The sequence below is a fragment of the Natrix helvetica genome (genome assembly GCF_964273705.1).
Source record: "Natrix helvetica genome assembly, chromosome: 2".
Classification (NCBI taxonomy): Eukaryota; Metazoa; Chordata; class Lepidosauria; order Squamata; family Natricidae; genus Natrix; species Natrix helvetica.
The window spans coordinates 232,541,524-232,809,169 of NC_138552.1; the positions used below are offsets into that span (position 1 = coordinate 232,541,524).

The 267,646-nt window shown below is 39.9% G+C and overlaps 3 protein-coding genes across 6 annotated transcripts in view; 2 read left to right on the forward strand and 1 right to left on the reverse strand.

The window, feature by feature from the left end:
• The window catches only part of DNAH8 (dynein axonemal heavy chain 8), a 153,988-nt gene extending 136,484 nt beyond the window's left edge, over positions 1-17,504 (forward strand). Inside the window, exons 83-92 of the mRNA XM_081940825.1 lie at positions 147-299; positions 1,946-2,101; positions 2,849-2,965; positions 4,639-4,740; positions 5,356-5,516; positions 8,952-9,108; positions 14,844-14,996; positions 15,097-15,286; positions 16,316-16,437; positions 17,103-17,504. Of these exons, the coding sequence (XP_081796951.1) occupies positions 147-299; positions 1,946-2,101; positions 2,849-2,965; positions 4,639-4,740; positions 5,356-5,516; positions 8,952-9,108; positions 14,844-14,996; positions 15,097-15,286; positions 16,316-16,437; positions 17,103-17,390 (1,599 nt within the window). The 3' untranslated portion in view covers positions 17,391-17,504. The remainder of the gene's footprint in view (positions 1-146; positions 300-1,945; positions 2,102-2,848; positions 2,966-4,638; positions 4,741-5,355; positions 5,517-8,951; positions 9,109-14,843; positions 14,997-15,096; positions 15,287-16,315; positions 16,438-17,102) is intronic.
• A 17,199-nt stretch (positions 17,505-34,703) lies between these two features.
• On the forward strand, positions 34,704-158,903 carry GLP1R (glucagon like peptide 1 receptor). 3 transcript variants are annotated; one of them, XM_081940841.1, is made up of 15 exons: positions 34,704-34,927; positions 68,487-68,552; positions 79,115-79,174; positions 100,300-100,396; positions 101,923-102,033; positions 114,558-114,658; positions 116,812-116,918; positions 117,974-118,127; positions 119,573-119,732; positions 136,275-136,335; positions 144,871-144,940; positions 146,501-146,589; positions 147,741-147,879; positions 149,683-149,724; positions 156,189-158,903. In XM_081940841.1, exons 1-15 carry the CDS (start codon positions 34,847-34,849, stop codon positions 156,357-156,359), a joined length of 1,509 nt encoding a protein of 502 aa, XP_081796967.1. In that variant the 5' UTR covers positions 34,704-34,846; the 3' UTR covers positions 156,360-158,903. The 3 variants fall into 3 exon arrangements, with proteins under 3 accessions (XP_081796967.1, XP_081796968.1, XP_081796969.1); XM_081940842.1 differs by having other exon boundaries at positions 101,926-102,033; XM_081940843.1 differs by lacking the exon at positions 156,189-158,903 and adding an exon at positions 150,285-150,396.
• An 8,220-nt stretch (positions 158,904-167,123) lies between these two features.
• Positions 167,124-172,114, reverse strand: SAYSD1 (SAYSVFN motif domain containing 1). Of its 2 annotated transcripts, XM_081943381.1 has the most exons (3): positions 171,868-172,000; positions 171,060-171,412; positions 167,124-168,957 (listed from the first exon to the last, which is right to left on the reverse strand). In XM_081943381.1, the coding sequence occupies exons 2-3, from the start codon at positions 171,249-171,251 to the stop codon at positions 168,622-168,624; spliced, it is 528 nt and encodes a 175-aa protein (XP_081799507.1). In that variant the 5' UTR covers positions 171,252-171,412; positions 171,868-172,000; the 3' UTR covers positions 167,124-168,621. The 2 variants fall into 2 exon arrangements, with proteins under 2 accessions (XP_081799507.1, XP_081799508.1); XM_081943382.1 differs by lacking the exon at positions 171,060-171,412 and having other exon boundaries at positions 167,126-168,957; positions 171,868-172,114.
• Positions 172,115-267,646: the final 95,532 nt, after the last annotated feature.

Sequence of the window (267,646 nt, forward strand, 5' to 3'; positions counted from 1 at the left end):
TTAATAATATTAACAAACACATATTGAAGAACAAAGTATGTATGGTATATGAAAGATAAATTTCCATTAGAAAAATCTTCATATAGTGTTATTAATCAATAGCAATATACTCAGACAAATGGTTTAATCAACTGTTTGGGGAACAGGGTGGCTGGGTGTTACTTCAGAATTGTCATCTAGGTCTAGAATTTATGGAAGAACTTTTGGAGACAATGTTGACTGCCGATATTCCCGATGACACCTTCCGAGTTTGGATAACCACTGAACCACATGATCGATTTCCAATCACTTTGCTGCAGGTTAGCTAAATCTAATGAAAATGGGAGTGTTTATTGATTTTAAAAACCAACTAAAAATACTACCTTCTTTGGAACTGAAAAGGCTAAACATTTAGGTCATTTGAGCTAGTTTGCATTTAGACTGGTTCGAAAAGCAAATTGTTTTCTATTCCTTTATGGGGGCTGTTATCTGCCAAGCGGATGTGCGATATGTTCGAAAGCAATTTACACTCTATAGCTCTGAAGTGTCTGGTGCTCTTGGGCTACTCACTCATTGCAGATCATTGCTATTTTGAAGTAGCAACAGAGTAGTTTGTGTATTCATGATAAGAGGTGTTAGACAATTAAAGAGATGAAAGTGAACATAGGCAACATGTATTAATGTATTCCGATCAGAATCAAAGCTGGGTGTCTAGCAGAAATTGCTACTCATGGCAAGGGGAGAGGAAGCAATGATTACCGATTCCTCATTGTTCCTGTGGCCATCCATGTTCTTGTCAATGCTGGGGGGGGGCTCAAGGGGGCTGTCATCCAACTCTTTAACAAGATTTGTGGTGAAGGGAGATTTCCATCATCAAATGTTTCCTCTCAGTCCATGAGTCATGTCTATATACTCGTTTGGAAACAAAAGTGGCAGAGGCTAAAACCTGGCTTTCTAATTGCAAGATCAAAGTTTAATGAGGGTGAAAAACACACTGAGTATACTGAAACTTTATTATTGCTCCTCGTATCCTAGAAGTCATTGTTGTAATTAAAAACCAATACCGAGACTGAACACTAGGTAGACGAGAGCAGAAAATCAAGTCCACATGAAGGCTACAATTACTTTTATTGAGAATGGATATCATAAAGGAATCTCACAAGGCAACCCTTGATTGCTCTCCCTTTACATATACTTCTGTAAATTAGGGAGATGTCTAACTTAATCATTTCCAAATATTACATTATTGCATTGTTTTGAACTTAAAAAAATATTTCAGCCTCTTTTCCCTCAATAATGGTCCCTGCTTATTTCTGTCAAGGTCATCTTCCTTACTCTGTACAGTTATGTGGATTGGGAGGAAACAGTTGAACACTGGGAAAATGTAGGCATTGGAAAAGGAAATTCCTACTAATAGAAAGAAATAAGAGAAAAAATGAAAGTTTCTAAATGTTTTGTGATTGCCTATTTTAAGGTTTTAAATTGACATGCCGAGATGAGGTAGATTAATGATATTTAAGTGCTATAGCCTTGTAAGACAATGCAGAAACATATATGAAGTCCATGTGCTTTTATTTTTGATCACATTTCCTTCATTCATGTGCTCAATAAGCCCAGTCATAGTAGCATTTGCAGTAAACTGCAAAAACAGCAAATATTACTTGAGATACACACAATGATGTCATCATGCAAAAGCCACCATTAGGTACTATGCCCCAATATCTGAGGCAGGTGCGTAAGTCACAGCATCTGTGTGACGCCTATCGTGAACATATCCTTATTTGCTCTTTCTGTGCCCTTGCAGTTGCTATGGTAAACATTCTAACTAGTACATTTTGTTATATTTGTGGACTTGATGAAACAGCATCATTTTCTAAATGATGTGCCCTGACCTTTAGTTTTCAAAACAGTGTGGCTTGCCTCCTTTGGAATCAGAAATAATAAACCCTTTTTCATGTTATGCCAGACTTCAATAAAATTCACCAATGAACCTCCACAAGGTGTACGAGCTGGTTTGAAGAGAACGTTTTCTGGGATAAATCAAGACTTGCTTGATGTCAGCAATATGCCTATGTGGAAACCTCTTCTGTATACAGTGGCTTTCTTGCACTCCACAGTTCAGGTATTACAGACAAATAGCACATTTTGTGCCTAAAGGAACATTTTCTCTAGGAACCACAATAAATCATTGTGGTATCTTATTGAGGCCTACAAGCTTTGTATGTCTCATGCCAAATGAAGGCCATATATTGTAAATTCATCCCTCAATTCCAAATGTTCGTCTATTTGGATTTAAAAGCCTGGTGACAGCTTAAATATTTCATTTCTTCTAACTATATTGATAGCCCTGTTATTTCCCTGTCCCTTATTTATAGTTTGACCAAGAATAACAGTTAAATAATATTATGATATTAATACTATTATTTCTTGTATCTTTTGAAGAAGAAATTTAAATTAAAAAGACTAAAATCCCTTGTCTTATTGTATGAATAGAATTTGGGAAATTATACCAGGTTCACTTGTCATAGTACACTGAATTTTGGATTATTTCCAGTTGTATATACATGTATTATGCTGCATAAACTATTCACAGAAAGAAAATGCCCATCTTTATATTAAATAGTTTGCTATATTAATGTGAATGTCAGTAATGGTATTTGCATTTTTTAAAAAAGATTGCCTTGCTCATGAAAAAAAATCAAAATTTGTATAAAAGCTATATACTGAGAAAGATTAATAATGATATTGCTCTAATATGGATATTGGAAGTTGCTAAACAAAATATTATTATTATTAATGAAAAAGCAATATGCATTTACATTCATACATCTAAATAAATTACTGCTTGTTATATATTTTCTATAATAAGGAAAGACGAAAATTTGGTCCTTTGGGCTGGAATATTCCCTATGAATTCAATTCTGCAGACTTCACAGCCAGTGTTCAATTTATACAGAATCATTTGGATGAATGTGACATTAAGAAAGTAAGTTTGTACTTAGAAATGCTGCCAAATAGTTATGTATCTCAAATGGGATAAAAATTTCACAGGTTTCTAAGGCTCACTGGAGATGCAGCTTCATTACTAATATAGATGAAAATGATATAGATGAAAAGTTTAGCTTCACTCCTTCAGCCTTCACTCCTCAGCCCCCTGTATTTCAAACAACTGCTTTATATGACAAGAATTGTGTAAAAGCTTCTGCAGGGGAAAAAAATCTCCTGGCAGTATCAGGAGCTGGGATCAGGGAGGAGTGTGTAGGATCAAGTTTAATTAAGAATTGGCAGAGTGATCTTGTTCTCACTGGAACTGGCTTAGCTAATTTCATAGCAGATCCAATGCAATGCAAATCAAAAGCCACTCTTGCATCTCTATCAGTACTGTTCTGCTACCTTGTGTTTTAAAAATATCTTAATTTAAACATTTCATAAACAGAGCCATAATCCTTCAGTGTGGGCAAAATTCTTACATGTGAAATCGTTTGTGCGTTTATTTTCAGAATCTTTCTCCATTTTTACAACATGAATTTGAACTATGCAAACATGTTTTTTTTAAGTAATAAGGTATATAGTGTTTAATTATGAAGAGACATGTGCTTTGAATTGCAGGACTATTGCCCAGCCAAAGGGCACTACTTCCAAACTGCACAGCTAAATTGGACAGGGGGATTACGTTTCAGAAGTATGTTTCTGGGTGTCAGAATCAAAATGTATATGCAGAAACACAAATGAAGGAAAAAGGAGATGTATTTCTGATCACGTTGTGTAAGAGAATGAAAGATTCCTTGGCTGGGTATAATAATATAAATTCAAATGCACACATATCTTTCTTCTGAAGCCGAGTCTTTTCTCAGAAGAGTGAGTGTATCAATCTAGAGTGTGTAAGAGGCATCCTATCCTCCCACACTGCCCTGTTAAGAGCCAAGAGATTGCAACGAGCTAGTAATCTTGTACAGAGTGATTTTAGCCTCCCAATGGTACTGTAAACTGCACAATATTGTTGTTATTAGGATTCAAATGCACTTACCTGCACAACTAGACTTAACTTAAGGGCTCAGTGTGAAAACAATGCCCATTTGTTTACTTTTGCTGGCAGCGCTATACAGACAACATTTTGGCTTCATAAAGCCTTTACGTGCTCTTAGTTTGCCTGGATTGTATAATGAAAGAAGAAGAATATGCCTTGCCAAATAGTGAAAACTGAAGCCAAAGCAGCAATATATGATGCGGTATGCCACCGTCTCTTGTATGCATATCTGCACCTATTATAAGATGGATCATATGTTAAACAATGGCTTAAACAACAAGGAAACACCATTTATATTTTAGACAGTTATTCAGCATTTCCCACAATACATTTAAAATATATGCAGTTAAAACTGTAATATATAACTGGATACCAAAGCAAATTGGCAAATGATTTTTTTTGTTAACCATTTTCAGCTATCTGGATTGATGAAAATTTGGGAGATATAATATATCAAGAGGAAAAGAACATTTGGTGAAAATCCAAATCTCACTCCTTGATAAACGCCAAGATCCCTGCATATAAACAGAGTGCAAACTGACGCAAGGGAGAGGTTTGCAACTATCGACTATGACTAAGAGCTCAATTTTTGATACATATTTTTTATTTTCCATTTCTCACATTTTACCTAGGGGATATCTTGGAGCACAGTCCGATACATGATTGGAGAAGTACAGTATGGAGGCAGAGTCACTGATGATTATGATAAGCGCCTTCTTAACTGCTTTGCAAGGGTAAGAAAATAAAATGAGATAGTTTTAGTCAAATAAAACGAAAGAATTTTTTTAAAAATATATACTTTCAACACATTAAGGCAGTCACTGTAAGAAATACATCTTCTGGAAACAGGGTTTTGCTGGACATTTGACAGAGCTCCTACTGTCACAGAGGCCTATGCCAACTTTGGTTTCTTACAGGCCCTGTTCTTTCGCTGCTCCTTTCACCGGTTCTACCTGCTCTCTATACAACTGACAAATTTTCTTTACTGCTCCTTCTCCTTAAAGGAAGTTTGGGCCAATACCAAATGAGTGGACAACTGAAACAAGAAGAAAGTGGATCCTTTAAATTACCTTGCCTAAAAGTTTCCAAAAACTTGGAACCACAATTGCTAGAAAAAATTAAAGCTTATTCATTTTTGTTGCTGCGTTTCCCTTAAGATCAATACATTAGGACTTTGTAGCTAGATTGAAAATATGTCTCTTTCATAGGTTTTGGTTTAAGAAAGACATTCTCAAATCATTAATGAGTCAGTTAACAGTCTTGATGTAGTTTGACTTTAATGAGCAGCCAATTTCTTTTTTTCTACTTGAATCACATAACGGTTAACTTTTCACCATTAATTTGTATAGGTCTGGTTCAGTGAGAAGATGTTTGAAAACACTTTCTGTTTTTATACTGGATATAAAATCCCAGTTTGCAAAACTCTTGAGCAATATCAAGACTACATTTCAACTCTCCCTGCCATGGATAGTCCTGAAGTCTTTGGTCTCCACCCTAATGCAGACATAACGTAAGCAGATCTAACAAGCTGATATTCAGGTTTTTAAAAAGATAATTTTAGTAACAAAGGCCACTTTAGTAGTAATTTCAGAGTCTGAATAAATGCCAAATTTAAGGAAGCTTTCCTTGACTTCCTAAAGATTAAAGATTCAAGCCGATGCACATATATCTGGACTGAGCTCTGTTGAAATCACTGGGACTTACTTTTGAAGTCAGATGCACAAAATTGTGCTGTAAAGTATAGCTGTTGAAAAGTTTAAACAGTGTGATTGTGTTATAAATATAAAGCACTTCCCAAATGTTCAAGCATAAAATTCAACAGTAATTTTGTCCCACCTTATTATATTAAGTGATCTGGCTGACACTTCTATAAGCAGAACATAGATTAAACAAATTAGAAGGAAAGTAATAATTTTGAATTTCTCAGCAGGATCTTCTAGTTTAAAAATAAAATTTCAGCTTTATCTGATAAGCAGTTTCAAATAGAAATAAAATGTATATGAGCATATTTTTACCCTTACTAGGTTATTTCTTATTTTTAGCTTCAAAAGTTCTCTCCTTATAATTCATTTAATTCTGTAAATGAATTTGCATAATTTGCAGAATGTTCATTCTTAATATTTAGGGATTGTTAAACATAAACTAAAATACCTCAGTTGCATTACTATCAAAGTTCCAACACTTTGTTTATATTTAGTCCCTCTTTTTTACTGTGCTCATGACTTTCCTTACAAGCATTTGTAGATCATTCACATTTTCAGTTATCAGAATAATATCAGGCTCTTCATGTTTTTTTCCTCAGTTTTAAAATCCTGTTCCTCTTCTTACATTTTAGCTTTTCTTAATATATATTCTGCAGTACAGGTTGAATAAATGCAGAGAGAGCATAGAGCTTTGCCTCACTACTTTGCCATCATACTGTGAATTTCTGATCTGTGTATAAGTTTATAATAAGGGCAATGAGCTGTTCTGCGATTCCCATTTTTTTTCTGAGCACTTTCTGCAGCGTGATACGATCAACACAATGAAAGATTTTCTTATAATCAAGGAAACACATACTGACTTCTTTTTGGCATTTGCTTTCTCAATTATCCAGGGTGCGTCAGAAATAGTGTCTTTTATTAATAATCCCTTGGTCTTTTCTAAAATTAACATGAATATCTGGCATCTCCCAGAAAGAAGAGAAAAGGCATAAAGTAAAAAACTATGACACAACAATTGCACCATCACTGTAGTATGGCTTGAGGGTGTGTCTTAAACCAAAGTAAAGACTTGGCAACTATCCTTCAAGCCTCCTGCCTTGAGCAGAGAGTTGAACCAGAAAACCTCTGAAGTCCCTGCCAGCCCTATGATTCTATATTCTATGCTACTCCAAAGGCAGCATATACCAGGGTATATAGGAAATGCTACCAAGAAAGCCTGATATTTCATCCCAAGCCATAGCTCTCTCAAGGGAGGCAGTTTCTCAATAGGTGACCAGACTGGATATCAAATCATGCTTACAAAAACAATCCCTGGTACACTCTATAAGATTTTATGGATAATGCCCAGCACTTTGAACTTGGTACAAAAAGCTATTATCAGATAGTGTAGCAACCTAAACAATAGTTGGAATTCTACAATAGTGTATTTCTCCAGTTAGTAGCATCGCCACCACTTTCTGTATCAGTTGCAGTTTCCAAGGTATCTTCAAACATAATCCCATATAAACTGCAACAGTCCAAAGGAATGGTAATCAGGACATAAGCATTTTGGTTCAGGTTGAATTGCAATTGACAGTCAATGATAAAGTCCCATGATTTTATTTATTTATTTAAAACTTTTATACAGCTGCCATATTGAACAAAACTCTGGGTGGCTTACAACTAAGAAACAATATTTATCTATAATAAAAACATTAAAACCAAAAGATCTGGAACTACAGCTAAACTTTCCCATGCAGTGCACGTTGTTACCCTAAACTAGCATTTGAGTGGAATGCCAGTTCTTGTTTTTAAGTTAAAGGGGGGAAGGTTGTGAAAGCTCAGAGGAAATGGTATTCATGGGAAAGAGGAAAACAGCATACTTCCTAAGTCCCATAAGATGGTAGCCTTTAAGAGAAGGCCTTAAGAACATGCTCATCCTTTCTAATGTGGTATGACAGTCAGATGTCCTTGGGAAAAGGCAGTCCCAGAAGTAACTTGGTCCAGTGCCATGCAAGGCTTTCAAGGTAATAACTAGCAACTTGCATTTTGCCCAGAAGGAAATTGAGCAGCTTGCTCCCAGTCACTTCTTCAGAATCAATTGTTTTGAACTCCTCCCAGATAACAGGGCACAGATGTGCCTTGATTACATCTAAGGGATCTGCCCAACTGGAATCCAAGTCCAAGCGAAATTGAGCAACTTTGTGTAGCAGATGTTAGGAATCTCTTGTGTTGCTTCATCTCTTGGAGCTGCTTGATCGGTCTGGAACTATGGCTGAAAGGAAGCCAAAGTTTATTTATTTGTTACTTTCTTTGATCAAGTTTTAAGACCACCACTTGCTGAACAATTTTGGATGGATTGCTTAATACATTTTTTAAAAGACAATCTGTTTTTTCAAGCATCCGCTATAGCTAATCCCTCACCAGTTTTTCAACAACTTCATTTGGTATGCTAGGAAACACTTGATGCAGCAGCTTTTTAAAAAAGTAGTTTGCTATATGAGTTGAGAATTCCATCCACCATGCATAGTTAAAGAACAATATACTGAAGAATTTAAATGACATTTTTAGTTTGAGAGACTAGTATCTAACTGTTTGGGGAATCTACAAAAGCTTTAGATTTTTCTCCACGGGTCCTTTCTTTACCTCAATTTTTCTGCCTTAGAATTTAAAACCCTGAAAACCCATTTGGAGCAGTAATACCTCCCTGTGCTTTACAACTTAAAATATTTTCAAAGCAATGCTGAATTTATATACAGAGCACATGTTTAATAGCTGTAGATCTTGAAGACAATCTGGTCAAGAATAACAAATTGTTCTCAAAAATTCCAAAGCACTTTAGAGCCTCAAAAACTCAAACTTGAAACTTAGCCTAAATAAAAGTTTCAAGGTTCCTCCTTTGAGGAGATGGCAAGGGAAAGATATGAGACGCCTGTTGAGACAAAACAAAAAACAAAAAAAAACCCACTAATAATTGAAACTGTGTTTCATATTATGAGCTGTTAGTTGGCCTTACCTGTTTTAAAGTCCAGAAATATATAAAAGACATGTTCTGGTCAGATTCAAATGTCATGGCCAATTATGGCTTGATCATCCTCAGTTTAATTAATTTGTTGTCTTTGTTTCCCCAATGTCAGAAATAGCAGGAATCCATTGAAGTGTCTGTGGCTTTTCATTGTGGGTTATTTATAGAAATCCTATTTGACAATTTATAGTTCTTACAAGTTCTGACTTTATTACATATCATATAATATTCCTTTCAGATACCAGAGTAACACAGCAGCTGATGTCTTGAACACTATAACCAATATTCAACCAAAAGAAAGTGGAGGTGGAGTAGGAGAAACTCGAGAAGCTATTGTGTATAGACTAGCTGAAGATATGCTTGAGAAATTGCCCCCTGATTATATACCCCATGAGGTAATTGTTCTAAAGTACACATACGCATGAAAATACTAATCCATAGTGGTAAACTCTTTGTATTGTTTAAGAATGCTGAAAAGAAATACACTTCTCAACCTCTGTGTGTCGATTTCACACTTCTGCTAGTGGGCATTTTTTTCTAGTCACGGTCCATACTTGCCCCAGAGGCCACAAAAATATCACAGTTGTGTTATGCTATCATTGTAGGGAACAGATTTAACATTTGGGGGGAGGTATGAGTTTTATGGTATTGTTCAATATATTTTACAATTGCTTTTACAAAAGCATACACATACAAATCACCCTGGCTTTAACTTATCTTCTTTCTGGTCAAGTATCAGAAGTGGGGATGGGTTCTGGGTATGATCCAAATAGCTCTGTTGGACTATATGGAGCAGCGATTTCAGTTTTGCCAAAGGATCGTATAAATAATACAGCAATTATTAGAACAATATTTTGTTGGCCAAACTTCTTGGCAAAATGTAAAATGATGTATTTAGACAAAATGAAACAAAAGAACATCATCCTAATTTATTATTTTAATGTATTGATTGATCCAATTTATATATCCACCCTTAACAAATGACTTTGAACAGCAAACAAAATTAAAATATCATAATTATAAAGCATGAAATTTGGGCTATAATGGCTTGAGATGTTTTGTAGTCCCAGGCGCAGAACTGTATGGCTTGCAATAATTTAAGAAACACTGTAATTGACTCACCTTGGACCATATATTTATTCTTCTGGAGGATTTTCATAGGATAGGCATTACTTACCCTCAGCAAATGGTATTCAGTATGGATTCAAAAGATTGGTACAATATGATTTGGCTTAGCCATGTTTAAATAAAAGATGCCAACCCTTTTCTTTTTGTTTGATTGAAAGAAAAGTGTCTACTAATATTTTAAACAGGAGCTGAAATGATCACTCTGGTCCCAGGTCTGTGGGTTTTTGAACACTTTGAACAGGCTCAATCTGAGCCAGAAATTATTCAGGCTCATTTCTGAGCTCCGCAACATTATCATTGGAACATTACCTTGTTTTTAAATATGCAATCGGCATTGCTTGGTTGAAAGCCTGAGATTAAACATGTATTTTCAAAGCTCTTAGTATCTTAATTCCAAGGGGCTTGTTTTATTAAAAAGTCTATAGCTAGTGATTCTCCACTACTCTGCTTTATATCTCTTCAAATAATTCTTGTGTTAAAAAGAGCTAAAATCACTTTCCCTTAGACTGTACTAAATGTTAATGAACAAGAGGCAAAAGTAGCAGCTTTCAGGGCAAATAGTTTCAAAACGTATCCCTGCTTCTTTTGTTTCTCATTCACTGGTGTCTATTCAAAGCTGTTTCTTTTCTTATGTGTTTTTGAAAATACTTTTTAATTTTAAAAAAGGGATGTCTTCCTGAGGTGTTCCTGTCTCCCACCACCACTAAAAAGATATCATTACATAATAATATCAGCAAATTAAATTAGAATGAAGAGAATTCTACTTATGGATGGATGGATGGATGGATGGAATGAATATGAAATGCTTTGTCCTGCTTTATAACTCTCTGCTTCCAATGGACCCAAATAGGACTTTTATTTTGTAGATAATATTTTTTTTAAATGCACCCATCTTGCTTTACACGGACTCTAAACCTGCTGGTAGAAGAACTCCTCAGGTGCCTTCATGATGTTAAAATATGAATTTAGCTGTATATGTATCTAATGAGTCAAGCTTAAGGAAAAATTATTAGCTAATAATTTACCAATGAGAATATTTCCCTTGCTTCCATATTTCACGTGAAAGGTCATGTGCATCCCTAGATTGTAATAACTGCAAACAACGATATATTAATGAATAATTTTCATATTTATAGTCAAGATGCTGTAAACTTTGGCATATCTGTGCTGCCATTTAAATCTCCAATGAGGAGTTCAAGAGCAATGACAAAATATGCTATATTCACCCAGAAGAGATATGAAACAATGAGACAAATATTAAAATTGTAATTTCTCAGACATCCGGTTGTACTTCCGGTGCCTTCAGAAGTGAGGATTGCAAGCTCTAGGGCCCGGCTCCAACCTCTCCTCATCGGATGGCTCAAATTGGGCCATAGCCACCCTGCAGAGGTGGTGAAGTAAAGGGGGACTGCCTGGCAGGTTGATGAGAGCCCCATCTCTCCTCCCTGACTAGGAAAGCCCCCTCATCTGAAGACTAGGAGCAACAGCAGCAAACATGTCTGCCATGAAGCCGGGGACAGTCTGAACACCTAAGACTGTGCTGGAGCAGAGAAAGTGAGTGGTGTGTGAACTGGGTGAAAGAATATTTTTTATTGAAAAATGACCCCAATGAATGTAGGGGGAAAGCATAATTAGAACCATTTGCCAGCAGCAGATAAGCATGTTAAAAAAATATTGGAGGAATTAAGAAGATATTTTTTTAAAAAATAAGAAAAAGAAAATTGAACTCTCAAAGTAAAAGATGCGGTATCGAAAAGGCATTGTTAATGCTGGAATTAGATCCCTAGCTTTTTTTTATTAAGTTAGCCCACTTATTGGATTTACAATTTAAAATAATTAAAATCGGAATTGTCAGCAATAGCACAGAGACGCTGTGGCAAGTTTAAACTAGAGCACCATCTGCTGCTAAAAGGAGAACTGTGCAACCCTGGGAATAATCATTTGTATTTGCTGGATTACAAGTATTTACTTTAAAACTATTGGAGATTTATATATCAAATAAGAACTTTAGCCAAGAGACCATTAAATATTGTTGAACAAATAAAAGTGATTGCAAGAGATGTGGATAACCCCTTGGTTTTCTTTCTAAATTGGATTGACTACTTGTTGATTTGACATTTAAAATTGTGATTTTAAAATTTTCTAAACAATTGACTCAAAAGGAGACTTGTTAAGCAAAGATGTAAGGCAAGATGGAATTAAGTGGAGATAACAGAATGGAGCTGGTGTATCAAAACATTAAGGATGTTATAAAGGAACAACACAAGGAGATGATGTAAATATTTGATCATATAGACCAAAACTGGGAAAACATAATACAAGGAACAACGAATAAAGACCAGGATAATGAGGAAAGAATGGACTGTCAGAAGAAGCAGAGGAGACAGGAGAACCAAGAAAGCAACAAGAAGAAGACAACAATGAGAAGATAGTGTTAAAATTAACAGGGAATAGGAAATTAAAACAGGAAGAAAATATCTTAAAAGATTTGAAAAGGGAATGGGAGAAACAGGAAGATAGTTGGGGAAAGAGACAGAGGTTAGAACAAATAGTTTTAAAACTGTACAGTGGGCAAAGATGGAGAGGGGAGAGAAAGCCAGAATGTATTGTCAAAATATAGATTTAAAGGCAGATGAATTAAAAGGCTTAAAAGATCTAAAAGAAGAATATTGGAGGCACACCCCCCCCAAAAAAAAGAAGACTAAAAATTTGGATGGGGGCAAGAGATGTTAGATAAGGAAAAAGAAAGGAAAAGTAAAGTAAAAAATATTTCATGAAAGTGGTTCAATAATGTGTAATAATATTAGAATTATATAAGTATATAATTAGTAGTGAAATGCTAGAATTAAACAAAAGTCAATTAGATAATGAAAGAATATAATTTAATGTAAACATGAGTATTAATAGTAGAATTATATGGACTAGAGGATTGGAAAGGACATGAATAGATGTATGAATAAGAATTAAGTTTTAATTGAAAATTAAGGTTTGAATGATATTAGAAAAAAATGAAATAGATATATTTTAAATGCTTTAAATAATTGTTATTGGTACCAGAAATGTATATTGAAATATTGAATAGTGAAAGAAAGAAAGGATGGAATTTTAATATAAGCAGATATGAAAAGGTAAATAATAAAAAGATGAATAACAAAACAGAAATGGAAGATGGAAAACAGAAATGAAATGTTATTATCACATCTTTGAACATAATAATGATAGGAGGGGGAAAAAGTTAAAACAGAGATAGAAATAAGAGGGGAAATATAGTATATGTATATCAATATAGTAAGATATATGAAAGAGTAAGAAGAAGGTTTAGAATTGAAGGGTGGTCGTAAAAGATATTGATAAATAATATAAAACAATGAAAATGAAATGTAATAACTATGAGTAATAATACTATGTGTATTTGTATTAAAATGTATGATACTCAGGTATCACACTATTCACCCATTGATATGTATAAACAATATAAAATCATAAAAACTTAATACAAATTTGTAATTTCTCCACTTGCTTAAAGAACAAATCACAAAAGCTTTATTCCATGTAGTATATATTTACTGGTGTTAGTTACTGCACTTATTTCTCAAATAGTTATCTGGATTGTCTGCAACAATGCCTTACAAATCTTAAATAAATGAAAGAATACAATAATTGAATTGCTTTCCGCTAACTGGATAGTCATTTCCATTGTATATCTGAGCTTAGATTATCATAATGTCTAGTGATTTAAGGCACTAAGAGCTGCTCACAGATATTCTCCATTAGAATTCATGGTGGCTGCATAGAGTTTCTTCATGAAATTAATCCACTATAACTATTTGAACACATACAAGAATACTAGAGTTCTGAGAATACATTTGGTTTTGCAATAGCATTATAATACTTCTTTCATTTTTCTTTAAAAAAAAAAGCATGATCGGAGGTCCTTGGTGCTCTCTGAGCTTGGTTGTGTTTTTGCAGATATTTCATTACCCAAACTAGTAATATCACCAGAGCACTTCATTTCAACCCTTAGCTACAAATATTTTCCTCTATCAGTAAAACAGGATCAATTTCTGGATTGAACTTTTAAATTTACTTCTCATACTCTACTGTCTTTATTCTCACATATTCACATGATTTCCTGTGCATATTTTTACAATAGACCATCAAACCAATATCTAAAGTGTGCTTAAGCCCGCCTATTGTAAGGATAATACACCCTATTTAAAACTGGTGTACCATGAAAGAGCAAAATATCTTCATTATCAAGGTATCAAGATTATTAACAATGGGTTTTTACTCTCATTTGAGAAATTCTACCTCCAGCACCAAATGGGAACTATATAGTATGGGAAGAGGAGAAGGAAATTGCTTGTTTACAGTGCTGGTGCACATGAACATACAGGTAGATCCTATAGCACTATAAATAGGAATACTGTTGCCTAAATCTATCTATCTATCTATCTCTATCTGTCTCTCTCTCTCTCTCTCTCTCTCTCTCTCTCTCTCTCTCTCTCTCTCTCTCTCTCATCTATCTATCTATCTATCTATCTATCTATCTATCTATCTATCTATCTATCTATCTATCATCTATCTAAAATGGCTGTGTATATGTTCCAGCATAACTCTGGAATGCCTAGAACAATTTCAACCAAACTTGATACACAGAAAACTTACTCTCTGGAAACAAATAATAGGGGAGGGGTAAGACACCCCAAAATCCCTTGGGGTTTGTGTTCTGTTAAGATATAGCCTGTTGTGCCTTAAAATGGCTTCTATTGTACAGCGCAGTGGAGTTGCCATGGTAACAGCTCCACAGTGCGACATGAGGGGACATCCTCTGGTAAGGGGGAAAATCCAACATTAGAAATTACGTTTGGTCCGGACATTTTCCCCCTATAAATAAATATCTGGGCTATGTCAGGTTATCAACTAGTATTCTTTATTTAGCATAAAGCTATCCTAAATACTTTGTTGATTGACTTATTTTCTTTTAATGATTTTTATTTAGGTAAAAGCTCGTTTAATTAAAATGGGCCATCTTAACTCTATGAACATTTTTCTTCGCCAAGAAATTGACCGAATGCAAAAAGTTATCAAAATAGTCCGAAACAGCCTTGTTGACCTTAAACTAGCCATAGAAGGAACTATTATTATGAGTGAGGTAACCAAGTACAGTATTATGTATAATCATCATTCATTCTGAAATGAAGACATTTTCTATTCAAATACGCCATGACATGTCTTATCTTTCATTTCTCCAGAACCTAAGAGATGCTCTTGATAACATGTACGATGCTCGAATTCCTCAGCTGTGGAAGCGTGTATCATGGGATTCTTCTACCCTGGGTTTCTGGTTTACTGAACTTTTAGAAAGAAATTCCCAGTTCCGTGTTTGGATCTTTGAAGGAAGACCACATGTATTTTGGATGACTGGATTTTTTAATCCTCAGGGTAAATATCAATGATTATAAATAAAATCAACAATATGTTATGTTATGAGTGAAGCCCTATTAGACTATTAAAAAGCATAACTTTTCCATTTCATTTGATTTATTCTATCACATTCATATGGAAGGAGAGGCAGAAATCTAATATATATATATATATAGATAACTTTTTTCAATTGCATGGTGATACATTCTAGTATATATTACTGTTCAGGATTTCTGTTAAGATTCTTGTGAAAGTCATATTTCTCTTTATCTGATTATTTAAGCAAACCAGTGAATAATAGCATCATTTAAGCCATGCATATTAAATATATACAGTTTTTTCTAAAACTTTTAACATGTACAAGCTGGTTTCATATAGGTGAAAGTCAATATGCAGGCACAGTTATCAAGGATTTTTCCACTTTTATATAGAATTTTATTACAATTTGAAATAACTAAATGACAACTTATCTGAGACAAATTAATTGTATCAAATGAACAAAATTCTGCATTTCATAAAGTGATTTAAAAATTCAATGTTCTTTTAAGGATTGCCTTTGAAATTCTTATCCTGGTCATGATTAGAGGATTATCTACCCCTTATTGGCTCCTTCGTTTTATTCACAAAAGACGTTTACAGATTTTTTTGGAGGGAAAGCAAGGGAAAGATAATACAAGCTAGAAAACTGAAGCTATTTGGTATTCATCAATAGTTTGATGACTCTTGTGATGAATTATGCACTGTATAGTTCTTCTAAAGGTTTATTGCTCTATTTCTTTCTTTGGCCAAATTCAGCCCTCAGTTTAAAAGCATTATGCTTCTCCAGATGTAAAAAACAGTCCCGGGCCTTAGTCTACATGTAGACCAGACCGGACCAGAAGCATATTTATAATGGTATTTTCTTATTTTTTGTATTAGGTAATTTTACTGAGTATTTTAGTGGTTCTTTTTTATGTGAATGTTTTAGCCATAAAACACTACAGTATAAAAATATATACAAGAAAAAGATTGTATTAAACCTGCCTTATTCTTTGGCCCGTTTTACAGGCTTTCTAACAGCTATGAGACAAGAGGTTACAAGAGCGCATAAAGGCTGGGCTTTGGATACAGTGACCATCCATAATGAAGTGCTGAAACAGGTCAAAGAAGAGATCACTGCCCCCCCTCCTGTAAGTGTACCATGGATATATCCTTTTTTGCATTAATTTCCAAACTAATTCTGTGTTTGATCATTCTAACCTGATTTTTTTTTAAAATAAATGTTTGGTTTGTATTCACTTTAGATTTTTCAACAATGAAATGACCAATAAGATAAAGAAAGCACATTAGTTTTCCACTTAAGTAGCTCTGACATGCTCCTTTCCTACCTTCCATTACCAAAGTAGCAAATATGAAGGAGGGAGATAGAGGATGATGACATCACTGTAACAAAAATTTCTCTAGGTTGATTTGCTTCTGTCATCCGAGGGCGGGGGGCTTTGGAGGAAATGTAGGATTCTAAAGGCATTTTTCTTATTGCATTCCAAGGGAATTAGAGAATACACAGGATGAGACCATGCCCAGATAGCAAGGTAGATAGACCATAAAATAGAAATCTCCTTTTAATCTCACAGCCCAAAAAGTATTTCAATTCTTTTCAATAAACACAAATATATGTTACATTATTCATTATCACTCAGAAACATTATAGACTGTTTTACTTTCTCAAATTTTGCTAGTATTTTTTTTCATTTTGCTAATAAGGCTATACACAGATTAAATCAGTCAAGCTATGTTATAATATTAAAAGCTGATAATTTTCTAACCATAATAATGATACATTCTTTTTATATAGGAAGGGGTTTATATCTATGGATTATACTTGGATGGAGCTGGCTGGGATAGACGTAATAATAAGCTTACTGAATCTACAGCAAAGATTCTTTTCACTTTACTTCCTGTTGTACATATATTTGCAATTAACACAACAGGCCCAAGAGATCCTAAACTCTATGTTTGTCCCATTTATAAGAAGCCAAGAAGAACAGATTTGACCTATATCACTGCAATCTACCTAAGAACAACTGTATCTCCTGATCATTGGATACTGAGAGGAGTAGCTCTTCTGTGTGACATTAAATAAATTCTAGTCTTTGGATTACCACAGAAACATGCAATGTTCTTCAGAACACAAGGACACACAAATTAGATATTCTGTTTCCTCTTTCTAGCAATTCTTGTATTGTTATGTTTTGTTTTCTAGCTATATTAAACCTTATTGTCAAAATGTAAAATCCATCTAAGTTTTGGTCTTTTTCTCCTTTCCATGATAATTGTACTTTATAACTAAATGTATTATAGCATTTGAATTATATGGGACAAGTTTTTGGAATTTTTGTAGGAAGTGGGCTTTTTAAAATGTAACTATTTTCTTAGAACTCAAGTTTTAACTGGTTGGTGAATCAACTGCTTGTCAGAAGCTATAGAACAGCATACACCATTTTTGAAAGTAAAGTGCAGAAAATATTTTTGGAAATGTGTGTGGGCATTTTTAAAAAGGCATTGCAAGTAACAGCTCAGTTACAACATTTTAAAGCAAGTTTGGCTGGATTGAAATAGAAGAAATTAAGTCATTGGCGGGGGGGGGGGACATTTATTTATATAACCTACAGCCATTACAAGCATAATGATAAAGGCTGCTGTCGGAACAAATTTTATTATAGAGAATATTTCAATTTTTAGAATAATATATGCCTTTACAGGGGGAAAACAGCACTTTACAGGGGGAAAACCTTCAAAATGACCAGTAGAAGGTACTAATATTGGACAATGATACTGAACTTTCTCAAATACTGCGTGGCCAGCTCATAGTTGCATATAAACATCCATGGAACTTGAAGTAGATTCTTGTAAGTTAACAAGAAGAAACAAAATTACAATTATGGTAAACCTGAAGTAAACCCAGATGTCTATGTTGCCCTACACTAAGTACCAAGACAGGCTCTAAGAAAAATATAAATGTCATTAGAGGTACCTTCACATATTTTGTTCTAATGTGATATATGCCATCATCTGCTGACCAAGCCCCTCTGGATAGGAGGAGCTTTGTGCAAAATAATTAATGGATACAAGTTTGACACCAAGGCACAAGAACGAAGTCATAACAGCATTTCAATCTCTCAGGACATTTTGTGGCAGGCTTCAAGGTGACTGTTATTTGGGGGGGGGGGAGTTATAAAGGAGTCCTGAATGAGAGATTCCTGCATCCACATACCTACAAAAGTTTCAAGCAACCTTTTATTAATTGATAGAATACTGATAATCTGTCTTAACATTTAACCTGTATCTGCATAACCTGTTTTCTCCTTGCCTTCCTCCTGCCCCATTTAATTTCAATTTAAAACCTACAACCATCTAGCCACTCTGCTATGCATCTAGTGAAGTAAAACAACAGGCTAACATGACTCTACAGACCCAATAAGTCAATCACATAGCAATTTTGTCTGATATAAGACATATCTGATGAACTGCCTTGCACATACATGTCATGATTTACTTAAACATAGTTTATTTGTTAAATTACTATTGGGATGTACAAATGTACATTAAACCATGAACCATAGTTAATTTATAAAATACATTGGCCATATTTTCACAGTATACTAAGTCAGGTCCAAACAAATCCCTTGACGGTGAGGCATAATATAGGAACCTACCAATCAATATTCTTAATACCTTTCATGCTAAGGTTTTCCCTGTCTCTAATGTGGTCCTGCTAGATACAAGGATGAGAGTTAACATAAAGAATGCAAATCACTTTCCATTTCATTAGCTGTTAGCTTTTTCTTCTAAGGATTTTTTTAAATTTCAACTATTTATGGCAAAATGCTTTTTTTTTTTTTGGAGATTATCTATACTTGATCCATTTTGATAGAACATTCCAAATTAAGCTGTGCAGAAGGATAACTCAGCTCTGACATTCAATACCTCACAATCATAATTAATTAGCTGGTATTTTTTTTACTCATTCTTGTTTAAATCGCAGATACTTTTGTATCTATTCAGTTATTTCCAGCTATGAAAATTTTGAGCCTAAATGTATCTTCTTTTAGGAGCTGAATAGGGTTATGTTCATTTTATTTGATCAAAATTTGCATCAGACATATAGGGCATGATTACCAAGATACTAATGAAATACTTCACTGCCTTAACCATAATAATTTATTTCCAGTTTCTTACCAAACTACTTGGTTTGGTACAATGATTTTGCAGTACCTGTCTTAAAACATTGTTATATCAATTAATCATAGGCATAGTGTGGGTAGTTTATTGCTATAGTAAATCAAAAGTATTGACATATCACAAATTTGCAAGTGGGACTTATTTCCCTTGCTGATTATTCATTAAGAAACATTTCTCATTTCAGCCTAAAGGATTATATTGGAAATAAAAATTTGGGGTCAATTGGAATCAAGCTGATTCACTCAATCCTCCTCCAATTATTCTTCGAAACTGTAGTTCTTCCTAGAAATTAAAATAATTCTAAAAAGGAATTAAACTTAGACAGGCAATGATATATCCAGAAATTCAATACCCCACAATCTGGTACTCTGCAAATATTCTGGAATCCAGGTTACTCAATTTCCACCTAGCATGGCTAATGGTGATATCAGCTGGCAATCATGGGAATTGCAATACATGAAGGATCCTGATGAAAAAAATGCATTTTACCCCATAGCCTTGGAAATCTGATCTGGGATGCATGCTTATCCCTGTTTTTTTTTTTCTTTAAAGTTTGGGGAAACAGAATTAGTTAAAGAGAAAAGTTTTTGGAATTCACCTTTTTAGTTACATATGACATACCATAGGGGAAGATGGAGGAAGATGGAGATTGACTTTTAAATTTATATTTCTGATATAGGTCCTTTGTTACTTTACAATACTGCAGTCCAATAGGAATCATGTAGACTTCATTCAACCAGAAAGGATAAATCTTCTTACTCATTTTTAATACAGGTTGCAATTCTCTAAATGATTTGTTTCAACAGTTTGAACTAATGTGTCCCATTATGGCTCATACGTCTTTGTTCCCCAGAAAAGTATTGCAGCTTTTAGTGGTTGGGGATGGGGCCCTATTTATGCTTCCAATTCTTATAAGAAAAAAAATCAAAGACATATATTTCCTACAGATTAAAAATGTTCAAGAAAGAGGATTTTTGTTCTGTGTATTAAGAATACTCCTTCTGTATTCTTGTTAATAGCTGTAGCTATTAACAGGAAAACATCTATTTTCAGGAGCCTCAATGAACTCTCATTTTTTCTGTCACTGTTAGGGACTAAAAAACAAACAAACAAAACTAAACTTTCTAATACACAGTCTAAAATTTTTCAGAAGCATAGTACATATTTCTCTTTATTACAAAGAAAAATCTCCTCTGAGGATTTTGCAAGATAATGTATGGCACTTCCCTCTTTATTAAATGAAGGCAAATGTAAACTTTCTTAGGGGATTGTGTACATGGTCCCTTGCTTCTCCTAAGGATTCCTTCTGTGAAAGTAAAGAAATTTCCATCTTCCGGCAGATCCAAAATGCCAATCCAGTTACCATTTCTGGATGGCAAAAATCTGGATAACTATTAGATGGCAGCAAAGACTCTGTTTTGTAGTGTCACATTAGTTCTGACGTTAGTTCAGCTTCAAAGACTATAAGAACAGATTTTAAAAATGTGAAGAGTCAATGCTATAAAAGTATAAAATGAAGAGATGCATATGCGTATTATCATTCCCTTTCAAAGTAAGCAACATTGCATAGAAACCAAGAATGAAACATTAAGCTAAGGTACAATTTAAGAAATTAAAGTATAATAAAAGGAAGTATAGCTAAATGTGATTCATATCAACACCATTCACTGTATCTAACCATCTAAAAATATTGTGTACACGCATACTGTATTACACACATGCACATCAGTGGTTGGATTCAAACATTTTTACTACTGGTTCTGTGGGTGTGGCTTGGTGGGCGTGGCAGGGGAAGGATACTGTACCCACCCCACTCCAGGGGAAGGTTACTACAAAATCCCCATTTCCACCCGATCAGCTGGGACTTGGGAGGCAGAGAATAGATGGGGGCGGGGCCAGTCAGAGGTGGTATTTACTGGCTCTCTGAACTACTCAAAAAGTCTGCTACTGGTCAATACCTGCTGAAACCACCTCTGACGTACATACCTATATTAAAAACCAAAGATGAATCATTTGGTATGCATCCTATTTATTCTAATACATTATATCTCCTGAACATTCAACCTTCTTGAAATAAATGAGGATTAAAACAGCTTCTTTGTTCATTTGGAATGCAACTGGGTGTTGAACGAGATCACCATCCCAGCATGCCAACCACATGGGCCACCATGCTTCCTTTTGCACCAATAAAGGATTTTCATTATATAAAACTTGGTGCAGCCAAAATTTAAATATTAGCTGTATTTGGAACCCAACTTGCCAGAAAGGATACTTCAGTGTTGTGAGAAACTAAGAGCAATTAAGAAGAGCATGACATGAAATATGTAATACATTGCCTGAAAGAAATGATATGACTTTTTTTCTCTTGTAATATTAAGAGACTTGACTTAGTTCGACTGAATTTCATCTGAAGGTATTTAGCTTAATGGTTTATTAAACCATCACTGTTACTAGATGTATGAGTCGCATCTGTAAAATGAACATTTTCCTACTTTAGCTGGTGCTCCAGCAATGATCATATCTGGACAAAGTTTCACCCACGCATTGGTAACCTCACATCTTGATTGCTGAATAGGACTCTCTATCTTCCTAGATGTGGTCTAGGTATACAGGTACCATGTTTCCCTGAAAATATGACCTGTCCTGAAACTAAAGCATTGCTACATTTTTTGCAGGGGCAAAAATATAAGCCCACCCCCGAAAATAAGCCCCCTGGACAACTTCCCCTCTGGCCAGGCAGAGCACCGCTCACCGACCTAACGTTATCCCGAAGGTGCCAAGCCACGGGAGCCAGGGGGGAAAGGCGCTCACATTGCTTGGTGCCTTGAGGATACCACTAGGTTGAGGGGTGGTGTTCTGCCTGGCTGGAGGGGGGAGTTGCCAAGCGGTTGCTCCCTTGCGATCAGGCTCCCGAAGAGCCGGGCACTGCCTCAGGGGCAAAGCAGCCATGAGGTGACCACACTCACGAGCAGCTGCCCGGCAGACCCCCTCTCCAGCTGGACAGAGTGCCATTCACTGACCTAGAGGGTATCCCTAAAGCGCCAAGCCATGTGGCACTCTGCCCGCCCCCCAGCTCCCGTGGCTTGGCACATTAGGGATACCCCCTAGGTCAGTGCATGGAGCTCTGCCCGGCTGGAGAAGGGGGTTGCACGAGCGCCTGTTCCGCCTCCAGCTAGAATGCCTCCCAGCCTCACCATATCCTGGCCCAGATCTCTTACAGGACTAGGGCACCAATGCCACAGCCACCGCTGCCGCACTCTGAGCGTAATGTCTTCTCCGGCTTCCAAACTCCAAAACTCGGCTGCTGAGTTTTCCAGCAGTGGCCGCTCTAGGAGTGCGCTCTATGGCTGTGGGCTGGCTGCTGGAAGACTCTCTGTCCGGAAGACTCTCTGTCCAGCAGCCAGTCCACAACCATAGAGTGCACTCTTAGAGCGGCCGCTGCTGGAAAACTCGGCAGTCGAGTTTTGGAGTTTGGAAGCCAGAGAAGAAGTTATGCTCGGACGTGGCAGCGGCCGTCGCATTGGTGCCCTGGTCCTGCAGGGAGAGCTGGGCCAGGGCATGGTGAGGCTGGGAGGCATGCTTCCTGGGGCCTGACAGGCAACCCCCTTCTCCAGCCGGGCAGAGCTCCATGCACTGACCTAGAGGGTATCCCTAATGTGCCAAGCCACGGGAGCTGGGGAACAGGCAGAGCACCATGTGCCTTGGTGCCTTAGGGATACCCCCTAGGTCAGTGAATGGAACTCTGCCCGGCTGGAGAGGGGGGTTGCCATGCAGTTGCTCATGAGCTTGGTCACCTCATGGCTGCTTCACCCCTGAGGCTGTGCCTGGCTCTTCGGGAGCCCGCTCGCAAGGGAGCAGCTGCCCGGCTACCCCAAAACAATAAGCCCTTTCCCTACAATAAGCCCAAGGCCATATTTCATGGGGCAAAAAAATATAAGACCCTGTCTTATTTTCAGGAAAACACGGTAGTATACATGAAGTGGTTAAGCTATTGAAATAGCCACTGAAAAAATGCCAGTTGGATGTGAGACCCACTTTAAACACTTTATATTACTCCTTAAGGCTCCAAAGAATTTCAGACCAGGAGACATAAAATATATCTTTTCCTTTCTGTCAGACCCTATGATGATAAATAGAGGCCTTATCTAGTAAATAGATCTTGACACCATGACTGCAATTCACACAAAATGTTTACCCATAATTTAATGTAGTTTACTGCATTGATCCAGTTGTTGAATCCTAAATGAATTAGACAGATTATATAAAAAGCTAAAAAAAAGTTACTTTTTTAACTAGTAGGTTGTATAGACAACTCTAGTTAATTAATATATGTGCACTCAACCAAAAATCCTATAAGGCAGTGATGGCGAACCTATGGCACGTGTGCCACAGGTGGCACGCGGAGCCCTTTGTCAGGGCACGCGAGGCACTGCCCTGTCAACTGGCCAGCGTGCATGTGCGCGCTGGCCAGCTGAGTTCACCCTTTTTAAAGCCATTTTTCACCCTCCCCAGGGTCCTATAGAGCCTGGGGAGAGCGAAAACAGCCTCCCCCGTCCCCCTGGATGCCCTCCAAAGGCGTCAGGGAAGCCTCCAGACGGTCCCTGAAGCCTTCGGAACGCTTAAAACGATCCTCCAAGTAAACAGGAAGTGACTTCTGGTTTGTTCGGAGGATCGTTTTGAGCGCTCCGAAGGCGTCAGGGAAGCCTCCGGATGGTCCCTGAAGCCTTCGGAGCACTCAAAACGACCCTCTGAGTAAACCGGAAGTCACTTCTGGTTTGCTTGGAGGATCGTTTTGAGTGCTCCAAAGGCTTCAGGGACTGTCTGGAGGCTTCCCTGATGCCTCCGGAGGGCATGCGGAGGGGGGGGGCGGGGGAGGCTGTTTTCGCCCTCCCCAGGCTCCTATAAAGCCTCTGGAGCCTGGGGAGGGCAAAAAAGCATGTAAAAATGTAGGGGGGAGTGCCCGTAGTGCACGCATGTGCATTATGGGTGCAGCACGGCTGCACACGACCCCCATGCGCTCCCCCCACTCATGGCACATGACCCAAAAAAGGCTCACCATCGCTGCTATAAGGCATTGGTTGTTGGTATGGAACCATCCCAGGAAGTATAGTTTTTCCTAGATGCAATGATGGACATATTAAGCAGCATCTACATCTTTACACCACCAGATAGAAAATGTACTAGGAAGTATGAATAACTTTGAGGAACAGCAGGAAGATCCATAACTAAGTCACAGTCAGATAAAATAATTTTGATCCAAGGCAAAAATGTAATTTGGGAAAATGTGTCAGATTTGACTGTCCCTAATTTTCACAAAGATAAGGGGAGGGAAGGGAGAGCACATTCAGACTTGCAAGGTTCTGTGTCAGCGGTCCAAATATCATGCAGAATTAAATCAGAGTCCAAGGCAGAGCTATCCTTAAAGTTCCAATTTAATAAGTCAGACATGTTGGCAACGAACTGTGGAATCCCAAATCTAAAGCTTCCTGGGATTCTACCCAGTTGAAAGTTCATGATCTTATACCCACACCCATAAATCCATCACATGGTCCAATCTTCTTCGCCCACGCTGGCATTTCCACTCATCTAGTTCCGGTCAGATGCAGAGGTGCGGAGACAAAAGATGACCTTGAGCTTCTAGAAAGGAATGACAACAACGCATTCTACAATTCTACTCCTTTCTATTCCCCCTCCCAATTACTACACTAATAAAACAGCATAGGAAAATAATAGAGAGTGTGGCAGGCCAAAGATCCTAAAAAGGAATATAACTACAGGCCTGACAGGCAGCCACTCCTCAGAAGAAAAGCGTTTCCTGAAAAGAGATTAACATAAAAGTTAACATAACAAAATTAACCACCTCTCTCCCCCCCCAGGGGGACCCTTTGGCTTATCGGCAAACTTCTCATGGAATTGCTTTACTAACTTCTCCACTTTTAGGTTCCAACTTTTCACCCAAGTAGCTTCAGACAAAGGGTAACCCTTTCAATGCACTAAATACTGTAAGCAACCCCTATTCAGCCTGGAGTCTACGATTTTTTCCACCTCAGATTGTGTTTCCCCTTCTATCACTACAGGAGGAAAGAAAGCTTGGGTGGATGCTCTTATGCTGGACCCAATTACTGATTTCAACAAGCTACAATGAAATTCTGGGCCAATTTTCCCTAGACTTCTGGGTAGACTGAGTCGAACTGTAACTGGGTTAACTATCTTCACTATTGGGAATGGACCTAGAAATTTTGGACCAGATTCCTTGCTAGGCATTCTTAATCTCATGTATTTGGTAGATACAAAAACTTTGTCCCCCACACGGAAGGGGTTTTGGAGCGAGCGGTGTTTATCAGCTTGCTTCTTGTAGGCTTCTGCCGCATCTGCTAGAGCCTTCTTCGTATTTTCCCATCCTTTCTTTAGTTTGTCCATCCATTCATTCAGAGACATGAAGGAGGGAGGTTCTCTAGGCAGCTCAGGCATGGCAACAAATTCCATGCCACTGGTAATCTGGATAGGAGTTAATTCAGTGCTGCTGTGGACCGCATCATTGTATGCCACTTCGACGAAGGGTAGCAAGTCCGACCAGTTGCTGATAGTCCACATAACACTGGATGTATTGTTCCACCACTGCATTGGTGCTCTCTGCTGCGCAGTTCATGCTGGGATGAACTTCTGAGCTCAGTTCTTGTGTGGACACAATGGATCTCAGGACCTCTCTCCAGAACTTGACTCTGAACTGGACTCCGTGGTCTGAAATAATCCTCTTAGGCACTCCATGCAGGTGATAAATGTGTTTCACAAACATTTTCGCTAATTTCTTTGCGGATGAGCAAGCAATGAAGTGTGCCTGCTTGGAAACCAAACCAATAACTGTCCAGATTACTCTGTTCTCACTGCTGTCTGGGAGTTTGATGATGAAGTCCATTGCAACCTCTTCCCATGGTCGGTTAGGGCTGGCCACTCATTGTAGCAGTCCAGGGGACTTCTCCGGCAGTGGTTTCATCGTTGCACAAGTAGCACAGCTTTTTACGTAATCTTCCACCTCCAATTCCATCTTTGGCCACCAAAATTGATGCCTGGCAAGGTGGAGCGTTTTTAGGAATCCAAAGTGGCCTCCTAGTTCTGCCTCATGGCCTTGCTGTAGAACTTCCAGCCTCAACCCCGCAGGGACGTACAGTTTGGACCCCTTCCAGGCTAATCCATTTTACATCATTAGGATTTCCTGGTTATTGTTGAGCCACTGGTCTGTTGGGAGCACCAATTTCATAGCTGTCATCAGCTTATCCTGGCTTCGGTTACTGTTGTACTGCAGTTTTCTCAACAAAACATCCCCCAACATGTTTTTTGGTACTTGTTGGACCCCTGGGGTTTTGGTCTCTGCTGCAGGTGCTGCAGGTTCTGGGCTCTTGGGTTCAATCATCCCTGACTGGCCCTTTTCCTCCACTGGTGGTAGCGGCCCAAACACAATCATCAATTTCCTACCACCGTCTTCCCACTTTATCGTAGGCTTCCACTTGTCAAGCCATGCAAGCCCCAAGATTATTTTTTCTGGCGTCTCTGGAGCCACAATGAATCTGAGAAGCTCATAGTGGTGGCCCACTTGTAATTTCACCAGTTCAGTGATTAGCGTGGCTGGGCCCCCTCCAATTAGCATTCCATCTACCTGGTCAACCCCAATGGGACAGGCTAGAGGTCTTGTGTGTATGCCTAGTTGCTTGACAATCGACATGCTGATTAAGCATCAAGTGCAACCGGTGTCCACAACTACTTCAACTTCCCCTTCCACCCCCATCTCAGGTACTTGGAGGTTGATTTGGAAGGCAAAGGGGCGGATGGGTGCACTCACCATTGAGTCATCTTTGACATTTTCCTCCTCTGAGGCCTCCCCATTGGTAGGACTCTTCATCATATTAGGTTGGGGATCCTCTTCCAGAGGTTGTTTGCCCTTTTCCTCCTCTAAGGCCTCCCCCTTGGTAGGACTTTTCGTCACCTTAGGTTGGGGATCCTCTTCCAGTGGTTGTTGGCCCTTTTCCTCCTCCGAGGCCTCCCCCTTGGTAGGACTTTTCATCACCTTAAGTTGGGGATCCTCTTCCAGAGGTTGTTGGCCCTTTTCCTCCTTCAAGGCTTCCCCCTTGGTAGGACTTTTTGTCACCTTAGGTTGGGGATCCTCTTCCAGAGGTGTTGGCCCATATGACTCTTTTCTGCTGGCATCTGGGGCCTTCTCTTTACTGTTGTGGGAGCTGGTGTGCATGTTTGTGGCATTGGGGCTGGAGCCAAGAACTCTGATGCTCTGTGGCCAAGTTGACAGCAACAATGGCATTTTATTGGCCCCCACGAGGAAAGGAACCTAGTTACATCTCTAAACTTAGGAACCGCCTCATCACATTGCTGTGCTATCCATCCTGCAGCTTCCCCCTTGGTAATCCCTTCTTCCATTGTCGAGAACCTTTCTCTTTAGGAAGGTGGGGTAAGAACCTGTTGGGGCATTGCAAGTGCACATTGTCCCTCCATCCATCCTGCAGCCTTCCCCTCATTCATCCCTTCTTCCTTTGTTCAGAACTCTTCTCTGTAGGAAGGTGGGGTAAGAACCTGTTGGGGCATTGCAGGGGAGACTGGAACTGGTGGGGAGGTCAATCCCTCGGTTGGCCACTGCCCAGTTATCTGCCATGGTGCCATTTGCTGAGGGAGGGCAGGTGCCCACTGGCATCCCTTCCATCCATGACCTGGGGTTAAGACCCATCCCGGCGTTGCCTGTTTCACAGGTTGCAGTTCAACCAACAATGGCTGGCAGGGGGAGGGGTTGTGTGCCAAGGCTCCCTCTGCTGGCTTGGAAGATTTTCCCATGTTGATGGCCAAGCAGGTGCCCACTGGCATCTTTTCCATCCATACTCTGGGAAGAAAGCCCATTTTGGTGGTGCTTCATTCACAAGCTGCAGCCCATTTCCTGGTGGCTGGCAAGTGAAAGATGCTGGCCAAATCCCTCCTTGCTGGCTGGGTTGAATTTCCCATTTTGATAGGGAATCTGTCTTCAACTCAGTTGCAGGGTAATGGGTCATTTCATTTATCGCTGTTTGGAAGGAGTAATTATCTCCACTCCAGTCCTCCAGTCCATTGCAGCTTTCACTAGTGAAGGGGTGGGGGGAGATTGACTCACATTTGGCTGAAGAAGTTGGTCTGGGATTCCAAACAGCTTGTCGCTGTGTGTAGAACCTTTTCCCCACTGCATTCTTCCAGATGCTATAATTTTTCAAACATAAACTTTTTCATACTCTGAGGCTTTGTAAAGAAGCTTCAAACAGAAATTCCTTTGCACTTTGAAGATTTGCAGAGAAGCGTCTCATCTCAGCTTCTTATCTCAAAAGACTTTCTCATAATTGTTCGCTGTTGACCCGGTCAGAGTTGGGAAATCAGCACCCCTCACCAGCCCCTGTGCCGGGGTGCTGTTGATTTATTTTAAAGAGAGATTTGGGATAATGTCAGCATTCCAAATATCATGCAGAATTAAATCAGAGTCCAAGGCAGAGCTATCCTTAAAGTTCCAATTTAATAAGTCAGACATGTTGGCAATGAACTGTGGAATCCCAAATCTAAAGCTTCCTGGGATTCCACCCAGTTGAAAGTTCATGATCTTATACCCACACCCATAAATCCATCACATGGTCCAATCTTCTTCGCCCACACTGGCATTTCCCCTCATCTAGTTCCGGTCAGATGCACAGCTGCGGAGACAAAAGATGACCTTGAGCTTCTAGAAAGGAATGACAACAACGCATTCTACAATTCTACTCCTTACTATTCCCCCTCCCAATTAATACACTAATGAAACAGCATAGGCACACCTGAACTTCCCTTTCTATTTGTAAAAAGGGTTTATTGGCCTATGTTACATTTCAGTGTAATATTTGTGTAGTCATTTAAGTCTCAATGCTTGCAGTTAGGCAAACAGAGCAGAAATCCTGTAGCTTACAATTCATGCAGAGTTTCTGCAAAATACATAATTTGTCATTAATTGATTCCAGGAGGCACAATGAGTATCCAAAACAATGAGCCAAACAAATTTTTCCCATAAGGAATAATGTACATACATTTAATGCATTGCCAAACAAAAGATAATGCACATTTTTAAGGCAATATGTAAAAAGATAAAGAGTTGTATATCTTTGCTGTATATGAGAAAGAAACCTAAAATTAATAAATACTTAGATTAAATAAAACAAAAATGACACTTTGTCTGTACTGATGAGAAAAAAAGTGCAAAAATACACAAAATGACCACAGAAGGTAAGGTAAGACTGCAAGGGCATGTGCACAGGGCAAGAACTATCACATGATCAATGTGTCACCCTTTTTTTCTGGCTGGTAAGGTAGTCAGTCATGAAACAAGTGACAACAACACTTGCCTCATGACTAGCTTGTGCATTGAGTACCAAACAAATGACAAGTACCGGGACAAAATTTTCTGTCAAAATGAGTTAAGTACCAAATTCAATGAGCTTCAAAGTGGTTGAGTACCGAGGTACCACTGTACAAGTTTTTAAACCATTTAAGTGAGTACCTTTTAAGGAACTGAAGCAGAGGGAAGGGCCTTGAACAGGGATTCTCATTCCTTCCCTGAATCCATCCCTTTCTCACTAGTGTTGTCACTATTTATTCATTTGCTTGTCCTTCTGGTCTAAAAAAAAAAATCACTTCTCCAGAAAGAGATCGTAAAATTATGCAAAATGGGATGACACAACCTTGTTCAGACTATGGGCCACATGGGGCTTGTGAAAGCCCTGCCAGCAATATGTAGGATTTTAATTAAAGTAATTTAGCATAGTCAATTACTCTCTCTATAATTAATAACACCCTTCCTTCTGTCACATTAAGCATAACAATTCAGCAGGAATGTTTAGAGAAGCTAGGGTTTCCTTCCATACAGCATAATGATCACTTTGTGACTTCCTTCTACAGTTCACAGCTTTGCAGATCAGGCTGAAATAGCAAGCAGGAGAAATAGCAGCAGTATCAAAAGAACCCAGTTCATTGGCAATGAGCTCCTTGCTTTAATGTGGTCCCTGGCAGGTGTCTAATAATACTCTACCTCCCCACCTCCCATTTGTGTCTGTTGTTTTTGATCCAAATGGAGGCTCAAAATCAGCAGTCCTCGCACTCTGAAGGCAGTACCACAGCAACTGCTGGAAATCAATCAAGCATTGCCTTGAGTTACAAAACTATCTGTGTCTGGATTCTTGTTCACTGTTTCCTGAAGTGGCGTTGCTGAAAAAGCAATTCTTGGTTGGCATTCTTCAGACATATTCTTCACTGAAGTTTCAAAGTACCTTAAACTATTATATTTTCAGAAGCTGCAATATTTCTTATATAAATAAATAAACTACGAAATTATGCCTATAAGTCTGCAGGGAAGAATTTGATTCATATTCCATGAAAACTGTGCTGGGGTCACTTTTTTTTTCATTTTGGAGATTCAAATGCACTATTAAAATCTGATATATTGCTGCCCTTCTGATTTGGCTGGTTCCTTCTCTTTTTGATGCATATCTCAACAAATGTTTTAATAGTCTACTCTCACTTTTCATTCAGCGCAAACTTTCCAAATCTATAACGATTCATCCATGCGTGGCACAACTATAACTTCTTCTTTTGAAATTATTTACACATTTTATGTTCGATACTTCAGGGGTCAGCAATTTATTTTGAGTAAAGGTTGCTCTCCCAAAGGGGGAGGGGATGCTGAGGAGAAAATGGGTATAGCAAGATAGGTGGCACTCAAGTCCATCAGATGCCAATGTGCTATCCCCCCCCCTGCTCTTTCTCTCACACACACCTCTGGTTTAGTGGGTTTATTAATATTTCCCCACAACTCCTTGCACCAAAAACTCAAAATAGTTCCAACTGAGTCCAGCCACAAGCAGACCAATGCTAGTCCACAAAACAATGGCCAAGGAGTACACAAGCCACTTGAAAATTTCTCAGTCAAAATAAACCCAGCAGGTAAAATTAAATCCACAATACAAGAGGGTTTGTGAACCAAGAAAAGTCCGGAGTTCACAGGGTATAATCCAAGTCAAGGCATGGTGTCAATCCAAAGCAAAAATCACAATGACCAGGCAACACACCACTAGGAAATTAACATTGTTCCCAGCATCGCTTCCATCTGTCTGCTGTTCTAAATAGTCACCTTCTGGTGTATCCATCAAAAAGGGCAAGTCTTTCTCCTCAGGAGTAATCTGGCTGACCTTCTCTGCTCCTGCCTTTTCTCTGCCCTACGTATTCTTGGATCAGTACAAAAAGCAGTTTCTCTTCCTCATCACTTGGCTAGCTGCAGTGGCATGATTTTTCCACCTTAAGCCTCAGGGGTGTCCTGGTGCAGCTGTGCTTGGCCCAAATCTCTCTCAGACAGCTGCTTGGAGCTATTAACCAACTCTCTTGCAGATGTGGCTGGACTGGTTCATCTTCCTCTGGGCTAACATCTGGAGAGATATCTGGGGAAATGTCTGGGAGAGTTATGACAGCCAATTGAAAAAAATTCTTAGTGTTATTTTCCCATCACCTTCCTTCTTACCCTTCCAATCATTTGTCTTGTAATCCCATCAGTTGGTTATTATTAGTCATTATTAAGTAGCTTAAGAATAAATTAACGATCAATAAATCATTATTGAATTATTTCAGCCAATTGCAATCAACAATGAATTAAATAGAAATGTATGACAATAACAACTTACAATGGAAATTTTGGTCCCAGTTGTGGTTATAAGTTGAGGATTACCTGTAGTCAACCTGGTTATAGTGCAGTTTATGGTCCAAATGTATAAGTGGTGCCTGCGCCATTTGAAGCAGTTACCATGATAAGAACATGACTTTCATGACAAAATTGAATCAATGACCTGCATCATTCCTCTTTCCAAGTCCAAAGTTGCCAGTGATGCCTGTTTCTGCTTTTGCACTGAAACCAGCCAGAATATAAACAATGTCTCTTTTGGATATAGGTCGTCCTCAACAGTTCATTTAGGACAGTTTGCAGGTACAACAGCACTGAAAAAAGTCACTTAAGTTCAATTTTCACACTTATGACCATTGCAGCATCCCTATGGTCATGTGATTTGCATTCAGATGCTTGATATCTGATTCACATTTATGGCAGTTACAGTATCCTGAAGTCACATCATCCCCCTTTGGGACTTCAGACAAGCAAAGTCATTAGAGAAACCAGATTCACTTAACAAGTGTGTTACTAACTTACCAACTACAGTGATTGACTTAACAAATGTGGCAGTAAAAGTCATAAAATGGAGCAAAGCTTAACAAATTTCTCACTTAGCAATATAAATGTTGGGCTCAGTTGTGGTCGTAAATGGAAGACTACCTGTACTTGCTTCAGAGGGTTTTTACTTTTTTTGATGCTGACAAAAAACCCTTTATTTCAAGTTCTGTTGCATTAGTTATTTGGGCACAGACTTGGGCAGCTGTGATTCTGAGTCTAGCACCGGGATTTTGGATGGTTATAATGTTATCATTAACCATCAAGAAGTTTTGTACTGCTTGGATGAATTTCTTGCTTTTGACAAATGACACTCAATTCATTTTCCTGGTGACACATCTTGAGTAATAGATAGTGAATAATAGATAGTAAATTCTTTCAACTTGAAATAGCCATTGTCAATCCAGTGTAACTCTCTAATGATAAGAGGACTGATTTTCAATCTGTCCATCTTCCATTTGATATTATCCAATTTACCCTGGCTCATTCTTCAGATATTACAAGTTGCTAACTGATATATCTTTGTGCAACACAGATGTTTGCTTTCAGCAATGGCTGCATCAGCATCTGGGATTTTTGCTGGGTTTGCCCCAGCACATATTTAATATCTTGACTACTCACTGCAGGATCTTGCTCTTCCCCAGTAACTTGTTGGCTACTTTCCAATCTACCTTTGAGCACAATATTCAATTCATTTGAGACCTCCCCATAACAGTTTTTGACAAGGTTTTTACAAGGTAGGTCACCAGAACTCACCTCAGACTTCCCCATTTATCCAGGCTTGGGATTGGCATGCAGAATTTAGGAAAATCTATTCCCAAATATGTAATAGAACCTGGACAAAAACATTTTTACAATTAGCCTCTACTATTGAAGGCAGAATATCTTTGACATTCAAATTCTGACAGCCCAATCTGGCAGATAGGAATGAACAAATTGTGGGATTTAGTTATATTACAAAGACAATGAACAGTAGGTCACCAAAGTAAATTAAGCAAGTGGGAAAAACATTAAGAAAAAACAAAACATTTTTATCTCTCAGCCGTAACCATTTCTCGGTCACCAGTCTTGTGACTAGTTTGGGGGAAAAGCAAATGTATTTATAAAGTTCAACATGTGAAGGCTTTATATATTTCTAGATGAAGCTGATATTAAGCAGTAATTCTAATTACGGCACAGGGTGGATAAGCTGACAGGACATCATTTTCCACTCTTTTCCACTCTGTATTTACACTTTCTCCAATGGGCCAAAAGTTTGACTTCGACAAACAGAGGAATATGCTGTAAGGCGCCTATCATCTTTTGGCATTTTTAAAGTGGGGCTGAAAAGGGTATTTGTGGGAGAACTTACACACAAAAATTATTCTATTTCCAATATTCTAATTTGATTAATGAATTGTAAAATTATTTGATCATTCTCTTAGAAGATCGGGCCCTTAACTGCATTAATCCTAGGTAGGTACCAAACGGCCCCAAGAACATCCTTCACAGCGCATTTTCAAACGATATAATTAGTTATTGGCAAACTAGCCCTTGAGAGCAACGAGCCTGGAAGGATGGATTAACAAAAAAAGAAAACGTATTTATTTTGTCAAGCACGTAGAAGATAACAGGTACAAGTATAAACATGATTATGAATACAGGAAATGTAGGATACAGGAGTAGGACAGGGACAGTAGGCACGTTGGTGCGTTTGTGAACTTCGAAGCGTAAGGTGCAGAGTTTTTTATTACTATGGGTCGGAATTAAAAGGAAGAAGCAGGGAGCGGGCAACCGAGCGCGCACGCGCGCACGAGGCGTATCCCTTCCCGCCTGAGAGGGAAAGCGAGGGTGGGTCTCGAGGTTGCGCTTCGGTTTCTCCCAATCCAAAGGCAGAACACTCCCCCCCTCCCGGGCGCGTGCTATGTCTGGAAGCGATTGGCTGGAAAGCCGCGCGCCGACTGAATTGGACTCGCGCTCAGCCCCCCCCCCCGCACCCCATCGCCGAGCTTACAAATGCCGCCGAGCCCGCGCCGCAAAGTTCACTCAAAAAGTCCGCGGCGCAGGAAGTAAGAGGCTAAGCTCCCCCTGCACGGCCGCCTTCGGGCAAGTTTTGCGGGGCTAAGATGCTCTCGGCGCTTTCTGCTCCCTGGAAGAGCTTCACCTTGGCGTTGCTCCTAACCACGGGGGGAGCGCCCTCGAGCAAGGTGAGCAGGCGGAGGGGACTGGGAGAGGGGACCCTCCTCCTTCTGAGCCCGGGGACTCGAGGGGGGGGATAGGGAAGGCACGAACGTTGCAATCTCCTGCGGTTTCGGGTCTCCCGTTGGCTTTCGTGAGGAGCAGGAAGGATTGGAGGGGAAAAAACGGAGCTCCATCCTAGCGAGGTTCGTCCTCGAGGAGGGCGCCGAGTGGTGGAGCTGAAAGACTTCCTCGGGTGGCTAAAATTGGAGGAAATCCCCGTGCAAACTTCAGCATTGCCTCTCCTTGATAATTCGCAATAATTCCCCTTACGACCTTCAAGAAGAAACTCGGGTCGGCTAGGTGTCTTTAGGCGATCTCTTTCCCTCTACCGCCCTTCCCCTCCCTTCATTAGTAAAATGTAGGTAGCCAAGCTTGTAACAGGCTTGGGGAGGACGACGTGGTCAATAGGTGGTGAGATAACGAGTCCCTTGCGGGAGAGGGGGCGGTCTAGAAGCATAACATCGTCTATTAAGTGTAAACGTAATACAAGGTTTTATGTTAAAAATGAACAACTTCCCCGGGTTTGCTTGTATAAAGTTGGGCAAATATAAATTTGTTCAAATGCAGTTTCGAATTCTAGAAAGTACTCAAGATTGAAACGATATGATTTCCCTAAGTACCAACTTCCCTTTGGGATGGTGGTGGTAATGAGGAGGGGTGACCCTTGTTTTCAAATTAAATGGCTCCTCTGATGTTTTGACATTTCCTTAAGAGCCACTTGAAGTGTTTTGTCCTAAGAATTATCTTCCTAAATATCAACCTTCCTGTTTTTTCAAGTTATACATATGGCTTGGTGCTCTGGAGCTCCTCAGGGGTGTTTCCAGATAAGATTTTCCATGTGCATTATCCATTGTTAATAGCATTTGACAGTCTCCAGATGCTGCCTTCAATCTGTAACTCTCTAAGATTTACCCTTACTATTTCTGCTTTTTATTCCATGAAATATCCATCAGTAAGGAAGAAAGAGAAAAATTATACATTATTGCTGTTGTCTGTCTAAAAGCCTTGAGTTGAATCACTTCTGCTCTGGCTTATCTGAAACGAGACCATTATTAGCCAGTAAATGAACAGCACACAAGCATATTAACCTTTATGTTTTCTTTCCCCTTTGTATCATTTCTGTACAATTTTGTGCTTTTAGAAGGGTACCAGTGAATGGAACCAACTAAGGGTAGTCATTTTAATGTAAGTAGAATCCTTGATGCTCTCTCAGCTTGGTTGTTTTCTTGGAGACTTTTAATTACCAAACTAGATAACATCAGCAGTGCTAGAAGAGAGGGGTTTGCTCTCATTTTATGCTCTGGTGGCTTCCCTTACCAATAATGTCTTGGTAGTTCTTTGAGGAACTCCACAGTTCAACTCTTGAGTTACAAAGATTCTCTTCTATTGGGTCTTAAATGTGTTTCAGAATGGGGGGAATTAGGCACTTGGTTTGTTAAGAAGTAGCTAAATTTAAAACAATGCTCAAAGATCATTTTAATTTCTGAGCATTACTTACCAGCAGAGATCCAGTGGTTAAGGTGCAGATGATTCAAATGATGTACTAGATAACTCAGGTTCTGGTCCTCTTTTAGGCATGGAAGTCAACTGGGTGAGTCACTGCCACAAGGTATCCGAAAAACAAAAGCTCTCAGGCATTGATACGTTTTCATACCTTCATCATGAAAATTGAAGCAAATGTGCAAAATAGGCAGTCCTGCAACTTGGTATACAACAAACACTGCAAATAACAACTTGGCAGTAGCATTTCTACCGGGCTGTTGTCTGTGCTGTTGCTTGTGGTCAATTTACTAGAGGGGGAGTTGCTTTAGGAATGTTTGTTATTTACAATTATTCTTTCTTCATACAACTCGAGCTTAAGTCAAACTTGACTTGAAGTTTGTTTCTAACATTATTTAAACTGAACTGGTATAGGATAGAAATTCATAAATAATTGGGATGCAGTTATTTTTTTAAAAAAAGTATAACATTTCTTAGTATTTGATTGATACAAAACTAAGGGCTTAAAATACTAGGCTTTATATAGTTAAAATTATTTTTATTTATTTGTTAAATTTTTATACTGTCTGACTCCCACTGACTTTATATACGTGCATTACATGTGGAGCATAATTCCAGGCCAATGGGCAAGTAAAAGTCTCATGTAATTTTAGGAGTGTTCCCTAGTTAAAACTTTGCAGAATAACCAAAGTTTACTATAAGTACTGCGAAGAAGGAGATTGAGATTCAAGCTCAGGCATCTGTTTTGTGCTTGGTGACTGATCTATGACTATTTCTTTTATCAAATCAAAATAGAAATAAATGATGGTTCTATTATTTAAAAATGTACGTTCTATAGAAAAGAATTGTGTTTATCAGATTTTGTTGATGAGTAATAATAACCTCAGCCAACTCATTTTCTAATTAAAAAAACAATGGTGAAACTAATTATAATAGAAAAGATTGTGAGAGAAGCTAAATTTTAAATAGAGCCAAAGAGGGTAGCATGCATTTCAGATACTTGATCCAAAGTTAATCTTTATCTCTTCCAAAGTGTTACCCCTACACCGCAGTGTGGGCTAAATCAGAACATTAAAAGGCAATGTATGAACACAAAGCTGGATTGCTAGCCGTGCAAAGCATTGCAAATAAATGATTTCACAGAACAAAAGAGGTTAAATGTGAGCAAAATATATGGTGTGCTTTATTTTAGACATCTTTGTCATTTGTGCATTAGAGAAGTATTTATAGAGCTAGTGTTTTGTTCAGTACCTACCAGTAATGGTAAAAAACCTGAGTATTTTAAGGTATTGCAACTATACTTTTCTTCCCTTGTTCTATTAAAAATATAAGAAACTGGTTAGTATAAAACTAGGGTAGGTTCTGAACTTTTGGGGACCTGTCTGCAGACATTGGAGTTTGTTAGAAGTACTAAGAATGGGTTTCTTTTGTGAATACAATATGAATTTAATGCAGAAAGAGAATTAGAGAAAATAAAGACAGGATTCAGCTGCTGAATAATGGGGAAAAAAGAGAACGTGGTTTAGTACAGCTTCTGCATCTAATAATGCAGGGAATTACATTATTAAATGAGAAGGTAGAAGAAGATGCCACTGTTGACCAAGTGAGAATTAAGACATTTTATCAATAAAAATCAAGTACTGTGAGATTTTGTTGTTCAAATTTTATTGATTTTAAAAGTTTTACAAGGAAAAGGGATTATAGGGTTATGGAACATTTTGACAGCTACATCGTGCGGGGGGGAGAAGCCTCCCCAAGTCTTACAACTTTTACAAACGAAAATAGAAAAATATCAACATTTACATAAGTATTAGCAGTTTGAGTTTAACACAAAATTATCAATATGTTTCAATCATTTGTTTTGTATCACTTCCATAAAGGTACATTGTAACAACAATTGCCATAATGTTTCAAATCATTTTTGTGATCTGAGTCTTCTAGTTGTTGCGTCCTCCCCCCCCCCCCGTCCACTGGCAGAGCCTCAGCCCCTCCCTCCTTTGTGTAGCATCCCCCATTTCACCTAAGAGAGCCCTGTGTTTTTTAGTGAAAGCCTCTGCTTCCACTACTGTGTTGATTCTAATTCTACTGCCCTCCCAGAAAATCAACATGCCTTCTGGTAACAGCCACCTAAACCAGACCCCATTAATATGTAATTTTTTTTGCTAAGAAGGAATATTTCCTTCTGTTATCTCTTTCTTTCTTTGGGATCTGTTTAAGAATGGTTATTTCTTTATCTTTATATTTTAATGGTCCTCCCCTTTGAGCTCCTAGAACCTCATCTCTTGTAGTTTTCCTAAGAAATTTAACATGAACTTCCCTTGGAACATTGTGTGTTCTTGCATAGGCTGAATTAACCCTATAGATCAAGTCAATGCCCCACCAAAGCTGTTGTTTATCTCTATTAATATATTCTGCTAGTATTGTAGTGAGATTTTGAATGTGCAGAACAAAATGTGAAAAACCTGTGAAAATAATGTTCCATTTCTTTAGAAGAACAATCTCAAGGAATAGACTTCTTTGACAAGACAAACTCAAGAGTTGATGCTGGATAAAGGAAGTTTTAGGTTAGGCAAACAGTGTTATAGCAACCCAAGTTAATTGAATGAAAAAATCTTGGAATGCCTTTTATTTTTCATCTTTATAATTATTTAAGTCCTGGGAGCAACGTTGTAACTAAGCTTTTTGACCAACCAACTGTTTTCTATTGGATTTTAGTAGTATCTTTTGGTAACGTATGGTACTTGGTGCTATGAAAATATTTTTAAAAGGCTGCATCATTTAAGTGCATAAACAGTACCAATATCAATTATTTCATTTGAAGACAAAAGTCTCTGATGCCAACCCCCCCTTGCATGTATTAATTGCAAGCAACCCCCCCCCACATTCCCTTAACTTTTCAAATTTCAGATCTCAAAATGTATTTGTTGTTAACTAGCCACCTCATACAGTTGTCATATTTGCAATAGAATTCTATAAGTACTTACTGAAAAGTAGGCTATATTTCATTCAGTGAATCTCACTTTGAGATAAAATAAAGGTAATGGTTGAAGAAAACTTAATCCGCAATATTAAGTTTATTCTTAATTTTTGTTTTGAAAATATTTTAATGAAACTATGTACCCCAAACTTTATTTTATTTCATGTACTAATATGAAGGACAATGCTCACTTTTAGTTTATTTAGAAAATGTATATGGCTGCCCATTTTAACTATGGATGACTGGCGTTGGAAGGAATGTCCCGGTCCATCCCCAGCTGGGAGTCACCACCGATGCTAAAAGAAAGTTTCGTGAAGACAGCTGCCTGGAAGTTATGAGTTTTATTGAGGAAAGAAAAACGGGAAGGACGAGATGCAGCTCAGATGTTACCGGGTCTGCAGCACACTGTACATGCATTGGTTTTCCCTCTTATACAGTTTTTTTCTTTGTGTAAGTTTCTGATTTACAAAGATTTATTTATTCTGGATGATTGCTCTGATCTTGATTCTGATTCTGTTTTGTCCGGTGTCTTGTCCTTGGGGTTAATCTTGTCACAAAGGGGAGGAAGGGGGTTTCCTGTGCGGGTGCTTGTGAGTAGGTGTCAGCTTTATGTAAATGGTTATGATGTTTGTCTTGCCTTAGATTATATTCTATGTTATTTCTAGTAGTCATCGCCAGACGCTTTCCCGTGCTTTTGTTACTTTTAATCCTTTATACCATGTTTCCTTTTGTGATTAAATGTAACCCCTTTTGGCTACGTGTATGGTTTTCTCCTGACTATGGCTCGTGCCCGTATGTGTTTATTAATTTCTAGGATATGCTTTTTGGTTATGTCTTTCTGGTACCTTAATGCAATCCCCCATTCTGAACTGGGGCAAAATAATTGGTGTTAATTATTTTCGTCCCTCAGCGCAGTCAGGCATCTCGTCTGGATATACTTGAAAGTCCCGGTCTATCTGAATCATCATGAGGGCTGCCTGGCAATGTCTGGTCATTTTTTTGTGAGGCTAGAGTGGGTCAGCAGGTCTGTAAGCAGGCAAGACAGGGAGGGATGCAATGACAGAGACAACACATAAGGGCCCCAATGACACAAACTGCGACAATTCCTGATTGGAGGACTTTGAGCCAATGAAAGTCTGGCAGCCAGGAATAAATCCATGACCAGTCTATGAAGGATTGGTTATGGCCAATATTCTGAGCCAATTCTTTTAAATGGTGGATGATCTTTTCTACAATTTCCGAGCTTTGATCTAAGTTAAAACTACACAGCTCTCTGAATTCCTCACAGCCATGGTTATGTTTTAATAGTAGGAAATCTATTGCTGCACGATTTTCCAGGGTGGCTTCTCTAACTTGTCGCAGTTCTCTGTTTAAGGCATCCAAAGCATGGGAAGTCGAATTCAAACCTTTCGCTAGGGTACATGCCAGGCTGTTCAAATTTCTGGAATTCTGCACTGTTAGTCCTGGCACTCCCACTAGTGATACAGCCAATGAAACACATTCAGCTTTTGTTAGCAGGGACACTTTGGATTCACAGTCTGAGTCTAGGGAGTGAAAAGCCCTTCAGTGCCGCCTCTGTGGGGAGGGCATTAGCATGGTTAATTTGCCCAGGGTGCATGCCCCCCCTGTGGAGTTGGCAGGTATGTATGAGTAGGCCTGCAGACCACACGGCAGCTATCTGGAGGGTGTACATGTCTAGGGTTTTAGTTCTAGAGACGTTCCTCCAGTCATAGATGGTTGAATACGAGGGTGTGATGGGGATGTGTCTCAGCCTATTGTGGTTGTGGATTGCTTGGGGTCTTACTGCCACTCCCATTAGACATGTCTTTAGGATGTCTTTCACTGAACTCCCACCCTCTAAACAGAAATCAGTGGTGTTAAGCACTTCCTTTGTTAGGTATTCCCAGATGTTTCCCTTCTTTGGGATGAGGTTTGGTTCCAGGAATGCAGTTACTTGGGTTACAGGTAGCACTATACAGCAACATAAAACATTTACAATGGGTTTCTTTCCCCCCATGGTGTAGTTAAGACCCCCCACCCTTTTCCCCTCCTGGAAGTTAGCAAGGATGGGACACAAGAGAAGAACAAAAAAAAAAAATTACAGGGACTATAGTTCAACAAACGAGTGCCTTGACTGGGTTCACAGTTCCTCAATGTTAAAAAATGCTTCCTGCGTCCACTGTTGAGTTTCCGGGTTCCTTTTCAGTTTGATTGGTGGAATGTCAGCACTGTGGTCTATTACTACTGGCTTGACGTGAGTCCATTGGATCCAGCAGTCTTTCTCTGCAACTTTAATGGTGGTTTGTGTAGTTAGTAAGATCTGGTAGGGTCTCGTTCACCTGGGTTGCAGTGGTGTTGTTCTGGTAAAGAATTTTATCCACACCCAGTCACCTGGCTCATAGGTATGTAGGTTCTCCTCCAGGGGCAGCGTCTGGGTCAAGGCACTCTGTGTCCACAGGACCTGTAGTATCTTATGCAGGGCTGAAAGATAAGAAGATAACACCATATCCCCCCTATCTAAGCTCAGTGATTGCGGGTCTAGGCCTTTTAAGGTGTCTGGTGGGCATCCAAAAAGTATCTCAAATGGAGAGATCCCAATATCTCACCGTGGCCTGGTCCTGATGTAAAACAGTGCAATGGGCAGTACCTTTGGCCATGAGAGATGTGTCTCCTGGCAGAGTTTGCCCAGTAGGGAGAGAGGAGACTGGGAACAGACTGGGAAGGCATGTTTTAGAGATAGTGGACCCACATTGGCTGTTATCTCTTTGGTAAATTCTACTGGGATAGATCTCCCTCCTCCCATTATTTCGTTGTGGGCCCCTGGAACGATCGAGTTCTTTGATGGGGGTGCCATAATTAGTGAAGAAGTGGCTCCGGTATCTACTAGGCACTCATATGGTCTTCCCCCTATTGAGAGGGAAATCATAGGCTCTCCTTTGGGGCCATTCCTTAGGGAATTGGCCAATCCGCAAAAGGTGGCTGAGAAGTCTGTGCCTTTATGCCCTAGTCATAAGGGCAATGGATCCCTTTCCCTCCTTGTTTCCCATGTGGATTCGCAATTCTGCCTCCGCTCGCCCTGATTTCCTAAGCGAGACCTTTGGAGGGGGGCTCTGGGTTGGCCTCGGTATTGGTAATTTGCAGGATTCTGCCTATAATCCCACTTCATGTGTCCTTCTATCCCGCACTGCAAACAGTGGGAGCAATGCTCCTGGGGTCGTCCCTCCCAGTGACATTGCTGGTACTTACGCCAGTGCCTTGGGAATCTGTATCCACTGGGTCTTGGGTTATTATTTATAGCGACAAAAATTTGCAGTTCTTCCTGCCTCTCCCCTCCTTTTCCTATCCCTTTCCCTCTCTTTTCTTTCTTCCCTTTTTTTCCTTTTCTTCATCTTTTAACCTGTTCTTTTGGTCATATACAAAGTTTACGATCCTGTGCAACTCCGAGATTTCTAATGCGGACCAATTTGAGACAACACACTGGAAATGCTCACGGATGTCATTGGCCGATAAGATTGACAAATGCCGAGGCTAGTATCTTATGGTCTTTCTGGCAGTTGAGGTCTAGGTGGGCATATGTAGCAGCTGCCTTCGATAAACGTACCCAAAAAGCACCCGGATTTTTACTTCTCTCTGGGTTACCCTCTGGAATTCAGCCCAATTTAAAGGCTTTTTTCCTATTTCTTCTAGGGCCTCTAATCGATTTTTCTTTGCTCTACTGTATTCATCCCAATGATTGACATAATTGTAGTCCCAATCAGGGCGGTGTAAGGGCCAAGCAACTCTTGGCCAGGCTACTTGCCAGGCGCTGCTATGACTGGTCGCTTGCCACTAGCTCAGTTGTTTCGAACAGTTTAAGAAGGTCGTCTTTTGTCAGGAAGATGTGTAACAACTGAGTCATGTCTCCCAATGAGGGGTTATGACTTTCTACTATGGATCTTAGGGTCCGTATCACTGTTTGGGGATTGGCCCTGAAAGCGGGGGTGTCCCTCTTCCAGATCACTAGATCTGAGGCGGAAAAGGGGGTATGTGTTAGCACATACTCCAATTGACCCCTATTTCTCCCTGGCAAGGGCTTGCTTAGCAAGGGAGCCATAAAACGTACCCCTGTTTCTTCCTTCTCAGGCTGGTCCTCTGTTTTCTCTACTGTTTTCCTCTCAGGGGGTTCTTAATCCTAGCTAGCTCAGCCCAGCAGTACCAGTAGGGTAGATGACTGGATTTAATTCTAGGTCTAAGTGCTTTCAAAAGTTTAAAATTAAATGAACCGCTTTTTGGGCCAAATTGGTCTCCTGGTTTCCTCCTTGAATAAAGCCCATTTCTCACATATTTTTTTTGCTTTTCCTTTTTTTCATACCGGCCAGGAGGGGCATTTGTTTTTCGTCCCATGCCCCCAATAGCTCCCCAAGAGGGGTTTCCGTGGCTGCCCTCGAGCTGCCACTTCCCATGATCCCACTCAGATGTGGGGCTCACTTCGTCTCAGCCGGGCTTGTTACTACTTGTTTACTACTACTCTTTGAATTCCGTGGCCTTTTTAGGGACCTTTTTTCGCACCCTACGGAGGGACTTCTTCGCGCCCTACGGCAGGACTTCTTCATGCCCTATGGAGAGACTTTTCGCATCCCCCTTCTCACGGGGAACCTCGTGCCCCTTTGTACAGGGTGTTTTGCACCCTTACAGCGACTTTCTACTAGTTTTCGAGTCTTGGGGAAAGACTTGGGAGGACTGGCTGCTGTTGCACAGCTTCCCAGCAGGGGTTCTGTCAGCAGTATGTGCACCTCCTCTTTTCCTCTCTCTCTGCTTTTCTGGGCTTTTCCTACACTTGATGGTTTCCCTGGGATTTCCCTTACCTGGCTCGCTACCTTTTAATACCTTCCCTCATTGCCTGCTTGGCTGCTTAGTATCCTGTTTTGCAAGCAGATTTCCATGCTCCGACAAATGCCCCTTGCTTTCCCAATGCTGCTGGTCACTGCCCTTTCGGACTAGCAGCAGGCTGGGGTGCGACTGAGGGTCAAGCGGAGGAGTGGATTCCAGTTGCTACTCGTGGATCTGAGCCTTCCAACACACTCACACATACACACACTCTTTCACTCCCTGCGGTACCCTAAGTAAAAATTTTGAAGCGGTACTCACCTACTTTCCGGCAGCTGTAGAGCTCAAAACTCCGGATCTCCCTTTACTACCCTTTTCAAACTGTGCTGGGTCTGTGGAAGTCCCCTTGCAGACGAAAACATCCGCAGCCAGCAGATAAGCGATTCCCCGGGCCCGGCTCAGTGGTTGGGTGAGCTGAGAGTCCCTTTGTGGTCGCCAATTGTTGGAAGGAATGTCCCGGTCCGTCCCCAGCTGGAAGTCACCACCGATGCTAAAAGAAAGTTTCGTGAAGACAGCTGCCTGGAAGTTATGAGTTTTATTGAGGAAAGAAAAACGAGAAGGACGAGACACAGCTCAGATGTTCCTAGGTCTGCAGCACACCGTACATGCATTGGTTTTCCCTCTTATACACTTTTTTCCTTTGCGGCTTTTGTGTAAGTTTCTGATTTACAAAGGTTTATTTATTCTGGATGATTGCTCTGATCTTGATTCTGATTTTATTTTTTCTGGCGTCTTGTCCTTGGGGTTAATCTTGTCACAAAGGGGAGGAAGGGCATTACCTGTGCGGGTGCTTGTGAGTAGGTGTCAGCTTTATGTAAATGGTTATGATGTTTGTCCTGCCTTAGATTATATTCTATGTTATTTCTAGTGGTCATCGCCAGACGCTTTCCTGTGCTTTTGTTACTTTTAATCCTTTATACTATGTTTCCTTTTGTGATTAAATGTAACCCCTTTTGGCTACGTGTATGGTTTTCTCCTGACTATGGCTCTTGCCCGTATGTGTTTATTAATTTCTAGGATATGCTTTTTGGTTATGTCTTTCTGGTGCCTTACTACACAAGGAAGTATTTTCTTTTGCATGATCACATAATTATCTTTCTGAAGAAATCTTCAACATATATACTCCTGCTGCAATAAATACTCTGTTTAATCAATTCAAGTGAAAGATGTAGTAAGCAGTGTTAAATTGGAGCACTGCATAAAGTTCTTGTTTATTCCTACCTAATTCTATTTACATCATTAGCCACAGCAGGTGGCAGCATCTAGCCTGCCTTGGCGGATCTAAACAAATTGTTAGTATCTGGATGAGAAGCTAATCAAAAATCTGAGGATGACAGGGTAGATTCAGAAGTTAAACAACCCAGAAGATAGCAAAGATAAGCCACTTCATTATTTTTGTCAAGAAAATCATAGGAACGGTTAGCTAAGCCTAATGACAATGAATAGTCATCTTATCTTTCATTTGTTTAGATCAGGGGTGTCAAACTTGATTTCATTGAGGGTTGCATCAGAGTTGTGTTTGACCTTGGGGCAGGGTGGCATGGCCAGCTCTATGTCACTCATGTCACAGGCAGCCCGAGTGCTCTGCCAGCGAAAATGGGCTCCCGAGCTCCCTTTGCAGCTGGGATGGCTTCTTGCAACCCTCTGCCAGCAAAAACAAACTCTGTTTTTGCTGGCAGAGGCACTGCGGGGCCGGTTCTTCACTGTTTCCAGGACAGCTTCGCTGGCCAGATCTAAGAACCCCACAGGCCGGATCCGCCTCTCAGGCCTTGAGTTTGACACCCCTGGTTTAGATAATTGCTTTGCCAGTGTTATATATGGTAGTCTTTAAGCATTTGACTCTCCATAGAAATATTTTAAGTGTTTAGTTCTGACAGATTCCTTCTACTGAGAACTAAAGTAAATGCATTTTTTGTCACTTTAAAGTTTAAATCTTGTTTGTCTTCCATGCAAGAATTATTTGAAAATACATGTGACAAAAGTTGGATCCTGAGCACAGTACTCTTCTTTACTAATTGTGATCAATTTAGTGTGCAAAAAAATGTATTTAAATCTGAAGAAATCAATTTGTTAGCATCAAATATGTTGTAACTGACTGATGAATTTTCTTGGAACTAGCTATATATCCAGGAAAACAGACTTTAATTGGGAGCTGGGTAAGCTTAGAGTGGTGAGATCAGCACAGAAAGGTAGATAATTTATAATGTGTATCTGTTTATTAGCTCAACTGAAATAGCTGGGAGACCGTTAATTATCAATAGGAAGACTTTTCCACCATTCTGAAGAAAACATTCCTTCTGGAGGGTGTACATTCCAGAAGTTTTGTTAACCCAGCCTACATCAATCATAATTTATGGAAATAAACTCAATGTTCCAGCCCTGGGAAATGGTGGGATTAAGAAGAAGCTCCTTGCATTGCAAACAACTGAATAGTTAATGGTCAGCAAAGAAATACAGAAAAGTCTCAATTTTTGTGGCATCTTAGTAGTCATGTAGATTAATGCTTTCAAATCTGGTAGCAAAATCCTAATCTTTGTGTGTGCGTGTGTGTGTGTGTTTTATAAAAAATAATTTGTGTTGGTGTGGAAAGATACTCTAATTGAAAAGAGTGATGAATGAGAAATTCTGTATTTTTTCATCTCCCATATTTAGTACCACTATCTCCTTCAAGGCAGGAAGTCACCCTTGCAGAAAAAATTACATTAATTCCAGTTAACCTGCATCTAAACTTTTAGCCTTGCAGGCAGAACCATGAATTATCCCTCTTCAAATCTGTATTTACACTATCTTTTCCAGTTAGTTTTTATAAACCAATAAAAGATTTGCAGATTCAGAGCTAAAGAAAGAAAGAAAAGCTACTACCTAAGAGAGAGGCTTTAATCTCAGAAGTAGAAAATATTCTTCATGTGTAGCTACTTTCATTTAAAAGCTAAATGTAAACAATACTAGCATCAACAATACTCAGTGGCAAATAGGCTGGTTCCAGTCAGTGTTTGGGGGGAGGGAGGGAGGACTGTTCTGTCTTCCTATTTCTTTACCTTTGTGAAGGTGCTGGATCAAATCATCCAGTGGCATGGGATGAAGGACCAATACCATGCTAGTGATGTTCTGTGGTATATCTCTGTATAGGCTGACCAAATGATGTTGTTGAGGTTCTATCCCAGTGTTTGGAAGTTAAGAAAGTCTATAGGAAGAACAAGTTGTGACTCAACCCAGGAAAGAGCGAGTGGCTGTAGTTGTCAGGCCTGTAGTTATGTTCTTTTTAGGATCTTTGGCCTGCCACACTTTCTTATAATTTTCTATGCTGTTTCATTAGTGTAGTAGTTGGGAGGGGGGAATAGAAAGGAGTAGGATTGTAGAATGGATTGTTGACATTCTTTTGTAGAAGCCAAGGTCATCTTTTGTCTCCGCATATCGACACCTGGCCGGAAGAAGATGGGTGTACATGCCAGCGTGGAAGATGATGATTGGAACATGTGATGGATTTGTGGGTGTGGGGAGAGATCATGAACTTTCAACTGGGTGAACTTACAGGATGTAATCCAGAGTTGGAATTTTCCATAGCCGTGCTAAATTGCCTGCGGAATAAATTGGACCTTAAAGGATGTTTTGCCTTGGACAATGATTTATTTCTGCATGGTATTTAGAACCCTAACAGTAGTCTTGAAGCCACTCAGATCTTCAGGTTTTCCATCTCTATTTCTGAATAGGGTAGCATCCTCCAGATAGAGCTGATACACAATCTTGGATTCACTTTTCTTATCAACCAAGTGGTAGCTATGGTTGGAAAGGCCTATGCAACAAATCCATCTTCTGTATCAGTTGTGCCCATTCCAGGATTGGAAGGTCCTGCATAAAGTCACTCGTGTCTTAGACTCAGGGGTAGGTTGCTACTGGCGTTACTGCCGGTTCGGTGCGCAAAACATTTTGCACAAGCAAAATTAAATCCTCATTAAATTCCAAAATATTTTCCTAGAGAAGTAGAGAGTGTTAGTATATTATTATCATATCAATTCTTTTGGTACAAAGTCCTGAGTTTAAGGAATGTGCGGTTTGTTTGTTTGTTGGTTTGTTTGTTGACTTTCAGGTTTGCTAGCCTATTTACTGTCTTTTTATCATTTGATAATATCTGGTTGCCTTGGTTCTTATTCAGACTTGTTTTGATTTGTTAACAAAGGCCTATATATTGGCTATATTTGCATCCTAAATAAAGCCATGTCATTGCATTAATTTCATATTGCCTTGTTCTTCTAGGAGTACTATTTCCATTGTAAGAGGTGCTTCCTTGCATGCAAAATAAATTTCTCTACAAACCAACATACTGCCAAATGAAACACACAGGTTTGCGGACTGCCTTGAGGCAATAAACTAGGATCAATTGTTAAAGAAAATGTATAGCCTCTTGGATTTTTGGTTAAGATCAAACACATGTATCAAGAAAAGGGAGGAAATAAATCTTTGCTCTCTCCAGATGTGCCTGGCACCTGCATTAGCAATATTTAGAAGTGAAATTGTATACATTTGAGAAAAAACTACATAAATGCCTAGGATAGTTCAACTTGAAAAATTACAAATCTTGTTCTAATCCTTTCTTTTTGTTGTTTAAATTTCTCTTAATCAATACAATTCAATACAATAGTAGAGTTGGAAGGGACCTTGGAGGTCTTCTAGTCCAACCCCCTGCCTAGGCAGGAAACCCTATACCGTTTCAGACAAATAGCTATCCAACATCTTCTTAAAGATTTCCAGTGTTGGGGCATTCACAACTTCTGGAGGCAAGCTGTTCCACTGATTAATTGTTCTAACTGTCAGGAAATTTCTCCTCAGTTCTAAGTTGCTTCTCTCCTTGATTAGTTTCCACCCATTGCTTCTTGTTCTACCCTCAGGTGCCTTGGAGAATAGTTTGACTCCCTCTTCTTTGTGGCAACCCCTGAGATATTGGAACACTGCTATCATGTCTCCCCTAGTCCTTCTTTCTCTTAAACTAAACATACCCAGTTCCTGCAACCGTTCTTCATATGTTTTAGTCTCCAGTCCCCTAATCATCTTTGTTGTTCTTCTCTGCACTCTTTCTAGAATCTCCACATCTTTTTTACATCGTGGTGACCAGAACTGAATGCAGTATTCCAAGTGTGGTCTTACCAAGGCATTATAAAGTGGTATTAACACTTCACATGATCTTGATTCTATCCCTCTGTTGATGCAGCCTAGGACTGTGTTGGCTTTTTTGGCAGCTGCTGCACACTGCTGGCTCATATTTAAATGGTTGTCCACTAGGACTCCAAGATCCCTTTCACAGTTACTACTACTGAGCAAGGTACCACCTATACTGTACCTGTGCATTCCATTTTGTTGCCTAAATGTAGAACCTTACTCTTTTCACCATTGAATTTCATTTTATTAGATAGTGCCCATTTATTAGATGTTCAAGTTTGTCAAGATCCTTCTGTATCTTAATCCTATCTTCTGGAGTGTTGGCTATTCCTGCCAGCTTAGTGTCATCTGCAAATTTGATGAGTTCCCCATTTATTCCCTCATCCAAATCATTGATGAAGATGTTGAAGAGTACTGGGCCTAAAACAGAGCCTTGGGGTACTCCACTGCATACTTCCCTCCATGTAGATGCAGTTCCTTTGAGGACTACATGTTGAGTGCAGTTGGTCAGCCAGTTACGAATCAGACAAGCATAAATGTTTGTTTATATTACATGTTTCTAAACCGCCCTTCTCGCTTGAGGGTGCTGGACGATGTACAAATGTTATTATTTAGCCACATATTTTATTTAAATAAATGAATGCGGTAACTATCAGCTCTCCTCTTTATTATTGCCTGAATTGGAATACTGACAACCGGTGGTTTCTGAACAAATCAGTGTTAATATATTGCATCTGTCTGCAATGCTTTTATGCCTTTTAACATTGGAAATAGACTATTATTATAATGTGTTCCTCTAGAGAATATTAAAATTGCATTGTGCTGTTCTGAATTTTACATGGTTTAGAAAAAGTAGCTCAGTTAATGATTAACTTGAAATATCCACAGACATATGCCATATTTTATGCTTCTTTTGTAGTATTGATATCATCTATAAATTAATATATGTATCTGAGGGTTACTATCAGTTAGCAGGTGAAGCAAGACATACATTATTTCCATACTGAAGTAATAGATTGATGGCAAAAGATAAAGAGGAATAACAAAATATTTGTCAAAGATACATTTACAGTATGTCACAGGAGTACACCCCCTCACATTTTGTAAATATTTTAAGCATATCAGTTTAGTGGTTTAGATATTATCACCTGAATAATGCAAATGAACGTGGAAACTTATTGAAACTGCAGAAAGAACTGTGTTGTAGAGTGGAGGTAGATCAGGGATATTGAGGCCCGCGGGCCAGATCCAGCCTGTGGGGGTGCTTAAATCTGGCCTGCAGGGCCGCCTGGAAATAGCAAAAGACCAGCCTGCGGTACCTCTGGTAGCCAAAGTGGGGCATGGGGGGCTGGGAGGGCCCCCCGCATACTGTTTTGGCTGGCAAAGTGCTGTCCGTCTGCATTTACGGCATCGTCTATCTCCAGTCTAGAACACAATCCTTTCAACAGTTCGAAGAAGACACCACACCCATTTGTACTACTGAGATGATCTTGATGACATAGATAACCTCTAGGTGGCCTCAACGACTCTCTAAATTAGAAAGTGACAAGGACAGGGGAAGGAAGATGTACTTTCTCATGCAATGCAGAAAATGCAGGCGTTCCTGTGCCCGCTTCACCAGTGACTCATGTTGAACGACCAAGCTAGTCTACTCGTTAGCTGCACACCCAGAAACATGATGCGGCTAACCACCTCCACAGGTGAATCATTTAATACATAGAGGTGTGTAGCTGTGCCTGCCTTTTCTGAAATCAATGATCTCTTTAGTTTTTCTTATGTTTAAAATGAGGCTGGTATTTTTTTTTTACACCAGTTCATTATACTCTCTATTTCCTTGCGGTAAGCACTGTCATAGTCATCTTGAATAAAACCCACTACTGTTGTATCATCTGCATACTTCACAATATGGTTGGTGGCAAGCCTAGCACAACAGTCATGGGTCAACATAATAAAAACTGTCAAATGAGAACTCAATAAATCCCACAATTTCAAGGCAAGAGTACAAAATAAAGAGGAGTCTGGTTAATATGGAACTATTTTAAGTAAAGAGACAAACAGAAAATGAGCCAACTAAGCCAAGAAGATGGTAATCTGGAAGAAGACTTGCTTACAGTTTATTACTGTAATAAATATGTTTTGATAGTAAGCAATCAAATATATATATATATATTAAATGGATATATAAATATGTAAATTCAAGTCCAATCCTGGTTCAAAGTTAGGTTTTTGGGATCAGCTAAAGCTAGCTCAAAGGTACAACAGTTCTTAGAAGAGATATACACCCCATCAAATTTTTGAGGTCTTTATTATAGAATACTTTATTGTCATTGTACGTATATACACAGTATACCCATACAACGAAATTCATAAAACAATAAATTAATTTAAAAATACCAATCTCTGGAGCTTCGAGCCACTGCATATACATGCACTGCCATCTTTTTTATTATTACAAACAACAAAAAATAATTTACAACAAAACAACAGTGTGAAGCATAGTAAAAGTTTAGCAAATGCAAAGTGTATGTGTATGTGAGTACTTGTCTGTGTGTACACCCATCTATCCTCTTCCCCCCTCCTTTCTGAAGTGCAATGGGTGGAAAAAATAGTGAACTGACACACAGTGCTGAGGTGGAGGCCAGCAGTTGGTCCCTTTTCTCAGATCTGTAGAGTTTCTTCCAATAAAGGAGAAGCCAAGAAGCCACCACCATGTGCTGCAGAAGGAATCCACAGGATTTAAAGAGAACCTGTGGGTGAACTGTGGATAGAATGCCAGGAAGATAGGAAAGGAGTTCCTGCAGATTTTACTCTGCTAGTCATTGCTGACTGTAGGGGGCGAGCTCATCTCCATTTTGAGGCATGAGTCCAATGAAGTTGTACCTATTTATCTACTCACATTTGCATGCTTTCAAACTGTTAAATGGGCAGGAGCTAGGCAAAGACGGAAACTCACCTCGTCATGTGATACTTGGGTCTCGAACCCGGGCTGTCAGCCTAGTGTCTTTAACCGCTGAGCCATTGCACTGCCCTGGGTGCCAGAAGCCAGGTAAAAACATTCAACTTAACCTTCGGTGGAGCCTGCATTAAAGGCACTGGATTCTATCAAGCTTCACTCTCTAAAACCCATTTGGATATCAATAATTCTGCAGCAATCTTCCAAACAGCAGAGCAACTAGACACTTGATGAATGCCATTTCAATCCAGGATGTAATTAAAGAGAAAAGTAAACAAACAACCAGAGCTATAATTTTAATCTTTTTCTCTGACATTCTAGAGCAAAGAATATCATAGTTATAGGGTCGTGATGGCGAACCTATGGCATGCGTGCCACAGGTGGCACATGGAGCCATTTATTAGGGCACACGAGGCATTGCCCGGTCAGCTCCAGCATGCATACGCATGCTGGCCAGCTGACTTTGGTCTTCTATGGGCAAACCAGAAGTTCAGGAATGGACTTCTGGTTTTGCCATAGGGCCGTTTTTCGCCCTCTGGAACCTTCAGGAGGCTTTCCTGAAGGCTCTGGAGGGCAAAAAAAACCCCAGCCCTATGAGCAAACCAGAAGTCCATTCCCAAAATTCTGGTTTGCTCATAGGGCTGGTTTTTCGCGCTCCAGAGACTTCAGGGAAGCTCTTCCGGTTTGCTCATAGGGTGGATTTTTGCCCTCTGGAGACTCCAGAGGGCAAAAAACGCCCCTACAGCCAAACTGGAAGTTCCCAAATGTCTGGTTTGCCCATAGGGGTAGTTTTTCATGCTGAAAAATCTGAAGCCTCGGGAGGGCCTCCGAGGTGGGGGGGAAGGCTGTTTTTGCCCTGCCCAAGCTCCTAGAAAGCCTCTGGAGCCTGGGGAGGACAAAAAAAGCACGCCAAAAGTACGGGGGGGTGTTTGCGCAGGTTGAGCGCTCATGCGCGTGGGGGGGTCATGCGCGCCTACACACTATGGTTGCATGCATAACATGGGTGTGGGTATGCCTGCGCATGACCTCCCTGTGCTCGCCCCCGCTTTTGGAACGCGATCCAAAAAAGGCTAGCCACCATTGTCACAGGGTGATGAAGAAAATGCCTTCCTTACTGAGGATTCAATGATTGATGGGTGTGTCCCGCAAGTCACAGTAATCAATAAGATCATTCAACGGATTGTATTTGGGAGTTTGTAGATAGCTTTGGGACTCAAAAATCATTGATTTTATCATTGTATTTACAGTATTTGTATCTTGCCTTTATTATTTTTACAAATAACTCAAGGCAGAGAATATATCCAACACAATTTCCTTCAATTTTCCCACAACTCTCAGAGGTGAGTTGGGGCTAAGAGGGAGTGACTGGCCAAATGTCACCTTGCTGGCTTTTATGGCTAGGATGAGACTAGAACTCAGTCTCCTGTTTTCTAGTCTTTTAAAGCTTCATTTACTCCACAAGTATCAAACCTGTGGCGTCACGTTGCCATCATGTGATTTTTGCAACATTCCCCACCAATTTTCCCTCTAATTTTTTTTCAATGTGAGCAGAAAAGTATAGTGTTTGAGCGGCACATTTTCATGCCTGAGCACCTGAATTTTTTTCACAGATGTCACCTAAGACAACAACGAAATCAGTATTATTTGAAACTCAAAGTTATGTTTCTTCAAGGTACCCGCTTAATTCAAAGTGTTATATAATATCAGTATCACTTAACAACGCTCCTGCTTAGCAACCAAAATGTTGGCTCAGAAACTCTGGCATTTGAAGCACACAAGTCTTAAAGCTGTCAAGTTACAAGACCTTTGCATCCCTAACACTTTAGAAAAAAAAAACCCAGGGGTGTTCAAACTTGACAGCTTTTAAGACTTGTGGACTTCAATTCCCAGAATTCCTCCTCCAGTCCTGTTGGCTCAGGAACTCTGGCATTTGAAGCATGGAAGTCTTAAAGCTGTCAAGTTACAAGACCCTTCCACCCCTAACCCTTTAGGAAAAAAAATGCAGATGTCTTCAAACCTGACAGCTTTAAGACTTGTGGACTTCAACTCCCAGAATTCCTCCACCAGTCATGTTGCAGCGACGTCATCTGCGTGGATCTGCTCCATCTTCGGCTTTTTTCACTGGGGGCAGGGCTGCTGCTGAAGATGCCGACGAGCTGCTACCTCCTCCTCCTCCAACAGCACCACCACCCTGCCCCCTCCTCCTCCGCCGTGCTTTTGAGGAGCCATGAGGCTTTTTTCCCCCCTGCCTTCCTACTGGCTCCCGCAGCCTCATGGCTCCTCAAAAGCACGTCGGAGGAGGAGGGGGCAGGGGTAACGCGGCGCTGAGCTCAGGTGCTCCAAGCGGAGGGGAGGCGGCGCTGCCACGCGTGGGGATGCCGGCTGGAGCTTTTGCGGCTTTAATTCAGCCGCAGCACCGGGCGCCAAATCCGGCAGTGCTGTTAGAGGAGGAGGAGGTGGCAGCAGTTCTTCCGGTGGCGGTGGGGGCTTTGGGGCTTCACAACTACCCTCAGTCGCCCTGTGCTCCTCAAAGCAAGTCCGGGGAAGTCCTTTGCAGGCAGCCCGTTCTAGCTGCCTGCAAAGGACCTCCCCAGCTTCCGGAGCCTGTGGCAGTAGAAATAACTGCGCGGCAGTTGAAAACTGCTGCACGGTGTTTTCTTGCCATGTGCGCGGCCGTGCAGCCATGCACCTTAGAGGGAACATTGTTCCCCACCCCCCTTCACAAAGCTGAGATTGGCATGGCCTGCACATTACCAATGATATTCATTGGGCCCATGGGCCATCAGTTTGACACCCTTGATTCACTCTATACCAGCGATGGCGAACCTTTTTTGGCTCGCGTGCCACAAGTGGGGGGGGAGCGCGGGGGGGTTATGTGCGGGCGTGCCGCATCCATAATGCAACCCGCGATCCCCCAATGCGCATGCGTGCACAACGCCCCCCCCCCATTTTTACATGTTTTTCGCCCTCTCCAGGCTCCAGAGGCTTTATAGGAGCCTGGGGAGGGCGAAAACAGCCTCCCCCGCCCCCCCCGGAGGCCCTCCGGAGGCTTCAGGGACCATCCGGAGGCTTCCGTGAAGGCTTCGGAATGCTTAAAACCACCCTCCGAGCAAACTGGAAGTGACTTCCAGGTTGCTCGGAGGGTGGTTTTAAGCACTCCGAAGGCCACAGGGACCATCCGGAGGCTTCCCTGAAGCCTTCGGAGCGCTTAAAACCACCCTCTGAGCAAACCAGAAGTGACTTCCGGGTTGCTCGGAGGGTTGTTTTAAGCACTCCGAAGGCTTCAGGGACCGTCTGGAAGTCACTTCTGGTTTGCTCGGAGGGTGGTTTTAAGCGCTCCGAAGGTGTCAGGGAAGCCTCCGGACAGTCCCTGAAGCCTTCGGAACGCTTAAAACGACCCTCCGAGCAATCCAGAAGTCACTTCCTGTTTGCTCGGAGAGTGGTTTTAAGCGTTCCGAAGGCTTCAGGGAAGCCTCCGGACGGTCCCTGAAGCCTCCGGGGGGGGGGGGGGGAAGGCTCTTTTCGCCCTCCCCAGGCTCCTATAAAGCCTCTGGAGCCTGGGGAAGGCGAAAAATAGTTTTTAAAAAGGTGAACTCAGCTGGCCAGCGCGCACATACGTGCTGGCCAGCTGACAGGGCAGCGCCTCGCGTGCCCTGATAAATGGCTCCGCGTGCCATAGGTTCGCCATCACTGCTCTATACTGTAATTCTACCTTGTTATGAGTCCCAAAGCTACCGATATCTACAATCTCCAAAATACTATCCAATATATATCCTCCCCACTTAAACAGTCATCAGAGGCTGAGGTTAGTTTCCTGAAAACGGAAGCATGCACTGGATGTCTTTGTCTCTTATTTCTGCCTGAAAGTTGCAGCTTTTCATTTGCTTGCTGGAGTCCAGTCCAACTATTGCATAATAAATTCTTAATCCAAAATCTGCTTTTTGATGCTTCTGCCTTTTCCATTGAAATGGGTATCTCTCCATAAACATTGAAGAGTGGCTCTTAGCTATTGATAGACCATTACCTGACATTAGCTCCCACTTGATAAAACATCAGTGACCACGTGAGTCTATTCAGAGAAAATGAATGGTTACAGTAGATGTCACAAAAGTACGGGAATATTTGCAAGTGCTTGCCTTTTCTCTGACTCCTGTTGTAGTCAAGGGCTTTAGCTATGAGAAGTAAATCAAACATCAAAACCTCCTGGGCTGAACTGCCAGAAAATGCAAAAGAAAAGAATCTGATGAGTCATTCTCCTCTTCTGGGACCTCAGTGTTAGTTGTAGAAAACCTAGAACAGTACTGGAATAGCTGTTGATTTCCATTTTCTACATCTTAGAAGATTTGGTCAGGCTCTTAAGGACATTACTTGTAGAAATTTATGATATTAACACCTATGTAATAGTTGATCCTGGATAGTTGAAGCCTGGATAAGGTGCTCTCCCCCTTTCAGCATTTTAATTATATTTTAATACAACCAAACATAATGTACAGGAAACAGGAATAATAAAATATTTTGTCATAAACATTGCTGTTTGAATACATAATAATGTGTTAAACTATAGCTGTTGAAGAGAGAAAAGATGGCAGATGTTTCTCAGATTTAATCACAAGCACACCTTACTTTCAGTTCACCTGATAATACTGCTTCAATGCTACAAAGTAGTCCGAACAGAACAGAATAACAGAGTTGGAAGAGACCATGCAGGAAACCCCTGCCTAAATAGGAGGCCCTACACCAGGGGTGTCAAACTCAAGGCCTGGGGGCCGGATGTGGCTTGCGCGGTGCTTAGATATGGCCCACAGGGCCACTCTAGAAACAGCCTGCAAAGCCTCTGCTATGAAAACGGAGCTTGACGGGCTATGTGTACCCTCCTGAGCTCTGTTTTCACTGGCAGGGGGTTGGAGGAAGCCATCATAGCCAAAACAGAGCTCAGGAGCCTGTTTTTGCTGGCAGGGCACTCAAGCCACCACAAGCCCCCCCAACATGAGTGATGTCGAACTGGCCATGCCCCCCAGACCCCCCAAGGTCAAATACAACCCTGATGCAGCCAATAATGAAATTAAGTTTGACATCCTTGCTCTACACCATTTTTGACAGATGGCAGTCCAGTCTCTTCTTGAAAGCTTCAGTGATGAAACTTCCACAACTTCTGAAGGCAAGTTGTTCTATTGGTTGATCAGCTATACTGTAATACCATTTTTGAAGGATAGTGAACTATTTCACCATGCAGTTTTTAACAATCATTTCTAATAAGCACTTGTCAATTCTTTAAAATGTATCGTATTTGATTTTAAAATGCTAATCACTACAGAAAAAGCTGTCTCTAATAGTTTACCGATTCAAATATGAATCATTCATATTTGAGCGCTCTTTTTTAAGGGAACCTTCCTTCCTTCCTTCCTTCCTTCCTTCCTTCCTTCCTTCCTTCCTTCCTTCCTTCCTTCCTCCCTCCCTCCCTCCCTCCCTCCCTCCCTCCCTCCCTCCCTCTTTATCAAACATTGCAGCCAGAGCGGCAAGGTAAACATGGTAAACAGATTATACCAATTCCTTTTTTGAGTTTATTTTATGTGTAAATGGGAAAACAAGCCTAGGGGAAGATTGATTCATTTGAATATAGACTTAAGGGTGCCCCCAAACATGCCTGGATTCATAAACCATCAGCAAATCTTTGTCCAGGATAGTTCAACTATCTAGTTATTTAGATATACCTAAGCATTCTACCCACGTTTAACATTATACAAAGCATTTTTCTTGATTTATTGGTCTTCTGAAAAGAGAAGCAGAGTAAGAAAGTATACGTACTTCTATCCATCTCATTCTCACAATGTTTTTTTAAACCAAAATGTTTTAGTTTGCTGTTAAATATAAACAGTATTGCTTACATTTTCTGTCTTGATCTTTTCAGATGATCTTTTTATCTGCTGGTAGGTTTTATTGCTGCTTACTTTAGATTTGATTCAGTGGTAAAACATCTGCTCTGTGTGTTGCTCCATAATTTCTGAGACAAAATTTTTATTATAAATCTAAATCATAAAGTATTCTGACAGATTTATGTTGCATTTTAATTCTCTGCATCTGGTTTTATCTGTGGCGTTACCTGAAAGTACCACTGCTTTCTCTATTACCTTCAGAAATGCTGTTTCTAAATCTTGTTGCTCATGCTTAATAGTTCTTTCTTGATAGTAAGGGCAGAAATGCATTTACAAAAAGTAGCAATAATATGCACAAATTGGCTAGTTTCATCTGATTCTCTGTCCATGGAAGAAGTATAAATGAAATACAGGGTTGAGAAGTGGTGGCTATCTTGAGTGAAATAGAAAATAGAAATAGAAACTTTGAGCATTAAGACCTAACTCTAAATTTCACAACTTGGTTTCCAGTACTTATTCATTCAGTTTTTATCCTGCCTGCTCCTTCCACTTTTAGGTTGTGAAACACAGTGATAAATCCAGATGCATATGGACTAGAATCTAGATGTTCCTGTTCCTAGTTCAGTACTTTCACAAGTACGCTATGCTGGCTCTCAATATCTTGATTACACATGTTTGACTAAGCATTCATTCATTCTTTGTTCATTTTTGTCTGAGAGTACTGGAAGTTAATCTACTGTATTTGGAACTTAGCAAGTTGGGGAACATTTGCTAAGAAAAAGCACATATAAATTTGGTTTTAAAATACTGACACTTCTGTGACTGACTCAATTTTCAGAGAATATTAATTAACTTTGCAAACAGTAAGTGAGTGTGAATAAATGCTTATGCAGTTGTAAATGCAGTGTTTGGCAACTGTTATAGTTGCCAAACTATAACACAAAGCTTATAATTCTGAGAAACATGGATGCTGTATGCTTTTATTAAAACTTCTTAATCATGATAATTCTAACAATAGTTGGAAGGCAAACTGTTAGTGAAGGATACTGAGCTTGAATTGAGACTATTTAGTATTTCTAATAGTAAGGATTTTAGTGGCTATCTTAGCTTTTTCCCACCAACTTGCATTGATGTTATAAATCTATGGGCACAGTTCAGAATTGAGACATTTTGACATGACACTGTTACCTTGGTACATAATTTTCTTTTAGCACAGTCTGCAACTCTGAAGTATAATCATAAATTGTTTTTGTTAACAACACATAACTTTAAAGGAGATGGTGGTAACGACTATTTTTGTTATACTAATTTGTTAAAAGATGTCTTGGTTCTGTAACTTAAAAGGAGAGAAGCGAAGAAAACTTGTTCTTCCGATAGTTCAAGATGGAAAAGCATATTCTAAGAACATCCAGTATTATCACCTGTTATTTAAGCTTATTCGTGAAGAACAATTTCAGATTCATTATTTCGAAAGTTTCTGTTCTGTTTTGTTCCTCTTTTATTACTATTTCTTTTTCCCTCTTACCAGTCTTATTTTCTTTTTTAATCCCCACTCACTCTAATATTATAGAATGATAGTATATTTGATTCAGAAGATATTTCTTGTATTCCTTCATTGTGACAGGTTATATTGTCATATAACATAAGATATTGATCATTTGTAACAACAGTGGTTGGTCAGATATTTGTTACACTTCTGTGTTATTTTTCTATTATGCATTTGTTTATAGAGATGGTGTTTCTGTTTAGTGCTTTAGTATTGGAGTGCTAAATGATTTGTCATTTGAAATTGGATTCAGTTTTGTTCGAGTCAGAAGGATTTTATTATATGTGCAAAACACAATGGAACAGATCAGTAATTTATTATTTCATGTGGAATGTTCTCAGAGATATAAAAACTTTCATAAGCAATCCAGTAGAAAGTGATTTGAGAGAGTTTCAGGGGGTATGAGGGACATGACCTCCTAGAAGTTGTGAGCAAATTTGAGGGGGACTGGCTGCATTTTTCCTGAACAAGTAAAACAGGACTTGTTCTACCTAGGCAAACTGCCTGTCAGATTGGAGAAGAAAGCCTGGGGAAAGTCTTTCAGAACTCTCAAGTTTGTGTGAAGCCTCCTGGCGTGTACATTCAAAGTTGAATTGCTGTCAGAATTTGTTTCTGTTTTGCTTGGATAAGCTGGCAGCTGCCTTGTACAGGCAAAGTAGAAGTGAGTTCCAACAAGGTTCCAATTTCCCATAACTGGTCCCAATGTACTCTTCATTTTTATTCTTGAAGGGCTTAAGCAAATACACTTAGCATTCTAGGTGACTGCACAGCAAAATTTGGGAATTTGCTATTAAGGTATCTTTTCAAGAAGACAGAATGTGTCTGTAATTGTCATTTTTCTAAGAACTGGGTAGTTTTGAACAGAAAGAGTTTTGTTGGCTTAAAGCTAACATTTTTCTTTTTATTATCTGTTAAATGACTCTTCCAGTTTTCCCAGAAGCTTGGCTATTGCTGAACTTTCCTTCTACTCAATGGCATATTGATAATGGCTATAAATGACATTACTGTGCAAGTTAACTAGCCAGAAGGAAGATTCTAAAAGGCTGGTAGCTGAAACATCAAAAATATGTATGCTTGTTGAATTAGCGCTTTGAAGAATGTTTCCATCCCATTTCCAGAATCTCATTTTCAAAATATTTAGTTTAGATTAGGGGAGAAATTAATCCTAAATATAGGAAGTGGATAAAGAGAAAAAAGAATGAAAAGAGAAATGTGGAATGTGGAATACAAGAATTCATTTATAACTATAGAAAGAAAAATAGATAATGTGTTTCTTTAATAAAATTTAATTCTTTGTTCCTTCTTAAACTTTGTTTCTTTAGGACCCAAAGCTTATTAAATTAATTTGGAAAAACTACTTAATCTAGACTTTATATAGATTTTAATACGCAAATAGTATGTTTATGTACCTAGTGCTATTTAAGGGATTTATCATGGAATTATGGGATTAAAAGGGATCATTTAGGCCATTGTGTCTAACATGTCACTGAATGCAGAAACACAAATTATTGTCTACTCTCCACTTTTCAGATTTGTGAAGAGGAGTCCACAGTCTGTCTGTATAGTTGGTTCCATTAACCTACTTGAATATCTCTTATTCACAAGAAGGTTTCCTTGATTTTGCCCTCAGGTGATTCAAATCCATTATTTTGTATACTTCTCTTTGGAACAATGGAGAAAAGAATTGGCCATGTTCTATGTGATATGCTTGCAGATATTTAAAGAGTGTATCATATCTGCCTTAGTTCTATTTTCACAAAACTGGACATTCTCAGTTCCTTCAATGTCTCTTCATTAGACTTAATTTCTAGCCCTCTCATCTCCAAATCTATTCTAGTTTGTCTTTTCCTAACAATTTCTATCAGGAAATATCCTAGTTTGACCTGTGCAGATTTGGGTAATGTTATTACTTCCTTTTTTATTTGTTTATTTATTTATTTATTTATTTATTTATTTATTTATTAGTTTATAATGTAGTATATAATACAAAAAATACCAAAAAATAGTAGGAAAATAGGGAAGGGAAAAGTGTGGGACAAGGGGAAAAAAGAAAGAAAAAGAGTTGACTTCCAACTCTCTCTGGTGTAATAGAATAAGATAATAACATCAAATCTCAACATTTTTACTTTTACATAATAGCAGACCTATTAATCGATAAAACCCAAAATCAAAGTTTAATTTTTTCCACCTCAGGCACAAAGTTCAGAAGTGGTTTCCAACTAGAAACAAAAGTAATTGCATTTTTTTCTTTGATCATAGCAATCAATTCGGCCATGTCTACTAATTCCATCAACTATTCATTCATTATAGGAATCAAAATACCCTTCCATTTTTATCTGTAAAGTAATCTTCTGCCATCACCATATATAACATCAAAGTTCCAAGTCTTTCTCCATAGTGAGGGGGAGGAGTATCCAGACTGGGTTAACCTTGTCCTCTCATTGATTGGACTGAGTCAGATAAGCTTTTTGGGCACGCCCACTGGTCACCAGGTACTACCCAGTTATTGACTCAGTTGACCATTCTGGATCTCCAGACTTTTTTTTTACAAAAATCAAAGGAAAAGGTTTGGACCCGCGGATTTTGCCTCCCAGTACCGCACTATAGCCTCTGATCATCAGCAAGGACTGCCACAAGCCTCCTGGGTCGGCATGCTGCCCTGGCCACTGAGTGAGACCGGAGTCACTCAGTGAGGACCGTTGCCAGGCAAGCAGGAAAAGAGGGCACAAGCCACCTGGAGGCAAGTCCTGCCGCAGAGGCTCTCAGGGGTTTGAGCGGCGAACCGCAGCTTTACCAGCGCCGCGGAGTGCCCACGCTTCCTCCACATGGCCAGAAGAGTGCAGAGGAGCCGAAGAGGGAATCCCTGGCCACAGCGGCACCAGAAAGAGGCAGGAGGCTCGGATTCAAGCGGCAAGGGCGCGCGGCAGCTCCGGAAAGCCCCAGTGGCTAGGTGAGCACTTTTAAAAGTTGCGCCCTTTCTTCCAAGCCGCGCGGCGCCATTTTGAAGCCAGGAGGACCCAGGTGGTCCAAGATGGCAGCGCCCAGCAGCTCTGAGGAGGAAGGAAACCAGGCAGCTGCAAGCCCGGCCAGCAGCCCCACCAGAGGGGCAGAGGAGCATTCACCCAGGTCAGTGGCCCTCCCTGAGACTGCCCATAGGAGAGGGGGGAGAAAAGGCTAAATCCAAACAGAAGCACGTCTCTCCCAGGGCAGATCCAAAGGAGGGGGGGTCAGAAGCCTTCCAAGCCTCCTTCCAAGTACGAGAGGCGAAGGCATAAGACCTTGGAAAGGCTCTTCAAGAAGGCAAGCAGCCACAAGAGCACCCCAGGCATGGGCACAGAGGGGAAGATTCCAGGGACTCCCTCCCCCATTGGAACCATAGAGGGGAATCCAGCCATGCAAGCTACGATCCCTATAAACACCTCTGGCCTTTGGGGCTCTGCTCAGGGGGGGGCAAGCCCCCTCCCTTTCTGCAGTGGGAGCAGCCCTGCCCACAGGACCTTCAGGTCTGGGCATTCCTCCGGCACAGGGAGGCATGGGCCAGCCCCCTCCCATAGGGGCACCCAACTTCCAAGAGATGATGATGAGGGCCTTTCAGCAATGCATGGCAGTGGCATTCCAACAGCCACAGACTCAGGGTCCCCCTTTCCCCTCCTAGGGTTCCTGACTACCTGGATGTCCAGGAGGAAGACCTTCCCAGCTCCTCAGCCTCATCCCAGGAGGACAGCGACCTGGAAAGTGAAGAGGGAGAGATCAAAGAGAACAAGCTGTCTGATGATGAAGGCATGCCTCCTCCCAAGCCTACATTCACCGGGTTGTTCCAACCTTCGCTGTTCAAATCTCTTCTCTTCAAGGCCAAGACAGCAGCCAAGCTGGGCAACAAAGCTACAGAGGTTCCACCTCAACGCCAGGGCTTCTCAGCGGAGAACATTTTTTACGAGCAGGCCATTGAGGCTGACACGGCCAAGGCCTTCCTTGACATGGTTGTGCCAGTGGGCATCCCCCACTTCGGGGCCTTCACCTTTTTCACGGACAGGGTCTTCTTTAACGTGGACCAGGAGATGGCACAGACGCTGGCACAACTCTCCATCGGCGCTCCGGTCGTGGCCCTGCACACGACTACCACCCTGCCAGGGGAACCAGAGGATGCTCTAAAGTTGGAGGACAGGAAGACGGACCTCACCTTACAGAGGGGTCATCAGGCGCCTGCTTGGGTGGTGAAAGCAGCCACCACAGCCTCCTTCATCAACTGATCATCCTTGCTGTGGCTGCAGGAACTACAGCAATGCACCCATAACAGATATCCGATCCCATCAGGACATCAACAAACTGGTGGCGGCCATCCAGTTCTCGTCGGATGCCACCTTAGCTGCAGCCAGGTTTGCTTCCAGGGCGATTGCTTCTTCGGTGGCTTCGGTAGCCCAAAACCCAGCCTGAAGATGGCGAGTGAGACCTTGCTGAAACATTGCCAAGACAATCTCAATCTTACACGGGAAAAGACCCGAATACAATAATACCAGCAATGATTTGGGGACTGGAGACTAAAACATATGAAGAACGGTTGCAGGAACTGGGTATGTCTACTTTAATGAAAAGAAGGACTAGGGGAGACATGATAGCAGTGTTCCAATATCTCAGGGGTTGCCACAAAGAAGAGCGAGTCAAACTATTCTCCAAGGCACCTGAGGGTAGAACAAGAAGCAATGGGTGGAAACTAATCAAGGAGAGAAGCAACTTAGAACTAAGGAGAAATTTCCTGACAGTTAGAACAACAATTAATCAGTGGAACAAATTTTCTCCAGAAGTCATGAATGCTCCAATACTGGGCGTTTTTAAGAAGATGTTGGATAGCCATTTGTCTGAAGTGGTGTAGGGTTTCCTGCCTAAGCAGGGGGTTGGACTAGAAGACCTTCAAGGTCCCTTCCAACTCTGTTATTCTATTCTATCTCTGCCTGCCTGCCTGCCTGCCTGCCTGCCTGCCTGCTTATCTATCTATCTATCTATCTATCTATCTATCTATCTATCTATCTATCTATCTATCTATCTATCTATCTATCTATCTATCTATCTATCTATCATCTATCTATTCCAGCACTGGTCTCTGTCTGTCTGTCTCTCTCTCTCTCACACACACACAGACCCCCATGCACATGCACAAACACACACACACACATACACTCTCACTCACCCCCAAACCCACACACAGCCCAGTGTTGGAACTCCCCAGTGATGGATGGTGATTCTTAGCAGACATTCTTTGGTCTTCTGGACAGGGTGGTCAGAAGCTCACTGGGAAAGTAGATCTTTTAAATATTGTAGCTAAAGTCACATAGGGCTGTAAAAGAAGCAGCAGCACTTGAGTTCGTCTCAGAAATATTGCACGAAGACCTGATCTAAAAATGAGACATGTTTTTAACAAGTCCATTTTGTAATTTTCATTGAATTTAGAGATTCGTCTTTTTATGAATCTTCCTAGGATTCATGTTTTCCTGAGTAATCTATGGTCCCCTGGATCTTTTTCCCCCCAAGATGGCAATATTTTCTGTACTCCAGTTACCTCACTCATTCTCTAGCATTTCTCAAAGATAATAAGAGTTTTGTGAAAGAGTTTTCTACCCCTTTCACATTTTTGAATACTTATTAAGAACATTGATTCTCAAGTGATTGGATGTTTTTGAAGGATTGTTCTATAGACAATTATTGACTCAGAAAACTGAAAATGTTTGCAGAGATAATTTTCAAAGATAACTTTGAAGAAGGTATGCAGGATCAAGTGCAAGAAAATAAAAGGAATCAGTCCTGGAAAAGAGAAAGAAACTCAAATTCTTTTTATTTCTATTTGCTATAAGAGGAAGCAGAGGGAAATTGCAGGTTTTCAAGCTTCTATTATTATATCCTACAACAATAAATGCCATTCTTAAAATCCTTGCACTGTTTCCTAATCTACCTTGAAGGACTGACATTTTTGGATTACCTGAGGATTATTTTGTCTGGTGGAAATCAAACCACACACGCTACAATAAGAACCTTAATATCATCTATCAGGCATGGAGTGGTGATTTTTGGAAATGCTTTGCTACATCAGGAACTAGATGATTAAAGGAAGCTTAAATTCTGAAGCACAAGGAAGTTATGCAGCAAAGCAGCAATCCCAAGTATAAAAACCAGTGTACAGGAAAATGAATAAAGAAGAGCAAAGTTAGCATTTTAAAATGATCAAACCAAAGTTAAGACCTAAAACCCATAGAAATGCACAGGACCTGAACAATTCATGCTAGAAAACCCTAAAATGTTATTGTTGGAGCAGTTTGCCTTCATGGATAAAATGGATACACATTACTATACAGCAATGTGAGAGTCTTACCAACTGCTATAGCAGTGGTTCTCAACCTGTGGGTCGCGACCCCTTTGGGGGTTGAACGACCCTTTCACAGGGGTAGCTTAAGACCATCCACCTCCACCGGCATCGCCCATGCTCAGGAGCGCATCCTGAAGTGGTAGGTACATGAAGAGCACCGAGTGGCGCAACCCAGATGCCACCCCGCCCGGTCTCCACGCCAGGGAAAGGCCGAGGCGCTGAAGGGGGAGACAGACGGCTTCTTCTGGGTGGTGGATGAGCCTCGGCTCCGACAAACTTCTGAAGCGAGTGCGGTCAGTGGTGCTGCTTCAGCCCAGCCTCCTGCATAGGGGCTCAAAGGCTCCCGGAGAGCAGGAGACCAGCAGGGCAGTCAGGCCACCCGCTTCAGGTGGCGGGATGGGCTCTCGCCCAGGCAGGCGCATGCCGGGATTCAAGCTGCCTTTGCTGCTCCGCAGTCCTGTCCTGTGGGCTAAACTGAGCTTGGAGGTTTTTGGGGCCCCGGGAAGGGCTGGCAGGAGAGGCTGGAGGGGAGGACAGTCCTCACCCACCTATTTCTTCCGTCCCGAGGAATTGCACTCAGGATGGAAGCACAGTTCGATGTATCTTAAGGCTCCATTTAAAATCCCATTTAAAGGGCAACTTCTTAATCTGTGTTAGAAAGAAAGAAAGAAGGAAGGAAAGAAAGAAGGAAGGAAGGAAGGAAGGAAGGAAGGAAGGAAGAAAGAAAGAAGAAAGAAAGAAAGAAAGAAAGAAAGAAAGAAAGAAAGAAGAAAGAAAGAAGAAAAAGAAAAGGGAGAGAGGAATGGAAAGACAGAAGAAAAGGGAGGGAGGAATGGAAAAGAAAGAAAGAAAGAAGAAAGAAAGAAAGAAAGAAAGAAAAGGGAGGGAGGAATGGAAAGAAAGAAAGAAAAGAAAAGGGAAAGGGGAATGGAAAGAAAGAAGAAAAAGGAGGGAGGAATGGAAAGAAAGAAAGAAAGAAAGAAAGAAGAAAAGGGAGGGAGGGAGGGAAAGAAAGAAAGAAACTGGGTGGGTGGGGGGAACGGAATGTAAAAGAAGTAAAATTAACAAAGTGAAACTCATGTAAACCACGAACTGCTGCTGGAAGCAGGCAGGGAGATCATTTTATCCTCTAAAATCCCAGCCTGGCTGATCTTCTCCCAAACCAAGATTGGCAGATTAATCACTATGCTTTAATTATGTTCAATTTGTAATAATGAAAATACATCCTGCATATCAGATATTTACATTACGATTCATAACGTTACAAAATTACAGAAGTAGCAACAAAAATAAATTTATGGTTGGGGGACACCACAACATGAGGAACTGTATTAAAGGGTCGCGGCATTGGGAAGGTTGAGAACCACTGTGCTACAGGAAGTGTTTGGTTGTGTTACTGCAATTAAAGGTAATATTGCACATAGAAAGTGAAACGTTTAGAAAACACCAAGAAACAAAAACAATCACAGAATTATACAATAATAATTTTCAGCAGACAGCAATTTCTTTCAGTATCATAAGGTTCAATTCAACTAGCTTCTATAGGAAAATGAAAGATATATTAATGGTTTGAACTGGTCCTTCTCCATCCTTCCATCTCCAAAAAAGCTGTTTAATTTTACACATTATTCTGAATATTTTTAAGGTTAATTATTATGTATTGGAAATTCTAAATTGTGGCTTTTCTATGATGATAGCTTATCAGTTTTTGTACTATTGATAGATGATACACTGATTGTTTTAGCTGAGCCTAGTGAATTTCTTAAATCTTAGTTTAATTGAAAGATTAAAAAAATAGCATTGACAGGATTGGTGTTTTACCATGCTCATTAACAAATTTATTGACTGAACTGGCATTACAGTATTGGATCTTATACTTTCTGAAAGCCTAGTGACACTGTAGTATAGCTTGAGAATTTGTTCATTCTCTTTGCCTATGGCGTTTTTTTATTCTCCCAAAGTGTAAGGGAATTAAAGCAGGAGGCAAATTATGTCATTTTATTATTCTCCTGCATTCAAAATCCTTTTACATTCCTGCAGCATATTCAGAGTATCAGAGGAAACTAAGTATGAAAAATAAAGAGTTCTTTAATTCTGGCTGAAAATGTCAAAAATAAAAGTTAAAACCATGAAGAAATTACCAAAAGTCTTATTCAGTGGTAAGGTACCTATTTTATTGACATTCCTAATTCCTGCTTGACTAATCATAAGGAAAGACACCCAAATGAAAATGAGAATATAACAGAGTAGGTTCTTCTGCCTTATTAATTTGTATGTCTCTGTATATTTTTCCTTACTTAGGTATCTGAACATCAGCATTTGGATCACCTAGCTGAAAAGCTGGAGCAGAGTGAGAAGAATGGTTCGGTAAGATTGTCAGCATTCTTACAATAATTGTCTCCTATTTAATTCATATACCATTAGTGCATATCTTGTTTAGAGATTTATATCTAAATTGATACCATCGACCATGGTATCCTACTGCGCCGGCTGGAGGGGATGGGAGTCGGAGGCACCGTTTTGCGGTGGTTCGGCTCCTACCTCTCCGGCCGGATGCAATATGTGTTGACGGGGGGGCAGAGATCAACCCTGAGGCCACTCTCTTGTGGAGTGCCGCAGGGGTCGGTCCTCTCGCCCCTTCTGTTCAATACATATGTGAAGCCGCTGGGCGAGATCATCCGTGGTTTTGGGGTTGAATACCATCTGTACGCTGACGACATTCAGCTGTACATTTCAACCCCGAGCCACCCCAACGAGGCTGTTGAAGTGATGTCCCGGTGTTTGGAAGCCGTCGGGGTCTGGATGGGGGACAACAGACTCAAACTCAACCCCTCCAAGACTGAGTGGCTGTGGCTACCGGCGCCTCGGTTCAGCCAGCTGACCCCATCGCTGGCCATAGGGGGCGAGCAATTGCCCCCTGTGGAACGGGCGCGCAATTTGGGCGTCCTCCTAGATGCCCGGCTGTCAATGGATGACCATGTGGCAGCCGTGGCAAGGGGGGCGTTCCACCAGGTTCGCCTAGTGCGCCAATTGCGCCCCCTTCTGGATCGGGATGCCCTACGCACAGTCACTCATGCACTGGTGACGTCTCGCCTAGACTACTGTAACGCTCTCTACATGGGGCTTCCCTTGGGACGCGCCCGGAGACTGCAGCTAGTCCAGAACGCGGCCGCGCGGGTTGTCATGGGGAGCTCTAGATACTCCCATGTAACACCTCTCCTGCGCGAGCTGCACTGGCTACCTGTAGTTTTTCGGGTGCGTTTCAAGGTCCTGATTATCATCTTTAAAGCGCTCCATGGCACAGGACCTAGTTACTTGCGGGATCGCATCCTCCCACATACATCCCTGCGGCCAATCCGCTCTCACAGGGAGGGGCTTCTCCAGGTGCCGTCCACTAGGCAATGCCAGCGGGCGACGCCAAGGAGTAGGGCCTTCTCTGTGATGGGCCCAACCCTCTGGAATGACCTCCCCCCCCGATATCAGAACCACCACAGACTTCCGCTCCTTCCGACAAAAATTGAAGACTCACCTGTTTCGATTAGCTGGCCTGGCATAATTATAATCGTGACAACTGTTACCTCCTGGAAACATATTCTTACCTGGTTATTTATAGGGTACGGTTTTAAATTTAACTGATTTTAGGGTTTTTAGAACCAGATTTATATTCTTCCGTACAGTTCTTTTTAAATTTTTAACCTCCTCCTTATGTGTATTTATATCTGTATTTATATTTGTATTTGATACTTATTGTTTGTTGTGTGGACTGTACACCGCCCCGAGTCCTTTTCGGGAGAGGGGGCAGTCTAGAAATTCGAAGAAAATAAAAATAAAATAAAATAAATATACCCAGCATATGATATAATTCAATATATGCTAAGCCTCAAGGTTAGTTGTTTTCAGTTTAGTATGATATACAGGTAGTCCTTGACTGATAACAAAAATTGGAACCAGATTATTTGTTGCTAAGCAAGATGGTTGTTAAATGAGTTGTGCCCAATTTTATGACCTTTTCGGCCATGATTGTTAAGTGAACACTGCAGTTGTTAAGTGAATCACATAGTAATTAAGCAAGTGTAGCTTCTGACATTGACTTTCTTGGCAGAATCTAGCTGGGAAAGTTGCAGATGGTGATCATGTGACCCCAGATTGCTGCAACCATCGTAAATAAATGATTACCAAGCATCCAGATTTTGATCATATGACATGGGGATGCTGCAACAATCATAAGCATATGTATCGGTCATAAGTCATGTTTTTCAGTATTATTGTAACTTTGAATGGTTGCTAAACAAATAGTTGTAAGTCAAGGACTATCTGTACAGACTCAACCATTATGGTATAAGGTGATTTACAACCTGGTCTCTATGATTTGTTCATTAATTTATTGATTATGTGACATCTAGTTACATAGGCAGATGTGCCAGCAACCACATAGGCAGATCTTGTCCATGACAATCTGTACCTAACCCGGTCTTCCAATAATGTAAATACCACTGTAATTGAGTCCACCTTGTTGCTGTTTGCTCTCTTTCTTTCCAACTTAACTAGCATTAGAGCTTTTTCCAAAGAGCTACGTCTTCATGTAATGTCGCAGAAATAGGATAATTTGAGCCTTGTAATTTGTGCCTTAAGTTAGAACTCTCTGTTGATTTGTTAAATTGCCCGCTTGTTTGTTTTCTTGGTTATCCATGGTATATTCAGGAGTCTTCTACAACACCGACGTTTAAAAGCATCCATATTCTTTCTACGCTGCTTCTTCAAAGTCTGATTTTTAATTCCATAGAATGTCATAGAGAATACCATGGATTGCAATAGTTTGATCTTCATATGTACAGACATCATGGCAATTGAATACTGAGTCCTTTTTGGTATTCTTTGCTTTCTAAAATGTGGAAGGATGCCTGCAACTTCTCTCCCTCTTTGAGACTGTGCTGTCCTGGTGTCAAAGATGCAATCTCTTGCTAGTCTGTCCAGTTACATGTTTGAAGCTATAAGAAGTTATAGAAATACTAACAAATGCTGCTGATATTTATGTAATAATCAAGATAGTCTTGATTTCTTGATAAGTCTTATTTCCTGTAGGAAACAGCTGTGCAATTTTCTAGTTTTTTTAACGGTCTAAGCTGCCTTCCATTTTGTCTTGCTCTACAGCTGCCTAAACTCTATCAAAAGTTTTTGCTGTTAAAACAGGATGTTCAGAGATTAGTTGATAGAAACACTTACATGAAAATCATACTCATGACATGTGACAACAGAATGTGGCATACATGAAGCTAATACTTGGCAAATTGTTTTGCTGTTAGTCTCACAATGTTACCATGTCATAATCCAATTAAGCATCCTTAAATGAGTTAATACAGCGGTATTTATGGCCCAGTTAGGTTGGGGCACATAGCAGAATTTTGTTGATCTTTAAAAACTGAAAAAGGTTGTAGTACTTGGAAGTGAGTTCATCAAGAATAATAGGATTGTATACTACTAGAGTGGGACTTGAGGCATGATTTCAGAAGGTGGAAATGGCAAATTATATCAATATATTGCCGGGAAAATATTAAGGAAAAGGCCCAATAAGTCATCAAGAAGACTTCACCTTTTATTTGTGACTTTCAAACTTCTGAATGCTTAGTGAACTGAAGTACCTTTGTGCAGAACAGTCTTTCAAATCAGATTGCTGGTGAAAGTGGCTTCTTTCCCCTAGCACTATTTCTCCCAGAATAGATGAGGCAAAGGTACCTTGCCTTCAGGGGTGTAAGGACAGACTGATGTATGTGAATTCCTCCATAGAATGCAGAATAGGGCAAATGTTAAATAGTTGGGTGGTGAAAACAGCTTCACTCCATTTACAAGAAAACTCCCAGTAAACGCATCTGTTATCTGAAAATCAGATACTGTACATGCATTAATATACAAAGGTAATTTATGCGCTTTTGGCATCCATCCCAATATGGTGTTTGCAATATTATTTCTGAGTGTTTAAAACTACTTAAAATAATCATAGAAGGAATGGCTAATTAGAACTGATCAATATACTGAATAAATGGGCACTGGACCCTGAGTAGAGTGACAGCAGGATCAGAGGAAGTTATCATGGGCTACAGATAATTAATTAAAACAAGCAACTTCCTTTCGGCTGGAACAGTAGCTTTGAGACATAGTCTTATACTTCATTTGCAATCACTTGCCATTAGGAAATGCAAGACCCATGAAATTATATACTAGAGATTATGTTTTACTACTTTTATAATTATTCTTTTACTGCCTTGTGTCTTCAGCTTAGCTTAGACCTAACAATTTAAAGTTGGCATGGCCAAAAAAAACCCCAAAACAATAGTGAAACTATAATAATAGAATGTATTTTTCAAAGAAGGGTTGAAGATGAGAATTATTTTGGTGCTACATAGGTTTCATACTTTTAAATTTCTCTTGTTTGTGCTACAGATTCACATTTTTAAAAGTTTATTAAAATAGAAATAGTCTGATGTGTGAATCGTAACAAATGTTCTACTTTGATTTTTTAAAGTTTTATTTTAATTATAGTTAGGTGCTTTGTACCTTGGTAGAAAACCGATTAAAATATAGCAAATTAATTATTCATGATGACTAAAGTGACATTTCCAAAATTCCACTTGTCTACTGGCAAATAGGTAGAAAGGAAGTGATAATTATCTAACTAATTATCTAACTTTCAAGCCAAAAAACTTTGATCTGTTTACTGCCAACTATTCAGTGGGAACAGGATGAATCTCATGAATATCAGTCTAATCAGTATCATTTCATACTCCTAATATTTGTATCTTGCTAGAATGTTTGGGAATTGGAATCCTATTTGTGAGACTTATTTCATGGTTAGTTTCAGTGGACAGTATTAATTGAGTTCTGTTCACTTTCATGGCAAGTGAGATTGTGAAGTCTTGAAGAGTTTCATAACTTTTCCTCAGTATGGCAATCTATCTTCCCATTCTGTATGAATTGGGTGGGATGTGGGTTGACTGCTGGTGGCTGGAGAAAAAGATGAGTTATTTCACACTAATAAATTGATGTATATTGCAGTAACTATGTCTAGTTGCAGTAACCATGTTATTCATACCATAAATTTAGTATAACCAAAGTTGAAAGTTTCTTTCTCTTGTCCTTGCATCACAGCGGGCTGAGAAGCATTGATTTCTTACTGGAAGTAATAGTTGATTCCCATGGATTGTTATTGTAATGGACCAGGCCTTTTCCAGGCCCATTCAGACAAGAATAAGCCTCTGCCTATTAGGCATGAACTCTTGAAATTGCTTTTGATGGAACCTGGCTTAGTTATGGGAATACAAACTGAAGGATCGTCTCCACATAAGCAGCCTTAAGGAAGAGGTATTCATAATAGACTGGTTATGCTGACAGCAAAATGACAAACTCATTGTCAGATAAATAAAATAGCTGTGCACTTGCATCAAAATTATCTGAAGCAATTGTGTCGGTTGCATAGTGATGATGATATTCGTCCATCATGTTCGAAGAAGACATTAGCATCTAACAGGCTGTGGGCTGTCCACAATGTGTCCGCAGGTGGCTGGTAAGGCCTATACGGGCCCAAAATATTCTGCCACATGTCTGCAGACATATATGGGCACCATTGTTGCAGCATTTGCAGCTCTGGCTTTGTGTGCTCACTTCTCGTGTGCTATGGTTGTTCTTCTGTCCTCAGATGTCTGGCAGTCTTGGTGGATCAGCATACATCATGTCGATTGATCGGGTTTCCCAGGAGGTGATGTCAATATCCAGGGACTTGAAGAAGGCTTTCAATGTGTCTTTGTATCGCTTCCTTGTCCCCTGTGCGTTCGCTTTCCTTAGACAGCTCACCATAGAGGAGCTGTTTGGAGATGCGATGGTCTGGCATCCTTGCAACATGGCCTGCCCAGCGTGTAATATCATTGTGCATGTAGCATCATTGTCTTCCTCCTTCTTTTGCCACCATAAGCATCACACTATGAGCTCCTAATGGAAAAGCAGGCTATCTATAAATTAATGAAATAAATGTCTTTATTGAACCACATGTTTGAGTTATAGGGAATTAGGGATTTTCTGTCTTAAATTAAATATTTATATTTTTAAATCTCTATAGTGTATTCCTTAAGCATTTTAAAACTGAATTTCCTTTGTAGGCTTACTACAGTTTTTTTCTGTTCTCTCACCACTACAGGGGATGGTGGGAATATTCCATCAAACAGCACACATGTGTGTTTTTAATTGCACATAAAAACTACTTCTGGATCAAATTCTGCAGCTGAGGCCAATATTATCCTTTAAGAAAAATACTGAGTTGCTTATTTATTATGGTTGTTTGGGTTCCCTTTTGTTCCTTTGTTTGGAATAATTTCCATTTTCTGAAAAGAAAAAAAAGCTGGTAACAAGTTGGTATTTTCATTTCCAGAAAGATTCACTCATCTTACTATTCTTTTTCATTCAAGTTTTGAAGTCATTTTAAAGAATTTAACCTTATCGCCTAGAGCACAGCAAAGATTAAGATATATATTGGATATCCTGCACAGCTCTGCTAGATTTCTATTTCCTTTGTCAGATCTTATTATTGTTTACTTAGAATGTTATTTACTGTTAATATGAGGAAGGATTGTGATTATTTTTTATTCCTTGCCCACTTTCTACCGTAAACTTAGCTTAATCCTCTGTTTACAATCTTATTACTGTAGAATTTTGTCAGTAGAACTGAGTCTTGCTTTTTATTTATAAGGCTTTGTAACTGAAATAGGAAATAGAACATGGACTATAGAATCATAGGGCTGGAAGGACCTTGAAGCTCTTCTTTTTTAATGTTTTTATTTTACTTTATTCAGAACATAGTTAAAATTGGAAACACAAAACTCGATAAAAATCCAAGAGGACATAAATGAAAAAAAACATCACAAAACAGTAAGAACATTAACATTAACACACATTATCCTCTGTAGCTGAATACTGATTAATACACTACTACTATTAGTTCCCTAATACCGCGTAACGGAGTGAGCTTCCGTTACTTGTCTCAGTTTCTACTAACCTAGCAGTTTGAAAGCACGTAAAAAATGCAAGTAGAAAAATGGGGACCACCACCTTGGTGGGAAGGTGACAGTGTTCCATTCGGCGGTTAGTCATGCCGGCCACATAACCACAGAGACGTCTTCGGACAGCGCTGGCTCTTCAGCTTTGAAACGGAGATAAAGCACTGCTCCCTAGACTCAGGAACAACTAGCACATATGTGCGAGGGGAACCTTTACCTTTACCTTTTACAATTATTTCTCATCCTTTGTGAAACATGTCTTCCCAATATTTTTAAACTACTAAATCTATTAGCAACTCATTAACCTATCTTCTATATGTTACATTAGTAACAAAGTAAGCAGGAAAAATAATAATAGTAAAACAGAATAAAAAGTTTTAAATATCTCTCTTAACAAGCTGTTATTGTAATCCATCCATAGAAAGTTTACCACAGCATCTATCCCTAATCATTCCAAAAGTTATAAATACATCATCCTGGGTCAAAAATCCATGTTTGTTTCTTAATATCCTCCCTTGTCAATTGTTGGTTAATTAAATGTAATAAATTCAGCCTCCAGAATATGTCTTATCCTCCATCCAGTCTCCCTCCATCTTCGTAGAATAAGGGGATTTCTTTATAGAGGAAAGGAATTTGTCTCCCTCTCTTGATATTGTGTTTGTGAAGAGATAAAATCAGCAAAATTTTCCACAAACACAATATCAAGACAGCCTTCGGCACTGACCAAAAAATAGCCAACATCTTAAGAAACCCCAAAGACAAGATCCAGCTAGAAAACCAAGGAGTTTATGAAATGCCATGCAAAATCTGCCCAGCCACATACATTGGACAAACTAATAGGAGAATAAATGCACGTATCGCAGAACACAAGAATGCAGTCAGAAAAGAAGAAAAAACTTCCTCCCTCTTCCAGCACCTTAAAGCAACAGGACCTGAAATTGATTTTGAAAAAACCAAATTAATCTCCAAAACTGAACATTTCAACAAGAGAATAATTATAGAACCCATCGAAATAGAGAAACACCCCCACAATATCAATAAACATGATGATACCTCCTGCCTACCAGACATCTGGAAACTAACCCTAGTCAACAAACGAGTCCCAGCCACGAAAACCGAGACTGGACCCAGAACACAGGAAGCAACCCTCACCAGACTCAAACCCAAACCCATCCCATAGACCAAATGCAACCACCATCCAGAAGCCAAACCATGGCAGCATCACCAACTGCTGCACCCCCTTCCGACCCTCACACAAAGCAAACTGACACACACCATGAACACATGGCCAGACCGCAAACTTGGAGCCAAACCAAAACCTGAGATGTTACACCAGAGCCATCTGTTCAGGACATTACATCACAGAACTCAGGAGGTCACAACACAAAGGCTCAGGATGTTACAATGCAGCCAACCCCCCCAGGAGGTTGCAACACAGGACTCAGGATATCACTACAGTAGAGTTCAGAATGTCATCACACAGCCCATTACCCAGGTTGTTACAACACAAAAGAACAATAGGCACCCAGCCAGTACCTCAGCCACACAGGATGTTACGAAACAGCCGACTAATCTGCAAACATCAACTCCATAAAATAATCAAGATGTTACAACACAGCCAACCAATCCGCTTACAGCAACAAAGCCAGCACTCCACACACACACACACCAATATTTATAGAAAGATGGCAGCTCCGATCACACTTTAAGCCCAAAACCCAGCCTGAAGATGGCGAGTGAGACCTCACTGAAACGTTGCCAAGACAATCTCAATCTTACACTCAATCTTACACGGGAAAAGACCCGAATACAACAAGACCAACATATATATATATATATGCTCAATATTTCAATCCAAAATTATAAGAAAAACTCAATAGAATCTAGGTATTTTGCAAATTCAAAAAATACAGAATTCAGTAGTGATATATAATACCTCTTCACCATACTCACTGAACATTGCTATGCTTTCCATATGGAAGGGACAGAGGTTATCCAGAACAACATATGATCAGAAGGAAAAAGAGAAAAAGCAATTAGAGTCCAGCAAAGGGTTGAAATAAGTCAACATTCAACCGCTGATCAACTTTTAAAACAAAAAGCAAAATAAAACAATAAAATCAAAAAGTGAAAGTTAAAAACCCAGCATGCTTATAAAATGAAATGCTTAACAGGCAAATGGATATGCCCAGTGACTTTCCAATCACTTCCAGAGGGAATTGGAATCTTCAAGATCCCCCTTCTCCGCTGGATCCACAATCATCCAAAGTCATCTTGGATCACTCCTAAGTGCTCCCCTTCAAAACCAGGGAGCAGCACTACCAAAGAACCAGCTTTAGTGGTGAAATTAGTAGATTGCCAGTAAGAGAAAAAAGAAAATCTTACTGAGCAGCAGCCATCTGGAATGAAGAGGTACGGTCTTGTAGTCCAACATCCTGTTCTATCATCTTATATGATCTTAGTCAAATGTTTGTTCAGTCTTCCAGTGATGGAGCACTCACAACTGCAGGAGGCAAGCTGTTCCATTGATGAATTGTTCTACTTTCAAAAAAATCCCTTCTAGTTTGGAACTCTCTTTCACAAGCTTCCACCCATTACTTCTTGTCCTTCCCTGTAATGTTTCGGACAGCATTCAAGTACTGGAATTAATGGATGGGTGGATAGAAGGATGGACAAATGGATGGGAAAGTTATTTTACTAATCTTTACTACTCTAATATATATATCTCTCCTGCATAAGATTGCTTTTTTAAAGAAATGAATTTTTAAATATCCTTGACATGTTAAAGCAACAATGTCCACAAAAGAATACACATGATAGGAATTTTTTTTCCATGACAGGGAAGAAGGCATGTGTAGCATTTTCTAAAACTAGACTGTGGTGGCAAAGAAGACATTGTTTTTCTTTCTTTACAAAATTTAATTTCCCCTTGTTTCTAAGATGTTGCTGCTTCTTAACAATAGCACTTATATACTGCTTCTTAGTGCTTTACAGTCCTCTTTAAGTAGTTTACAGGGTCAGCATATTTTCCCCAACAATCTGGGTCTTCATTTTACTGAATTTGGAAGGATAGAACACTGAGTCAACCTTGAGCTGGTGAGAATCGAACTGCTGGCAGAATTAGTCTGCAATACTGTGTTCTAACCACTGCACCACTACAGCCACCAAGGCTCCTCTTTTTCCTATTTCCGCTTTTCTTTGTCTTTTTACTTAAACAATTTCTTATTAACTCTTGGACCGTAATCTTTGCCCACAATCTAAAAGTATTTAGATATAAAATATATATATGTATGGTCAATATTTTAATGCTGTTCTTGATATATGAAATATTGAAGTATTTTGGTGTTTATTTAAATTTATGGATAGTTGAAATCAACAATACATGCTGTATTTAAATGTGAACGTGGCTTAGCCGATTAGCTGTTTCACTGTTGAATGCCTAATTCTCATTACTTGTGTGGAGGATACAAGTTATTCACTACATTTATTTTGTGTTTCAAAGTGAGAACAAGCCTTTAAGTCAATATTTAAAACTGTTGATGGAAGAACCCAGAAAACTGTGAAACTTAAGTGTAATATAGTTAAACAATATATCCAAAATCCTTTGATAATGGCCTATTCTGATGGTTTTTTCATCTTATTTTGCCACTAAATTGTGTACCTCTTGTTCCCTAGAAGAAATGGGCCCCCAGTCCATTACAGACAATGAGCTGTAACTTTGGAGGCTGAGTCATTTTCAGATTTTAACTTCTCTTTCCATCTTACACAATTCTACTCCAAAATGCCTTTTTTGAAATACAAGAAAAAAAACCAATTGCCTTATTCTTTTTTTTTTCCATTTGTAGTGCAGAGCTTTTGTCCCTCAACTTATATTTATCTTATTTCTAGATTGTCAGTAGAGAGAAGAAATGGGAATTGTCTGCTCCCCAGCTTATACCTTCATCTCCAGTGAGTACTTTATCTTCATTTGCTCTTCAGATAGTACACCTCTCTTTTTCCAGTCCTTCTTTTCTATTCTTTGAATAACTGAGCTCATATTAGTTATTCCAATATATGAAAACAGGCTCATAAAGTGGTGATGTATTTCATTTGAAGCTGTGATTCATGTTAGTGCCCTCCTATGCCTAGTTCGCTTTAGTTGCAACCTTTTAATCTTTCAAAAGACTTCCTGCGTCAAAGCAGTGCTTTGTAATTTGACTGGGAAATGAAAAACAGAAGAAGAGTTGTATAATAGCTGCTGAATGAATCTTCCTATCTAGAATGTTGTAACACGATCACCTGAAAGGCTTGACACCATTTTGCCATATGGCAGATGAAACACACACACACACACACACACACACACCAAAAAGGCAAGAGAGAGTGAAAGTATATCTCCGTCAGCTTTTAGTTTCTTAGACTGCAATAAATTTTGTTATAGTTTAATGTGAGCTCATGAATGAAATGTGGAATATAAATCTAACAAAAGATAATCTTTAAATTACAAAGGCAATTGGGACCAGAATTTCCATTGCTAAGTGGTCAGGAAACACCTTGTTACCTGAATGCAATGCTTAGTAACAGTAATTCATGAAGTTCTAATTGCTGGTGTCACCTGCCGACTGTATGGGTCATTAAGAGAGAACCTCATGAGATCCCAACTTCCAACTTGTTACCATCTTCCCCCATTGACTTGGCTTGTGGGATGATGGCAGGGAATGCCAAAACCCATAATTAGGTGTCCACAACTCACTGTGATATCCTAATTGCCTATTAGACACTAAGCATCCAGATCACAATGTCAGGACTACAAGAACACTGTGATGGCCTGAACTCCAAGGACCAATTGTATATTGCATCCAAAATTATTTTTGTAACATTTGGCTAATATAACAACAAACTTTCCTACTGAATTACTATATTTAGAAAAAAATCCTAATCAGCTGTTTTAGTTGATTGGTGTAAAATGTAGAGTAGCTGTGTTAATTTCTCTATTATATGGGATAATGAGGGTCATTGCAACCCACCTGAAGACAGGTAAGAAAGTAACAACTAAAATTGATAAAGCTGTGCAAAGCTTTAAAGGAATGCTTTGTTTTTGATGAAATTTCAGAATTATTTTCTAGAAGGATGAAGTTCTTGCTCTTTTGCAATATAGCTGTTGCTATGAAAAGAGGCTGAAATAGCTGTTCTTCAGCAAGGTTAAGAGATGCTTTCTCCTGCAGAATGGCCAACCTCAAGTCAGGTGGCTGCATTACCAGGGGAGAAGCATATGTCTCAGAGGCAGTCCATTGACACTTTCACTACTCCCTAAATTTTGGCTAGCATGTTTTGAAAAAGGCAAGCCAAGAAACTCTTCCTCTCTCTTTGGCTTCCACTGGTTAAATTTCTGGGCAGTGCATCAGAGGGAGGCAGGTTGATAGTGGTGCTCACCAATTTCTTTTTGTTGCCAACTGGTCAGATCTCCTGCTTGTAGGTGGTCATTTATTTTAAAAATATTATGTGCACTTGCTTCAGGGATGGGTGCTGGTGCTGGAATAGTTTATGCTTTGACTCTTACTTATTTAGGACCCCAACTTTTTTATTGACTGGAATACTCAAGAGGTAACATAAACAACGTAGTCAGGACTATGAAATATTTTCAACCTATGAGATGACAAAATAGTTTTCTGAATAGACATAATCCTTGTTAATTGGAACTGGAATTTCCATTGCTAAACAACATAATCAAAAAATGTTATGTCACATGACTGCATAGCTTAAATTTGGCAGTCCCGGCAGTTCCCATTGCTGTCATTAAGCGAGAATTACAACCATTATGTAAGGAACATAGGGATGTGGTGGCTCAGTGGTTAAGACACTGAGCTTGTCGATCAGAAAGGTCAGCACTTAGGTAGTTCAAATCCCTAGTACTGCATAATGGAGTGAGCTCCCGTTACTTGTCCCAGCTTCTGCCAACCTAGCAGTTTGAAAGCATGTAAAAATGCAAGTAGACAAATAGGAACTACCTTTGGTGGGAAGGTAACAGCGTTCCGTGTGTGTCTGGTGTTTAGTCATGCTGGCATCTTGACCATGGAGACGTCTTCGGACAGTGCTGGCTTTTTGGCTTTGAAATGGAGATGAGTACCGCCCCTTAGAGTCGGGAACGACTAGCACATATGTGCGAGGGGAACCTTTACCTTTATATAAGGAACATTGCTGCCAGATTTTCTGCAACCTTCCCCATTGACTTTGCTTCTGGGAGCTGACAGGGAAGGTAGCAGATGGCAATCACAGGACATTGCAACTGGTGTTACTATGAGCTGGTTGCCGAGTTCCCAGATCGTGATCACATGATCACAGGAACATTGTGACAGCTGGAATTTCAAGGACTGGTCATAAGTACCAGTCATTCAGCGCAACTTTGAACAATCACTGAGTAAATGGTCACTGAACAATGACTATCTGTAAAACAATGTGTGTCCATGGTACATGTACATGCAATGGACAGGAGTACTAATCACATTGTTCTGTCATTCCTTCTTTGTAAGATCCAAAGGCAAAGGGATGTTTCACACTATTCTTTTTTTAAAATGTCATTTTATTATTAATTTCATGATTGTTTCAAGAGATTCAGTCTGGATGGGTATTAGATCTGACTTTGGTTCTTGATCATTGAAAAACACTCCTAAGTGTTTCTTGTTTGAGTCATTTATTCAAAATGTACCCATACTATTTTCAGCATGAAGGCCTGAATCTGAAAAGTGACAAATACGAATTTAGTGTATTTTCTATTGTCAAAAATAAAAATTGGTTTATAAAATTGGCAATGCATTTCCATTTGATTCTTGTTTAAGTTCTTTATTCGGTTGGGTAATTGATAACTCTGAGATTAAATGAAATGTGGTGCCAGAATGAAGGATTTTTCTAGACTGTGCACCATTTGTACTCTGTATCTATCTCATCCATTCCATTGCCATCCCATGTGCAATTTATATTGTCTTTTGCTTTTCACATATTTTCTCATCTTAGTGAAACATGTACTCGCAACACATTGTCCAATTCCATGAGAAATCATAAGGTTACCAGAACTACACTTAGGTATAAGATCTGCAGGAGGTTTTGTGTTTTGAGATGTGCTTTATAGTATTTTCCCTCCAGTCAAGGGACATTCAGAGCCTTCACTAACCAATCTGGGTGTCTTGATTTAGTTAGGAAATTTAAAGACAAAGTACAATACATTGTCGTGAGCTTAAAAATTGAATACAAATATACAAAACATAATTTCCAACCTACCAGTTTTCATCATGTACCCAGTATATATTTATTGATTTCTACTGGACTCCCACAATGGCCAGGACTACAGAGAAACTCTCTGGATTATCATTATGTCACAGAGTCCCCCTGTGTAAGAAATATAGAATAATTGAAATGCTTTCTGTAAAATGGAGTGTGAAATGTAATGTAACTCTCTTCTGATAGAAATGAGGTAATTTAGCAAGAGGACTTAATCGTTGATCGAACAAAACATATCTGACATAGCTACTGCTATACCTATTGGCATATGATGTAAGGCACTTTCCTGGTACAGATTGTGTTAACATACTTTGCAGTTAAAGAAACAATTAAATTCTACAATTACATTTTCAGTTGGGATTATTCTGAGTTTATTTAGTCAGAAGCATTTGACTAGGCTTATGCGTTTTAAGGGGGCTGAAGATGAATGTTCATTAGATTTTTTGGGGAAAGTTATTTATGTTAAAACAACATTTCATGAAAATGCTCATATGTATTCATTGTTTTTACTTGTAAAATGCCTTTTATGTGTATTGTATGTTAATATACATTTTGATTTGATTTTCATTCTTTCATAGAATTTGTTAAGTCAATCTGATATATGGTGTCTGAAAATTATGGCCAAAGATTCTTCTGAATGTTATTTGCCTGAATTACAGCAACAGGATGTTTCTATTAAAATGGAACCATATAAATTAGGTATTCTTGCAAGAGGGGCTATCTTATTATTTTTATTATACTTTGTTAATAATATTCCAAAGCCTGGCTAGGCATAATATAAAAACCACTAGAGACTGTGGTTAAAGTCTTTGCTTAAAGTAATAAAAATAGTATTCCTTTATTTCATTTCCGTAGAAGGATTTTATATATAATTTATAAATTATATATACATTAATTTATAATTTCTGTTGATGAGTAAATTTTGTCCCATTTTATGACATTCCTTGCCACATTTGTTAAATGAATCAGTGCAGTTGATAAGTAGGTAACACGGTTGTTAAGTGAATCTGGCTTTCCCATTGATTTTGCTTGTCAGAAGGTCATAAAAGGTGATTACATAACCTTGGGACACAGCAACAGTCATAAGTATGAACCAGTTGCCAAGCATCTGAATTTTGATCGCATGATCATAGGGATGCTACAAATGTCGTAAGTGTAAAAAATGGTCATAGGTCACTTTTTCAGTAACATTGTAACTTTGAAAGGTGACTAAATGAACTGTTGTAAGTCGGGGACTACCTGTATTTATTTTAGCAAAAATAACTAAAATCATTAAACTTTAGCAAAACTTATCATAGTAATATGATAGCCAATAGTTTGTGATGTGACACAACCATGACATTGCAGGCTAACAAAGATAGAGCATTCTTTTGAAGTTTACTGAACTTTTTAATGCCAAATATTTGATAAAACCTATACTCTGCAGTGTAGATTTGAAATGATTTCTTTGAGTGTTTGTTTATATTTTACTTATTTTTAGTTAAAAAGTAAGTCTAGAAATCTAGAATCATACAAATGGAAGTGATGACAGAATTCGATCAACTCTAATTGTCAGGCCTGCAGCCGGTTCCTTTTAGGATCTTTGGCCTGCCACACTAATATTCTTTTCTATTATGCTGTTTCATTAGTGAGGAATTGGGAGGGGAAATAGTAAGGAGTAGAATGTGTTGTTGTCAAAATAAAAAAATCACTTCTAGAAACCAAGGTCATCTTTTGTTCTCTACACCTCTGAGCCTGACCGGAACTGGATGGGTGGAACTGCCAGCGTGGCAGTGGAAGATTGGACCATGTGATGGACTTGTTGGTGTAGAGGCAAGATCATGAACTTTCAACTGGGTGGGGAAACCCTAGGAAGCTTTTAGATTCGGGTTTCCACAGATGTACCAACATGTCTTTCTTAATAAATTGGAACTTTGAGGAAAGCTCTGCCTTGGACTCTGATTTAATTTTGTATGATATTTGGAATGCTGACACTAATCTTTTCTCAATGTAATACCTGCTAAAGCATTTTGAATAGGAGGAGGAGCCGAAGTCGTGACGGCACGACGTGTGATCTCAATGCTCTGAGATCGCAGTCGATACTTTTGTCATTGGGGGGTTCAAACGGACCTAAACCATCCCGAAGAGATAGTGAATAGGAAGATTACGTCTTGCTGATCTCGGGATATCGCAAAATCTCCGAAGGAAGCAAGAGAAGATCTTCAAGCCGGTGACAAAAAGTCCAGCCAAGGCTGACAAAGTCAGGGCGGCTCCAAACGGAACGATGTGGAAAGAGAAAGTGTTTCCAGCTGGTGAGGAATTTTTATTGCTTTAAAAAAAGAGTGCCTATAAAAACTCAAAAACCAATTTAAATTAAAGAATAGAAGAACTTAGCGGTGAATTTGAACTCTGGAATGGTTTTGGACAGAGGTTATCATACTTCTTAAATGTTACTTACATGGATTGAATTATGCAAACTCTTTGAAACGGATGGATTAAGTTCTCTTCTTCTAACATCTCTCTGTGACTCTCTGTAAACTACAGATTAACCTTTTCCTCTTTTATTGTGGGTATTTTTAAAACTCATTTAAAGATTGGATTTCTTTGTCTAATTTGATATACAAAAGAGATACAAAAAAAAATATCCCCAACCCGGAGGCTGATCGGAGTATTTGTGTATTCAAAGATGGAAAGTTCCTTTTTTTTCTCTCAAGGATTGTTTTGACTTCGGCATTGCAAGGCTTTACTGTTTGGCTGTTTGGCTACCTGATAAGACTCCACAGTTGTCCCTTTGAAGTTTGTTTGCATTCATAGAGAGCTGGAAACAGCATTCTTTGCGAAAAACAGCGGTCTTTGTGAGCATATGCTTTAATCTTGTTGACCTTTTAAGCGAAAGTAGCTTTGTATGAATATGGCATTTCAAGACAACGTGGAGCCTTTGAATTTGAAAGGAATATTTTCAGAACTGCAAAAATTATTAAATACAGAGGAAAAAATTGAGAGAAAATTGGAATACTTGGAATATTTAACAATAAAATATGATGAAAAAACAGAAGATGCTTTTCAAATGCAAAATGAGGGGATTGAAACTCAAAAAACCGAAATGGAAGATGAATATAAAGAAATTAAACTTGTTGATATTTATGGCAATTGGTTTATTTCTGAGAAAAGAAAGAATGGAATATAGAAAGAGGAATTAAATGGAGAGGAAATTTATCTCAAAAGGCAAGATAAAGAAGAAAGAAGAAGAAGAAGAAGAAGAAGAAGAAGAAGAAGAAGAAGAAGAAGAAGAAGAAGAAGAAGAAGAAGAAGAAGAAGAAGAATCATCATCATCTATGAACTATGAAATCCTACCTGCAAAATATTTGATAACACTGCTGATAATCAAAGACAAGCTGAATAAGAAAACAGAAAGAGGGCATCAAGAGTACATGAGAAATCTTACAAGCAAGGAGTTGCTAAAATGAGTCCATACAGATTTGATTAAGATGATGTTTGGAGGACTGGTTCTACAAATGGCAGAAGATATGAGATTGTTTTGTTACTGGAAAGATACAGGTTGATAGATGGAAGAGTATAATTTAAAACTTGCTAAACCTAGTTAAATTTAGTGATAATAGGTACAGTTAAATAAAAAATTGATAATGATAGTAATGTATACAATGTGTAGTGTTATGATAAGTAATAATTGGATATGAATATTGAATGATACCAGTGAAGGGAAGGCTAGAAATCCTTTTGCATTATATATAAAGGTTAATAATAATAATAACAATAAAACTAAATTAGACACAGTTAAATTTTGATTATTGGGGGGAAATGTTATGATAGGATATAATCAAGAGAAGATAATGATAATAATCTATATATATGTATGGGTATAATATAAGGAAATTGGATGTAAATTGTAAACAGTGATTTGGAAAGGAGGATTAGAAAATTTTGTTATTAAATATTATGGATGCTTAGCTAGAATAGGATATAAGGATTTAGTGTTAATGGAGGATTTTATGAATAAGTAAATGAAATGCCAGTATGTGGTTATGTACTAAATTTGGGTATATTTTATGATGAAGGACGTTTAAACAATTAGAGTCAAATAAAAGTGGAGGTATGATTATGATAATAGGTATAAACATCTGAGTTAAGATACTAGAGTTAATATGAATTATACTTGATGACGGTGGAAAAGATGCACAAAAGCCTTTTGTAACCAGTATGTAAAGGAGGAGGATTTTTATGTTTGTTTTGAAAATAAAAAATTAAAAAAATTTGCAAAAAAAATTAAATAAAGCATTTTGAATAGATATCTCTCCGAGGATTTTGATTGAAAGGTAATGTATAACTTCATGAAGCAATCTATTTTACTGAATGACAGTTCATACCATCAAGAAACTTCTCTTAATAACCTAATTTGAATCTACTTTCTGTAGTTAAATCAGTTGATGCTAGTCCTGGAACAAGAAAGAACCAGATCTCTTTTTTTCTCTATTTGTTAACTTTTCTGCTGTTATTTCTATTGTCTTCTATTAGATTTCTTTCGCTATTCTTTATGGTCATGCCTTCCATTCTTGCACACCATTTTGGTAGCCCTCCTCTAAACTCATTGCAGTTTAAAAAGGACATTGAAAAACTGTCTGATGGTCCTTTTGGACCTAAACCATCCCGTAGAGATGGTGACAGAGAAGAGTACGTCCTGCTGATATCAGGAACACCACAAAGTCCCTGATTGATCCAGGAGAAGCTCTTATTTCCGACGACAGAAACGCAGCCATTGAAGCAGCTGAAGTTTGGACAGCTCTGGAACGGAAAGAAAGGAGAAAGAGAAAGTGTGTCGAATTGGTGAGGAAATTTTATTATTAGAAAAGAGACTACCCCAAAAAAATAAAGCTAAATTAAAATTGAAGACAGAAGAGAGCAAGTGGCGAAATTAAGCCACATTAAACTTAGTGTGTTATCTTTTTTCTTTTTTTTATGGATGGATTTTTTGCAAATGTTACCTATTTTTTAAACTGAATGGATTAATTTTTCTTCTTCTATTTTTTCTTCTTTTTTTATACCCATGGATTAAAAAATTTTTTTACAATGCTTGATTGGATTGTTTTTTCCTCTCCATTTAAGAATCTTTTTTCTTTAAGTTTGGAACATAAAGAAGTTATAAAGAGGAATACAAAGAGGGCTGTAACAACAGAGGAAAAAGAAGTAACACTGCCACATAGAGGCTGGAGGCTTGGAAACATTGTTTTTTCTTTTTTCTCTTTGATCATTTGACACTTCAAGGCTTTTCAGCTTGTTTACTGAGAGTGATAACAGGAAGAACACAGGTTGTTTACACAGGTATTCTTTGGGAGTTTTATCAGCAGCTGGAATAGAGGGACAACAAAGCCTTGACTTGAAAGATTATAATGAACTTGCTTGAAATCTAACAAAAAGCCTTGAATGCTATAGTGGGAGTGTTTACAAGTTGGAAGAATGGCATAACAGGAAAAAGAAATTTTAACATTGCAAATGATTATGTTTGAAATTCAAAAATTATTAGTGGTAACAGAAAATTGAGAAGAGATTGGAGAATATAGAACACAAAACAGAAAAATTTGATGGAAAAATTTAGGATGTTTATCAAATGAAGAAAGTGGAGGACAGAGTTCTAAAAGTTGAAGAAAAAAATGATCAAAGAGATAAGGAAATTGTGGATACTGACAGCAAACTGAGTGTGGTTGGAATTGGTAAGAGTGGAATATGGAAAGGGGAGAGAGAAGGACTGGAACTCTACCCTAGATTTCAAAGTATAGAAGAAGAAAAGAGAGAAAAATTGATGGAGGTAAGGAGGGAAATCTTGACAGAAGCACCAGTGATATCCAAAGACAAGCTGATGGAAAGAGCAGATGGAGGGTTTCGAGTTTTCATAAGATACGAAATGAACAACAAGTTGCGAAGAGAAGCCCATACAAGACTTACCAAGAAAGTAATCAGAATATTAATGCTACAAATGGCAAGAGACATAAGACTGCACTATTACTGGAAAGAAACAGATTGATGTAATGAGTAATCACATATTATTACATATGAGTAATATGTAATGTAATATATATATATATATGCTGGTTTTGTTGTATTCGGGTCTTTTCCCGTGTAAGATTGAGATTGTCTTGGCAACGTTTCAGCGAGGTCTCACTTGCCATCTTGAGACCTCGCTGAAACGTTGCCAAGACAATCTCAATCTTACATGGGAAAAGACCCGAATACAACAAAACCAGTATACCTACACCCATGAAAATCTAGGAACACACACATACACATGTTTGATAATAGGAAATTTTATATAAACTACAAATGGAGACTATGAGAGGAGGTTTAAAAGCTTTATTATTAAATATAACCAATTTATATTTAGAACATGTTATAAAGATGTAATGTTATTGGATGATTTTAGGAGGATCTAATGGAATGCCATTATATAGTTTTACTTTAAATTTAGAATATTTCATATAAAAGGATGTAAAAACCATCATAGTCAAATGTACATATATGATTTAAAAATATGCGATTTGATATGAATTGTAAGTGATGACTATGGAAGGGATGCATAGAAATTTTGTAACCAACTGACACACTTTTTATAATTTGAAGATGGTTTTAATGTTTTTTGTTTTGTCCGTTTGTGCTTGTTTAAAAAAAAACTTTTTTTAAAAAGAAAAACTGTCTGATATTGACACAATATTCCAGGTTGAGTTTGACCAAGCTGAAATATAATGGGATAATTACTTTTTGTGATGAGTACTCAAACTCACGTCAATAGATCTCAAAAGAGCATCCGCATCTCACTCTTGGCTCATATTCAATTTGTGATCTACAAGAACATCCAGATCCTTTTTATATCTACAGTTGCCAAACCAGGTCTGTCCCATCTTTTTATCTTTCTTTGTAATTTCATCCTGTATAGTTTGGCCATTGTTCAAGCCTATTTAGATTTTTAAAAAATCTTTTCTTCTGGTTCTAAAGCATTCGCCATTCCTTATATTTTTTTATAATCTGTAATTTTTGTATCTATCCCCTCAGCCCTTTCACCCAAGTCATTAACTAAACTTTTGAATACTATAGGACCAGAGTATTGCTTGGTGGTATCTCACTGCTTCCCAATCTGATGTGGAGCCATTTTTAATGACAGAAATGTCTGTATCTAAACCCATGTGTTACATGCCATGTCTAGTAACATTTTTTTTAGAAGCCATTACTTCTATTCCCTATTTTGTTTATCTTTAATTACCTCTCTTTCATCACTGGAACAGTTATTTTGAAGCTGGTGTTTGTTTCAGCTATTGTAAACCCTTAAAACCAATTCCATTAGTAGCTTAAATATAATGCGAAACTATGGTTATCATTATTCATTAAAGAATCATCCTATAAAATGCTTCAACAGTTATATCCATGCCAGGATGAATGTAACATTATTACATTTTATTTATTTATTTATTTTAAATCTAAATATGCCCACAATTTACTGGAGTAAATCTGATCGTTCTCAATTTTAATTCCTAAATCGGATCCACAGTTGCAATTCAGGTCTCAGCAGGAATTATACTGCCAAGGATTAGACTCACAGCAGGGAACTTTGCATTATAAAGATAAAGAGAGTAATTATTATTAAAAACTATACCAATAAAGGCAGTTAATAAATGTGCATGTTGTGTAACAAGTACATAGGTTGAATTGCCTTTTATGATTCTCTGAGAGCACCCTTGTAATTGATCATAATGGCTTATCTGTTACACAAAAACTGTTCCTTTCTCCCCTGATGTCTTCTCCATGTATGTGAAGGCTGAACAAGAGTGGCTTTTGCAGTTGCTTCTTTTTTCACTTACGTTCAGAGGAATACAGAAATGCATAGCAGAAAGCAGTGTTCACATTCACACTTTTTAACAGTAACTAACTTCTGTGGAGGGCAGTGGTCTTGGTTTCAGTGCTTAATTAGCCACATTAGTATACAAAGAATAAGTGATGCACCTTTCTAATGTACAGTGTATGTAGACAATTTAAAAATATGTTTCTGGAATATAAAAGGAAGCACTATAAAACACTCAGTGAGTTGCTAAAACTGTTGAAAGCAGGCCTCCCAAATTAAAGAAGACACTACAGTTTGCAGTCAGTCATGAAATTATATACATATTTAAACTAGACTAAATTCTTACGGAGTATAGTAGTAGGATAAATGCAAATAGGACAAACCTCTGTAGAATTGAATTTCAGAATAATTGAATTGAAAGGACCTAAATGTTAATGTTTTTTATAAACAAAAATGAATGCCATTTATTAAAATATTTACCCTGTCTTTCATTCACGTAGAACTTCATGCAGCTAATAATAAATTGTAAGCAAATGGTAAACATATGAAAAAATACAAACAATAGGACAGTTGATTAAACCCAAAAACCAGAAAAGCTCAACTAGAACAGAGTGAATTTATGTTCAGTTATGACTTACATATTGTGTTTAAATATGTAATCTGAAAACAGGTGGATTAATCTGGCATTTTGAGGAAAATAATTTTGAAATCTCTGTCTAAAGAAGTGCTAATCAGTACTGTTTTAAGATGGAATGGAATAATATGGGATAATAGGAATCTTAAATATATGTAACTGTCTTTATAATGGAGCATGTTAAGAGTTCTGTAAGAGGAAAACTTTAGTGAGGAGATTAAGGGTTTGTAAGAGGAAGCTTAAATAACACCTAGCCAAACCGCAGGCTTGAAGACAGGAAACTTAGCTGCCTGTGACTTACTTAGAAAAGCCACAAGTTATTTTAGCTTTGAGAGAAGGGAAGGGGGAGGGCCTGTGGGGGAGGGGAGCCTGTCAGATCTATAATAGTGTTTGCATTAGAATCCTTCGGGATTCAGTCTCCTGCTTTCTTGTGTAGCGACTGAATCTTGCGCAATAAATCTTTTCTGTTTGATCCCGGAATTCTGTGTCAGTTCCTATATTCCATAATAGTTTAGCTAACCATAACTACATTCTTACATTCAAAAGACAAATAGTAACCCTATGTGTACTTCAAAAATATTCAGAACAAGTCCTTTGGGCTTGTCAATTAACCATCTTACAATATAATCATCTTCAAGCTAACTAGGATTGATCTCATTTAGAAAATGCTATTAAGGAAGTGTCCATTTGCATTTCCTAAGAAAGAAAATTTCGTAAGATTGGCAAACTTTCCCTCTGTTTTGTTATCCCACAGAGAGAGGGAATTACCAGATATGATGATGATATCCATCCAGTTGTGCCCTACTCTTAACAATTCTATGGGCCAGGGTCTCTCCACATCTTTCAAACTTACACTAATTATTTGAGTTGTTCTATGCTCTGGCTGGTGTCAGCTTGGATAGTGCCCAACCACCATATTCTATATTTATATGTAATGTATGACATGTGAATGTAGCTTTTTCAATTAAATTGTGGAAACTATATGCTAAGGAATGTCTTGTTTTTCTCTCTTCTACTTTTTTTTGCCAGAAATAAAGGATGGATATGCAAAATCACTGCAGTCCTCCTCCTCCAAATTCATGCAATCAGGATACAACTACAAGAGCTATTAATCTTTGCTTGGGGATATACACTTGTATCAATAATTCTGGTCAGGAGATATATCAGCAGTTTAGTGGTAGATTCTGTATAATTAGGTTTCTGCTGATGGTTTTATGAGCGTGCTGCCCAAACTATCCTGAGTACAAGGAAGATAGTTTAGATGGGTCATTAGTTATTTAAAGGATTGTAAATTTTACAGTTCATTATCATGTTTTATAGAATTTTGTTTTAGAAGGTATGTGATGAAAAGATAGAAAAATGTAACAAAATGTTATTTGTTATTCTAGTAAAAAAAGTTATCAGATTAATTTCTTTTGAAATGATATTCCCATTTTCAGATAATATCAAAATCATGTATTCTTTGTACTGCAAAATATTTAATAAAAATGAGGAGTCAAAACGAATGCTTTCTCACTGCATGAATCACTATGAAATGGTAGCAGTTTGGAAGTCTTACTCTATGGTTACAACTTGTCTTCTTGGTGTAATCTATCTTGCCCAATCATCAAAACTATAAATCATATGTTCATTTTTTTCTGTTTTACACAAAAAAATACATGTAGGCTTTTCAGTCAGCAATAATTATCTTTTATCAAATAAATCAATTTAGTAATCTTAGAAAAATTTTATCATCTTCACTCAACCATTCCTCCACTGTAGGTAGCACTGAATCTTTTTTTCTTTATGTATAAAGTAATATTCCTACAGATACAAAAACAAAGTGTCCTGACTTTTTCCCCCCAGTTGTTTGTCCATCAACCCCAAAAGAAAAACCTCTGATCTCAAGTATATATTAATCATTAAAATCCATTGCATCAATGTATTACTTTGAATCCAATAGAATACCTTTCTATATAACCTCCAAACATAATAAAATGCCCCTTCTCGTCCTTCATATATCCAGCAGAAATTTGATTTGCCTTTATACATTCTAGAGTTTTTTAAAGTGATTATATATATATATATATATATATATATATATATATATATATATATATATACATTATTTTTTAAATATAAAAATTCATCTATATAATGAATATATAGATACATTATTATAAAAAAGTCTAAATTTCAATCCTTTCAACCACGTATTTTTCCTTTGTCACATCTGTACATTATGACCAAAAAACTTTAGTCTACTTTATCATACATTATTTCACTTGTTCTTCTATTTTAAATTTTTATAACTACATGTTCATTATTTGTATGTAATATTATTTCAAACGCTGTCTCACAATGTTCAAAACCAAGAACTCTTTGTCCACTTTAAACCATTCTATTAATTGTAAATAAGAGAACCATTGATAACTATACCCCCATTTAACTCTTGGTTTTCCCCCCACCATACAAATCTAAAAATGTTCTTCTGCCACTTTTTAAAATGGTACATCAATTATCAAAAAAGTATTGTCTGAGACATGTTTTGCCTAGACATTTCTCCATAGCGCTGCTTGGAGAGTCCAAGGAAGGGTTAACACAGCCTGTTTGCCCAAGGACTGAGTAGATTTTTCCCCTCTGGCCACGCCTCCTTTGCCTCTTCTGGCTCAGTTTTAAAAACTCAGTCCGCCCGATAGGACTAGTTTTGGGGAACTCTCAGTTTTGAGTAAATAGACTGGGTTCTCCAATAGTAATTTTAGAGTATTTTATGTGTTAATATTAAGTTGTTATTAGGATTTTCCCCCAGATTTTATTATTTTGACTTTTTATTTTCCTTTTTCTATTTTTGCCAAGAAGAAGATTTTACAAAAGTAAGGCTAAGGCAGCGATCGGTTCCACAGCTGCTTAGTCGCAGCTGGGGGAACAAGTGAGGCCGCTCGTCCGGCGTCTGCTGGCGAGCGCAGGGAAGGACGGCAATCCCCGTGTTTCCCTGGTCGCTTTGGAGTCTTTTGCCGATCGGGAGAGCGGCGGCCATTTTGAAAAGCGCTGCTTTGGCGCGCTTTTCGGCTGCAGCCAATAGGGAGCGCCTGGACCTTAAGTGAGGCTTTTGGTGCGCAGAAGAGCCAGCGGCCATTTTTTTGAAGCATTTTACCCACCAGAAAGCAGCAACAAGCAGCAGAGCCTCTCCGCCTCAAACAGACAGCCGCGGAGGATTGCGAGGGCTTGCCTGGGTCTCCAGCAAGCCTGAAGTTCCCCAGCCACCCAAGGGGAAGCGGCAAGGAGTGTCCTGGTGCCTGATCCAGCCTCCCATCTGAGTCTGCAGACGCTTCTGGAGCCGTCGGGCCAGCGTCCACTGCCCTTCCCTCAGCAGCGACCTCTTCGGATCAAGCTCAACCAAGGATGGCTGATGAAGGTTTGGAGCGAAGGGAGGAGCTGGCAGGGCCATCTGCAAAGCGCAGTAGGCCAGATCCCTCAGGCCAGGGGAGAAAGGGAAAAAAGGGCGCTGGGGGGAAAGCTTCCCACTCTTCAGCTGGGAGCAAGGCCCCCAAAATTCAAGGAGACAAGGGGCAGGACTCCCTAAAGGACAAGTCTGCTAGGCCCCAGGTTCCCTCTGCACCCTTACCAAGTGAGGCTGGGCCAGTTCCTTCCCCACCCATTCAGAGGGAGATAGAGCAGGGGGAGGAAATGGGGGATAGATCTCCATCCTTCTGTGATAGGGATTCCATGTCAGGATCCCCTGCAGCCTCTCTGGGTTACCCAGGTTCTCCTAGCTCTTCAGTCAGGGAGGATATCCCCTCCTTTCAATGTTGTTTTCATGCAGAGGATCAGAGAGATCCTCCTAGGGGTACCAGGGGACAGGCCTGTGACCAATCCAGGCCTGTAGAGGACAAGGGCCCAGCTATGTCAGCAGAAATGAGGGATCTCATCACGCAGGCTATTTCCCAGGGTGTGGTAGAGGCCTTGAGGCTACAGGAAGGCAGGGGTGGCAAGGCCTCTAGGCCTGTTCGCCCCCTGGGGGAAAAGAGGACCAGAGTCCTCGATTCCCCGGGCACTTCTATCACCACAGAGGTGTCTACGTGGGAGGAGGAGACTGCTGAGGAATTTGCTCTCTCGGAGGATGAGGATATGCCACCAGACAAGCCCTCCTTCACTGGTCTCTTTAAGCCATCCTTGTTCAAGGCCATTTTACACAAGGCCAGAGCCTCTACTGAGCTTGGTGCCAAACCTAAGGACAAGGAAGTCCCCTCTACATCCCAGGACCTCATGGCAGGGCTGTTCAGCGAAACAACCCCTGACCCAGAACTGATACCAGTCCCTGACATGTTCATGGAAGTTATCCAGCGCCAATGGGCGCAGCCAGGTACCCTGGCCAACCCCAGTGGCGCAGACAAATCACTGTACCCCTTAGAACCTAGGCTGGAGGAGGTATTGAAACCTCTAGAAGTGGATGACCCTGTGGTCTCTCTGACCTCTAATTCTAATCTCCCGGCCGAGCTATTAGAAGGGTTAAAGGCAGAGGATAAGAGGGCAGAAAAGGCTAGTCTCAAAACGCACCAGGCGGCTGCCTGGGTGATCAAAACCTCCACTTCTGCCTTGTTCTTTACGAGGGCATCCCTATTATGGCTGCGCCAACTCAGATCTCAGCCCCCATCTGAAGCATCTCGTTGGCGACATGATCTTAACAAGATCATTACGGCTGTGGAATATGCCTCTGATGCATCCCTGCATGCAGCGAAATTCGCCTCCAGGGCATTAGCGTCTAACATCACTTCTCGCCGCCTGCTTTGGCTCCGGCACTGGCAGGCGGACATGAAGGCGAAGTGGAAGCTGGCTTCAGCTCCATTCAAAGGGGACAACCTCTTTGGGGATTCCCTAGAGAAATTCCTAATTGAGACAAAGGATAAGAGGAAGGTTCTTCCTTCCACCTTCAGGAAATATGACAGGAAAGGTCAGGGCTCGTTCAGGAAACAGGCCTTTCGGGCACAGGAAGGTGCCCAGGCCTCCACCTCTTCCTATTCCTCCCAAAGACAGTTTAACCAGTCCTCTGACAGGTCCCAGGAACGAAACAACTTTTCTTCCAGGGGCAGACAATCCAATCAAGGGTCCTTTCGGAAGCCCTTTCGTGTGGGCTCCCACAACCGTCAGTTTAGATGTGGGAAGTGACCGTCTGGGGTCTCCTCCCATCGGGGGCCGCCTGCAATTCTATGCAGACCGTTGGGAGGAAACAACCTCGGACAAGTGGGTCTTAAATACCATCAGGAGGGGTCTAACCTTGGAGTTTCTATCCTTCCCTCCGCGGACCTTTGTTCGCTGCCCACTATCCAGGAACCCTGTAAAGAGGGCTCTCATGCAGGCAGAAATAGATCATCTTCTGCAGATCAACGCAATAGAGTCAGTTCCTCCAGAACAGGAAGGGAGGGGGTTCTATTCCATTCTCTTCCTGGTCCCCAAGAGTTCAGGGGGGTGGAGGGCCATTTTAGATCTGAAGCGCCTGAACAGACATCTGGCCTACAAGCGCTTCAAAATGCAGTCTCTTCAGTCGATCCTAAGCTGCATGCGACAAGGGGATCTGCTCACCTCCATCGATCTCAAGGAGGCGTATCTGCATGTGCCCATCCATCCCGCACACAGGAAGTTCCTGCGCCTGTGTTACAACGGAAAGCACTTCCAATACAGGGCGCTTCCGTTCGGACTTTCTTCTGCTCCCAGAACGTTCACGAAGCTTCTTGCAGCTGTGGCGGCCCACCTGCGCAAGCTTCCAGTCCGCCTGGAGTGCTATCTGGACGACATCATCATCCACTCAAGGACTCATCAACAAGTGGTGAGAGATGTAAACATCACAGTTCACACCTTACAGGACCACGGGTTTTCCGTAAACATGGAAAAAAGCAACTTGACTCCTGCCACATGCATACAACACCTGGGCGCCATAATAGACTCGGTATCTTGCCAGGTGTCCCTGTCTCCGGAAAGAATCCGCAACCTCAGGAGCAGAATCCGGTTGTGTCGCAAGAACAGGTCTTGGCAGGTAGTGCAACTATCCCAACTGTTAGGGATCATGATTTCTTGCCTCAACATAGTTCCCTGGGCACATCTTCATGCAAGGGAGCTGCAATGGTTCTTGCTTCCAATGCAAAGAGCAAAGATCAGCAACTCCACCAGGAAAGTTCGCATCCCACCAAGAGTGACTCGGTCTCTGAGTTGGTGGCAGTCTCGAGCAGTGGAGAAGGGCTGCCTATTCAGAGAACCCGACAGGATCGTGGTAACGACCGACGCCAGTCTCTACGGTTGGGGGGCGCATTGCCAGGGTCAGTTGGCGCAAGGCAGGTGGTCCAGCACGGAGGCAGCCCGGAGCATCAATTGGCTAGAGCTCAGGGCAGCCCGGCTGGCGCTGAGGAGATTTGCAGAACAGCTGAAGGGGCACTGCTACTGACCGACAATGTGGCCACAAAGGCTCACGTGAACCGGCAAGGAGGGACCCACTCCAAAAGACTCATGTCAGAAGCGGAGGCCATAGGGTGATGGGCAGAGATCCACTTAGTGTCGCTGAGGGTGGATCACATCTCCGGAACCAGCAACGTGAGTGCGGATTGATTGAGCCGTCAGACCATCGACAACTCAGAGTGGCAACTTCATCCGGACCTGTTCGCACAGGTGGTAAGGAGGTTTGGTCTCCCTCAGGTCGACCTGTTTGCAACGGCGTCAAACACACAGCTCCAGCGGTTCTTCTCCCGCTACAAGTCAGCACAAGCGGAGGGGACGGATGCCCTGAGGTCCAACTGGCCTCCAGGTCTGCTTTACGCGTTCCCGCCCCTCCCCCTGATCCTCCAGGGGATCTACAATCTGCTGAAGGAGGGGGCGGAGCTCATCCTGGTGGCTCCACATTGGCCCAGGAGATCCTGGTTCGTGGACTTGGTCGATCTGTCTGTGGAACAACCGTGGAAAATTCCTCCAGACCAGGTATCCTTGCGTCAGGGGGCCATCAACCACCCAGAGCCCCAGTGGTTGCAGTTAGCCGTCTGGCGCTTGAGGGGCAGCTTCTGAAGGACCAGAGCCTCTCAGACAGCGTCATTAAGACTATCCAAGCGTCCAGACGTCCGGCCACTACTTGTATCTATGACGCGACTTGGGCTGCCTTTTCTACCTGGTGCAGCCAACGGGACATTGACAGTGTGGAAGCGTCCATCCCTCAGTTGTTGCTGCAAGAGGGTTTGGACAAAGGACTGGCGCCAGCCACACTCAGGCGCCAGGTTGCTGCATTATCCACCATCTTAGCCAGACACCAACTTCAATCCCTGAGTCACCATCCTCAGGTCAAGAGTTTTTTGAAGGGGGCTTACAACATTCGACCCCAGGTGGTGCACAGGTACCCGACCTGGAACCTACCCTTTGTCCTGCAGGCATTGACAGCGGCTCCCTTCGAACCGTTGAGGAAGGTCTCTCTTCGGCATCTGACCCTTAAGACTGCCTTCCTCATAGCCATTACTTCAGCCAGAAGGGTATCTGAGATTGCGGCCTTCTCGGCCAAGGAAGAATTGTGCATCATACACCCAGACAGGGTCATCCTACGGTTGGACCCCGCCTTCATGCCGAAGGTGAATTCTCATTTTCACAGGTCTCAGGAGGTGATCCTCCCGAATTTCTGTCCCAGCCCTCAACACTCCAAGGAGCGCAGGTGGCACAAATTGGACGTGCGAAGGGCAGTCCGCACGTACTGAAACGTACTAAGGACATCAGGCACTCCGAGGCCTTCTTTGTGTCTTTTCAACCAGGCTCGCTGGGGCGCAAGGTGTCATCTTCAACCATAGGTCGGTGGCTGCGGGCTTGCATTAAGATGACATATGACCTTCAGGGCAAGCCAGTTCCACCTCGTGTAACGGCACACTCCACCAGAAGTGCGGCCACGACCGCGGCCTGGGCGACTCAAGTATCTATTCTGGACATTTGCAGAGCGGCCACGTGGGCGTCTCCCACGGCCTTCATTAGAAACTACAAGATCGATTCCTTTGCCTCTGCCGAAGCCTCCTTTGGCCGTAGAGTGTTACAGAAGGTTATTGAGGCTCCGGACAGTGCTACTTCTTCCCGCCCTGGGACACCATAGCTTGGGCATGTCCCTTCCTTGGACTCTCCAAGCAGCGCTATGGAGAATGACCGTTGTCTTACCTGAACGGTCGTTCTCATGGCGCTGCGGAGAGTCCAAGACCCACCCAGGGTAATTGTTTAGCTCCGAGATTGTATCTTTACACAGGTGTGAGCTGAGGACGTCTTCGTCGGACAAGACCTCGTTTTTAAAACTGAGCCAGAAGAGGCAAAGGAGGCGTGGCCAGAGGGGAAAAATCTACTCAGTCCTTTAGCAAACAGGCTGTGTTAACCCTTCCTTGGACTCTCCGCAGCGCCATGAGAACGACCGTTCAGGTAAGACAACGGTCATTCTATGCAAGAAATTTCTTTTTATCACAAAAATTCTCCCCAGAAGTGACAGCTATAGTCTCTCCCTCTTTAACATGTATTTTTAAACTTCATTCTATGTCTCAACCTATTCATTTTGAAATAACTTACAGGTCATGTTTGTCATAATGATATGAACTAGCACACTCTATAAGGGCCAACTGTTTATGAGATTATTGCACATCTTGTTTGTCCAAATTCAGTATCCAAATTCACTGCTCCATAAGCATTTTTTGTAGATATGTTCTATCTCTACCCATGGTATCATATGTGTACTAAAGTATGATTAGTACAATTATGTCCCCAACAAACATACACTGGGATTACCATGAGCTTTCTATATACTTTTGTCTATAAATAAACAAAGGAAAAGACATCATACATATAGTAATTGTGCTACTCATTGTTCAACCATTTGCTAAGGATTCTGTTTATTTAACACCATACAGAGCTCTTATCACATTCAACAACAATACTTCAATTTGCATCTGTATTGTGGGTTATTGTCAAATATATCTAGCAATTTTGTAATTTTGAAAGGGTAGTCTGTTCATTAAAGAAGATTGAAGCCCCTTCATTTGGAGTCAGTGTGTAATTATAATAAATCATGTCAGATGCCAACAAAACAATACATGAAGGAACAAGTCATGAATAATTAATTTGGGACTGGCTATCAATAAGCAAAATTAAGAATGATTGTTAATATCAATTTCCTGCTTTACCGTTAGAAAGGTGTAGCATCGCCAAGATCACTATAGCAAAATGTAGCCAAGTATAGTATTTTGTTGAACATTAATTACTCATTGTCTCTCTACTAGTTCATAATTTTCAGTTGTGAATTTGAGGAGATAATCACATGATAAATAGTTGCTTTAATATTATGGGAAAATAATGGATAATAGGATTTAACTGACTCATTTTCTTTCTTTTCAGAAACCATATTCTTCATTTCCCTCCCTAAAGCAAAATTGGGAAGAATATCGGCTTCAGTGTTTAAAGTATCTCCGAGACACCCCCCCTCTTGTGGCAGGTAGGGCTTCTTAAATGTAATATATGGCAACCACAAACATATCAGTCAACTTTGGAGAGCTACAGAATATTGTCTAAAAATGTTGCCAAACACTCCAAAAGGAGAATCTTAATAAGGTTCAAACTTCAAACAAAAATCAATTTGTACACTTTCTCACAACTACTATTGAACATCGTTAAAAGCATATTTTACTGTTAACAAAATTTGGGGGTGGGGTAGCTATAAAGGATAATTTTAGCTATAAAAGGCATTAGAAACAATATCTTGGTTTGATTTTTAGGAAAGTTTTCATCCCTATAGCATTTAGTTTTATGTCTGGATCTAATCAATTCATAAAGATAAATGTTTAGATCTGATTCTGTACCATTTTTTTTCACTGCTTCCTCTCAGAATTGCACTGCCAGTAACAGCCATGGAGAATTGCCCCTACTTGTAATAACAATAGCCAGATGGAAGTAATTTCACTTTATCATTTTGAGCAGCTAATACTGTTACTCTCATGGTTTAATAAATCCTGTTGTAGTTTTAACATGTTGAATAATGCTGCATGATGGTCTTTTGAGTGGGAATTTCTGCCGTGTGTCAATCATATCATTTACAATTTAAAACAACATGACAACAGGACAAACACATGAAGTTCTCTGAATAATTTGATAGACCAGTAAGACAATGCCAGGTATTACATGTTGTAAGCAAGACATAGTGGAATATATCTAGGTGGTCTCAATGAAAGCAGTTGCTTTCTTCACCATACCCATAATCTTATCTGTTTAAGTCATTATCATGTGGTTTCTGTTTGTCAGATGAAACCATAAGAGTTTGTGATATACTGAATCTCTTGCAACTTTTATGTACAAGTATACTGTATGCACACACACACACACACACACACACACACACTGGCCACTTTCTAGTCCATGATATAGAGGCTATTATTAGTGCAATATTCTTAGGTGATTAACAATGTCTAATTTTAATTTAGAGTACTTAAATCTAATAGGGTAATTTTCACTTTGTCAATAAAATAGTCAGTCTAGGACAAATATTTGGTTCAATTCTTAAGATTCATTCTGAACATAAATATATACATAATCCACAGCTTTTGAATTTTAAGTTTTATCAGTTGTGCTGTAAACAATATTGCAACAATTTGTGCAGTGTATGCTTCCTTTTTACAGTAGTAATTTATGATTGATAGTAGGACTATAAATGTCAGAATGAAGTCTCCGAGAAAGGTTTAATTTCAAGGGAAAAAATGTGCCATTGCCATGACCTGCAATTCTAGACTAGCTTTTTAAAAATCTAATTGAGGATTTGAGCTGTCGAATTTTGAGGTTTATTTGTAAGGTTAAATCTTAAACGTTTCTTTCTAAAATTCAATTTACTGCTTTGAAATAGTATTTAATGATAAAAAACAGGTTGAAATCTTTTTAAAAGTGAAATAATTAAAACAATACATGTAATACAATGTTATTTATTGGGGTTTTTCCTCTGCTGACTTCTTCTAAATTATTCTCTGTTCATAGAAGGCAGGTTTTGCAACAGGACTTTTGACAACTATGTCTGCTGGCCTGATGGTATTCCTGGCACCTATGTGAATATGAGCTGCCCTTGGTATTTACCATCAGGTAACTCCGGTAAGTTACTTGCATACCAGTCCTGGAAAAAGGTCAAAATGATCTTTCTTCTCACTAAGATGCTAAACTTGTTGAAAGCTTAATGCCCATCGGGCAGTGTTCTGCAGCCTATTGCCCTTGAACCACGGTATAGGTAGGCCTTGATTTATAATGACAATTGGGACCAGAACTTCTGACAAAGGATGCAGTTATTAAGTGAATCATCATGTGAATATGTCTGATTTTGCCACCTTTTTTTGTCTCCGTTGACTTTGACTATTGGAAACCTGTTATGAAGTTGCAAATGATGATTGTGTCACCCTTTGATATTGCAATCATTGTAAATTCAAGGCAGTTATCAAATGCTTAGATCACAAACCTGTAACAATAGAGACTGCAGTCATAAGTCATAAATTGCTTTTTTCAGCACCATCATAACTTTGAATGGTCACTAAATGAATAGTCTTAAGTATGTAGATCTATGGCTTTCTGAATTATCAGGTATGCTGGCCAGGGATATTATTAGCTATCATCCTTAGACATCTAGGGAATTATAATTTTAGCAGATTTTCCAGAATGAGGAAAGTGTTATGATCCAATGGGCTAGACTTTAACTGACCTATGTACTAAAAGATAGGATTAGATATCATGTGGCATTCTAAAAGTTGCTGATCTAACAATATCCCAGCAGTTTTAGCAAGCATAATCTGTGGTGAGGAATGCCAAAATGGCTCAGCAGATTCTGGAAACACAGAAATTGATTGTCATTGCTTTAAAATATTATCCTTACAAGTAATGTGTGGAAAGACGAGTCCTAGACTGGAACAGCTGTTAATGAAAATTGACCTTAGATCATTGCAAATTATTTGGCAGCTTTTAGGAATTTTAAGCAGAATGGGCTAATTTTATTCATTCTTTTTCAGAGATACTAATGGAAAGAATAGCCTTCTAAAAATATTTAGGTGTAAACTGTCTAGAATTTAAGAATGTAAGTAAGGGATTGGGAAATCTCTTAACACCCTGCCTGAAGAATTAGAGGCTATCCTTCAAGTAGTCTATTTATTTACTATCCTTAGGATTCATGGCAGCAATTTTGGCTGCTAAGAACTAACAGCCTTCAGTGGGGGGGAAAAGAACCAAGATTTACCATACTCTTGCACCTTAAATAAATTATCACAATTGGCTGCATCTTTAATGTATTTTTGAAAATAAGCAAAAGCTGCATTATCTGGGGATAGCACTGGTGTTTTGATTTCTGGTGAGTTAATCTTTAAAGGACTGCAAGTCCTTTTAGAAGTAAATTAAGTCTTACAAGCTTCCTTTTTTTCAAACTTCTCTTGAATTTCCTATTTTTTCCATGGCCAAAAAGGGATCTATTTTTTTAAAATTATGAAAAGCTGTTTTAGCCAACCCTACCCAACTCCAATAAATTTGTGGTCTTCCTTTCCCTTACTTCCCTATTTGCATTGCAATATGTCTTAATCTGCATTTTCTTGGTTCTATATAAAACCTTTCAATCTCAGACCTACATAGTTTAGTTTCCTTCCATTTTCTCATTGTATCACAATACCTGGAGATGAGCAATAGTGAGAATTCTGCAGCCAAATAATATAGTGAATCAAATTATTTGTTAATGTGACAATAAAATGCAAAGGTGTGCAATGCCAGTTGTTCTTTTGTTGGAAACATTTCTTGGCATGACATGCACAGACCTATAAGTTAGCAAAATGAGCAAGCCAGTAGCTTTTGTCATTTTTAAAGGCATATAATATTTACTGCCTGGAGGCAAAGTATAGTTCTGTATTCCTTCAATCTTAATAACATAACTTTCCTTCTTAGTTCAGAATTACAGATGAAAAAAGCTAAAATATCTTAATTTAATCCAATAATACTTTCTGACCTTGATAGTTTCTCCAAAATATATTTTGTTTCTATGAAAGTAATTATAGCTGCAGTAATGGGGAGAATGGATGCTTTAGTTGGAGGCCTTAAATTGCATTAGTACAAAATTTCAGTATTTTCTGTTGTTAATTGTCTATTTTGATTTAAAAACACAAGGGGCTTAGGTACTATTTTGTCTTTCACCTAGCTTCATATGCCCAGATTTTTCCTTCTATGCATTTATACTTTGCAGTAGGACCCGAGGCAAATCACAGTGATGCCAAAATGACAACATGCATTTGGTGATACCATCGCTCAACATTTATAAGATAAAATCAGATAAAATTAGAGAGAAAATGAAGATAATGATAGGTACTATTATGTATAATAGGAATAGAAGGAGACTGCTAATGGTCCATCTCTTTTTAAAAACTATAAAAGAGTTTTTAAAACTTGGAAAAGAGCTGTGTTAAAAAAGATGGCTCATATAATTCACAATGTAATTTCATTTTTGTTCATTTTTGTAATTTAAATTCAACTGTCAGTAGTAACTCTGTGTAAAATAAAAAAAAGTTTGGAGCTGCAAAGATAATCCATTTTACTTTTTGTATCTCCTTCAAGATCCTGTATGTTAATTGTTTAATGGCACTAAATCCTGTAAAACTGAAAGATACAAGTTCCCAACAAGACTTATAGGAATTATAACCATACTTACTGTTTATGGCTTTTCATAATAGAGGAAACCTGGTATAGTATAACATATCCATGGAGTCCTCAAGCAGGATCTTTAAGACAAGGACCAGCAATGCACTGCTTCAAACTATACTTACGTTAAGAAAATGCACTGAGGGGCTGAACTGTGCTAAGACATGTTGTGTGAATCATATACTTTGATAAAATTTGGGTGATACATACTTTTCATTTATGTATTTATAATCAAACACACAAATTATATTTTACTCTGGATTATGAGTAAAAGAACTCCGCACCACTCATAGGTGTTGTGAGAAGGGTGGTTATCAAGTTAAATGGATGGATGGATGAATAAATAAATTAATAACTGATCTGTGCACAGAACATATTCAGATCAAGAGACTTTGTCTAAAGAAATGTTATTTCAAGTCCCACCACTTATATAAAAAAATATGAAAGGAATCTTTAGATGTACCTAGTAGACATTTGGTGTATGCTTACAGGAGGGATATCAGTTGGAACACAAGTAGAGAATCATTCCAAGTAAAGAGTAAGGTTTATTTGAATATTTATTTCACAGTAGAAGACAACTATTTTGGGAGCTCTTTTCACATCCACTTGTCAACACTCCTGTGTTGTACTGTGTAGTGGACAAACAATCTTTCAGACTATCTAATCCCAAGGGATGTAGAACTTTTCGGGTCAGAAGCAGTTACATCAGAATAGTTTAGATAGCCAGTGAAGCTGTGGTAAGGTCAATGATTGGTTAAAGCGTTCTTAGCCAGTTGACATTTCTGAACACGTTTCAAAGCCAACCCCTGTAAATTTGTTACTGCAGTCATTCTCAGATGTTACAAAGGCATTGTTGCTTCATAAATTCTAGAAAAAAAAAATCTTTTAGGTTGAGATGTTAATTCACCAAGGCAAGAAATTAATACATATTTTAATGTAACATAATATGGAATCATTCACATGGTCACAACACATTGGTATGGTTAACACTACTTGTAGCATAAGTGCAGTCATAGCTACAAGTGTAGCCATTTCTAAAATTTTCAAATAATTTTGATCGTATCAGAACAGTGACATGGAATTTTTTTGTGGAAAAATGTCTCCTGTGGAAAAGATCCAAAGGAGAGATAAAAATATTACCAAACGATTTTCTGAAAATTGTCATTTCTAAAGTCTGGTTGGATCAATGTATCCTTCTATATATAAAGTAGTGAATTTTGCATATAAATATGCTATTTTTAGAAGCATATTTTCATATTTACAAAATATATCCTGGCAAGAACATGACTCATATTTGTTCCCATTAAAAACAGGCATAAAATAAATACAATGTTTTGTTCAGTGATTCCCTCCCTCCAGTGACATGCGGTGAGGTTTATGGCTTGTGAGGCACTGACACAGTGGTGGATTTCAAATTTTTTTAGACTTGTGGACTTCAACTCCCAGAATTCCACAGCCAGGCATGCTCAGTTCCGATTTAAAGCGACAGCATTTGTTTTTCTCCTTTGCAAAAGATGATTCCTTCTTTCTCTTTCTTTTTCTTCTACCTTCCCTCCTTCCTCCCTCCCTCCCTCTCTCCCTCCCTCCCCCCTCTCTCAAACACACACACACACACACACACACACACACAAGTTGGATTGGACTCTCTCTCTCTTACCCCCTTCCCTCTCTCACTCACTCTCTCTCAAACACACACACACACACACAAAGTTGGATTGGAGGAAAGAGCACCAGCGAGGAGACCACAGGAGGAGGCAGGAAGCCAGTCAAAGAGCCATACTGGAGCACACACACTTTCCCCCAGCCCTGGAAGGATCCAGCCCAGCTTCACTGATTACAGATTTGAAAAGGCAACGTGGGTCTGCCTGCAATCAAACTACACCCCAGGGAGAGCACAAGTGAGCCAGAGTCCTTCCCTCCAGCCTTTGCCCAAAGCCCCGCACCAGGAGGATGAAGTTTGACTTCCTTCCCCTCCCTCCGACTGACACGCACCTTTTCCAGCTGTTTCAGTGAGGATTTCAACCCTGCTCTTGCCTCGGGTCCTCTGAAGAAGCCCTGCCCAAACAAGCGCCCTCTACTACGAGGCAGGAGAATTGCGTGCTTCACCTACGTCAGGAATTTTTAGGCTTTTAACCCTTGCTTAACTCTGCTTGAGTGATCATAAAACACCTAAAGTCAGACTAGATGAGGCATGCAGTTCTCCTGCCTCATAGTAGAGGGCACTTTTTTAGAGGCTTTTTTAAACAGTTAAGCAGAGTCATCCACGGTGAGGCAGCAACTAGCTCAGCCTGACCTCAGCTCTCGCCTTTTTCCTTTTACATTTTTTTCTTTTCATGATGACAGTGGTGAGGCTGTGCCTCCCCTGCCTCACCTGACTGCACGTCACTGCCTCCCTCCCTCCCTCCCTTTCTCTTCCTTAGAATGAAAATCTTACTAACTGAAAAGAGTCCTCCTGCTATATCCAAAATTCTGTGAGCGAAATATTATTTTTGCAGGCAGGTTTCAACTAAATCCTTTCAGTTATGGATGTTAAGTTGATTTTTTCTCTCATCATATCTAAACTTTGACTTCTGTTTTTTCATGCTCTTGGCTGAATTCTATAATTCTAAGAAAGAAAGTTCATAAATAGCATAGTATTTAGACTCTGTTGAAAGCAGCAATAATATAGTTGCCTCCTAAGACTTGGCTATACATATTGTAGAAAGTGATGTGCCCTGAATGATAACTGGAAATGTGTAGGAATGTGTTGCCCCTATTTGTCTGCAGTTGAAAATGGTGGGTTTATGTTTCTTACCTACTGGTATCATATAACCCAGTAAATTATTATATTGCAGGTTACCATATTTTTCGGAGTATAAGATGCTCCAGAGTAGAAGACACACCTAGCTTAGGACACACGTAGGAAAATAAGGGAAAAAAAATCTGCTTCTGCCTCCCAGCAAATTTGCCTCCTTGCAACAAACAGCAAACAGTACAGACAATATACACTGTTTGTGGTGTTACATTTCAGACTATACTTGTACAGATGCTGTTAAAATTGATGTGGCTTTCTAGAAGTATAGTTATTCTCTGCTATTTAAAAGAAAATACAATAGCACTAGGTGTCTTCAGATCAAGCTTATTTTTAAAAAAGCTTCTTCACTTTGTTGTCTAGAACAACAATAAAGCAGTCTTTAAAAACGAAGTCTAATAATTTGAACATTCTATAGGCATTTATAGTTATTGACTTACCTCCTTACAGCAAACAGCCTGATTAGCACAAGAAAAAAAATCTGCCTCTGCCTCCCAGCAATTTGCCTCTTGCAGCAAACAGCAAGTTTCATTTTCAATTTCAGCATGGGCCTCCCGATCATCAGCTGTTTCAGGTTGCAGGGATTGCCGCCTCCACAAGCTCCATTTCCCCCATTTGTTGCTGTCTTTCCCCCCCAGTTTGCCATGTTTGGTGTAATTCAGGTGATTTCTCAGAAAATTTGAGTTAAAAAAATATTCCTGTATAATAAATAGTACAGTAGTTTAAATCAGGGGGGCGCAGCATTGATTTAGAGCTAGGATGTTTTGAGCTGAATTTTCAGATTAGGTAGATATCTTCCTGTAAATGTCCTATATCTGAAATTGAACCAATTGAAATCTACCAGAGGGTGTTACAATTAAAATTAATGTCATATGGCAATGAGTGTGGATTACTACTTTATAAATTAGGAATAATTGTTCAGTGATTTGACAATCCTATTTGGAAGTGTCGGAAACTGAACATGGACTGTCTATATGTAAAATGACTTCTTGTCAGCGTTCTAAATACCATGCATGAAATCAATCAGAGACCAAGGCAGAATCATCCTTAAAATTCCAATTTAATCATACAGGCATGTTAGCACGTCTGTGGAATTCCAACTCTGATTTTCTTCCTGGAATTCCACCCAGTTGAAGGTTCATGATCTATCCCCACACCCATAATCCATCACATGTTCCAATCATCATCTTCCACGCTGGCATCTACATCCCTCTGCTTCCGTTCAGGTGTCGAGGTGCAGAGACAAAAGATGACCTTGAGCTTCTAGAAAGAATGACAACAAAACATTCCACAATTCTACTCCTTTCTATTCCCCCCTCCCAACTACTACACTAATGAAACAGCATAGGAAAATAATAGAAAGCGTGACAGGCCAAAGATCCTAAAAGGAACATAACCACAGGCCTGACACTTCTGTTATTAAACTATGGATTTATACTTTGCAGTATTAGATATTCTGCAACTGCTGTGAAAATACAATACAATACAATAGTAGAGTTGGAAGGGACCTTGGAGGTCTTCTAGTCCAACCCCCTGCCTAGGCAGGAAACCCTATACTGTTTCAGACAGATGGCTATCCAACATCTTCTTAAAGACTTCCAGTGTTGGGCATTCACAACTTCTGGAGGCAAGCTGTTCCACTGATTAATTGTTCTAACTGTCAGGAAATTTCTCCTCAGTTCTAAGTTGCTTCTCTCCTTGATTAGTTTCCATCCATTGCTTCTTGTTCTACCCTCAGGTGCCTTGGAGAATAGTTTTACTCCCTCTTCTTTGGGGCAACCCCTGAGATATTGGAACACTGCTATCATGTCTCCCCTAGTCCTTCTTTCTCTTAAGCTAAACATACCCAGTTCCTGCAACCGTTCTTCATACATTTTAGTCCAGTCCCCTAATCATCTTTGTTGCTCTTCTCTGCACTCTTTCTAGAGTCTCCACATCTTTTTTACATCGTGGCGACCAGAACTGAATGCAGTATTCCAAGTGTGGCCTTACCAAGGCATTATAAAGTGATATTAACACTTCACGTGATCTTGATTCTATCCCTCTATTTATGCAGCCTAGAACTGTGTTGGCTTTTTTGGCAGCTGCTGCACACTGCTGGCTCATATTTAAATGGTTGTCCACTAGGACTCCAAGATCCCTTTCACAGTTACTACCACTGAGCAAGGTATCATCTATACTGTACCTGTGCATTCCGTTTTTGTTGCCTAAATGTAGAACCTTACTCTTTTCACCTTTGAATTTCATTTTATTAGATAGTGCCCAATGTTCAAGTTTGTCAAGATCCTTCTGTATCTTAAGCCTATCTTCTGGAATGTTGGCTATTCCTGCCAGCTTGGTGTCATCTGCAAATTTGATGAGTTCCCCATTTATTCCCTCATCCAAATCATTGATGAAGATGTTGAAGAGTACTGGGCCTAAAACAGAGCCTTGGGGTACTCCACTGCATACTTCCCTCCATGTAGATGCAGTTCCATTGAGGACTACATGTTGAGTGCGGTTGGTCAGCCAGTTACGAATTCATCTGGTGGTGATGCTGTATAACCCACATTCTTCTACTTTATCTAGTAGTAGGTTATCGTCTACCTGTTATCAAAAGCCTTACTGAAGTTCAAGTAAACTATATCAACGGCATTCCTCTGGTCCACTAATTTTGTCACATTATCAAAGAATGCAATAAGATTAGACTGACATGATCTGTTTTTGACAAATGCATGTTGGCTTTTGGCTATTACTTTGTTTGCTTCTAGGTGTTCACAAATTCATTGCTTGATTATTTTTTCCAGAATCTTTCCTGGTATTGAGGTCAGGCTGATAGGTCTATAGTTTCCTGGATCTATTTTTTTCCCTTTTTTGAAGATGGGAACCACATCACTCTTTTCCAGTCCTCTGGTAGTTCCCCGGTGTTGCAGGGTCTCTGAAAGATATAATTCAGTGGTTCTGAGATCTCATCTGCTAGTTCCTTCAGAACCCTGGGGTGTAATCCATCCGGTCCTGGTGATTTGAACTCGTCTAGGGTAGACAAGTGCTACTTACCATTTTCTTCCCTATTTCAATTTGTGTTCCTAATCTGATTTTTGTGGTGCTGCTTTTGATAGATTGGACTGTTTTATCCCTTTGTGTAAAGACAGATGCAAAACATGAGTTAAATAGTTCTGCTTTCTCCCTTTATATTTGGAGAAAATACAACTATGATTACATTTTATGGATAGATCTGACTTCCAGCTTTTTTTTATAACATCCTATGTTAAATATGCTGACTGGGAATTCTAAGAGTTTGAACTACCTGTTAGTTTCTTTCACATACCATTATTTTAAAAGGGCATTACAATGTTCCAGTTTCTTTTAAATATTATTTTAAAAATTTGCAGTGATTGCTACCATTTTGCCATCACTATGTTTTCAAAGAAAACAGTGTGAGAATAAAAAGAAGCATTACATTAGATACACTCTAACTGATGATTACTTCAGAGAAAAGTAGGCCTGGAAATTTTATAAGCAGTGTTTGTCCAGCCTAGAGCCCAGCCCTTCCCTTTGGAAGCCTATGTATTACCTATGCAGTTAATAAATTAGAAAAGAATTATAATACCTGCTTTTGTCATCAGAGGCAAACCATCTACCACAGCAAGGAATTCAGCCCTTACTTATAAGCTTCAGATTCATAACTTCCTTCCAGAAGAGAATTACTTGCTCCTCAGAACATTTCCCTTGTCAACAATTAAAAAGAGTTATTAAATTTGGGGTAGCTTTCAGTGTTCAAAATACACACACAATGCACAGACAGAAAACTCTACTTTGTTTCCTCTCTCTCAGTTTGTCTTTCCCTGTCTGGATAAATTGTGATAGTCCATGAGTTGCTGTAATTTGTTTCAAAGATAAATTACGTGGCAATTTATTCTGAAGGACAATTGGGTGACTAATCTCCCACTATTCCTGTCCTGCAGCTGCACAAAAATACCAATCAGGTTGACTATTTTAACAGGGAAAGCATTTAAAAGAGCTAGCTGATAAAATATTTGTGAGCCTCCTGGCATGTGATAACATATTTTCCTATATTCAAAAGCTTTCAGCCAGCTGTAACATTTGATTTGATTTATAAGCTTATTGCAGAACAAGATAAATGATAACATTAACTCCAGATCTAACTGTTGTCCTCTCCTCTTGTATTTTATATGCATATAGGGACTGCTTGAATTCTAGGCACCACTCCATATCTTTAAACATTTAATATTAACAAGATGTAATTGACATGGAATTCCAGCAGATAGGCTCAAAGAGAGCTGCTTCTAAGAAACTAACTTTATTTGAAAACATGTTCCATCAGAAGCTAAATAAATCAAAGCCTTAGCCTAATTGTGTAGTTTTATAGCATAATTTCTGGAATATTGCTCCCTTTTGAATAAGATTTAAATGCTTATCGATTTCTCTGGTTCCAAACGATACATGAGAAAAATAAGATCCCCAAGAAGTAAGAGCTTAGCAATTGGACATTAACTTAAAGTTGTTTATAGGTCACCAACACAAGTATATTCATAAAGCTACACTAACCCCCTGATAATTAGATTTAAGGCCAGAATTATATGGCAGATATTTTATTCTGCTATGGCACAGTACTGCCTCCTAAAAATTTGACCCCATGCTGAGAAAATAGATGGAATTCATCTTTTGTTATCCACAGAAGCAATCTGCCGAGGTTTTAAATTATTCCTTATTTTGGTTTATAATACAAAAGTACATAATTAAAAACTATTTCAGGCATCCTTGGAATGAATGAATGAATGAATGAATGTGTGTGTGTGTGTGTGTATGTGTATGTATATGTATATATATAAAAATAAGATTTCCATAGCTTTGGATTTTTGCTTGCAGACATTTCATAACCCAACTAGGTAACAACATCAGCAACAAACTTGCACTAGTTAGATAAAAAAAAAACATATGAAGTAAACAAGCAAACAAGCTCAGAGAGCAGCAAGAACTCCACAGTTAAGCCTGAGCTACTTCTACTCTCTTTTATTGAAAATTTAAGGTGGGGAAGATGGGGGATTCTTATGCTACAGCCTTGCTACCAGCCTCTTCATAAAGGGGGTGGGTTTTTTGTTGTTGAAAACATCCAATACTTTGGTAGTAGAGTAAGAGAAAATTTGAATCTCAAGCTGCCTCAATCTGTTTTTCCCCATGTTCCCAGTTTAGGAGGTTTGCACCAGCCAAAATAGAAAGGCTGGACAAATATGTGATATGAGAAATATTGTTATCGGCTACCAAAAGCAGCTGCTGCCTTATTACTGTCCTTTTGCTATTAGAACACTGAATATCAAAGTGTGATAGAATCTCCAGTTAGACTGGAAATGTTAAGAGAGGCTCAGGTTTGAAGTCATTGTAGTGCAGGAAACAACACGGGCCTTATCACATCAGAATCTTTGAAGCCTTATCTTGCATTTCCCAAGGGAATGCAATTAATCTGGTGAGATTCTTGTTAACATAGATGACTAGCAATGAAACTGCTGTTGAAACTCTTCACCAGTGGTTCTGGTTGCTTTTGCTTGACACAAAGTCAAGTTTTACAATGAATTAAAAATGCCCTGCCAATATTCTAAAATATAGAATTTCCTGGCTAAAAAAAGCATTAGAAGCACGGAGGGAATTTGTTCTGCAGATGGGACTGAACTCTCTAATAGTGAAGGATAGGTATAACTACAAGAGGAACTAACAGAAAATTCAGAGAAGTTTGAACTTTTAAAAGGGTGAGAGAAAAATGATTTTATGAAGTCTATGAAAAATAGAAAAGAAAAACATGTTTTATGGCCGTATGAAATTTAGGGAATTATTCAGTATTCTTGATTTGAAAATGATAAACATTAGGGCAAGTTGTAAGTATCTGTAATACAACAGTTATAACCATAGTACCTGTTTTTGTTATATCCCTTTGGATACAAAAAGCAACATTTCAGTAAAAACCTATATTGGTGGTAAATGTAACATGCAGCAAAAATAATAAGCCAAAAGAATGTTAAAGCCATGCTATTTTGGTAAAACATTTTTTGTGTTTTCAAAAAGGCTAATAAAAACTAACTATTTGCCCTAATCTCTTAAATAAGACTCTTAAATAAAGGCAACCTGAAATTAAATCAGATTAAAGAAGATTGCCTTGAGGATAATCTGAAGTTTGTTAATATTAGGTAAATACTACTAGGCAGATTAATCATGTTTTTCATAGGAATCCTGAATATTGGAATATGTAGAGTAAAAATAATGGGCTATTCCTATGAGTATTTGCATGTAGTGTTTAAAAAATATTTTGCCTTTATTATTATTTTTGTTATATATAAATAATTCTTGGCAGAAAATCTACCTTCCACTCTTCTTGTCCCTATTTTCTCCACAACAACAACCCTGTGAGGTGAGTTGGGCTGAGAAAAAAGTGACTGTCTTAAATTACCAATCATCCTTCAGATCTAAAATGGGAACAGAACTCATGGTCTCCTGTTTTCTAGCCTGTTCCTTTATCCACTAGACCAAGGGTGTCAAACTCAAGGCCTACAGGACAGAAATCAAGTCTGACATCCCTGCACTAGACCAAACCAAGAATTAGCAGCCTAATTTAATTTAAAACTCAAAGATGAGTGGCATGTTCTGTGCATTTCTTCTTTTTAGAAATCAAACATTACAACTTTATAATTAAACATAAGTTGACTGCAGCAAAATTGATGACATATACTTAGCTGAATCTAAATGCTATATTGACAGCACAGAAAACTCTAGGCTGAAAATTATTTGATTGTTTCTTACATGCCAATCAAATACTATTTGGACTGTTTCTTACAATCAAATACTATTTTTTTATCTGTTAGTAGAGGAATTGTTTCCACTACAAATAGTCTGATTCTGGGAATAGATTGATTTTAAATTTATATAGAGTTAAACTCTAGTGTACTGAGAAACTTTGCTGGCCAAGATTGATACAAAGATTTGAAGCCCACAAATTCAATTCCACCTTTCGGGTTCTAATTTGTCTTGGACTCCCAAAACATGTAATAAATAATTTACAGCCAGGGCTATGTCAATATTGTGGGGAACCCCTGGAAAAGATTTTAGTTATATTTGCAGTTGATTTGATTCCATTTGGCTTTTCCATCACCTGTCTTTTCATTGCATGCTTGTTGGACAGGGCAAGTTTACCGTTTCTGCACGCTGGAAGGGACTTGGCTGATGGAGGAGAATTCCACCAGTCCATGGAGGAACATTTCGGCATGTATGGTTCCTGATGAAGTAAGCAAACAATATTGGTTTGAAGAATCTATTGCCCAAATGATACATTCTTTGCTCTCAATGCTGTGGTAGTGTCTTAAAATAAAGTTTTCTATTAACAATAACAGCATGGAATCTTCCATTAGTTCTTATAGAATGATTTGGATTGTTTTGCAATTTTAGTGGGATTAAAAACAAGGAGATGTGACATAATATTCTTGATCGTTATGCCCTTCGGGCTTGTAATAGTGATAATTGCAATGAAGCTGAAGTTAGAACTTTAAAAACTTTTAAGGAAACCATTTGAGCATGTGATACAGAGGAAGCAAGATAATACATTGACAAAATTATATAATTTCTGGTTTCATCTTCCAGGAGGATAATGAAAAAGAAAAAGGAAAGTTGAATTCCATCTGGTGACGTTTCTCTCTGTCTTACTGCATTTCATTTTTTTTATTTAATTGTATCCCGCCTTTATTATTCTTACAAATAACTAAGGCTTTGATATTTTATTTTATAGTATGCCATTTAATTCTATGTCATCCCGAATTGCATGTTGAATGGGAAAGTATATCATTTGTTTGGGGGAAAAAATAACTCAATACTTGAGAAGCAATTGGAATGCAGTGAGACATCATCCGTTTCATACCTTTTGGATTATTTGTTAATAATAATACTAGGCTAAAGTAACTATAGAAATTCCTTCCTATAGAAATACGTACTTATTCTTAGTGAGCTCATTGATAAGCAAAAAGTGCAGAATTTCTATGCTAAAACAGCAGTTAAAATCTAGTATTCTCTTTTGTAGAATAATGTTGAATAAACATTATGAGAGCTGAAGTGCACCAGAGTCAATCTGGAGAAGACCATATTAAGACTGGCTATAGAACTGAATGAATGAATGTAAATGTAAATGTAAATGTAAATGTAAATGTAAATGTAAATGTAAATAAATAAATAAATAAATAAATAAATAAATAAATAAATAAATAAATAAATAAATAAATAAATAAATAAATAAATAAATAAATAAATAATGAAATAAATAATGAAATAAATAATGAAATAAATAATGAAATATATAATTTAGAGCACTGAAATTTTATGGGAATTATTTTAATGGAAGATCTAGTAGATATTGGGTTATTGAAAAGGAAATACTTCTTAGAATACATATACATATAAAATATATTTAGCATCTACAGCAGGTTATTTTCTAACAAACTTGTAAAATGAAGCTTTATTACCCTATGTTACACTTGGGAACTGATGCTGGAGTCACCTTATAATTCAGGTGAAACAACAACGTTTGCTTACTTCCTAGCATACTATGAACATGGTACACCCCTAACCTACTATGAATTTCAGCAGGTAAAAAAGCGAATACACTCCTTGCTTGTATAAACAGAGGCATAAAATCAAAATCATGTGAAGAATTTGTAGCGCTTTATAAAGCCTTAGTAAAGCCACACCTGGAATACTGCTTCTAGTTTTGGTCACCGCATTACAAAAAAAGATGTTGAGACTTTGGAAAAAGTACAGAGCAGAGCAACTAGGATGATTAAAGTCCTGGGGGGGGGGGGGGAAGCATATGAACAAACAGTTGCAGAAACTGAGTATGGCTAGTCTAGAAAAAAGAAAGACTAGGGGTGACATGATAGAAATTTTCCAGTATCTGAAGGGCTGCCAAAAAGAAGAAGGGGTCAACTTATTTTCCAACGCACCAAAAGGCAAGACAAGAAATAATGGGTAGAAACTAATCAAGGAGAGAAACAAGTTTCAAGTTTCAAGTTTATTTGATTTATAGACCGCCCCCTCTCCCCGAAGGGACCTGGTATTAAGGAGAAACTTCCTAACACTGAGAACTTTTTGCTTTCAGAAGTTGTGGGTGCTTCATCACTGGAAGTTTTTAAGAAGAGACTGGACAGCCATCTGTCTCAATTTGTATAGGGTCTCCTGATAGAGCAGGTGGTTCGACTAGAAGACCTCCAAGGTCTCTTCCAGCTCTATTCTGATTGATTGTTTGAATATTGTGTAGTAGATATGTTTGGTCAGCTTTTTCTGTGTTTCCATGTAAAATTATTGGCTTTGTGTTTCTGTCAGCTCCATTGACACAACAAAACAGGAGAAGTCCAGTAATTGTGTTTCAGTTGTTTCTGCGTTACCCTTTTCAGGACTCACCAGGAAGACAGTTGTTATTCCTTTCTGTCATCTACACCACTGGATATGCTCTTTCTTTCTCAGCTCTTGTTATAGCGACTGGCATCCTCATTTGGTTCAGGTAAGCAACATGGCTAAAAAGAATGAATTATAGCATATGAAAATATCTGATACTTAATGCTTAACTTCCAAAATTAAATGTAACAATGAATAATTAGAAATGGCATAAAAATCAAACTTCATATGATAATTGGGAAATTTTCTAAGTATGGGATTAAAAAGAAGTGTATAATAAGTGAAATACAGTTTGTCTTGAGTGAATTTGTGGGAAAGGAAAGAAGCTGCACTATAAATAAATAAACATTACTTTTAAATTGGACACAGCTAATTTGGTATGAATATTCTGTTTTATAAATTGGCAGAACATTTGATTTGTTAGAGGTAGAACAGAAGAACTTTTTTTCAATAGAATTTTGTTCTGCTACGTCATCTGCTTTTAAATATGGTTTGTTATAAATTGGTAGAAATAAGGAGAAGGGGTTCCAAAATAAAGTACTGCTGCTGCAATGACAGGTTTAGTCACTGCATTAAGTTTTTTTCTTTTTGACATGTTGAAATTTATGTTCTCTTAACTTGATGCTCATAATGAATTTTCATTTTTGCTTGTGGGGATCCCAGAAGTGAAATCATGCTCCAGTTATTCCTACTGTGTGCATGCAATTCTTTCTTAAGTGCTACTATATCAGTAGTAGTCCTCTATTGCCTTTCAAACAATTACTGGTAAATAGTATGATTTCGCTTGATGGGAATTGATGCTTCTGTCACAATCTCCTGCAGAAATGTGCAGTGCAAGTTTAAACTAAGCATGTTTAAAAATGGGTTTTTAAACTTTTGCCTATGGGACTAAAAACTCAATTTTAAGTCTTTGTTTTTAAGCCTTTTTCTCTGAATACTATAGAAAATGGTACTCCAATAATAGTTCTTTGTATTTTTTAGCATTAGTAGTTTGCTTTCCGTTTCAGAAATGAGAGCAACCAACACATTTATTTTAACTCTACAGTGTAACTACCTGATGTACACACTTCAATTTTGAACAGAGTTCCTTTGTACCTCACTTGACAGTCATAACAGCCTACATGTTTTCAAGTGAATTAAGCATCATAATTATATTTACAGGCATCTGCATTGTACCAGGAACTACATTCACTTGAACCTTTTTACTTCATTTATCCTACGTGCTGTGTCCATCTTCATTAAGGACTCCATGCTCACATGGATGTACAAGACAGCCCCTCGTCAACAACAGTGGGAAAGTGTAATTTCCTACCAGGTATATGATAAGGCTAAAAATATTTTTCTAAACAGAAGTATGTGATTGCAATATATTTGCATTAAGTTGTGCATTTCCTTTTGTTAGATTTACATATGAGTATAGATCAGTGGTTCCCAACCTTTTTTTTGGCCATGTCCCACCTAAGCATCTCTAAAATCCTGATTCCTCTCCCCCCCCCCCCCCCGCGACATATAATTCTTACTTTACTCCAAAAGTGAACTCTACTCACGTGGAGGAGGCCTAAAAGGCCATTAACTTGGTTTAAACAAGGTTCAAATTGCCCTCATTAAAAATCAAATTGTCCCCCTGTGGGGCATTGGGAACCACTGGTATAGATGAAATTCTTAAAATAGAAATCCCTTTCAGTTCCCTTGAGGGTAAGATTTCTTCTTCACTTCAATTTTCTTTTCTTTTCTTATATTTCATAAGTCCAAAAAGCAACTGTAAGTGCTTAGATCTTCCTTAAAATGGCGAGCCTTGATAACATGTCCAAAACTGTGCTTTTTAATCACTATCCTAACAAATATGATTAGAAATATCCAGTTGTGGGATTCAGCCAGTTCACACCACTTCGGAAGAACTAGTTGTTAACTTTCTGAGCAGTTTGGTGAACTGGTTGTTGGAAGAAATTATTAGGCCAGAGAACCGGTTGTTAAATTATTTGAATCCCACCATTGGAAATATTCCTTCAAAAAGATATCATTTTCCTCATAATAAAACATTGAAATGCTACATAATATTATCTAACCCTATTCCTGTTCTATATAAATGAACTCACTTTTGTCAGAGAGAGGAACTAGGATATAAGATGCAATTCGGAATGTAGTCACTAACATTTTCAGAGGAAAGGGCAGTTCTTTTTTTATTCAGAGTTTTATTCTTGAACAATGGCTCACATTCTGAAAATAATAAACACAGAGAAACAGATAGAAGGAGAATGCACTGTTCTTCCAAAATCTCTTCAGAATATAATGAGGCATAAGTGCTGCAGTGTTGAAAAAAGAGAATTTATATACTTCGGCAGAGGCAAGGTTTTGCCTTCACAAGGTATCTCTGCATCATTTTCTGAGAGCTTCTATTGCCACAACCCAGGTTACTCAACTGAGGCCTCTATATATAGAGAGAGTGACATTTTTTGTGGAGGATGAGCATAAGGGAAGCTGCCTCTTGGGCAAAATAGAAATGTCTCCTTGGACTTAGATGAAAACATAATGCTTCAAAGCAGCTAAGAAATAGGTTAAATAGGCATGCTAAAGGGCTATATAGTGAAGGAATATTTGCTGCTGAATTTGATTATTTTTTTAGCCGGCTGTTGACCATCTCCAAAGGTTGCTCTATTATCAAATCTTTGAGGGCATTGTGGCATTATGTTTTCATGGACACTTTACATTTTTCGTGATCTGCAGCATCTAAAGTATTTACTCAAATCTCTGCCCTCTCAGGAGTCACTCAGCTGCCGCTTCATCTTTGTGATGATGCAATATTGTGTGACTGCAAACTATTACTGGCTACTGGTGGAAGGAATGTACCTGTATACTCTACTAGCCCTCTCAGTATTTTCAGAGCAGAGAATCTTTCGACTTTACCTTTGTATTGGCTGGGGTAAGTAGGTTTTCTTGCCCCTTTTCCAAATATGGTATTTCTTGGTTTAGTATTTTAGAAGATGTGAACTGAGAAAATATTGTTTTTTATTACAAAGAAATATTGATTTTTTTAAAAAAATCCACTTTGTCTGCTTTTACACTCATGAAGAGCCTTTCAATAAGTACATTGTCAGAAATAATGCAGAGGCCTTTCTGAATTCTCTAGCACCGTCAGGGACAATCATTTGTTTTACTTTTAATGCTAGAATTACAGGTAGTCCTCACCTTACAACAGTTCATTTAGTGACCTTTCGAAGTTACAACGGCACTGAAAAAAGTGATTTATGACCATTTTTCACACTTAGGATCATTGCAGCATCAAATGCTTGACAACTGGTTCACAGTTAGGACGGTTGCAGTGTCCTGGGATCATGGGATCATATTTTGTGATCTGCTGACAAGCAAAGTCAACAGGGAAGCCAGATTCACTTAATAACCATATTATTAATTTAACAACTGCAGTGTTAACAACAACTTAACAAATGGGGCAAGAAAAGTCCTAAAATGGGGCAAAACTCACTTAATAAATTTCTCACTTAGCAACATAAATTCTGGGCTCAATTGTGTTCATAAGTCAAGGACTATCTGTACTAACATCTGTGGATGATAATGAATGAGCCAAAATAATGCCCTTACTTGTAGGACATTGATTGATTGATTGATTTAATATCATGCATTTATTATTGTTACAAATAACTCAAGGTAATGAACTTATCCAACACACCTCCCTCCTCATATTTTCCTCTCAACAACACTGTGAGGTGAGTTGGGCTGAGAAATAATGATTGATCCAGCGTCCCCCAGCTGGCTAAGACAGGATTTGAATTCACCATGTCCCAATTTCTAGCCTGGTGCCTTAACTACTGGACCAAACTGTCTCTTACATGAGCTGTGTATTTACTTTCAAAGAGAGAAGACATCTTCATCCTTCTTCCTGATGTTGGTCCTAGAGTTTACTAGCATAAAACCATGTGTTATTTTTTTCTTCATTAACCTTCCTTCCTGAGGTGTAATTCTCTATTTAATGGCCCAGAGGCGGGTTTTTTGTTATGTTTACTACCATGTTTCCTTATGTAATCAGGCAAATCTTTTAAGATGATACATAATGATTCTTTGTAAATATACATTATCTGGTAGCCTGTCATTTCATTAATCAAATCATTTTTAAACAGGGACATTTCCGCACAGCTGCAGAATGTACAAGACAAGCTTCCCAATATGTTTTGGATTGTAGGATCACAGTAGATCCTTAGTTTAATAGTCTAATATAGCCTAGCCTGTATTGTTTTAAATGCCAGTGGGGTAAAATATTTAAATACATCTTGAATGGGTTGGATGGAGCTTTTTCTCTTCCACAGATTTACATTCCTGTGTGAACATTCTACATAAGTGCACTGTAAAATTCATATACACTAAATGATCAGCTGCATATTATTTATGTGACCCTTCTGAGTACAGATGATGTATGGAGGATGAATATATTATGTTCTGTCACAACCAATAATCAATAAAGTACTCATAAGAAAATATATTGGGTTGTTCTCGTAAAGTTGCATAGATTGCATAGCAACCTACTTACTGTAAATTATTTAAACTTACAGAAAGCAAAAACATGCAAAATGGAGAGCCCTATACTAAAATTATTGAATAGATTTCTAAGCAAGTTGAAATAGAAGGTTTTATTGTTTTATTTTTATTGTTTAGTAGAAAAAGTACAAAAAACATTAAAAAAGGCTGGCCTGAAATATTTCTGATTGCAGATTATATTAGCAATACTTGAGTTCAGTGGTTGTCATCCAGGATGCTAACTATATACAGTACATTCTGAACAGAGGCTATCTAATGCCTGTTATGAGCTGAAAATGGAACGCCAGTAAAGTGTTCAAATATCATTTAGCGATTTTTGCTCCGTAGGGCCTGGGATTTGCTGCAAAATGGCATACTGGTGGTCTTGGGCAATTTAGATAGTTGGAAGACATGGAATCACACTTTATATATTTCCTTATAGAAATCAGACGTTAGACTGAATTATTACATACCCAAGAAGAAGGGACAAACTCTTATTTTTGTTTAACTAGTTGACCCCTTATCCTCATTTATGTCTATAAAATGGGATTTAAAAATATATGTCTTACGATAGTATCACCTCAATAAAGAAAATAGATGATAACTACAGTATGTTCCGTACCCCAAAGGTCTGTTGATCACAGCAGGGTAATTGTGCATGATTCAGAACTCCTTGTGTACAAAGTTTATTTTGGGCTGTTTGTTCTAAACAAATTACACAACCCCTTTTGCTTCATTTAGTGTTCTGTTCTCTGTTTTTATTTTCTTTTTTTCCCCTTTGGAAAATCATGCTCATTTTATTCTCAGCCTGTGAGATATTTCTTTCTCCAGGATTAGAAGCATGATCTTTTTGCAGTCAAGGAAACTGAAAAGCAAACTGCTACAGGTAATTTTTCTTGACTTGGACTTATTATTTAACAACCATTTATAGTTATGACAGCATCTGAAAGATTGCTTTACAGCCGACTAAGCACTTCCAGCCAATGTAAAATGTCACACACACTCCCACGATCATGTAATCACATTATGGGTGCTGTTCACACTTAAGACTGGTTGCCAATCACCCTATTATAAATAGATAAGATTTTCAAAAACTTATTTCTGCTAATACTATATAGCACTGGAGTTTTGTATATAATTTAATTCACTTCATGTTAAAGGAAACGTGTAATTTTGCTTATGAAAGATTTGGTAAGCTCTATATTTTTACAATGCAAAATCCTAGATTTGATTTCATACATAAGATGTATGCAATTTTATTTCTCTGCAAAACAATCTTGGAGGCTGCTAAGACACATTCACACACAGCAACTAAACAGATAAATTTAACAAAGCATCATTCCCAGTGGTCTCCTACTGGTGCTGAGTGTTTAATAATATGAAATATCAAGGCAATGATATGAAAGATAAATCTTATCCAAACAGACAGTCACATAATTTAATCTTGGATTCAAGGCACATTTGAAATAGTTTCCTGCAAGGAGTGGAAAGGAAAACTCAGAGGATTTTCTCTTTTTATGTTGGTAAAAACTTGCTAATGACAAACTGTCCTTCATTTGAATGTTAACAGATAACTGAAAACGGGTATTATTTTATTATGATATTCAGTAGAATAATGGGATATGCATTTGCTTTCAGTATAAAGTGGAAAATACACATTTCATATAAAGGGAAAAATACACATTTCAAATAAAACATACCGTATTTTTCAGAGTATAAGATGCATCAAGATTTTGAAGAGGTAAATTTAAAAAAAGTTTTTGCACTCTGCAGGTCTCCTAAACCCTCTGCATGCCTCATATTTTGTGAAACATGGGGCATGCAGAGATTTGAGAGGCCTGCAAAGTGCTCCTGGGGGCTGGAGAGGAGGCAAAAATGAGCCAAAAATGGCTTGGTTTTTTTCCTTCTTTTTGCTCTCCCCAGTCCCTAGGAGCATTTTGCAGGCCTCCCAAACCCTCTGCATGTCCATTTTTGTGAAGAGGTGGAGTTTTGAGAGGCCAAAAATGCTGAATTCAGTGTATAAGAAGCACCCAGATTTTCACCCTCTTTTTTGGGGGGAAAATACTCCGAAAAATATAGTACTTTGTTTTGAAAACTAATTATAGATTGTATTCCTTAAAAATGTATTTGAAGATATTCTTAATAATCTTAATAGTCTTAATAAGAGTATGAAATTGCTTCACAAAAATAAAAATTGGAGAAGAACTCTGTTGCATAGAATACAGAATAATAGTTATAACATTTTTAAGCTCAAATAGGAAAAGGAATGAAGAGAGAAGCGATATAATCACTTTAATGTAGTCTATACATATGGGTATATAATTTATATTCATCAATCATTGACTAAAGTGCTTTTAAAACAAAGTTTTGACAGCTTTTTATTCTATTATTGTTCATGTTTTCAAGAAAGAAACAACTTTTGGAATTGTTCTACTCTTATTTATGAATAATTGGGAAGTCTCATTTGCCTAATTAATGCTGATTCTCTACAAATAGACATTATGTATTACACGTTTCAATAATATTTTGAAAAGCTTTTCTCATTTTTGGAATTTCCCATTGCTCCTTGATTTTCATTTCCCCAACATTTTCTTTGACCTTGAGTAATTTGTTAATGTTAGTAGCCTATGTAGTTCCTTTCTCTTGGCGACATTAATGTGGCACCTTTTTATATCATTCTGTATTTCATATTAAACTGTTATGCATACTTTTCTTTTACTTAAATTAAAACTTTACATAGTGACAACATATTCTTAGACTTCACACCCCCAGTCTATTTTTGATATGATTAGTAAGTATTGATTATAGCAATTATACTTTTGTTGTGCAATTCTGGAACCTTCCCTCTGATAATATCTCGTATCCATCAGAACTCAATTGTTGATCCATGTTTTGCCAACATTATGGTTACCTTCAAAAAGGGAAATTGACTGTGACCTAGTCAAATGTAGATTACAATTCAGTATTTAGGACCATAAAAGTCTACATAGGGAACAAAACTTTCATCTACAAAGAGTTCCCAAAGGATCTCTCTGTACTGGTTCACAGGGTAACAGGATGGCAGGTTAAGACTTGGCATTAATAAGCCAGATTAGTTCACATTAGGGCAGACACTTATAACTCCTTGCAACCACACTGATGTGTTCAGAATTGCCACTAACTACTCAAACAATATGCAATTACTGTTGCAAAACAACTCTGAAAACATTAACCCAGCATGTGTCTGCAATAAAGTAGGGGAAGATAATGATAGGAATTAGTAAATGGCTTAAAATTAAAAACCATTGTACTAATAGTGTTATGTCAGTCTATTGTGAACGTGTGTACTTCTAAACCAGTGATGTATGTCTTGCATCACACAAAGGCTATATTTCTTCCACCCCGCACATGCTGTACACATGTACACACACTCATATCCATTCATTGAACAAGCTGCAATGCTTTTCTTAACAATTTAACTCAATGTTTGTTTAGCAGTTTTCATTAAGCATTGATGTTCTCTCATATATTTATACTTTCTAACTTATCAATTGACTAATTCTATTATATGTAGCTTGAGATTCTTGCAATTCTGCTATAAAAATATTGTTAATCAAATCTAATTATCTTAAATACCATTTATAAAATAGAAATCATTAAGTTGAAGCATGTATTTAGTTCAGTGTCTCAGACTTTTATTTCATTCTCTGTTTTTATAAAATTGTAGCTTCCTGATTTTATGAAGTTCTTGCTATTGTTATTTTTTATTCCTATCTTGTAACCTATGCAATATTTTACAAAGTAGGTTTGCTCACCAACCCAGCAGAGATGCAGACAGGAACTGCGGTTCAAATTGTGATTTGCATGCCTTATATGACACACTGTACAGAATAACTTGTTGCTAGAATATCATTGCTATAGCCAGCAGAGTTGAAGGAACTAAACAGAAGTTTCCTGAATTTTGTCCTAGTGGAAAATGCTTTGAATGTTTCTACTTTGTAAGGAGGAGGAGTGTAGCTATAAGTATCTAATTCCTCAATGATTGTTCCGATTCACCACCCTTTGGAAATCAGGGTCATGCAGGGAAACATGAATGGAATGATTGGTCATGCAGATAATGCTCTGGCTTAACAACTGGCTTGTCCAGTGATCATTCAAACTTTTGACAGTGCTGAAAAAGAAGCTTTGCACATATGACTGTTGCAACATCCCTACAGTTATGTGATCACCATTTGTATGCTTCACAATCAATTTCTGACAATAGAGAAGCTTGCAATAAAATTGCGAGTTGTGGTCACATGATATTTCGGTTAACAACCACAGGCGATTTATGTAACAACTATGACAGTGTAAGATTATAAATCCATCATGTGATTTGCAGATAATGACTGTGATACTTAGTGGAATTGCTAGTCCCAACTTGGTTGTTAAGCGTGGACTACTACCTTATGAAGGTTTTATGCTAATGGAAGGAAGGAAGGAAGGAAGGTTTGAGAACAAAGTACTCACACACTTCTGTAGTTCTAAAAGTCTAAAATGAGACAAATCAGCACAGCATGTAAGGTGAATAGTCAGATTTCTTATAACAAGTACTAAAACCTGGCCTATTAATTATAACTTGTAGCAGAAGATTGTGTAGAATTTCAATATTAAAGCAGTTTGAATAGGCTATAAAACAATTAGTTTTACATCAGATTAATATCAGTTAAATATAATTGTTTAATTAATTAAAGATACACTTTTCATTAGGATAGCTACTGAGCTTTTCTTTTACCAGTTTCCATAATACTTTAACTCCAGAAAATCAGTAAGCCGGGCAGAGCAAAATGCCATTGTCTATTTCTGCATTTTGAATGTTGGGAACTCGGCAGCTGAAATAGTCTCCCTTCGTCTGTGGTCTCTCATATTAGTGTCAATTTTATGGACTCTTAATAGGAGGACAGTCAGACTTAGATGCATTCCTACATGGGCAAAACTGCATTTTCCACAACTATAGAAACCACAACTTTCTATTGTGATGACAAAATCCAAACAATCAGGATACTGTGATAGTTCAATTTGAGATACTGAAATCTGTGTGAGAAAAAGTTAATAAAAATCCCAATGCTCTTTCTTCCAATATTTTTGCATCCAATCTTCCCAATCAAAAGGAGTGAAAAATTATTTATCCCACTTTGATAATTTTTGTTCCATTCTTTATTTATAATAGGTTAGTGCAATATATCAGCAAACACAAGAGATAGAAAGAAAAAATTAAGTAGAAAAAGGCTATGAGGGACTGTTAAGCTTTGAACTATAACATGATTGTGATACAGATCTTATTCATTAACCAATTATTCTACTTAAGAGACTTATTTAAAATAAGAATATTAAAACTTCACTAAAATAACATACAGTGTTCTTTACTAGTTCCAGTTCTTCATAGGGAATCTCAGGTTTTTATATACTGTGTGCTTCCATTTTTTATCAATGCTTTTTGCCAAAAATGTGAACGAGGGATACAAAACATTTTGACTGCCAAATATTCTTATCCTAAAATCCCACTTTGAGAATTTAAAGTAACAGTGAAGTAAAATGTGTATTTTTAAAAGATTCAATTCAGGTTCAGAGCAAATCCCAGTGTTTGTTTCAAAAGTTGGAGCAAAGCCATCCTTTCAAATAGCACCAGTTTGACTAATCCAACTGTTTAAAGTGCAGTGATTGGAGTGTTGCTTTTTGGCCTCTGATTGGTTTGATTTTTTAAAAAATGTTTTATTTTAGCCAGTGTAACAGTGGGAATCATATATGCCCTACAATAATACAATACAATAATACAATAGTAGAGTTGGAAGGGACCTTGGAGGTCTTCTAGTCCAACCCCCTGCCTAGGCAGGAAACCCTATACCATCTCAGGCAAATGGCTATCCAACATCTTCTTAAAGACTTCCAGTGTTGGGGCATTCACAACTTCTGGAGGCAAGCTGTTTCACTGATTAATTGTTCTAACTGTCAGGAAATTTCTCCTCAGTTCTAAGTTGCTTTTCTCCTTGATTAGTTTCCACCCATTGCTTCTTGTTCTACCCTCAGGTGCCTTGGAGAATAGTTTGACTCCCTCTTCTTTGTGGCAACCCATGAGATATTGGAACACTGCTATCATGTCTCCCCTAGTCCTTCTTTCTCTTAAGCTAAACGTACCCAGTTCCTGCAACCGTTCTTCATACGTTTTAGTCTCCAGTCCCCTAATCATCTTTGTTGCTCTTCTCTGCACTCTTTCTAGAGTCTCCACATCTTTTTTACATCGTGGCGACCAGAACTGAATGCAGTATTCCAAGTGTGGCCTCACCAAGGCATTATAAAGCGGCATCAACACTTCACGTGATCTTGATTCTATCCCTCTGTTGATGCAGCCTAGAACTGTGTTGGCTTTTTTGGCAGCTACTGCACATTGCACCCTAGTACTAATCATTTGGAGTGAATTGGGGGGTGATTCAGAAGTAGAGTGTTGAATACACCAAGTAGAAGACAGCTTATAGATGTACGTTTGGCAATCTACTTGCTAAGAAATTTCTTTAAAATAGTAGTAGTAGTAGTAGTAGTAGTAGTAGTAGTAGTAGTAGTAAAATGTTAATTTAAAAGATCACATATTTGATAGTTATTTAGATATTGTGCTGGTTTTTTAAATCTATGAGGCGTGTTGTGTGTGTAGATTACTATGTTTCATATACAAAGCTAATGTTGTTGAGCTGGCATAAATCTAACAGAGAGTAGTGTTTGAATATTGCTTGCATGTTCCTCTGTCTTACTAATGCTGAGCAGGATGAATTTCCATGCTGATATGGGATTTATAAGTCCTGTATGCCCTCTGAGTCATCTGTGGGCAGTTGAGCTTCAGGAGTGCCTTTAGAAATGCCAAAACTGAAGATTCAGTATTGCTTTGGGTTTGGAAATGTTCCTATCTTATAGTGCACTATTCTTTTATTTTATTAAACTTCTCATTACTTTCTCTATAGGTACAAGATTGTTGCTTTTGCCCTGTGAGCTTTGCAAAATGTGGTTTTCTCTTGTAATGTGTCATAAATTTCCATTATTAATGCAACAGTTAGAGGTAGTACCACTGTATCATAAGACAGTCATACCTGTAACAAAGAATTGAATTTCTGTATTGCTTTTTTTGCTTGTTGGTTTGTATATCTCCCATTGCTAAAACATTATAATTGATAAGCTTTCGGTGACTGATGAGATTATTTTCTCTTTAAGTTAATATGGTGAACGAAGGTTTGTTTGGATTCCTTTAAGGAACTGAATATTGAAGTTGTCAAGGAAAACATTTATTTTAATGGATAAAGGTCAGAAGGGTTGAAAGAAATTCATCTCCTTCTACCTAAGAATGATTTTTTTAGTTAGTCAAGTGTTCTGACCCCCTCCCCCTCGTCCCACACCAACACACTCCGAGGCAAAGATACTTTACGGAATTTATTAACAGACAGACAGGTCCTTGGCAGCAAACCGGCACAGACAAGCCTGGGCAGCAATCCAACACAGATAAGCCTTGGCAGCAATCCAGCCTGCCACGCTCTCAATACTGTTCTCCAACATTAGTTAATGTGTTGACTTCTGCAAAAGGGGCGTGTGCACAAGCAGTCCTTTTATAGTCTGGAGAGGAGCCTAATTACCACCAGCCGAGTGCAATTACCTCCTGTAACTGCGCAACTGTTCCTTACGCCTATTAGCTCTCCAGTGCCAGGCATCCAGGAACCACTCACTGCTGATGTCCGGATCACACTCCCTTGTTTCCTCCCCACTGGTCCAAGGCTCAGGCGCCTCCTGGTGGCCAACCAGCCTCTCTGTGCCCTGCTCGGAGTCAGAACCCTGTCCAGGGTCCTCCACATCCTCCATAGCAGACTCATAGGGACCCTTGCTGTCGGAGCCTGGTGGCTCCTGCTGGGCCACAACAGTCAAGAATCTATCAGTGGGAATTTAAGCTGTGTTACTGGGTATAGTTACATGTCCTCAGAAGTTATTCAGTAGGAGAGAAAAAAAGAGAGAAATTGGCAATTATGTCTCATTCATGTTATATTATGAATTCATATTATCCTACTAAGCAGCATTCAGATAAGTGCTATTGCTATTGGTAATTGCATAGCAATAGCACTTAGACTTGATACAGAGTCAGCCTATTGCCTCCAACAATCTGGGTCCTCATTTTACCAACCTTGAAAAGATGGAAGGTTTAAGCTGTCAGGATCAAACTGAAATAGTACATTCTAACCACCAGAGCACTGTGGCTCATATCTTAAATATCTTTTGTAGTTTAGATATGAATCACACAAATATGTCTGCATATTTAAATCACTTTAGATTCTTTATAATTATATTGTTCCAGTTTAATTTTTCTGCATGGCAAATATTACAGGCTTCTATATTGACATTTAAGTTGTTACTCTTTATTGATATTTAACCTAGTTATTCTGCTACCGGGTATAGTAACTCTCATATGTCCTCTGCTCCTATATTGGCATTTAACTCTGCTTCCGGGTATTATACCTCTCCTATGTCCTCAGATTTTATGGTGAAACAAGTGATTCAGTAAAAGATAATAGGGTTACTGTTATATTATAGCAATTCTACATCAGAGTTATTCCCAATTTGATCATTTTTAGTAATTTAATCCTTAATTGAGTAATAAATATAACATTGGTATATCAATATGACCATAATCTAGTAATGGTCAATTATTATAAGAAAAGCTTATTTTCCCCTAAATGATACTTAAATGCATGATCATAAAATGATACACTTTTTATAAAACAGATGCAATAAGTTTTGGAAGGCTATTTTAATAAAGAGATAGTGTGCCAACATAATGGTTGCTAATTGCAATATTGCATGAAGAAGTAAAAATAAAATTTAAATATCAGAAAATTTAGAAAATAAAGGTTAAAGGAATTAAATGATAAGGAACTTAAATACACAAGACAAGAATTAGATTTTGTGTCTGGGGAACAGAAGAATTCCATGTATGCTCTTGCTATAGCATATTTATTAAATAATGAAAACAAGACTATCCGCCTGAACAAGATTGAAGTACTTTACCAGCTGGTGTCAAATTGTCATCCTGTAGAATTAAAAATCATTGTTGATTTTTAAACCCCACCCCCAGCTGACAGATGCAAACAGCTTCAAATAATTGGGAAGCATCATCTAGAGCAATGGATCTTTGGACTAAGACATTGATTCTCAGATCAGCAAGTCCTGCCAGGCTCTAGGGCAACTGCATACTAGAATTCTCAGTCAACATAGTCTTAGTATCTCCATAAAGTTGAAAGCCTACTGAACTGTGATTGTTCATTCCCTCCTATATGGATGTGAGTTCTAGACACTGTACCAGCAACATATCAAACAACTGGAGAAATTTCACATGCATACTCTGTGTTGCATCCATCCTACCCGGAGATCTTGAAACATGTGAAGTCTATTACCATTGAGTCCTTGATTATCAGAGGCCAGATATGGAGTGTGGGACAAATCACTAGAATGCATGACCACCATATAACTCAACAGTTGCTCTATGATGTACTAGAGCAGCGATGGCGGACCTTTTTTGGCTCGCGTGCCATAAGTGGAGGGAGTGCAGGGGGTTGTGTGCGGGCGTGCCATACCCATAATGCAATGCACTCCCCCGCCAGTGCGCATGCGTGCACTACAGGTGCTCCCCCTATTTTTTGCAAGCTTTTTTTGCTCTCCCTAGGCTCCAGAGGCTTTATAGGAGCCTGGGGAGGGCGAAAACAGCCTCCCCCACTCCCGGAAGCCCTCCAGAGGCTTGAGGGACCTTTAGGGTGCTTCCCTGAAGCCTCCAGAGCAGTCAAAACAAACCTCGGAGCAAACCGAAAGTCACTTCCGGTTTGCTCGGAGGGTTGTTTTGAGCGCTCCGAAGGCTTGAGGGACCTTCAGGACACTTCCCCGAAGCCTCTGGAGCAGTCAAAATGACCCTCTGAACAAACCGGAAGTCCATTCCCAAACTTCCGGTTTGCCCATAGGGCCGGTTTTTTGCGCTCCTATAAAGGCTCTGGAGCCTGGGGAGGGTTAAAAATGGCTTTAAAAAAGGGTAAACTCAGCTGGCCAGCGTGCGCATGCCATAGGTTCGCCATCACTGTACTAGAGACTGTGAAGAGATCTTAAAGTCATTCACACAACCACGTCAAAGATGTTGTGAAGGAAACCTGTGACATCCAGCAAAGGGAATTAAAAGCTGTAATTATCCTTTGAAGCCTCTACTGGGTTTGAAGTTAGTCATCATCAAAAACTGATAGAAAATATTGAGTGGCATCACAGAATAACACCAGCAGTTATTAAAATGGGAGTAATTGTGCTAGACACTGCACTTCCGGACTGTGTTTGCAGAGCCATCTCTGTGTCCATAGATGAAGTGTACATTTCTTCTTTCAATCTGAAGGACTACCTATATATAAATTGAATACAGGGACGAAAAACTATTGAATACAGGGAGGAAAAACTTGTGTTCTCTAGATTGTAACAGCCCTACCCAAGCAATATCATTTCTGCTATTAAGAATGTTTAGGGTAAAACATATAGTAATTCTGATTTAATAGAACACTTTTTATTTCGTATCCAATTTTTTAATACTGAGTTAAAGGTTTCTGAGGATTTAATAAATCAAAGCATTTATAATAAAAAGCCAATAACCCATCAGGTCCAGATACCTTTTCTGTTTTAATCTTCTTAATAGCTTCACAAGCATCCTTTATTGTTATGGGCCCATTCATAATCTATTTCTATTTCCCTGTAGTCTTCATTCAATTTTGTTTCTTATATATTCTTATATACTGTTTTCTCTAAGCAAATGCCTCACCCTTTATATAAATTGGAATAATATTGATGAAATACTTCTTTGCATAGCCACATTATCTGTTATTACAGTACTTGCCCTTGTCTCTTCTTTTTAAATTTACTATTATGTTGTATAAAGTAACCTCTCTTGAAAGCTTTGCTTCCACCCAAATTATTCTTATATCTCTACCTTTATTAAGATTATTTTCAAAAAATCTATTTCTTTTTAAACTTTTCCACTACTGCTTCTTTCTGTAATGACATTTCATTTTACCACTCTGTGAAAAAACTGGGTTTTCATTTAAAAACCAAATTCTCTTTGGTAATGTCTCTACTTTATGAACCTTAGTTGAATTCATAGAAAAAGAACTGTCTTTCAGAAAAATTAGAATACTCTCTTGAATTGCCACTGCATCAACAAATTCTAAATTGTCTATAAAACTAAAATAAAACCCTTTTGGTAATTCACCTTATGTAATTTTAATATTTTTCTCAGAAGTTCAGACTACTTGTGAAGAGATCACTCCATTCCATTTGCCTGAGTCTCTTCCAAATTATTTCTTGCTTAAGGATTGTCTCATTTTTCTTTGCTTATGTAATGGTTTTTGCCTGTTCCCCTTAAGGCCCTCTCTTTGCTTTCTACAAACACTTATTTGCTTTCACTATATTTCATTTGTAGCATTTTTACTTTATTTGTTAATAAAACATCAGGTAAATGAGTTCTTATAATTTTAAAACAAGCATAAAAAAGATAATTTACAGGTGCATAAAGATTTTCCTAGGTACACAAAAGATTGAAAATAATCAGCAACTCAAACAAGCATCTGAGCTAACATAAAATGAAGGATATTAAAATATTACTTGAGGTAAAAAAAAAACCTGCATTGGATCATTAGTCAGCAATTTATATCCTTTGATGCAACTCATCTAAACACATTTTCCTGTAATGTGGTATCTTCCAAATGTGCTGACTGACATTTGGGACTGGCATATTCAACTTATCGGAAGCATATGCTGTTGGGAAAAGATTGCTTAAAGATAGCGGTAACTGTACAGTATGTAATGGTCCAGTGCAAATCCAGACTGTTCAACATATGGAACCAATGAAATTTATCAGCAACACATCAGCTTATATCTGAGCTTTTATTATTTTTTATTTACTCAGAAGAGTTCAACAGCAACTAGCATTTGGATTAATAATTGGATTTCAAACATCAAATAAAAGTCAGAAGTGGAAATGTTTCTGATATATTCTGGCCACGACAATTCTACAGTAACAGCAGCTATTGCTTTGTACATCTGTTGGTTCTGCAGTAATGTAATTTGTTCCCTTTCAGTTTGCATATTCATTTTACAAATGTTATGGATTATAAATACAGCCTTAATTCATTTCAAAGTCAAGAAGATAGCATTCATAGTAAATAAGTGTTTCTTTGAATTAAACATGCACCTGGGTTTATAAATGAATTTGGATGATATATCTGATACATTTTTACTACCACAGCTGGATTGTATTTATTGTCATTTATTTGTTCCAGTAGACAGTTAATGCAGTGTTCATTCTCAAGAAGTCCACTGATGCTAATTCTGTAATCATATTGGACATATTAATTGTGTAAATATCATTTTTAAATGTTAAACTTCTAAATTGCATTCTAACTCATGAAAGCGCCTCTTTTCTTGCTGACCCACTCGGTGGTATACTGTTTACAGTGGGTAACTTCCTTATCGGTTATCTAAGAAATGATATAGCACAAATGTTATATTGCTACCATGAATCCTTGATTTATTTCTTGAAGAAAAAAATCTACACATTCTTTAAATTCTTGCAATACCCTATCTAACAAGAGTTCTTATCAGATGTAATACTCCCTTCTGTTAAGATCTAGAAGAAGTTTTGATTGCCTATAGCTGCTATTGGGGTAAAATATAGCAACAATGTATGTTCAATTCAGGAATAGTATCAAAGCCGTGACTGAAATTTATCAGAACAAGATTGAAATGATTCTTCAGAATATGCAATTTCCCCACTTCTGTTTATTTGTTTGCTTTTCCCTGCTTTTATAAACCTTTTACAAATTGGATTTAATCAGGATTTTGGTCTGATCATAAAACATCACATACCCTGTTTGCATAAAAATAAGACTTTCCCAGATAATAAGCCCAATCGGGCTTTTGAGCGCGTGTGCTAAAATAAGCCCTCCCCCAAAGCCCTCCTCGAAATTATTGCAACACAGCGGCAGCCATGAAATGACCACGCTTGCCACCTCCTGTACCTCAAAAATAATAAGACCTCTCCGAAAATAAGGCCAAGCACTTATTTCAGGGGTCAAAAGAAAATAAGACCCTATCTTATTTTCAGGGAAACATGGTAGTTCATAACAGCTAAGTGTAGGTTGCTACAAGATTTCACAGGATCAGTTTAGAGTATCCCAGGATATCATGCATACTAAACCATGGCTAGGCATTATATCGCATTTACTGAGACAATCTATTTTTATGCTTGCCCTGATTTTCTGTTGTCACGTCACTTGCCTGCCTACTCTACTAACAGTAGAAAAATCAGAATAAATTTAACACATAAAGGAATATCAATAGTGTTTTTCTCTGTTGCTTGAAGAAACCATGTACTATTAGAAGAGTATAAGTACATTCTAAAGCCAAAAGTGGTGGCAACATTGAGAAGATAAGAAAAAAATATTTATGGGTAATAATACCCATAAATGTTATCCATTATTGCAGATGTACGTGGAGACTGATTCACCATGCGACCAAGCCTATTGCTTATATGGTCAGTTGGGCCAATTTATATCTATCTAATAACTTGCGAATAATGTAATGTTAAATACATGATTTAACATCTACAGTCACCAAATGATGATTTCTCATAGTTCCTATTCTTGGCTTCAATTTGCAAGGCTAGCTGAACAGTACTGAACTATCCAGTCTACTGATTAGTAATTTTCATGTAATAAATGAGGAAGCACCTTTTAACTATAGCTAGGATAATAGTAAAAAAAAAAAAAAAGAGGTTATCTTTTGGCTTTACTAAACTTGCAAAAGTGAACTTATGCTGGCAACCAGAAATTTCCAATTAGAAAAAGTAGTTTGAAAGGGATATTCAATAAAAAATAAAGAAAAATACAAAGTCAACCATTATAAAACCAGTGTATAAGAAGAAAAACAAACAATGGAATACTGATATTTACATTATATAGCAATAACTTTACCAACATATAATTAACACTTAAAGCAAATTTACTTTAAAACTAACCTAAATTCTATATTTAATTTTAAACCTTTTATTCATTTGAATTATATAAAGGTTACCAAATTTCCAGCAAGAGAGCACTTTGGCATTTAAAGGAAATGAGGAGAGATTAAAAAGAAAATGCATGTTTATCTATGCCACACAGGCATGCATTAAACAAACTGCAATTGCTTACTGACTTTCTGCATTTTATTAAACAGTCTTTCACCAGTAATATCAACATTTCAATATTCATAGCCAGTAGCAATGGGAGGAAGGCATATTTTCTTTGTATATTATTAGCCATATTTACTTATCATAGGAATGGATTGGTTAGAAAGGTGAAGCAGGAAGAAATCCGAACTTGTTGAATTGCACATGTCCATGGAGAGGGAGTATCATCTCACTAGATTGAGCAATATCTCCTTGAGGAAGAGCCAAGGACTACATGGACTACATGGCCTTCTTTCTAGAACAAATTACATATTTTGAGTATCCTCTGATACTTCATATCCCAACAAGAAGTGTCCAAGAAATTAAAGGAATGTGATGCTTCATTTCTTTGGATTTGTCTGTATTTGCATTTCTCTCTAGCACTTCTGGGCTTCATTCTACCTACTAACATGATGTCTTATTATACTATAACTGAAGATGTTACTAAAGTGCTTTTCAACCCAAATGCTTTCTTAAGGAGAGAGCATTTTAAAGGTCATCAGATAATTATAAGGGACTCTTATGTAAATGCATAAGTGCCACTTATAATCTCATTTGACTAAGGAAGTTTTGCATTGAATAAAACTTCACAACATTGCAAGCCTTCCTGTTTGTTTTTCTATTGACTCATTCTCTATGCATTTCTTCTTTCCTTTTTTCTCCCAGGTGTGCCAATGCTGTTTGTAATCCTCTGGGGAATTGTCAAGTACCTTTATGAAGATGAGGGGTTGGTTCAGTTCTGATTCTTAACTAATTTATGTGAAGGTTGTGTTTTGTGGAAGGGGGTGAAGTTGCACATTTTTCTTGGTTATAATTGCTTTGGCAATGGCTATTGTATTGACATCTTGTGCATTTGCTCCACTTGTCACTTGATTAGTGTAAAAGCTTCTCATTACATTTTATTCAAACAAATAAGCACAAGCTTTTGCTGTTCAGCAACTTCTGCATGCCTAAATATACATCTGGCTGGAAAAGTACACTGTTTTATGTATTCTGCCCTTTATCATGACTCATCATCACACTTGGACAGCCTGTCTTTAAACTTGTATTTCTAGAGGCAGTCAATATGCCTGGCTTATTTAATAAAACTTTCCAATTATGACATTAATCTCTGTAACGGGAAAAATGCACATTTTGAGGATCAAGAGTTGTGATTTTGTTGAAGCGACACTAATCAGAGATCAAACACTACTGATAGTCTAGTCTAGTCTATAGTCTAGTTACTTTTTCTGCAGAAAAGAGAAAACAACATTATCTGATTGTAAGTGGAAATCAGGTTGAGCCACGAGGATTGGGCTATCCATAGCTTCTGGTCATTGATTCTGGTTTCAGGAAAGTCTATTGCACATATGACTTATTAGTGAGTTTCCAATGGATTTATGCTTTTGGTGAAACAATTATATAGCACCTTTCAGCCCTCATAAAAACCTCATGCAGGTAGTCCTTATTTACAGCCATTTCTAAGTGACTGTTCAAAATTACAAAGGAACTGAAAAAGTGACTTATGACCATTGCAACATCTCCATGGTCATGTGATCAAAATTTGGATGCTTGGCAACTGGTTCCTATTTATGTCTGTTGCAGTGTCCTGGGATCATGTGATTACCTTTTACAACCTTCTGACAAGCAAAAACGATGGGGAAGCCAGATTTACTTTACCACCACGTTACTAACTTAACAACTACAGTGATTCATTTAACAATTATGTCGCTTAACCACAGAAATGTTGGCCTCAAATTGTGGTTGTAAGTTGAGGACTCCCTGTAGTTCACAACAACACAAATCTGATGAATAAAACTACCATTTAAAAAGCATCCTTACTGGTGGCTGTTTTTTTAAAAAAATACCTGGTTAAATCCATTAAACCCTAATGAAAAAAATAGCATTAACTTTCTGTCCTCCCACCCACCAAAACTCTCCAGAGATTCAGATAGATTGCTTTCAGCTTCACCTTTCGTAGTTACACTCTCTCATACATATTTGTATGTACTGCTTTGATTTGTATGCTGCAAAATCCACATACTGTACACTCACAATGGTTTATATACAGTACATCAACCATTCAAGTATAGGCTACCATGCTTCATTTTCCCCATGATGATAAATCTCCAGTGACAAGTCTAATGCAAAGGGAGGCCCTTTGCAGGATATTCTTCCAGTAACCTGGTTCTAAATTTATCAGTGCTATCTCGACAATGAATTGGCTTTATTTGAATTGGAAATATTTATTTAACATATGGCAGGCTTTGGAAATAAATATAAAGCCAGTGGATATGAAATAGATGGGGAGTAATAATGATTCCAAAAGTGGACACTAAAGCATTGTCACTACTGCATTTTGTTCCAAGTTTATTTTTATTCTCCAGTTTGTTTATTGACCATCACTGCTTCTGCCTTGTCTAGATTAAATCTCAATTCTCATAGCCTCTGATCAATTCATTCCTGCACTCATACTAGTGAATTGTCACCATGGAAACTGAACTTGTAAACCTTTAATCTAATTCTGTAGCGTCTTTAGTCTGATAAAGCATGTTTACTCACATCTCTAGTAATAAGCCGTGCTTCATGTGGATTGCCAAAAGCTTCAACAGCAGATTATTATTGTTGTAAAGTATTGTCCTGCAGAATAGGTGCTAGTCTCAACAAGGACTGATTTTCTTTTTTCTTTCATTTGACTTAGTAAAACTTATTTATAAAAAATATACAATGCTTTTTTAGCTGTGGGTATTCATTTGATGAAGCAAACGATGCTATATATGTGCACACAAGAAATATATTTTTGTGCCCTTGCTTTATCATTTCCACCTAGAATGAATTTGGTGGAAAATTTAGGATGAGTATGTTTGAATACGTATTATATTTTTCACTTATTTAGCTGTCATTTACTCACCAGTTATAAATGATTTTAATACACCTGTTCAGTGACAAATTTGATCGGACATAAAATTGATGATAAGGCACCACCTGAACTTATGCATTGTCCGTGGCAGCAAATAAACAGATCAGCATCAATGAATGTCCAATTAGTTAGGTTACCTAAAGCTTTTATTGCAAACACAAGAGTAATAGTAAATGGTAATATTAAAGGTAGACTGATAAAACAAACTCCTTATATATCTTCAATTGATTTGAATCCTAGAGATAACAGATGTATCCCAAAGTTAGTTTTGACATAGTCCAGTTCTAGAAGCATGTTCTCTATAGAAGTTCACCCTTGGCATTGATTTAGAGAATATATACAATAACATTCCTGTTTTTATTCAGCAATATCAACTTGATATACCAGAACAATAGAAATAGTTGTTCCTGCAAACTTATTTCACACATGATGAGAACCTTGAATGAATCTAGAGTGCAACAGACTCTATACCTTATTATTCACTTAGTTGGAGCCCACTGGAAATGATTATGGTGAAGCGAAAACTGTACTCTTATTCTGGTCATCTTTCACCATTGTGTATTTATTCATTTTATAGAACAGTGTGTAGGAAGAAATTCCTACTATTGTGTTTTGACACTGGGCAATTGATATATATCAGCTTGGGTATTGTTTACCTCCCTTTTGTGCTTGATGCTTTAATCGTTCTCTCTAATCAAAAGTTCCCTTCTTGGGCCAGCATTTCTATGCAATGTAGCTGAAAAAGAATGCAATGATTTTAGCAGTATTGTTGTGATCTGCTAATATGCATATTCTCATCTGATGTCTGATGGATTTGCAGGAAAGTTTATAAAAGCACAGTGTACAGTGCTATGCCTGCAAAAACTGAAATATTTTGGAGCGTAGGGAGCAATATAGAAATCGCATAACATGTAATTCCAAACTCTCTTATGTTTATGCATTAGCACAACTACATGCTCTGGACACTAAGGGACAAGTCAGCATCCATACAGAAGTTTCACTTACTACTACACTTTACTAGATCCATCAAAAGGTTAATCTTAACCCATTTAAAAATATTTCTGTAGAAGACATTGGTGCACTTTTTATTTTACTGTGTGAATTTTTTTCTCTATATTGCAGTAGCATGGTATAGACAAATATGCATTCAGAAATGCATACATTAGTAAAATTATATAAATTATATATATAATTGCATATAATTTATAATTACAATTATATACATTATAATGTATAGAATTATTTATAAATTTATATAAATTATACATGCACACACAAACTTACATTTGCAAAACTGAAAAAATGGAAGATTATATTTGAGGATATAATTATGAAAATATAGATTTCTTCTGGACAGTTTAAAATAAAAAAGTTATGAAGGAATAGATGGCAATAAACTTTCTATTGTGTAAACTTATTTTAAAAAATATATAATCCAGTTTTAGTCGTCATTATGTAAAAAAGATGTTGAGACTCCAGAAAGAGTGCCGAGAAGAGCAAAAAAGATGATTGGGGGACTGGAAGCTAAAACATAAAGAACGGTAGCTGGAATTGGATATGTCTAATTTAATGAAAAGAAGGACTAGGGAGACATGATACCGGTAGAAGTATTCCAATATGTCAGTTGCTGCCATAAAGAAGAAAGAGACAAGCTATTCTCCAAAGCACCCGAGGGTAGAACAGGAAGCAATGGATGGAAACTAAACAGGAGAGCAGTGATCTAGAACTAAGGAGAATTTTCCTAACAGAACAATTAATTAGTGGAACACCTTTTCTCTGGAAGTTGGGAATGCTACAACACTGGAGGTTTTTAAGAAAAGATTGAACAACAATTGGTATAGGGTTTCCTGCCTGAAAAGGGGGTTGCACTAGAAGATCGCCAAGGTCCATTACAACTCTGTCATTCTATTCTATTTGTATTTTTAAGGTGTGTTTTTATGGGAGTTCAAATGTCATGAATAGTTTACCTTATTTCTACCACAATATCCAGGGGAAGCAGTTAAGAGAGAAATACTGATTCAAATAGTCATAATAAGTTCTATGATCAAGTTGATCTCATAGATTTAAGTTCTCTTGCTATGTGTCTAACCTGAATCTTACCCAGTGTATTACATAATCCAGTTATAGCTGTTCTTTCCATAATTAGTTGGCGATTTTCAGAACAAAATTTCAGAAACTTTTTTTCTAATAGCACGTTGCATAGCTGTGAATATTACTTGAGTCTCAGCATTTTCCTACAGGAGTGTTGTGCAAATATTCACTGTACGATTTGCAAACTTTGAATTAAGTTTGTATGTTTTTCGTATGTATATTCTTATTCTGATTTTAGGGGTGTTTAGAAGAATATATAAAAATAAATTAAATATAAATACTTTAAAACACCGCTGTCTTCCATAGATTTATTCATTTGTGCATCATTAAGTTCAATAAAACTTTATCCCATATAAGCGTAGATAAAGTGATTGCCTAAAAGCCTTCAAACTATGTCCATTGGAGTGAGCATTGTGGTGTGTCCTTCCCCTAGTCTGCTAGAACAGTTTAGTATTTAATATTACTACCATTGTGTTCGGGTATTGTAAATTGTCAGTATAACAGTGAGAATATTGATTATTACAATTGTTTTGATGCCTTTTTGCGTTCTGTACTAAATTAGTGACATTGAATATGTCTTTGAATTAAGTTTGACTGTAGTAGTTGCTGAAAGGGGCAGTATAGACAAACACGAAAGGGGTAAAAAGCAATTCTTCTAAAGGATGATTTGAGGCTGATTCAAATGTGAAATAGTCTTGTTGCATCTGTTGCTCTGTGCATAAATGATGAACTTACAAGTTTCATTTAAAAATCTTCGTGAAATCCAGCACTTTCAACTGTCTGAGTAAGCTGTACAGAAAATACAGTTTTATTATTACTATTATTAATGCAAGATTTGTGTGTGTGTCATATATTATTTTCAGGTATTTCTAACATTTCTTCTCTAAAACCAGATTACAGTAATTTTTCAGTTTTCTAGGCACCCAGAACATTTACAAGCACAGCAGATTTTTGCCAGTCTAAAGATGTATTTGAAGTGTTTATTATGTTCAATTGCTTGCCTTTTATGATAATTTTTTTAAAAAGGACTTACAATTTCTGTTAAACACATTATCAAAACATTAGAACTCATGGAGTATGGTTGGTTACCTAAATCTTACAAAGATATTTGTAACATTGTAAAATATACTTGTGGCTTTTCTCTCTGTAAAAGGCAACATTTTGTCCCTTACTCTAAAACTTCTCAATATCCCCTAGTGGGATAGGTGATGTAAAGAGGTATATTAAGCATGAAACAAGCACTAGTCAAAAGAGTTTAAGTCATCCGGAGCCCTAATAAGCTTTCAGCCAACAGCCCAGTGATAGACCGAGTATTGAATGCAGAAATACAGATTTGTACTGCAGCATAATTTGCTGTTTGTGGTGAATGACAATTTTGAGTAAATGGCTAAGCAGTTACTTGTCACTCACTAATGGACTTTTTTGTTTGGTTTGTCTTAGTGAAAAAAATGCTTCACGGTGCCAATATCACTTCAGATCCAGTTACAATAGTGTTTTGCTATTGTGTGTGTCTGTTTTGAGGGTGAGGGTGTTATTTCTAAAAATGAAAGCATTTTTCTCCATCTTACTTTCAGGATATTTTTTAAAAACTTCAGATTCATGTCTGTAGAATTAAACTAGGAGTGCTTTGTGAATTAATGCACAGTGAGATAGCAGCATCCATTTCTACCTTTTCTATACCTATCATCTTCAAAGGTACATGTAAATGGTACATGAGCAAAATGTTGTACAGGCAAGCATTTGCCATATATATTGAGAATCTCAAGATTGACTTGGTATTTTCTTCAGCAATATGTCTCTGTCCAGCTCCTATCTTTAAAAGTATCAGATTGCTGGAACTATATGTGGTCCATGTAAATTTTAGGACTTCTTTAGTTCCCACATAATTATGTTCAATTACTGGGTTTTATAAAGAATAAGATAATTGAAGTAGGGGGGGAGTTGAAATAGGAGGGAAAAAGTCACCCACTTTTATAGGGAGCAATTTAACCCTCAATCACAAAATTGTAAACATTATACCTCTTTGCTATACAGGTGAAATTCGAAAAATTAGAATATCGTGCAAAAGTTCATTTATTTCAGTAATGCAACTTAAAAAGTGAAACTAATATATGAGATAAGACTCATTACATGCAAAGCAAGATAGTTCAAACCGTGATTTGTCATAATTGTGATGAATATGGTTTACAGGTCATGAAAACCCCAAATCCACAATCTCAGAAAATTAGAATATTACATGCAATCAATAAAAAAGGAATGTACATGGAACAATATCGGACCTCTGAAAAGTATAAGCATGCATATGTGCTCAGTACTTAGTTTGGGCCCCTTTTGCAGCAATTACTGCCTCAATGCAGCGTGGCATGGAAGCTATCAGCCTGTGACACTGCTGAGGTGTTATGGAAGACCAGGATGCTTCAATAGCGGCTTTCAGCTCTTCTGCATTGTTCGGTCTCATGTCTCTCATCTTTCTCTTGGCAATGCCCCATAAATTCTCTAAGGGGGTTCAGGTCAGGCGAGCTTGCTCGCCAATCAAGCACAGTAATCCCATGGTCATAGAACCAGGTTTTGGTGCTTTTGGCAGTGTGGGTAGGTACCTGCTGGAAAATGAAGTCAGCATCCCCATAAAGCTCATCTGCAGAAGGAAGCATGAAGTGCTCCAAAATCTCCTGGTAGACCCTGGACTTAATGAAGCACAGTGGACCAACACCAGCAAGTGACATGGCTCCCCAAATCAACACAGACTGTGGAAACTTCACACTGGACTTCAAGCATCTTGCAGTGTGTGCCTCTCCATTCTTCCTCCATACTCTGGGTCCTTGGTTTCCAAATGTTGCTCTCATCAGAAAAGAGGACTTTGGACCACTGAGCAACAAACCAGGTCTGTTTTTCTTTAGCCCAGGTAAGAAGCTTCTGACGTTGTTTGTTGTTCAGGAGCGGCTTGACAAGAGGAATACAACATTTGAAGCTGTGTATAGGATCTGTCTGTGTGTGGAGGCTCTTGATGCACTGACTCCAGCCTCAGTCCACTCCTTGTGAAAATCCCCAACACTTTTGAATGGCCTTTTCCTGACAATCTTCTCCAGACTGCGGTCATCCCTGCTGCTTGTGCACCTTTTTCTTCCACACTTTTCACTTCCACATAACTTTCTATTAATGTGCTTTGATACAGCCCTCTGGGAACATCCAACTTCTTTTGCAATTACCTTTTGAGGCTTTCCCTCCTTATGGAGGGTGTCAATAGTGGTTTTCTGCACAACTGTCAGGTCAGCAGTCTTTCTCATGATTGTGATTCCTACTGAACCAGATTGAGAGACCATTTAAAGGCTCAGGAACCTTTTGCAGGTGTTATGGCTTAATTAGCTGCTTAGAGTGGGACACTTTGAGCCTAGAATATTGCACCTTTTCACAATATTCTAATTTTCTGAGATTGTGGATTTGGGGTTTTCATGAGTTGTAAGCCATAATCATCACAATTGTGACAAATCACGGCTTGAACTATCTTGCTTTGCATGTAATGAGTCTATCATATATTTCACCTTTTAAGTTGCATTACTGAAATAAATGAACTTTTGCACGATATTCTAATTTTTTGAGTTTCATTTGTAAATGGTAATTGGATATGTTTGAATAAAGTTCCATTCCTTCATGATAATTTAATCAATAGATTATAAACACTTTTCTCAAAGCATGTTGGCTTTGAAGTGATTTGAAAGATAGACTGGAAGGAATTGTTGAAGGAGGGAAAATGCCCAAAGAAGTAGCTGTTGAAAATATAGCTTTGCAGGGATGTGTGTGTGTGCACACGCTCAGATTGTTTGAACAGGCTTTCATTGAAAGTCTGGACAAACCAGGCAGTGTCTTGTCAGCTACAAGAACAAAATTTTCTGCAAATCAAAACACATTTTTTTTCATTATCAATCAAAATCCTTGATTGGTTTGGTATAGTAGTTTGATATGTGGACTTATTGGCAATCAGTGTGACCTTTTATTTTGAGGATGGAAATGTGACTATCTATTGTGCCTTATAATTTGTTTTCTGATTTCTAATGAAATAACTTTTATTAACTAATATCTAACCGAGAGAGCTTGAGCGCATCCATTTTTGCACTTCGATCTAGATTAACTGAAACTGTTTCTAAGATTCATCTGTGCTATGCATCGGCATTAAGTAGCAACTATTATGCTTTTCTATGTATGGAACAGAAATATGGGATAATTAGATTATTATCTCCATGTGCTGATCCTTGTCCCATTTTTTTATTATTGCAGCTGTTGGAACAAGAATCTGAACATGAACTATTGGCTGATCATCAGGCTACCTATTATGGTTGCTATTGGGGTAAGTGTTTGGAAATTCTTGCAATAGTAACATGGGTTATGAATAGTGAGTGGAAATGGATAATAAAAATGCTGGCAGTGTAGCTGTCCTTTCACTAATGAAATAATCTTGTAGGAGTTCCATTGTTTTCTGTCACCTAACATTCAATGCATAAATGATGCATGAGAGTTTTTTAACCAGTCTATCTGTAAAAACGAATTTGGAAATTGCCTTTTTCTGTGTTCCAATAAATAAGTAATTGAATGTCCATCAGCTTCATAGTCTTACTTGTGGCTAACCCCCTCTTTCTTAACAAGCCAGGCTTTTCTTGTTTGTTTGTTTGTTTGTTTTATTGGATTTACCTGCCGTCCTTCTCCCAAAGGACTCAGGGCGGCGTACAGCATTAAAAAACACATATTACAAAAGTTAAAAGGAAATTAGAAATAATCCAAAAAACAAACCCCATTAATATAACACTAACATTTAAAAAATTAGATAAAATTAAAGTTAACAGGCGAGGCCAGCTTGCTGGAAAAGCCAACTTTTTAGGGCGCGTCGGAAAACCAGAGGTCAGGGATTATGCGAAACTCCGTGGTCAGCTCATTCCAGAGGAAAGGCGCTCCCACAGAGAAGGCTCTCCCCCTGGGGGTCGCTAGCCGACACTGTTTGGCTGACGGCACCCTGAGGAGGCAACTCTGTGGGATCGCACTGGACGGTGGGAGGCTACTGGTGGCAGTAAGTGGTCTCACAGGTACCCTGGGCCTAAGCCATGGAGCACTTTAAAGGTCATAATTAGTACCTTGAATCGCACCTGGAAAACAACGGCAACCAATGCAGGCCGCCTAAAAGGGGTGTAACATGGGAGCACCTAGGTCCCCCCATGATAACCCGCGCGGCCACATTCTGGACCAGCTGAAGCCTCCGGGTGCTCTTCAAGGGCAGCCCCATGTAGAGAGCGTTGCAGTAGTCCAGGCGAGAAAGGACGAGGGCATGAGTGACTGTGCATAGAGCATCCCGATCCAGGAAGGGGCACAACTGACATACCAGGTGAACCTGGTAAAAGGCCCCCCTGGTCACGGCCATCAGGTGATCTTCGAAACTAAGCCATGTGTCCAGGACGACTCCCAGATTGCGGGCCCTCTCTGAGGGGGCTAAAATTTCTCTCCCTATCATCAAAGATGGAACAAGATGCACAAATCGGGATGACGGAAACCACAGCCACTCAGTCTTGGTGTGCATACTGTGCTAGGCAGAAAAGCTGTTGGCAATAATCCCTAATAGCCTATCTTAATTTTATGATAATAATAAACTATACATAAAATGTGTAAGAATTAAACCATTAAAACAATTAAGGCATCAATTAAAATATCAATTTATACTTGGCATGTGTGTCTAAAATTTCATTTGAAATATGTCAACTAGAATATATAATGATCCATTCCTTCGTGATATTTCATATGATGAGCATAATTTTGGAGTGAGTTGTCTGGCAACATAATCTTAAAATGAATATTATTATTATAGAGATAACAGAGATATGCTGCTCAGTTCTGGTTTGTAATTCATTTTTGTTTTATTCAGGTGAACTTCCTGATCTTTATCAGGGTGATTTGCATTATAATTTCTAAGCTGCAAGCCAATCTATTGCGCAAAAGTGACATAAAATGCAGGTGAGATCATTTGTCAGCAAAAATACTATCAACTTCCCCCCCCCCCCCCAGCAAAATGCTTAAGGTAATTGATCATAATGAAAAATGCTTATGACAACTGAGAAAGATGTAGATTACATCTAATAAGAGGAAACAAAATTACAGGGCCATTTATCGGTAACAATTCAAGTATAGATAAACGTTGAATGCTGGCAGAAAGTATAGTACATGTGTCAAATTTCTTGTTCTTTTTGTAAGGAGAGAGAATTCAACTTGGTATAGTTTTTTATTGAAATCTGTTTTAGGAGTGTTTTGAAGTATACGCAGCTTGTTAAAGAGTCTTCCCAATAAATCATTTACTTTGAAGATTTACCTGTCACTCCCATGTTAAGCTGTGGGGTTCTTTTTTATGTGGCTTACAAGTTATTTATTGTTCTGATTTATCAGGCATTTTAAAGTAGTAGTTTTGGTATTGTCTGGGGTAGAAGTGTACCGATAGGTCTGTATCAACATTTATATTTAATATTAATTTTTAATGTTGCTTGGCATAGTGGCATACTGTACATAAATATATGTCAGCAATAAGTACCATTTCAGCAAATATGATACATCCACAAATACCCATTTCCAGTATAAGTTTAACCAAACATTCCTTAAATTCTCTAGCTAGACACATAATTTTTTAAAGTACAATTTTACTAAGTCAGTCATATTTTATCAATGAAGTATATTTTTGTAACTGGAATACCTTATGGGGAAATCAGTCCTATCCTCTAGGTCAAAATATTTTCCCTGTGCACATATTGGGGTTCCTCTTTTTGAGAGAAGGGGAGTGATATAGTTCAGTAATGCAAATTATTAGGGGCTATCACTTAATATCTGCTGCAAATTTTGATGCATAATTTACCAAGGTTTTCCTCTGGCGCTTGGAAGAACACAGTAACCATAAATTATTTTGTGCTAATTGTATTGTTACTTGAGCTAATTCAACATGTTGCCTTTAAGTTTTGAAGCCCTGCAAGCTAGACCTCCTCATTTCCCCAGCAGAAGTTTAGACCCTAGAGATAAGAGAGCGATTTGCTTTGTCGTATAGTTTTCTCGACAAGAGTGGTTGAATTTGTTTTAGATGAACCTTTTGCTTCTGTTTGTTAACCTGTTTGACATCTTCCCAGATTGGCCAAATCTACTCTGACTCTGATCCCACTTCTGGGTACACATGAGATCATCTTTGCTTTTGTTACTGATGAGCACGCCAAGGGGATGCTGCGGTTTGTGAAGCTTTTTTTTGAACTCTCCTCCTCTTCTTTTCAGGTAGGACCTGCGTTCTCTATTCAGTTTGAAATTTTATAATCAGGATTTCAGGATTTTTCTTTTTTGAAAGTCTGTTTCCAGTGGTGTCAGCTCCAGTCTGCACTAGGATTGTTATGCTCCAGAAACTGAGAGGATGAATGTCACCACTTTGGTTAGAAGGAAGGATTTATACTCCGTGCTGACATCTGGTCATTTCCATTCTTTTATTAGAGGGTTGTTAAGGTCACCTGGGGGTTTATCTGTGTCATCAGGGTCACCAGAGCAGTGCAAATTGGTGTGGAGAATCCACACCAATTTACACTGCTCAGGTGACCCTGAAGACACAGATAAACCCTCCAGGTGTCCTTAAGGTCCCTCTAAAAGAATGCAAATGACCAGCTGTCTGCAAGGAGTAATAAATCTTTCCATTCCCCACCATTCAGTCAAAGCTGAAGAAGCTTCTTGGATGAGAAGCAAAATGTCTTCAAAGAAAAGCCAGAAAGTTCAGTTGCCTCTTGAAAAAAGCATCTTTGGGACAACCATGACCTGGATGACTGAGAATCTCTGTAGACATCTAGATTATTCACTCATCAGATGAGAAATCACAATTTCTTTTTTCATTAGATTAACAAGAAAGGTTTCCTTTAATTTCATTGCAGGCATCTTTTACCCAGCCATTAGGTTTGTCAACGGTGCAGTATTTTGAGTGCTCATCAGAACTAAAGAATAGGAAATAACAAAAAAAAATCTGCCAGGTCATTTCATCATTTTTGCAGCTGACTCAGCAAATACAGGATATACAAGCTGGTCTCAGAGTTGCTGGTTGGAGCTGAACAAAGGAATCCATCAATTTTACATGATATCTCAAATAGTATGATGAGTAAACATGAATTAAAATGTGTCCTGCAATCTCAGTTGGAGATACTTCCTTAATATGGCATACCCGGATACATCATCCCCCTTGGCCAGATTGCTTCCTTGTGATACAGAATACAGAAGTGATCACCTGGTATCCTACTTCTGCCTTTATTCTGCTGCTGTTATATATAGAAAGAATTGAGGGTAGACTGTCTTCCAGGACTCTCCATGTTAAGATTTCACAGGATTCTTTCCAATGGCTCTGGAAAAGACTGTGGTTTTTATACAGCTATATAAATTCTTGTTTCTGCTCTCTCTCTGATTTGCTTTTTATCTAATGTATCTAGTTTAAGAGTTAAGAATTAAATGCTTTGAGGTTTCTAATGATACACATCAAGCTATATTTTTCTGACTGAACTGAATGATCTGAATAGGCACAGGGTCTACATAGAAGTGTGCTGGCTGCAAGCTAATCTGAAAATTACCCACATAATTTTCCAGCTTGCACTATTTGCAGAGTATTTGTAGAGGGTCATCAGGTTAATGAATTGCAATCCCAGCCTGTCTGGTTGGGGAAGACTATATTATCAACACACTGTTCCTAATTCTGGAAAACTCCTTGTAGTGAATGTACATCTGATTTAACCTGTTAGAGTTGCTGTTTTTACATTGAACCAGTCTCTGTCTGATTATCAGTTGTCTTCCTTTTTATCACTTTATTTCCAAAGGGCAATGAAGCAAGTTGCTAATAAAATGAATTAAACTGATATTCTGTAGGAGCTTTTCTTCCTGGTCTTGAGTCAGCAAGGCACTATTCAGTCAAATGAAATCTTCCATTGAACTACTTTCTCATGCTGCAGGAAATAATATTAGATATAGTCTGTTTCCTTATTAGCTTTGCTAATGATGCTTAATTCAAGGATGTGTGGTTTTTCTAACTGCTATTTTGTTATCTTTGCTTTTCAGGGGCTTTTGGTGGCAATTCTCTACTGTTTTAACAATACGGAGGTAAGAGGCATTAAAAGGTGCTTAGTATTAGTATTCCACAATACTAATGTTTAATTACTTCTATCAATAACACATTTAAAAGAAAATGAAATCATATTTATTTACCAAATGCTGGCTATTTTGGCTCCAAATCATTTAAAGCCTTTATTTTAAAAAGGACTTTAAAAAAGGACTTGAATCTTTAAAATGGCAAACTAAATTTGACATCTGGTGAGTTTTACCTTTTTGGATTTAAGAAATTTTAAACAGAGGCTTAAGTCCCTTGAGGAGCTCTCGGTGATGTCCAAAGTACAATTAGTAATAAGCCAAAAAGAAAGAAGGGCATTTTGATTTAAGAAAGTTTTAAATGGATTGGGAGGGCTTTATTTATTTAGAAAAGAGAATTTGTTTATCCAGAAAAGAGAATGCCATGATAAATTCTTACATCAATTTCCATAATGACTACCTTTTGCCTGAGCTCAAAACCTAAGCAGAATCAGGCCTGGTTAATACTTAGATGGGAGATTGCTATCTAATTACCTACTAGACAAGAGACAAATCATTTTTGTACTTTTTCCAAGAAAACTGTTTGGAAATGTTCATGTACTTACCAGAATGCAAGTTCAATTTGAAGATATGCTGGCTACAATTCATTCAGTACCAAACGCTACTGAAATTCACACAGAAGCAACCAAATCATATTTTATAACTGCTATTCAATGGATACCTAACAAGACTCATTCATAAAAACTGAGATAGGATTTTGTCCCACGATCCTGTCTGATGCATATGATTACAAATTTATTATTATTCATTTATTCTATACAAGAATTACTGTATAAAAGTATAGTTGTAAAGAATAAATGTATATGTAATGCATTACAATTTGGGGCTTTCATTGAGACCTCTATATGGCAGAAAATATGCACATCCAACACTTTCAAATATATGGAGTTTTCCATTAATTTCAATGCTAGAAGGACAGAAAACAAAATAAAAAAGGAATTTGTCATATTGTTATAAATTATAAAATAGATAATGCTGGAATAACTAGCAGTGCTTCACATCCTCTTTAAAATCGTTGTACTCATCACACAAAAAGTATCTATTAAATCATGTAGCTTTTATCATACATCATTCAATAGATAGCCTTCTTCATTTAATATGGTTCTATTTCTAAAAACAAGTGAATTTCATTGAACATTGAGCACAATAATAGGTTCTGCATAACTTAGAGAACAGTGAATTACCACAAATGAAGTAATCATAATTTTGGGATGTTTGACATCATTTGCTGCCCAATCTACTGTTCATGATAGAGTGAATCTTGAAAAGCTATGGAACAGATGTTAAAGATAGATTTCATTTCAAGGGAAAACATGAATGGAAATAAACTAAATATCTTTGGGCAGATGGATGATTGTTGTTTGATCATATTTTGTTGTCATTCAATTGTTTTCTTCAATCAATTCAGCTTTCAATTCCAATTCTTGTTAACAAGCAATTACACTTGAATTACTCAGTTCTTGTTCTGGTAAAATACCAGAATCTGTACAAGATTTGAAGTCGAATGTTTATCTCTGATGGAAAATTTGATAAGAGAATAGTTGTCTCTAGCAAAGTTGTAGTACTTTTAACAAATAAATCTCCATATAACTATAGATGCATGACAGTGGTGTGATTCACTTACCTTCCCTACCAGTTTGCAAATGTGAGCATGAACATGCTTCGCTTGCATGCGCCCCGTCTACACATACGTACAACCTTCTGTGCATGCACAGTGCTCGCACATTACATCGTGAGGGGTGGGCGGAGCCTCCTGCAGCCACTGCTACCAGTTTGCCCAAACCGGAGAAAACCAGATGAATACCACCTCTGATGCATGGTTAGAAAGATTTCGAATCTGAAACTCCTTGAATTTTCAATTAATGTGCTACTGAGAATTAAAATTTGCATTTTTAAGAAATACTGTAATTCCACTTTAAAACATATAATAAAGTATTTAATTACAGCTCTACTAAATTTTTAAAACATTTTTTACCACACACACACACACACTACAATATTATGAAGACAAATCTATTTCCAATCTGAAAAGCAAAAGTAAGGCCACAAGGGAGACATCTCGGTCCTATTTCTTACTCATACTCTTTTTTTTTTAGCTCTTTTTTCACCCAAGCTTTCCTGGTTGACTTATGCTACTGCTTAAAAGAAATAAGTTTAAATATATGGGATGCTCAACCATCCTCACAGTTGCAGGGCTGGTTTGTTTTTGATATCTGATCTACTTCTAGAAGGTACATTTCCATCCCTCGCAGGCATGCAAATAAATATACATATAATGGAAAGTATTGTACTCAGACATTTTCTCTACTTTAGGTTAAATATTGTAACTTTAGGTTACAATATTTGTATTGTTTTAAGTTGTTTCTGATTTATAGATGCAGAAAAATGATAGTAGCATAAGATATGCATACTCCTGTCATTATTTAATAAACCACTCTACATTATTTGTATAAAAATCAAAAGTACCACATTATATAAAGAGACGAGATGAAATTGAAGTTCCTGTAAAAAGGCATGATCCTAGAGTCTAAAACCTAGAAATAATAACTCACAGTGGTATTTTTCAAATTTTAAAATAATTATTTACTTTGCCAATTTTCTCTTCCCCCCCCCCCCAAAAAAAAGCTGATATGGCTCATGGTTTTGTTGTTATAATTGGTTTTCTTTCCCCAATGCCATATTTATTTCCTATTTTCACCTTGGAGTTCATTCACAGATCACTGAATTGTTGACCTAACAAAATGGCTCAGAGCAGATTTTATACAATTAGATTTTAACTCTTATACAACAATATGCTTTCTTAAATTGCAGTCACGGATGAAGGCTGGTGAAATTACATTAATCTTTAACCTAGCAGAAATGGAAAAACTATATGCTCAATTATGAGAGCATGTGGTGACGACACTATAGAAGTCCATCGATGCATTTTGTTCCTTAATTGTCATCATAAAGAGCTTTGGGGCGACATTATTTGGCTATTCCATCCAATTAATGTGCCATTTCATAAAGTATTGCCTATCCAGATTAAATAATAGTGGAACTCATGTACAATATTGTAAGCAATGAGGAATAACTTGTACCAACATTTCCATCATATCCGAATGAATTGAAATAATCCTTTTCATTTGCTGATTAAAATCAAATGAATGAATACTATTTAGATTGAGTTTTTATTTTCACCTACCATACTTGGTATTCAACAACTTGAATCTGAAGAGAATCTGAAGAGAATTCAGAATCTGAACTCTTGCGCATGCTCAAGATGGTGTCCTGCCGTGTTTGAGGAGAACTTTGGGGAGATGGTTTATTCCTTCCTCGGGGTATGTAGGGGGTACTCTACCCCATCGTCGCTCCCAGGTCCAGCTATGGGAACCTCCTGTGTCCTCGGAGGTACCCTTGTGCCACAATTTCCTGCCCTGTAGCCGGAATGTTGTGAGTGAAGCAGGGTGGATTGGTGGAGAATGGAGAGCGTCTTCGGCTGCTGGCATAGGTGTGGTTGGCAGTGGTGGCCCTTATGGATGTTATAGACTGGACTAGTAGGGAGCGGTGGAGGCGGCTGGCATGTGCATTGATGCCAGCGGAGGATGGCTTCGATAGTTGGCGTGGGCACGGTTAGAGTGTGGGGGATCCTTTGTTGTAGCCCCCGCAGGTATTACCGCCATTGCCTGGACCACTGTACTGTGCCGTTTGGGCTGTTTGCCCCCCCTTGTGACAATGAACTGGGTCAACGGAGTGCGGCTCTGGCAATGGATCTGAGCATGGTTGGCATGGACGGAGCCCAATTGTTGGAGCAGCTACCTCTGTGGTCTTCTCCGCCGCCTTTGTTGGCCGCTTTGCCATTTTGCAACTTTATCTTCTACTGCGACTTTATCATCTACTACGACTTTGATATCTGTCCGGTACCCTTCATATTGTCTTCAACATCGACCATGGCTATGATGGACATATGCTTCCTGCTACCCCCTTGGACACTGTTGGCTGCTCCCCCGTTGATATGTCATCTTTTTATCCAATCTCCCCTTGATGTCATTCTGTTTGGCTGATGCCACACTCTCCACTATGCTATACTGCAACAGAACTTTATTCCCTTCGGGAACTCCCCCTTTCCCGGGGATGGCCCTCTTGCCTGTCAAGACGCTTCCTTCATGATGGATCTTGGAATCCCGAGAGATGGCATGCAAAGAAGAGGCTTCTTAGGGGTTTTTTACAGGTTTTTTAAAAATCAAATCTTAAGGGGTGGGGGGTGTTGATTCGGATGGCTCAGACAAGCTTGGGGGGGGGAGACGGCCAGGGCTAATCAATGGATGCAGTCAGGAGTGCTGGGAAAGGTTGGGATTCCGGCGGGGGGGGCATTAAGCCATTCCATTGGGCGGTTTACCATCTCTACTATAGGTGGGAGGGGCAGATACAGTGGGGGCCAAGGGCCAAATTATGCCCAGGGACGCGGGTTCGCTGTTTAAGAGTGATCGCGCTTTCCAACCCTCATTGCCCTTCTTGCACCCCTGGGTGCTTGGGACTACAGCACCCTGGTCTTCTAATTTATGATCTCATACAAGAGGGTAGAGTGGACCTGGCATGTATTACGGAGACCTGGTTGGACCATGAGGGGGGTGTTCCCCTCGTGGAATTATGCCCCCCCAGGCTTCTTGGCATTCCACCGGCCGAGAGCCCAGGGCAGAGGCGGGGTGGTGGTGGTGGTTATTAGGGAAAGTCTTGGACCTCGGGAGATCACTGTGTCTCAGATAGGTGGGTGTGAGTCCCTTTTTGTGAAGTGGGGCCTTGGAGCTCAGGTGGGCCTTTTTGTCACGTACTGTCTCCCTGCTGCGTTTCATCGGCCCTGCCTGAGCTGCTGGATGTGTTAGCTGGGCTGGCGATTGATTTCCCCAGGCTTATGGTCCTGGGGGATTTCAATCTGCCTTCCATTGGCGAGACATCCGATTCAACTCAGGAGTTCATGGCTTCCATGACGGCTATGGACCTAACTCAGTTAATTTGAGACCCCACTCATAACAGGGGATACACGCTCGACCTGATTTTTGTCTCTGGACAGTGGATGAATGATCTAGATTTAGGGGATATTTCTATTCAACCCTTGTCATGGTCTGATCATTTCCTTGACTTCCATACTGCTACCCCTCGCCGCAGGGAGGCGGAACTGATTAGATGGTTCCGCCCCAGGTGCCTGATGGACCCTGAAAGGTTCCTGATGGAGCTTGGGACTTTTCCTTAATCCCTTGCTCACAGCTCGACCGAGGTCCTAATGGAAGCCTGGGATAGGGCGGCCACTGGGGCCTTGGACCGCATTGTGCCTCTGACTCGGTGCCGATCCCGGGTAGCTCTGGCAGATGAAGCCCCAGAACAGACGCCTAGAGAGTGGTTGGAGGACCAGCCGGTCCGAATTCTGACTGAACACTATTAAGAACTCATATTAAGTCCTACTTAGTGGCAATAAAAGCGGCAAAACGGGAACATTTTTCCGCTCTTAACGCGTCTGCAGATAACTGCCCAACTGCCCTGTTTAGGGTGACACGTTCCTTACTTAATCAAGGAACTGGGGAAGACCCCTTGCAGGGCAGAGCTGAGGAATTAGTCCAATATCTGCAGGACAAAATCGCTCAGATTTGGACAGGCTTGGACTCTGGGTAGATTCGGGCGAGTCGACGGGGAATAATCTTGTGGAGACTATCCGGGATGAGTTTGATCCTGTGACTCCTGAGGGCGTGGACAGGATTATGGGGAGATTTAGTGCTGCCACTTGTGTGCTGGACCCCTGTCCCTCCTAGTTAGTTTTGGCTTCCCAGGAGGTGACACGAGACTGGCTCCAGGCGATTACCAATGCTTTGTTGAGAGATGGGTTCTTTCCCACTACCTTGAAGGAGACAGTGGTGAGGCCCCTCCTTAAAAAGCCTTCCCTGGACCCAGTTTCTTTAGCCAACTATTGTCTGGTCTCCAACCTCCGCTTTGTAGCAAAGGTTGTTGAGAGTGCGGTAGCACGTCAACTTCCCCAGTACCTGGATGAAGCTGCCTACCTGGATCCGTTTCAGTCGGGTTTCAGGCCTGGGTACAGCATGGAGATGGCATTTGTCGCATTGGTTATGATCTCTGGTGGGCCTGTTCCTCTGTCCTGGTCTTATTAGACCTCTCACGGCTTTCGATACCATCGACCATGGTATCCTATTGCGATGACTCGGGAGATTGGGAGTGGGGGGCACTGTTTTGCAGTGGTTCTCCTCCTACCTCTCGGATCGATTGTAGTTTGTGTTGACTGGAGGGCAGAGATCAACCCTGAGGTGCCTCACTTGTGTTGTTTTGATTTGTTTTTATTATCTAAAACATTATATGATGTTTTATCTCTGTAACAAAAGTGCAGCAGAACTAGATCATATGTTGCTCTCTTTCCCTTTGTTCCCTTATGGAAGGTTCGGACAGAATTCCAGAAAAGCTGGGAACGATGGAGATTGGAACACTTTTATGTCCAGAGAGACAACAGTATGAAGCCACTTAAGTATCCAGCCAACAGCATTAGCAGTGGAGGTACAGTTGGAACCACAGTCTACGCTGCTACTTGTCAAGCTACTACATTCAACTAAGATGCAGAAGAAATTGCCTGTCTGACCAGAGCTGTAGGAGATAAAACTGAAACCCAGCTAGACTCTTAGAGACTTTAGAAGACTTGCCCTTCCGCTGTTCATTGCTGCAGGCAGCTGAATAAGCTTTTAAAATAAAGCGGAGGGCTACCATAATCAGTGCATTTGAGGGTAGAAGTCACCTCCAAAGTAAATGTAAAGAGTTTTTCCCCAATTAAAACCAGAGGCCTTCAGGTGTCCAAAGTCCCCTCTGTTGATGCAGTTACAAAGCATGAGATTAATAACCTAATCAAAACAATTCAAAGCATTGATTAAATTATAAGAATGCAGCTGATTAATGCAGACAAGAAAGATCAGCATTTGAGAAAGGTGAGGCTAACCACTCTCATGGTTAGAAAAAGCAGTTATAATCAGCATAATCTTCATATATTTTTCAGAGCCTTTCTTATTGGTAGCTTTGTTAAGTGAAAAATAGCCATTTTGAGCTCAATCCAGGACAGAAAGTTTCTCTACATAGCAATACTTTTGTAGAGAAATATCTTCTATAGTACTTCGGCTGTAATAAGCTTTTCACAAAAGAGCATGCCCATTATAGTTAAAAAATATGAGCCAGTGCGTTTTTTCATTAATCTTAATGAAAACATGTTCTCTGCAATCCCGAGACAGTAATGTTTAAGTTTTTAAAAAAATATTTGAAATGCAAGTCTAGTAAATGCTTTCTTACAATATGTAGCTCCAACGGCAATGGGAATGTTTACTTTCTACCTGGAAAGACCTGACAATCCAAATCTTGTTCAAATGTCAGAAGTATTGGATATAATATGTTGCTTTTCGTTGCATGGTTTCAGACTTGTTAGCTTTTTTTTTTTTTGGTCTGAAGAAATACTTGGCTGTAGTATACCCTAGCCTTTTATGCCTTAGCTCTTGCATAGTCCTTCACTGCTTCAGAAAGCTGCATAAATGCTAGTATGAACCAAAGTAATTAGTTGCTTATTGTTGTGTATGTATTTTTAAGTGCATGATGTTACCGCTCCTGTAAGAATAGAGACTGCTATATTTTATTATGTTGAAACCTAGAAGTTATACGTGTGAAAACAGCCTCTTTGTGCTCAGGCGTCTTGGTCATAAACATAGCCTTTTTTTCTGTCTTCTGGAAACACGATTTGAGTGAGTTGAGATTAGAGCTATAATTTCAGCACTTTGGTCAGCTCACAATCCAATAGGAAAGATAGCTGGCATTCATGCTGCCGAGAAATCTTCAGAATCTTAGTAATTAAGTGGACCTCAGTTGGAATGAATTAAAACTATATAAATTCCATATTCTGCTATTAGTAAATCCATTTCAAGGTGTTAATCATTCCCAAAACATTTATCAGAATAAAAAGATGGCTACTGGTGCTAATTTGAAAAACAGTGCAAAACTGAATTTGTTTTGTGCCAATGTTGTTTTACTGTTTTTTAAAAAAGACAGAAAATAATGCTATTGAATTCAAGCAGAATATGGCAAGCAGAATATGGCAATAGTAATGTTTGTAGCCATTCTGATCCTGGATTTTTTAAAGTTTAATGGATTGTTATTCATGTTTCAACCACTGTAATGTGTGGGTATGAACAGGTTATTTTTTTTCAAATCTATAATTTATTAGTGTCATATACATGCATACATACATACATATATACATACATATATGACAAACAAAACAAATATAAAACATGAAAAGAACAATACTGCAATTTAAGAACAAGAAAAACAACCAGCTAAAAAACCATCATAGAATACATAAAGCTCATAAGCATTTTCATCAACTCAGTCTAACCATTGCGCTGGTGCACCTCATCCCTGTATCCCCATATCTGTTGGAAAAATTATAGACTTCAATATCTTGTTGTTACTGTAGTCCAATCCCACAACTTTAATTTCTAATTGCAAAACGCTTCTCTACAAATGCTATATACAAGACATTAAAAAACTTTCCCCATATGACAGCTATGTTAAATCTCTGTTAGAGCCCATGTCCATGATTTGTGTGGCTTACAAGTAGATGATCATTGGAACCATTGTGTCCAATATAACCTACTCTACTGACCACAGAAAATCTGCCTTCAAAACCTGAAGTTCAGGCGGAACCTTTGGCTTCAAAGTATGGTGTATGGAGCTGTGCACTCACTTCTAGGAACAGGAACAGTGGATTCTACCAAACTCTTTGGAATGTCATCACTTTAAACACCACAACAGTGATTGACTGTGATTGACTCAAATTTACAATGCAGCCCTATAATTTTCTGTTTAACGATAAGAATGTTTAAGGTTTGTTCCCACAGAACCGAAATGGAAGTGTAATTTTCAGTTATAGGTGGATACTTCATATAACTGATTATCCACTGACTTTGTATAATTCATGGACCCTAAAAATTGTATTTGCATGTTTTTCTCTAATTAAACTTTGTATAGTTCATTATACTCATTCTCAGAGATTTATAGGTAGATATAATTGCTATTTAAAACTATTATTCGTGCAATTTTTTGACAGATTTTGAAAGTGAGAGACTAAGGTGAAAGACTTAACTCAATCTTATAAGTCACTATGTCTGTAGAGAAGTGGTACAATGTCACATGCTTCTAAAGTCAGCCACAAGCTTTGATATATAAATAGTCCGGTTTACCACCAAGATAAACTGGTCATATTATGAGAACATTCATCCTATTTCTAGACACGTAATTTGTCTTGTGACAGTCCTAGATAACTAGCTAAATAGGTTTTATGATTAGCTGAAGTTAATTATTATAAAGCTGCTCTCCTCCTTGCATTCATTAGTAATCTCCTTAAATAATGCCTTCTCATAAGTAAAATTGTGCTGTGAGTGAACTCAGTTATTTGTTTCCTCCTGTGACTAAAGTCTTTGCCGTGGGATTTAAGGGCTAAAATAGCACTATTAGGAAAATGGAGATTGCAGAACTGCAGAAAAATGTCCTATCATATAATTTCTAATTAAAACACCAGATTTTAAAATTATGGATATATAAGATTTTAATTAGTGAAAACTACAAGAGATGTGGAAAATAATTTGATATTTTCAGAAATATTTATCAATGGGGGAATCTCCAAAACACTTAAATTTTAACATTTAAATTGAGTTTTAAAATCCATTATGATAGTTGAATACTAGTTTTCTAAGACTATTTGGGGAGTAAAACTATTTTTTTAATTTTGTGCCTCAAATATATTTCCAGCAGTTCAAGGAAATATGCATATCATTTTCTTCTCCAATTTCAATAGCAGTAATCCTATGAGGTAGGTTGGGCTGAGGCAAAACTGACTTAATGTCTCCTCATGAGCTTCTAAAACTGAGGATGGACATGAATCTGTTTCTTCCTGATAAATAGCTCAACAGCTTTACTATTTTGTCACACTGATTTAAAAGTTCACATAGGGATTTTATATTCTTTAGTGATACTTAATTAGATGAGTGCAATGTCTATGGAGATTCTCAGTGATCCAGAAAGTCCAGTTGCCTCTTGAAAAAGCACCTTGGGACATTATGGGGGAGCAGCATGGTGGCCTGGTGGTGAGCACGCTTGGCTCCCACTTGGAAGGTGGCAGCAAATGTTTCTCTCCTAGAGCGCAAAGAAAAAAAATATCTGCTGCAAACTCTGTGTGATGTCAGAAAACTGTACCCCAAATTAAGGATTACAGGGTCGTAAAAAGGTTTCTTTTAGGGATACTTATAGTTAACCATTCAAAATTACAACTATGTTGAATGAGGAGAGTTAAGACTGCTCTTCATAGATACAGCTACCACAACATCACCATGTTCAAGTGATCACCATGTGTGACAATTGCTGACTTCTGACAAGCAAAATCAGTGGGCAAACCAGCAAGAGGTGGCAAATGATATAGTGCACATGATAGTACACCTAATAATTGTATGGGATTCATTTAATGACAATTGGAACTGCAACAATTGCCATAAGTTAGTATAGTCATATGCCTTTATGCTTTTCTATGTCACTTAGTAATGGAATTGCTGGTCCCAATCACTGTCATTAAGCAAGAATTGCCTGTATGTGTAATTCACAGCACTATACAATTCATGAAGCACCCATTAATTCATTGTTTTGGAGCATCAAGATAGTTATGTGTCTCAAAAATTTGACCCCTCCTGATCTTCTAAGCATCCTCCAAAGTGCCCCTCCAAATATGTTCTTCAACCTGAAGAAACGATTATGGATCAATGAAAAAAACATGCATTGAATTGGTGGGTAGCAAGTTTATTTCTAAACAAAAATGAAACGTGATTTAGATTCAAATGGAAAATTGTTTATTCACTCATCTGTTTTTCTCACCATTTCAGTTAAGATCTGACCACCATTTGCAAATCCCAAATTGGGCTCTCCCAGTAGGTAATACAAACCGTGCTGGCCTAGGTTAGTGTAAGAGGGCTCAAGGAAAACCTGATGGAAACCTATCAGCATCAAAGCAAATTCCATAAAGAGCCTTCTCTAGGAATCCTGTAATAGAGTACAAACTGCCTAACCATATACACCTTAACCTGGAGAGAACTTTTCCAAGGAATTTACATTTAGAAGGAAAAATGCTATTAAAAATGTGTAGCTCCTCTATATGGCTCAAGCATTTTCTTCTCTTGGTGTTCGCTGTTTTTCATTTGTTGAAGATAATTATGTTGTATTAAAACTCTTGTCTGTTTGTTTGTAACCTTCAGTTGGGTAAAATGGTGCATCATAGGGCAACAATTATTGAACCAGGGTACCTCAAATGGGTAAATTTACAGAATGTAGAGGCTCATTACTCCTGTGGGGATGAAATTCAGGTACATTGTGATCACTTCAGCTCCAGTTTATTGCTGCTGCTTCAATACTGCCACAGTCAGCCAGGGTCACATGATCCTCATTTCCAAGGCTTCTTGGCGGCTTCCAACAATACAATGGAGAAGCCAGCAGATAAATTTGCATATTGCTCAGATCTTACCTATCCATGCAATCTCCCTAGCTCTTTTGTCCTCATGCAGTGCCAACCACTTGTGCATCCCGAGTGTCCTCCCCAACCCATGACCCCTCTTGTACTCTCTCCCTGACCCAGTGGTGGGTTTCAAATTTTTTAAGAACCTATTCTGTAGGTATGGCCTGTTTTGTGGGAGTGGCTCAGGGGTCATGTGACCAGGTAGGCGTGGCCAATTTGAAAAATGTGCTGAAACTCAATAACACTTTTGCTTAGTAACCAAAATTTTGGACTCAATTGTGGTCATAAGTTCTCTTTTTCTTTCTTCTTTTTTTCCTTTCTTCCTTTTGTTTCTCTCTCCCTTTATCTATCTTTCTTTCATCTCCCTCTCCCACTTTCTTTTTTCTTTCTTTCTCTCTGTTTCTCTCTCTCTCTCTCTCTCTCTCTCTCTGTCTCTCACTCTCTGTGTGGCTCTTTGCCTCTATCTCCCTCCCTCCCTATGTGTCTCTCGCTGTCATTCTCTCTGTGTGTCTGTGTGTCTGTCTATCCTCCCTCCCTCTGTGTGTGTGTGTTTCTCACTGTGTGTGTGTGTGTCTGTCTGTCTCTGCCTCTCTCCCCCTCTCTCTCTGTAAGCCGCTGTCGTGCCTGTTGTCCTGGATCAGGCTGAGCTGCCTGTCCTTCAATACCTGGGTGCACGTCCATCATAAAATCCATCAGCTCATCCAAAGTAGCGGGACTCAGCAGTACCTTGGCTGAATGCGTGCAAATGCTCAAGTCTGCTGTTCGCTGCTCCTCAACTAGTTGCAAAGTTCTCTCTGGAGATTCTGGCGGGCGGAGGCAGTGCTCGCCTATCGAGCTTCGGCGAAGGGGATTTTTTCTGCGGGATGGAGCCTGGGCGGCAGGGAATTTCCCCGCCGAAGTAGAAGGCGAGGCTTTCAAACTAGTCTGAACCTGCTTGAAAAGGCTGCTGTGGCAGAGCAAAGGGTGCCCTGACTGAGGAATTCCCTCCAGTCAGTCTCTGGAATTTCTTTTCCTTTTTTTTTCTACAGAAGGGAAAGTTTTTTTTTTTGACTGGGCAGCTTGACGTGATTAAGGCTGTTCTGCTCCTCCTTTGCGCTTCTTGCCCACGGGCACACGCTGCCATCTTCTCTCTGATAGCCGCCTGGTTAAAAAGGAGGCGGCTCCGCTGGTCCGGAGCCCATCCACATGGGGAGGGATCCCCCTCACGTTCCTCATCTTTCTGGATGGGCTCCGGACCAGCGGCGCCGTATCCTCCTTTTTAACCAGGCGGCTATCAGAGAGAAGAGGGCAGTGCGTGCCCGTGGGCTTGTGCAGCAGCCGAATCCTCGCCTCCTGTTCTTCGGCTGCTGCACAAGCCCAAGGGCACGCACTGCCTGGTGCTTGCTGAATCCGGCACGGCTTCAGAGAAAGAAGGCATGCGAGAAAGCCCTCCCCGCCTGAACATTTGAATAAAGGAGGCTGCAGGCTCCTTTGTCCTCAGCTATGCGATCTCCTTTCATTCTCTGCTGCCCGAACAAGTGAATGAGGCAGAGGGAGAATGAAAGGAGATTGCGTCGGGCGGGGGGAGCGAGCCAAGCATTCCAGACAAAAAAGATGGATTTCCAATTTTTGAATTGGAAACGAGGCAGCTGTCAAAGCAAGGGGCCGCCCCGTGCTTTACTGGGCAAGTATGGGGAGGTGCTTTGCTGGCGGCCAGACCACACCACGCAAGCTACTGCTGCCCCGCCGCCCTGTGCTTTGCTGGGCAAGTCTGGGGACAGGTGGGGTGAGCAAGCGACCAGCGACTGGAGGGGCGGGGGGGGAGTGACAGGGCCGGTGCCGGTTCCCAGGGCCCAGAAGTTACTTCCGGGTCCGGTCACCAACCGGTCCACATGGACCGGTGAGGACCGGCAGAAACCCACCACTGCTGACCCCTGCACATATTCCCAACCCACGCTGCAATTCTGTGCATCCTCCACAACCTGTGCAGCACCTCTTGTGCATCCTTCCCAATCCTTCCATACTCATGCACCCTCCCTGACTTACACTGCATCTCTTATGCACCACCTCATTCCCTTCCCCACCCAGCAGCTTTCACTTACCTGCCTGCTGGTCCTGGACTTGCAACTTCATGCTGGATTCCCCACTGAATTTCTCCCTGTAGGCTTCCCAGAAGCAAAATAAATAGGGAAGCCATAGGAATGTTAGGAAGGAAGGTTTTCTGACACTTCCTGCCAGTGTCCCGGAAACTCATTGGGGAAGCCAACAAGAAGTTGGAAGTCATTCCACTTCTTTTTTGCCTGCTAGAATTATTTTGTTTCTCTGTTTCAGTAAGGAAATGTCTTTGAAATGACCAAAAATGGTCCACAGGTTGCATAGTACCCTTTAAATGTGGGTTGCAACTCTTCCAAGAACTTGATTTAGCTGTGGGGGTAGTGGGGGGATTTCTGCTATGAAGGTGTAGAAATATTGAGAAATAAGATATATGTTTGGGATTGCACCAGATAGTCACCAGATTAACATAGATGGGTATAAGAAAGGGAATATATGTATCAATCTGTATCCGAAATGTGTCTGTTTCAGAATCTGTACTGTATTGTATGAGTGCTTGTTTATATGCATTGAACAGCTAAAACACCAGCAACCTCTTTACTCACTGTGACTCAAGGTATATGGATAGTAAAGTTGCATTTGATAATTTATACATACAAATACTGCAGCTTCTGAGGTATGGAACTAAGTACTTGCTTGTACTGCAGATGGGTCTAAAAATATATTCAGGATTAATAAAAATGAGTGAATGCCTTGTTTCTATTATTACTTCTCTGACTCATGTTTAGAAAGTGTTTGATATTGCATGTACTTTAAAAAAATACTTATAAAATATTCTGAAAAATTAGTCCCATTCACATGTGTTCTGTCTCTCTCTTTTCCTTGGGATGGAGGGGGGGGGGACTTCGTACTTGAGATTTCAAATTGTCCCTGTGACTTTCAGCTAAGCAGTATAAAAATCATTTTTTTAAAAAAAGGTAAAATATCAAGCGCTGAAGCCAGCTAGAGTTAAGTAAATGGTTTGAATAAATGTTCAACATTTTAGAATTAGGATAGTAGTTTTATGCTATGAGGCTGGCAGGATTAACCTTACATGTTATAGTAAAATGCAGGTAATCAGCAATACTATTGGGCTTCCTGCCATACCCTATTTAATTCTGTTTCCCTTATTTATTTTTTACCAATTAAAAGTTAGTATCTATTTCTCATAGATGCTGCTAAACAAAGCTCCTTGTGCTTTTCATGCTGGCCCACCTCTGTAAAATTATATATAATTTTAGTCTGCTTATTAGCTGACATCTTGCTTTGTTATTAACAAAATATAATTCCTCTTCTGTAGTTTCAAGGGAAAATACATATAATCCTGTGAAGCATTAGTAATTCAACAAGAAAATTAAGCAATATTTAAAACCTGCAAATTTAATGCCAGATTATAATTTTGGCCACTGAATATTGGAAGTGGATTATACTCTGAATTTGGATAATTGTTTCATAGGATTACATTTAAATTTGACTTAATCAGGTCTTAATCCAGTGGTTTAAATTACTGCAGCAACTCGTATTCAATGTTTAATTCTCTGGCAACCCAATATACAATTTATTTATTTTTTGGTTTACAAACATTTAGACCACTGGTATGCATCTCATTTGCTTCATCAAATGTACTATAATTTCTTCTGAAGATACTTTTGCTTATTTGTAGGCTACTTAAGCTTTTAACATTAATACGGTGACATTATCTAGAAGTTCAACCTGAAATGTCAATTATACCAATGAAAAGCATCATATCTGCTCTTTTATAAGAATGTTTCTGATTATTTTAATTACTATAATTTAAATATCAAATTATGGCAGAATATTTTGAGGGATTTATTAAAACAGGATATTTAACTCAAAATGTTCAAATCCGAGAATATTAATGAATTCTAAATCAAACCTGTAAATCCACCCAAAATATAAACCAAAGGGTTGTATTAAGTCATGCAAACCTTTCCATAGATAATAGTTCTGATTATTCTTCCTCTTAACATTGGATTTATATTTAAAAAGGAGCATAACAAGCAGAAATAAAATGGAGTTTTTCTAAAGAGCTATTGTTTGTCAAAAGGAAGCTGCTATTTCAGACTGTTTTGTTGATGAACTAAATGTTCCCATCGGAACAGAAAAAAGTAAGTACTGTGCTATCAAATTTAATATGTAAGTGGAAAGTTGCTATGGAGACTCAATACAGTGCACTTCAGAAAATGATTAATTTCCAGATCCAATTGACTAATTTGCATTAGGAAATTGTATTTATGCTACCAAGAGTTTTTGAAGAACTCAAATAAGAAATATACTCTAATGAGGATGAAGGAATGGCTTCTGTATCAAAAGACTGGAATGGGAATCAATGCAAAATCATTTGTTAAAGCAATCAAGTACTTTAACATTTAGACTGAGTAAACTGAGGCAAAATAGATTTTAGCTTATGAAGCAAATAGAAGGATAGGAAGTGCAGCTTAAGTTGTTTCAAAGTTTTAACCAACAGAGATGCTATTCTGCTTATAAGAGAAAATAAAGAAATTATATAAATGCAATAAAGTTATACAAGAAATGGCCAAGGAGCTAGGAAAAAACAATTTGGGTCTGCAGTGCAATTCATAGAACTGCAAACGGAAGAGTGATTGGGAAACAAGGAAACACTTCACACACTACACAGTCAAACAATAGAATTTGTGTCACAAGAAGTGATGAGTGAATGAGTAAACTGAGGTGACTGAACAAATTCAGAACAAATAGTGAAATGGCTACACTGCCACCTCCTGTAGTATTTGATTGGATTTGACTTGGACTGGTTTATTTTATTGGTTTATTGTAACCAATAAAATTGAAAACTGAAAACAAAAACATTTAAAAGTATAAATCAACACAGAATACTAAACCAGAAATTAAAAGCCTGGCAAAGTATGTTTGATCCCTATTCTCAGGTGTACAGTATACTGTACAATATGTACAGTATATGCCTATATAGACTATCCAAAAATGTGGAAAAGTGACAAACACAACCTCAAACACTGCATATGGGGGGGGGGAGGAGAGGAGGAATGCAGAAGACATCTCTTCAAACTTTAAGCTATTTAGGATTTTATTGGTCAATCTTAACACTCGTTACTAATAAGCAACTAGTAACCAGTGCAGTAAAGTATTACCATTGTATGATCCTGAACCTCACAGCAGATAGCAGCTTAAAGGCCCTGGGTACATGTTGTAGGAGAAATATAAGAAAGGTGCTATATTTTCCTTTAAAACATGATTAGTCATTGTGAGAAAAGAATTCTAGCCTAATTAGGATTTTGAACTGCTCACCTGTTTTTCAAGTTTTATATTTACAAGTCTACAAAGAAAACTGAGGTTGCATTTTATTACTAAGTATGTATCTAAATTAAGAGTGGTTATAATAGTTATGGCCTCGAGACTAAAAACTTGGAGACCATGAGTTCAAATCCTGCCAGGTTAAAAAATATAGCTGGGGGTCTTGGGCCACTCACTTTTTCTCAGCCTAGGAAGGAGGAAATGGCAAACCACTTCTGATATCTTTCCAAGAAAACTGAATGGCCTTATGCATATAGTCACCAAGAATCATGACAGATTCAAAGGCACAAACAAACAAATCCAAATTATTCGTAGTCCTTGGCAATGGTAATTGGGAAATTATATCACTAAGTAATGTAATCATAAAGAGAGACCATGTTGCTTACTAATCCCTGCACTCCAGGTTGCTGCCATTAACTGAATACCATGGTCCTTATGTGAGGTAATTTCCTGCCAGCTTCTCACAATCAGTGGGGAAGCCAGCAAGAACATGCAAGTCCCAGACCAGCAAGCAGGTAAGTGTCTGCTGCTAGGAGATGGAGGGAACAAAGAAGATAATACAGAAGCCAGCAGGGAAGTTTGCAAATGGCAATCACAACTTCACAGAGCATTGGGCAACCAGTTGTGTCAGATCACGATGAATGTGAGGTTGCTGGGATGGCTGGAACTCTGAGGACCAATTCATTCAGCAGTCATAACTTCCATCACTGAACAAATGGTCGTAGGTACAGGACTACCTGCAAATGGATCCACATTCATTTGATATATTTAAGGCTTAGACTGTTTTATGTGTGAAAAGGATGCTCATACCACTTACAAAAAGAATGGGAATTGGGAATCTCAATAACCTTAGAGAAAAAAGTTTGGTCATGTATAAGCTACTAATTAGAATAACATTAAATATCAGAATTACACACTTGGTCTTGGTTAAACTTGCTGAATTTTACAAATCTTACCAGATTAATCTAGGCCAGGGATAGTCAACCTTTTTATACCTACCACCCACTTTTCTGTTTCTGTTAGTAGTAAAATTTTCTAACCGCCCACTGGTTCCACACTAATGGTGATTTATCAAGTAGGGAAGTAACTTTATAAAATTTATAAAGCAGAGTTACAGCAAACCCCTACTGCCCACCATGAAAGCTGGAATGCCTATTAGTGGGCGGTAGGGACCAGGTTGACTACCACTGATCAAGGCTGTATGAAAATTATACACAATATGCAAAAGTGTATAATATATCGAAGAGACTAGAACAAATGAAGAATTTCTATATTGGGCTGCTATCCTATTGCAGAAAAACTCCATTGTTGTCAAGTACAGGCAACATTCAGATTAAATCAGAAACTAGTTTCCTTTGTAAAGATCAATATGTAAAATATTCTTGTTACTTCTTATTTATTTCAAAAAATACTATAATTAGATGGCAAAACACTAATATAAATGTGAAGCAAACCTACTGAAATCATGGGGTTTCATAATTTGTGAAGTAGTCTGAATTAGACTTCTTCAAAGTCAAAGAAAGTGTGTTGAATACTCCTAGACCGCTTTGTGAGAAAATGGAGCAGGCAACATTTTGGCAATTTTTGGATTCTCCAATATCCTAAGAGTTATAGGTACCCCATAATTTTCAAACCTGCTTCTCATTAGAAACATTCAAACAACTATTTGGATAAACTTTTCTTCATTTTATTTGTCTATCCAGATATTCAAAAAGCTTAACAATGGATGTTTGACTAAGTCTTTAAATAACCACCCTTTTTCTTAACACTAGAAACAGTATTCACATCTTCAGTGTTTTTAAAAAATAAAAAATGTTGCAGAATATTACAAGAAATTGAACAGACAAATTATTCTCTGTAATTCATGAGCAGGTTTGGCATACAATAATAAATTTTAGTCCTATTTATCTCTCAAGTAAAGGCCGATACTGTAATTCCCTCTCAAACTGTTCTGCTGTGAGAGTTCCTTGGATAGCTTCACAACCAGGATTAAATACAGAATATGCACTTCTTTCTCCAGGCTGCCTTTCCCTAGGACCACGAGTTCCTACATAGATCCAATAAAACATAGACAGGACAAAATATGGCAAACCAAACTCCAGTTCCACAAAAAGTCCAAATAGGACCAGCCAGAGAAGAAACTTGAGGAAGAGTTCATTCTTTAGTACATAATGGATCCACCATGGCAGAGGAGATGTAATGATTTGGGCATCATGGTTTTCTGATCTTTGACCAGATTCCTGGGAAATAAAACAAAAATAACTGGATTATACATTTGGATTGTCATGACCTTACTGAAAAGCATAATAAAAACATATCTGCAGCTTCCTCAGTTTTTGCCCTTGCTTTTAATACTTTCACTCTTCTTTCAAATAATTGTTTTCCAATATACCTTAATTTGGTTTCTATACAATCAAGCCATTTCAATGTATTGTTTTTGTACTGATCACTCAATTTTATATTCTAAAGTTGAGTAAACAACTACTGACTTCTACTGCCCATCAAACCATTTAGATCTTTATATAATATTTTTAGGGATAAACCAAGTTACCAGCCTTAAGCACACCTAACATCATTTCCTGCTCATTGATAGCTATTACTTAGCAATGAACTTTAGTTGTGTTCATTAACACCCAGCATTGGAGGCACATTATATCTACACTTCAGGCCCTGTTCTGGCTACCAATGTGGTAGTACTTAAAATTCTGGCTTCAACCTATAAAACTCTCCATGGTTACTTTCAGGACTGCATTCTCCAAATAAAATCAGCCCAACTTGTATTTGGGGCATACCTTTTTCTCCAATAACTCCTACAAGTCCTGGCACTGGAAAAGTACTAGCAAGATTTTGTTCCATTGCTAGCCATTCCCACACAACTGTGGTTGTTTGGTTGGCCACAGTCATTCAAGTTTGATAGGTATGTTCTGTGCTGTTAGGCCATTGCAATGAATTCTGTAAAGGGATGGCTTGGATTTTTCTTGAAAAATTAAAAAAAAAATAAGCTCTGAGTTGTGGTATTCTCATAGAATAGTTGTGTGGGTGGATTTTAATTCTACCATATGCAAAACTGGCTCCACTTTTAACCTCAGGAGTTAGTGGCTGGGCCAACTGACCCCTTTTTGGTGTTCCCATGATACACTGATTATTCCACTGACGCAATTCTAACATGTTGGAGGAACAAGGTCAATGCATGGAATTAAACAAAAGAAGGCTCTCTTTCCAATATTTATTTATTCCATATAAGTGAGTGCATGCCGCTGGAAAATGTTCACGTTCATTTTTCTGGGATAGCACTTATAAAAAAAAAATCCTGAGAACTTCTGAAAACTGCACTGTGGCCACTGTGTTAAATCGAATTACTACTTTCCCCTACAACTCTGAGATTAAAACTTCTTTCTCTTCCATGGCAGAATAAATATTAAATTCAGTCCCTTGTTACAGGCAGTACTGGAGCGAAGCTAGATTACCAAGAAAAGTCATCTTACAGTAATTAGTAACATTTCATTAGAAGTAAATATATTGTAGTACCATTAATTAGTAACATTTCATTATAAGGAAATATATTGTATTACCATTATAGTATAATGAAAACAACAAGGCTTAGATCTCATTCTTACGTGCCTATTCAATAACCATGGATCATTTAAATGGCTATGAGCTCTTTAGTCAGACAAGTGTTAATCAAGTACAAGGCTAAATTTATATCCTTTCAGCCATCAATATTAAGTAGTAGACTATCAGTGCCTATAAGCCTTTCATAACTTTTGATTTAAATTTTTACTAACTTGCTTTCCAAGATGTTATCACCTGCAGACTGACAGCATGGTGCATGATACCACTTTGGACACACATCACAATTTTTTGTATAATAGAGTGGCTTGCTTTGGATCTAATGTCTATAAAAGACTGAAATGCTATATAAAATCAGACCGTCAAACAACCCTTTCACAGAGGTCGCCTAAGACCATTGGAAAACACATATTTTCAATGGTTTTAGGAACTGAGACACCAATTTTATGGTTGGGGTCACCACAACATGAGGAACTGTATTAAAGGGTCGCAACATTAGGAAGGTTGAGAACCACTGATCTAAGATGTCTGGGCAAAAGACCTCATAGTAGGCATTCGATCAGTTTCCCTTAAAAACATGCAAGAACTGTAGCCCGCAGCTGATAAGAATTACCTGTATTCAGTACCAGACATCCCAAGGAACTACAATATGCAACCTAATTGTTCTCAGAAGTACACATGGTCTCAACGCCATTCTCTTCATTACCATAATGATATATATTTAATAACTAATATAATTAATGAAATATAGGTGTACCAAAGAGATTTTCACTTGGCCATGCTGCTTGGCCACAGGCAAACTATTAGCAATCAAGCCTATCCACCTGCTTAGAGACAGTATAGATGGAGTCCCAACAAAAACACAAAAGGGAAGAAGAGCATCAAACTCTTCTTGTAACTCTGGATGAAATGTAGAATTAGCAGAAGCCCTTTTGCAAGAAAAACAAGTACTGTACATGTGCATTTCTGAAAAATTAAGAACTGCACCTTTTCATGACTTCTGATGTTGCAATTTGCAACTAGAATCTTTGCAAGGACAATCACCAATTTTTTTTATGGCATGGGAGAAATCCACAGGGCAAGACAATTTCAAAGGTGGCAGTATCTGGCTGATCTCTACCGATCCTGAAAAAGGTTAGACCTGGTTAGTTCTGGAGAGACCACCAGGAAATCAAAGACGACTGGGGCACTGGGGGAAAAAAGGCCCAACAAAAAATGTGTACTATCGTCTACCTGCCCATTATCAACTACGTGTCCACACAGGCACTAGCTATGGGAGACTTTTAAGGCAGATCTAAGGTATTGGGGGGGGGGGATTAGACAAGTCAGGTTTGTATTATTGGATTCCTTCCAGGAAAAAGGTTCTAGCCTAGCGTTAAAAGCTTTCTTATACGCAACATCGCCCCCTTCAGGTAGGTAGAAAAGACGCAATCCTAGGACTGGCTCGGACGGGATGTGGCACGGGAGCAGCTGCCAAATGCGCCTGGCACCGTTGCCCAAATCGACGGGACTGGAGGGGGGGGGAGATTGCAAAGAGGAACTTGGCAACGACCGTTCTCGGGGCGTAGAAACGCACCGACCTCTGTCGGAGCCTGGGTTGAGGCCTTGTCCCCGGTCTCGGTGGCGGCAGGTTTTTCCGAAGCGGGCGCAACGCGAGTCGGGGAGCTGGAAGCGCGGCGATTCGCCCGGAACTCGGCCAACCTCTGTTCCATCCCGCCGAGGCAAGGAGAGCAATTGCCGCTGCCCAAAAGCCGGCAGCGCCCGGTCGGCTTTCGCCGCGGTTCACCAGCGGAAGAGGCGGGCAGAGCTTGGAGAGGACCGCCCCTGGGCGGCTCAGCGACTCAGCAGGAGGGGAGAAAGGGGGACGGCCCGTTCGCTAGTTGCCTGTTCTTTGGCGAGCTGGACGCGGTTCTCCCGCCCGAGAGCGAAAGGCGGAACGCTTGGAGGCGGCGTTGCGTTGCACTTGGAGGAGTAGCCGGTTGCGCCGCTTCTGCATCTCCGCTTGAACAGCAACTGGGCGCTCTTGCGACCGATCCCAGAAGGACAACAAAGGAGTAGACTGCTGCTGGCCTTGCTTGCATTACTTGTGCGCTGTCCCCGGGGACGCAAGGACGGCCACCTTCTCTTCTTTAAGGTTACCCTAGTTCACTTTTCAAAAAGAGGGTGGTCTGCAGAGGTCCTTTTCCCACCCTCTCCCTTGAACTCTCTTGCAACAACAAAACAAATCCCAAGTGCCACGTAACGGAGTGAGCTTCTGCCAACCTAGCAGTTCGAAAGCATGTAAAAATGCAAGTAAAAAAAATAGGAACCACCTTTGGTGGGGAAGTAACGGCGTTCCATCCGTTTAGTCATGCCGGCTACATGACCAGGAGACATTTTCGGACAGCGCTGGTTCTTCAGCTTTGAAACGGAGATAAACACTGCCCCCTAGAGTCGGGAACGACTAGCACATATGTACGAGGGGAACCTTTACCTTTAACAGCAAAACAAAGTCTTAGGGGATATACTGTATCTACCAAAGCTTCTCTGCAGTAAATGTCAGTGTTGCACAAATGTGGGTGCCTATTATAGAATGAGTTAAGAGATCCAGGGTAGTGGCGTAGTGGTTAAGGCATCAGACTAGACCTGAGTTCTAATCTACCCCTGCTGGGACTTGTCTGGGCAATCACCGGGAATTAACATTTAAAGGCACACAAAAAGGAAAAGGATGAATTATTGGAATGCAAAGTTTTTACATCTTGTAATGTCTTTGGGCTGTATTTAACTCCATATAAATCTAGAGCTGATCATCATTGTCATCATCAGGTTCTATGCAGAGCAGATTGGGCAGCAAATGTTTTCCAGCAGTTCTGATCATTCGTGGCATCTTCGGTATCGTCCCAAGGCACATTAACAATCTTAAGATCTTTTTAAAGTGTTTGGCACCAGGTTTTCCGAGGCTGGTCATATCTCCTCTTTCCTTCAGGAAAGAAATTTCTAGGAAGCTAGAATATTTACCCGATTAATAATAAAATAGTATTTCATGCTATGTTCTTAGTCTCTGCCTTGGAAGATACATTTGTTATTCTTACGTATTTCTGTTTTCTTTGTAATGTTAAAATAATTGGACAAAAGCTTAATTCAGATGTGCAAAATAGGTAGATGTTCAAGAGAGATAGAAGATTTTGAGATAAGTAATACACCTCTGCATCTACTAGGGCTTTGAGTAAAAAGCTACCATATAGCTTGGGATGACAAAATGCAGCCATATTCATGTGGGTGAGGGGAAGGCAACATAAAGTAGGGTAGGATAGTTAACAAGAACAAAAAGCCAATGTTAGCAGACATAGTCACGGGTGAACTAAACTCAAACATAAAATTGTAGAAATAAGGCAATGCGGACTCTGTCTCATTGTTAGATGTGGTATATTGTCCAAATGGCTGAACAATGCCCAAAGAAGAGTTTTATCAAAGTTGGTATCTTGCCATTGGATGAGAAGTTAGCAGACAATTTGGAAACTGACAATGTTCTATTCTAGAAGTTGTCTTTATAGAAGGTAAAATAGTAAGAGCCTTACTGTATCTAGATCAACATTCTATGTCACATAGTGGTCAATTGGATGAATTTGGGAAGGTCAGAAATATGAACAGAAGACCAGTAGCCTCCTTTCAGTTGCTTGCAGCCAATATTGAAGACATGCTGCCTATAAGGTTGGAGATAGAAAATAGTCCTTAATATTAGTATTCATTAGGAGTTTGATCCTCCATAAGCCTCTCTGATGCAGTCCAAGCCTTTTCAAAATGAAAATACTATATCCTTTGGGTCAGTCGTGTTCTGTGTGATTGTAATCACCTTCAAAAAATGTCCACAGGTTTATGGCTAGAAGACTTATTTGTAGAAGCAATATTATATGAGCCGTGGTGATGCAGTGGTTAGAGTGCAGTACTGCAGGCTACTTCTGCTGACTGCCAGCTGACTGCAATTTGGCAGTTCAAATCTTACCAGATTGATCTCAAGGTTGACTCAGCCTTTCATCCTTCCAAGGTTGGTAAAATGAGGACCCAAATTGTTGGGGGCAATATGCTGACTCTGTAAACCACTTAAGAGAGGGCTGTAAAGCACTGTGAAGCGGTATATAAGTCTAAGTGCTAGTGCTATTTCCATTATTGTTTCCTCTTTATTAATGTTTTCGACCCATTTTTTTCTGAATGTTTGGTTAAGACACATGAATCACATTCTTTTTAAATGATGTCATTTCAGTACTAGGGAGAATGGAAGCACCAGAAATTTTTGACATTCATGTTTTCATTATTCCCTGGCTTTTTAATCTGTTGGAGCAGTTTGAACAAATCTCTAAATTAGGTTAAGTTGACATTATCCTCCACTAGCCAATTTCTCAAGAAAGCAATTTATTTACTTTTGTGTACTGCTTTGGTGGGCTTTTAATCCAGTCAAAGACAAAATCATTTAAGTGCTGCTGTTTTGGAATTCTGAAGATAGCATATGTTAGCTCTTCCACCCTATTTTTGGATATTACATGGTTTTGGAATAATATGAATGATGTGAGGAAATTTCATTTGTTTTCTTCAGGACAGATTGATCCATTTAATGAGGAACTGTTTCTCCTGTGACATGTATATCACTATATTTTGAATTCTTCCATGCTTTTATTGAGAACAACCTAAATATCACCATCAAAGTGCAAAATCTGAGTTTTCTAAAATGCTTCATCAGATAAGAGTTCAAAAATCAGAGAAATAGGAAAGTTAAAATATTAGACTATATGATGTGCAGTTTAGAGTCTGTCTTAAAGTTTCAGTTGTGTATTGACTGCTTGAGATGTGGATAATATATTACATCTAGCATTCTGAAACAAAGCAGAAATGGGTCCCCTCACATCCACCCACCCTTGGCCTATTCTTATTCATAAATCCAATTGTACTTCAGATCTGTATTTTACTCTGGATAATGTATGCAGGGTTGTGGACTGGAAGAAAACAACACCCCCCCCCCCCCCAAAAAAAACCCACTCCATAACTACAATTAATATTAGCAAAGCTGGAGATCAGCTTTGGTAGAACATGGGCTCTGAAGACAGTATTTCAATTCTAATAGACCTCTGGCCCAATTCTGCTACATGCGTTTCATATTCAGTCTCTTCATATTGCAGGTTTATGGCATGGGGAGAAAGAAAGAATGTCCAAGAGAAAGAAAGAACGAGGAGAGCAGAAGCCACAGGCCTCTCATCTTGGCTACTATAAATAACTATTGCTCTTTGGTGACAGAGGGGAGCATCTCAGTTATGCTTGGCAAGCAAGAAGCTGAGTTTGTCTTTTTTTTAAAGTTAAGGTACATTTGCCACCTTAGATTTAATTTTGTTCTAAGAAACAGTGCTTTACAGCAACCGAACACGTTATTCTGATTTCTTAGAAAAGTTGGACAAATGGGAAGATGGCCTATATTGGCTTACTGGACAGATGTCATGGAAAAACATTTATCCTTTCATATCAGATTTCAATATGTTGAGAACACATTACTACCAAGGGACTAGGACAATTTGTACAGACTTTAAAAGTTAAGACTTTTTCAAAAAATACGTGTTTCTCTTCAGTAGCATTTCATAATAAAACATTTGGCTACTCACTCATTTTTGTTGGACATCTAAGGCATAATTCTGAAACTAGAAGTTGAATTGTCCTGAAAGTCTGGAGATTTTGAACCAATGCATAATTATATGTTGAATATTCATGCTTGTAGGGGAGTAAATACCCCACATTTACAATCTGTAAACAATTATGTTAAATTTTGAATTGATTTTCAAAAGCATGGGAAACTCTGGAGAGTGGATTTTCATTCGGTCTTTGGATTTTGGCACTGCAAAATTTCTGTTCATGTTCCTCTTTGGCTCTGAACACATAAAGAACTATACATTCTGAAAATGAATTATGAACCTTGCACTAGAAGAAACCTATTTTACTGTAAAATCATTCAAACTTTTATAATTTACTTGGAGTTTTATCCTAATCTCCCCAGTTAAAAAAAAAGAGAACTTGTATAGTTTCCTCTTCCTCCATTCATAATGTCTGCAATGATTGATATGTATGTCATAAACACAGTTTTACCAGATGAAGATTAACATGTTATGATTTGACCCTTATAGACCATTTATCAAAAGGATCTGAATTCAAGACTAAAAAAGCAAACACTTAGCATCACCATTTTTATAGCTACAAAGATACAAGAGGCTATCAAATAGATCAGTGGTGTTAAACTCATGGCCCTTGAGCCGGATGTGTTATGTGCTGGCCACGCCCTACCCCTGTTTTAGCGAAGGGGGGGGGGAGTCATGATACATCACGTAATGGCAACTCAACAACACGAGTTTGATACCCCTGAAATTTATCCTAGTTTTCCTGCAGTATTCCAAGAAAACCTGGCACTTACACCTTATTAAGTGTTGGACCATTCCATTAATATTGTATAGTTATATTCATGTAAGAGTTGGAAGGAGCAATTGGGCCATCAAAACCAGTCCACTGCATAAAACAACATGTTTTAAGATGTTGATCTTAAAACATTTCAGATCAACGTCTCCGTAGCTTTGTACTTATATGTAGCCCATCAAAAGTGATTTCACAGTAGAAATATTCTTTTTCCTATAAGTTTTTTTAATCAATAGGAATATGCCTTCTTGTAATCATTTATCCACTGTTCTGCACATGTCACTAAAAAGAGTATGTCTTCATCTTCTATGTGAAAGTTTTAAAGCTCTGTCAAGTTTTCTAAAAGCTAAAATATCTAGTTCTATCAAGGTATCCTTGTGAGCCTTAGTTTCTATCATTGATCACCTTGGAGCTTTTCTCTGGGCCGACTACAATTTCTCTGAATACTTCTTAAAGCATAGTGAATTGTTGTATATATTTTGAGCCATTATGGCTACTAAGGTTCTACATTTTAGTTGTAACCTTGAATTGGATTACAGAGAGCTATTGTATGAATTTATTGATGTTATTTTGTACTTTGCGCCTTTTAAAGGCAGATGAAAAATGAAGCAACTAATATTATTGCCTATATTAAATTTCATTCCATTACTTTCAGCCAATTTTCCCAACCTCTCAAGTTCTTTTTAAAATTTTCTTCATTCTATCCAATCTTACATCATCTGCAGATCTAATATACAACTAATAAACGATTGCGCAGAAGACTGGAAATTGTTTCTGGAAATTTCTGCTCGCAAATACATACATACATACATACATACATACATACATACATACATACATACATACATACATACATATATATATATATATATATATATATAATGATAAATATGCTAGTGTGATTGAACTGAGCAGATCTTAAAACTTGCTATGCTAATCTAGAGTTGTAAGATTACAGCATGATTTAGTCAAACATGTAAATATTATGACGGATGACTGCCTTGAATACTGGGCTTATCTTAGATACCATACAACATCATAGCCTCTTAGAGATAGGATGACTGGGTCCATGCAATATGATATGCTCAAGGAAGCAACGTAACATACATCTTCATTTTGTATGACATGTGACCCAACCACAGTTTTCTTATTCTTTTGCGATAGAATGTAATCTGGATTCCCAGAAGGGGGGGGGGAGTGCATTCCAGAGTAAGAGGCAGCTCAGTTCAGATAGTTTGTGTGAGGGAAAGAAGGTGAAGACGGCCCCTTCCTAATAATAGCTCTGAGTATATGCTTATTGTAGAATGCTTCAGCTTGTCAAGATGCTGTCTTTAGATGTGGAACACTAAATAAATCTGCTTGGAAGAATCAACATGTATCTTTCTTGTTTTTTGAAACCTGACAGTGCTGATTGCACTCATGTTAATGATGATGCCACAATATAATCAGTTGTTTGTACCTCCATCCTTTGAGGATATAATCCATTAAGTCATGTTTTCCTGAGTTTGCTCGGGTGGATGTATTTATTGGAGCAAATTTACTTCTGCTTAAATGTAAAAGGTAATATTGTAATGGGAAATAGTACAATTGCCATATTAGTGGTCATCTGATTTTCTGCCAAATTTAACAGTGTTTGTTGGCTACTTTGACAGCTGCCCTTATGAGCCAATAACACATGTCTGAGTTAATAACCCTGTTCTAAATTATCTGGATTCATGATAAAAGTAGGCAAGAATTAGTGCATAAAGAGGGATACGTGGATTAAGCTATTCTTGCTAACTATGATTTCAATGGCACCCAATTTATAAGTGCTTTAAAAATGTGTCTGCTTAGCTACAGACATAGAATTTATCTTTAAAAGTTAATGGAAACTGTTCAGTGGCTTTATACTGTTGAATTTCAAAAGATGTTTGATCAAGCATCTTTTAAAATGCTAAAAAATCAGTTGCTATACTGTAGATTTACTGCTTTGTTTGGTTTTTGATGAATTTTTATAGGTTACTTTTTTGGCAGATTCAGGCTACTGGTTGACTTGTTAGTTTGTTTGAAATTTCAAAATGAATAAAAGTTTGTACAAGTGCAATTAAAATAAAGGAAAAGCATTTTATCCATATTTTCCAGTAGAGTAGAGGGAGAGGTCACTCGAGGGTTAACACAGCCTGATTGGTCCATTAGACTGAGAGAAAACTTCTTAACCTTCTGTCTCTCCTATTGGTTCCCAGTTTCCTCTCAGTCTTTTGGTCCAAGCACTGTGTGGTTTGGTTCCTTAGATAGGAAATTATTTTAAAAACCTTCTAAATTGCTAGTCAGTGTAGTTTAAATGAATTTGTGTTATTGGCTATTCTAAATTCCAAATTGGTGGCTGCGCACAGATGGACAGCTTGTTTCTGTCTTGAGCGGCGTGGGAGAGCCCCGTGGGGCAATCTATTCCCCCCCCCTGCTGGCCAGGCGCCCTGGTCTGATTCCCGGGTTTGCGGGCATGCCAGGTGACCACTGCAGCCTCAGGAGCCGATTCTGCCACCCGCATCGCGCTGGTAAGAGGACAGCGAGACGTAGCGGCGCACCTGGAGGTGCGAAAAGCTACCCACCCAGCGCCGCACCATTTGCCGGCTGCCTGCCGCCCCGGTTCCAAGGGGCGCGCAACCTTAAGGGGAGTCCCAGCAGGCCTCAGAGACTCAAGGGTGAGCCGCAACGGACAGAAATACCGCGGCCGCCCAAAGAAGAGTGGGCGAAAGGCTCCGGTGGCCATTTTGAGCGCCGCCACGTGCGCGGGGCCTCAGATCCGACAGGGCCCCTTGGCTGCATTGCGGGCCAAAGATATTGGAGCTTGTGTCGCCCACAGTCTCCCCAGTGCTGCATCAGAGGCCAGCTGCCCTACCCAGACAGGATTCCTGAGAGGGCGCAGACTGCACCAGGCCCAGGAACGGGAGACCTCTGCAGGGGCCTACTTGGCTGACACGTGAGTGGGGCGATGGCAACGCTCTCGGAATTGGCCCAGGCCATTTCGGCCTTGGACCAGGAAGGCAGGGAGGGCCCATCTGACCAGCCCAAGGCCAGATCATCCTCCTCTAAGCCTACAGCGGCACAGACCCCTCCAGGGCTGCTGAGAAGGACGAACTGAGATGCAAGAAGGCCTTGGAGAAGACCTTTGCCAGGGCCGAGAAGCAGGCCCAGTCCACCAGGTCATCTCGATCCAGGTCCCCCATTGGGATCAATCAGGGCCCTTCCTCCCCACCTCGTAGAGAGTTCAGCCCCTCTTCCCCTTCGGTATCCCCCCCTGGTTCATACTGGAGTTCCAGGCGGGAAGGGTCTCCCTCCCCACCAGTTTCCCCTGGTGCAGTTGAGGCAGAAGCAGCAGACCCACTGGAAGGCCCTTCCAGATATTTTCACACAAATAGGGGCCCTAGATCCCGGGCCCAGACCTATACCAGGAGGAGGTGACTGACCTGGATCACCTCCCAGGAAGCATTAAAAGGCTTATTTCAGTGGCCATTACTCGGGGAATGCCCAAAGGGATAGGGGCTCCTACTACAGCAGGTCCCAGTCCTATCGTAGGTCTTGACCTAGGGCCTCATCCCCTTCTGAGGTTAGCGAGCCCTCCACCAGGGGAGAGGATAACCGAAATAATATGGGATTCTCGGAAGATGAGGACTCTGCCCCCCCCCCCAGATTCTCCATCTTCCTCGAACCTGCTGCCCCAGGCAATGTTCAAGCCATTACTTCATAAGGCCAGAAAGACCACCAAAATTGGGACAGGGGACCCCACAGTTCCCCCCCCCCAGGGATCCCAACATGGCTATGTTCTCCAACACGGCCACGAACAAGGAGGAGATTCCTGCTCCTCCCCTGTTTATGGAAGTGGTGAAGAACCAGTGGACGCGCCCTTCCAACTTCTCCACCCTGGGCAGCAACGATCGTCGCACCTATAACTTGGAACAGGCCTTTGTCCAAACCCTGCAGCTTCCCATTGTCGATACACCAATAGCGGCTCTTGTTTCCTCCTCCCCCATGGTATCAGGGGACGCGGCGGACAAGATGAAGCCAGAGGATAAGTGGGCGGAGTTGACTCTGTGAAAGAATTTTAACGCGTCCGCATGGGCGGTCAGAGCAGCAGCCACGGCATCGCACTTTAACCGTACCACGGTGATGTGGCTCCGCCAGCTCCAGGATCGCATTCCAATCCAGGACGACCACATCCCTCAGGACATCACAAAAATCCTGGCAGCTTCCCAGTACTCGGCTGACGCAACACTGGATGCAGTCAAATTCGCTTCAGGTGCCCTTGCCACCTCTGTCACTTCCCGTCGCCTTCTGTGGCTCTGCAGTTGGCAGATGGACAATAAGGCGAAGTGGAATTTAGCTGCGGCCCCCTATGCCGGTCCTAACCTCTTCGGAGCGGCCCTGGACCCGATCTTGGTGGAAAATAAAGACAAAAAGAAGGTGATGCCTTGCTCCTCCAAGAAGGCCGACACCCATCCCCACCCATATCACAGACCCTCATTTAGGGCTTCTGATCACGACCAACAACAGCGGTATCAGTCCTTCAGACAAGACAGGCAGTCCCCACAGTCATCTTATCAGGACCGCAACCGTTTTCAGGCCCAATCCAAACGGCCCTTTTTGGGGGTGCCCCTTCCGCAGAGGGAAGTGACTCAAAACTGAGTCCCCCCATCGGCGGCCGTCTGGCACTCTGTGCGGACCAGTGGGACAGGATCACCACAGATGCCTGGGTCAGGGCCACTGTTCGGCACGACTTGAGGCTAGAGTTCCTCACCATTCCCCCGAAGTGTTTCAGGACATTCCCCCACTCCAGGAATCCGGAGCGCCGCTGTCTCATGGATCTCGCCGTAGCACACCTTCTCGAGACTCAGGCGGTGGAACCTGTTCCGATTTCGTAACGCGGGGGGGGGGGGGAACTACTCACATCTATTTGTGGTTCCAAAGAGCTCGGGGGGATGGAGGGCCATTCTGGACCTCAAACGTCTGAACCGTTTCCTGGTCTACAGATGCTTCAAAATGTCCTCCCTCAAGTCCATTCTTCAGGGCATCCGGCGGGGGGACTACCTGGCCTCGGTAGATCTGACAGAGGCCTACCTCCACATTCCCATCCTCCAGGCCCATCACAGATACCTTCGGTTTCCCATGGGGAAATGTCGCTGCGAAGGTGCACGTTCGGCCAGGGGGGCACTCACTCCTGCTCCCTTTGGAGGGAAGCGCAGACTCTGAGCTTGTGGGCGGAGAAGCATTTGTCCTCAATAGTGGCAGAACACATCTCGAGGGTGTCCAACCAACAAGCGGACTGGCTGAGCCGGGCGACCCTGGACAATGGCGAGTGGCAACTGGCGCCCGAACTGTTCCAGAAGATCTTCCAGAGATTTAGCACCCTGCTTGTGGACTTGTTTGCCTCCCCCAACAATTCCCAATTGCCGAGATTCTTTTCCCGGTTCCAGACTCCCACAGCGGAGGGCACAGATGCTCTCAGGAGCTGGTGGCCACCGGTCCTACTGTATGCTTTTCCTCCCCTTCCTCTCATCCCAGGGACTATCAGGAAGATAGTGGCAGAGGGGGACCACGTCATCATGCTAGCCCCGTACTGGCCCAGGAGACCATGGTTTGCGGACCTAGTACAACTTTCAGTGTCCAAACCTTGGAGAATCTCTCAAGGGGAGGTCGCCCTGTGTCAGGGGGTTCTGACCCACCCGGAGCCCCAGTGGCTCCACTTAACCGCCTGGCACTTGAGCTGCATCTGCTGAGGAAGGCGAAGCTTTCCTCAGGGGTTATAGCGACTATTGAGGCTTCCAGGCGTCCATCCACCACCAGGATCTATAACTCCACCTGGGCAGTGTTTGCCAAATGGTGCTCTTCCCTCGGCCTCAACCTCTCCAGAGCCATGGTGCCAAATGTCTTGGAGTTCCTACAGAAGGGATTGGAAGATGGCTTGTCCCCTAATACTCTGCGTCGCCAGGTGGCTGCCCTGGCCACGGTATTAGGTGGGGAAGGTTCCCACACGCTCTCACATTCACCCCTAGTGAAGCGCTTCCTCAAAGGGGTGGCGAATATCAGACCTCCGCTGTTCCACAGGTTTCCGACCTGGGACCTTCCCCTTGTCCTTAAGACCCTAACAGGAGCTCCATCCGAACCCCTTAGAACGGTTCATATGCCCCTACTCACCCTTAAGGTAGCCTTCCTGGTGGCCATTACTTCGGCCAGGCGCATATTGGAGCTGGGAGCGCTCTCGTCCCGGGATGATCTCTGTCTTTTCCACCAGGACAGGGTGGTCCTTCGCCTAGACCCGGCTTTCCTCCCGAAGGTGAACACGCCCTTCCATAGGGCCCAAGATATTGTCTTACCTAACTTTTGCCCTAATCCATCGCATGAGCGGGAGCGTTTATGGCACAGGTTAGACGTCCGCCGCGCTCTCCGCGTTTATTTGAGGAGGACGGAGGGTGTCCGTAAGTCAGAGGCGCTCTTCGTATCTTTCCAGCCGGGATCTCTTGGGACTAAGGTTTCCTCAGCCACCATTGGTGGATGGTTGCGACAAGCCATTGTCGCGGCCTATGAGGCCACGGGCCAGACTCCTCCACTAGATATTACGGCGCATTCCACTGGTAGCACCCCTACCTCTACAGCCTGGGCTACCAAGGCCCTGTTTGAGGACATCTGTCGGGCAGCCGCATGGGCTTCCCCGACTCCCTTTATACGCCATTACCGGTTAGACGTCTATGCCTCAGCGGAGGCGTCCTTTGGCCGGCGGGTCTTGCAGCGGGTGGCGGCTGTCCCTCCCCCTGGGCCCCAGTCTGCCCTCCCTGGGACGTAGCGTAGGTATGTCCCTCGAGTGACCCCTCCCTCTACTCTACTGGAAAAAGAATGTTGGTCTTACCTGAACGTGTCTTTTAAGTAGAGTAGAGGGAGGGGTCACATCCCGCCCTAGTTAGTTAGACAGGGGCCGGGTGGGGGAGAGCCGGGCGGTTCCCGGTTCTTTGTGTGTTTGATTTTCAGATGCTGACCTTCTCCATCAAGGAAACTGGGAACCAATAGGAGAGACAGAAGGTTAAGATGTTTTCTCTCAGTCTAATGGACCAATCAGGCTGTGTTAACCCTCGAGTGACCCCTCCCTCTACTCTACTTAAAAGACATGTTCAGGTAAGACCAACGTTCTTTCATGCAAAGAACAACAACAAAATCAATAACGAATGCCATCTTCTACCCAAATATCTAAAAGATGTATTTTAATCCTTCTTCTTTGGTTGTGTCTGCTAGTGCATTGCAGTTAAAAATAAAGTAAAATAAATACTGTAATTACAGTAAATTTGCTGTAATATGCATGCCTGAATCCCCAGAATTCCAATACTCAAGGTTAGGATTACTTCAACACTGTGAATCCATCCTTTCTTTTTCTTTTCTATGCAATTTAACAGTTGTTATCCATATCAAAAGTCAAATGCTGTATCTGGAGCAGTTATCATAGGCACTAGTTTTTTTGTTTGTTTGTTGGCTTTCCCTACCATCCCAGACCCATGCAGGTCCCTAGACTTGTTCACCATCTTCTGCTCTGTGCATCGTTGGCTGGTTAGCAGTAGAGATCTGTCTCCCACTGCTGCCCTTCCAGGCTCACATCATGATTCAAGATATTCCTATCAAAGCACCTGAGCTATCCCCAAGGGTTCATGCAGGGACCTGGGAAATGATTAGGGTGCATATGACCAAAACTGAGCTGAACAGTTCAAGTATTTGTCTTATGTGCATTAGCACATCAACTGAACTTTAGCTGGGGAGGCCCACCCAGGTCAGAAAACTGTTCAGCAGACAATATGAGACAATCATTGGTTTGTTTAGAAATAGGGTCCTTCGCATGATACCTTGGCTGAGTAATAGAGCCTCTGGTGCACAATGGATAGGTGAGCAATTCATTGCATTATTGCCTGCTGTTCACCTGGCAAATCCTCCAAGTGTCATGGCCAGACAATTTAAAGATGAGTCCAGGGGGAAATGGTGTCCCTGCCAGCCTCTGTCTGCAGCCATTGTTCACCTTGCCACCTATGCCCAATTGCAACTAACACCATAGGGGCTGAAGGAACCTCCTGGATGGGACTGAGGTGCATGGCCTTTCCCTTTAGAATATTTCATACTGACAAATGCACCTGTGCAAATCCATAGTACCTTTATCTACAGTGTAATTAATTACATGTGTAACAAGCTTCTTGCATCTATGATCATTTAAAAAAAATCTATTGATGGCAAGTCTAACTGTTGAAAATTTGGAGGAAACATTGAGGCTTATCTCAGGATGTGACACCAAAAATGAGAAAATACTGAGTGGCCAAAATGAAATGATGAAAAATCTATCAGAGTAATTATTTTTATGTAATTAAGCTTATGTTTGTGATGTACTATCGTATTCTTCATTTTTAACTCAAGATTTTTTCATTGATCTCTGAAAAGGTTTCACAACCACAGCCCTTGAATCAGATCTATTCAGATCAGATCAGATTATGCAGCCTGTTGTGTACTGAGCCGATCCACCAGTAGGTGGCGCACGTAGACCTTCCTTTTATTGGTTCCCTGACTGTCGGCGTTTGTATAAATTGCTGTCACCAGGAGATCGTGTATCTCGGCTTAGTCAGTTACTGTTGTTTTTAAATAAAGATTAACGTCTAGCAGCTGTTTGTTATTCCCTGCCTTGGAACACAAAACTGGCGATGAAGGTGAGCGAACCTGAACCTCACACCATAAGAACTATGGCTAATACAGCTTTCTTTGCTTCATTCCGCATTGAGGCCGAATCCTGGGAGGCGTTTATGGAATGGTTTGAATGTTTTCTTCAAGCCCATGACCTGCTGAATCTCTCGCTTGAACGTAAGAGGGGTATTTTCTTGAATTACTGTGGCCCAGAAATGTTTGCCACAGCAAGGGCACTATCTGCCCCCACCCCTGTTCATACCATGCCATGGGAGCTTCTCATGGCAAAACTTAAAACGCACTATGAGCCAGCGCCCTCACGTTTTGCCAGGCGCCAAGACTTTCACCACTGCGTTCAACGAGATGGACAATCTATAAGTCAGTACGTAGCCGCGCTTAGAGCTGCCGCTATTACTTGTGAATTCGCCGACCTAGACGAAGCGCTCCTCGAGCAATTCATCTATGGTTTAAAGGATGTTAATCTCCACCGGCGCATTCTCTCCCGCTCGGACCTCACGTTGAAGAATGCTGTCGATGAGGCTCGCGCTTACGAAATGGCAGGTCAATCCACTCCTGACCAGAGGCGTTTTCCTCCAGCTATTTCTTCAGCCACCAACCAGCTTGTCGCCTCTAACTCTTTTCAAACTGACTTAGATGTGGCGATTGACCGCCTGCAATCTTTGAGCCATAAAGATACACGGAATTGCCTCAGCTGTGGCGGCCACCATTTGCGCTCAGTCTGCCGTTTCCGCACTGCTGTGTGCCGAAAGTGCGGTAAGCGGGGCCATTTAGCAAATGTCTGCCGCTCCACTGTTCCTGGTTCCCGTCCTGCTACGGTGCCTTCTATCTACCGGCCAGCGCCGCCGCCTCTCCCTGCCAGGCGCCAAAATTTTCTCTCCCTAGGTGACATCGACGACTCTTGTCCGGAATGGGTCGTCGACGCTTCCTCCTCCTCCCAGGGAGAACGTGGTAAGATCCATCTCTCGCTTCAGATCGAAGGCAGCCCGTGCTCCATGGAACTGGACACCGGATCTGCCCGTTCTATCATGTCCTGGAACACCTTCTCTTCTCTTCTGCCTAACTTCCGAACACGTGACCTAACTCCTGCCTGCTGCCGTCTTCGAGACTACCAGGGCAACCCAATTCCGCTGCTGGGTTGCGCAACGCCTACTGTTACCTACGGTTCTTTCAGTGGGCGTCTGCCATTATTAATTGTAAAAAAAAACCTAGCTTCTCTACTAGGGATGGACTGGTTCCGTGCTCTCGGTCTATTTGTTTCGGGGATCCACTTTACCCAGTGTTCTTCTTCCCTTGGGGATGACCTTTCTTCCCTTCTTTCTGAATTTTCTGATGTTTTCTCTTCTTCTCTGGGCTGCTATACGGGCTCTCCTATTTCCCTCAACCTTGATCCTACTGTTGCTCCTATCCGTCTCAAAGCCCGACGTCTGCCTTTTGCCTTAAGGGCAAAGGTAGACGCTGAAATTGATAAGCTTCTTGCCCAGGGGGTGCTTCAACCTGTGGACTTTTCTTTGTGGGAGACTCCTATAGTAGTCCCCTTGAAGTCCGACGGATCCGTAAGGATCTGCGCGGACTTTAAGTCAACTGTCAATAAGGCCCTTCAAGCCCATCCCTATCCTGTTCCAGTTGTGCAACACGTCCTGCACACGCTCGGCCAGGGCAAGATTTTTGCTAAATTGGACCTTGCGCAAGCGTATCAGCAGCTCCCTGTTGACGCCACGGCGCTTGCGCAAACAATCGTGACCCACCGCGGCGCTTTTAAATGCAAAAGGCTCCAGTTTGGCATTAGTGTTGCTCCTGGCATATTTCAAAGTCTCATGGAGCGGTTGCTCCATGGGATCCCTGGCGTCATTCCCTACTTCGACGATGTCCTGATCGCTGCTCAGGATCAATCAGGACTCGCCAAAGTTCTTCGCTCCATCCTACAGCATTTCCGTAAAGCTGGCCTCCGCCTTAAACCCTCCAAATGCCAGCTTGGTGTTCCCTCTGTTGAATTCTTAGGTTTCCTCATTGACCGGCATGGCGTCCATCCCTCCCCTTCCAAAATAGACGCCATTCTCTCCGCCCCCACTCCCTCTAACAAGGTTGAGTTGCAGGCATTTCTTGGCCTGCTCAACTTCTATTCCTCTTTCATTCCTCATAAAGCTTCCCTCACAGAGCCTCTCCATAGGCTTTTAGATAGTTCTGCCGCCTGGACATGGACTAGCCGCGAAGCGCAGGCGCTTGCGGCTGTCAAGGAATCTCTCACGCACCCACCTGTCCTGGCACAATACGATCAGTCCCTTCCTCTGCTCCGTGCTTGCGACGCCTCCCCCTTCGGCGTCGGGGCTGTTCTGAGCCACGCTTACCCTGATGGCTCGGAAGCCCCTATTGCCTTTTACTCCTGCACTTTGTCCAAGCCTGAGCGAAATTACAGCCAGCTGGACAAAGAGGCGCTGGCCGCCGTTGCGGGGGTAAAACGTTTCCACCACTATCTCTACGGCCGTCCTTTCTCCCTCCTTACGGATCACAAGCCTCTTTTGGGCATCCTCGCAGGGGATCGCCCTACTCCTCCCATCCTCTCCCCTCGCATGTCGCGCTGGGCGGAATTTCTCTCTGCTTATAATTACTCCCTCAATCATAAGCCCGGCCGCCACATGGGCCACGCGGACGCTCTTAGCCGCTGCCCGCTTCCCCTGCTTCTTTCCGACCCAGCTCCCATCGAGTCCATCCACCTCCTGGACGAACTCCATCTGCCCATTACCGCCTCCGATATAGCCCTGTCCTCTCTCTCTGATTCCACCATTTCTGCTGTCCTTAACTATGTTCACAGGGGATGGCCTCCCTCCTCTGTCGAACCCCGTTTTCTCCCTTTTTACCGGCGCCGCACAGAGCTCTCCGCGCTTCAGGGTTGCCTCCTATGGGGCCATCGCGTGGTCATTCCTGACCGTTTGCGCCAGTCTGTGCTTGCACGCCTCCATGAAGGGCACCCAGGCATAGTCCGGATGAAATCCCTGGGCAGGGGGTATGTCTGGTGGCCCTCCATGGATGCAGACATTACGGCTTGGGTGCAGTGCTGCACCCCATGCCAACAGGTCTGTCCCGCCCCTCCCTCCGCCCCTGCTCGCGAGTGGGAACATCCTAGGGCTCCGTGGAGTCGTCTCCATATAGATTTCATGGGCCCCCTCGCAGGCACTTCCTTTTTCCTTGTCATAGATGCCTGGTCTAAGTGGGTGGAACTTTTTCCTATGCCCTCTACCACCTCCGCGGCCACTATCCGCATCCTTAATTCACTGTTCAACACCCATGGGTTGCCGGACATCATTGTCTCGGACAATGGCCCCCAGTTCACTTCCCAGGAATTCCAACAATTCCTTGCAGTTTTGGGTATTCGCCATGCCCCAGTCGCTCCCTTTCACCCTGCGGGGAATGGCCTGGCTGAACGTGCTGTGCGTTCCGCCAAGGAATCACTTGCCCGCATGGTTAATCTTCCTTTATCCTCCCGGATTACTACCTATTTGCGTTCCCAGCATTCCACCCCGTGCCCCCTCACAGGCAAAAGTCCTGCTGAACTCCTCTTGGGCAGGAAAATCCGGACCACCCTGGACCGTTTACACCCTCTGTATTCCTCTTCCCCTCTTCCTACCTCTCCCCCTCCTAGGGCTTTTCGGGTGGGTGAGAGGGTTTTTGCACGGAACTTCGCGGGTGATCCGAAGTGGGTACCCGGAAGTATTGCGGACATAACGGGGCCCTGCTCTTACAGGGTCCTACTCGGCGACGGACGAATGTGGCGGCGCCACATAGATCAGCTGCGGCGGCGAACTGACGATGGGTCTCCGGATAGACCATCAACTCCGAGTAGACTAGGCCCTAGCGACATCGCCTGCCGGCCCAACGACAACAACGCAGCTAGCTCCGAACCCGTGTCCCCCACCACGTTTAGATCTGCAGACTTATCTTGTAACTTTGGTGCACCTCCTGGGGCGGGGCCTCTGGAACCGCTCCGCCTGCCTTCTGGACCGAGCCATCCTCCTACGTCAACCACAGACACTCCTCCCCCACAAAGATCGCTGCGCGTGCGCCAGCATCCCGGGTATTTACGGGACTATGTCTGCGCGAACCAGGGGAAAGGGGTGTTGTGTACTGAGCCGATCCACCAGTAGGTGGCGCACGTAGACCTTCCTTTTATTGGTTCCCCGACTGTCGGCGTTTGTATAAATTGCTGTCACCTGGAGATCGTGTATCTCGGCTTAGTCAGTTACTGTTGTTTTTAAATAAAGATTAACGTCTAGCAGCCGTTTGTTACTCCCTGCCTTGGAACACAAAACAGCCCTTGGTGATTTGAATTTGAGACCCTTACCCTCAAAGTTTGCAACATGGGGTAGAGGAAGTCACATCATGAACTACATATTCACAACAGCATTGATTGTTAATTGATACAGGGGGATTGTGGGTCTTCAGAAGCATGGACATCTGATTCAGCCTTTGGGTGGTGAGGGAGGGCTGTAAAATTAAAAACCAGATGGGGAATAGTGAAATGGAATAGTTAGAAAACTGAAAAGCCATAGGTATATGTGGGAGAGAAGACAGATAATATTCAGTGCTATTGTTTATTAAGAGGTTAGCCTGGTTCCACTTGCAGTGTTTTGGGCAAGAAAGTAGGAAGGGAGCAAACACTAAGCATTTAGCACAATAGCAATAGCACTTAGCAATAGCACTTAAATTTATATACTGCTTTACACTAGTCTACATCCCTCTCTAAGTGGCTTATAGAGTCAGCATATTTCCTCAAACAATCTGGGTCCTCATTTTACCAATTTCGGAAGGATGAAGGCTTGAGCCTGGTGAGATTCGATCTGCCAAACTGCTGGCAGCCAGTGATCAGCAGAAGTAGCCTGCAGCACTGCATGCTAACCACTGCGCCACATTTAACAATATTAAACATATACTTACATTTTTGTTGTTAGAACATAAAATACATATTGCCCATTACCCTGTATAATCATGGTTCTGTGTACTACATAAACTGTTGGATACTGATATGCAAAATCTGAATTAATAAGACTGTAAATCTGACCTAATTTGACTTTACAGTTTGATGGTAGATTTAGCTATGGCTGCAGAAGGAAGTGGTATTACTTCAACAATAAAGCCTCTTTTTCAAGAATATCTTAACGTTTGGCATGTTTAGTCAAGCAATATTGTTTTTTGAAGGGATTTTAAAGACTATTTTTCTCTCCCTTCAATTTTATTATATTCAACACGTTCTGCAGTCTTTTAAAAATGTGTGTATATAAGAGCTTAAAATGCTAGTTCTAATGAACGTTTTGAAAGCTGAATGGATTCTGTTTCTGCACATGAGGTGACTTTGAAATATACCGCATTTGGATTTCAGCAAAACAAATTGACTGTGCAACTGAGGCTTAATATTAAATTAATTCCAAGAGCAATAAAATACAATGAAGATGTACTCATTATTACACTGCTGCCCAATTTCTAGCTTTAGTGTATTGACAGGAAAATAGTAGCAGTCTTCCAGGCATTATATTATTTAATTGAGGTCCAAAATAGAAGGATAATTATAAAAAGCTGTCAGTTTATATGATCCAAGAATGTGGTTTGTTATTAATTGTTATAGTTAACTTTTTGATGTACAAAAGTTTCAATTTGGGGAGGGGCAGTGTTTTTCTCCCCCCACTTTTTCAAATATACAATACAATACAATACAATAGTAGAGTTGGAAGGGACCTTGGAGGTCTTCTAGTCCAACCCCCTGCCTAGGCAGGAAACCCTATACCGTTTCATATCGTATGTCTTCGTATATCTTGAAATAATTTTGCAAAACAAACAGGTTACCTTATTTTTCCTGGGCCGTGCAATTGCCCTGTGAATGATGAAAGCCAACCAATGAAGAAAGGAATCTAGTGGCAGAAACCCCCATCCTTAATACCCACAGAGAGAGGGGGGGGAGAATGCTGTACAGGCAGTGATGAGATTCAGCTGGTTTGGGCCAATTCAAGCGAACTGGTTGTTAAATTGCTGGCTGGCCCCGCCCCTTCCTGCCCCACCCTGCCAGAAGTCCCCATGCACCCCATTTTGGCTCCCAGGTAAGTGCAGGGAGGCCTAGTAAGCCCAAAATGGGGTACGGGGGGGGAGTATGACGCAGTCCCCGCGTGACGCATTTTTGTTCCCAGGAGGGAAGCCTACTAGGCACGTGAGGGAACTTTTGCTACCAGGAGGGGTACAGGAGGCCAAGTGCTGTCTGTCACACACCCTGGCCACACCCACTATGCCCATGCTCACCCAGCCGGTCATTAGGGCAGAGAACCAGTTGTTAAATTATTTGAATTCCACCACTGTGTACAGGTAGTTGCAGACTTACAATTGAGTCCAAATTTTCTGTTGCTAAGTGAGAAATTTGTTACGATACTTTTGTCCCATTTTATGATTTCATGTCACATTTGTTCAGTGAACATCACTGCAGATTTTGCTTGTCAGTGGGCTGCAAAGGGGGATCACATGACCCATCGCAACCATCATAAGTTTGAGTCATTTACCAAGTTCTTGCATTTTGATTATGTGAACCATGGGATGCTGCAACAGTTGTAAGTGTGAAGAGCAGTCACGAGTCACTTTTTTTCAGTGCTGTTGTAACTTCAAAGAGTCACTAAATGAACTGTTGTAAGTCAAGGACTGTATTCCATTGTGACGTGTATCTTTCAATCCAAGTGCCTTAGAGCTTCTCCAATAGGAAGTCTACTTAGAAAGGCGTGTAGCAGAAATGAGAAAAATCTCAATGGAGGCTGAATCAAGCCCTATCTTTTTTCCCCTTAGAGATATTTCTATTTTGAAGTTTCAGTAATACATAAATATAAAAACTCCCTCAAGTATTTTGGGTTATCTAGTAAGTTCAGGACTTGGACATTCAAAAGTAAAGATATTTTTTCATTAAGGTTGCCCACAAGGTGGCAGTGGTAGGATGTTGTGGCAGCTACACAGTTTTCTTTAAAGCACTGCTACACTTGACTTACTTCTGCACCTTGCCCTTCATTATTTACACAAATCTCTAGCTCTCTTGGGTTACAACTCTATGATTTAATTGAATAGGCACTTTAAGCCAGTGACTCGTGATTCAGGATGTGTCTTCTGTACTAATGCTACTTCTGATTTTCTCCAACAAATCTGGTAGAATCTAGCCAACAGGTTTGCAATACACTTTATAACTATGTTCAAACATGAGATATAATTCCTTGACAACAGCATTGTAATCAGGTCTCCCTCTGTCTTATCTCTTCTAAGAGCTGGCATGACAGAATAAGTTTTATGATTAAATTCCAGAATCTTCAACTACGTGGCTAAACTTTTATAATATTACACTCACTGTATTCAGCAAGTTAAAGAGAATATGGTATAAAATAGGGAGGGTTTTAATAGCTTTTACTAGGATTAGGCTTGCCATAACAGATGGATCCAATGGGGTTTGGTTTTTTTTGGCCACATTTACCATCTACATGAAGGAGAATGCCTTCATTATTTTGGGATTAAATGTCATCATTATGTTGGTGACACCTAGTTTTGCACTTCAAGCTCTGGTAGAATAGATGATGTGATGGAAGTGTTAATTATGACTGCAGGGTGTACTGTGTACTATGATGGGCAAAACGATCTATTGCTGAATGCTGGCAAAACATAGAAGTCTGTTCCATCTGGAGCTTTTGATGTGTAGCACTTTCCCCGAAGGACTTAGTATGCAGTCTGCGGGTTTTGGATTTACAGTTCCTGATGGAGCAGCAGGTGGAAGCCACAGTCAGAAAACCCTTTAGGCAGCTTCAAGAATATCTGCCGATGGTCGTCTTTCTTGGAACCAGAAACTATTTATGCCCTTGTCATCTTCAGACTACTGCAATTAAATTTACTTGGGCTGCCCTTGAAGATTACTTAGACACTACAATTGGCACAGAATGCCCACTTATTTATTTATTGACTATGCCATTGCAAACCATCAGTCATCAAAATAACACCAATTTTTGTTGAAACTGCATTGGTTGTCAGTAAGTTCCTTGTGCCAGCTGATGTAAACAGAAGCCGAATTACAAGGTTGAACATCCTTATTGCCTTGTAATAAACTTCCTGATAGAGGAAGGATTTAAGTAACTTGCCAGAGAACACTTAAGACTTGGAAAGTTCACTGAATCTCTAACTTGTGCCTTATGTGATCTGCCAAGATCACAGGTGAGAACAAAGACAGAGACACAAGAGTCCTGGATTGTAGTGCCAGAAATCCCATTAGCCAGTCCAAAATCATTCCTAAGGTTTGAATGCAGGGCAGGGAGAAATAGAACCAGAGAGTACTTTCCACCAGAGGGGGAAGGGCCTGGCGGTGCTCTTATATAGTCCCAGCTGCTGGCTTGGCTTGGCTTGGCTTGTTACTTCCTTTCCTCTCAAGGAGTGTGGTAATTGTTGAGGCACTCTGCCAGAACCTTGATCTGAGTCAACCCTCACCCGCTCAGATACATTGAACCCGGGGATTGCCTCCGGTGTCAATGACCTCAGGCTGACAGTCTACCTGATGCGACTCAAATGCATCATAGGAGACCATAACAGTAGGCTTCTAGCCCTATTCAAGGTGTTAGTGATTGACTATACAGCTTTATATACCATCGTTACCTGCAGGAGCATAATCTCCAGGTGGGATCTATTTTCCCTACATGGTCTAAAGAAGAAGAAGAATGTTCTGGGTGACTTTTGGAATGTTCTCATTGACTTTTTCCCGAAAATGAAAAAATATTAAATGGTGATTTCTGGATTTGACAGTTGGAAAAAAAAATTAAACAAGGGCCAAAGGAGATGTTAAGAAGGGAGGAGGGATAATGAGTTTGTCTGTAATTGCTGTAAAAATGGATGGATTTTTATTGCATTTGTCTTTCCCCCTTTTCCTCCTCTTCGTCCTTTCTATAGTTCTGTGTCTTTTAACTATGTACAAACTTTATATAAAAATTAGAAAAAGAAAAAAAATCTCCTCTTCTCAGACATCCATTTGCTTTCTGAAAATCATTGATTTCATATGTCAGTAAATAAATAGCATGAGATAATATGATCCAAACAAATAGTGTCCAAGAATGTAAAAATACAATAAATGAGTGACTAATTCATGTCCAGGGGCTTCCATTCACAGCACATTTTATTCCCCCAAGGACAACATGACTTCTATTGTCAAGGTCCACAAGATCCCACAGGATATTTGTTCCTGACATATTTTCATTTTTTTTTCTTCTCATCTCTTTAACATTTGCACTGGCCTTTTCAATCATCTCTTCCCTCTTTTTAAAAACAAAACAAAACAAAACCAAAAACTTTATATTTACTCATTTTTTTGGTTTATACTTTTTCCCATGTCACTCATCTAATTTTTTGCTTATTAAATCATCTTTCTTGAAAACAATCTATTTTTCATAATTTGCAATACAGCATATTCGATTTTCATTTCTTTTTGGTTTGTGTGAAAACGTGGAGCTTGCCATATAGTCAGTAGTATTTTTCTTTCCGTATTTGAAGAACGACAGGTGGCAATATTTTCAATTTGTATTTTTATAATCTTTTAATTTATTTTGAATGATTTATTGTGATGCCATCTTAGATTTAATTATGAACACTTATTATGTTAGTGATATAGAAATATTTATTTCATTCTGTATTCTTCCAAAAATACTTATTTCTTTTTTTGCACATCAGAACCAGATGTGCTCTATTTAAGAACATTGCCACAGGCCATATATTAAAAAAAAAAAGAACAGAAGAGAGTTAAACATCTGAATATGCATCATTTAAAAAGAACTTGGATTTTAACTAGTGCTGTACCAGAGGTGGTATTCAGCTGGTTCTGATCAGTTCTGGAGAACTGGTAGTGGAAATTTTGAGTAGTTCGGCGGACCGGTAAATACCACCTCTAACTGGCCCCGTCCCTATCTATTCTCTGACTCCCGAGTTCCAGCTGATCGGGAGGAAATAGGGATTTTGCAATAATCTTCCCCTGGATTGGGGAGGGAATGGAGATTTTACCGTATCCTTTCCCGTCACACCCACCAAGCCACGCCCACAGAAATGGTAGTAAAAAAAATTGAATCCCACCACTGTGCTGAACCCAACTCAGTTTTCTACTAATTTTGACCATTTGATTAAAGAGTTCTGGGCCCTCTTCTCACTGCTGACCAATGACATCATAATCACAGATAATGATGACTTCGATGTTGCACCATGTACCAATCTTTGTATTGCTGTGGCATAAGGTGCTAAGACAATTGTTTACCTACCACCGTCTATCTTCAAAATTTACAGTATCCACTTCACTGTTCATTGCTGTAGAAACAAGATCATGCAATTTAACCTTCTCAATCAGACTTCTGATTGTTCTCTGGGATTTCAGAAAAAGTTATTTACTGTATCTATCTGTTAAATGCTGGAATCTGAAGTGGAGGTTTTTTTCCCTGTAAAGCATGGATTCTCAAATTGAGCTGTGAGTCTACTCAGATTTAAATATATTTGATTATTATAGAGAATGTGGTGAAAAGTCTTAACAAGAACATTTTTTTAAAAAAAACTATGTAAATGTATATCGCATGTATTCTGTAGAAAGCAATTGCTGCAACTCAATTACACAAGCCACCTACATGAATGGCAAAAGGGTCAGGAGGATATATGTTCAATTCCACAAAAGGATAAAACCTTACTTATCACCTGTTTAAACAAAGCATCACAGATCTTCCTCGTTTTCACTCTTACCATTTGTCCATCTGTCCCTACTGAAGCCAACTGACAATGGTGTTAAAAATTCCTATTCTGCATATTTGATGGCAAATGATCAGCCCAGATGTTGATATGTTAGAGGAGTATTTTCCTTCTGTAGCTTGAATAATCAGGAAGTTCGGCAGAATTCATAAATCGTGCAGTGCCTTTCGTTTAAAATGCCTTCTCACTGCCTTTGCTTTTCAGATTAGGTTGTCTAACTTGTTAACATATGTCTGAAGCATTTAAAAACAGAACTATTTTCCTGTTATCGTACAGACAGCAGTCAGACTGGGTATGCTCCATCCATTAACCAATCGGACTGAGTCTATACATGATGTCATCGAGCCCTTGTGGCTCATCCCCAGTTTCAGACTCAGTCCAACCTGGACTGGCTGTGAGAATTGATCTCTCCTCCAAATTATTTAATTATATCTTTAATTATATATTTAATTTAATCTTTAATTAAGTGAATTTTTCCCCCAAAAAAATTGTTCCTTTAAATTGGTTCCTTAAATAATCCTTTATTCTACAAATTGGAGGGAAATTTGAAACTGATCTCTGGCTGCCTCTCCTCAGCCGTCTGATTGCCTGCGGCCACGAGTTCCCTCAGGAAGCCTGCCTTGCATTCAGATCGGCCAGCTCATGAGCTACGGCTCCACGGCTGTTTCCCCGTGGCGCTCCTTGATTCTGGGCACTCGGAGGGATGCACAACCGGCCGTTTTGTGCGCAGCGGTTCCAGGTGAGTCCGGTGGCCATTCTACAGATCGCCTTGTCACACTTAATATCGGTGGCCATTTTGTGGATTGGAAAAGCCCGCGAAGATAGCGGTGGCCATTTTGAGGCTCAGAAAAGCCTAGGAGAAAAAAGTCGGTCATTTTGGATGCTTTAAAAAAGGCGCAAACTCTACAGCAGCCGTTTGAAGTGCCCAGCAATGCAGGATCATCCCAGGTGGACGGGATCAGGAGTACCTGGCCAGCAAATGGGTGAGACCGTTGCCTATCTTATTGGGGTGTTGATTTATGTTTGGGGAAATGGCTGATCCAGCTATGGATACAAATACAGGATTAGAGGAGGCAGGGCCATCAGGGGCAAAGAGCAGCTGGAAGAGGCAAGCCAAAGAGGCTCCTTCCTCAGGAGTAATCCCCAAGGTCTCTAAAGCGACTACCAGGGCAGAAGAGCGCAGGCAGAAGGCCCTTGAGAAAGAATTTCAGAGGGCCCCAAAACAACAACATATTCTAACTGCCCAGCCCTCCCTCCCTCCCTCCAAGGATCACCAAGTGGCGTCCCCAGCTCCACCTATCTTGCCTCCCATGGGCCCTGACACCCCCCCCTGCCTATTCAAAAGGGGAATTGTGTTCTTTGGAGTCCTCATCTTCGACAACAGGCAATTTCTTTGATCTCCCTCTCATTAGGGAGCGCTCCTTTGAACAGGCTTCCCTCCCAGTTACACATGGTTCTGCCCCCCCCCCAAACCATGTACACCTCTCCTGCTGATCGTACACCTCTCCTGCCGACCACTGGCTCAGGGTCAGTGGTCCCTCAAAGAGAGCCAAAACAGCATAAATTGCCTAGAATTGTGGGCGGTTCGCCTCACCCTCAGACACATCCACCACAGAGTTCAGGCCCAACACATATTAGTCCTCACGGACAATACCACGACCAAGGCACACATAAACAGACAGGGGGGAACACGTTCCTGGTCCCTGATGCAGGAGTCCAACCTGTTGTGCCAGTGGGCAGAATCTCACCTGTCATCTCTCAGGGTAGAACACATCTCAGGGGTCTCCAATGTCCAAGCAGACTGGCTAAGCCAGACAATGATAGATCAGGTGGAGTGGAGCATCCATCCGAACCTCTTCCATCGACTGACATTACGGTTCGGCCTCCCAGTCCTAGACCAGTTTGTGACAGCAGATAACAACCAGGTACCCAGGTATTACTCGAGGTTCATAGACCTCATGAACAGAAGGAGTAGACGCTCTCAGATGCCAGTGTCCCAGGGGTTTCCTATACGCACTTCCTCCCCTTCCCCTCATGCAGAGGGTAATTCAAAAAATGCTGGAGCAGGAGGCAGAACTGTTGCTGCTAGCGCCGAATTGGCCACGCTGACCTTGGTATGCCGACCTAGTGACTCTGTCAATCTCCACCCCATGGCACATCCCTTGGTCTCTCCTGTCTCTACACCAAGAGTCAGTTTATCATCTCGACCCCCAGTGGCTGCAATTAACCGCATGGCGATTGAGCGGCAAGCCTTAATAGCCAATAAAATCTCCCTCAACGTCATTGCTACCATTCAGGCATCACGCAGAAGCTCTACTAACTGCATGTGGCAGACTTTTGCTCTGCAGTGTTCCAACCAGACTGTTGATCCACTTAGGGCATCCATTCCGCAGATATTGGACTTCCTGCAGAGGGGGCTTGATCAGGAACTTACCCCTAACACGCCAAGCCAACAGGTGGCCGCTCTGGCCTCTGTTCTGGACGGCCTGGCATCTAAACATCTACCTTCTCACCCCTTGATCTGGAGATTTTTCCGTGGCGCATCCAACCTGCATCCCACAACCATACATAGATATCCAACTTGAGACTTACCTCGTGTGCTAGAGGCTTTGACTTCTGCGCCCTTTAAACCTATGAGATCCACTTCTTTGAAACTGTTGTCCTTTAAAACACTGTTTTTGGTAGCTGTAACCTCAGCCAGACATATTTCTGATTTGGCTGCTCTTTCAGTCAGGCTTGACTTGTGCGTGTTCCATCCAGAACGAGTTGTCTTAAGACTGGACCTGACATTCACACCGAAGGACAATGGCTGTTTCCACCATAGTCAGGAGTTGACCTTACCTGATTTCTGTCCGTCTCCAGGTCACGAGAGGGAGCGCAAGTGGCACACTCTGGATGTACATCGTGCCCTACATTAACTGCACTGCTTCGTTCCACCATTCAGAAGCTCTCTTCGTCTCCTTTCGCCAGGCCTCCTTGGGTACCAAGGCTTCATCGTCTGGGGCGCTGGATAAGAGCCTGTATTAAACTGTCTTATGAACTTCAATCCATACAGGTCCCTGCAAACATTACAGCTCACTCTACACACAGCGCTGCGACATCTGCGGCTTGGTCCACTCAAGCCACCTTGGAAGAAGTCTGCTGGGCAGCCACCTGGGCGTCTCCCACAGTCTTCATACGTCATTACAAGTTGGACAAGTACGCGTTGGCTGATGCGGCTTTTGGGTGCAGGGTGCTACAACAAGTGCTTGTGCCGAACGGACCTTTTTTACAATTCCCCACCCTAGTGGACAGCCCAGTCTTTGGTACGTCCCAGTCTGGCTGCTGTCTCTACGATAACAGGAAAATGGGCATTGGTTCTTACTTGATATGCTCATTTTCTGGTAGAGACGAGACAGCAGCCAGCCCCGCCCTGGTATGGATCACGCGAGGGGATTTCTTGTGCGGAGGAGAGAGATACAGTGACTATGGACTTTCACTTTTTGCTCACAATTCTCACTTGAGTCTACAATTTTCCTTCATCTGAAACTGGGGAGGAGCCACAAGGGCGTGATGACATCATAAATGTAGATTTCAGTCCGATTGGTTAATGGATGGAGCATACCCAGTCTGGCTGCTGTCTCGTCTCTACCAGAAAATGAGCGTATCAGGTAAGGACCAACACCCATTTCGTTTTGATGTTGGTATATGAGCATCTAATTGAGTGCTCATGCCCTAAAACTTACCATTATCATTTCTTTTCTACTGAGCTGTAATTATGATCATCTGAAGCCCCTGTAATAACAATAATACTTTCTTTTTGAAAAACTTGTGACTATTCAAAGCATTACTTTGCTAAAAAAATGTGTGAGTGAATGTAAAAGGAATAGTAGGATCTTATGTCTATGGAAATATATACAGTATATGGCTAGAAAATAATAATACCTATGAGATAAGTAATTTGGCTTTTTAACATCTGCTTATATTTATTTTTAGCTCTTAGGAAATCAATTCATGTTCAGGGTTCTATATAACTGAATGAGTTGAGCATTAGAATGGATATTGTTGGTAAATTGGAGATTACCACTCCAATTTACCCTGTTTCCCCCAAAATAAGACCTCCCTGGATAATAAGCCCAATTGGGCTTTTGAGCGCATGCACTAAAATAAGCCCTCTCCCCAAAATAAGCCCTCCCCAAAAATATTGCAATCATGAGGTGACCACGCTCACCATCTCCTGCACCTTAAAAATAATAAGACCTCCCTGAAAATAAGGCCAGGTGCTTATTTTGGGGGGGGTCAAAAGAAAATAAGACCCTGTCTTATTTTCGGGGAAACACAGTACTATAAATTTTCTCGTGTATGCCGTAAATCTGTTTTGTGTGTTCAAAACATAACAAAGGGCTGCTATTGCTGCTGACAGACAAGTAAATTCCTATCCCACATTGATGTAGCCTTCACTTTTAATAATATAAACTATAATTTTCGTAAAGTTTCCTTTCCCAAATATATACCGTAACTATGATAGTTCTAATTCATGGTAGTTGTCTATCATTCCTACTTAGTGTAAAAATTATAATCAAAACAACTATAATTATAAATCCATAAGCAAATAATACTATTTAATGATTGTGATACCATTTCCATTAAAAAATGTCATCCCTTTGTTGTGACAGAGAGGTCCCCGTAGAATAACTTCTCTCCAGAGATCCAATGAATTGAGTTGCATTATTGTTAAATCATTGTTTTTAACTTTTGTATACTACCCAGAGTCACTCTTATTTTCATAGTTTATATGGGTGAGTAAATAAACAAATACATTGACTTTTTACTTTCCTGCTAGAGGAAACATAGTCGGGACTGCCATTAAGTTCTGCATGGGCCAGGCCATCTTTGCCAATACTGTATCATCCTCTGCTCAGCACTTTTCAGAAGGATATTGACAAAGTAGAAAGGCAACGGGGGCACCAAAGACAATGTGAGAACTGGTAACAGAAATGCATGAGGAATGTTGGAAATAATTAGATGTTTAGTCTGGGGAAGAAAATATTAAGGGGAGCCATGAGAATAGTCATTAAATATCAGAAGGGCTTTCTTTTTGACAGAAAAGCAAAACAGCTTTTAGCAGAACACTAGGAAAAATCTCTTCCCAATTGGGGGACCTGCTTGTAGAACAGAATGCATTGCTTGGTGTTGGGACATTCCTTCACTAGGATACTGGACGGTCCTTGGTTAGGAATGCTGTCACTGAATTTGTTGTGCGTTGAGTAAGGCATTGATTGTTCTGCATTCCCTTACCATATTCTCATAACAGTCCTGTGAATTTAGGCTGAGACAATTTGCCTAAGCTTGCTTCATAGATAAGTGAGGATTAAATAGATGGTTCATAAAATATAACCAATAACAGGGGTGGCGAACACGCGGCTCGCGAGCCGCATGCGGCTCGCGGCCAAAATAAATGAGGCTCTTTGCCTCTTACCATTATTTAGTATACTGTGGCTCAGATCGCGCGCTAAACCCGGAAGTACGGTCGACGCGACAACGTTTGCCTCCGCTCCACCAGCTCGGCTTCCGTTCCCAGCTGAGCTGGTGGAGCGCAGGCAAGCGTCGTCGCGTCGACCGTACTTCCGGGTTTAGCACGCGATCTGAGCCACAGTATACTAAATAATGGTAAGAGGCAAAAAGCCTCATTCATTTTGGCCGCGAGCCGCGTGTTAAGTTAAGATGAAGTCTTAAGTTAAGATGAAGTGGAAGATGGGTAATAATTAGGGGAATGGAGACTTTGGGTTGTGGAGTCCACTTTTTTTAAAAAATACAAAAAAACCAGCCCTTAGAACTTGAACTTTGCTAATCAGAATAAAATGCTAAGTAGTCAGAGGAAGGTTGTAGCAGTACTGTCAGTCACCTATTGCACCTCATCATGAATCAAGTATTCTATATTTTAAAAAATACAAACTTATATCTTAGTTACTAGAGATCAAAGTGTCCAAGGAATTAGATTAATTCAAATGCAATGAATTAATCATTATACTGAAGTTAAAAGACAAGCAATTATCAGAATGGTGGCTATGGCAGAGATCTTTCTAAATTTTTAACATTTCATTTAACTTAAAATACTGGAAGTTGGAAAAGATTGGTGATCTGCCAATCATTTGTAGATATACCAAACCCATAGAATCACAGGGTTGGAAGGGACCACAGAGGTGATTGTTCAATTTTATCTTTAAATAAGATTAAGACAATTTGCTTTGTAATCCAGTCTAAGATTAAGAAATGCTGCTCCTCTATATCTTTCTTTTGAGTCTTGTATGATTTTGAATCTTGCTCCCCCACCCCACCACCCAGCTTCCAGTTGGTGCCATTTGGAATAAAACATTTATCTTAGATAATATCTAAGTTTCAAGGAATTGTTCATTTCATTCAATAATTTGTTATAATTGTTTTCAAATGTATTATTATTATATCCTATTAAATAAGAGTTCTAGATATTTCACTATATTTTTCTCATATCCCAATCCCCCTTTTCATGTTTTTTTTTCATTGGAAATTGAATGCCTTATTATCTTACTTTTCATTTAATTTTTTATCTCTAAAAGGTAGCCAAAAATCTTTGGATTCTGCCATTAGTATCTTATGGAGCTTTGTGTTTGCATAATCGTTACTACTATATCATTTGCATAGCATTTCATCTTGTATCTCTTTCTACCTGAATCTTTAGCTGAAATATTTGTTTAGCTTTTCAGTTCTGGCCCGCCAGGACCTCCTAACCCAGGGGTGTCCAAACTTGGGAACTTTAAGACTTGTGGACTTCAACTCCCAGAATTCCCCAGCCAAGTTTGGACACCCCTGTCCTAACCAATTATAAATAATAAAAGAGAAAATGCCCATCCTTGCCTTTGACTTTCCATATTAAAAGATTGTAGAGATTATTCCATTTACTGTGAATTTTAACTTGTCAAAAGCTTTGTGTCTAAAAATATTTCCGTTGCCTTCCGTTGCAGCTCTAATGGGTTTATAAAAATTTATAACAAAAAACACCTGACTGAGCATGTTATATTATGTGTTTAATATATTATTGTTAAAATTATATGCTTTTGTGTGAGTGTTTGTCTGTTTTGGTCATAAGTATGAACCAGTCGCCAAGCATCTGAATTTTTATCACATGATCATGAGGATGTTACCAAGGTCGTAAGTGTGAAAAATAGTTGTAAGTCAATGTTTTCACTGCCATTGTAACGTTAAACAGTCACTAAATGAACTGTTGTAAGTCAATGACTACTTGTAGTGTTCCATTTTGGCAATTGCAGTAAATACATGCATAGACATCAATATTCTTGGGCAGGGCTTTTTAGATATGTCTCCCTCCTAAGATCCACATAAGGCTTTTTCTACCCCATTCCCGTGACATTCTTGTGCTATGACATTCACACTTGCAGGAGGTCTACTTAGACCCCACTATTTCTACATTCTAGAAAAACATGCTTTTTCATCCATCTTTGAAACATTCATTTCATCTTTTCAGCTGTTTTTATTGGATAACTGTTTGCATTTTTCTTTTAAATTACCAAGTACTTTAGATCAGAGGATTGTGGAGATCAAAGGGAACATTAGAGGCATCAGGTCTATCCCTCTGCTCAGTGCAGGAAACCAAAGTAGAGCATCCATGGAAAAAATAGCTAAATCTCAGGTTAGACATATACCATGAAAGGGAAACCACATTCATCCAGGTATTAGGAGTGCAATACAGATAAAAAGTTTGACATATTTAGTAATACTAATATCATTAAAAATGTCTTTAAAAAAAAAAGGACTGTAGGCTTTACCAAAGCATAGTTGCATCACAAGTGCTCATTCTTATGCATTTATGGCTGTTTTGAATTCACTTATCTTTCTGTATGGGAAGTTCTTATGTCACAGTGCTCCTCATAACTCTCTTTAATTACTGGAAAATTAAATATTTAGGTAATATAAATTAGAAAGCCGAAAGCAAAAGCTTTAAATCAAACAATCTAAAGATTAACTTTCTTTATAAACAGTTTCTTAGCTCTGCAAAACAACTGAAGTCTGAATGACATTTCCCAGTTTTCAACTCAGATTGACTTCTGGTATTTGGTTTGCTTTAAGTATCAAGGCTGTCTTTAAAAAAAAAAGCATTCTGCCAAACTGTTTCACATGGAAAAAGTTTCCATTCTTTGAAGATAAACAGGTTAGCAAGTTTTTCTTTAAAAGAAAAAAAAGTTAATGAAGTAAGGCTTGAAGAATATTTCTCCATCCAGCATAAACAATTATTATGCTAATATCTCAGGCTATTGCAGAACAGCAATCATGAACATATCACAGCCAAGATGCTGTGGGAAGAAATGGAAGACAACAGCTGGAAATATCTGGCTCCTATGCCAAAGGTCTTCAGATGAAGAGTTTGAGAGCTGATGTTTCCTTGAAGTCTAATTGTGTGGGAATCTGAAGGGGATGCCTGAAGGTAGTTGGACAATTTGGAGAATACATGTAAGCATGTTTGTTGAAATTTATAGACAAAAAAGAAATCTTACCAATAGAAAATTTTATCATATTACACCATTATTGTTCTAATATAACACTGACATTCTCGTCTGTCTGTCGGTCTGCCTATCTCTATCTATCTATCTCTCTTTTATTGAAGATTTTAATTACAGTAATATAAACTAATATAAATTAATTTCAGAAAGAATGGAAAATGAAAAGAAAGAAAAAAGATAGAAAAAGTAAAATAAGAAAAAAGAGTGAAATAAAGAAAAAATACAAAAAGAAGAAACTACCAATCTTCATCACAAGAAATCTAAACAAGTTTTGACTCCCTATAAGTTTACACAAATATATCTCTTCTTCCCATAACCCATTCCTTATCTATAAACAAATCCATAAGACATCAAAATTAACCTTGGTGTTAAAATGATTCTAAAAGTTGTTAATACTTGGACTTGGGCAGAATGTTTTTCTTATCTTTTATCACTGATTATGATTCACATGAGTCCAGGAGAAGCTTAATTCTACCTCTGGAAAATGGACCTACTCATCATCTAGAAGCCTTTAGCTGGGTAGCAATTTTCCAATGCACTATTTTGATGACAATTGAGCAAGTCCAGTCCTTGATAGTTAGATACATAGCTGAGTACATAAGATGTGACTGGATTACAATTATATTTCCATTATTATTATTATTAGTAGTAGTATTAGTAGTATTAGTATTAGTATTATTAGTATTATTTGTTGTTGTTGTTGTTGTTGTTATTATTATTATTATTATTATTATTATTATTATTATTATTATTATTATTACTACTACTACTACTACTACTACTACTACTACTACTACTACTACTACTACATTGATATACCAGTACTTCCAGGATAGATGTATAAGAGGCTTTTATCAGAGAACAATATGCAAGAAAAAGAAAACCTACCAATTAGAGTTTGAATTCAATGATTTGTTAAATTAGAAATTAATAGCCTTGTATGCACTGATCTGACTTAAGCAAACAACACCCGGATTGTGTATATTTTAGAAAATGAAATTCCACCTCCACTCACTCCTACCCTGCAATTATTCTGATATTGTTTAGGCTGATTCTGACTTTTGATCTCCATGAAACTTAACTCATTCAGTCACCATACATTTTTCCTACCTCGTGTACCAGCACACATTTTCTGCTTCCAATACATCTAAAGAAGAAAGTTTCCATGAAAGAAATAACAATTTAGGGATTGGGTTGAATGCTACCAGCTGTTACTTTGCATAGGAATGGCAAAATGATTGAGCAATTTCCATAGCAGCCTTTTAATGTGTGCTTTCTCGGAATTTCCCCCCCCCCCTTGCTTTGCTGTAATGTATGTTGCTACTTGTTACCCATCTGGTAAGATTTAGATTGTAATCACTCTGCGACAGGCTTTTGCCTCGGTTACTCTTTATGTTTTTCTCTTGAGAGTGCCATACAGAAAGAAACAGGTAGTCATCGAGTTACACCCGTAATGGAGCCTTTCTATTATGATTGTAAGTCAGTCATAAAGCAGGTCAGCACATGACTGACCTGATCTCATGATCTTTTTTTAAAGGTGGTAATTAAGAAAATCATTGTGATTATTAAGAGAGTCACTGGTCATTAAATGAACCCAGGGTTCCCTACAGGATGTTTTTTTTTCTGAAAACAGGAAGTAAATACTGGTTTTCAACAAAAATGTTATAAATCGCAATCGTGACCATGGGATGTTGCAAATGGCTGTAAATGTGGGTTGGTTGGCAAGTCACTGAAATGTGGTCACATGACTGCAGCAGAGGGACCCATTAGAACTTCAGAATGCGGTCATAAATACCTTTGGGTGAGCCTGGGGGAGGGTTTCCAGCATAATAGTTACTAAGCGCCCGGTCATACGTTGAGGATTACCTATAATCATTTGATCACATAAAGCAATAAATAATCATTCCTCAGCCTACACCCACCTAATATACGCATGTTGGATTTGATTGATTGATTATGTGCCATCAAAATAGCCTTTAATTATTAATGATCATATTCTCCAGGAGCATCTCTGCATTCATTGCCTCTCTGACTCCGTCCACTCTGCTGCTGGTTGTCATTATCTTCTCTTTCCATCTTTTCCAGCATTAAAAACTTCTTTAGAGAGCTGGGTCTTTGTATAATATATCTGAAGTAAGATAATTTGAATCTGGTAAGGCCACACTTGGAATACTGCATTCAGTTTTGGTCACCACGATGTAGAAAAGAAGTGGAGACTCTGGAGAGAGTGCAGAGAAGAGCAACAAAGATGATTAGGGGACTGGAGACTAAAACATAAGAAGAACGATTGCAGGAACTGGGTATGTCTAGTTTAATAGAAAGAAGGACTAGGGGAGACATGATAGCATTGTTCCAATATCTCAGGGGTTGCCACAAAGAAGAGGGAGTCAAACTATTTTCCAAGGCACCTGAGGGCAAAATAAGAAGCAATGGATGGAAACTAATCAAGGAGAGAAGCAACTTAGAACTGAGGAAAAACTTCCTGACAGTTAGAACAATTAATCAGTGGAACAGCTTGCCTCCAGAAGTTGTGAATGCCCCAACACTGGAAGTCTTTAAGATGTTGGATAGCCATTTGTCTGAAACGGTATAGGGTTTCCTGCCTAGGCAGGGGGTTGGACTAGAAGACCTTCCAACTCTGCTATTGTATTGTATTGTATTGTATTAATAATTTACATCTATGAAAATTCAAGCAATTATAGCCTTTTTCAGGTTGGGAAGGCTGCAATATGCCCTCAAAATCCATACATTCAGTGTATCAAAGTAATATGCAATACCTTTCATGGTGAGATGTGGAAATGTAGAATGAGAAATTCAGTAAGAGAGGGGGGAAGAACACACTGGAATAGTGTTGCTTCTCACATCAGGAATAATTAACTATTGAAATGGTTTTGCTCTTAGCTTGTGAAGAATCCAGGCAATGTTCTGCTCCCATGATATCATCATATAATGAGATTATGAGAGGGCAAAAATTACTTCGGACCAGCTCTTAAATGCATGTGATACAACATTTCAATAATAACTTGTGTCCCAGGCTTTAGTTTGAATAAACTGTGATATGTCTTATGAAATGTTCCAAGCTATTAAATAAATAATCTTGTAAGGAAAAAAAAAGTCTGTATAAACAAGGAATGGAAACTTTGTCAATTTGCCAGCTGTGTTTTCTTTAAAAAGAAATAGAATGCAAGCTATTGACTTGGTCACTTATTCCATTGCAAACAAAGACACCATAAATAAAGGGCCAAAACTGTGAAATAAATGCACATGTAATTATGCAATGGATAAAAAATGCAAACACACACAAATCAAACTCAAGACCTGGAGACCAAATTCATGCTCTTTCTTGGAAAGGGGCTTGCCATTACAGGTAGTCTTTGCTGAACAATAGTAATTGGAACTGGTAACTTCATTGCTTAGCGATGCAGACAAAAAGCGCAACTTCATATGACTGCACTGACTTATGATGGTAGTTACAGTAATTCTAGTTGCTATCATTAAGCAACTCCCGCATGGGCGTTAGGCACAATATCATGTGATTACCATTTGCAACCTCCTTCCAGCTTCCTCATTGACCTGGCTTGTTGGAAGCTGGCAGTGAAGGTTGTAAATAACAATCACATGACAGTGGGGATGCTGCAACAGCCAAAACTATATGTCTCCTCGTTCAACACAGTCATAACTTTGAATGATCACTGAATTGCTCAGCAAGAATTACCTGTATCTTTCCCCAATCTGGGACACATCTTTGAAATTCCTTGAGAGCCTTCCATTCAAATGCTATCCAGGACCAATCTTACTTAGCGGTAGCTTCTGAGAGTAGCCAAGATTAACTATCTCCTGAGGCAGTAAAGCCTAGGAAGTGACCTATAGTGTGCAAACAGTGGAAAGTTAATCTTTGTTGTTTTACTTCAAATATTGGGTTTGTAGGATACTTGATCTTACAATATTCATAACATTGCAGATTGGTTTATAATCGTCAGGATGGTTGAATTGTAATGGTTTTGCATTAGTATTATTTGGCTTTTAAAGAAGAGGTGGCTGACAGTAGAATTGCTTATCATCCCCCTTTATTATTATTTTTTCCTTTTGCCTTGCTTGGTTACAGCCGAAGCAGTAGGGAATACTCATATAGCACAACAATGTGGCCAACTGAGTGGCTGTCTTTTCAAAAGTCCCTGGAAATTACATGTTACACTGTAAGATAAGAACAATTCTCGAAGATTCTTAAAAGTCATCTGTATCGAAAGTTTATGAACGTTCCTTCCTTACACAGGAAATAAACAGTCCAGCAAAAGAGGAATCTGCGTTTTCTAGTTTTAATATGACATTTATTTCCTGTCTAAACCTCACTGTGCTGAATGGTGCACAGGTCATCGCTCTTGTGCTTTCCCTCTATTGCCATAAATAAGATTTGTGCAGGACGAAGGCATCTTATCCAAGGTATTATTTAACAACAAACTGACTCATGGAAAGTGATAATCAGCCTGGTGATAACTAAATCACATTCTGCATTATTCAAGTATTTGCAGGATTCTCTTCTTAATTCACACAAGTGTGCAGTGGAAGAGAAATTAGAGTTAAAGGGAGGTAGGAGCTGATCTTGAACAGGCAATTAAAAACCACGGAACTGTTCTATCCTTAGAATAAAGGTTGGAACATAGTGGCTGTTTTTTGTATCAGAGGCCCTTGCATATCTTGCATTATAATTATTTGTTTCTCTTACACACCCCCACCCCCACCCCAATCTTCTCTCTCTACACCAGGCTTTTAAACATTTAAGGCTATATGAAGACTTATGGGAAGCTTCTGTGCAATCTCCCCTTTTTCATCCATCTCCAAAAGTGGGTTTCGGAAAGCTATTTAGAACATGCCTGCCTGTTTGGTGTTATCTTTCAGCTCAGTCATGGAAACTTTTCCAGGACAAGGCCAAGGAGCAAAGAGTTATCGCTGCACCAACTGAACTTTTACAAGAAAAATAAACAGAGAGCAATGCAGAGCCTGTGTAACCTTGAAGGTGACATGTTGGCACTCAATTACCTGGTCAGGAGCTGAACTTTAAAAACTGATTGCTATGCTATGTTATGTCTGAGGTTCAAACTACACATCATGTGGCAATTGATGATTTTTTCTCTTTGGTAGTTTTCTTTTCATCCAAAGCCTTTTTGGGCAGGCTGCAAATTAACATCAAGGAAGAACATTGGTGGAAATGATTAATTATTTGCTTTCTCTTTCAACTCATATTATTTTTCCCCAAGATTTGTCACTAGAGGAGGACAGTGGTGGCAGTTACAGCATATTTCCCCCACTAACGATGGATGCCTGCAAAATGGGAGCTAAACTATCTCTTCTGATACCTGTTCACAGACAATTTTTTTTCATATGCAGGGATACCTGTGTTGCAAGAATTAATCTAATTACTACAAGAGTGGCAATCCTTTCATGGCCAAGAATCACATGTCATCTTTGGAAGATAGTGTCCTGTTGGCAATGACGCAAAGTTATCCACCATGTCACATAGAGCTGGACAAAGTAAGGATTTTGGGGGTGGGGGTGTCTCCTTGAAGTTGGAAGGACCTCTATTTCCTGAGGTTTGGGGAACCTTAAGCTTCCCTTTCTGGGAAGAGCTGTTCCATTTGAAAGGCAGTCTTGAAGATATCTGAGAACCAAGCTATATAGGGCTTTATTTATTATTAGATATGGAAGCCTATTGGTTTCTTAAAGGTACTTAAGTATGATAAGGTTTTACTAAAGTTATATCATAGGCATTCTACTCAGTAGGTGCATAGGATACCTATGATAGTTTTTGAAAACATTAAACCAAACAAGGCTTAAAAACCCATAAATGTAAGCATTTCTATTTATTGTCATTAAGCCAAGGAGAATATCCTTTGTCACGCTCGACATTTATATCTGTATGTTACATCTTTAGAAAGGTTCAGTCCCATATATTTGATCCTAGGATTATTTGTTGTTTTTTAAATAAAAGGATGACTATGTCCCCCACAGAGCTATATTATGGGTACCAGGCTGCCTGGAAATATGGTGCAAATGCATTAAGCTCATTTTTCCAAATTTCAAGTTTATCAACTGATCAGAGATTTTTAAAAAAATTGTATGCAGTCAGAATCTGATTACTATATCATTCTTTCTTCTGCTTATCTAGTGTAGTAGAGTGTTCCATTGGATGATTTCTTTTAAGGACAGGAGGTTCCTCTTGACATCTATCTCAAATCTATGGCCTTCTACTTTTGAACCCATTGGTTCCAGTAAGAGAGTAAGTCCATTCCCTCTTTAGTGAGACAGCCCTTCAAATATTTGATGACTACTGTCATCTCTACTCTTACACTCCTGTAGGGTATCCTCGATCCTTTAACCATTCATCATAGGGCTTGCTTTCTTATCTTGGTAATCATCCTCTGAACTCATTTTAGTTTGTCTATTCTTACCTACAATGTCCGGAAGTGGACCCAATATTCTAAGTATAGTGTGACCAGGACATAGTACAATAGAAATTATTATTTCTTATGAACTGCTCCTCTTAATAGATTCCAAGATAGTAGCTGCACCACACTATTCGCTCAGGTTTAACTTGGGCTTGACAGAGGCACCAAATTCTTTTCATATGCATTACTGTTAAATCGGGTCTTTACCATTCTATATTTGTGCTGTTCATTTTTCATAGATTTCTCCTTGTTAATTTCCATCCTATTTATTTCAGCTCACTGCTCAAAGGAATCCCAAATAATCTTGGCCATCTGGTATCCAATTTAAAGCAAATATGAGTAATACTAATTCATACTTTCTGACACGCATCTAACCTTTTCATTCATAATTTAATTTATACCTTCACTTTTGTATATGTATTTATCTTTAAAAACTCGTGATTTCAAGCTGCAGATGGCATTAGAACAAATTGCTTTGATTGCCCCAATACATACAGAATCAGAATAATTTACTGCCAATTTTAATTCGTTACACTGCTGTGCATTAGACAATCTTGCAGTGTATATAAATTAATTTTCTAATTGCTGAGTCTTAAGAGGAACTTAAGGGAGAGAAGATGCAAATTGATGCAGTCCCAGGACTTCTTTTCTGTTAGCCTCTGGATGACAAACATGGGCAGTCTTAGAATAAAGACATTGCGAAGGTCTTTGTCTCTCAGTCATCCATTGATCTTGGCCCAAACATGCAGAGAAAGGGAGTTACACTGCCTCTAAGCCTAAGCAGTTCAAATGTACATGCAATATTTAAACAATTTTCCATGCATTCCTTTAGAGTTATGTCATCAAGGCTTTCTGAACTGTCCATATTTTAGCCTTACCATAAACACTACAGACACTGACAGCTTCTTCAAAGAAGCAGGCACTGTGGAACAAATATAAGGCATCCCACTCTTATTGCACAGTTAACTTCAGTGGAAAACACGCCAGTGGAATGTTTACTGTTGCTGGAGATTCTGGCGATATTTTGCTTCCCGTCCAGTCCTAAAGTTCAGCTTTATAAACGCTAGATGTTCATTTGGAATGCCTGCCCCAGGAACGGCCAGGCATTGAAGCAAGGCAAAGGGTGAGAGCCACAAATCACAAATTCGGATTAGATTCCCGAAAACCAGCTCCCTTGTCTTAACTTTGGTAATACATAAAGCACTTCCAAGGAGTTTTTCATTCAAATGGCATAGCATCTTTCAGTGGCACATTTAACTAATATATGCTTGATGTAAGACATATTTGTTTATTAAGATGCGCATAAAGAGGGACCGAAATAGAATTCTTTATTGGCCAAGTGTGATTGGACACACAATGAATTTGTCTCTGGTGCATAAGCTCTCACTGTACATACAAGCAACAAGTGAGAAATCATGATCATAATCATAAAATACATTCATCATAAATCATAAGATACAATACTCAGTGATAGTCATCAAACACTATATAAGCAATCAATATAAATCATAATAGGATACTAAACAAAACCATCAATATAAATCATAAGATACAAGCAACTAGGTTATAGTTATAAGAAGATAAGGAAATAGGTAATAGAAAACATAAGAAGGATAATAGTAATACAGTCCTACTAGGTAGCTTGACCATGTTGTGGGAATTAGTTGTTTAGCAGAGTGATGGCATGGGGAGGGGGGAACTGTCTTTGTGTCTAGTTGTTTTGATTTGTCTACAGTGTCGTCTTGAGGGAAGAGGTTGAAACGGTTCATGTTCAGGATGTGAGGGATATGTAGATATTTTCCCAGCCCTCTTTCTGGTTCATGCAGTATACAGGCCCTCAATGGAAGGCCAGCTGGTAGCAATTGTCTTTTCTGCAGTTCTAACTATGTGTTGAAATCTGTGAATGTCTTGCTTGATTGCAGTGCCAAATCAGACAGTTACAGTATATAGCTGCAAATGACAGACACAATAACTCCTTTGTAGAACTGTATCATCAGCTCCTTGGGCAGTCTGAGCTTTCTGAGACAGTGCAGGAAGAACATTCTTTGTTGCACTTTTTTGATGACATTTTTGATGTTAGGTGTCCATTTTAAGGCTTGAGATATTATAGAACCTAGAAACTTGTTTAAAGGCAGAGCATGGGTTGAACTCCAATTCACTCTAATTAAAACCTAGAATATTTGGCTGCATTATTGGAAGTGGTATCAAATAATAAAAGGGATGAGCAGGTCTTCACACAGAACAAACCTTATTTGTGTATACAGGAAATAATGGTTCAGGACAGCTTTTGAGCCTGCTGAACTGTAGTAATCAGAATGGCCAAATGAAATATTTATTTATGAGTTGGATTGTTATACACACAGATTATAATATGTCTTCTGAATGAGATATACAAGAAATGATGTCTTAAAAAGACATCATGATCCTCTGAATCAAGTAACCTTGTTTCTACTATTTACCTTGATATCATATTCTTCCAGGATTTGGCCATCTTTTCCACAAGGCAGGAAACTTTTGCCCCAGCAGCAAATTAAGTAGTCATGGAAGCAGTAATGCGCTTAATTTGACATTTCACTGATAGCAGCACTAGGTGGATTTTTAATTATAGTTTGTAGATACTTTATTGCAGATTGCAATTATTTAAAGGAGACCCTCTTTTAAATAAGTGCAGTGCAGTTAGGCATTGCCATCCAACAAAGAGGCTGAAAGGCCATCTATCAAGGACACTATAATAGCTGATTTCTGCACTTGGCAGAAGATTGGATCCAATCATCTTGAAGATCCCATCCAACCCTTACATTCTATGAATCTGTGCAATCTGTAGATCATCATGCTAGAAAATTTTTAACCATATGATTATTTGTAATGGCCTCAAAAGAAGATAATTCTAAATTTATTATCAGAAACATTCTACATGTTTCTTTCTGTAATCACAGTTCCTTCAGGTACCATGAAGAAATGTCATTTAAAACTATAATTAGGAACAAGACATTCTAAAACATTCAAAATAGAAAAACTGAACATTAACATATGAAAACTTCACAAAGTTTGGGGGGAAAGTATGTTTTTATCACTATCAAATTATTTCAATAAGCTGATTTGTTCAATAAACATGGGCAAAACAGAATTAATTCCTGATGCCAACATAGTCATAGCACAGAAGAAACCGCTACAGTTGTCTTTCTGATGATTTAACAGTGCAAGGGAGACTTCAGTAGATGTAACTTGGCCTTAAGTCATGTAAAGCTTATACCTTATAATGTGTGTCTTGTATTGGGCTCAAAAAGCAATTAGCAACCAGAGAACATCTTTCAAAACAGATTCTCAAAGGAGTGTTGTTTACCACCTGGGTTAGCTGCAGTTTCCAGATGGTCTTCAAGAACACCTTACAAGAACAAAAACTTGAGACTATCATTAAAGCTAAGTATCTGTCAATCAATTTATTTAACATGCATAATCACCGGGAGCCCAAACAACACCAATGTTAATAGAGATGACAACATATATGATATATATTAACTACATTGTAGTTATCTATATGCAATTAAGAATGAGTGTAGCCAGGCCATGAGCATTCAATAGACTTGATAGCAGGTACAGAAGAAACCTGAAACCAAAGACTCATCTATTTCAACATTCACTGTCATACCGTGTATATCCAGGGAACTCATAAGTAACACACAAGGTCAATATTCTTTTATTCTTGCTCCTTGAAGGTTGCTACTGAAATATATTTCTGCCTTTGAATTTGGAAATAATATACTGTCATGAGGATACGATGCAACTGATAATTCTCTATTTATTTGCATATTTTAAACTATCTGAATTGGTTTAACTTTGGCTGTTGGCAGAATATTTCAGAGCTTAATTGCATATTGTGCAAATATGTACTTCCTTTTATTGCTCCGAAATCTTCCCACATTTAGCTTCAAAGGATAAGCTCAAAATTCTAATAGTACAAGAAACGCAAGAAAAAAGCTCACCAACTGTACTTTCAAGCTCTACATGAGAGTATTAACAATTGTCAGGTCCAATGGGAAGAAGGAGACAAAATTGGTGAGATTAAGAGAGTATTGTGATGTAAAACTCCACCCTTTTCAACATGCATGCAATATCAACATTTGTATAAAGGAGTGATTAAAACACTCTGTGCTCCATATTGCTTTCTTCAACATTCATGCATCTCATGGTAGGTCTTCCATTATCCAGTTCTTGTTAAGACAAACAGCCCCAGATGTTGAAGTGATTCCTCACTGAAGAGATAATCTAGATTGTTTAATCTATGGCAGTATCTATGTGTCTTTCACAGTATCTGATGGGACAAGGTTTGAATCGAGAAGTGCAGTTATAAATATAGCTTTATGCACTGTGATTAGTAAATATAGTAGCACCTCTACTCATGACCATAATTTGTTCCATAACTTTGGTCACAAACTGATTTGTCATGACCCAAACCTAATTTTGGAAATTTGGCGCTAACAAAAAGAATGGCGGAGAAGGAGAAATCGGCAGTGAAAAAAAATGTGATTTTTTTGGTTGGAACCCGATTTGGTCGTGGTCAAAAGCCTTCATGACCAGAGGTTCTACTGTAGTAATCTTTTTCCCACTAGTATTCTTCAGATATATTAGTAGAAAAGTAGGTCACGCTTTCAAAAATTCTCAGAGAAGGCAGCAGGTTGTGGAAAAAATATGTATTCTTTGTATGGCTAGTGTTTCTCAACCTTGGGAACTTTAAGATGTGTGTACTTCAATTTCCGCTATTCCCTACCCAGTCTATGGGGGTGGAGGATTCTGGGAGTTGAAGTTCAGACATCCTAAAGTTCCCAAGGTTGAGAAACAATGTATATCATAGGATTGTGCTGTTTGCGTACAGCGTATAGGAATGCCAGAGAATCTCATATTGCACTTAGTATGAATTTACAAACTAGTAATCTGGATCTGTATGTCACTTGTTTTAGATTCAACTGGACTTTCTTAATGCCACAGGAAAGCTGAAAGTACTTACTAGGAGGAATTTTGTTTAGAAGGTTTAGGAAAAGATAAGGCTGGTCTCAGAAAAAGAGCATTTATTTATTTTTGCCATGAATGAAAATCCCACTAGCTCGATGTTCTCTTGCAAATGAGAGAAAATCAGCAAACTGCTTCCCCAAATGCCTGGCCTTCTTTCAATAAAGGAAGTAAGAAAAAAAACCAAAAAAACTAGAGGCGTAAGCACAATATCAGGAAATAATATTCAGGCAATTGAATTTTCAAGGGAGGCAAACTTGATGATAGACCGTGAACCATTTTGTTCCTAAGCTCTCTGTGTTCACATACAACGCGTGAATGTTAAAGAGATGTCCAATTGCTTGAGTGTAGGAAAAAATGGTAATTTGTAATGGAATTGTACAAACACTTATCCAGCTTCCTCCATACTAAATGCATGCTTGCTGTGGCAGAAAAAGAATGAGGATCGGTAGAAACATGCTGAACTTATAGGCTTTAGTAAGGATAGCTAGTATCTGTGTGCCATTCACAGTGGCTGATGGGACAAAGTTTGAACTGAGAAGTGCAGCTATAAATACAGATACAGCTTCACCAGCTGTCATCCTACCTATCTTTATGTAGGTTTTTTTTTCTCCCGCTTGTCTTCAAAGTTTTGTGAAGAGAGCTGAATTGTTACAAAGAACAGCAAAAGCTGGGTTTTATAAGGTCTAGCAAGGGCAGAGGCCAAAGTCAACAAGTGTCAACCTTTTAGTTAGCCAAATGGGCATCTGTGGTGGAGGTGGGGAAGGTGTCAAAAGTATCATGTTGCATGTTAAAGGGTGACAGAGCTTTGATCCTGTTAGTTACAGCTGAGAGTTAGTTTGGCTTTTTTTAACTCTTTCCCCCAAGATGTTCCCGGTTAGCCATTAACCTCATGACACAAATTCCTGGTAGATGTCCATGGATATTTTCAGTCAGTCAGGTCATGGTTTCCCCAAAGGTTGTTTTTCAAAAGGCAATTGGACTTTCTTGGTTTTATTCCCTTGGAAGTTTTACTTCTCATCCAAGAAGCTCCTTCAGTTCTGATTGAATGATGGAGAATGGAAAGGTTTATATTCTAATCATTTGGTTGTTATCACTCTCAGAGTCATTGAAGCCACTTGGAGGTTTATTTGTACCCTCAAGGTCATGCAAATAGTGCAAATGGACGAAGAACCTTCTTAGAACTGCGGAAATAACTGTGTTGTAAACAGGAGATGGGTGGTGTCATATCCTTCCCTCACTTTTGAGAGAGGGCTGTTCAATTTTAACATAAATGGCCCCTTTGATCCCTCTTTCAAATCAGCAATCCTCTCTGTCCAGAATGACCATCAAAACCTTCTTGGATGAAAAGCAACATGTCTTCAAGGAAAAAAATAAGAAAGTCTGGTTGCTTTTTGAAAAAGCACCTTTGAGGAAATCCCCGGTGGATTCATCCTCAATGGATGAAGCTCAGATACAGGAATATCTGAGTATAGAATCTGCCAAAGGCTGGATAATAGAAGGCCTCTTTCCAGAAGCCTGAGCATCTGGTCCCAAACTCTGTTGTAGTCCAAAAACTGATTAGCTATACAAGCTCCTGAGTGTATAGAAGCTTATGAAGACAAAGCCCGGGAGCTGCTCAGTGAAGATATGCTTATCCAAAGAGAAGACTCTTTCATGGGCTTGGTTGAGAGCAATCTTTTTTTTTATAATAAACTGTCTAATTTAGCTGAGTCCCAAAGTTGTGTCTGCAGAGGGTACTGCAAACTGGAATATAATCTCTCCCTTTGCAGTATCCTAGTGCTGAAATAACAGTTATGTTCTGGGTTTGTTGCCTTTTCTATATGCTGAGATCTTTCTGCATTACTAGATTTCTACTAGTTTGAGTCTAGGACAGACTTTGGATCTACATTCCTGCCTGTGACTTTGGTTGAATTCCAAATTCCTGCCATTAGGGTTAGCTGCCCAATAATGTACAGGCTTTTATTTTTCTTTTGTCCTTTGCTTTGGGCCTCATTGCCTAAGAGAAGAACACCTGAGGCTACTTCTGTAGCATAATAAATTCTTCTTGTGTAATTATTAGTTACTAATATGGAAATGGGGAAAAATGTTTCCCCAACTGATCTGTTGCAGAAAATGACAGACTTCTCAGGATACAGGAAGAGTTTATTTGGCAGCCAGGTTCAGAAAGTTAGCACATGGCTAACATTGCAAATTCTGAACAGCCTTCATTATCGAAGCATGCATTCTTATACATTTTCAAAAGCAGCACAACACAGAAATACTTAACTCATTTCTTATTGGTTATTTTGGAGGGAAAGCCTTACAAGTAGATGGGGGTCTTACTTCTCCTTTTGTTACAGGTATGGACTACGTGTCATTAACAAACTTTATTTGAACTTTGTGGTTTGGACTTTTGACATTGGGACATTGGCTGGAACAGTGATGGCGAACCTATGGCACGTGTGCCACAGGTGGCATGCGGAGCCATTTGTCAAGGCACGCGAGGCGCTGCCCTGTCAGCTGGCCAGCGCACACATTTTTCACCCTCCCCAGGCTCCAGAGCCTTTATAGGAGCCTGGAGAGGGCGAAAAGAGCCTCCCCCAGCCCCCCAGAAGGCCCTCCAGAGGCTTAATGAGCTTCCCTGAAGCCTCCGGAGCAAAAAAACCGACCCTACGGGCAAACCGGAAGTTCAGGAACAGACTTCCGGTTTGCTCGGAGGGTTGTTTTGACTGCTCCGGAGGCTTCAAGGAAGCGTCCTGAAGGTCCCTCCAGCCTTCGGAGCGCTCAAAACGACCCTCTGAGCAAATGGGAAGTCACTTCCTGTTTGCTCGGAGGTTCGTTTTGACTGCTCTAGAGGCTTCAGGGAAGCGTCCTGAATGTCCCTCAAGTCTCCAGAGGGCTTCCGGGGGGAGGGGGAGGCTGTTTTCATCCTCCCCAGGCTCCTATAAAGCCTCTGGAGCCTGGGGAGGGCAAACAAAGCATGCAAAAATGGGGGGCAGCGCCTGTAGTGCGTACATGCGCCCTGGGGGGGTCGCACATTGCATTATGGGTGTGGCATGCCCACACACTATCCCCCTGCACTCCCCCCACTTATGGCACGCGAGCCAAAAAAGGTTCGCCATCGCTGGGCTAGAACATCTTGTGGTTAGAGGCTGATGACATTTTCCTGTCTCTTTAAGCAAGCTTCTAACTGTCCCTTTTATGCCACATATTCATTCTTATATTTTAATCCATATTTTATTCTACTTTAGATCAGTTGATTTTCTTGTTTTTGCTGATGAAATTGCAGTTGTGTCATTAAAAAGGAATGTGAAATTGGTGCAAAGTTAAAGCATAACAACAATAAAAAAGATGATTTCTGAAGGGTGAAACCTGTCCCTAGAGTCCTTGTCATAAACAGCCTAGTTTTTCTTAGCAATAATTTTCTAATTAGACCAGGGGTGTCAAAATTGATTTCATTGAGGGCCACCTCAGGTTTATGTTTGACCTTGGGGGGGCGGGGGCGCATGGCCAAGGTGGGCATGGCCAGCTCAATGTCACTTGTGTTGGGGATGCCAAGGGTGGCCCAAGCTCTCTGCCAGCAAAAATGGGCTCAGAAGCTCCATTTTAGATTGTGATGGCTGTAACCCTCTGCCAGCAAAAACAGAGCTCCCTTTTCCCTGGCAGGGGCACCACAGGCCAGTCCTTTGCTGTTTCCAGGGCAGCCCCAAGGGCCAGATCTAAGCACTCCACGGGCCTTGAGTTTGACACCCCTGGATTAGTTTCATTGATTATTGGGAATTTGTATAAATTGGCAGCAGAGACTGTTATTTGGCATAAAAATCTTGAAAGCAGAGACCCCAGAAGCATACATTGTTGCTGTCATCACCCTCATTGCTTCCAATTCTCTTTATAAGTTATTTTTTTAACTTTATAACGCTAGATACACATTAGTATATGCAAATGTAGGGGTATATTTTTCCTAAGTCCATTATTGAAAGGAAGGGGTGAGCCCATTGCTTCACAACATTGTTCATATGAAGTTGAAGGAAGGAAGGAAGGAAGGAAGGAAGGAAGGAAGGAAGGAAGGAAGGAAGGAAGGAAGATCTTTCTATCACTGCTTTTCACCTGTGGTTCATCAGAGTCTGATACATAGGGACCAGGACCCCAGCCTGTCTTAAACTCTCACTATGCACACTTAACATTGGCCATTTTATTATTTTCACTTTCTTTCAAATGTCCTACCTATGACCATGGTTCCATTAGTTAACTGGAATGGGTATTCCAGTTAATTAACACGGCCACCAGTTGTTGACAAATCTATATGAATTTTATCCTATTTTTGTCTAAATGCATATTGTTAGAAATATACGTCATTGCAAGAATATTGAAGTGATACAGTTTTCTGGGAATTTACATGGAGAGCATCTGGCATTCGGACAATGCCTGAGAATGGTAATAGGACTGTTTTTACTTCAGCATAAACATGTATATGATTGGACTCTGCAATGTAAGATAAGCTTTGCAAGCATTAACGCTGTCTCCAATAAATGAATGTTTAGAACTGACAAGAACAGGGAGGTTTGCAGACCAAGTGTGTTGTGAATAATAGCTAAGCTTTTATTGATGAATGTGTATCTCTATAGCCTTGTTGTACCCCTCGGTAGTGAGGGAGTGGAAAGTGATTTCTGAAAGTTAAATGACCCTCGCCTGGTAGACAGAAAAATAATTATAAACACATGAAAATCCTGTGCCATGCTTAGTTTCTCACCTTGTCAATCTTGGGTTGTCAACTCAAGTTAAAATCACTTCTAGAAACCAATTCACTAAATGTGAGATAAATGATAGACAAACACATACATACTGTACAATAATTGCAATAAATCAATTACTTATAAAATTATATCTCCATATACAAAGGAGATATCCTAATTGTGTTCCCTTCAAAAGGAACATATGAGAGATCCAAGACAACTCTCCTTCCAATGGAGCTGGGCGTCACTCCCTGAGAAAGAAAAGTGTGTCTGTGTGTGTGTGTGTGTGTGTGTGTGTGTGAGAGAGAGAGAGAGAGAGAGAGAGAGAGAGACAGACAGACAGACAGACTGGATGGAGATGAGGCAAAGGGAAATTAGAGGAAAAACAAGTCCTGCTTAGTTTTTATAAAAATTCACCAGGCAATGAACTTATCCCATGCCTCCATGTCAAAAGATTCAGTCTTTATTGCCCAAATGTAGTCAATTGCACCACTTGTTTTTATTAGCAAGTATGATGTAATCCCAGCCTCTTCACAAGTTCTCACTTGAGGAAAATGTTTTGTTCAGATTAAATGCAACAATTGTCCATTTTAAAATAATTATTATTCTCTGAATTTAGCACTGATAGATTAGTATGTTGTGCTAGCACTAGCTTTTTTAGTGGGTATCGCAATATCACCTGGATCTCTATAACTCTACCACATCATCCTTTTCATACATATTAAATCAATAGTAAGATTTCATTTGTGAAATAACTGATTACGCAGACTTCCACAAGGTGACATCCTGCAGATATATTTCACAAGTTAATATGACTAATGACTATAATGAACTGGGAACAATCAGAACTAAAGTCCAATACAAGCTGTGAAACTCTGCATCATGTATTTTAAGTGTTCTTTAAAACAAATCTAAAAGACTAGGAACAATTTCTAGAGAGCAGAAATGAACGGTTGTCAATCTCTATTAATCTATTAATTTCCCACACACTGCCAAAGAGGCTCAAGGCTCGTTTTCAGCTATACTTCCAAAATACACATGTTCCCTAGTAGAAAAGCATTTTTCAAGTGCTTATATCCCTTTGGGATATGGAGACTAACGTAGCAGATCATTGGCTACCTTGTAGATGAAGGAACATCCCCTCAACAAAGTCAACACTTACAATGTTCTCTAATAGTTTTGAAAAGTGCCTTTTACCATTAGTTCTCTAAAAGCACAATGTTCATTAACATGTGCCTTGTTAATAAAAGCTTGTTGGTTTGAAATCCAGCAGAATATTTTATTGATTTTTTTTCTTTCCTAGAGCTAGTTACTTTTCACATTATTTTTTTAAGCCGAGTGGGCAGTGTTTTATCATTTTTTAACTCACATGAGACAAAAGGGAAATGATTCATATCATTATTTTAATACGGCTGTGAAAATAGGGCTGTAGAAATTGTTTAAAAACAACTGCTTTGCAATGCCAAAGAAACCCCTTTCTTTGAATCATTAAAGCAGCCAAGTTTATTTCCAGACTTGAAGGTATCTCTGCATGCATGTATGGGCACAGCCATACATTCACACAAATGTATATAAAATAACTTCTTCAAACTCTTAAGATCTTTTACAGGAAGATGATTCACAATTGGGTAGGTATGTTCTTTTACTTTCCATGTCCTTTTATATAGTTACACAATTATCTTGTCTCCAGAAAAGAAAAGGAAAGGAAAGGAAAGGGAAAAAAAAGAAAAAAAACAGTGGAAAAACTTTTCTTTTCTAAAAAAAACCTCAATTATTGGTAGAACGCACATTATTCTGAGCTTCATATAAATGCAAATATTTATACTTTCACAAGTTTATTTTTTCCTTAAAAGTATATGAGCAAAAATATTTTCTTCAGTTTCCTTCATTCATCTAATTATTTGTGCTCAACACATTTTTAAAACATATTCTACAATGTTTTCTTTTCATTCTCTGTTTTTGGCCACTTTTTAAAATATGTAATTTCCTCTCTATTCTTATATTCATATTAGCTGGTAAAATTTTGGCAGCCGCTCTATTTGTAAATAAGTAATGTGGAAACACTTCCCATTGGAAATCTGCTGAATTAATTAGCAATATGATTACAAAGTGAAAACTCTTTCTGATTAACCTCCTGTTGCATTTAGAATCAGTTCCTTACAATTTAAGTATAGTTTGGCAACAATTGCAATGGACTAATGTTACTTTATTTTAGTTAATTTGGTTTTAATTATTTTATTTCTTTAATTAATTGCCTAACAATTAATAATAATTAATTCAGTTTACACTAAAACTATATGCTGGTCTTGTTGTATTCGGGTCTTTTCCTGTGTAAATTGAGATAGTCTTGGCAACGTTTCGGCGAGGTCTCACTCGCCATCCTCAGGCTGGGTTTTGGGCAAGCTTGTTGAAGTGTTCAGTTTTGGAGATTAACCTGGTTCCTTCAAAATTAATTTCATGTCCTGTAGCTTTAAGGTGCTGGAAAAGGGAGGAAGTGTTTTTCTTTTTTTCTTACTGCGTTCTTGTGTTCTGCGATGCGTGCATTTATTCTCCTGTTTGTTTGTCCTATGTATGTTGCAGGGCAGAGTTTGTATGGTATTTCATAGACTCCTTGGTTTTCTAATTGGATTTTGTCTTTGGGGTTTCTTAAGATGTTGGCTATTTTTGAAGGAACCAGGTTAATCTCCAAAACTGAACACTTCAACAAGAGAATAATTATGGAAGCTATTGAAATAGAGAAACACCCCCACAACATGAATAAATGTGACGATACCTCCCGCCTACCAGACATCTGGAAACCAGCCCTGGGAAACAAATGAGCCCCACCCACCACCCAGGCCGTTACAACACAAAATAACAATGGACCCACAGGGTGTGTGTGTGTGTGTGTGTGTATGTATGTATGTATGTATTTATGTATATGTGTGTGTGTGTGTATATATGCTGGTTTTGTTGTATTCGGGTCTTTTCCCGTGTAAGATAGAGATTGTCTTGGCAACGTTTCGGCAAGATCTCACTTGCCATCTTCAGGCTGCTGTTGGCTAGGCTTAAAATGCGAATGGAGCTGCCGTCTTTCTGTAAATCTTGGTGGGAGGGGATGGGGTGCTGGCTTTGTTTCAGTAAGTGGAATGATTGGTTGTGTGGTTGTATCATGATTGGTAGATTGGTGCTGATTGGTGCTGGCTGTGTGTGCATTGTTGTTTTGTATTGTAACGGCCTTGGTGGTGGGTGGTGTTCATTTGTTGACTAGGGCTGGTTTCCAGACGTTTGGCAGGTGGGAGGTATCATCACGTTTATTCATGTTGTGGGGGTGTTTCTCTATTTCGATGGCTTCCATAATTATTCTCTTGTTGAGGTGTTCTGTTTTGGAGATTAACCTGGCTCCTTCAAAATTGATTTCATGTCCTGTGGCTTTAAGGTGCTGGAAAAGGGAGGAAGTTTTTTCTTTTTTTCTTACTGCATTCTTGTGTTCTGCGATGCGTGCATTTATTCTCCTGTTTGTTTGTCCTATATATGTTGCCGGGCAGATTTTGCATGGCAAAATCAGCAATATTTTTATTTTTAATGTTGCCTTTTTATATTTGTGTTGCATTTGTGCTGATAAATAAATAAAGGGAGACTAGTATAGATCTATTTCAAGCTATTTAGCTCTCATCAGCTAGCCATACCCTTACAGGTTCAAATCCCAGTTCTCATCAGCAAAATTCTCCACAAGCACAATATCAGGACAGCCTTCACCACTGACCAAAAAATAGCCAACATCTTAAGAAACCCCAAAGACAAAATCCAGCTAGAAAACCAAGGAGTCTACGAAATACCAGGCAAAATCTGCCCAGCAATATACATAGGACAAACAAACAGGAGAATAAATGCACGCATCACAGAACACAAAAACGCAGTAAGAAAAAAAGAAAAAACTTCTTCCCTTTTCCAGCACCTTAAAGCTACAGGACATGAAATCAACTTTGAAGGAGCCAGGTTATTCTCCAAAACAGAACACCTCCACAAGAGAATAATCATGGAAGCCATCGAAATAGAGAAACACCCCCACAGCATGAACAAACGTGATGATACCTCCCACCTACCAAACATCTGGAAACCAGCCCTAGCCAACAAACGAACACCACCCACCACCCAAGCCGTTACAATACAAAACAACAATGCACATACAGCCTGCACCAATCAGCACCAATCTACCAATCATGATACAACCACACAACCAATCATTCCACTTACTGAAACAAAGCCAGCAACCCATCCCCTCCCACCAAGACTTACAGAAAGACGGCAGCTCCGTTCCCATTTTAAGCCCACATTTTGAGCCCACGCTTGAAGATGGCAGGTGAGATCCTGCCGAAACGTTGCAAAGACAATCTCAACCTTACACGGGAAAAGACCCGAATACAACAAAACCAGCATACCTACACCCGTGAAAATCTACGAAAACAAATTATATATATATCCCGAAACTTGGGAGAAAAATCAGGTTTTAAGGGGATTTTTTGAATAAGGTCAGGCTTGGGCCATCCAAATCTCAAGGACAGTGTTCTTCAAGAGGACAAGAATAGTAACAATGACAGTGATAAGTCACTGATTGACAAGAATGACGAAGGATTTTAATTGTTGGTCCTGGTCAAAAGGAGTTTTTACAGAATGATACAATTTGGAGAGGTGACTTGTTACATCTTTTTAATGTCTTCATCTACTGCAATTTATTGGATAAAGTGTTAGGCCTAAGGCTGAACCCATTCTGAGAAAGAAGAGCTTCAGTCAGTTCCTTTTCCAGTACCAGGTTCTCTATTAAGAATGAATGTGTGGCTTCAAAAATCCAGTCATGTTTCAGCATAGTGATGCCATGCTCTGATGGCATGATGACTAATTGTTGGGTTCACTTTGGGCCAGTTCATTGAGGACCATATCAGGGTTGTATTTGACCTCAGGGGGCCAGAGTGGGTGGGTCCAGGGTGGCCGTGGCCAGCTCAGTGTCACTCGTGTCGGTAGGGACCCAAGCACTCTGTCAGAGAAAATGGTCTCCCAAGCTCCATTTTCAGCTGAGACGGCCTCCTGCAACCCTCTGCCAGTGAAAACTGAGGTTGGGAGGGCCTCTCAAGCTCCATTTTCGGTGGCAGATGCACCGTGGGCCAGTCCTTTGGTGTTTCCAGGGCAGAACCTATGGTTTATGGTAGTGGAATGATCAGTGGGAAACCACTATCTCCCCCTGCCTTTGCTTTCCATGGAACTGGGGGTGGGGGTCCTTTTTCAGACATTTTAACGTGTTCCCATTCCATCCATGGGCTGAGATGCTTCCTTCCTGACTGTTGCTAAGGCTGCGGTTCTTTCTTTTCCTGCTTTACAGATGGATTTTGCCTCTCTCCTTCCATCCTTCTAGTGGGGCAGGCAGATGTCTTCTGGGAGAGATGGTCTCACTGTATGACACGTAGAAATACACATACAATTTTATTATTCCCATAGTGAGTAGGTGCCAAACTGAAAATGCTTTCCTAGAAAAAAAAATGCTTTTGATTGATTACCTCATGAATCAGCCCTTCTCAAAATAGAACAAACCTCTGCAAATTACCAGCCTAGGATGTGAAGGAGGACTTGGAAAAGTTGAATCACTCATACATTGAGTTATTTGTTGCCTTCTGTTAAAAGGTTTATAATTGGGCTGTTTTAAAAAGACTTTCAGAGGTGCAGAATAATTTTACTGTCTAACAAATCAGTAAGTATAACAGAATAATAGGCACCTAATTGCCTTGCTTAGCTAGAGGATATGATTTATTTCTATACAAGGTTTTCATTAGAAATCACTATAATACCTCCTTGTTAGCACCTTAGAGGTGACTGAAAATGCATTAGACTGAAAGTAGCACTAATGGCTGTAGAAATGCATTATTTATTACTAGCTGTATTTTTAGACTTCAGAATGAAATACCTCTCTCAAGCAAATATAACAGCTAATACTTGCTGTATGAATATATATATCCGTATATACAATTTGAAAACAATGTGATCAAAGAGGGAAGGCAGTGGGGAAAGAGCTTTTTTTCGCAATTAGGTTTGCAAGGGAGAATGTATGCCATGGCTGACTCAGAAATTCTGGGAATTGAAGTCCACAGGTCATAATGCTGCCATAGTTGTCACCCTGGTGTATACCATAGGACTTGCTTTCAACAAAAGTAGATCCAGGAAAATCAATGAGTTTATTTTTCCAATCTGTAGGAAGGAAATATTCCAAAGATGGTATGATATATGATATCATAGGATGCATGCTTGCATCCAAGGAAGGGTGATGCTTTCAGCATGGATGAAACCACAATGAATAACAGATGCATTATTTCGGGGACATACACACACACACACACACACACACACACACACACACACTCATTCAGCAAAGAATTATATGAAATATGAAAGAACTATATGAAACTATAATTAAATTATAGGTTTTTGCTTGATTGAGGTTCTGGTTTTATTGAACTAGTAAAAGACCTATGTTAGATGGAAATGCTGTTGAATAACAGGAAACAGCCAACTCAATGCTATCAAATTTAATTTACTGTAAGTGAAAACTTTTCAAGGATAACTGGGGGTTACACTTGACTTTGCAAAAAAAACTTTGAAAATACAAGTGGATTGGTAAAAGGAAAGTTGAAAGGGAAGGTTAAAGGAATTGAAACATCCCAAGAATGCTTGAAGTTAACTCAAAACCACAATAATATGCCATCATCTAGATTATACACTGCAGAAATTATTTAACAAAGGCAATGAATGTAGTTAACAAACTGTGGCAATGCAACCATGATGGAAACGAAAGCTTCTAGATACAGTGGAATTATTACATTAGAAGCATTGTATTAAGAAGCATTGAAAAGACATACACAAACATGAAAGTACATAAGAGAAATGCAAAATAATTGCACTGCATACTAAAAAATGCTTCGAGATGCACATTATTATTAAAACGTATAATAAAAAATATAGGCCAGAAGCAGAAAAGCAACTAAACCATCAGTTGAATTGAAGAGTGTGACCCAGAATGTCCTTCTAAGACTTTTCTTTAAATTCAGCTATGACATTACTAAGTATTAAAATTGGAAACTAATTAAGGTAAGCACCATTAAAAAAAAATCTTGGAGTAATTAAAATTTATTTAAGTAAATTGATGAAAAATTTCACATATATAAGAAAAAGCAATATAGCTTCTGCTAAAGAAATCTTTTCAGAGGTTAAAAAAAAACATATCTGAACTTTCAGGGACAGATTTTTATGAAACATCTTTCCCCAAGAGACCCACTTGACATCTTCACTATTTTTTTTCCCTCCAGGTTGAAACATTTCTTATCTCTTGGACATGTTTTTAAATTAGTTTTTAATTATAAGGACCTCATCATTCGCTAAAGTCTTTAGAGAGTTTTATAATATCTTCTGGTGCTATTTATTAATTTACTTTTCTGTTTTTATTGTTTTATAGATCTTCTGTGTAACATTTTGAAGTGATTTTATAATCTAACTGAAGGACTTTGACTATTGGGTGGAGCATAATAAATAGTTATGATAGTCATTAAGGTGTTCAAAATAAAATGCAAACAAAAAGAATAGATACCGAAAGGCTTATGATATTATCCAATGCATTTTACACATATGTCGTTATTTCTCAAGGGCAATGTAGTTAAAACATACAAAAAGAAACACACGCTCCTTTCTTGTGAACACAGAATGTTCTTGAATTTACTCAATAAAAACTATTAGCTAAAGATCACAAATTATGAAAACAAATTATGATCTAGTAGCAAAGTAAGACTTATAAAAACACGAGTATCTTTCCAACTGGAAATGTATTTTTTTTGTTGTTGTTATGGGACAGACTGGAACAATTACCCATATTATTCCCACAGTATAATGCCCTCAAGGAGATATTTTTAGAGTCTGTCCAAATCCTCTCACCAAACTCTTTCTCTACTTCCATTGGCAGTTTGAAGCTTCCAAGTCCTGTGTTCTTAAAAAAGAAGTCTGCAGATAAATACATAAATAGATAGATACATAGAGGCTAACTCAAAGTATTACAGAGAAAGCGCTCCTCTTTTTAACAAAGGAGGTCAGATACATTTTTAAATGGATAGTTCAACAATTGTAAAAGGTTGCAGTGAAAGAGCGCATAATTGTGCTTTGAATTCAGATATAATGTTTTCATAAGCAAAAGATGGAAAAATAGCTGAGAAGCAAGTTATTACTTTCTTTTAATATATTTTCTGGATTCTAGGGAGGACGAATGATTGCAGGCTCAAGCCCTTGTGCCAACCCTCCAAAAGGCATATTCAGTTGTTTGAAATAAAATAAAATAATTGAGCTCTGTCAGATAGTCTAAGAAGAAGAAGTTGAAAACTGTTGGAACAATAGAAGAAGAATTAGGTAAAATGTAATTTTGAGAGAATTCCCCACTAGAAAAATGTAGGAAATTGTTCTTTTCCATACCACGACAAAGAGAACAATCCCTTCTACTATATCCGAAAAGATGCATTATGTTCCAACAACTACTTTTGTATTTTAGCAGAGTAGGAACAAATTATACAGTTTCCACTCCATGACAGCAGTTTGACGGAGTACTCTGTGTTCACTGGGACTTATTTATGCTTTTCTTTTGTATTTTTAAACTGTTGTGACTTAAAAAAAAACTTATGTTTAAAACGTGTTCAGCAGTACAATACTATTTTGTTCAGAGACTTTCATGAAAGTGTCATGAGAGACATTCATCCCTTTTTGTGTGTACACTTGCGGCATGTGTTTGCCTACCTTTAGTACATTCCCATAATAAGGCACGGCAAAAACATATTTTCAAACTGGAAGACTTAGTATGAGAAGGTCAAATTCAGCACAATACAAGGAAATATAAGTGATATACGCGGAAGAGAAGAATTATAATTTCCTGTATAGATTAATGGAATCTGAACAACTGATCAATGTTAAAGAATGAAGAGGATCTTCAAATAGTGGATAGTCTTAGTACGCAAATGTTGATAACAGCAAATTTCATGTTGATAAATTTCATATTTTTTCTTATAGAAAAAAATGAACATAAATCCATCAATATTGCAGTTACTTTTTGTAAGTAAAATGCCTGAGAGACCTTAGCAACACAAATGTATTTGATTCTTTAAAACTGAACAAGTGAAGAAATGATAGGTATTAGATACTTGTTCTAACTACAGTGGTTTCCACCAAGGTCCTCTGTTCTGGCGGGAACAGAGGTTTAATCCTATTGGTCGAAGGGTCTGACAGCTATCTATAAAAGGGCTGCTGTAAGACTCAACCTTCGTTGGATTGTTCTCACTTGTACTTAATAAAAAGCTGTTATTACTGTTAAACCTGTGTGTGCCTATCCATTACCCAATCTAACACTGGTGATGAAGATGGGATTGGAAGGCAACTAGGCGAACCAAAAGAATGTAGCAATCCAGCAAGTACATCCAACCCGGAGCTCAGCACGGCTTCGAGAGTCATTTTTGAGCGGCAAACTCAAAATGCCCTCTGAACACAAAATGGCCATGCACGCCCCACCGACTCCGTATGACCCAATTACCGAGCACTGGGACTCGTACATTCTACGATTTGACTGCTTCCTCAAGGTAAACGACCTCATGGGCCTTTCTGAAGGCTGCAAGAACATGTTCCTTGGGTACTGTGGCTGGGAAGTGTTTGAGATGGCAAAAGACCTCTCTGAGCCAACACTGCTACAATCAGCCGCCTGGTCTGTGCTTCAGCAGACGCTAAGGACTCACTATGCACCCAAGCATACAAGCACGTTCGCCGACATGAGTTTAACATCAGGAACCAGAAAGAAGGCGAGTCGATTAATGAGTACATTGCAGCGCTCTGCAAGGCTGCAGCGTACTGCGAATTCCGAGACCTGGACGAGCTGATTCTGGACCACATAATTTGCGGCATACGGGACATTAACCTACAGAGGAGGTTACTTGCTAAATCTAACTCCACTCTGCAGATCGCCTTGGATGAAGCCAGGGCATCCGAATCAGCCATCAAAACTACTGAGACTCTGCAGTGCCAAAGCGGTCCACAAGACACACGGACGAGTACACACGTACATTGCGAGGCTGCAGAGCCCGAGAGCTCAGAAGGCGAAGAAGATGACAGCTGCCGCATGCGCAGTAACCGCACCCACCCGGCATGCAAATTCAAATCATGTCTCCCACCTTGCGCTAGCTGCGGAGGTGACCATGCCAGATCGGCTTGCCTTTTCCGCGACACAACCTAACAACGCTGCGAGCGGAAGGGGCACATCGTCAAGGTGTGCCGGAGCGAATTCTCTACCACTGCCTGGCAGCCTAGAAGCACACAAACCGCCAACACAGGCCCAGCCAAGGGGCCTAGCAGAAGCCACCACGGCGCTCAGAGGGTGACAATAGAGTCACCCACCACACATCAATCGGCCAAGCCTGCACCAGGTGGCCAAAAGAGCTGAAGGTCACAGTCCCCATCGAGGACTCTCCATGTGAGATGGAGATTGACACTGGGTCACCACTGACCATCATACCGTGGTCGACCCTGAAGCAGGTTATCCCTAGCCTAAAGAAGCAGCATCTTCGCACCCCTGACATTTGCCTACGCGATTACCAGGGAAACCAGGTCCCCATCGTGGGCCAAGGCACCTTCCAGGTGAAGTTCAAGCAATTCAGTGGGAAACTCCCAGTGACAATGGTCAGCAGCAACCTGCAGAGCCTCCTAGGGCTAGATTGGTTCCAAGCCCTGGGCCTAGAAATGACCGGTATAAACGCCTTGAAAGATGACAGCACTGAAGCCATCTTTAAGGAGTTCAAGGAAGTCTTCGGCACCGGTCTGGAAAGCCACCGTTGCTGAGCCCTTACACCGCCTCCTGGCTAAGAACGAGAAGTAGTCCTGGGGAAAATCCAAGGCTGACACATTTGCTGCGGTAAAACGATTCCTGTCAGCGGATTTCATCCTGGTACAGTACAGCCAGACCCTGCCATTGGTACTGACCTGAGACGCTTCCCCGTTTGGTGTCGGCGCCATCCTCAATGACCACATGCCCAACAGAACCGAAGCCCCTATTGCATTTTACTCCAGGACTTTGTCCACCGCGGAGCGGAAATACAGCCAGCTGGACCGTGAGGCTTTGGCTGCAGTGGCCAGAGTAAAGAGGTTCCATGAGTATTTATATTGCCAGGACTTCGAACTCGTTACGGACCACAAGCTGTTGTTGGGCTTACTGGCTGGGGACCGACCTTCCCCAGTGTCATTATCATCCCGCATGACCAGATGGACCATCTTCCTAGCTGCCTATTCTTACCGTCTCATCTACCGACCAGGCTCCACTTTGGGGCACGCTGACCAGTGGTGGGTTCCTGCCGGATCGCACCGGATCGCGCGCTCCCTTTCAGCGCTAAACCCGGAAGTACAGTGTTGCCCCGCCCCTGGTGACGCGACGATGCTTGCCTGCGCTCCACCAGCTCGGCTGGGAACGGAGACGTTTCTCTGCTCAGCAATGTCTTCAGTGGAGTGGTGGCAGCCTGGCAGGCTGAGCCTGCGTCCCTTTCAGGCGCTCCGCTCCGCTGAGGAAACGTCTCCGTTCCCAGCCGAGCTGGTGGAGCGCAGGCAAGCGTCGTCCCGTCGCCAGGGGCGGGGCAACACCGTACTTCCGGGTTTTGCGCCGAAAGGGAGCGTGCGATCCGGTGCGATCCGGCAGGAACCCACCACTGACGCTGACACTCTCAGCCACTGCCCGCTGCCTGAAATTCTTGCTGACCCTACCCCCAAGATGCCAGTCCTCCTCATTGACTGCCTGGAGACTGGGCCTGTCTCATCCAGTGACGTTGCCGGTCACTCTGGAAAGGACTCAACCATCAAGCAAATTTTGAACTTGGTGTGGAGGGGATGGCCCAAGGGGCCTGTTGGGTCTGTATAAAATTAAGTATGAGCAGAAAGATAGTCTATTGTACTACAATTTCAGGTTATCCTGTGAAACTAAATTGTGTAATATTTTATAGATATTGCTTTAATTAAAAAAAATAGTAATAGTTGACCCAAACAATTTTTTTAAAAAAAACTTTTCTCTGGATAATTTTCTTTCCTGAGGGAAATACGTTGTGATAACAATGGAGTGGCTGCCATAATTTTTAAAAAATGTAAATCCCCCACACCCTAAAGAATCAATACATGGTAGAGGGCTATGATTGCAAGTGCAATGACAGGTTGACTGCATGTCCCATATGGAAAGACCTTGATATCACTTAGGTTGATTATGAATCATACATAAAATCTTATTCTTGTTCCCAAATTATGTGCCTTAGCATTTGTTGCCCATCCTCATCAATTTTTATTGCAGAAGAAGAACAACCATGGCCATCAGCACATTATAATAATAATAATAATACCTGTATGGAATCATACGTAATTCACTCTGATAGGTAGTTGCAAAGCATTCAGAAGAGCACTTCACAAAGTGTGTTAAAGCAATTAAGATTCCCTTTCTCAGCCTGTTAAAGTAGCTGCATCTTTTGAAAATCTTTTGCATTTGCTTCAAAGTCTGTCTCCGGCTGCTATGGATGTATTTCTGCTATATTTCTTCCCCTGCACGCAACCGAAGTACACAGATGCATTGAGGCTTCAAAGAGCATTTCAGCATCTTGAATGTTTCGCACAGGCTCAGACAGTAGGCCTGGTGAAACTGCAGTCAACTACTCTTCACTGGGCTCTTAGAAGAAGACAGAGTTTTCCAGCTTACAACCTAGGCTAATACAGTATCTGAATCTTATACATCAAAATTAAAAGTGTTCCAGGATAATTACAATGTCTTTCTTGCTCCTGGCGTTGCACTTTGATTGCGTGAAATTTTCTAAAAAGTCTTGCAATTACTCAATAACCCAGTAGAGGTCACCGAGTTACAAGTAGAGACTTTACATATAGCATGAGGCTATGGGTCAAACTACATATTACACATCTCCAGAAAGATTTTTTTTTAAAAAAAAATGTTATTCTAATTAAGAAAGGGGGGGGGAAAGAACTGAGCTGCTTCACAATGAAAAGGGGAAGTAGATAGGAGTCATTTAGTGAGGAATAATTGCTGAACAAGGGGAGTTGATGCCACTACTCTTGTGTTTAAACTAAGCACAAGTAGATTTTAAAGCAGACAAAATTAATATATGTTTATACCTCTACAGACTAGATAATGTCAATATTTTAATCCAGAAAAAATGTTACTTGTATGCTATTATTTTCCTCCTAAGACCAGAGAAACCAGGATTGTTATTATCGCTCAATTTACACATATTTTTGTGAAGATATCCTTATGCACTTATTTGTATATCGCTTTCCCTGATATATGCATTTAACACAACTTTTAAAGTTTACAGTTTCTTTAAATGCAGTTTATATAATTGTCTTAAATATACGCTGATCAAAAGTTGCAGCAAATTTAACTTCCTGCAAGTTGTATTGGTAGTACTTCTTTTGACAGAGAGTGGTAGATTACCTGAAAGAAATATTCCACGGTGATCACCACAAACATCTAATTCAAGGATTGTTGGAAAGGTGATAAAGATGGTCAATATTATAACACCTTCATACACAGCCATGGATTGATTAACTTCTGAATGACATGTATAAATCAGGGGGGTTTTTTTGCACATCAAGAAGGATATCAAGGAAGAAATGGGAACCAAGATTATCATGGTGCCCAAAGACTTCTACAAAATACAGTTACCATATTTTTGGCTATCTAGCTTAGAGGAAAAAAACAATAAGAGGACTGAGAGATAGATATTTCTATCCTCCACTATCCATATTAGAATGTAAATTCATCATGTGGGGTTAAATGATGGAAGATTCAGGGCAGATAAAGTTTTTCCATTGCAGATAGTTAAATATGTAATTTACCATAAAATATATAATCATTAATTTAAGCAGATTTAGAAGGGAATTGGAAAAAATTCATAAAGCATAATTCTACCAATAATTACAAATTGTGATGGGTATTTGCATATTAGCTCCACGTTTAGAGGCCACATACCTCTGAATACCAATAAATAATAACTCTGCTTATGTTCCTGTGTGCCCTTTAAATTGGTTTCTCGTGATGTCGTTGTTTTACGTCTTTTACTTTGATCTCAAGGTTGAAGACAGAATGTCCAAGAGGATGGAAATATCTGCTTTGCATGCTCTGGTTTATAGCATTCCATTTGTGGCCATTCACTTGTACTCTGAACAGCTGCAAAATGTTAAAGGAAATGATACTGTATATAAGTGGCAAAGTACACAAGTAGGAAAATGAACCCATTGCAGTGCAATTGATGATATTAAGCTCATTAATCTTGAAAGGCTCAAGAATGCAGAATACAGCATAGGATTTGTGTGAAAAACATTCCAAGATTTCATTATTGGGTTTTTAATACTGGATTTAAGATAGAAACATCGGTGCTGGAGGAAATGAATAGAGGGTGTAGGGCTTCCTTGCAAAAGTGGATCCTTTGATTTATGCTATTCTTTTATGTCTAATTGTTGCTATTAAATGATGCTTATTATAGAACATTGCTTATAAGCAATAATATTATGATTTTAATAGTTTAGTAATGTTATACTTGTTGAATATAGGGATTATACCAGTTCTGCTAAGTGTCAGTCTAGACTGAGTTCTCTTTAAAACCTTCCCGGGTGTTTTGCATAAGCTTCTAAAACTCTTAGTTCTTTTCTGCGCACAAACTAATCAGAATGACTAAATGGACAACAGCTTCTACTTTTTCCTCCTTTGAATAAGAACAGGAAATAATAAAATGAACTTACATCTGGAACAGAGCACAGTATTAATATATTGCCCATAATGCAGGCTAACCTGTAGCAAACAAGAAGCATTTATCACATACCAACATAAATTTATGAGATAATTATCAGAGTTTTGCAAGAGCTTTGCAAAAGCTACAGTGCACCAACAGAATTGAATCTGCATATATCCTTTGATGGCTGGCATTTTATCAGTTTAACTGATGGATATCTAAAATATGGGGACAATCAGAAATAGCAATAGTGGTTTATTTACTGAATTTGCTTAAGAACCAGGAAATAAATATCGGTAGTTTTCACAGAGTTCACCCTGCAATGCTCAGGATAGGTTTCTGAGATTTGTTTTAGGAATACATACATGATTGATGGCAATTTATCTATTGTTACCTTACAGTATTTATTCAGTGAAATAGTTATTCCATGCAGAAAGTCTTTTTATGAATGTTCTGGCTCCCTATAGAAAAAGTGCAATTTAATGTGTGCCTTAGGGAGAAGTACATGCCAGCAAGAACCAGCCTCAAATTATTAGCATAAGAAAAGGCTGTTAAATTCTGGAATTCGTCTGTAATCTTTCAGTGGAAACTTACTGACCCTGGAGGCTTGCTTTGAAAAGCCATTTATGGGAAATGACACACAAGCCTTTATATGTTTAGTGATTTCTCTCTAGGGTTCAGAAATAAAATGTATTATGTAAAGATCTTCAAACAATTATAATACAGTAATCAAGAGAAGAAAGAACAAAAGCTGTTCCATGGATTGCTGTCTAAGGTGAAGTTCTCAGAAGGTTAATAGATTATTTTAATTATTTAAAGGAATCTTTAGATTTATGATAAAGAAAATTCCCACCAATTTGCATGTTGATCAGGAATGTAAAAATTGTCCTCCCTGGCGAAAATCTGTTTATGAAAATTGAGAGCAAATGTGATGATTACTGACAATGGATTGCTGGTGATGGTGATAATAATTGGGCTGGCGGGACAGCATTTTCTATCTTCTAGAAGATGTTTTACTTTTATTTGATTAATTGTAAATAAGGTAATGATGCTCTTAAGTCGTATCATCTCCACATCTGATGAGGACATGAACTCCTCCATGCAATCACATGACAAGAGTTGGGAAGTAGTTTGACATTAGCTTCCTCTGGGATGTGGTTCATATCCCTCATCTAATCTACAGTCCTGGAATTCCCTGGGTGCCTCCTATCCTTTCCCATATTAACCAGGCCCCATCACTGCTGAACTTCAGAGCCAAAATAAAGCCTGGCATTTAAGACCAGAACTTTAAAATATATGTTTTATGTAACAAAGCAAAATGTGGCATATACAAATAAAATTTTTTTAGCTGTCTAATATGTCATTGTAAATGGCAATAAACTAAAAAGTAAGGCTAGTGCATTTATTTATATTTTATTTTAAATACAGTAAACATCATGATGTTTATATGTTGATTTATGGTTAATATAGCCTCATGTTGAAATCAGTCATCTGAGTTTTCCTTTCTTTCACTTTCTAATCTCTCTTCTTATAGTGTATAGTGCTGGTTTTTGATCTACCAGAATTATGCTAGCTTTGACAAAATATGCTGTACCTGTAAAGCTTAAGCACTCTGAAAGAAGTATTATCTATCAATATCATCTATTTATAAGAATCAGCAACCAAAATTATTTTGGAGTAAAAGACTGCAGTGGATAGGATACCTAATTAATAGGGTGGTAAATAATTAAACAGAGACACCATGAGAGTGGGCATTTGGATTTGAAGTGAGAAAAATGTTTAGGTGATGGTTGAAGTTTCTCTTGAGTATGCTGAATCTTAAAAAGGAAACCATATTATTTATTTTTAGAAGTATTACTTTCATCAAAGCAATAGTAAATGGTACCATTGGCTGCACTGACATTTGACAGCATGATTTAGTTTCTCCTCCATCATTCTCAAGGAAGACCTCAATACCTGATAGTGCCTAGACTACTGTCATGACTTGGACTTAAGTGAGTGAGATTTGCACAATGTCAGCCTCACTTTTTCTTCCCATAGCCCATCTGGATTCTCTGGTAGGACATAGTCAAGATGACTGGAGATGTGACTAAGTACAGTGGATGACCAAGATATCTTCTATGTCTTTTCGTGCTTGCAGAGACTGCCTTCTTAACCACAGTACCATCCAAGAGTCTCATCTCCTTAATCTGCTGGAGTCTGTCTTTCCATGGTGGAATAGACAACTCCCTATCATACCAAAGATTAAAACCCCATTGACTATCTTCACCTGGTTTAGTTGACTTGAAGCCATTGCTGAGGTTGTGGCCAATGTTGCATGCAAGCAGCCACAAGGAGCCACAGGTGAGAGTTCAGTACCAAGGGGGGGACCACAGGTGGGAAAACTGCCATAAAAAAGATGGGATATGTCCCCCTCCACTGCTGGCACCATATTACCCAATCTTGGTATTCCATACACCCTAGCAGCATTCCATACTTTGGAAAGCAAGGGTGGAAATGAACAGCTAATTTCAGGTTGCCCAGACCTGATATAGCAATAATAATTCTTACAATTTTTTATCAGAAGTTGATGTGCTACAAAGCACATTGTCAGCTTCCAGCATCACCTTATTTTTTAGAAATGTCTAACATCTTATGTAGGCATCTAGAATCTGAGAAAATAAACATTGCAGCCCAGTACTATCTGTGAGAAAGCACCCATTAGATCAGTGGAGAAAAGATGAAGATGAAAGTTCCTGATAAATGAGTGTATTTTGATTGGTAAAATTTTCCTACAATTAATTTGTGAACATGGAACCCTCTGGAGCAACCATTTTACCCATTGGCCCATAAAGACTGACAGGTCCTAAGTCATATAGAGCTACTAGGGTAGAACCCCAAATTCAAATAATATAGCTCACCTCACAGGGCAATTGTAAGGACACATCCACTAGGTTAAGCTCCTTGCAGAAAAGGCGGTGTCTGCTTATGTCTCTCCGTATGCACACATATACAGTAATAAACCAATTGAAGTTGACAGCTATGCTTGCTTCAAAAAAAATTTTTGGACTGAACACCGGAAGCCACTGTCACAAGAATTCCTGTCTGGAAAAATCTGTGATTGTCTTTAAGGGTGATATATAGATAATAGGGCCAGATGTTCTCACTCGCAGGTGTTTTGAAAGCAGTAAAATGTATCTAAACTCCCTTTCCAAACAGCCAGAATTCTCTAGAGAAAATTTTTCTTTCTGATTTGATTCCCAGACTTTCATAAATAATGATGATATTTTGATCCACTGGAGAGGAAAAGAATTGCTAGACCAGACAATGATCAAGGTCATTCATATTAAGGAGCTGAAGTTTTTTGTTTTGTTTTTTGTTTTGTTCTTTTCTGGAAGATAGACAAGCAGAACAAAAACTTCTGAAATAAAAATTAGCCCTTTGTTTCCAAATAAAGTGAAACAAAAATTTTATAAGGATACCTTAGAGTTACAATGTTAAACAGCTGCAATGCCTGTTGGACTTTTAATTCTTAGGCTAATTTGAGATGAGGGTCACATTAGCGTTAATTGTAGCTGATGAAAATTAGTGGGTAGCATGAGCCACATGTCATAGCCCAGCTGTTTCTTGTCATGAGTATGAAACCCATATTGATGGGGACAGGCAACATATGGTCAATATTTATATGTATGGTAGGGGACAGGGCAAATGTGTAACTGAGCCCTTCAAATACTTCTTTTTAAACAGAGCAAATCTTTGGGATGCAATACAGAAAATCCACTACGGAGGAGGCGCCACTAAGCAAGTAAAAGTAAGAATCAGGTAAATGTCACTTAGTTTAGTCAGAGAAAAGATCTTAGATTGAATTGGGACTTTAATATTCATGCTGAAAGAACTTTGGTATTGTTTGGCTAAGGTTCTCATGGGTGTGGTATTTTCAATACCTCCCTCCAAACAGATTTCAGACAAAACTTGAAATGTTCAAAGCTAAATGCTAGTGACCATTTTCTTTGTGACTCAAAATTATTGGAAAATGAAATCAAATATCCAGCTTTTGAGTAAAACTAGATCATATCCACCTCCTACAAATCCAGGAACCAGCTGCTATCAATGAAACCGACTGAGTATTACATAACTAAGGAAAGGATAGTGCAAATACTAAATACAAAAAAGAAGGAGGAGGAGGAGGAGAAGGAAGAAGAGGAAGAAGAAGAGGAGGAGGAGGAGGAGGAGGGAAAGGAGGAGGAAGCAGCAGCAGCAATATAAAGCTGGATTCATTGCAAATAAAACAAATGAAACAAAACCATACTTTTGTTTGTTATACAAAAATGAGCAATATGTCTTCCCTTTACAGTAACCATTAATGCTGGACTGAACTGATTAATTATTATTTAAATCTCAAAGGCAACCAAGGGAAGGAGAGAGGAAATGCAAAGAAGGTGGCGAATCAGAGCATAATAGCAAGCAGCTAATTTCTAAAACGGAAGGAGAGTGGAAAGAACTCTGAAAAGTTCTATGATGGCAAAGCCTTATGAAACTGAAATGGAATTGTTGTTGTCTTCTGAGTTAAGACAGGAACATTGTTCCTCCAGACCTTCCTGTTCTCTACCATCCTCTGGTATGGTAAGTTTAAGTTCATGCCTGCTGCTTTAGTGACTTCATCCATCCATCTCATTCTTTGTTGTCCCATTCTTTTGCCCTCAACCTTTCCAGCATTAGGCTCTTCTCCAGTGAGTCCCTCCTTTTCATTAGGTGGCCAAAGTATTTGAGTTTCCTCTTCAGGATCTGGCCTTCTAAAGAGCAGTCAGGATTGATTTCTTCTAGGACTGACCGGTTTGATCGCCTTGCAGTCCAAGGGACTCACAGGAGTCTTCTCCAGCATCAGTTCTTTGGCACTCAGCCTTTCTTATGGTCCAACTTTCACAGCCGTACATTGCAACTGGGAAAACCAAATTTACGTTACTAAGTTAGAAATGTATTAAGTGAATTTTGCCCCATTTTATGACTTTTCCTGTCATGTTTGTTAAGTGAATCACTGCAGTTGTTAAATTAGCAACATGGTTGTTATGTGAATCCAACTTCCCCACTGACCTTTTTTGTCAGAAGGTTGCAAAAGTTGATCACATGACCCCAGGACATGGCAACTGTCATAAATATGAAACACTTGTCAATCATATGAATGTAGATCATGTAAATCATGATGCAACAGTCATAAATGTGAAAATAATGGTCATTTTTTTTCAGCGAAAACAATTTTGTGTTGAATAAACACGAAATGAAGTGTTGCAAATCTAGGACTATCTGTAGTTAAGCTCTGAGTAGTGAAGGACAGGAACACGCTATTTGTTTCTCAGCTTACATAGTGTTGGAAGAAATGTCCATCTGGGTTCACTTCCAAGTGGGAAGAAAAACTGGAAACATGGAGACTGCTTAGGAAGTGGTTTTAATGGTGGACAGGACCACATGGTTTGAACATGCCTTGGAGCTCCTAGGTGAAAAAAAGGGAAGAGATCCTGAGAGTCCCTGGATTTTATGCCCTCTCTGGGCTTTGAACTTCCTGGGGGACAGGAAGAGCATCCTGATTGGTTGCTGTCAGAGGTAATAGCTAGCTTTGTAGGTTGTCTGTGTGCTAAGTTTGGTTGAAACTTGGTGGGTAGTGCAATGAAGGGCAATGGGGTAGATCTTTGTTATATAGAATAGATTGGCTCAGGCCTAAATGGCCCATTGACAATTTAATAAAAAAGACTCACTTTTTTATTAAAAGTGAGTCTGTTTCTTGCCTAAAACATATTTCTCCATTTGTCATCCAGGAAAATATAATATTCTGCCTTTTTAATATTTCCTAGGATATTTCTAGGAGACGGGTGTATGCTAACTTCCTACAATGGCAAACTCTGGATGCGGATCACTGCCACTTTTTTGTCATTTGGGTGGCATTTTTTGAGATGTGTAACTTACTTTGGCAACTATTGGGAGTTCACTTACCTTCTTGGTCCCGTTCTTTGTTTTCCTTCCCAAGGTCACTGCCTCCTTTAGTTACACAAATGATCCTGGCAGTTCGGTTTCTTTTCTTTTGTGGAGCTGCTGCTGATTGGGAGCCAAGGCCTTATTTGTACAAGTGACTGGCTTAGTTTTCTGTTTTTCATTTCAGTGCTAAGCGATGACAGGAATGACCTGCTGCATCAGGAATGATAGTGCACAATGCATGGGAATCAGCAGAGTTGCTCTGGAGGTAAACTCCATTTGCCCTGATGCCTCCGTTTGGGGAAAGGGATGAAACTTAGCTGATAGTATTCCAACATGGAAACTGGAAAGAGATCATGACAGGCAGGAAACTCCTGGCTATGAATAATTATCAAATGCAATTTACAAAACTTACAGGAAGATTGCTTGCCACAGCAGGAAATAAGGATAGAAACGTCTCTGCTGGTTTCTAATTTATTCTTTTGAAAAGTGCCTGCCTGGATAAACATAAGATTATAGTGGGATTCTAGTGAGACTCCTGTCCTAATCAGTCCTTTTTGTTTGCTTATGATGAAGACATTAGCTGGCCCTGGTTCAAATGGCCATGGCTCCTCTTAAATTTGATTGGAGTGTATTGGAGGAGGAGGCTGTAGCAGGAAACCAGCTGCCCAGTATTTGTAAAGTCTTAAATTTTATTAATTGTATCAGAAATATAAACTCACTTTTAACTCAAATTCTGCAAAGGAAAATTATTCTTTTCAAGGGAAAAATGTTGCCAATTCTATTTCACATGTGTAGCAAGACCAAGGGTTGATGGTGGATGAATACAATGTGGGCACATGCTTGTAGTTCATCCAGAAGCCGTAGCTGATTCAGTTACTTGTGCTTCTCCATCAGTGTGTGCTATATCTCTGTTCTTCAAGTTGCAATGGTTGCCAGTGTGCTTCCTGGTTCAAGATGTTAGTGGTTACTCTAAAGCCTTGCATAATATGGGGTGGGGGTTGGGTTATTTGCAAGGCCACCCCTCCCCAAAGGTGCCCATCATCCCATTAGCTCCAGTAAAAGAGACATGCTATGTGTCTCATTGATTAAAGCAGGGTTGCCCAACTTTTGTTACTTTAAGACCTGTGGACTACAATGCCCAGAATTGTCCAGTTCTGGGGGATTCTGGAAGTTGAAGCCCACAAGTCTTAAAGTTGCCAAGGTTGGTCAGCCCTTGATTAAAGAATCCTATCTGGCAGTACCCAGAAAGAAAGCCTTTTCTTTCATAGTGCCTGCCCTGTACAGTATTGTGCCCCTGGAGATTAGATTGGCTCCCAACCATGTTGGACTTTCGTCAGGACTTAGAAACATGGCTGTGTTCCCAGACATGAGGGTCAGAATCTCAGCTAGAGCTCATTGTACTAAGAGTTGCTTGTTGTTTATCTTGGCTGCCAGCTCTGTATTTGTTTTGATGTTGATTTATTGTTTTTAATAATTGTTAGCTGTCCAGTGTCATCTTGTTACGATGGGCATATAAAATGAATACAATTATTAATGAAAATAGTAATAAAATAATAAAACAGAGGAGGGAAGATTGAGCTGGCAAAAAGGTGTGATATAAATGTGGCTTGAAACCAATATTTGGAAGAGGACCCTTGCACTTTCTTATACATTAATATCTCCTTCCCTGATATGGGCAGTGTAGTTCTGCTGACTACAAAGAAAAGTGTTTGGGTAATTGAATGAGAGCAGGGACAACATAAGAGTGCAGTTGTCCTGCTTCTGTGTTCCTACAGAAGTTGCATCACCATCCTTTCTTATAAGAGAACAGAATAGACACGTAAAAGGAAATATATGCCTACCTGTTATATCTAGTGAGATTCCTAGATGAATAATTGCCCATTTTATATTTCAATCATTAAAAATTAAAGACATGCACATTATTTTCCCATAATAAGGTCAGTAGTTATGGTATGAGTAAAAGATTGCACAGTTGAACCTGAGAATCTGGTTCCTCTAAGTGGCTTGTGTAATACGGTTTTTTCTTTGCTTACAACAGAAAGAAGCTGATGAAAGCCGTTTCTTAGCAACAGAGATATAAGCAACCTCTATCACTAACTGTACACCCGAAACTTAAGATTCATCTGCATGTTCACTAACCGTTCATTGAACCTATGCACACACATTGTGTCAAAATCCCTCAGCTCACCACATAGGAAGCTCCTCCTCATCTTTTGCTTTACATCAAAAATTGGTGCTTCTGGCTTCAGCTGCCACAAGCTGTGTGGAGCAGTGAATCATTCTAACATAAGTTGAGAAACGGGGCTTGCCATGACACTAAGCTACTGTGGGCAGGCCCCTCTGCCTGGGTGATCACCAGTGATTGTTAGGGATGCTAACATTTTGGCAGCAGGAAAATTCACAGTATCAAAAAGAAGCATCTATTCCATTTGCCTTGCCAAATGACAAGAACACAAGAACAGGAGGAAAGAAGAAAGAAAGATGGAGATTTCTAGGATTCAGAAGACCCATTTCCCCATATAGAGTAGTTGAAGAGAAAAAGGCAGAAGTGGTAGAACAGTCCACACCTCCATTGTAAGGTCAAAACAGCTCTATCACAGGGGTGCTGGCTACCAAGTTCAAGGAACTACTGCCTAAACCTCCTGCATCTTAGGCACTGCAGCACCAAAGCCAAGGGGTGAGGTTCATTGGTCTTCTGATAGGGTCTAGGACAATTCACCATGGCCAAATTGCCACAGCACAAGAGTTGCACTAATATTGAAGAAACAGTGGGACAGAATCTTTAAAGAAAGGATGCAAAAAGAAGGGACAAAATGAAATGTGGATGACAAAAATTAAAATTATTTTAAATAATTGAATTGAATGGTTGAATTGTCCCACAGCAAGTTGGCTGTGGCGAGTTGTCCCATTCTGTTTCTGATAGACCACTGCACATGTGTCTCAAATGCCTTCTGCCGTCACTGGGTACACTAGGCCCTTTCCGTGGCTTTGGAAGTGCTGTCTTCTGATAGCAGAAGATCTGTGGTTGTCTGCAACTATTTCCCTACCCTGCCTCTCTCTTCCATTGGGATCTCAGTGCAGGCAGAAAACCCTATCCTGTTTTCATTGCCAAGGCAGAACAGAGGTTTTGAAATGCAGTCGACCTTTTTTTAAACTGCTATGTATTTGTGACAGCTCCTGCACAGCATTTACGACTGGTTGCAGCGTCATGATTTATTTTTTTTGCCATGTTCCCATTGGATAAACTGGATTTGTACTTATAACATGTGATTCACTTAATGACCCTCATAAAAACAATCACAAGACTCGACTTGTGACCACAACAACTTATGATTAAAATGCTGGGCTCAATTTTGATCATAAGCCAAGGATACCTGCACAATTCACTTATAATTCACTAGCACCTTCTCTTCCTCACTTTGTCAATCTTGATCTAATTTCAAGCACTTCATTTAGCTGTAACATTGCTTTATGTTTCTAAGTAAAGCGCTCTCTCTCTCTCTCTCTCTCTCTCTCTCTCTCTCTCTCTCTCTCTCTCTCTCTCTCTCTCTCTCTCTCTCTCTCTCTCTCTCTCTCTCTCTCTCTCTCTCTCTCTCTCTCTCTCTCTCTTGTAATTTTGGACACTAGTGACTGTTGTTCTATTTCCGTGAACCTTTTTCTGACCAAGGTTGTCTGCTTGGTGACCTATTCTTGATACCAACTGCTATGGAAACAGCTGATAATCAGAGGAGGAGCTGGCTGCTTTTAACCATAGGATGGAACCATTGCTATTGCTCTCTCTTGTGTTGAGATGGATTAATGGAAGAGACAGATTTCCCCACTCACTGATACTTTATATACACAGTGAAATATAACTGAAGTAGCAGCAGAAGTGATCAGCTATATGTTTCTAGAAGAATAAACCAAGGGACTTATCATTCTTTCTGATTCACAGTGGTAACATGTTATGAATCATCACGCAAGACAGAAGGTTTGGAACTTATTTACTGGACTGAATGCTGGCAGTGACAGGCATAGTGCCAATGGCATAGAAAGATTCTTCTGCATTGTGTCATCCTTAGGATTTACTCTTGTAAATAAATTTCAAATCTGCCTTCCGCGATGATTCATCACAAACTACCTGTGGTAATATTTCTATTATGTTTTAGGAGGAGCACCTGTGTCCTTGATTTACACTTTAGGAAGACTCACTTGTGCTATAACATTAAAAAAATATCTTTGTATGCATTTACAAAAGGTGAAAATGCAACCAATGGCAATCCATCTTAGCAAAATGGGACAGTGAGGAGAATAAAAGGCAATTTTTGAAAAAAAAACCTGTGTGGTCAAATTTCAAAACTATAGAAGTTAATTTTATTCTGGATCTGTTTTAATCTTCTTCGGGTGGGAGAAAGGGCAGAAATAAATATTGTATATCTACAGTGACTGCAATTCTGCCCAAACATAGACTGCAAATTATCCAAATTGCATACCCTTTGGGCAAATAATTATGTGCAAATGAAATGTAACTGACTGCTCTTGAGTTCAGTGAAAAAAAGTAGATTATATTTCTCTTGTGAATAACCATATCTGGTCTGTGAAAATTCAGACAACTGCTGTGTGACAGCAAAGAGTGTCCATCCAGATTTCTGCAACATCATCATCAACAACAAGGATGATGATGATGATGATGATGCAAGATTGAAAGCAGAATAACAAAAGGAAACAATTGAACATCGAGTTTTCTAACTGGTAAAAGAACTCTATGCACAGTCAGTACATGAAGGACATTGAGGGAAAGGTAGATACAAAGCTAACATGGAGATGGTTAAGATCAGGGGAGATAAAGAAAGAAACTGAAGGCTTCATTTTGGCTGCTCAAGAACAAGCCCTACAGACCAATTCCATTAAAGTGAAAGTTCACTACAGCAAAATCTCAGAAACTGATTATCTAAAACGTCATGATCGAGTTGCCAAAATCACACATTGGAAGCTTTGCCAGAAGTTTGGGTTTGAATGCAGCAAAAATTACTGGGAACACCAACATGACAAATTCTTGAAAATGAACAGGTCAAGATCTTGTGGGACTTTCGAATCCAAACAGACAGACATCTGGCCCACAACATGCCTGACATCACTATTGTGGAAAAGAAAAAAGGCTGGTTCATTGATATTGCAATACCAGATGATGCATGAATTGAAAAGAAACAACTAGGAAAAAAATAACGAAATACTACGATCTGCAAATTGAAATTGAGCAATTATGGAGGAAGAAATCAAAGGTTGTACCAATAGTGATAGGAGCCTTTGGAGCAATACCCAAAGGGCTGCCTAGATAACATGGCAATTTTGAATTTATTGAACCTGACTATTCTGATTTTGCAAAAAGCCATCTTACTCAGAACTACCTATATATTCAGATGTTATCTTAACAGTTCTTAGATCCTTGGTTAGGACTTGAACTGCTAAATTTTCACCAGTACCAGATTATAAATTATTATAAGAGTTAAGATTAAATCTTAAATAATAATTTATTAAATGTACCTGTATATGTCACCCAACTCCCAGTGATAATGGTACCTCCTCTATGTATGTGGCTTATTTAAATAACTGTGTTTAAGTTATTGTTGCTTTATCATGACTATTCAGGATAAAAATTTATCTCAAAAAAATTATCTCAAGAAAACTGATGAAATATACTTCTGAATATTTTATTTATTTTTTTCTCTATGAGCCTAGTCGAGTTTAAGTGGTGTCTTTCTTCACACAAATACTCCTACTTAACTCCAACCCCCAGGACTTTTATAAACTCTTTGGTTGATTGTACAATTTTCCTTATTACTGTGGCCTTTACAAGATTTCTAGTCTTCTTGCCTGACAAGATTAGTTTACTTTTGCTGATTGCACAGTCAGTCAGTCAGGTGTTTAGATTGGATTTGATATTTTTATCTACCTACCTACTTGAAGCTGTTCTTTTTACAGACCCATGAGTTAACAATGAGATTAACATTACCAAATTATTATGGTTTGTTGCAGAGTCAGCCAGATGTCCAGACTGGATTTGGCATTTTTATCTACCAATCAAATCCTTCCCAAAAACTTGGGATAGGCAGACGTTAGATGATGTTAAAAGTATCATCATAGGATGTAATCTGTTCCAAGTAAAGTTACCAATTGAAATTCCCTGATGGTGATTTTGTCAATATTATTATTATTATTATTGCATCAACAGAAGTCTATCACAGCGGCCAGTTGTTTCGCCGGATTTGGCATTAATTACTAGTCGGGCCCCACCCAGGGGCCTAGGACGTCGTAACGTATTTTCGTAATATGTGTGCAGATCCAAGCAGTGCAGCCTTTTGCATTTGACTGATGGTGATTTTGTCAATTTTTAACTGTTTTAAATGTAATTCCAGTGCTTTTGGAATAGCACCCAGTGTACCGATTACCACTGGAATTACCACTGCTGGTTTGTGCCATAATCGTTGGATTTCGATTTTTAAGTCCTGGTATTTCGCGATTTTTTCATATTCCTTCTCGGCGACCCTGCTATCACCTGGTATTGCGATGTCTATGATTGTAACCTTATTTTTCTCAACCAGTGTGATGTCTGGTGTATTATGCGCCAGTATTTTATCCGTTTGTATGCGAAAATCCCACAAGATCTTGACCATCTGACTCTCGACGACTTTTTCAGGCTTATGTTCCCACCAGTTTGCTGTTGTTTTAATATTATAATTTTTGCACAAATTCCAGTGGATCATTTGTGCCACTGAATTGTGCCGCATTTTATAGTCAGTCTGCGCGATTTTTTTACAGCAGCTGAGTATGTGGTCAACAGTTTCATCAAATTCTTTGCAGAGTCTGCATTTGGCATCATCAGAGGATTTTTCGATTTTGGCCTTAATGGCATTTGTTCGGATAGCTTGTTCTTGCGCAGCCAGGATTAGTGACTCTGTTTCTTTCTTTAATGTACCTGCTGTTAACCATAACCAAGTTTTTTCACTGTCCACTTTATCTTTTATTTTTTCCAGAAATTGGCCATGCAATGCTTTGTTCTGCCAACTCTCCATTCTTAATTTTATCACATCTTTTTTGTATTCTTGTTTCGACTGTTGGGCCTTCAATAGATTTTTGTTCTTTACTTCGATTAATAGATGTTCTTGACTTTCTTTTAAATAATCAGCCAGTGCATGTTTTTCTTCTTCAACTATTTGCTTCACTTGTAATAATCCTCTGCCACCTGATTTTCGGGGCAGGTATAGTCTATCAGTGTCACCGCGTGGATGTAAACTGTAGTGCATTGTCATTAGTTTCCTGGTTTTTCAGTCCAAAATGTCCAAATCAGTTTGTGTCCAGTTAACTATACCAGCTGTGTATCTTATAACTGGTATTGCCCAGGTATTTATGGCCTTGATTGTATTTCCACCATTTAATTTAGTTTTCAAAATTTTCCTAACTCTGTTGGTATACTCTCTCCTGACAATAGTTTTTACTTCTCCATGTTTGAGACATGGAGACATGGGGAACTACCAGAGGACTGGAAAAGAGCTGATGTGGTTCCCATCTTCAAAAAAGGGAAAAAATTAGATCCAGGAAACTACAGACCTATCAGCCTAACCTCAATACCAGGAAAGATTCTGGAAAAAATAATCAAGCAACGAATTTGCGAACACCTAGAAGCAAACAAAGTAATAGCCAAAAGCCAACATGGATTTGTCAAAAACAGATCATGCCAGACTAATCTTATTGCATTCTTTGATAATGTGACAAAATTAGTGGACCAGAGGAATGCCGTTGATATAGTTTACTTGGACTTCAGTAAGGCTTTTGATAACAGGTAGACAATAACCTACTACTAGATAAAGTAGAAGAATGTGGGTTAGACAGCATCACCACCAGATGGATTGGTAACTGGCTGACCAACCGCACTCAACGTGTAGTTCTCAATGGAACTGCATCTACATGGAGGGAAGTATGCAGTGGAGTACCCCAAGGCTCTGTTTTAGGCCCAGTACTCTTCAACATCTTCATCAATGATTTGGATGAGGGAATAAATGGGGAACTCATCAAATTTGCAGATGATACCAAGCTGGCAGGAATAGCCAACACTCCAGAAGATAGGCTTAAGATACAGAAGGATCTTGACAAACTTGAACATTGGGCACTATCTAATAAAATGAAATTCAATGGTGAAAAGAGTAAGGTTCTACATTTAGGCAACAAAAACGGAATGCACAGGTACAGTATAGGCGATACCATACTCAGTAGTAGTAACTGTGAAAGGGATCTTGGAGTCCTAGTGGACAACCATTTAAATATGAGCCAGCAGTGTGCAGCAGCTGCCAAAAAAGCCAACACAGTTCTAGGCTGCATCAACAGAGGGATAGAATCAAGATCACGTGAAGTGTTAATACCACTTTATAATGCCTTGGTAAGGCCACACTTGGAATACTGCATTCAGTTCTGGTCGCCACGATGTAAAAAAGATGTGGAGACTCTAGAAAGAGTGCAGAGAAGAGCAACAAAGATGATTAGGGGACTGGAGACTAAAACATATGAAGAACGGTTGCAGGAACTGGGTATGTTTAGCTTAAGAGAAAGAAGGACTAGGGGAGACATGATAGCATTATTCCAATATCTCAGAGGTTGCCACAAAGAAGAGGGAGTCAAACTATTCTCCAAAGCACCTGAGGGTAGAACAAGAAGCAATGGGTGGAAACTAATCAAGGAGAGAAGCAATTTAGAACTGAGGAGGAATTTCCTGACAGTGAGAACAATTAATCAGTGGAACAGCTTGCCTCCAGAAGTTGTGAATGCCCCAACACTGGAAGTCTTTAAGAAGATGTTGGATAGCTATTTGTCTGAAACGGTATAGGGTTTCCTGCCTAGGCAGGGGGTTGGACTAGAAGACCTCCAAGGTCCCTTCCAACTCTACTATTGTATTGTATTGATGTTATCCAACTGCAAAATGCCTAAGTATTTGTAGGCTTCATTTTCATTGCATTTAATTAGTTGGCCATTGGGCATTTCAATTCCCTCACACGTAGTGATTTTGCCCCTTTTTATGGATACAGTGGCGCATTTTTCCATGCCAAACTGCATTGAAATATCGGTGCTGAATACTCGGACTGTGTTTGTCAGTGATTGGATTTCTATTTCTGACTTTCCATAGAGTTTCAAATCATCCATATATAATAAATGTGAAATTTTTTCAGCTTCTTTGGCTGTTTGGTAGCCTAATTTCATTTTTTTTAAAGATTACTGATAGTGGGATCATCGCGATGATGAAGAGAAGAGGTGAAAGTGAATCACCCTGGAAAATTCCTCGCTTGATATTGATCGTAGTTCTCATTCCCTACTGCCAACTCAGTTCTCCATTGTTTCATCACCTTTTATTATTATTATTATTATTATTATTATTATTATTATTATTATTATTATTATTAGTAGTAGTAGTAGTAGTAGTAGTAGCAGCAATGCTATTATTAAAATTACTTTCTCAAGCCATGTTCTTTCATTATGATTTATACTGTGGTTACAATTTAATAGTTTGTGCGAATCTAGTCAGTTGTACTTTCTAAAAAACATGGTTAAATAAACGAACCTGCCATAATTTAATAGTGTCAGTCCAGCTACAATAGTACAGCATTACAATGCCTTCAATCAGAAATAAGTTGATAAGACTATGAATAAGTCAATAGATGAGAGTATGAATTATAAGAGAGGTTTGGCTAAGTATCAAATCTAAATGTAATATGTATCTGTAATTGCTTCATTTATAAGCCTACATTTATCATTTTAGTCAAAGTATTTATTTCCTAGAATGGAAAATGGAGCAAAAGTAATAAGTCAGGGTAAAATCTGGGTTAATGTAAGGACTATGCAGAATAGATTCTTGGAAGGCAATAAAAATCATTCTGTATAATTTTTCCCGTGACATCTATCACACTATTCTCTTTCATAAAATGCAAAATGTAAAATGCAAAAAGGAGTAACAATCCAAAACTATAGACTGGACAAAGAAAAGGAGCAAGTAACTAAAAGAAATTAAAGGTGTAAAAAAAGAAAAAAGGGAAGAGCAGTTAAATAAAGTTTGCTCTATTTTTTCATAACTTTTAACTTTGCAAAACATCCTTGCTTCTTTCCTGTCCATACATTTCTTTGTATGTTCCCTTTTGATCTTTGACCTTCTAACCCCTCCCTTTTGAAGATTTCATTCACTTATCCAACCACAACGTTCTTGGTTTTCTCCATCCATCATCATATGTTTGTTTTGCAATTCAGTCCTTTAATTCTCTACTGTATGTGATCAAATTAAATTTCGAAGAACAAAACGTACGTTCAGTACTTCTTCAAATATTTACCAACAGTTCCTATGTGCTTACCTAATGTCATCTATGGCCCTCAAAGGAGTCTATTCTCCATAGTGAGGGGAGGAGTATCCAGGATAGGATGGGTTGACCTTGTCCTCTCTTGGTTGGACTGAGTCAGTTAAGCTCTTTTAGCCATGCCTTGGTCACCAGGCTCCACCCAGTTATCGACTCAGTCCATCAACGGACGGCTGTGTTCATCCTGAGATCCTGAAGAAACTTAAAGGAAAAATTTTAAATTGCTGGCAAAGTGATTGAAATTGCCTCCACGCTGCCTGATCAATCACTAAAGGCTGAGGAAACCTCCAGCGGGGGTAGATACAGCCGGTCATTTGTCCCAACCCCCGCAATCTAGGTGGTCAGGATCTACAGGGCCGGGGCCTGAGACTGATGCTATGCAACGCCAGGTCCGTTGCCAACAAAGCCCCCCTCATTAATGATTTGATCTCGGAGGGGGAGCCGGACCTGGCAGGGATAACGGAGACCTGGCTGGGCCACGAGGGAGGTCTCCCCCTCGTGGAAATGTGCCCACCGGGCTACCGCGCATTCCATCAGCCGCGGGCCCAGGGTAGGGGTGGTGGGGTAGCGGTTATTGTAAGGGAGGGTCTCGAGCCAAGAGAGTCCACTGTGCCACAGATAACCGGTTGTGAGTCCCTATGTGTGAAGTGGGGCCCAGGGAGACAGTTGGGCTTGCTGATTGTATACCTGGCTCCTCGCTATGCATCAGCGGCCCTGCCCGAGCTCCTCGAGGTGATCTCCGAGATGGCAGTTGAGACCCCCAGGCTGTTAGTCATGGGGGACTTTAACTTGCCATCGGCAGGGGAAACTTCCGAGGTGGCTCGGGAGTTCATGGCTTCCATGACAGCCATGGACCTGACCCAGGTAATTCGGGGCCCCACACACGAGGGAGGTCACACACTGGACCTTATTTTTGTATCTGGCCAGTGGAGGAGTGATCTGGGAGTAGGGGATTTAGTTGTCACGCCCCTGTCATGGTCAGATCACTCACTTCTCTGGCTCGACTTTCCAACCGCTGCTCCCCATCGCGGGGAGGCGGAACCGGAATGCTCTAGATGGTTCCGCCCCAGGCGCTTGATGGAACCTGATAGGTTCCAGATGGAGCTTGGGCCATTCCCTGTAGCCCTGACCCGCACCCGGACGGAGGACCTAGTGGCCGCATGGAACAATGCGGCCGCCGGTGCCTTGGACCGGGTTGCGCCTTTGCGGCCTCTCTTGCGGCATCGAATCACCCAGGCCCCTTGGTTTACCGAGGAGCTGGGGGTGATGAAGCATCGCAAGAGACTCCTAGAGAGCAGATGGAGATCATCACGCTCCGAATCTGACCGAGCACAGGTAAGAGCCTATTTACGGACTTACCTTGTGGCATTAAGAGTGGCCAAACGACAATATTGTGCCACTCTTATTGCATCCGCAGATAACCGCCCTGCCGCCCTGTTTAGGGTGACCCGCTCCCTCCTTTCTCAGAGGCCGCGGGAAGCACCCTTGCAGGGTAGAGCAGAGGAGTTTGGGGAATATCTGCAGGACAAAATCGCTCAGATTCGCAGCGAATGGGTCTCCGCTAGCGGTCTAGAAGAGACGTCAGAGGTGGGTCTTGAGGTGCCATTCTGGGAGGAGTTTGACTCTGTTACTTCCGATGATATGGACGGGTTACGTGGACGACTGCGAGCCACCACATGTTTACTGGACCCGTGTCCCTCCTGGCTTATACTGGCATCCTGGGAGGTCACACGAGGTTGGCTCCAGGAATTGGTGAACGCTTCACTGAGGGAGGGGTCCTTGCCGGTCGTCTTGAAAGAGGCGGTGGTGAGGCCCCTACTCAAGAAGCCTTCCCTGGACCCAGCTAATTTAGTTAATTACCGTCCCGTCTCCAACCTTCCCTTTTTGGCGAAGGTTGTAGAGAGTGTGGTGGCGCAACAGTTCCCATGGCACCTGGAGGAAATTGATTATCTGGATCCGCGCCAGTCCGGCTTCCGGCCCGGTCACAGCACGGAGACGGCATTGGTCGCGTTGGTGGATGATCTCTGGAGGGCCAGAGATGGGGGCTGTTCATCCATCCTGGTCCTGTTAGATCTCTCGGCGGCTTTTGATACCATCGACCATGGTATCCTATTGCATCGCCTGGAGGGGTTGGGGGTGAGGGGCACCGTTTTGCGGTGGTTCTCCTCCTACCTCTCTGGTCGAACGCAGTGTGTGTTGGCAGGGGGGCAGAGGTCGAGCCCGAGGCCGCTCACTTGTGGGGTGCCACAGGGGTCGGTCCTCTCGCCTCTCCTGTTCAACACATACATGAAGCCACTGGGCAAGATCATCCGTGGGTTCGGGGTAGATTACCATCTGTACGCTGACAATACGCAGCTGTACATCTCTACCCCGGACCACCCCAACGATGCCGTTGAAGTGATGTCCCGATGTCTGGAAGCCGTTCGGATCTGGATGGGAAGTAACAGACTCAAACTCAACCCGTCCAAGACGGAGTGGCTGTGGCTACCGGCACCCCGGTTCAACCAGTTACGTCCATCACTGGCCATTGGGGGCGAACAGCTGGCCCCCGTGGATTGGGTACGCAATTTGGGTGTCCTCCTGGATGCCCGGCTGTCAATGGATGACCATGTGACAGCCGTGGCAAGGGGGGCATTCCACCAGGTTCGCCTGGTGCGCCAATTGCGTCCCCTATTGGACCGGAACGCCCTATGTACAGTCACTCATGCGCTTGTGATGTCTCAACTGGACTACTGTAATGCTCTCTACATGGGGCTCCCCTTGAGATGCACCCGAAGGCTGCAGTTGGTTCAGAATGCGGCCGCGCGGACAATTGTGGGAGCTACTAGATACTCCCACATAACACCTTTGCTGCGCGGGCTGCACTGGCTACCTGTGGCTTTTCGGGTGCGTTTCAAGGTGTTGGTTATCATCTTCAAAGCGCTCCATGGCACAGGACCTAGTTATTTGCGGGATCGTATCCTGCCCCATACATCCCTTCGGCCGATTCGCCCTCACTGAGAGGGACTCCTCCGGGTGCCGTCCACTAGGCAATGCCAGCGGGCGACGCCCAGGAGTAGGGCCTTCTCTGTGATGGGCCCGACCCTTTGGAATGACCTCCCGCCAGATATCAGGACTATCACCGACCTCCGCTCCTTCCGTAAGAAACTAAAGACCCACCTGTTCAATCTAGCCGGCCTGGCCTAATTCCTAATTCCCAATTTTAGTTCCTCAAGCCTGCATTTTTTAAATTTTCTAGGGGTATACTTTTAGTTGTTTTTAATTTAATTTTTAATTTTTACTTTTTGTACAGTTGTATGAGGTTTAATTCGTTTTTAAGGGTATGGGATATTCGTCTTTTGTATTCGTTTTAATGACACACCTGTACACCGCCCCGAGTCCCTTCGGGGAGAGGGGGCGGTCTAGAAATACTGAAAAATAAATAAATAAAATAAAATAAATAAAATTTTAAATTGCTGGCAAAGTGATTGAAATTGCCTCCACACTGCCTGATCAATCACTAAAGGCTGAGGAAACCCCCAGCGGGGGTAGAAAGCCCGTGCAGCAACCGCTAAGGTGGCATGCAGCCCAGGTCACAGAGTGAAACCCAGGGCACTAAGTGAGGACTCTCACCAAAGACAGGCAAGTGAGCTCCACAGAGGCCTCTGCAGCAAGGGTGATGCCCAAGGAGGCTCTAAGGGCGCCAGAGTGCTCCACTGCTCCCCTCAGGAGTTGAGCAACGAACCGCAGTGTTTTAAAATGCCCCGGAGCAGGGGAGATGGCAGGGGTAGTGCGGGGGCCACAGGTAAACACCCGCCCAGGGCCCCATCCGCGGCCGAGGTTAAGGACGCTGAGAGGCACCAACGGGTGCTTGACAAACAATTTGAAAAGGCCAGGTGCCAAGCTGGCAAAGTGCCCCCCCCCAGGGACTCCTTTCTCCTTCCACTTTCCCGGGGTGACCTTCTAGCCTTGATGACCGAAGAGGTGAGGTCTCAGGACCTATCCCCCGATAGGTCACTGGTGGAGCCAGCCTCCTCAGCCCCCTCTTGGTCATGCAAGCAGGACCCCGCCCCTGAGGGCCCCAGCGGGAACTATGTGCTCAACTACATTCCAGGGCACTTCAATGGCTCCTCCTACCCCACCAGAGGGCCTCCAGGAGCAACTCACCCATGTTGGTGCGCATCCCCCTGACGGTGAAGAGATCTCCCCGATGGTGGACGTCGTCTGCGCTTCTCAAAGATCATCTCTTCAAGGAGCCCGACCGGTTGGTCATCACCACAGACGCCAGCCTTGTCGGCTGGGGGGCACACATGGGTCATCTTGTGGTTCAAGGCAAGTGGTCCCCAATGGAGACGGCCTACAGCATCAATCTTCTGAAACTGCGGGCTGCTTCCACCAGTCCATTCGCCAGCGTCACATACTTTTAATGACAGACAATGTAGCCACCAAGGCGCACATCAACCTCCAGGGCAGCACCAGATCCAAGATATTGATGAGAGAAGCAGAGACCCTGGGCCGCTGGGTGGAAAGTCATCTAGCGTCCCTCCGCTCCGACCACATCTCGGGAGTGGACAACACCCAGGCGGACTGGTTGAGCAGGACCACTATAGACCCTGCGGAATGGAAGCTGGATCCTGCTCTGTTCCGCCAGTTGTCTCGCAGATTCGGCACCCCGACAGTCGACCTCTTTGCGTCCAGGGACAATGCACAACTTCAGCGGTTCTTCTCCCGCTTCCACTCTCCAGGGGCGGAAGGGACGGATGCCCTTCGCTGCACCTGGCCCAGAGGCCTGCTATACACCTCTCCCCCTCTATCCCTCCTTCCGCAGGTTCTCAACAAGGTCATTGCGGAAGGGGCGGAGGTGATCCTCGTGGCCCCCCATTGGCCCCGGAGATCGTGGTTCGCCGACCTCATCAGCCTGTCGGTGTCGACTACGTGGCAGATCCTACCTCTCCGGCAGGACGCAACGTGTGTTGGCAGGAGAGCAGAGGTCGACCCTAAGCCCCCTCATCTGTGGGGTGCCACAGGGGTCGGTCCTCTCGCCACTCCTGTTCAACACATACATGAAGCCACTGGGTGAGATCATCCGTGGTTTTGGGGTGGGATACCACCTGTACGCTGATGATACTCAGCTGTACATTTCCACCCCGAACCACCCCAACGAGGCCGTCGAAGTGATGTCCCGGTGTGTGGAAGCCGTACGGGTCTGGATGGATGACAACTGACTCAGGCTCAACCCTTCCAAGACGGAGTGGCTGTGGGTTCCGGCTCCCCGGTTCAACCAGATAATTCCATCTCTGGCCATTGGGGGCATTCAACTTGCCCCCGTGGAGCGGGCGCGCAATTTGGGCGTCCTCCTGGATGCCAAGCTGTCCATGGATGAACATGTGACAGCTGTGGCCAGGGGGGCGTTCCATCAGGTTCGCCTGGTGCGCCAATTGCGCCCCCTATTGGACCGGGACGCTCTACGCACAGTCACCCATGCGCTGGTGACGTCTCGCCTGGACTACTGTAACGCTCTCTACATGGGGCTTCCCTTGAAATGCACTCGGAGACTACAGTTGGTCCAGAATGCGGCCGCGCGGGTGATTATGGGGAGCACCAGGTACTCCCATGTGACACCACACCTGCGCGAGCTGCACTGGCTTCCTGTGGTCTATCGAGTGCGTTTCAAGGTTTTGATTACGATCTTTAAAGCGCTCCATGGCTCAGGACCTAGTTACCTCCGGGACCGTATTCTGCCCCATACATCCCTACGACCTATTCGCTCGCACAGAGAGGGACTTCTCCAGGTGCCATCCACTAGACAATGCCATGGGGCGGCGCCTAGGAGCAGAGCCTTCTCTGTGGCGGGCCCAGCCCTGTGGAATGACCTCCCCCCGGATATTAGGACCACTACAGACCTCCGCTCCTTCCGTGTTAAGCTCAAGACCCACCTTTTTCAAATATCTGGCCTGGCCCAACCATAACTTCGTAACGCTCCTGAGGGGTTTTTAATTCAGCAATTTTATTTAGGGGATTTTAAACTGTGTTTTAACTGTGTTTTTAGCTGTGTTTACTGTCTTTCACTTGCAGGTCTACTCTCCTCCATGCACAAATGTAATTGTCCTTGTTTTTTCGTATGTATGTGTGTCCTATGTGTATTTTATCTTTTTGATTGTACGCCGCCCCAAGTCCTTCGGGAGAGGGTTGCGGCTAATCAAATAAAATTTGAAATTTGAAATTTGATCCCCCCAGATCAGGGCTCCCTCAGCCAGGGGGCCATTGTCCATCTGGAACCTCAGTGGCTCCAGCTGGCCATCTGGCACTTGAGGGGGACCTGCTAAGGGGCGAAGGTTTGTCGGAGGAGGTGGTGGTGACCATACAAGCGGCTAGACGTCCTTCTACAACAAGGATTTATGATTCTTCCTGGGCGACCTTTGCCAAGTGGTGCGAGGAATTGCACCTTGATCCAGTCACAGCCCCTGTGTCCCGCGTCCTGGATTTCCTACAGGGAGGACTCGCCAAGGGTCTTGCCCCTAACACTTTCTGTCATCAGGTGGCTGCCCTTTCCACCATCTGGGCTGGCGACCCTACCCTGCCCCTCAGCAGGATTCCCAGGGTGCGCTGCTTCCTCAAGGGAGCCTCTAATCTTTGCCCCCCACAGTTCACCGCTACTCCACTTGGCATCTGTCTGGGGTTCTTCAGGCACTCACTTCTCCACTCTTTGAACCCCTTCGCACGGCGTCCCTACATCACCTTACCCTCAAGACAGCCTTTCTCATTGCCATAACGTCCGCCCGTCATATCTCAGAGCTGGCGGCCCTGTCCGTTCGCCAGGACCTGTGTGTCGTCCATCCTGACAGGGTGGTTTTGAGACTGGACCCAGCCTTTATCCCAAAGGTCAACACTTGGTTCCACAGGGCGCAGGACATCATTCTGCCAAACTTTTGCCCACGCCCGTCGCATCCCAGGGAGCATTCTTGCCACAAACTCGACATTAGGAGGGCTCTGAAAGTTTACATCACCCGCACTTCGGGGTTCCGGAGGTCAGAGGCCCTCTTCATTTTGTTTCAGCTCCTTGGGCAAGAAGGTCTCGTCTTCCACGGTAGGCAGGTGGCTACGTGCTTATGAGAGCCAGTCCAGGTCGGTGCCTCGAGGAATTACTGCACACTCCACACAGAGCGCAGCCATGTCTGCGGCCTGGGCCACCCAAGCCTCGATAACTGACATATGCACGGCGGCTAAGTGGCCTTCCCCGTCGCCCTTCGTCAGGCATTACAAGCTGGATGCATTTGCCTCGGCTGAGTCCTCCTTCGGCAGGAGGGTGCTCCAGACGGTTGTATCTCGGACCGAATCCCAGGACTCTGCTTTTGCCTGCCCAGATGGACAATAACTTGGGTATGTCACATTGCTTGGACTCTCCAAGCGGTGCACAGGAAAAAGACTATTGGCTTGCCTGAAGGGTCCTTTTCTGTGCACCACGGGAGAGTCCAACCCGCCCTGGCTATTCCGTCCAGGGATTTGTGTCAACAGGAACTATCTTCTGGGACGCTTCCGCTTCATCCTCACGATCCAGACCATCTCAAAATTCTGGGGAGTGGCCACACTAGTGTGGTCAAAGGAGAAAAAGTTCCTCAGTCCAAGGGCAACTAGACTGAATTAACCCATTGCTTGGACTCTCCCACGGTGCACAGAAAAGGACCCTTCAGGTAAGCCAATGGTCTATCTCTGCCTGTTCCACCAGGACAAGGTAGTGCTAAGTTTGGACTCCTCCTTCATACCCAAGGTGTGCTCTTGCTTCCATTGCTCGCAGGAGCCGATGTTGCCCAATTTCTGCCCGGACCCTTCTCACCCATTAGAGAGGAAGTGGCACACCTTGGATGTGGGGAGGGCCCTGAGGAGAACCAGACCAAACAGGAAGTCGGAAGCCCCATTTGTTTCCTTCCAGCCAGGGTCCCTGGGGAACAAGGTGACTTCTACCATGATAGGCAGGTGGTTAAGAAGCTGTATTGCTTCTGCCTATCAGGCACAGGGTCTGCAAACACCGAGCTCTATCACAGCACATTCTACACAAAGCGCAACCACTTTGGTGGCCTGGGCCACGCAGACCTCACTATCTGAGATCTGTAGGGCAGCCACGGGGTCTTCCCCCTCACCATTCGTGAGGAATTACAAGTTGGACATCTTTGCTTCTGTGGAAGCCTCATTTGGACGTAGGGTGTTGCAGGCTGTTCACAATGTGGGGGAGAGGTCTCACCAGGCATAAGTTTGGGCATATACTCAAATGTGTAACCCTCCCTAGGCAGGTGTAGGCTTTGGTACATCCCATCCTGGATACTCCTCCCCTCACTATGGAGAAAGAGCATTGGTACTTACCTGATACGCCTCTTCTCATAGTGGGGGAGGAGTATCCAGCCCCTCCCTGATATGGGTATGTTGTGAAATTGTTATGTTGTTTGTTGAACTGTTCTGTTGAAGTAATAAATAAAGGTTTGAAACTAAAATAAAGTGTTGAGTGGATGACACAGCGAGTCGGAGAGTTCTTCGCTGATAACTGGGTGGAGCCTGGTGACCAAGGTGTGGCTAAAAGAGCTTATCTGACTCAGTCCAATCAAGAGAGGACAAGGTCAACCCATTCTATCCTGGATACTCTTCCCCCACTATGAGAAGAGGCGTATCAGGTAAGTACCAACGCCCTTTCTCCACCCCCTTCATCATAGTAATCCTAAACAGCTTAAACACAGACGCAGTAATATAATTCACAGTTCTCAATAAACAATAGCTTGTTGAGTAAGCCACAACTAGTTAGTTTCAGTCAACACAGCAGCCTTTAAATCATGACTGGTTCTATATATTGGGTGATATCAAAACAAATTTCAATGCTATTTATTATAGCTTGTATTTATTTTAATGGGTATACTGTGTGCGGTTCTAGCCAATGATTAATATAAAATAATTCAGAAATTTTGATGGCCAAGTAGAGGTCTATATTCAGGTTTCTTTAGTCTTAATCTGACACTCCATCTGGTATACTGATATAGCGCTGGTTGTTATTTATATAGGTCACGTTGCCAATCTTGAAAAACAAGACAAGCATAGCTCCTTTAAATTGTAATCAATGTTAACAATCATTAGAGAGCAGTGTCTTTCAATACTCCCAGAAACTGATTACAAGGAGATAAAAGCCATAAACCTAAGATGTTTTTACTTCTTAAGAAGATACAATCAACAGATAATTATAAAGATCCAGAGTTACTCTGAACTATTTTAAAGCTATAGGTTGAGACCATGCATATTTCCAAGTTTACTATATACTGATAACACAATCTATGAATTCTCTGAATATAGTGCTTTAGGCATTTGTCTGCAAATGTTTAGTGCTGCACAACTGGAAAATAGCAGCAAGATCCAGCAAGGGCTTTGAAGTGTCAGAAAGCATATAATAAAATTACTACACAATGATGTAGCAACCTCTCTCCAAATTTTCAGCCTTTATACCAGAGTTCAGACTGCAGGCTGTGGTGGGGGTGTGGGGAGAAGGGATGGTTTGAGTGGCCCAGAGGTTGGGGATCCCTGCTTTATACCATTTAGGACTCTGAATTGGCCCAACGTTTAGTCCTCTATGTGTCAACTGTGCTTTCAATAATGGTAGATTTAATTTGTGAAGTTTTTCACCTTCTTTGTCTGAAAAAATATAGTCATTTGATGGTACATATTGTAGATTTGAGATTGGCCTGATTCACCCTTTATGATGGAAGGAGCTCAAGACTTCTGATTTCAAGATGTAGGTTTCTAATGGGAACCCCGCCCTGTAAAAGAATGTGGTCTGGTTGGAGACAGCCCAGCTATGTCCCAAGAGTTGCCTGATGGAAAAAGATACACGTCTACATTTCCAGAAAATATCTGGCAGCACTTCCCATCATTCCTCACCTTTGGCATCTGCATGTGTATCTGCAAATAAGTTAATATCAACCAATGACATCTTTCTAAGAAAATTGAATCTCAAATGAGAGCCATCTTCCAAATTCTCACTCCTTGCAAACTACATTTGTGCACAAAATAGTGCTTATAATAATTATAGTTTTGTGATTTTAGAGTTTTGCAATTTGTAACCTTATGACTGCTGTGAGATGCCCAGAGTTCATTATACAGCACCTTAGCTATATCTTTCATTCTGAAAACTTGGCTGAGGCTCAGGCTGGTCAATCTGCTTGCCTCCCATCCATTTGTAGTTCATTGGATGTATAAGAACAGGTAGTGGGACAGATTTGGCCAGTCTTTGCTTTAGCAACAGATATTTGTGAAGAAAAACCTGTGAATTAATGTCCTTTCCAGGCACTCTTATTCAGAATTGATGAAACTGTACTTTTCTCTTCCTGGGGAATTACAGTTCTCTTCTGCATTCCTAAGTATGTTCTCCTTTCTTGAAATCTGCTACTGCAAAGATTTTGTATACGAGAACACCCAATATAGTTAGGATCATGTAGCAGGACACATCCATGCCAGAACAAATGTAAGTACTGGGATGGATTAGAAGAAAGAGTTATTAGAATTCATGGGAATGAGCCTTGTACAAAGTGGGGCTGTAACAAAGGACACTTAATTTTGAAAGGAGATACATTTGGAGCAGAACATCCAAGACACCAGTGTTGTATGATGGCAGTGTCTTATGGTCATGTGATCACCATTTCTGACCTTCAGGAGACAGCATCCCAAAGACTTCTCTATGCCAAAAGCTTTTGCAAACAGATAAAAGGCTTTGGGAGAGCAATTTTGTGCTGTTTCAGGCCTTCTATCCCTTTGTAAAAGCTTTTGGTGTGGAGAAGCCTGAAGGAGCCAAGACCGTGTCCCATTCTCTTGTGTTAATGGAGTTGCACGTGCACTGGCCCACTGTTCATTCAGCCTAGTTCCTCTCTGCCCCCCCCACCAGCCAGGCCGCCAAACCGCAAAACTTGGCGACCACTGGCATAGTGGTAGAATGCAGTACTGCAGGCTAACTCACTGCTCACTCCAGGAGCTCAAATCTGAGTGGCTCAAGGTTGACTCAACCTTCCATCCTTCTGAGGTCCATAAAATGAGGAGCCAGATTGTTGTGGGGGGGGGGGCAATATGCTGACTCTATAAACCGCTTAGAGAGGGCTGTAAAGCACTGTGAAGCAGTATAAGTCTAATTGCTATTGCTATAATATTATGTTAGCCGGTACTATAGTGAAAATTCCACAATTTATCCCAAATATAGTGTATGCCCTTCAAATAGCCAGTGCTGCTATTTATGACAAAATGGGCTTGTATCCAATTGCATGGTGGCGTAAAAGTAAATTCTAAACATATATTTTATCAATGTTCGTTGTCAATGTTACTTTCAACAACGAGCCTGGACAAAATGTTAATTAAATGGAAGAAAATCATTTACAAGTTCATTTCCCACGTAGTCCCTTTAAAGAATGAAGACATCAGGGTTTTCTTTTTTTAAAAAAAAAAAAAACTTCGTTTTTATTGAAAAAATGTTAAAATAAATTACATTTTATAAAGTCTACTATTTACATACAGTGATTCCAGTGACAAATTAGCAAACAAGAACTGATAAAAACAACGACAACCTTTTGTCTCTTTTATGTGGAGTGACAGAGATGAGTTCAAGACTGTACAGATTTTGTGAACTATTTGAAACAGCGATGCCTTATCTCTGGGAGTTCAGCGCAGCACAGAAGGTATAAAAATTAAAAATGGGTCAAAGTGGTAGCCAACATTTATGTCCCAATAGGAGTTTTATACATTGCTTTTTATTTCCAATTAAAACAAGATACAAAAGGTACCAGCCTATAAAAGAAAGTGGTAAACCAGGCCACATTTAGGGTTTCAAAAACAAGAAGAACGAGCTGTGAGTTTGCTATGTTTTGATATATCCATTGCCAGCAATGGAGTTAATCATACCTGCAAAGAGAAAAGACCTTTTTCAAAATGTTTCCCTCTTGCTTAACAGTACTGTACTCGGTTCTTTCAGTGGCACATTTTAAAATAAGTATGAGTAGTTTTTTGCTTTACATAAAACTGTTTTGGAAACTGTGAATCAGTTTTGTATTAAATGCATTTGGAAATCAATAGTAAGTGTAGTTTCCATTCTTTATAATTTTGCCATATAATTTATTGAAAACAACTTCAGGAAATGCTACCAGGTTTAATTAATTGTGATTAATTGTGGGAAAATTCTACTGAGTAATAGGAAGAAGAGTCACTCATCTCATTGCTTCAACTCCTGAAACAATTTTAGTTTCCAGCAACACTATCAAGTTTACCTAGCTAGGTTTTAGGTTTTTCTGATCCAAGTCACAATATTGGTTATGGGGGAAAAACAGAGAAAGCAGCATTATTAAGGCTTCATGATCCACAGTTTATAGAGATACCAAGGAAGATCCCTTCCTCTTGTTCTGAAACGTATGAGTACTACTGATGCTCTGGTGCTTTTGATAGCTAGCAACCATTTTGTTAGATGCCTTCTGTAAACAGCTACATAATATGAACGCAACGCTAATCTGGTTAGCTCTGTTAAACTGTACAGTCTCCCCTCTCAAATAAAAAAAGCAGTAGTGGCCCACAAACTATACATTCCAGAATATTTCATACTATGCAAATTCTTTTCAAAATGTAGTCAAGAGCCAGAGAATCAAAGACACTTCAAGTACTATTGAATCTCCTCCCTGAATCAATGTTTCTTTAATATGTTAGTTCCAGTGACGTGCGGTGAGGTTTATGGCTGGTGAGGCCTGTGACATCATCAGGAAGGCGGGGAATGGGACCACGTGTGCTGGAGGCTCAGGCTGCCTCAGCCTCCAGCACACGTGATCCCATTCCCCGCCTTCCTGAGCGTGCTCCGCGGGCTCGCGCTCCGCAGTCCTCGAAAGCGACTGGGGAACGATGAGAACCTTCCTGCCTCTGCTGGACTTTGCGCGCTCCTCGCGACTGCATATTGCAGTCGTGAGGAGCGCGCAAAATCCAGCAGAGGCAGGAAGGTTCTCGGCATTCCCCAGTCGCTTTCATGCCTTCGTCATCCGGCAGCGCCGACAACATTTCTGCTTCCGCCCTCCTCAGCTCCCGGGCGCGGCCGGCCGGATGTAGCCACAGCGACGCCGAGGCGGTCCGGGCAGACGAAAGTGCGAGCGAGGCAGCCTGATCCTCGGTCGCTCGCCCGCCGGACTGCCTCGGCACCATTCTGGCTATCTCCGTCTGGGCGCGGCCAGATGGATGTATATAATAATATATATATTATACTATTATTTTATGAAGAGAGGGGAGGCTGACCGCACGTCCCTGGTTAGTTCATCAAATCCCAAAATCAGAACAAAAATTGTTTCCTCTGTCATCATATTTAATTTATTTGTCCAGGGCCATAAATAAAGACTCAGAACAAAAAGTCTAGTTTCCCTTAATACATGGAAGACAATATTTCCTATCAGAATGGTAAGGAAGATCAATTCTCTAATAGGGCCAATTTACCACCATGTAATGCCTGCTGGAAAACCGTACTCAGATAAAGGGCAACTGAACACATTATGCAGCTAATAAAACATTTCATGCACCTTTGTGCTAGTCACAGTGAGTAAGTACATTTTGTCATTTCATCTGTAGCAAGGCACAAAATGGAATTATTAAGAATTAAGGCTCCTGTCAATGGTCCAAGCACTTGGAATAAATCTCCACTAATGAGCTCAAATAGGAAATCAAAGTCTAACTATCAATTTTATCTTGATTTCAAATTTAAAAACATGATGCTTATTTGACAGCTAGACAAATCCCTCAAATTATGGGGCACTTTTAAAGCAAGGTAATACTGTGCATCAAACCTAAACAGCAGCACAAATTCTGAATTTTAGAAGGGACCTGATCTCTAGATCCAAGCTCTTTTAAACTTGTATCATTTCACATCTGTCTACCTGACATAAACAATCCAAAACAGACACATCCAAAGCAGCAACATACACTTATCATCCATTCTCACCTTTCTGTTCCTGTACTATATTTAAAATGCTGTAAAACATTAATAACATTCAATTTACACACTAATGTGTGCTTCTTTAGTGCAGAGGCAAACTTCTTACCCATTCATTTATGAAATATAGCCCAGAATACATCAGCTTTGCAGGGTTAGTTTCAAGAAAGCCAAATATACTTTTGTCACTTACACATGACACAAGTGGTACTCATAACTAAGAACCGCTCAATTGGAAATGTAAATTTAAGACAAAACCTCTGGGTCTTTAAACTGTCTGATTATAAAGATGGTTTACTGTATAGCAATAAAAAAATCAATCTTGTCTTTCAAGGAACCATCTACTGAAATAGCTACCATGTATTAGAAAGCAACAAGAACAGCCTCTTGAGCTAGAATTCAGCAATGGCAAAAATCATTATATAATCCAAATGGTAACCCCGGAACCTTCAATGGAATAACTGTATGAAAATACAACTGTTTGGATTCCTTAGTAATCAAGTTCTGCAAACATTTCTGCATAAACTGTGTACAATTCAAAACAAGAATGGACTTTTTTTCAGCAAATATTTTTAAACTGTCTTTTCAAGAAGAGTTTGCGAACAGGAGTGTACACCTAGTCAGAGACATGTTCTAAAGATAATAGAATACATCCACTCTCACAACGTAAGAGTCAAAATTACAGCACATGAGTGGATTTGAATGTACCTTATTCACAATTAGTACTGCAAAATTCCACTTGGCCTTATTACCATTTTCAATTCTGTAATCCTCTCAAGTTTTCAATACCCATAATTTTCATTTTATTTCCAAATTGAAGCCACTGAACTATAACATAAAAGATTTACACTGGAGTGTAAATCATCCAAGTAGCTCCAGTACTTACATTGCTAGAATACGTTTGAGAATTGTTTTTCAGCAGAAAGTTACAAATCATAGGCAGCTTTCTACTTTAAAAATAATCCCAATCATTGTGACAGTTTTATAGCAATATAAAAAGATAAATTTTGATGTGACAATTACATTTCGTTGCTTCTGTAATACTTCTCATACTCCTTCTCTTTTGTTAAGGGAGTTCATTAAAAATAAGCTAGCACTTTATTTAGAAAGCCAGCTGAAATACTACAGCAGTATTTCATCTCATAACACAATATTACCTACTCTAAAGTACCGGACAGAGTGGAAAACTTTATAGAAATGGAGCCACTGACAGAACAAAGAAGAAAGTAGTTATTAAATCCTTCAAATGGAACTTCAGCTAGTCAACCTATTTAATAAGATACACTGATTCAAAAGCAGAGTTCCTTTAAACTTCACTTAGACCTATAAATGAAGTTCATTCAAGTATTTCCTCTAGAGTATGGGTGATGGTTAAAGGACACTTCTGATGCAAAAGAGAAGTTTGTTACTGTGCTTTTCTTCATTTTTAAATGTCCTCTATGTATCTTCTTGCACCATTCTATTTTACTGTATTTCAGTCCGTTATATGTGCTTTTCATGAACACTAGAAGCATTTGGAAATATTTAGTTTCTTGTCCATACAAAATCCATACTTCCAGTAGACTGACCCTGTGTTTCAAGTTAGTATTTTTGTTCATGAACTTCAGCTCATAATTCAACAGAGCTATATTAACTTAGACAGACACTAGCCAAGTCACCCATGTATCTCAACTCCGGCCTTCAGAATACTCCGCTCTTCCAGTTC

What these genes read in the sequence shown, in the direction of transcription:
- GLP1R (XM_081940841.1), top strand. Translation starts at nt 34,847, where the DNA reads ATGCTCTCGGCGCTTTCTGCTCCCTGGAAGAGCTTCACCTTGGCGTTG. An exon ending in CATGTATGGTTCCTGATGAA is followed by an intron (nt 114,659 to 116,811) that starts GTAAGCAAACAA and finishes TACCCTTTTCAG; the next exon opens with GACTCACCAGGAAGACAGTT. An exon ending in GGCATCCTCATTTGGTTCAG is followed by an intron (nt 116,919 to 117,973) that starts GTAAGCAACATG and finishes TTATATTTACAG; the next exon opens with GCATCTGCATTGTACCAGGA.
- SAYSD1 (XM_081943381.1), bottom strand. Translation starts at nt 171,251, where the DNA reads ATGCACATGTACAGTACTTGTTTTTCTTGCAAAAGGGCTTCTGCTAAT. An exon ending in TGGCCAAGCAGCATGGCCAA is followed by an intron (nt 168,958 to 171,059) that starts GTGAAAATCTCT and finishes TTTATTTCCCAG; the next exon opens with GAATCTGGTCAAAGATCAGA.